The 278,286-nt window shown below is 41.0% G+C and overlaps 4 protein-coding genes and 1 long non-coding RNA gene across 17 annotated transcripts in view; 3 read left to right on the top strand and 2 right to left on the bottom strand.

Annotated features, from left to right (window-relative positions):
• Positions 1 to 520: 520 nt before the first annotated feature.
• On the bottom strand, positions 521 to 22,074 carry LOC139757382 (thyroid receptor-interacting protein 11-like). The gene is made up of 3 exons (XM_071677812.1): positions 21,812 to 22,074; positions 15,263 to 15,339; positions 521 to 2,711 (listed from the first exon to the last, which is right to left on the bottom strand). Exons 1-3 carry the CDS (start codon positions 21,915 to 21,917, stop codon positions 2,523 to 2,525), a joined length of 372 nt encoding a protein of 123 aa, XP_071533913.1. The 5' UTR covers positions 21,918 to 22,074; the 3' UTR covers positions 521 to 2,522.
• A 297-nt stretch (positions 22,075 to 22,371) lies between these two features.
• roh (reduction of Rh1) lies at positions 22,372 to 32,033 on the top strand. Of its 6 annotated transcripts, none has more exons than XM_071677787.1 (5): positions 22,372 to 22,420; positions 22,964 to 23,002; positions 24,522 to 24,558; positions 28,294 to 28,499; positions 31,874 to 32,033. In XM_071677787.1, the coding sequence occupies exons 1-5, from the start codon at positions 22,387 to 22,389 to the stop codon at positions 31,930 to 31,932; spliced, it is 375 nt and encodes a 124-aa protein (XP_071533888.1). In that variant the 5' UTR covers positions 22,372 to 22,386; the 3' UTR covers positions 31,933 to 32,033. The 6 variants fall into 6 exon arrangements, with proteins under 6 accessions (XP_071533888.1, XP_071533886.1, XP_071533892.1 ...); XM_071677791.1 differs by lacking the exon at positions 22,372 to 22,420 and adding an exon at positions 22,490 to 22,530; XM_071677788.1 differs by lacking the exon at positions 22,372 to 22,420 and adding an exon at positions 22,747 to 22,780.
• Positions 32,034 to 39,045: 7,012 nt separating this feature from the next.
• Positions 39,046 to 42,201, bottom strand: LOC139757376 (uncharacterized). Its single transcript, XR_011714606.1, has 2 exons — positions 41,965 to 42,201; positions 39,046 to 40,426 (listed from the first exon to the last, which is right to left on the bottom strand). It is a non-coding gene; the product is annotated as an uncharacterized lncRNA (long non-coding RNA).
• Positions 42,202 to 44,750: 2,549 nt separating this feature from the next.
• LOC139757374 (long-chain fatty acid transport protein 1-like) lies at positions 44,751 to 202,204 on the top strand. Its single transcript, XM_071677784.1, has 17 exons — positions 44,751 to 45,170; positions 57,225 to 57,424; positions 59,176 to 59,197; positions 59,600 to 59,698; positions 86,449 to 86,574; positions 105,687 to 105,798; positions 117,114 to 117,191; positions 124,021 to 124,168; positions 133,244 to 133,358; positions 133,919 to 134,005; positions 149,418 to 149,492; positions 158,160 to 158,277; positions 160,091 to 160,234; positions 180,736 to 180,873; positions 184,725 to 184,882; positions 191,154 to 191,307; positions 201,832 to 202,204. The coding sequence occupies exons 1-17, from the start codon at positions 45,015 to 45,017 to the stop codon at positions 201,987 to 201,989; spliced, it is 2,088 nt and encodes a 695-aa protein (XP_071533885.1). The 5' UTR covers positions 44,751 to 45,014; the 3' UTR covers positions 201,990 to 202,204.
• Positions 202,205 to 222,457: 20,253 nt separating this feature from the next.
• Fatp1 (Fatty acid transport protein 1) overlaps positions 222,458 to 278,286 on the top strand; it is a 186,391-nt gene continuing 130,562 nt past the window's right edge. For 3 of the 8 annotated variants that reach the window (XM_071677795.1, XM_071677794.1, XM_071677792.1), the window contains exons 1-5: positions 222,458 to 222,582; positions 242,190 to 242,401; positions 263,329 to 263,479; positions 270,674 to 270,799; positions 272,050 to 272,161. In XM_071677795.1, the coding sequence (XP_071533896.1) occupies positions 242,241 to 242,401; positions 263,329 to 263,479; positions 270,674 to 270,799; positions 272,050 to 272,161 (550 nt within the window). In that variant the 5' untranslated portion in view covers positions 222,458 to 222,582; positions 242,190 to 242,240. Of the gene's footprint in view, positions 222,583 to 242,189; positions 242,402 to 252,685; positions 252,896 to 254,863; positions 255,136 to 263,328; positions 263,480 to 270,673; positions 270,800 to 272,049; positions 272,162 to 278,286 lie in introns of those variants that run through there. The other 5 variants (XM_071677797.1, XM_071677796.1, XM_071677800.1 and 2 more) reach the window with 3 other exon arrangements.

The following is a 278,286-nucleotide window of genomic DNA, read 5'->3' as shown; positions in this document are numbered from 1 at the left end:
ATCCCCAACAGACTTCATACTTGCCCCTCTTTCCAAGACTCTTGCATTTACCTCCCTAACAACCCCATCCATAAACAAATTAAACAACCATGGAGACATCACACACCCCTGCCGCAAACCTACATTCACTGAGAACCAATCACTTTCCTCTCTTCCTACACGTACACATGCCTTACATCCTCGATAAAAACTTTTCACTGCTTCTAACAACTTGCCTCCCACACCATATATTCTTAATACCTTCCACAGAGCATCTCTATCAACTCTATCATATGCCTTCTCCAGATCCATAAATGCTACATACAAATCCATTTGCTTTTCTAAGTATTTCTCACATACATTCTTCAAAGCAAACACCTGATCCACACATCCTCTACCACTTCTGAAACCACACTGCTCTTCCCCAATCTGATGCTCTGTACATGCCTTCACCCTCTCAATCAATACCCTCCCATATAATTTACCAGGAATACTCAACAAACTTATACCTCTGTAATTTGAGCACTCACTCTTATCCCCTTTGCCTTTGTACAATGGCACTATGCACGCATTCCGCCAATCCTCAGGCACCTCACCATGAGTCATACATACATTAAATAACCTTACCAACCAGTCAACAATACAGTCACCCCCTTTTTTTATAAATTCCACTGCAATACCATCCAAACCTGCTGCCTTGCCGGCTTTCATCTTCCGCAAAGCTTTTACTACCTCTTCTCTGTTTACCAAATCATTTTCCCTAACCCTCTCACTTTGCACACCACCTCGACCAAAACACCCTATATCTGCCACTCTGTCATCAGACACATTCAACAAACCTTCAAAATACTCATTCCATCTCCTTCTCACATCACCACTACTTGTTATCACCTCCCCATTTACGCCCTTCACTGAAGTTCCCATTTGCTCCCTTGTCTTACGCACCCTATTTACCTCCTTCCAGAACATCTTTTTATTCTCCCTAAAATTTACTGATAGTCTCTCACCCCAACTCTCATTTGCCCTTTTTTTCACCTCTTGCACCTTTCTCTTGACCTCTTGTCTCTTTCTTTTATACTTCTCCCACTCAATTGCATTTTTTCCCTGCAAAAATCGTCCAAATGCCTCCCTCTTCTCTTTCACTAATACTCTTACTTCTTCATCCCACCACTCACTACCCTTTCTAAACAGCCCACCTCCCACTCTTCTCATGCCACAAGCATCTTTTGCGCAATCCATCACTGATTCCCTAAATACATCCCATTCCTCCCCCACTCCCCTTACTTCCATTGTTCTCACCTTTTTCCATTCTGTACACAGTCTCTCCTGATACTTCCTCACACAGGTCTCCTTCCCAAGCTCACTTACTCTCACCACCTTCTTCACCCCAACATTCACTCTTCTTTTCTGAAAACCCATACTAATCTTCACCTTAGCCTCCACAAGATAATGATCAGACATATATATATATATATATATATATATATATATATATTCGTACATCAGTCTCCCCTTCTTGTCCCCTTCACTTCTGACATACATCCTCCTTGTCAACCTCTCCTTACTCATCCTCCCCATATGTTTAAACAAATCCAGTGCAACCTCTTTAGCTCTCTCTGACATACGCTTCTTTTCATTACACTTGTCTCTTAATCTATCATCTTTCTATCAACCTTCTTTATATCACATACTGTACTGAAATATTTCATTTCCATACCATCCACCCTCTTTCGTACTTTGACATCTATGGCTGAACTGTATAACATAAGGAACTGTAAAAAGTATAGTTTTCACGAAACTGGCTGTATCAAAACAGGTTTTACTCTAGTGATAGTGTACTTAAATTTGAGCAAATACATGGCTCACATAAGTAGAGGTATCAGCCTCTGTGTTTCTGACTGTAAAATCACTATTGTAGCTAACAAGCATTGATCCTCTAAGCTCTGTCCTTTTTTAAACCTTCCAAATATGCCAGCACATTTGTATACGAGGTATGCATGTGTATAGTTCCTGTCATTAGAGAAAAGCAAAAACAGACTGTACATAAAATGCTGCTCAAAAGGCTGCATATACAAAAAGTGTAACAAATTAAAGATATATATAATACACCAGCTAGATATAGATGATATAATGTACGCGAGAAAGAGGAATCAAAAGTGAGTTGTGCCTTATAGGTTTTGAGTTCATACACACTTGAGAACCATATGTACTGTGGAGTGTACACATGACAAATTTTCACACATGGGTTGTATACTGGGTGAAGTGTTCATATGGCTTAGAGTTAATATGAGGGTCACATAGACGGTGATATGAACTCAAAGTAAGATTAAGACCAAAAAAAATTGTAATTGTATAAGACTGAAAATACACAAGGCTAAGTACAGTATCCATGACATGAATTGTTTTGAAGGTGGAGTTGTACATACAGTCAAATGTACATAAATGGGTGCTTCATAAAGCGGAGAGAACATCAAAATGAATGCAAACACAAAGACTAAACAAAATTCATGATGACTACATTACGTTAAATGTTCAAACAAGGCTTACATTCCAAACAAAATGTAACTGTGACACAATGAAGCATAGTAGGAAAGCTGTGGTAAATGAAGTGTCATACGTACCTCACGCTGGTGGAGCTGCTCACGGAGATGGTTGACTTGGTGCGCAGCGTGCAGATCAGCTGCATGAAGTCGCTCCTCAACCTCTGCCCGAGCCTGCTTACACTCCTCCAACTGATGAATCAAAATTATTCATTGGTTAGCATACACGATATCTGCTAGAAAAATTACCCCTCATACATACCATTTCCACAGTTAGCATCATATGAAGCAAAAGATAATGATGTGGTACAGTTTACTCATACATTCATGAATAATAAGAGTGTACAAGCATGAATGGAATATACAAATATATATTTTTTTTTTTCTTTGTCGCTGTCTCCCGCGTTTGCGAGGTAGCGCAAGGAAACAGACGAAAGAAATGGCCCAACCCACCCCCATACACATGCCCTGATTCAATCCACTGACAGCACGTCAACCCCGGTATACCACATCGCTCCAATTCACTCTATTCCTTGCCCTCCTTTCACCCTCCTGCATGTTCAGGCCCCGATCACACAAAATCTTTTTCACTCCATCTTTCCACCTCCAATTTGGTCTCCCTCTTCTCCTCGTTCCCTCCACCTCCGACACATATATCCTCTTGGTCAATCTTTCCTCACTCATTCTCTCCATGTGTCCAAACCACTTCAAAACACCCTCTTCTGCTCTCTCAACCACGCTCTTTTTATTTCCACACATCTCTCTTACCCTTACGTTACTCGATCAAACCACCTCACACCACACATTGTCCTCAAACATCTCATTTCCAGCACCTCCATCCTCCTGCGCACAACTCTATCCATAGCCCACGCCTCGCAACCATACAACATTGTTGGAACCACTATTCCTTCAAACATACCCATTTTTGCTTTCCGAGATAATGTTCTCGACTTCCACACATTCTTCAAGGCCCCCAGAATTTTCGCCCCCTCCCCCACCCTATGATCCACTTCCGCTTCCATGGTTCCATCCGCTGCCAGATCCACTCCCAGATATCTAAAACACCTCACTTCCTCCAGTTTTTTTCCATTCAAACTCATCTCCCAACCGACTTGACCCTCAACCCTACTGTACCTAATAACCTTGCTCTTATTCACATTTACTCTTAACTTTCTTCTTCCACACACTTTACCAAACTCAGTCACCAGCTTCTGCAGTTTCTCACATGAATCAGCCACCAGCGCTGTATCATCAGCGAACAACAACTGACTCACTTCCCAAGCTCTCTCATCCCCAACAGACTTCATACTTGCCCCTCTTTCCAAAACTCTTGCATTCACCTCCCTAACAACCCCATCCATAAACAAATTAAACAACCATGGAGACATCACACACCCCTGCCGCAAACCTACATTCACTGAGAACCAATCACTTTCCTCTCTTCCTACACATACACATGCCTTACATCCTCGATAAAAACTTTTCACTGCTTCTAACAACTTTCCTCCCACACCATATATTCTTAATACCTTCCACAGAGCATCTCTATCAACTCTATCATATGCCTTCTCCAGATCCATAAATGCTACATACAAATCCATTTGCTTTTCTAAGTATTTCTCACATACATTCTTCAAAGCAAACACCTGATCCACACATCCTCTACCACTTCTGAAACCACACTGCTCTTCCCCAATCTGATGCTCTGTACATGCCTTCACCCTCTCAATCAATACCCTCCCATGTATATATATTTTGCTTTGTCGCTGTCTTCCACGTTAGCAAGGTAGCGCAAGGAAACAGACTAAACAATGGCCCAACCCACCCACATACACAGGTATATACATACATGTCCACAAATGCACATATACATACCTATATATATACACATACAGACATATACATATATACACATGTATATAATTCATACTGTCTGCCCTTATTTATTCCCGTCGCCACCCCGTCACGCATGAAATAACAACCCCCTTCCCCCACATGTGCGCGAGGTAGCGCGAGGAAAAGACAATAAAGGACACATTTGTTCACACTCAGCCTCTAGCTGTCATGTATAATGCACTGAAACCACTGCTCCCTTTCCACATCCAGGCCCCACAAAACTTTCCATGGTTTACCCCAGATGCTTCACATGCCCTGGTTCAATCCATTGACAGCACGTCGACCCCGGTATACCACATCGTTCCAATTCACTCTATTCCTTGCGCGCATGTATAGGCACTGATCACTCAAAATCTTTTTCACCCCATCTTTCCACCTCCAATTTGGTCTCCAACTTCCCCTCGTTCCCTCCACCTCTGACACATATATCCCCTTGGTCAATTTTTCCTCACTCATTCTTTCCTTGTGACCAAACAATTTCAAAGAACCCTCTTCTGCTTTCTCAACCACCCTCTTTTTATCACCACACATCTCTCTTACCCTTTCATTACTTACTCGATCAAACCACCTCACACCACATATTGTCCTCAAACATCTTATTTCCAGTACATCTACCCTCCTCCGCACAACTCTATCTATAGCCCACGCCTCGCAACAATACATCATTGTTGGAACCACTATTCCTTCAAACATACCCATTTTTGCTTTCCAAGATAATGTTCTTGACTTCCACACATTCTTCAATGCTCCCAGAACTTTCCCCTTTCCCCAACCCTATGATTCACTTCCGCTTCCATGCTTCCATCCGCTGACAAATCCACTCCCAGATATCTAAAACACTTCACTTCCTCCAGTTTTTCTCCATTCAAACTTACCTCCCAACTGATTTGTCCCTCAACCTTACTGTACCTAAAAACCTTACTCTTATTCACACTCACTCTCAGCTTTCATCTTCACACACTTTACCAAACTCAGTCACCAGCTTCTGCAGTTTCTCACCTGAATCAGCCACCAATGCTGTATCATCAGCAAACAACAACTGACTCACTTCCCAAGCTCTCTCATCCACAACAGACTGCATACTCGCCCCTCTTTCCAAAACTTGCATTTACCTCCCTTACAACCCCATCCATAAACAAATTGAACAACTACGGAGACATCACACACCCCTGCCGCAAACCTACATTCACTGAGAACCAATCACTTTCCTCTCTTCCTACACGTACACATGCCTTACATCCTCGATAAAACTTTTCACTGCTTCCAACAACTTGCCTCCCACACCATATATTCTTAATACCTTCCACAGAGACATCAGTATCAACTCTATCTTATGCCTTCTCCAAATCCATAAATGCTACATACAAATCCATTTGCTTTTCTAAGTATTTCTCATACATTCTTCAAAGCAAACACCTGATCCACACATCCTCTATCACTTCTGAAACCACACTGCTCTTCCCCAATCTGATGCTCTGTACATGCCTTCACCCTCTCAATCAATAACCTCCCACATAATTTACCAGGAATACACAACAAACGTATACCTCTGTAATTTGAGAACTCACTTTTATCCCCTTTGCCTTTGTACAAAGGCACCATGCAAGCATTCTGCCAATCTTCAGGCACCTCTCCATGAATCATACATACATTAAGTAACCTTACCAACCAGTCAACAATACAGTCACCCCCTTTTATAATAAATTCCACTGTAATACCATCCAAACCTGCTGCCTTGCCGGCTTTCATCTTCCGCTAAGCTATTACTACCTCTTCTCTGTTTACCAAATCATTTTCCCCAACCCTCTCACTTTGTGCACCACCTTGACCAAAACACCCTATATCTGCCACTCTATAATCAAACACATTCAACAAACCTTCAAAATACTCGCTCCATCTACTTCTCACATCATCACTACTTGTTATCACCTCCCCATTAGCCCCCTTCACCGATGTTCCCATTTGTTCCCCTGTCTTATGCACTTTATTTACCTCCTTCCAAAACATCTTTATATTCCCCCTAAAATTTAATGATACTCTCTCACCCCAAATCTCATTTGCCCTCTTTTTCACCTCTTGCATCTTTCTCTTGACCTCCTGCCTCTTTCTTTTATACATCTCCCACTCATTTGCATTATTTCCCTGCAAAAATTGTCCAAATGCCTCTCTCTTCTCTTACACTAATAATCTTACTTATTCATCTCACCACTCACTACCCTTTCTAATCATCCCACCTCCCACGCTTCTCATGCCACAAGCATCTTATACGCAAGCCATCACTGCTTCCCTAAATACATTCCATTCTTCCCCCACTCCCCTTGCGTCCTTTGTTCTCACCTTTTTCCATTCTGTACTCAGTCTCTCCTGGTACTTCCTCACACAAGTCTCCTTCCCAAGTTCACTTAATTTCACCACTCTCTTCATCTCAACATTTTCTCTTCTTTTCTGAAAACCTCTACAAACCTTCACCTTCGCCTCCACAAGATAATGATCAGACAACCCTCCAGTTGCACCTCTCAGTACATTAACATCCAAAAGTCTCTCTTTCGCGCACCTATCAATTAACACTTAATCCAATACTGTTCTCTGGCCATCTTTCCTACTTACATACATATACTTATGTATATCTCTCTTTTTAAATCAGGTATTCTCAATCACCAGTCCTTTCTCTGCACATAAATCTACAAGCTCTTCATCATTTCCATTTACAACACTGAACACCCCATGTACACCAATTATTCCCTCAACTGCCACATTACTCACCTTTGCATTCAAATCACCCATCACTATAACCCGGTCTCGTGCATCAAAACTACTAACACACTCAGCTGCTCCAAAAACACTTGCCTCTCATGATCTTTCTTCTTATGCCCAGGTGCATATGCACCAATAATCACCTATCTCTCTCTTTAGTCGCCTTTATCTACATACATGTGTATGTGAGTGGGTTGGACCATTCCTTGTCTGTTTCCTTGCGATACCTCACTGACGCGGGAGACAACGATTAAGTATAATAGAATATCAATGAATATAATAAATAAGTTTATTGGATATAGCCAGCCATTTGGCTGAAAATATACAGTTGAAGCATTACAGAACAGGGAGGCCAAGATGGTTACTTGTTAACTAATCATACAAGCTTAGTGTGAGCTGGATATTTCCACACTTGGATAAGGTATAATCAGTTAGTCAGGGTGGCAGATATACAGGGATGTTTACAGTCACTGGTATAATTTATACATTATGAGCTTGACAGAACAATGAATAAAGAATATTATTATTATTATTATTATTATTTTACTTTGTCGCTGTCTCCCGCGTTAGCGAGGTAGCGCAAGGAAACAGACGAAAGAATGGCCCAACCCGCCCACATACACATGTATATACATACATGTCCACACACGCACAATATACATACCTATACATCTCAATGTATACATATATATACACACACAGACATATACATATATACACATGTACATAATTCATACTGTCTGCCTTTATTTGTTCCCATCGCCACCTCGCCACACATGGAATAACAACCCCCTACCCCCTCATGTGTGCGAGGTAGCGCTAGGAAAAACACCAAAGGCCCCATTCGTTCACACTCAGTCTCTAGCTGTCATGTAATAATGCACTGAAACCACAGCTCCCTTTCCACATCCAGGCCCCACACGCTTTGCATGGTTTACCCCAGACGCTTCACATGCTCTGGTTCAATGCATTGACAGCACATCGACCCCGGTATACCACATCGTTCCAATTCACTCTATTCCTTGCACGCCTTTCACCCTCCTGCATGTTCAGGCCCCGATCACTCAAAATCTTTTTCACTCCATCTTTCCACCTCCAATTTGGTCTCCCACTTCTCCTCGTTCCCTCCACCTCTGACACATATATCCTCTTGGTCAATCTTTCCTCACTCATTCTCTCCATGTGACCAAACCATTTCAAAACACCCTCTTCTGCTCTCTCAACCACACTCTTTTTATTTCCACACATCTCTCTCACCCTTACATTACTTACTCGATCAAACCACCTCACACCACATACTGTCCTCAAACATCTAATTTCCAGCACATCCACCCTCCTGCGCACAACTCTATCCATAGCCCACGCCTCGCAACCATACAACATTGTTGGAACCACTATTCCTTCAAACATACCCATTTTTGCTTTCCGAGATAATGTTCTCGACTTCCAAACATTCTTCAAGGCTCCCAGAATTTTCGCCCCCTCCCCCACCCTATGATTCACTTCCGCTTAGAGTAATACAGTAGCTGACATACCACATAACCTAACAGACAGAAAACTGAGCTGCTCATTAAATAGCTGTACACTCGTTCATGGATTGTTCATGAAGTTTACAGATGTCAGTATGAGATTGTTCACATATCTGGCACTAACTTTGTTTCCTTCCTCTGAACCTTCTCCATTAACTCTTTGAGCTTCTCTAGGTTTGGTAACCACACTTGAGAAACACAATCTGGCTTTGGCCTTATGTACATATGAAAACATGTCTAAATATCTCCTGATCCACAAACTTGAGTAGTTCTAAAGAAGGCAAACTATGAGTAATTTTACAGAAGAGAACATTATGAGTAATCCAACAGGAGTCACATAATGAATAATTCTAAAGACACATGAGGAATAATCATTTACAAGATATGAGTAACTATGGCATACTGTATCTATGGGAGGCCTGCAGTATCTCTATGGGGGCTCATAGTGAGAAACTCTATGGGAGGCCTGTGGTGAGAAACTTTGCACGGTGCCCACAGTGAGGAACTCTACATGAGTCCATGGTAACTCTATGTGAGGCCCATGGTAAGTAAATCTATGGAAGGCCTATGATGAGCAATTCTACAGAAGACCCATGATAAGTAACTCTTTGGGGAGCTAATGGTGAGTAACTCAAAGGGGATCCATTAATGGCAGGTAACTGAAGGAGGCCCATGGTCACTCAAAAGGAGGCCTAAGGTGAGTAACACCAAAGAAGATCAATGGTGAATAACTTTATGGGAGACCCAAGTTGAGTAACTACAGGATGCCCATGGTAAGTAAGAATGGGAGGCCCATGACAGGCATCTACATCAGCCCTCACAATAAGTAATTCTATGGAAGGCCTCCTATACTCTGTGGGATTCTCATGGTATGCAACTCAAAGGAAGGTCCATGGCGAGTATCTCTGTGGAAGACCAATGTCAAGAAACTCTACAGGATGTTCATGGAGAGGAACTCGTAGGAGGCCCACGATGGGTAACCATGGGAGAGATATACTGAATACGTCTACAGGAGGCCTATGATGATTAACTTGGGGAGGCCCAAGGTGAGTGACTCTGTGGGAAATCCATGATAAGTAACTACTGGAGGCTCACAGCGAGTCATTATGGATACCCACAGTAAGTACCTCTACAGGAGGCTTACAGTGAATAACTCGGCCAAAAGGCACAGGGTAAATAATTACAGAAGGTACTTGGTAAGTAACTGTATGGGAGGCCCATGGTGAGTAACTGTATGGGCAACATCTTCCAGGTTTGGTGAAGCAGGCAAGAAATGTTTGGCCAAGCATTTGTCAATGTTTACTGATGATATACCTCAGCCCAACCAGCCACCATATATGGCCTAGCTGCCACAATATTACCCTCCCATCCACCCCTACCACCTACCCTTCCATCACCACCAGCTTTCCCACCTACTCCCTGATCACCGCTACCGTCCCATCTACTCCCATACCACTACCTTCCTCCCATCTCTCCTCTATCAACCCCAACCTCCCATCTACTTCCCAATCACCCCATCTTCCCAATTACTTCCCTATCACCCTACCCTCCAACCAATTCCCTAATCACCTCCATCCTTCCATCTACTCCACACTCACCCCCACCCTCCCACACATTCTTTTACCACTAACACTTTCCCATTCATCCCCCCCTACCACCACCCTCCCCCAATCTCCCATCTTCACATAAAGTCGATCACTGGGGCTTTCAGTGTCATGTGTGAAGAGCAGGACAAACAGGTCCAAAATTATGGATGGTGGGTGTTCCCAGCCCTCATTTGGGTTGCCTTGTGAATATAACATTATTCATTAACCACCTGCATCCATGACACAGAATGTGTTAATTGTTCACGTTCATATCTGGCACATAAAATAATCCACATTTCAACCCAGACATGTGTCGGCTCACAGAAATGCAGATTACATATCTTACACGTTCAACTGATGTTCACAGTGGGAAATAGCCCAGCCTTCCATCCACTTCCTATCTGTACACTATCAACACAGTGCTTGGCATACAAACTACACCTGTCTGCTGAGGCATGGGCTAATCAGAGAATTAACCTTCTAATATTTGCCTAGAATGAAAAGGACAAAAGTCACCTTCACTGGCATTGAAAGCACAAGGCAAAACTAAAACTTATCAGACTAGGCAAAAAGGTACAAATGATGACAAAAAGTGGTTAGAAAGCTTTCACTCTTCTGCCAATACAAGGAGTCAGTACTTTCATCAAGCTGCCACATATGAATATGACCTTACAAACCGGAAGCGTCTGTTATATCATCTGGTCAGATATGAATGGTTTAGAAATGAGAAAAAATAAATGAACAGAATTTCTAAATAATTCATCAGCCATTGGTGAAAATGTTACTCACAAAATATTTGATCAAGGGCTTGAAGTGTTGGAATGATGAAAATAATCTTTAAACGCAAGGTTGTTTACAATATATGCAGAATCAATGAGCAAAGTTATTAGGTTCAGTAAGGTTGAGGGACAACTTGGCTGGAAGGTAAGTTTGAAGGGAGAAAAACTGGAGGAAGTGAAGTGTTCTAGATGTCTGGAAATGGATTTGGCAGCGGATGGAACCATGGAAGCAGAAGTGAGTCACAGGGTGGTGGAGGGGGCGAAGGTTCTGGGAGCACTGAAGAATGTGTGGAGAGAACATTATCTCGGAGAGTAAAAATAGGTATGTTTGAAGGAATAGTAGTTCCGACAAATGCTATATGGTTGGGAGCCATGGGCTATAGATATAGTTGTACAGATGAGGGTGGATGTGTTGGAAATGAAATGTTTGAGGATATGTGGTGTGAGGTGGTTTGATCGAGTACATAATAAAGGGGTGAGAGAGATGTGTGGAAAGAAAAAGTGTGCGGCTGAGAGAGCAGAAGAGGGTGTGTTGAAATGGTTTGGACATATAGAGAGAATGAGTGAGGAAAGATTGATAAAGAGGATATATGTGTCAGAGGTGGAGGGAACAAGATCTGGGAGACCAAATTGGAGGTGAAAGGATGGAGTGAAAAAGAATTTGAGCGATCGGGGCCTGAACATACGGGAGGGTAAGAGGTGTGCAAGGAATAGAGTGAATTGAAACGATGTGGTACACAGGGGTCGACGTGCTGTCAATGGTCAGAACCACAGTATGTGAAACGTCTGGTGTAAACCATAGAATGGTATGCGGGGCCTAAATGTGGACTGGGTGCTGTGGTTTCGGTGCATCACACATGACAGCTAAAGACTGAGTGTGAACAAATGTGGCCTTTTTTGTCTGTTTTCCTGGCACTACCTCGCTGAAGCAGGGGGTAGTGATGCTGTTTCCTGCGGGACAGGGTAGCGACAGGAATGGATGAAGCAAGTATGAATATGTACATGTGTATATATGTATATGTCTGTGTATATATATGTATATGTGTATATGTTGATATGTTTATGTCTGTGTATGTGTATGTATATGTGTATATGTTGTTATGTATATGTATGTATGTGTGTATGGGCATCTACGTATCTATATATGTGTGTATATGAATGGATGGACCATTCTTCGTCTCTTTTCTGGCACTACCTCACTGACACAGGAATCCGCAATCAAGTATAATAGAAATAAAAAAGAGGTGCTTGCATTCTGAGCACCCAGTGCACCTACAAATAGCACATGTACCCACATTTTCTTGCTTACAGGTGAGAATTCTGGTTTTCTCATTAGAAAGGTAAGAGCCAAGCATCATGAGGCACAGGTGGAAGAAATATGGTGGTCAGAATTGAAATTCCTAAAATGAAGCGGCAGCTAGGAAGATTAAAATGTGAACATCCTTCCCTCAAGATAGACTGACCACACTAAGGTGGACTGCTGGTGTAGGATGATTTCACACTAAGAGTATCATATGCTTGTACCCACAATTAACCTTTGTCATGCATTGCCTTTGAAAATATATGGACGGGGGGAGGGGGGGTAGACTTTTTTTTTTTTTTTTGCAGACACTGCAGTTATATCAAATCCAAGAATTTTATCACAGTATCTGGGAAGACAAGTAACCAGCAAAGGGAAAACCAGTTAAGATGTTACAGACAAGTGAATATATTATGCCAACAGCCCTCCACTTCTGACACACAAACTCTCTTTGTCAACCTCTCATCTATCCTTTCTATATTTGTAATCGATTTAAGCATATCCTCGACAGTTTTCTTAAGCATGCTCTTGTTATTACCACAACTCTCCACTATCCCATCATTCTATATTTTCCTTCATTCATCATCACAGAACTGAAATTTTTCCAGTCATTGAATTAACATTCTAAGAATATCCAAACAGTACATTCAAAAACCTATACATCACGTGCCTAAGAGTATCATATGCTTGTACCCACAATTAACCTTTGTCATGCATTGCCTTTGAAAATATATGGAAGGGGGGAGGGGGGGTAGACTTTTTTTTTTTTTGCAGACACTGCAGTTATATCAAATCCAAGAATTTTATCACAGTATCTGGGAAGACAAGTAACCAGCAAAGGGAAAACCAGTTAAGATGTTACAGACAAGTGAATATATTATGCCAACAGCCCTCCACTTCTGACACACAAACTCTCTTTGTCAACCTCTCATCTATCCTTTCTATATTTGTAATCGATTTAAGCATATCCTCGACAGTTTTCTTAAGCATGCTCTTGTTATTACCACAACTCCTCACTATCCCATCATTCTATATTTTCCTTCATTCATCATCACAGAACTGAAATTTTTCCAGTCATTGAATTAACATTCTAAGAATATCCAAACAGTACATTCAAAAACCTATACATCACGTGCCTCAAGACCCTATCCCTCCAAAAACAAAACTGTATATCCTATAAACAGATAAGATGCACAAGATGAAAAGAATCCAGGGTTACCTTAATACAGTCCTGTAAAAACAAGAAGGTTGAAAAAGCTCATCAACGTACACTATTGGTTTCAATACAGGAGAGAATATGCAAATGAAATCTTACAATAAAATATTCAAATTCTTCTAAGGTTTAAGTTTCAATACTCTAAATTTTGCAAAGTCTGGAAAAAACGTACAGTTCAATGTCAATAAAATGCACAATACCTGAGAGCGTCCACGTGGCTGAGGTGAAAATAAAGTAGGCAACACTGTAATGTGAAACTTGTGCACATTCCAATCCTTAATTTCCACAATAATACATCTATGATATAAGCACAGTACTTGCATGTCTAGCACACAATTTCTTCAAAACTATACAAGAAACTGATTATTTTTGTACTCATCCAAAAAGCAGCTAAATACAAATCATATAAAAGGAAGGTTACAATGTCTGAAGCAGTGTCACTTTTTCATTTTCTCAAATACTTCAAAATCCTATCATTACCATATTACTACAGGTTGAGTATCCTTTATCCGAAATGCCTAGGATCAGAAGTGTTTAGGATTTTGGAACATTGCATACTCATGAGATATGTGGAAAACAGGATGGCATGGAAACAAACAGGTTAGAGCTGAGACATACCTCAACGTTTCGACCGCTCAAACGTCTTCCTCGGGATACCAGCATTTGGCGGGACTGTGTTCCTGGCAAGCGATGGTCACTCAGTTGGACGCCTTGACGTGTAGCTCTCTGATTGGATCGCTTATCCTGCTGCCTCCATCTGTTCACAGTGATCTCCGCTGCCTGATGTTATCAACAGATGAACCCAGACCTTGTGTTAACATTGTTCTTCATCCCTTCCTCTAGGTAAGCTTTCACACTATCAATAAACAGATCCAGTCAGAAAGCGACACGCCAAGGTGTCCAACCGTGAGACGATCACTTCCTGGGAAATGTGGTCCTACCGAATGCTAGAATCAGTATCTCCTGAGGAAGACAGTTGAATGGTCGAAATGTTCGGCATGTCTTGGGTCTAACCCGTTTGTTTCCATACCATCTTATTTTCCATATCTGTCATGATGGATAATGGATAGAGATACCTTCGGGATGGGACCCAAGTCTAAACACAAAATCCATTTATGTTCCATACACAACTTATACACACAGCCTGATGATAATGTATATAATATTTTTAGTATTTTTACACATGAAATAATGTTTGTGTAACAATGAACCATCAGAAAGCTTGGGTGTCACATCAGTCGCCCATGTGGACAGTCTGTGGTTGTTTGGCATCACCTTCATCCCTGACTCTTTTGAATTTATATGCTATTGATAAGCAATCATTTTCTTACACTTATTCACACAATGCAGAGAATAAGCAAAAAACTGAGTAATGCACGGTCTGGCAGTGATGATGGTTTGTAACAAACTGGTGCCAACAAAGCGTCAGAGCCTAGCATGGGCAAGTGAGATAAGGTGTGGAATCGTCTACTTGTAATGTTATGTGGCCGCTCAAAAAAAAAAGATTTTGGATTATTTTGGATTGGGCATGCTCAACCTGTATGAAGTCTGGCATTTACTGTCAATCATACTACACCAACTATTACAATCATGATTTAACTTCATAAAATACAATTGGATGAATCCATGTGAGTACATAACCTTCTCAATGATCTATTTCATAAAAACTGTAAATAAACTTACCTCATGCTTGTGAAGCTGACACAAAGATTCCAACTCCTTGATGTGATCTCGAGGTACTAATACTTGTGTATCATTATCTGTAAACCATAATATCCATTGGTCCAAAGTTTTAAGAAAAGAACACTGACATTAACTGCAAGCTGATAAATAAAAAATCAAGTCTATAAAGGCAATGTAAAGCCTTCACCACTATCCTCCTTAGATCATATGTACTTTTGCTCTGTTTGTATCCATATGTCTTACGTTCTTTGAATCTTTCAAACTGACCCACATCTCCATTTTTTATGTATTAGGACCATCCTAGTTATTTCCAATTTCACTCAGACTCTGTTTTTCCTAGAAATGGTTCAGTAAATTCAGAATAATTCCTCTCTCTCTCTCTCTCTCTCTCTCTCTCTCTTCCATACTTAAACAATTCTGTGGAAATATTAAATCATTTCATCCACTGTCATACCTTGTAACTCACACGGTGGGGGAGGGGGTGAAGTTTCTGGAAGACATGAAGAATGTGTGGAAGGAAAGGTTATCTTGGAAAGCAAAAATGGGTATGTTTGAGGGAGTACTAGTTCCAACAGTGTTATATGATTGTGAGGCATGGGCTAATGTTTGAGGGAATACTAGTTCCAACAATGTTATATGGTTGCAAGGCATGGGCTACAGATAGGGTTGTACAAAGGAGGGTGGATGTGTTGGAAATGAAATGTTTGAGGACAATATGTGGTGTAAGGTGGTTTGATCAAATAAGTAATGAAAGGGTAAAAGAGATGTGTGGAAATAAAAAGAGTATGCTTGACAGAGCAGAAGAGGGTGTGTCGAAATGGTTTGGACATATGGAGAGAATGAGTGAGGAAGGATTGACAAAGTGGATATATGAGTCAAAGGTGGAGGGAACAAGGAAAAGCGGGAGACCAAACTGGAAGTGGAAGGATGAAGTGGAAGAGACTTTGAATGATTGGGACCTGAAAATAAAGGAGGGTGAGAGGCGAGCAAGGAATAGATTGAATAGGAACGATGTGGTAACCGTTATTGACATACTCTCAATGGACTGAATCAGGGCATGTGAAGCAGCTGGGGTAAACCATGAAAAGTTCTGTGGGGCCTGGATGTGGATAGGGAGCTGTGATTTCCATGCATGACACAGGACATCTAGAGACTGAGTGTGAACAATTGTGGCCTTTTTTGTCTGTTTTCCTGATGCTACCTCGCTAAAGCGGGGACTAGCGATGCTATTTCCTGTGTGATGGGGTTGACAGAAATGGATGAAAGCAAGCAAGTATGAATAGGCACATGTGTACATATGTATATGTCTGTGTATGTATATGTTGATATGTATATGTATGTATATGTGCGTGTATGGGCATTTCGGTATATATGTGTATATGAGTGGATGGGCCATTCTTCGTCTATTTCCTGGCGCTGCTTCACTGACGCGAGAAACAACGATTAATTGCAATAATAATAAAAAGTATAGATGTAAGAGAAGAATGCTGAATGAGGTGGGATGAAAGCAAGAAAATTAAACAAAAAAATAATGATATATCAAAAGTACCTCACAAAAGGTAATACTATTGTAATATCTCTAAGGAACTTTCGGTCAGACAGAATGAGAAGGATTCAGAAAACTTGTCTATCCACACATCGAACACCATGTATAATTCTGTGTGGTCAACATACCACAAGAAAAATATTGCACATTTGAAAATGTCGAATGTAGAGCCACAAAGCTTGTTGTCAGTCTAATGAACAAATGCTATGAGGAGACATTTATCATAAAGCTACTATCCCAGGAGGATATTACAGGGATTTAACACTTAAGAGTATAACTGGTGTACATAGGGTAATCAGTGTTGTGAATGGAAATGAAGCGCATGTGGATTTGTGAGCTGAAAAGACAGATGATTGGGAATACCTGATTTAAAAAGACAGATATACGTAAGTATATATACATATATATATATTCTATTCATCTATTTATTTTGCTTTCTTGCTGTCTCCCGCATTAGTGAGGTAGCGCAAGGAAACAGACGAAAGAATGTCCCAACCCACCCACATACACATGTATATACATACACGTCCACACACGCAAGTATACATACCTATACATCTCAATGTACACATATATATACAAACACAGACATATACATATATACACATGTACATAATTCATACTGTCTGCCTTTACTTATTCCCATCGCCACCCCGCCACACACAGAATAACAACCCCCTCCCCCCTCATGTGTGTGAGGTAGCACTAGGAAAAGGCAACAAAGGCCACATTCGTTCACAATCAGTCTCTAGCTGTCATGTAATAATGCACTGAAACCACAGCTCCCTTTCCACATCCAGGCCCCACAGAACTTTCCATGGTTTACCCCAGACAATTCAAATGCCCTGGTTCAATGCATTGACAGCACGTCGACCCCGGTATACCACATCGTTCCAATTCACTCTATTCCTTGCATGCCTTTCACCCCTCTGTATGTTCAGGCTCCGATCACTCAAAATCTTTTTCACTCCATCCTTCCACCTCCAATTTGGTCTCCCACTTCTCCTCGTTCCCTCCACCTCCGACACATATATCCTCTTGGTCAATCTTTCCTCACTCAATCTCTCCATGTGACCAAACCATTTCAAAACCCCCTCTTCTGCTCTCTCAACCACACTCTTTTTATTTCCACACATCTCTCTTACCCTTACGTTACTTACTCGATCAAACCACCTCACACCACATATTGTCCTCAAACATCTCATTTCCAGCACATCCACCATCCTCTGCACAATTCTAACCATAGCCCACGCCTCACAACCATACAACATTGTTGGAACCACTATTCCTTCAAACATACCCATTTTTGCTTTCCGGGATAATGTTCTCGACTTCCACACATTCTTCAACGCTCCCAGAATTTTTGCCCCCTCCCCACCCTATGGTTCACTTTCGCTTCCATGGTTCCATCCGCTGCCAGATCCACTCCCAGATATCTAAAACACTACTTCCTCTAGTTTTTCTCCATTCAAACTTACCTCCCAATTGACTTGACCCTCAACCCTACTGTACCTAATAACCTTGCTCTTATTCACATTTACTCTTAACTTTCTTCTTTCACACACTTTACCAAACTCAGTCACCAGCTTCTGCAGTTTCCCACATGAATCAGCCACCAGCGCTGTATCATCAGCGAACAACAACTGACTCACTTCCCAAGCTCTCTCATCCACAACAGACTGCATACTTGCCCCTCTTTCCAAAACTCTTGCATTCACCTCCCTAACAACTCCATCCATAAACAAATTAAACAACCATGGAGACATCACACACCCCTGCCACAAACCTACATTCACTGAGAACCAATCACTTTCCTCTCTTCCTACACGTACACATGCCTTACATCCTCGATAAAAACTTTTCACTGCTTCTAGCAACTTGCCTCCCACACCATAAATTCTTAATACCTTCCACAGAGCATCTCTATCAGCTCTATCATATGCCTTCTCCAGATCCATAAATGCTACATACAAATCTATTTGCTTTTCTAAGTATTTCTCACATACATTCTTCAAAGCAAACACCTGATCCACACATCCTCTACCACTTCTGAAACCACACTGCTCTTCCCCAGTCTGATGCTCTGTACATGCATCCACTCTCTCAATCAATACCCTCCCATATAATTTACCAGGAATACTCAACAAACTTATACCTCTGTAATTTGAACACTCACTCTTCTCCCCTTTGCCTTTGTACAATGGCACTATGCAAGCATTCCGCCAATCCTCAGGCACCTCACCATGAATCATACATACATTAAATAACCTTACCAACCAGTCAACAATACAGTCACCCCCTTTTTTAATAAATTCCACTGCAATACCATCCAAACCTGCTGCCTTGCCGGCTTTCATCTTCCGCAAAGCTTTTACTACCTCTTCTCTATTTACCAAATCATTTTCTCTAACCCTCTCACTTTGCACACCACCTCGACCAAAACACCCTATATCTGCCACTCTATCATCAAACACATTCAACAAACCTTCAAAATACTCACTCCATCTCCTTCTTACATCACCACTAGTTATCACCTCCCCATTAGCCCCCTTCACTGAAGTTCCCATTTGCTCCCTTGTCTTACGCATTTTATTTACCTCCTTCCAAAACATTTTTTTATTCTCCCTAAAATTTAATGATACTCTCTCACCCCAACTCTCATTTGCCCTCTTTTTCACCTCTTGCACCTTTCTCTTGACCTCCTGCCTCTTTCTTTTAAACATCTCCCACTCATTTGCATTTTTTCCCTGCAAAAATCGTTCAAATGCCTCTCTCTTCTCTTTCACTAATAATCTTACTTCTTCATCCCACCACTCACTACCCTTTCTAATCAACCCACCTCCCACGCTTCTCATGCTACAAGCATCTTTTGCACAAGCCATCACTGCTTCCCTAAATACATCCCATTCCTCCCCCACTCCCCTTACCTCCTTTGTTCTCACCTTTTTCCATTCTGTACTCAGTCTCTCCTGGTACTTCCTCACACAAGTCTCCTTCCTAAGCTCACTTACTCTCACCACTCTCTTTACCCCCCCCCCCCAAAAAAAAAATTATTTATTTTGTTTTGTCACTGTCTCCCGCGTTTGCGAGGTAGTGCAAGGAAACAGACGAAAGAAATGGCCCAACCCATCCCCATACACATGTATATACATACACGTCCACACGCAAATATACATACCTATACATCTCAATGTACACATATATATACACACACAGACATATACATATATACACATGTACATAATTCATACTGTTTGCCTTTATTTATACCCATTGCCACCTCGCCACACATGAAATAACATCCCCCTTCCCCCTCATGTGTGCGAGGTAGCGCTAGGAAAAGACAACAAAGGCCCCATTCGATCACACTCAGTCCCCAGCTGCCACGTAATAATGCCCAAAACCACAGCTCCCCCTCCACATCCAGGCCCCACAGAACTTTCCATGGTTTACCCCAGACGCTTCACATGCCCTGATTCAATCCATTGACAGCACATCGACCCCAGCATACCACATCGATCCAGTTCACTCTATTCCTTGCCCGCCTTTCACCCTCCTATATATATATATATATATATATATATATATATATATATATATATATATATATATACATATTATTATATGTGTTTGATGATAGAGTGGCAGATATAGGGTGTTTTGGTCAAGGTGGTGTGCAAAGTGAGAGGGTTAGGGAAAATGATTTGGTAATCAGAGAAGAGGTAGTAAAAGCTTTGCAGAAGATGAAAGCCAGCAAGGCAGCGGGTTTGGATGGTATTGCAGTGGAATTTATTATAAAAGGGGTTGACTGTATTGTTGACTGGTTGGTAAGGTTATTTAATGTACATATGATTCATGGTAAGGTGCCTGAGGATTGGTGGAATGCTTGCATAGTGCCATTGTACAAAGGCAAAGGTGATAAGAGTGAGTGCTTAAATTACAGAGGTATAAGTTTGTTGAGTATTCCTGGTAAATTATATGGGAGGGTATTGATTGAGAGGGTGAAGGCATGTACAGAGCATCAGATTGGGGAAGAGCAGTGTGGTTTCAGAAGTGGTAGATGATGTGTGAATCAGGTGTTTGCTTTGAAGAATGTATGAGAAATACTTAGAAAAGCAAATGGATTTGTATGTTGCATTTATGGATCTGGAGAAGGCATATGATAAGAGTTGACAGAGATGCTCTGTGGAAGGTATTAAGAATATATGGTGTGGGAGGCAAGTTGTTAGAAGCAGTGAAAAGTTTTTATCGAGGATGTAAGGCATGTGTACGTGTAGGAAGAGAGGAAAGTGATTGGTTCTCAGTGAATGTAGGTTTGTGGCAGGGGTGTGTGATGTCTCCATGGTTGTTTAATTTGTTTATGGATGGGGTTGTTGGGGAGGTGAATGCAAGAGTTTTGGAAAGAGGGGCAAGTATGCAGTCTGTTGTGGATGAGAGAGCATGGGAAGTGAGTCAGCTGTCAGTTGATAAACACTTACCAAACAAAAGTAAATATTAGGCTAGGGTTATACAAGCCCATTAAACCTTATATGTTCGTGTATTCATTCACACTGAAGGGAGTGAACTACAGTATTCCCAACAATCTAAATTAGCAATGGGAAAGAGTTCTCCAATGTCTCCACTAAAACTGTGTGAAATGAAAACTGATCTTTTCATTCAAGAGCATTAAAATTTGTATCTTAAATAGAAAACATTTTTCCTACGAGAAAAGTCGATAAATTCAGATGTACAGAATTAAGAGGAAACAAATCTCGGCAAAATACCGTTTGATCTTCTGGTACCTGCAGGTTGCTACATACCAACTGCCATAAACAATATCCAAGGCACCTTCCATCACAATATATTTTCAAAACAGTATACTGTTAGTGCAAATAAATTGAGAAGTATGTTAATGTTAATTTCGATGTTTCCCTTTGCTCGAATATTTCTCTGGCTCCTATCAAGCCACTATTTCATGCCATTTAATGATCAAAGATCTTTACCCACTACCACACCCTACCTACCTTCACCATCGTCCAGGCCTTCAGACAGAACTTGGCGAGTGAGATTAGACAGCTGGCCTTTCAAGCTGCCTAAGCTGTCGTTCAAGTTTACTCCCAGCCAAGACATCCTCTTTCAACATATAAATTATTTTCTCATGGAAAGGCTACATGGTAAGAACCATATTTTAAAGCATTAGACTTTTTTTTTTACACAGATAATGAAATACACAACACTCTCTGCCAACTAAGCAATGTTTTGATGTCACTCAACTCTAGGTATAGGTCTTTCCTGTACAATTTACTTTGAAAAGTACTCCAGTTTAAGATCCTTGAATTCAAATAAATTTTCATCTTAGAATTATTGCATCTTTCTATAAAAATAAAATAATAAAAGCTCATTCATTACTAATTTTGAGATCAACTTAAAAAGATGTATAGGGTTTACTACTGACTGATGTACAATAATATGATGAACAAGATTTATATCGCCGTGTATAACTACAATTGACAAGATTCTACACAATTTTTTCTTAGTTCTTTAGAACATTAGAACATTAAGTTGCTTGTTCAATGTTTGTTTTTGAAGTATAGGTAGTATGTCGACGGATGGATATAATATCCAATTTAATGGTGAATGTTACTGTACAGAAATTTCCAATTAAGAGCATCGTGCAAAGAAACTGTGATAGCAATCAAAGATTCAAGGCATACAGTGATCATATTACATTATACTATGGAAGGTAATTGCCATAGAATAAGAGAGGTGGGATTACTTCATTTTACATGGACCTTTGGTGTGGGAGCTTTACATTCCTGAGGCTTCACTAATGAGCCTCATATGTTTTTTATAATACAGAGCCTTGGATTTTCTATTGATTAAATTGACTCATCTCCTCGCTTGTTTCACATGTTCACATTTTTTTTTGCTGTGGAAATGTTTCTTCGCATCTTGGAAACATCCGTTGTGTCCCATGGTGTTTCGAAGAAGTGGTATGTTAAGAAAATTTTGTACAAGAAAGTAGGTTAGAGGGAGTTCGTTTTGTTCTCATGCATTGAGAACAACATTTTAAAAGGGATAATGATATATTTCAACGATATGTGGTCTAAAGTACAGCACTAATTTACAATTATATGAAAGCCAAGTTTTGATCTTTTCTGAATGTTGCCATCTAGCGGCTGTTTGGAGGAACCATCGATCGGCGAGCCGGAGAGGTAAGATGGCTTAGGTTTCTGATATATCATATTGTTATTTAGTACCCTGTTAAGATCAAGTAGCGATATGCATTATTCATTATTTCATAATTGTTATAGCTTAGTTATAGTTTACAGTGTATTAGAAGTTTGTTAGTTACGTATATTGTAGGTAGGTCATCAACTGACTCCATATTAGCTGCCTGGTACAGGCACCATTTTAAAATGAGATTTTCCTGAGACTGATTGTCCAGGTGTTGAGTAATTTCTCAACGTGAAATAGGATGCGCTTGATCTACTTGTGCATTAAAACCAGGAGTCTGGAAGATTTTTGAATTAAGTAAATAGTAACTTTCCAGTTTTGAGTTAAATATTTTTGCACCTTAGAATGTGAATTTTGGTGTAATTCAATTGGCAATCTCTTAAAAGAAAGGTACAAGTTGATTTCGCTTAGAGAAGTATTTTTTTTTTGCTTGATCATTTTTGTTAATGGTTTGGATGTTACATAAGAGGTTACTTCAAGATATTACTCTCGGTAATTTACCAGTTTATCTGCATCGCTGTTAACCAGTAATTTTAGTGATTTTGTGATATAAAACTAGTATAATGTTTAGAAAATACGATAAAAATAGTAAAGCATTATTTGGAGCATTTTGTTGAACGTTAATGAATAAAGCATTAGAATTTTAGGATCAAGATCAATGATAGTTTCAGTTATTAGGGAGGATTCGTTTCCATTCAGTAGTTTGTGTAGCAGGTTGAATTTCATCGGCACTTACCATGAGTGTTTCTCCAAGGACAAAAAAGATTTATATCGACCCTGAGTTTCTAGGTTAAAGGACATTGTCACTCTTGCAGTGAATGGGTCTCTTTGTGATGGCTACCTAAGCCTGAAAACTCTAGGTAAGTTGTGAACAAACATCTTCCAGCTTCATGTGTTTCGTGGTGGATGAAGAAATTGAAGCCTCGTGGGTACACTTTATTTTGGGAGTACAGTAGTGTTTTAACAAACATTGGAATTGCTTTCTCAGATACACTTAAAGCTCTGCATACTGCAGGGAAATTGATTTTCATCCTTTGGAACCTGTATTTATTGTTATGTCTTTTCAGAAACCTTGAGTACAGTGTGATTACATACACGAAATCTGAACCTACATTTTTCAGTATTTGCATATGGAAAGATGTAAATTGTCTGCATCTGTTAATGTTTAGCAACTCAGACTTTCCTTTTACAATTGATTGACAGTCAGCATTCTTGCTTCTTTATGCAAAATTCCATTAGTTAATGATATGATATGGAACCCATGACAGAGTCTGTAATATCTTTTGATAGCAAATTATTCTAAGGTAGGATGGATAGCTTTGAGGAGTTTCGTTAAATGTACTATTATTTTTATAAATTCACTTATTTATATTTACATTTCGGCAGCATATGACATCAATAAAAGTCCATTTATACATAATTGGGAATCATATATAATGTAATTGTAACCACAATTAGATGAAATGAAATATGATTACTTGCATACTTTCATGCTAGCAAGGAGTATGTCTGACAACAAAGGTCAACCCAACAGGTGGGATAAGTGCAGTTTTGTACCTTGATTCCATCCAGTACTATGCACCAAAGATTGCACTCTTTTGTCAACACGGAGGATGTATGGTGAAGAAAAGTGTGTCTATAGTTGACTGACTGACATATATACCTCACCTACTTAGTCTTCCACCTTCAAAAACAATGTGCAATGTGAACAATCTCTGTCTACCTGGCAACGACAAACACTCAACACCAGCACTAAGAAAGAACAATCATTCCAATTAAATTCCATCACATCATATATATATATATATATTATATATATTATTTTATTATACTTTGTCGCTGTCTCCCGTGTTTGCGAGGTAGCGCAAGGAAACAGACGAAAGAAATGGCCTAACCCCCCCCCCCCCCCCCCCATACACATGTATATACATACGTCCACATACGCAAATATACATACCTACACAGCTTTCCATGGTTTACCCCAGACGCTTCACATGCCTTGATTCAATCCACTGACAGCACGTCAACCCCGGTATACCACATCGCTCCAATTCACTCTATTCCTTGCCCTCCTTTCACCCTCCTGCATGTTCAGGCCCCGATCACAAAATCTTTTTCACTCCATCTCTCCACCTCCAATTTGGTCTCCCTCTTCTCCTCGTTCCCTCCACCTCCGACACATATATCCTCTTGGTCAATCTTTCCTCACTCATTCTCTCCATGTGCCCAAACCACTTCAAAACACCCTCTTCTGCTCTCTCAACCACGCTCTTTTTATTTCCACACATCTCTCTTACCCTTACGTTACTCACTCAATCAAACCACCTCACACCACACATTGTCCTCAAACATCTCATTTCCAGCACATCCATCCTCCTGCGCACAACTCTATCCATAGCCCACGCCTCGCAACCATACAACATTGTTGGAACCACTATTCCTTCAAACATACCCATTTTTGCTTTCCGAGATAATGTTCTCGACTTCCACACATTCTTCAAGGCCCCCAGAATTTTCGCCCCCTCCCCCACCCTATGATCCACTTCCGCTTCCATGGTTCCATCCGCTGCCAGATCCACTCCCAGATATCTAAAACACTTCACTTCCTCCAGTTTTTCTCCATTCAAACTCACCTCCCAATTGACTTGACCCTCAACCCTACTGTACCTAATAACCTTGGTCTTATTCACATTTACTCTTAACTTTCTTCTTCCACACACTTTACCAAACTCAGTCACCAGCTTCTGCAGTTTCTCACATGAATCAGCCACCAGCGCTGTATCATCAGCGAACAACAACTGACTCACTTCCCAAGCTCTCTCATCCCCAACTGACTTCATACTTGCCCCTCTTTCCAAAACTCTTGCATTTACCTCCCTAACAACCCCATCCATAAACAAATTAAACAACCATGGAGACATCACACACCCCTGCCGCAAACCTACATTCACTGAGAACCAATCACTTTCCTCTCTTCCTACACGTACACATGCCTTACATCCTTACATATATATATATATATATATATATATATATATATATATATATATATATATATATATATATATATTTTTTTTTTTTTTTTTTTTTTATACTTTGGCGCTGTCTGCCGCATTTGCGAGGTAGCGCAAGGAAACAGACGAAAGAAATGGCCCAACCCCCGCCCCATACACATGTATATACACACGTCCACACACGCAAATATACATACCTACACAGCTTTCCATGGTTTACCCCAGACGCTTCACATGCCCTGCTTCAATCCACTGACAGCACGTCAACCCCGGTATACCACATCGCTCCAATTCACTCTATTCCTTGCCCTCCTTATAACCCTCCTGCATGTTCAGGCCCCGATCACACAAAATCTTTTTCACTCCATCTTTCCACCTCCAATTTGGTCTCCCACTTCTCCTCGTTCCCTCCACCTCCGACACATATATCCTCTTGGTCAATCTTTCCTCACTCATCCTCTCCATGTGCCCAAACCACTTCAAAACACCCTCTTCTGCTCATTCAACCACGCTCTTTTTATTTCCACACATCTCTCTTACCCTTACGTTACTCACTCGATCAAACCACCTCACACCACACATTGTCCTCAAACATCTCATTTCCAGCACATCCATCCTCCTGCGCACAAATCTATCCATAGCCCACGCCTCGCAACCATACAACATTGTTGGAACCACTTTTCCTTCAAACATACCCATTTTTGCTTTCCGAGATAATGTTCTCGACTTCCACACATTCTTCAAGGCTCCCAGGATTTTTGCCCCCTCCCCCACCCTATGATCCACTTCCGCTTCCATGGTTCCATCCGCTGCCAGATCCACTCCCAGATATCTAAAACACTTCACTTCCTCCAGTTTTTCTCCATTCAAACTCACCTCCCAATTGACTTGACCCTCAACCCTACTGTACCTAATAACCTTGCTCTTATTCACATTTACTCTTAACTTTCTTCTTCCACACACTTTTCCAAACTCAGTCACCAGCTTCTGCAGTTTCTCACATGAATCAGCCACCAGCGCTGTATCATCAGCGAACAACAACTGACTCACTTCCCAAGCTCTCTCATCCCCAACAGACTTCATACTTGCCCCTCTTTCCAAAACTCTTGCATTTACCTCCCTAACAACCCCATCCATAAACAAATTAAACAACCATGGAGACATCACACACCCCTGCCGCAAACCTACATTCACTGAGAACCAATCACTTTCCTCTCTTCCTACACGTACACATGCCTTACATCCTCGATAAAAACTTTTCACTGCTTCTAACAACTTTCCTCCCACACCATATATTCTTAATATATGGTAAACCACCCAAAAATGCTAAAATGTTTAACTTGAAGATAAAAAGGTATAAAATTCAAACTAGAAACCACAGAATTTTATAGATTTAGGGATGAAGAAACCAAATTTTTAGAAAACAAAGAATGTTGTAAGTCCATTCAGAATACTTATTCCTTGACTTTAGGATCAGTACACCTATGTAAGATTCATTATAGTTCAAGATATGAGTTCCTTCCACTGCTCAGAAGCCTTGGGGAGAGTGGAATTGCAACCACTAATAAAAAGATTGCTACAAAAGTTGATTCCTTGCAACCACTTATAAAAAGATTGCTACAAAAGTTCATTCCTTAAAAATCCTGAGTTTGAGGCATAGTGCATCATATATGTGATCTTTTTAAGGCAACACATACTTGCCAAGTGGTAGAAAAGAATAAAACCATTTTTGATGCAACCATGTTTTCTCATTGGTGAGTCTTTAGCCCTTTGATGTAACTTTGGAAATGCTGTGTGCAATATTTCAGGTTACAATGTAGAAATTATAAATGGTGGTAAAGAATAAGTTATGAGTTGGAAGCATGGTACAACTCGTAGGTCACTTTATGAATGTACACTGTCAGATCTTTTGTAATTTTTTTACTCAAAGTTATGGATGATTGCTGTTATTGCTTTGTGTTATTAAAACTTTTTCCTACTTGATCGCCTGGAACAGATGAAGAAAGTCCACATTCACTCATGTTCATTCTGTAGGTTTCATGGGTAATGCACCAAAATCACAGCATGCACTGAGACCATAGTTAAAGATAGATAGATTTAAGAAATGTACCCTCTTGTCTTTTGTTATGATTTTTTGCACCCTCCTTTTTATTTGATTTTTATATACGGCCTGGTCTGGATGAGGATGTCATTACTAAGGATTAAGAAAGATAACACAAAATTGAATTGTCTATTGACACTTAATGTAATTTCAGTGCTTCATCCAACCCATTTGAGAATCTAGTGAATCGGCTGAAACCAGACAAGATGAGTGGGAGAACTATGAAGTTTCCTTACACCTTTTCTTCCAAGGTTGCTTTATTTCCATACAATTACTACTTTAAGAATGTGTGGTTTGTCAGATATTACATTGTTGGTGCTACACTCTGTATCCCTGTATTCACCTGGATTCAGAAACAAGGTAAGAAAGAAAAATAATTCTGTTCCTTCTTTTTAGAGTCTTGTGTCTTTTCCCATGTATAGCATGCTTATACATGTCTAGATGTTTCAGTGTGTTCATGTAGGGTTTACTGGATGGATAAATGGCTACTTCTGTGACTGCATGTTTGTTGCAGAAGGTTATGTGGGGGGGTCGATGTGCTGTCAGTGGACTGAATCAGGGCATGAGAAATGTCTGGGGTAACCTGTGGAAAGGTCTGTGGCCACGGCTTGCCTTCATCCATTCCTGGCGGTACCCTGCCTCACAGGAAAAAACAACACTACCCCCTACTTCAGCAAGGTAGCCCCAGGAAAACAGACAAAAAAAAGGCCACATTCGTTTACACTCAGCTGTAGCTGTCATGTGTAATTCAGTGAAACCACAGCTCCCTATCCACATCCAGGTCCCACAGACCTTTCCATGGTGTACCCCAGACATTCAGTCCATTGATAGCACGTTGACCCCGGTATACCACATTGTTCCAGTTCACTATTGCTTGCACACCTGTCACTCCTGCATGTTCAGGCCCCAATCGCTCAAAATCTTTTTCACTCCATTCTTTCACCTGCAATGTGGTCTCCCACTTCTTGTTCCCTCCACTTCTGACACACATGTCCTCTTCATTAATTTTTCCTCACTCATTCTCTCCATATGTCCAGACCAGTTCAACACACTCACTCCTGCTCTCTCAACCACACTTTTTATTTCCACACATCTCTCTCACACTTTCATCACTTATTCGATCAAACCACCTCACCACATATTGTCCTCAAACATTTCATTTCCGACACATCCACCCTCCTCTGTACAACCCTATTTATAGCCCATGTCTTGCAATCATATAATATTGTTAGAACTACTATTCCTTCAAACATACCAATTATTGCTCTTCAAGATTATGTTCTATTCTTCCACACACTCTTCATCACTCCCAGAATCTTCACCCCCTCCCCCACCCTGTGACTCACTTCCACTTCATGGTTCCATTCACTGCTAAGTCCTCTCCCAGGTATCTAAAACACTTCTTCCTCAAATTTTTCTCCGTTTAAATTTACATCCCAATTTACTTCTTCAACCCAACTGAAGCTAATAACCTTGTTCTTATTCACATTTACTCTCAACTTTCTCCTTTCACACACTTTTCCAGACTCATTCATCAACCCCTGCAGTTTCTCACCTGAATCAGCCACTGGAGCTGTATCATCGGCAAACAACAGCTGACTCACTTCCCAGGCCCTCTCATCCACAACAGACTGCATACTCGCCCCCTCTCCAAAACTCTTGCATTTACCTCCCTAACCACCCCATCCATAAACAAATTAAACAACCAAGGGGACATCACACACCCTTGCCACAGACAAACATTCACTGGGAACCAATCACTTTCCTTTTTTCCTATGCGTACACGTGCCTTACATCCTTGATAAAAACTTTTCACTGCTTCTAGCAGCTTACCTCCCACACCATATACTCTTAAGACCTTCCACAAATCATCTTTATCAACCCTATCATATGCTTTCTCCAGATCCATAAATGCTACATACTAATCCATCTATTATTCCAAGTGTTTCCCTCACACATTCTTCAAAGCAAACACCTAATCCACACATCCTCTACCACTTCTGAAACCACACTGCTCCTTCCCAATCTGGTACTCTGTACATGCCTTCACCCTTTCAATCAGTACCCTCCCATAAAATTTCCCAGGAATACTTAACAAACTTATGTCTCTGTAGTTTCAAAACTCACCTTTATCCCCTTTGCCTTTATAATGGCACTATGCATACATTCCGCCAATCGTCAGGCTTTTAACCATGATCCACACATACATTGGATATCTTTACCAACCAGTCAACAACACAGTTACCCCCTTTCTTAATAAATTTAACTGGAATACCATCCAAACCCACTGCCTCGCCAGATTTCATCTGCAAAGCTTTCACTACCTCTTCTCTCTTAACCAAGCCATTCTCCCTGACCTCTCACTTCGCACACCACTGCGACCAAAGCACCCTACATCTGCCATTCTGTCATCAAACACATTCAACGAACCTTCAAAATACTCACTCCACCTCCTCACTTCATTACTTGTTATTCCTTGCCCCCTTCACCGGTGTTTCCAATTTTTCTGTTCTTACACACGTTATTTACCTTCTTCCAAAACATCTTTTTATTCTCCCAAAAGTTTGATGATACTCTCTTACCCCAGCTCTCATTTGCCCTCTTTTTCAACCCTTGCACCTTCCTTTTGACCTGCTGCTTTCTTATATACACCTTCAGGTCATTTGCACTCCTTTGTATCATCCAAGCCTCTCTTTTGTCATTCATTAACAACTTTACTTTTTCATCCCACCACTCACTACCCTTTCTAATCTGCCCACCAACTACCTTTCTCATGCCTTCATTGAAGATATGTCTCAAACAAAACTTAAGATTACATTGTTGCACTACTGGCAATTGTGATTTAGCAGCCTTCTGTTGTCTACAGAGCATGGGCAAGCATTTAAAAATGACATGTATGTCATCTAATGTCTGTCAGACAATTCAAGTCACAACTTAACCTGCAGCTTAATCCTGGTTATAACTTGAAATATCCAAATCAGGTATTCATCAAGTTCTTTACAGTTATTTCCCAGCTTAATGCATTGGATAAAACCCATAACTAATTTGGCCTATGCCCAAGTTATGCTGCTTGTAAAGAAGTTTAACCTAGAAGTTAACTTGCTTCACAGTTTAAAGAAAATTCCACTTTTGGCTACGGAACTTTATATAGGTGCTTCCCAGCTTCTAGCAGATTGAAGGAATAAAACCCATAACTAATTTTGATTTTACATAATTTTCTGCTCCTTGTCAAAAGTTTTAACTGGGCTCATAATTAAAGATTTTACCATTGGCTGTAGAACTTGATGCAGATGTTTTTGATATTTTATAAATAATATTTCTACCCATTCTTATTTCATCCCAGTTAGTTTATATTTGTTCATTCTTACTTCATTCATGGTGACTTCTCCTTTGAAGTTAATAAAGTTCTATAGAACATCCTTCCAGGGTATGAGTAAGGGTAATTCATATAATTTGTAAGCTATAGTGTCACCATAATTCTGTTGGCAAAGTATTTTTTACATTTAGTCATCTTGGTGGATTTTCTGCCATTGATGTTAAATTCAGTGTCTTCATGACAAAACTTTTAAAGTAAGTATTTTTGAAACATTGCATTGAAAGTTTTTTATCAGTTTTGTTTATTAGTGTCAAAAGCTAATATTATTATTTCAAAATATATTTGCATTAACATAGTTATGAACTATAGGCACATTATGTTGTATTTAATGATTTTGGATTCTCTTTTTCTTTCCTAGCTTGCTCTCCTGCTAATGTAGCAGCATTTGAGGCCAAAAAAGCAGCAGAAGGTCACTAGAGTATGCATTTGCTATCTCATCGATAAAGTTTCCTGATTTACACTGCTTTTGTTGGTGGATTTTATTGTATAAAATGTATGGATAATAAATTGTAGAATTCTGAGTTAGTATTATTGACCCTATTTAGTAATAACCTTTTCCAGAAGGCTACATAAATAGGTTCTTGCTCCTTTCTAGCTTCAAAACTGAAGAAGATATAGGTACACAATGAAAGAAAGATCTCCCATGATAGTCCCACCTCAATACACAACAGCACTAGACCCCTCACACCCCCAACCCTCGAGTAAAAATATAAAGCTTACCCCAGCCTCACTCTTCAATAACCTCTACTCACAGATACCCAGATACTCCTACCCCTAACAACTATGACATTGACATACACCTATGGGAAACCAAACTCCCCAGATATACACAGGTCATGCTTTCCTGCTTACACTCGGTACAGGTAACTAGGAAACTACACACATAGACATCTATCAGGAAATAAACTGCAGAAACTGTGCATGATAAGGACCTGTAAGTCAACACCTTCCCTAACCTGTTGCCAGAGTCCCACCTTAGGAAAATAGTAAAGGTAAATTGTCTGCTAACAAACGGTACAATTGCATTCAAATTCATGGATAAAGAAATTTTAGCAAGCAGTTCACATATAAACAAAGCAAAAAGAATATGCTTTTCAAGTCTGATTATCACACCTAAAGAAGCACATGATTATCACACCTAAAGCACAGGAAATTCATAGAAAAAATCATTAGATCTCTAACCTGTTGATGCTCATGCCAGAATGTCTTATAGCTAACAGATTTGTGGATGAATCAGTGTATGAATGCTAAATTCAACAGTTCTGTAACAGGATGTAATGGCTGTATAGTTCAGGAGAGGTAAAATGGCAGATACTGTATAAACAACATGCATATATAGGTTAGCTAACTTGAGGAAGATAAAACTAAAACATTTTTATTATTTATTTATTATACTTTGTCGCTGTCTCCCGCATTTACGAGGTAGCACAAGGAAACAGACGAAAGAATGGCCCAACCCACACACATGTATATACATACACATCCACACACACACATATACATACCTATACATTTCAATGTATACATATATATACATACACAGACATATACATATATACACATGTACAAAATTCATACTTGCTGCCTTTATTCATTCCCATCGCCATCCCGCCACGCATGAAATGACAACCCCCTCCTCCCGCATGCGGGCGAGGTTGCGAAAGGAAAAGACAACAAAGGCCACATTCGTTCACACTCAGTCTCTAGCTGTCAGGTATAATGCACTGAAACCATAGCTCCCTTTCCATATCCAGGCCCTACAAAACTTTCCATGGTTTACCCCAGACAATTCACATGCCCTGGCTCAATCCATTGACAGCACATAGACCCCGGTATACCACATCGTTCCAATTCACTCTATTCCTTGCATGCCTTTCACCCTCCTGCATGTTCAGGGCCTGTTTGCTCAAAATCTTTTTCACTCCATCCTTCCACCTCCAGTTTGGTCTCCCACTTTTCCTTGTTCCCTCCACCTCTGACACATGTATCCTCTTTGTAAATCTTTCCTCACTCATTCTCTGTATGCGACCAAACCATTTCAAAACACCCTCTTCTGCTCTCTCAACCACACTTTTTATTACCACACATCTCTCTTATCCTTTCATTACTTACTCGATCAAACCATTTCACACCACATGTTGTCTTCAAACATCTCATTTCCAACACATCCACTCTCCTCCGCACAACTCTATCTACAGCCCATGCCTCGCAACCATATAACATTGTTGGAACCACTATTTCATCAAACGTACCCATTTTTGCTTTCCAGATAATGTTCTCACCTTCCACACATTTTTCAACACTCCCAGAACTTTAGCCCTCTCCCCCACCCTGTGACTCTTTTCCGCTTCCATGGTTCCATCCACTCCCAGATATTTAAAAAATGCAGATTAAATTGGGAAGCAGGAAGCATTTATAAAGGTTTAGTCAAAAATGAAACCAGCTTGGTCATAACAAGCATCTAGAACTTAACATACCAAAGAAAATATACCAGCCTAATGGCTTGAGAAGTGAATACCCTCTGTTGCACTCCTCACCTCCTTGAGAGTCAAAAACCACATCTATTCCATTTGGACAATCTGCAAGTCAGAGGCTCAAAGTTAAGGCAAAAATCTAAAAGATCTAAAGCAAAGTTTACTAAGCATCATTTTGATATGGTAAGGATTAGAATAAGAACAAGGATAATACTGAGTGAAACTTGAATATTGGAGAGACCAGAACATTTAGCCCAATGGCCATTCAGCACTGGCTGCGACAAGTAGTTGACTACCATTCTCTCAAATATGGTCTAGGGCATTCAAAAGTCCTGGGCACTGTAAACAGTGGTGTAGCGAGCCAAGAAGTAATTACTAGCATCGTAGACAATGTTTCCCATGTATTTTTTCAATTCGGATTCTCTTCAACCATCAAAATGTCACTTTTGTACTACCCAGGCAGCAAGAAAAAATTTTAGATTTATATATTTTTATTATACTTTGTCGCTGTCTCCCGCATTACCGAGGTAGCGTGAGGAAACAGATGAAAGAATAGCCCAACCCACCCACATACACATCCACACATGCACATATACATATCTATACATCTCAACGTATACATATACACACACATATATACACATGTACATAATTCATACTGTCTGCCCTTATCCATTCCCGCCACACATGAAATAACAACCCCCCTCCCCCCACATGTGTGCGAGGTAGCGCTAGGAAAAGCCAACAAAGGCCACATTCGTTCACACAGTCTCTAGCTGTCGTGTATAATGCACCGAAACCACAGCTCCCTTTCCACATCCAGGCCCCACACAACTTTACATGGTTTATCCCAGACGCTTCACATGCCCTGGTTCGATCCATAGACAGCACGTCGACCCCGGTAAACCACATTATTCCAATTCACTCTATTCCTTGCATGCCTTTCACCTTCCTGTATGTCCAGGCCCCGCTCACTCAAAATCTTTTTCACTCCATCTTTCCACCTCCAATTTGGTCTCCCACTTCTCGTTCCCTCCACTTCTGACACATATTTCCTCTTGGTCAATCTTTCCTCACTCATTCTCTCCATGGGACCAAACCAATTCACAACACCCTCTTCTGCTCTCTCAACCACATTCTTTTTATTGCCACACATCTCCCTTACCCTTTCATTACTTGATCAAACCACCTCAAACCACATATTTTCCTCAAACATCTCATTTCTAGCACATCCACCCTCCTCCGCACAACTCTATCTATAGCTCACGCCTTGCAACCATATATCATTGTTGGAACCACTATTCCTTCAAACATACCCATTTTTGTTTTCCAAGATTACGTTCTTGACTTCCACACATTCTTCAACACTCCGAGGCTTTTGCCCCCTCCCCCACCCTATTATTCACTTCCGCTTCCATGGTTCCATCTGCTGCCAAATCCACTCCCAGTTATCTAAAACACTTCACTTCCTCCAGTTTTTCTCCATTCAAACTTACCTCCTGATTGACTTGTCCCTCAACCCTACTGTACCTAATAACCTTGCTCTTATTCACATTTACTCTCAGCTTTCTTCTTTCACCCGAATTAGCCACCGGCGCTGTATCATCAGCGAACAACACTGACTCGCTTCCCAAGCTCTCTCATCAACAACAGACTGCATACTTGCCCCTCTTTTCAAAACTGTTGCATTCACCTCCCTAATAACCCCATCTATAAACAAATTAAACAACCGTGGAAATATCACGCACCCCTGCCACAAACCAACATTTACTGAGAACCAATCACTTTCCTCTCTTCCTACACTTACACATGCCTTACATCCTTACACCTGACCCACACATCCTCTACCACTTCTGAAACCACACTGCTTTTCCCCAATCTAATGCTCTGTACATGCCTTCACCCTCTCAATCAATACCCTCCCATATAATTTACCAGGAATACTCAACAGACTTATACCTCTGTAATCTGAGCACTCACTCTTATCCCCTTTGCCTTTGTACAATGGCACTATGCACGCATTCCACCAATCCTCAGGCACCTCACCATGAATCATACATACATTAAATAACCTTACCAACTAGTCAACAATACAGTCATTATTAATACCTTTATATATATATGGCCAGAGAGCGTTATTGGATTACGTGTTAATTGACATGCGCGCGAAAGAGAGACTTTTGGATGTTAATGTGCTGAGAGGTGCAACTGGAGGGATGTCTGATCATTATCTTGTGGAGGCTAAGGTGAAGATTTGTATGGGTTTTCAGAAAAGAAGAGTGAATGTTGGGGTGAAGAGGGTGGTGAGAGTAAGTGAGCTTGGGAAGGAGACTTGTGTGAGGAAGTACCAGGAGAGACTGAGTACAGAATGGAAAAAGGTGAGAACAATGGAAGTAAGGGGAGTGGGGGAGGAATGGGATGTATTTAGGGAATCAGTGATGGATTGTGCAAAAGATGCTTGTGGCATGAGAAGAGTGGGAGGTGGGTTGATTAGAAAGGGTAGTGAGTGGTGGGATGAAGAAGTAAGAGTATTAGTGAAAGAGAAGAGAGAGGCATTTGGACGATTTTTGCAGGGAAAAAATGAAATTGAGAGGGAGACGTATAAAAGAGAGACAGGAGGTCAAGAGAAAGGTGCAAGAGGTGAAAAAAAGGGTAAATGAGAGTTGGGGTGAGAGAGTATCATTAAATTTTAGGGAGAATAAAAAGATGTTCTGGAAGGAGGTAAATAAAGTGCGTAAGACAAGGGAGCAAATGGGAACTTCAGTGAAGGGCACAAATGGGGAGGTGATAACAAGTAGTGGTGATGTGAGAAGGAGATGGAGTGAGTATTTTGAAGGTTTGTTGAATGTGTTTGATGATAGAGTGGCAGATATAGGGTGTTTTGGTCGAGGTGGTGTGCAAAGTGCGAGGGTTAGGGAAAATGAGTTGGTAAACAGAGAAGAGGTAGTAAAAGCTTTGCGGAAGATGAAAGCCGGCAAGGCAGCAGGTTTGGATGGTATTGCAGTGGAATTTATTAAAAAAGGGGGTGACTGTATTGTTGACTGGTTGGTAAGGTTATTTAATGTATGTATGACTCAAGGTGAGGTGCCTGAGGATTGGCGGAATGCGTGCATAGTGCCATTGTACAAAGGCAAAGGGGATAAGAGTGAGTGCTCAAATTACAGAGGTATAAGTTTGTTGAGTATTCCTGGCAAATTATATGGGAGGGTATTGATTGAGAGGGTGAAGGCATGTACAGAGCATCAGATTGGGGAAGAGCAGTGTGGTTTCAGAAGTGGTAGAGGATGTGTGGATCAGGTGTTTGCTTTGAAGAATATATGTGAGAAATACTTAGAAAAGCAAATGGATTTGTATGTAGCATTTATGGATCTGGAGAAGGCATATGATAGAGTTGATAGAGATGCTCTGTGGAAGGTATTAAGAATATATGGTGTGGGAGGCAAGTTGTTAGAAGCAGTGAAAAGTTTTTATCAAGGATGTAAGGCAAGTGTACGTGTAGGAAGAGAGGAAAGTGATTGGTTCTCAGTGAATGTAGGTTTGCGGCAGGGGTGTGTGATGTCTCCATGGTTGTTTAATTTCTTTATGGATGGGGTTGTTAGGGAGGTGAATGCAAGGGTTTTGGAAAGAGGGGCAAGTATGAAGTCTGTTGGGGATGAGAGAGCTTGGGAAGTGAGTCAGTTGTTGTTCGCTGATGATACAGCGCTGGTGGCTGATTCATGTGAGAAACTGCAGAAGCTGGTGACTGAGTTTGGTAAAGTGTGTGAAAGAAGAAAGTTAAGAGTAAATGTGAATAAGAGCAAGGTTATTAGGTACAGTAGGGTTGAGGGTCAAGTCAATTGGGAGGTGAGTTTGAATGGAGAAAAACTGGAGGAAGTAAAGTGTTTTAGATATCTGGGAGTGGATCTGGCAGCGGATGGAACCATGGAAGCGGAAGTGGATCATAGGGTGGGGGAGGGGGCAAAAATTCTGGGAGCCTTGAAGAATGTGTGGAAGTCGAGAACGTTATCTCGGAAAGCAAAAATGGGTATGTTTGAAGGAATAGTGTTCCAACAATGTTGTATGGTTGCGAGGCATGGACTATGGATAGAGTTGTGCGCAGGAGGATGGATGTGCTGGAAATGAGATGTTTGAGGACAATGTGTGGTGTGAGGTGGTTTGATCGAGTAAGTAACGTAAGGGTAAGAGAGATGTGTGGAAATAAAAAGAGCGTGGTTGAGAGAGCGGAAGAGGGTGTTTTGAAATGGTTTGGTCACATGGAGAGAATGAGTGAGGAAAGATTGACCAAGAGGATATATGTGTCGGAGGTGGAGGGAACGAGGAGAAGAGGGAGACCAAATTGGAGGTGGAAAGATGGAGTGAAAAAGATTTTGTGTGATCGGGGCCTGAACATCCAGGAGGGTGAAAGGAGGGTAAAGAATAGAGTGAATTGGAGCGATGTGGTATACCGGGGTTGACGTGCTGTGAGTGGATTGAATCAAGGCATGTGTATGGGGGTGGGTTGGGCCATTTCTTTCGTCTGTTTCCTTGCGCTACCTCGCAAACGCGGGAGACAGCGACAAAGTATAATAAAAAAAAAAAATAATATATATATATATATATATATATATATATATATATATATATATATATATATATATATATATATATATATATATATATTATCCCTGGGGATAGGGGATTAAGAATACTTCCCACGTATTCCCTGCGTGTCGTAGAAGGCGACTAAAAGGGGAGGGAGCGGGGGGCTGGAAATCCTCCCCTCTCGTTTTTTTTTTTTTTTTTTTTTTTTTCCCAAAAGAAGGAACAGAGAATTGGGCCAGGTGAGGGTATTCCCTCAAAGGCCCAGTCCTCTGTTCTTAACGCTACCTCGCTAATGCAGGAAATGGCGAATAGTTTGAAAGAAAAAATATATATATATAAAAACTATAAAGGTAATACAAAAAATAATTTTTTAAGATTTACTTAAAGTATCCACAGTTGTGGCACACTAAATAACTAGCCACATTAAATGGGTCAAGTTAGCCCTTTAAGGCTCAAGGGTAAAAAAAATCTCTCCCACAAATAATAATCTTTAAAATTGTAGATCAAAGTCATTTAAACCTGCGCACAGTTGATAATCAAAACCTCTCACCTCAAAATCAATTTTTCTTTCAACACGTTTGACACACATGAAAACTATTTTTACCCGACAGAATTACACGACATGAAAGTAGTTTGCTGTATAATGGACAAGACATTGAGCTACTGCTGTCGTACTTTTTGTTTTAATATATAACCCTTTGTCCCCTTTTATGGGGATCCTGCAACTTCAAGGCTGCTTTACAGTCAACAGCAGGGAAATGATATACTCCTCAGGATGAGAAGTTCCTCAATGAGAATGTACTCCTTTTTGAACACTGACTATGACACACCCTTAGAGAAGAATTCTGAGTTTTCACTTGTGGTGTCACTCTGTGCAGGTGGAGTCTGGCAACAGAACTGAAGGAATGATTATCATTTTGATTTTATTCTGCTATAAGCAATGTAATCATACATACAGTTACCAGAAACTGTATCAGGAACAGTTATATAGAAAAGGAAGATAAAGAAGATTTCTGCCTTCCAAATTTGATGAGTAATTACAATCTAATGATTTGTAGGTGACTGTGATGCATGATATATTTTCCAGACATGTCATTAGATTGCAAGTTTCATCTATGGAATGATACAAGCTAGGAATTCAAAACATTGCCACTAAAATGCCAATCCACTAGAACATTGCTGCTGTCACAGCAGATCAGAGTACTGGCATGTCACTGCCTAAGAGTTAAGATATAATTACTTGGGTGACACTGGGCTACTGAACTGAATAAGCATGTGTCCTCAAGAAATTCACAGTAATAAGCCTTCTTTGAAAAAAAAAATCATACTAGTAATCCCCGGCATAAAATGTACCTTTTTAAATTTATTCTACCAATAGAATATTATTTTGACATGCAGGAAATCATTGCATCCATAGTAGTTTGCTGCACTCTGCAGTTTCATTTCTTTAGCAAAGCTCTGGATGTGGCAATATACTAATAAAAGCTATAAGCATCCTAACTGCAGTTAACTTTATGTTTCTTTTGATGTTACACAATCCAACAGCAGAACAGTTCTTTTGACATTACACAATCCAAATGGAACATAAGCTTGCTTTTTCTTTTTAATTCAAGCATCATCATCTCTGAGCCTATTCACAGACAGTATTACAATAATCTATCATAAGCATCTCAACTTACTTCCTGACTTCTGTTTGGATATCACTCAACTTACTTCCTGACTTCTGTTTGGATATCACTTCCATGGTCTAAGAGATGAGTGACTGATGCTTTCATTTCTTCATGTTTGCATTTTGAAGCAATACCCACCACGGTAACTCCACCTATGTTTTGAAGAAGGGCACACACGGCCTGGTCCTGTTAGTAATGGAATTATGATAAGGTTTTTCACAGTATGATGACAGAGAATTAGCTTCAGAAAATATCTAAATCATGACAGGAGAAAATAATCATATATTTCTCAATTACTGACAAAAGACACGAGCAGATGAGCCTTTAATGCACTGCAATTACATAACTATGTGCAAAGTATAACTTGCAGTCTAATCAATGGGTACTTTAGATCAACTGCCACTGACAGGGCATTCCAATACTTTGTAGGACAACTATGGAAAGATTTTTCATACTCATATTAGTCCGGGTGACTGTGGTCATTGACAGTCAGAAAGATCAGCTTAAGGACCAATAGGCACATATATGTAAATTCATTAGAAATACATAGGTTTGAAAATGAGTGGTCAATCGATGTCACATTAAAGGCTATTTTAAGCTCATGATTGTGAACAAAATGGTATACTTTCATAACTAAACATGTTAGGGACAATACAGTAAAAACCCAAGTCTCTTTACGATGACCATATAAATGATAGGATTTACTCAAAACATTTAGGAAAACTTAAAGAGATAACTAACTGCCAGTAGATGAGATCGCTGTGCACCTAATTTAGAACAAAAAGAAAAATTAGCAACTTGACAAACTGGTATTTTGAAATTATTATTACAATAATGCCTCATTTTTTGGGTGACAATTTTTTTATATACTTTCAAGGCACTGTATAAATTCCTATATAATGAGTAAAAATCCTGATGGATACTCACTTTCACTGAGCAAAACACTAACCATTTCATGTATTAAAAGACACATGATATTCACTACCACATCAGTAACAACCACACAAAAGTAACACAAACTAAATTCCCTCAGGATACTACCTGTCACCAGATTTGGATGAGAGTCCCTCAACAAACAAATCATTTGCTCCACCTTAAACTATGCCTCACCTTCATGGTCTTCTATCTTTTATTTATTTTTGTATTTAAAATAACTCCAGAGCCAATTTCTATGGAGGAGCCGCTGTGTTTCCAGGACCTTTTTGAAGGCTCCTGTGGCAGGAGAATAGTGAAGAAAAACTACCGGTTGGCAAGTATTTGGGGAATAAGATATTTTTGTAAGCTGTTCATGTCCTACATAAAGCCAAAATTTGTTTTATGGCCCAGAAGTTTGGTTACCACACCAAGGAAGCACAGAGATTTAAGTTACAGTACAGAAAGTTTAGGTAAAGTCAGAAAATGTGGCACAGAATTAAAAGAGCTGAACTAAAGGCTGAAGTTTGCCCACGTTAGAAGAAAGGATAGAGTGACATGATATTATCCTTCCAGTTTCAAGAATAGATATTACAGTGAAAAGTTCTTCGAGATGTAGAGATGGAACAAGTAAAGGATATTATTTGTATGAAAGTGGTGGATTAGTGAAGTAAGATGACATGGTAAACGCATACAACATAATGAAAAAGTTTGATGACGAGGGAATGATGATGAGATGAAGCTCTACGAGTGTAAAACTCCCTCACCGTATAGGACAAACAAGTAATTACAAAAACTAAGAGGTAACACACCAACAGTGACATTTCAACAGCATATGCTGTTGTCTCTGCCGCTTACGGCGCTTATCAGGTAAGTGGTCTAACCATTGCTCTTCCGTCACAAGTTATTTATTTCTCTTTGGTTGTCAAGACCTTTATCACTCATTTTTTGGTTGTTTTATTCTTTAATGACATCCTTTCATTTTATAATATTCATTTTCAAATTCTGATTTATCAGTATCGGTACTTCAAGAAAAGATTACTTGAACATAGGGAAATGTCGCTAAGATACGGTTATTTTGTTGATTTTTTCCAGTGTTGTCAGACATGGAGAATTTCTTATAGATTTGGAGAATTATTGGTATTGTTGGGGAATTCTGGTCCGATTTTGAGGAATTTTTACTGAGAAATAGATTTTCCTTCAGAATTTTGGGGTATTTTCATTGTGAACAAATATTTTTTGTTACGTAATATTTCTTTAAAAAAAAAACTTGTGTAGCTGTATGTTGTATTTCGTATCTTGTGTATTGTGCCTTCCACATTCAAGGGCTACTGATGAGAGAATCTTTGCAGTAAACAATATGAAAACAAAAAAAATTAGTAAACGTTAGTTGGATTACAGCATACTCAGCGTTACTTGAAAGAGGATTCTTATTACAATTTCCCAGATGACGCCACCCTTATTAGACATGAGATCAGGAATACATGACAAACTGTGATTCAGACTGATAAGTTTACAAAAGAAAGTAGCTACTGTTTACTGGTATGTCCTTGTAAAATTTTAGAATTAACTGATGTGTTGAATGATGGTGTGTACTTAGTTGTAAACAGGACAGAGTAGAATGTCCTTCACTGATGAATTTGAAATATATAGGATTATGATTGTATGTTATAGGAAAGCGATGAAATAAGTAGTACAATGAAAAGTTTTTTAGTTGTCAGCAAGGCGCTACGATTTTCTTGACAAGATTATTTTGTTTATTTCTTAAAGCATTAAGATCCTATGTATTAAACAAAAGAAAACTCGTATGATATTTTGCTCTTTCATTCCAGTCCCCGTAACCCCCCCCCCCCCCAAAAAAAAGAATGCTGTGTGGAAATTGATCAGTGTGAGTTGATGCTCACAACTGAAACAAAAATAATACGTTACGCTTACAATATTATGAACAGCGTGATGACTGAGGACTTTATATAATAGTACTGTAGCTTGCAATATACACTTTCTCATTTCCCCTAACATATTCAATACAGAAAGTTAATTACAGCTAGAAATCGCAACATAAAGATATTAATTACAATTGGAAGTAAAAATAATGGGGAAATTTTTGTTTAGGGAAATTTGCACCTCAGATCTTGGGAAATTTGAACCCAAGCATCTGGCAACTCTGATTTCGTTCTTTTGTCAAACTCTTAGGTGAGTTGTAATTAGTCAAGGTTGATTGTTATCGGACGCAGTTGTGGTCAGTCTTATCTTTTTGATATCAGCCGGCTTATATACAAGGTAATTTTATGTAAGTTTCATGGGAATAATTATTGCTTGTTGACAATTTACTTAAAAAAAACGGAGACAGTCCAAGCCTAACTCTTGTCGGACTGTACTGTTACATTATAACGGTTGGTTATGGACGGTGGCCACTTGGAAGAACAAAATTCACGTAACAGAACATGCTCAGAAGTATGCTATAGTGTGATGCATTGTATGGTCATCGTAATTGCTCTTTAGGATCAAAAGTAAAACCAACTCAAGACCATTCCAAGAACTAGCGAAGATTAGTCAGTTAATGGTATAATGCTAGAAATTTAAGATTTAATGGAATAGTGTGGAGAACTGTTTGAACACTATTTAACCATACGTGCAATAGTAAAGCAGACCTTTAAAGTAATCTGACAAAAGTGGAGAGGTCTTTCAAGTCCTGGGGATGTTTTGGGGTTAAAACTTCTGTCACAGAGTTTTAAAAATATTTGAGAAAATTGTACTTATGAAGAGACAAATATTGTGGTGCAAGGAAAGTTAAAAGTTACCAGATGTTCTGTAAAAAGTGAGTAGTGAGTGCGATGACGTTGTTCTTCCATAAACTGAAGTGATAGTAGGACACACCTTGCTTTATCAGTTTGACAATGAAATAAAGAAATACTCAAAACTAACCTCTGGTATGCACTAATGACGGAAAATGAAATTGAAATTGTTTATAAATTATTTCACAGTTGAAGAAATTAACACTTGCTACGTTTCAGTTGAGAGGAATTAGTGGGAAGGAGTTTTAACGGTACATACATTACCATATTAACAACACAGAAACCAGAAAGGAGAGGATATGTGAAAGGAATTATAAATTTACTTGGAAAATATCACAGATTTACTTGAAAAATGTCACTTGATAGACAGGTATACTGCTTTTCAGATAATTTATAACACCCAGTGCGGGAAGAACAAGATATTAATGTGGACATAGTGCCTCTGACTGTGAGCAAATTATATGAATCAGAAGAGTTGAGAGCAATGTATGGGAGGAGGATTGATAGTTAACCAAAATGAAAGACATTATTTTATGTACATTGTGATGGGTCCTCTTATCAAGTGGCAGGATAGGATGTGGGATCCATATAAGACAGTATTCAGATGAGGGTTCTGTGGACACCAAAATTGTATTTACTCTGAGCAACTCTATATCATCAACTCAGGCTGAATTATATGCAGTTTAACAGGATGGAGAATGTTGTCAAGCTTTGGATTCATTGTACAGATGGAGCCCATTTTTTAAAACATCACTTGTATCTATAGAAAGTTAGTACATGAAATAAGAAAACAAAACAGTAATGTTCAATTTTTATGGGTTACACCACATGTGGGTATTGCTCTGAATAAAATGGTAGACATGGAAGCCAAAAGAGCCACTGACAAGAATTGAGGTAGATATTACAGGTATTCAAACATTAAAACAAGTAAGGAACACAATAAGGAAAAAACAACTGATAGGGGATGAGTTAAGAAGAAACAAAATATATGAGAAGAGTGGAACATTGAAACATTATGTACATATTTTTAAGAACACAAATTCAATAAATGGGAAAGATGGGTGTTTATGAGGTTAAGATTAGGTTATGAATATTACTGGAAAATTGGAGTGGTGAGAAGTGAGCACGATGAAGAAAGTAGAGTATGTAGAAAATCTAGATCCCAGAGCTTGCTTCATTCTGTACTGGAATGTTGGTTATTAAAGGAAAATAGAAATGTACAGGTTGGTAATCTTAGTAATCAGATTGAATGAATGTACAACAATAGGGAAATATTGAGGGGAATGTACAACAATGGGGAAATATTGAAGGGAATGTACAACAATGGGGAAATAGATGAAATATCAAAAGAAAAGGTACTGTGCTCATAGAATTTAACTGTATTTTGTAGAATTATGTTAACTGTAGGAGGAACACTCTTGAACTTGGGTGGTGGTGATTTATGTCACCATGGCCCTCTGAGATATTGTATTTCTTTCCTAACTAAATAAATGTATATCAGAAAAAAAGATGCATTATTGAAGATAGCAAAATTACTTTGGTGGGACAGTTATATGTGGTCCCCTGTGGAAACAACAGGGCAACTTGAATATTTTATGTCTTTGAATGAATTGAAACACCTACAGAACCTTTTGTTTACTTTTTCTGGCTGTCACCTATCTTCATCTGAGAGGGTTGAATTGGTTGAGATAGATGCATGCACATTGGGTTACTGCTAAATGTAAAACCCTGTCATTAAGTATTGCTAATACCAGTGTAAACAAACCCAGCATACTAACACTTCAGCTGCTACCAACAACTCATCCTCTGATACTTACCTTTGTTTTAGTAGAAAAACAAAATTTGAGGAAGGGGACAAACTGTTAAGAGAGGAAGTGTCTCTTCTATACATGAAAGACTAGCTTTGTATCACTGTTAGCTTTGAAGATAGACTGATTGTGTTTTGCAATGCTTGTGTGCTATTTAGAGAATGCAATTATAATAGCAGAACATGCTTTATATCTTTTTATTTTATTGTACTACATTAGATCATTCTTTGCTGTCAAGTTAACATATATCTGTAAAATAGATACTACATACAGTAGTCAAAATGATACCAGTACTAGAATTGTACCAAAACTGTATTAATTTTATTCAGGAAATCTTATGGCAGCTCACCGTGTCATCTTTATTTTGACATATGGCACCATGTTGGTGATGCTGTCCATGTTGCTTTCCATTATAACATAGGACCTTAAAAGTATGCCAAATTATGAAAAATTGGGAATGTTTATGCTGTTAAATATAAGGTATGTGAAGATGTATACATTGGCCTGATATGTAAAACAGAAACTGAGAGATGCTATTGGCACAGTCATTATGTATGCAGAGGTGACCACAGTAATGCTAATGCTAAACAAGGGTGAGATGATCGACCTCTTGACCTTAACAACCCAGTCATATTGTATCTCTCAATGGATTATGCTACCTATAATGTCTTTGAATCTCTTAATTGCTGATATTAATGCCTTCATCCATTCCTGCTGCCACCCCGCCACACATGAAGGCACGTAATGGCATGTACAGAGCATCAGATTGGGAAGGAGCAGTGTGGTTTCAGAAGTGGTAGAGGATGTGTGGATCAGGTGTTTGCTTTGAAGAATGTATGTGAGGAATACTTAGAAAAACAGATGGATTTGTATGTGGCATTTATAGATCTGGAGAAGGCATATGAAAGAGTTGATAGAGATGCTTTGTGGAAGGTATTAAGAGTATATGATGTGGGAGGTAAGCTCCTAGAAGCAGTGAAAAGCTTTTATCTAGGATGTAAGGCATGTGTATGAGTATGAAGAGAGGAAAGTGATTGGTTCCCAGTGATTGTTGGTTTGTGGCAGGGGTGTGTGATGTCTCCATTGTTGTTTAATTTGTTTATGGATTGGATTGTTAGGGAGGAGAATGCAAGAGTTTTGGAGAGAGGGGCAAGTATGCAGTCTGTTGTGGATGAGAGGGCTTAGGAAGTGAGTCAGTTGTTGTTCGCTGATGATGCAAGGCTGGTGGCTGATTCGGGTGAGAAACTGCAGAAGTTGGTGACTGAGTTTGGTAAAGTGTGTGTGTGAAAGAAGAAAGCTGAGGGTAACTGTAAAGAACAAGGTTATTAGGTTCAGTAGGGTTGAGGGATAAGTCAATTGGGAGGTAAGTGTGAATGGAGAATAACTGGAGGGAGTGAAGTGTTTTACATATCTGGAAGTGGATTTGGCAGCGGATGGAACCATGTAAGCGGAAGTGAGTCACAGGGTTGGGGGAGGGTGGCTAAGGTTCTGGGAGCATTGAAGAATGAATGGAAGGCAAGAACATTATCTCAGAGAGCAGAAAAGGGTATGCTTGAAGGAATAGTGGTTCCAACAATGTTATATGGTTGCAAGGCATGGGGTATAGATAGGGTTGTGCGGAAGAGGGTGGATGTATTGGAAATGAGATGTTTAAGGACAATATGTGGTGTGAGTGGGAGACAGCGACAAAGTATAATAGTTAGTTTGATAGAGTAAGTAATGAAAGGGTAAGAGAGATGTGTGGTAATTAAAAGAGTGTGGTTGAGATAGCAGAAGAGGGTGTATTGAAATGGTTTGGTCACATGGAAAGAATGAGTGAGGAAAGATTGACATAGAGGATATATGTCAGAGGTGGAGGGAACAAGGATAAGTGGGAGACCAAATTGGAGGTAGAAGGATGAAGTGAAAAAGATTTTGAGCAATCAATGCCTGAACATACATGAAGGTGAAATGTGTGCAAGGAATAGAGTGAATTGGAATGATGTGGTATACTGGGGTCAATGGATTGTCAATGGATTGAACCAGGGCATGTGAAGTGTCTGAGGTAAACCATGGAAAGTTTTGTGGGGCCTGGAAGTGGAAAGGGAGCTGTGGTTTCGGTGCATTACACATGATTGTGTGAACGAATGTGGCCTTTGTTGTCTCTTTCTAGCGCTACCTAGCGCGCATGCCGGGGTGGGGTAGTGCCATGTGTGGTGGGGTGGTGACGGGAATGGATGAAGGCAGCATGTATGGATATGTACGTGTGTATATATGTATATGTATGTGAATAAATGCAGACAGTATGAATTATGGACATTTGCAGATATGTATATTCTTGTGTGGGTATATATATATGTATATGTTGAGATGTATAGGTATGTATATTTGCATGTGTGGACGTGTATGTATATACATGTGTATGTGGGTGGGTTGGGCCATTCTTTCGTCTGTATCCTTGTGCTACCTCGCTAACGCGGGAGACAGCGACAAAGTACAATAAAAATATATATCTTTCTTTCATCCTATTCGCCATTTCCCACGTTAGCGAGGTAGCGTTAAGAACAGAGGACTGGGCCTATGAGAGAATATCTTCATCTGGCCCCCATCTCTGTTCCTTCTTTTGGAAAATAAATATAAAAAAAAAAACGAGAGGGGAGGATTTCCAGCCCCCCACTCCCACCCATTTTAGTCGCCTTCTACAACACGCAGGGAATATGTGGGAAGTATTCTTTCTCCCCTATCCCCAGGGATAGAATTCTATATATATATATATATATATATATATATATATATATATATATATATATATATATATTTTTATTTTTATTTGTATTTTTTTTTTTTTTTTTTTGTCGCTGTCTCCCGCGTTTGCGAGGTAGCGCAAGGAAACAGACGAAAGAAATGGCCCAACCCACCCCCATACACATGTATATACATACGTCCACACACGCAAATATACATACCTACACAGCTTTCTATGGTTTACCCCAGACGCCTCACATGCCTTGATTCAATCCACTGACAGCACGTCAACCCCGGTATACCACATAGCTCCAATTCACTCTATTCCTTGCCCTCCTTTCACCCTCCTGCATGTTCAGGCCCCGATCACACAAAATCTTTTTCACTCCATCTTTCCACCTCCAATTTGGTCTCCCTCTTCTCCTCGTTCCCTCCACCTCCGACACATATATTCTCTTGGTCAATCTTTCCTCACTCATTCTCTCCATGTGCCCGAACCATTTCAAAACACCCTCTTCTGCTCTCTCAACCACGCTCTTTTTATTTCCACACATCTCTCTTACCCTTACGTTACTTACTCGATCAAACCACCTCACACCACATATTGTCCTCAAACATCTCATTTCCAGCACATCCATCCTCCTGCGCACAACTCTATCCATAGCCCACGTCTCGCAACCATACAACATTGTTGGAACCACTATTCCTTCAAACATACCCATTTTTGCTTTTCGAGATAATTTTCTCGACTTCCACACATTCTTCAAGGCTCCCAGAATTTTCGCCCCCTCCCCCACCCTATGATCCACTTCCGCTTCCATGGTTCCATCCGCTGCCAGATCCACTCCCAGATATCTAAAACACTTCACTTCCTCCAGTTTTTCTCCATTCAAACTCACCTCCCAATTGACTTGACCCTCAACCCTACTGTACCTAATAACCTTGCTCTTATTCACATTTACTCTTAACTTTCTTCTTTCACACACTTTACCAAACTCAGTCACCAGCTTCTGCAGTTTCTCACATGAATCAGCCACCAGCGCTGTATCATCAGCGAACAACAACTGACTCACTTCCCAAGCTATATATATATATATATATATATTTATTTATTTATTTTGCTTTGTCGCTGTCTCCCGCGTTTGCGCGAGGTAGCGCAAGGAAACAGACAAAAGAAATGGCCCAATCCACCCCCATACACAATGTATATACATACACGTCCACACACGCAAATATACATACCTATACATCTCAGTGTACACATATATACACACACACAGACACACACATATATACCCATGCACACAGTTCACACTGCCTTTATTCATTCCCATCGCCACCTCGCCACACATGGAATTCCATCCCCCTCCCCCCTCATGTGTGCGAGGTAGCACTAGGAAAAGACAACAAAGGCCTCATTCGTTCACACTTAGTCTCTAGCTATCATGCAATAATGCCCGAAACCACAGCTCCCTTTCCACATCCAGGCCCCACACAACTTTCCATGGTTTACCCCAGACGCTTCACATGCCCTGATTCAATCCACTGACAGCACGTCAACCCCGGTATACCACATCGAACCAATTCACTCTATTCCTTGCCCTCCTTTCACCCTCCTGCATGTTCAGGCCCCGATCACACAAAATCTTTTTCATTCCATCTTTCCACCTCCAATTTGGTCTCCCTCTTCTCCTCGTTCCCTCCACCTCCGACACATATATCCTCTTGGTCAATCTTTCCTCACTCATTCTCTCCATGTGCCCAAACCATTTCAAAACACCCTCTTCTGCTCTCTCAACCACGCTCTTTTTATTTCCACACATCTCTCTTACCCTTACATTACTTACTCGATCAAACCACCTCACACCACACATTGTCCTCAAACATCTCATTTCCAGCACATCCACCCTCCTGCGCACAACTCTATCCATAGCCCACGCCTCGCAACCATACAACATTGTTGGAACCACTATTCCTTCAAACATACCCATTTTTGCTTTCCGAGATAATGTTCTCGACTTCCACACATTCTTCAAGGCTCCCAGGATTTTCGCCCCCTCCCCCACCCTATGATTCACTTCCGCTTCCATGGTTCCGTCCGCTGCCAGATCCACTCCCAGGTATCTAAAACACTTTACTTCCTCCAGTTTTTCTCCATTCAAATTGTATATGTGTATATATATATATATATATTTTTTTTTTTTTTTTTTTGCTTTGTCGCTGTCTCCCGCGTTTGCGAGGTAGCGCAAGGAAACAGACGAAAGAAATGGCCCAACCCACCCCCATACACATGTATATACATACGTCCACACACGCAAATATACATACCTACACAGCTTTCCATGGTTTTCCCCAGACGCTTCACATGCCCTGATGCAATCCACTGACAGCACGTCAACCCCGGTATACCACATCGCTCCAATTCACTCTATTCCTTGCCCTCCTTTCACCCTCCTGCATGTTCAGGCCCCGATCACACAAAATCTTTTTCACTCCATCTTTCCACCTCCAATTTGGTCTCCCTCTTCTCCTCGTTCCCTCCACCTCCGACACATATATCCTCTTGGTCAATCTTTCCTCACTCATTCTCTCCATGTGCCCAAACCATTTCAAAACACCCTCTTCTGCTCTCTCAACCATGCTCTTTTTATTTCCACACATCTCTCTTACCCTTACGTTACTTACTCGATCAAACCACCTCACACCACACATTGTCCTCAAACATCTCATTTCCATCACATCCATCCTCCTGCGCACCACTCTATCCATAGCCCACGCCTCGCAACCATACAACATTGTTGGAACCACTATTCCTTCAAACATACCCATTTTTGCTTTCCGAGATAATGTTCTCGACTTCCACACATTCTTCAAGGCTCCCAGAATTTTCGACCCCTCCCCCATCCTATGATCCACTTCCACTTCCATGGTTCCATCCGCTGCCAGATCCACTCCCAGATATCTAAAACACTTTACTTCCTCCAGTTTTTCTCCATTCAAACTCATCTCCCAATTGACTTGACCCTCAACCCTACTGTACCTAATAACCTTGCTCTTATTCACATTTACTCTTAACTTTCTTCTTTCACACACTACCAAACTCAGTCACCAGCTTCTGCAGTTTCTTACATGAATCAGCCACCAGCGCTGTATCATCAGCGAACAACAACTGACTCACTTCCCAAGCTCTCTCATCCCCAACAGACTTCATACTTGCCCCTCTTTCCAAAACTCTTGCATTCACCTCCCTAACAACCTCATCCATAAACAAATTAAACAACCATGGAGACATCACACACCCCTGCCGCAAACCTACATTCACTGAGAACCAATCACTTTCCTCTCTTCCTACACGTACACATGCCTTACATCCTCGATAAAAACTTTTCACTGCTTCTAACAACTTGCCTCCCACACCATATATTCTTAATACCTTCCACAGAGCATCTCTATCAACTCTATCATATGCCTTCTCCAGATCCATAAATGCTACATACAAATCCATTTGCTTTTCTAAGTATATATATGTATATATATATATATATATATATATATATATATATATATATATATATATATATGTATATATATATATATATATATATATATATATTTTTTCTTTTTCTTATACTAATCACCATTTCCCGCATTAGCGAGGTAGCGTTAAGAACAGAGGATGAGGACTGGGCCTTTGAGGGAAATCCTCCCCTCTCGTTTTTTTTTAATTTTCCAAAAGAAGGAACAGAGAAGGGGGCCAGGTGAGGGTATTCCCTCAAGGGCCCAGTCCTCTGTTCTTAACGCTACCTCGCTAATGCGGGAAATGGCGAATAGTTTGAAAGAAAAGAAAAATATATATATATATATATATATATATATATATATATATATATATATATATATATATATATATATATATATATATATATATATATTCCCTGGGGATAGGGGAGAAAGAATACTTCCCACGTATTCCCTGCGTGTCGTAGAAGGCGACTAAAAGGGGAGGGAGCGGGGGGCTGGAAATCCTCCCCTCTCGTTTTTTTTTAATTTTCCAAAAGAAGGAACAGAGAATTGGGCCAGGTGAGGGTATTCCCTCAAAGGCCCAGTCCTCTGTTCTTAACGCTACCTCGCTAATGCGGGAAATGGCGAATAGTTTGAAAGAAAGAAAGAAAAAATATATATATATATATATATATATATATATATATATATATTGTGAATAAATTGTACATTTCCTTTACCATAGCCAGAGGTTGAACCATTATGTGACGTTCATTTTTTCATTCATTTCAAGCTAAAAGTTTGTTTTCTATATTGTTTCTTACATTTTTCATATGTATATATATGTATGTGTGTGTGTGTGCGTGTGTGTGTGTGTGTGTGTGTGTGTATATATATGTATATTATCCCTGGGGATAGGGGTGAAAGAATACTTCCCACGTATTCCTCGCGTGTCGTAGAAAGCGACTAGAGGGGACGGGAGCGGGGGGCCGGAAATCCTCCCCTCCTTGTATTAACTTTCTAAAATGGGAAACAGAAGAAGGAGTCACGCGGGGAGTGCTCATCCTCCTCGAAGGCTCAGAGTGGGGTGCCTAAATGTGTGTGGATGTAACCAAGATGTGAAAAAAGGAGAGATAGGTAGTATGTTTGAGGAAAGGAACCTGGATGTTTTGGCTCTGAGTGAAACGAAGCTCAAGGGTAAAGGGGAAGAGTGGTTTGGAAATGTCTGGGGAGTGAAGTCAGGGGTTAGTGAGAGGACAAGAGCAAGGGAAGGAGTAGCAATACTCCTGAAACAGGAGTTGTGGGAGTATGTGATAGAATGTAAGAAAGTAAATTCTCGATTAATATGGGTAAAATTGAAAGTTGATGGAGAGAGGTGGGTGATTATTGGTGCATATGCACCTGGGCATGAGAAGAAAGATCATGAGAGGCAAGTGTTTTGGGAGCAGCTAAATGAGTGTGTTAGCGGTTTTGATGCACGAGACCGGGTTATAGTGATGGGTGATTTGAATGCAAAGGTGAGTAATGTGGCAGTTGAGGGAATAATTGGTATGCATGGGGTGTTCAGTGTTGTAAATGGAAATGGTGAAGAGCTTGTAGATTTATGTGCTGAAAAAGGACTGATGATTGGGAATACCTGGTTTAAAAAGCGAGATATACATAAGTATACTTATGTAAGTAGGAGAGATGGCCAGAGAGCGTTATTGGATTACGTGTTAATTGACAGGCGTGCGAAAGAGAGACTTTTGGATGTCAATGTGCTGAGAGGTGCAACTGGAGGGATGTCTGATCATTATCTTGTGGAGGCTAAGGTGAAGATTAGTATGGGTTTTCAGAAAAGAAGAGTGAATGTTGGGGTGAAGAAGGTGGTGAGAGTAAGTGAGCTTGGGAAGGAGACCTGTGTGAAGAAGTATCAGGAGAGACTGTGTACAGAATGGAAAAAGGTGAGAACAATGGAAGTAAGGGGAGTGGGGGAGGAATGGGATGTATTTAGGGAATCAGTGATGGATTGCGCAAAAGATGCTTGTGGCATGAGAAGAGTGGGAGGTGGGCTGTTTAGAAAGGGTAGTGAGTGGTGGGATGAAGAAGTAAGAGTATTAGTGAAAGAGAAGAGAGAGGCATTTGGACGATTTTTGCAGGGAAAAAATGCAATTGAGTGGGAGAAGTATAAAAGAAAGAGACAGGAGGTCAAGAGAAAGGTGCAAGAGGTGAAAAAAAGGGCAAATGAGAGTTGGGGTGAGAGACTATCAGTAAATTTTAGGGAGAATAAAAAGATGTTCTGGAAGGAGGTAAATAGGGTGCGTAAGACAAGGGAGCAAATGGGAACTTCAGTGAAGGGCGTAAATGGGGAGGTGATAACAAGTAGTGGTGATGTGAGAAGATGGAATGAGTATTTTGAGGGTTTGTTGAATGTGTCTGATGACAGAGTGGCAGATATAGGGTGTTTTGGTCGAGGTGGTGTGCAAAGTGAGAGGGTTAGGGAAAATGATTTGGTAAACAGAGAAGAGGTAGTAAAAGCTTTGCGGAAGATGAAAGCCGGCAAGGCAGCAGGTTTGGATGGTATTGCAGTGGAATTTTTTAAAAAAGGGGGTGACTGTATTGTTGACTGGTTGGTAAGGTTATTTAATGTATGTATGACTCATGGCGAGGTGCCTGAGGATTGGCGGAATGCGTGCATAGTGCCATTGTACAAAGGCAAAGGGGATAAGAGTGAGTGCTCAAATTACAGAGGTATAAGTTTGTTGAGTATTCCTGGTAAATTATATGGGAGGGTATTGATTGAGAGGGTGAAGGCATGTACAGAGCATCAGATTGGGGAAGAGCAGTGTGGTTTCAGAAGTGGTAGAGGATGTGTGGATCAGGTGTTTGCTTTGAAGAATGTATGTGAGAAATACTTAGAAAAGCAAATGGATTTGTATGTAGCATTTATGGATCTGGAGAAGGCATATGATAGAGTTGATAGAGATGCTCTGTGGAAGGTATTAAGAATATATGGTGTGGGAGGCAAGTTGTTAGAAGTAGTGAAAAGTTTTTATCGAGGATGTAAGGCATGTGTACGTGTAGGAAGAGAGGAAAGTGATTGGTTCTCAGTGAATGTAGGTTTGCGGCAGGGGTGTGTGATGTCTCCATGGTTGTTTAATTTGTTTATGGATGGGGTTGTTAGGGAGGTAAATGCAAGAGTCTTGGAAAGAGGGGCAAGTATGAAGTCTGTTGGGGATGAGAGAGCTTGGGAAGTGAGTCAGTTGTTGTTCGCTGATGATACAGCGCTGGTGGCTGATTCATGTGAGAAACTGCAGAAGCTGGTGACGGAGTTTGGTAAAGTGTGTGGAAGAAGAAAGTTAAGAGTAAATGTGAATAAGAGCAAGGTTATTAGGTACAGTAGGGTTGAGGGTCAAGTCAATTGGGAGGTGAGTTTGAATGGAGAAAAACTGGAGGAAGTGAAGTGTTTTAGATATCTGGGAGTGGATCTGTCAGCGGATGGAACCATGGAAGCGGAAGTGGATCATAGGGTGGGGGAGGGGGCGAAAATTTTGGGAGCCTTGAAAAATGTGTGGAAGTCGAGAACATTATCCCGGAAAGCAAAAATGGGTATGTTTGAAGGAATAGTAGTTCCAACAATGTTGTATGGTTGCGAGGCGTGGGCTATGGATAGAGTTGTGTGCAGGAGGATGGATGTGCTGGAAATGAGATGTTTGAGGACAATGTGTGGTGTGAGGTGGTTTGATCGAGTAAGTAACGTAAGGGTAAGAGAGATGTGTGGAAATAAAAAGAGCGTGGTTGAGAGAGCAGAAGAGGGTGTTTTGAAATGGTTTGGGCACATGGAGAGAATGAGTGAGGAAAGATTGACCAAGAGGATATATGTGTCGGAGGTGGAGGGAACGAGGAGAAGAGGGAGACCAAATTGGAGGTGGAAAGATGGAGTGAAAAGGATTTTGTGTGATCGGGGCCTGAACATGCAGGAGGGTGAAAGGAGGGCAAGGAATAGAGTGAATTGGAGCGATGTGGTATACAGGGGTTGACGTGCTGTCAGTGGATTGAATCAAGGCATGTGAAGCGTCTGGGGTAAACCATGGAAAGCTGTGTAGGTATGTATATTTGCGTGTGTGGACGTGTGTATGTACATGTGTATGATAAGATTTGTAAAATGATAAGTTTATGAACGCTCGTTGTATGTTTTGGACAATCACATGTTTACCAAATGGCGTCTTAGCTTCGTCTCTTCGATGTATATCAACTGACTATTATATTCCTCTCTTGTGTCTCCCCTGATGATGTGATTATTACACGAAAGTGCACTTGGGAACTTTTCGTGTTTCATTTTCCCCGTGGACTCATAGGAATACATATACATATATATAAGGGTCAGCTCATATTCACCAAACTGAAAAGTTTATATTGGTGTTTGCTAGCATTCAAGGAACAGAGTGATGTAAGGTTCACTGTAGTATGGAGTTTGCCTACCTTGGCTTGATTTGAAATTTAAGCTGGCTCATACCTTGAAGGACATCACTTCTTTGACCAATGAAATTGATATAGATGTTCTTGATATTTTCCAAACAGCATCTCCACCCTCTTTTATTTCTGTTTCAATAAGTGAACTGTTATGCAGGCAATATAAGTTTTCCATGAAATACTCTTCCTGTTTGTTTAAATTTAATAGGGTAAAGAACCTAATATTGTGAACTAATGGGAGTCTTATGTATGCTGTTTAGCATATAGCATGTTCACTGACATAAATGAAGAATCTTTTGAACTTTTTAACATAAACATGTTCATTGATTTAAAGAAAATGAATCTACAAGCTAAGTGTTTGGAAGATGATTTACCATTAGGTAATTTGTTAATCATTGATGATTTAAGGAAAATTTAAGATTTATTATTTATATCATGGATCTTGAAATGATTTAAGCTTTTGGATTAGATCCTCAAAGGAGCTTCACATAGTATTTGTTGTCATTTTCCTTTTATTGTCTTGTTTGAATAATGATCTCTAGGTTTTAATCTCCAAAGGTGAATTATAGGGAAATTATGTGGAGAAGCTTTTACTTGTTGTTGTGCTATTGGCATGATTTTCCAAATGAATGTATTTAGAATGTTGATATTCAGATATTAGTGTTGAGAGGGAAATTTTCCTGTCTCATAAAGGAGTTGTCCTTGCTAGTGCACTTCCTCATGGGCTGGAGCCCCATTTTCTTTTCTTCTTTTTCTTTTTAATCCTAACAGTTTATTTGTTTTACCATTTAGGATATGTGGAGAACTGCAGCTGTTTTGGGGCTGATCAGTGCCCTTTGGGCAGCTGGGAAGCAAGGGCTGACCCTAGGGGGTTTCTTACTGCCTGAGCTTAGTTGTCTTCATTTAGCATCTTTGGCTCTGGGCATCTACATAGCAACTGGTGGCTGCTATACCCTTTGGCTTGCCTACATGACCTTGCCAAGGGACATCATGTGAGTTTTATGTCTTATATTTTTATCTTCAAGTATGCAGTCTGTTGTGGATGAGAGAGCTTAGGAAGTGAGTCAGTTGTTGTTCGCTGATGATACAGTGCTGGTGGCTGATTTGTATGAGAAACTGCAGAAGCTGGTGACTGAGTTTGGTAAAGTGTGTGGAAGAAGAAAGCTGAGAGTAAATGTGAATAAGAGCAAGGTTATTAGGTACAGTAGGGTTGAGGGACAAGTCAATTGGGAGGTAAGTTTGAATGGAGAAAAACTGGAGGAAGTGAAGTGTTTTAGATATGTGGGAGTGGATTTGGCAGTGGATAGAACCATGGAAGCGGAAGTGAGTCATAGGGTGGGGAAGGGGCGAAAGTTGTAGGAGCATTGAAGAATGTGTGGAAGTCGAGAACATTATCTCGGAAAGCAAAAATGGGTATGTTTGAAGGAATAGTGGTTCCAACAATGTTATATGGTTGCGAGGCATGGGCTATAGATAGAGTTGTGTGGAGGAGGGTGGATGTGCTGGAAATGAGGTGTTTGAGGACAGTATGTGGTGTGAAGTGGTTTGATCGAGTAAGTAATAGGGTAAGAGAGATGTGTGGTTATAAAAAGAGTGTGATTGAGAGAGCAGAAGAGGGTGTTTTGAAATGGTTTGGTCACATGGAGAGAATGAGTGAGGAAAGATTGACCAAGAGGATGTATATGTCAGAGGTGGAGGGAACAAGGAGAAGTGGGAGACCAAATTGGAGGTGGAAAGATGGAGTGAAAAAGATTTTGAGTGATCGGGGCCTGAACATGCAGGAGGGTGAAAGGCGTGCAAGGAATAGAGTGAATTAGAATGATGTGGTATACCAGGGTTGACATGCTGTCAGTGGGTTGAACCAGGGCATGTGAAGCGTCTGGGAGTAACCATGGAAAGCTGTGTAGGTATGTATATTTGCGTGTGTGGACGTGTGTATGTACATGTGTATGATAAGATTTGTAAAATGATAAGTTTATGAACGCTCGTTGTATGTTTTGGACAATCACATGTTTACCAAATGGCGTCTTAGCTTCGTCTCTTCGATGTATATCAACTGACTATTATATTCCTCTCTTGTGTCTCCCCTGATGATGTGATTATTACACGAAAGTGCACTTGGGAACTTTTCGTGTTTCATTTTCCCCGTGGACTCATAGGAATACATATACATATATATAAGGGTCAGCTCATATTCACCAAACTGAAAAGTTTATATTGGTGTTTGCTAGCATTCAAGGAACAGAGTGATGTAAGGTTCACTGTAGTATGGAGTTTGCCTACCTTGGCTTGATTTGAAATTTAAGCTGGCTCATACCTTGAAGGACATCACTTCTTTGACCAATGAAATTGATATAGATGTTCTTGATATTTTCCAAACAGCATCTCCACCCTCTTTTATTTCTGTTTCAATAAGTGAACTGTTATGCAGGCAATATAAGTTTTCCATGAAATACTCTTCCTGTTTGTTTAAATTTAATAGGGTAAAGAACCTAATATTGTGAACTAATGGGAGTCTTATGTATGCTGTTTAGCATATAGCATGTTCACTGACATAAATGAAGAATCTTTTGAACTTTTTAACATAAACATGTTCATTGATTTAAAGAAAATGAATCTACAAGCTAAGTGTTTGGAAGATGATTTACCATTAGGTAATTTGTTAATCATTGATGATTTAAGGAAAATTTAAGATTTATTATTTATATCATGGATCTTGAAATGATTTAAGCTTTTGGATTAGATCCTCAAAGGAGCTTCACATAGTATTTGTTGTCATTTTCCTTTTATTGTCTTGTTTGAATAATGATCTCTAGGTTTTAATCTCCAAAGGTGAATTATAGGGAAATTATGTGGAGAAGCTTTTACTTGTTGTTGTGCTATTGGCATGATTTTCCAAATGAATGTATTTAGAATGTTGATATTCAGATATTAGTGTTGAGAGGGAAATTTTCCTGTCTCATAAAGGAGTTGTCCTTGCTAGTGCACTTCCTCATGGGCTGGAGCCCCATTTTCTTTTCTTCTTTTTCTTTTTAATCCTAACAGTTTATTTGTTTTACCATTTAGGATATGTGGAGAACTGCAGCTGTTTTGGGGCTGATCAGTGCCCTTTGGGCAGCTGGGAAGCAAGGGCTGACCCTAGGGGGTTTCTTACTGCCTGAGCTTAGTTGTCTTCATTTAGCATCTTTGGCTCTGGGCATCTACATAGCAACTGGTGGCTGCTATACCCTTTGGCTTGCCTACATGACCTTGCCAAGGGACATCATGTGAGTTTTATGTCTTATATTTTTATCTTCAAGTATGCAGTCTGTTGTGGATGAGAGAGCTTAGGAAGTGAGTCAGTTGTTGTTCGCTGATGATACAGTGCTGGTGGCTGATTTGTATGAGAAACTGCAGAAGCTGGTGACTGAGTTTGGTAAAGTGTGTGGAAGAAGAAAGCTGAGAGTAAATGTGAATAAGAGCAAGGTTATTAGGTACAGTAGGGTTGAGGGACAAGTCAATTGGGAGGTAAGTTTGAATGGAGAAAAACTGGAGGAAGTGAAGTGTTTTAGATATGTGGGAGTGGATTTGGCAGTGGATAGAACCATGGAAGCGGAAGTGAGTCATAGGGTGGGGAAGGGGCGAAAGTTGTAGGAGCATTGAAGAATGTGTGGAAGTCGAGAACATTATCTCGGAAAGCAAAAATGGGTATGTTTGAAGGAATAGTGGTTCCAACAATGTTATATGGTTGCGAGGCATGGGCTATAGATAGAGTTGTGTGGAGGAGGGTGGATGTGCTGGAAATGAGGTGTTTGAGGACAGTATGTGGTGTGAAGTGGTTTGATCGAGTAAGTAATAGGGTAAGAGAGATGTGTGGTTATAAAAAGAGTGTGATTGAGAGAGCAGAAGAGGGTGTTTTGAAATGGTTTGGTCACATGGAGAGAATGAGTGAGGAAAGATTGACCAAGAGGATGTATATGTCAGAGGTGGAGGGAACAAGGAGAAGTGGGAGACCAAATTGGAGGTGGAAAGATGGAGTGAAAAAGATTTTGAGTGATCGGGGCCTGAACATGCAGGAGGGTGAAAGGCGTGCAAGGAATAGAGTGAATTAGAATGATGTGGTATACCAGGGTTGACATGCTGTCAGTGGGTTGAACCAGGGCATGTGAAGCGTCTGGAGTAGACCATGGAAAGTTTTGTGGGGCCTGGACGTGGAAAGGGAGCTGTGGTTTTGGTGCATTATTACATGACAGCTAGAGACTGAGTGTGAACGAATGTGGCCTTTGTTGTCTTTTCCTGATGCTACCTCGCACACATGAGTGGGGGAGGGGGTTTTTATTTCGTGTGGTGGTTTGGCGATGGGAATGAATAAAGGCAGACTATGAATTATGTACATGTGTATATATGTATATGTCTGTGTGTGTATGTATATGTATATGTTGAGATGTATAGGTATGTATATTTGCGTGTGTGGATGTGTATGTATACACATGTGTATGTGGGTGGGTTGGGCCATTTTCTCATCTGTTTCCTTGCGCTACCTTGCTAATGTGGGAGACAGCGACAAAGCAAAATAGAAAAAAATATATATATGTTTTTATCTTTCTATTTTCTTTAATGTCCAGTGAGCATTGTTGATTATATAGATTTTGAGATGAAGTGGAGTAGAACAACCTTTGAATGTGATTTTTGTCATGTGAAAGTGTTTGATGATTATCTTTCATGATGTTGAACTGACCTCTTAAGCATGATTTGCAGGTATAAGATTGTGAGTTCTTTGTTCAATTTCATGTCTATTTTTGTGTTATTGTTATGATTGGAGAACTTCTCACATATCATGTGGATAAGTGTTGTATTTTGAATTTGTTTTTGAGAGTATGAACCATGCAGTAATATCATTGTTCTGTAAAATGTGTACACTACCTGTGTCTGTATACATATTGCCATTGTTTATATTATATATATTATATGTATATTTTTTATTCTATTTTCTCATTTTTTATTATACTTAGTCGCTATCTCCTGCGTTAGCAAGGTAGGGCAAGGAATCAGACAAAAGAATGGCCTAACCAACCCTACACATGCACATACATAAATGCCCACACATGCACATATACATACCTATACATTTCAACATATACATACATATACATACACAGACATATACGTATATACATTTGTACATACTCATACTTGCTTCCTTTATCCATTCCCGTCGCCACCCTGCCACACATGGAACAGCACCCCCTCCCCCCTCGTGCACATGAAGTAGCGATGGGAAAAGACAACAAAGGCCACATTTGCTCACACTCAGTCTCTAGCTGTCATGTGTAATGCACCGAAACCACAGCTCCCTTTTCACATCCAGGCCCCACGAAACTTTCCATGGTTAACCCCAGAAGCTTCTCATGCCTTGGTTCAATCCATTGGCAGCACATCAACCTCGGTATACCACACTGTTCCAATTCACTGTATTCCTTGCATGCCTTTCACCCTCCTGTATGTTCAAGCCCCAATTGCTCAAAATCTTTTTCACAATATCCTTCCACCTCTAATTTGGTCTCCCACATCTCCTCATTCCCTTCACCTCTGACACATATATCCTCTTGGTTGATCTTTCCTCACTTATTCTCTCCATGTGAGCAAACCATTTCAATACACCCTTTTCTGCTCTCTCAACTGCACTCTTTATTACCACACATCTTTCTTACCCTTTCTTTACTTACTCGATAAAACCACCTCACACAACATATTGTCCTCAAACATCTCATTTCCATCACATCCACCCTTCACCGTACAACCTTATCCATAGCCCATGCCTCGAAACCATATAACATTGTTAGAACCACTATTCCTTCAAACATACCCTTTTTTGCTCTGAGATAACGTTCTTGCCTTCCACACATTATTCAACGCTCCCAGAACCTTCACCCACCTCCCCCACCCTGTGACTCACTTCCGCTTCCATGGCTCCATCCGCTGCTAAGTCCACTCCCAGATATCTAAAGCACTTCATTTCCTCCAGTTTTTCTCCATTCAAACTTACCTCTATTAACTTGTCCCTCAACCCTACTGAACCTAATAACCTTGATCTTATTCACATTTACTCTCAGCTTTTTTCTTTCACACACTTTACCAAACTTAATGTCCCTTAACCCTACTGAACCTAATAACCTTGCTTTTATTCACATTTACTCTCAGCTTTTTTCTTTCACACACTTTACCAAACTCAGTCACCAGCTTCTGCAGTTTCTCACCTGAATCAGCCACCAGCTCTGTATCATCATCTAACAACAACTGACTCACTTCCCAAGCCGTCTCATCCACAACAGACTGCATACTTGCCCCTCTCTCCAAAACTCTAGCATTCACCTCCCTAACAACCTCATCCATAAATAAACAACCATGGAGACATCACGCACCCCTGCTGCAACCCAACATTCACTGGGAACCAATCACTTTCCTCTCTTCCTACTTGTACACATGCCTTACACCCTTGACAAAAACTTTTCACTGCTTCTAGCAACGTACCTCCCACACCATATACTCTTAATACCTTCCACAAAGTATCTCTTATCAACTCTATGATATGCTTTCTCCAGATCCGTGAATGCTACATACAAATCCATGTTTTTCTAAGTAATTCTCGAATACATTTTTCAAAGCAAACACCTGATCCACACTTTCTACCACTTCTGAAACCACACTGCTCTTCTCCAATCTGATGCTCTGTACATTCCTTCGCCCTGTCAGTCAATACCAACCCATATAATTTTCCAGGAATGCTCAACAAACTTATACCTCAGTTATTTGAACACTCACCTTTATCCCCTTTGCCTTTGTACAATGGCACTATGCATGCATTCTGTCAATCCTCAGGCATTTAACCATGAGCCATACATACACTGAATATCCTTACCAACCAATCAACAATACAGTCACTCCCTTTTTTAATAAACTCCACTGCAATACCATCCAAACCCACCACTTTGCCGACTTTCATCTTCTACAAAGCTTTCACCTCCTCTTCTCTGTTTACCAAATCATTCTCCCTAACCCTCTCACTTCACACATCACCTTGACCAAAACACCCAAAATCTGCCACTCTATCATCACACACATTAAACAGACCTTCAAAATACTCCATCTCCTTCTCACATCACCACTACTTGTTATTACCTCCCCATTATCCACCTTCACCGATGTTCCCATTTGCTCTCTTGTCTTAGGCACTTTATTTACCTCCTTCCAAAACATCTTTTTATTTTCCCTAAAATCTAATGATACTTTCTCACCCCAACTCTCACTTGCCCTCTTTTTCACTTCTTGCACCTTCCTCTTGACCTCCTGCCTCTTCCTTTTCTACATTTCCCAGTCATTTGCACTATTTCCTTGCAAAAATCGTCCAAATGCCTCTCTCTCCTCTATCACTAATAATCTTACTTCATCATCCCACCACTCACTACCCATTCTAATCTGTCCACCTCCCACGCTTCTCATGCCACAAGCATCTTTTGCGCAAGCCATCACTGCTTCCTTAAATACATCCCATTCCTCCCCTACGCCCCTTACGTCCTTTGCTCTTACCTTTTTCCATTCTGCACTCAGTCTCTTCTGGTACTTCCTCACACAAGTCTCCTTCCCAAGCTCACTTACTTTCACCATTCTCTTCACTCCAACATTCTCTTTTCTTTTCTGAAAACCTCTACCAATCTTCACCTTCGCCTCCACAAGATAATGATCAGACATGCCTCCAGTTGCACCTTTCAGCACATTAACATCCAAAAGTCTCTCTTTCAAGTGCCTATCAATTAACACATAATCCAATAACGCTCTTTGGCCATCTCTCCTACTTACATACATATACTTATGTATATCTCTTTTTTAAATGAGGTATCCCCAATCACCAGTTCTTTTTCAGAACACAAATCTACAAGCTCTTCACCATTTCCATTTACAACAGTGAACACCCAATGTACACCAATTATTCCCTCAACTGCCACATTGCTCACCTTTGCATTCAAATCACCCATCACTATAACCCGGTCTCGTGCATCAAAACTACTTACGCACTCACTCAGCTGCTCCCAAAACACTTGCCTCTCATGATCTTTCTTCTCATGCCCAGGTGCATATGCACCAATAATCACCCATCTCTCTCCATCCACTTTCAGTTTTACCCATATCAATCTAGAGTTTACTTTCTTACACTCAATCACATACTCCCACCACTCCTGTTTCGGGAGTAGTGCTACTCCTTCCCTTGCTCTTGTCCTCTCACTAACCCCTGACTTTACTTCGCCTTTACCCTTGAGCTTCGTTTCACTCAGAGCCAAAACATCCAGGTTCCTTTCCTCAAACATACTACCTATCTCTCCTTTTTTCTCATCTTGGTTACATCCACACACATTTAGACACCCCAGTCTGAAGCTTCGAGGAGGATGAGCACTCCCCACGTGACTCCTTCTTCTGTTTCCCCTTTTAGAAAGTTAAAATACAGTTAGATTATAGTCACCTTCTATGACATGTGAGGAATGCGTGGGAAGTATTCTTTCTCCCCCTATCCCCAGGGATATTATTATTATTATTATTATAATTATTATTACTGCATGGGTGAGTAAAAAAAGATGGGAAGAGGATATTATTGTATTATACACTAACTAATAGGCATGTGAAAGAGACTCTTGGCTGTGAATGTGTTGAGAGAGGCAGCTGGTGGGATATCTTATGATAACCTGCTGGAGGCAAGGATGAAGATTTGTAGAAGTTTTTGGAAAACAGAAAATGTTATTACTGAGAACAGGGTGGTGAAAGTAAATGAGTTGGGAAAAAGAAAAATGTATCAATAAATAACAGGAGAGATTAGGTGTTGAATGACAAAAGTTAAGAATGAAAGAAGCAAGGGGTGTGGATGACAAATGGGAGATGTGTAGGACTGCAGTGCTGCATGTGCAAGAGAAGTGGGTGGCATGTGGAAGGTATTTGTCTGGAGAAGTTATGGGTTTAAGAGAATTGAGTTACAGTGAGAGGCTGAGAGCTACAAAGCTGTCCACTATGAAGGTGAAGAGGATGAGGGGAGAAATCTGATTAAATCTTTTAAGATCTGAATCAGCTGGGATGATACTGACAGTGAATAGTCCTTTAAGAAATGGAGCGCCAGAGGAACCAGAGACCTGGCAAAAATCTGGGCAAAAAGCCACATAGAAAGGTGGCAACACTGTCTGCTTTTATTTGTAAGGTTGCTTGTGGATTTTACAAGGCTATATCTTTTACGTCTCATACTGTAAGTGTAAAAATATTTTTCCTACAACTAGAAAAAAAAATCATAAATGTCTGTAAAGGAAACTTTCAAAGACCATCATGGGTGAAAGAAAGGAAGTGAGCAGAAAAGAGAGTTGAATTTAATTTGGGTTCTGCAGGTGTCTGTAAACCTGGCTTTTAGAGGTAAAAAGGTTGTACAAAGAAGGAAGGACAAAAGGAGGAAGAGAATTCCATGGCTTAGCTTTTCAAGAAAAGGAGGTATCATAATGGTCAATTCTTGAGTTGTTGGTCTCCACACAGAAACTGTGGAAAGCAGCAGTCAGCCATACAGCTTGTGTCCAAACCCTGGCGGCAGGGACAGCTTCAGAGAGCTTATGGAAACTGACCAAAATAAAACATCAAGAAAAGAGAAAGGGTGGCAGCAGTGTTGCAGTGTTTAGAAAGGGATGTTTGAAAAGAGGTGATGCAAGGAGAATCAATGAGAAGGAAGACTTTTGATTTCACTCTAGTTAATACAGAGGTGGAAGAAGAACCTCTGTGTGAGTAGAAATCCATTCAAAAGTGTATAAAACCCTGTAGGTATGAAAAAGTGTCTTACAAGAAAAATTATCATGGCACCTGTACATTGCCCCACAGCTGAGATAATGATAATATGGGGTTTCCAGGATAGAGAGGAGGATATGGTTATGCCCATCATGTCTATACAATTACATAGTTGAATGGTGGTAATTTGAGAGTAAAGTGATGGAATGAATGACTGTTAGGTAGAGATATAGGAAGAAATTGCATTTTAGCACTATTAAACTTGAGTAGGTTACTACTTCCCCATTCTGAGATGCTGCACATTCAAATTGAGAGAGAATACATGTTCAGTATGAGAATAGAATGAGTTTTAGGTGTTGAAAGAGAGTAAAATGAAATATATGAAGTGTAATCATTAGCATAAGAAGGAATTGGGTTCGAAGTAGGAGAGAAAAGATCATTAATTAAGAAAAGGAAGATAGTAGGTGATGTAACAGAGCTCGTAAGACCACTACTGTTTGTAGGATAGGAGGGAAAAGTTTCTCCATTGATGAGTACTGCAATGGAATAGCAAGAGAAGAAACAAATGTGTAGGGGAACAAAGAGAGACAGAGAAACCAAAGGAAGTGAGTTTAGAAAGCAAAAACTCTGCCATAGTCTGTCAAATGATCTTGAGATGTTGAGAGCTATGATAAACATTTTACCAAAATACCCGAGGTTGGTCACATAGGATAGAAGATCACCTGTAGACCTATCACTTTGCAATCTGTATTGGGGATTCAGAAGAAGGGAATGGGATTCTAAATGTTTCAGAAAGTTAGAGTTAAGGAGTTTCAAATACCTTAGAGGTAGCAGAAGTGAGAGCAAGGGGGCAATAGTTAGAGTGGATAGAATGGTGTCCTGTCTTGGGGATGTACTGTAGCAAGGGAGGCTCATAAGAATAAGGAAAGTCTGAGTTTTAGGCAAAAGTGATATAGGTGAGCAAGGATTGGAACGAGCTTAGCAGCACACTCTTTTAGGACTTGAGGTATGCCACTAGGCCATGCACCTTACCATCCTGGAGCTGGTATAGTGTTTAGAACACCCTGCATGAGGAAAATATAGGAGATGGAATAGGTTCAGTGAGAGGAGGTGGAGAAGGAATTGTTAGTTATAGACTATTCCTGTAGGAAGAGAGCAAGAAGAGTTTAACTATAGAAGTTATTGGAGGTGTTTTTGATTAAAGAAGCCTAGTCAGAAATAGTCACATCAGCACGCTTTCCTTTTATGAAGATATGCTTAATACTACATAGGACTATTTTGTAATGATTCCAAAAAGAAATGGGTTTCAGGGGAAAGGAGGAGTTCCATGTCTTGGTATGTTCAATTCCTGATGCATCATGTATCAGAGCAAGAGTGATCATACCATAACTGAGAGGAGAAAGAGTTCATAAAAGAAGGGATGTGTGATTTCTCCCTAGCTAAGATAACCTTTGTAATGCATTCAGCACATGACAAAGCATTCTGGCGATCAAAGCAGTACCCATCCCAGGGAAAGTCAGTAAAGAAGCTGTGCAGGGATGCCCGCTGAGATCTCCCTAAGTGCCAAAGTTGGCATTTTGAGGGGTAGACATTCTTAATGAGAAGTGATAGAAATTAGATTGTGGTTGGAAGATCAAAGGAGCAGAAATTTTAGAACTGTTGTGAGAGTTTTCAGAAGCAGAAGTAAGAAGAAATTGTATTGGAAGAGTGGCTCTCATGTCTGGAAACTTGTGGTGGATGTTTGATAATCTGTTCCATATCAATAAGGAGGGAAAAATAAAAAGTCTTGGCTCCATTGCAATCATCCAATCCTTGTGATGTACATTGAAATTCCCTGCATAGAGAATTGTAGTACATGGATAGGAAGGTAGCTGTGTTTTTTAGCAGGAAGTCAACTAGTTGAATAATTGTACAAAGATTAAGGAAATGGGGAATGGGAATTTTTGAAACAACAACAAAGTATTCTCTTTCATTAATCGTAAAAGTAGCATTTTCCTTGCCTACAGCCTCCATTAATTCTTTTATCTGTATATCTTTCATCACTGCCCTTTCTTTTATTGTTGGAATATGGCCTGTATCCAGTACAAAAGTCATCTATGTACATTTATGTATGACCCACTTCACTTATTCCTGTAGCTTTAGACCAGTCCACTAACAGTTAGTACTTGTCCCTGTCTCTTATTCTTCATGTAAACTGCAATTTCGTCTTCCTATGTTGATCTTGAATACTCTGCACCTTACTAAACCTCCCATCATTCCCTCCTCATATTTTCCTGATCATTTTCTTTTGAAAAGAATATTTGGTATTTTCTTTATCTTTTCATGGTATATTTCTAAGTCCAAGTGTTTCATTTATGTACCCATATCTCTGTTCCTCAGCATAAGTCAGTACCTTTTGTATATCTTCCTCAGCCCCAGAATGATATCCCTCTCTTTGTTCTGTGTTGCCTTCAACATTCTCTGATCTTTGTGTTAAGGGCAATGCTGTTGATTTATCTCTTTCAAAGACTCTTTTGCCTCTTCTCTTTGCACATCACTAGCAGAAAATGTGCCCTACTTGATTAGTTTTCTTTTGTCATTTCTTGAGCCAGTTTTTATTTATGATAATCATATTCTCTCATTGCATTCTTCATTTACCTGATTTTTTTCACCCATATGTTTTAACTTTTGACTCTGCTCATGTTGTTTTATGATGATACAGGTTGAGCATCCCTAATCCAAAAATCCGAAATCCGAACACTTTTTTGAGCAGCGACATGATGTTACGATTGGAAAATTCCACACCTGACCTCACTTGCCCATGCTGGGCTTTTACGCTCTGTTGGCACCGGTTTGTTACAAACCATTGTCTCTGCCAGACCTTTGTGTATTACTTATTGTGTTTTTGCTTATTATCTGCTCTGTGAGAGTAAGTGTAAGAAAATGATTGCTTATCAGTAGCATATAAATTCAGAGTCAGGAGTGAAGGTGATGCCAAATAACCACAGATTGTCCACATGGGCGACTGATGATGTGACACCTTGGCTCTCTGATGGTTCATTGTTACACAAACTTTGTTTCATGCACAAAATTATTAAAGACATTGTATACATCACCATCAGGCTGTTTATAAATTGTATATGAAACATAAATGAATTTTGTGTTTAGACATGGGTCCCATCCCTAAGATATTGCATTATCTATTATCCAACATATCAGATGTGGAAAATAGGACGATATGTAAACAAATAGGTTAGAACTGAAACATACCTCTATGTTTTGTCTGTTCAACAGTCTTCCTCAGGAGATACGGATTCCAGCATTTGGCATGACTGTGTTTCCCAGCATGTGTTGGTCACCTGGTCAGACTCCTTGGCATGTCACTTTGTGATTGGATTGCTTGTCCTGCTGCCTCCTCCTGTTCATGGTGATCTCCGCTGCCTGATTTGACCAACAGATGAACCCAGACTATGTGTTAACGTTCTTAATCCTTTCCTCTAGGTAAGCTCTTATGCTATCACTAAACAGTTGACGCCAAGGCAACTACAGGCAAGTGACAAACCGTTTAGTGATAGTGTGAGAGCTTACATAGAGGAAGGGATTAAGAACAATGCTAACACAAGATCTTGGTTCATCTGCTGGTCATGTCAGGCAGTGGAGATTGCTGTGAATGGGTAGAAGCAGCAGGGCAAGTGATCCAATCAGAGGGCAACACGCCAAGGCATCTAATCAGGTGGCCATCACTTGTTGGGGAACATAGTCCCGCCGAATGCTGGAATCAGTATCTCTTGAGGAAGATGGTTGAACGGTTGAAACGTTGTGGTATGTCTCGGCTCTAACCTGTTTCTTTCCATACTATCCTCTTTTCAACATAAATTATTATGTATATGCAAACATTCCAAAATCCGAAATACTTTTGGTCCTAGGTATTTCGTATGAGGGATGCTCAACCTGTACTCTACTAGGTTCGATATCTTCTTGACCCTTTAGGATTCATCCATTTTGTCCTTCACTTTTCCTCTGCATTATCCCTTCTGTTGTAATACCCTCAAAATCCCATTCATTGAATCCAGTTTTTCCTCTTCTGTTGACAGTTTTATGTTGAAAGTCATTTTTCCCTGCCTTGCTCAATTTCTGCTTAGGCCGTAAAGTCATAAAACCCTTTGGTTTAAGGTGCATCATGAAAAAGATTAGCAATATCGCACATATCTTCATTCTTTGAGATACTTTTAGTCAGGCTCCTGCACTGTAAATACAGCACAATATGCTATATGAATGAATTATGATATTTTAGTGGTTAGGCCTGTGTTGTTTACAGCAAACCTAGTTACTTATTAGCAACAAAAATATTTTTTTATCATTATTATTATTTTTATTATTATTATATTTATTTATTTATTATACTTTGTCGCTGTCTCCCGCGTTTGCGAGGTAGCGCAAGGAAACAGACGAAAGAAATGGCCCAACCCACACCCATACACATGTATATACATACGTCCACACACGCAAATATACATACCTACACAGCTTTCCATGGTTTACCCCAGACGCTTCACATGCCTTGATTCAATCCACTGACAGCACGTCAACCCCGGTATACCACATCGCTCCAATTCACTCTATTCCTTGCCCTCCTTTCACCCTCCTGCATGTTCAGGCCCCGATCACACAAAATCTTTTTCACTCCATCTTTCCACCTCCAATTTGGTCTCCCTCTTCTCCTCGTTCCCTCCACCTCCGACACATATATCCTCTTGGTCAATCTTTCCTCACTCATTCTCTCCATGTGCCCAAACCATTTCAAAACACCCTCTTCTGCTCTCTCAACCACGCTCTTTTTATTTCCACACATCTCTCTTACCCTTACGTTACATACTCGATCAAACCACCTCACACCACACATTGTCCTCAAACATCTCATTTCCTGCACATCCATCCTCCTGCGCACAACTCTATCCATAGCCCACGCCTCGCAACCATACAACATTGTTGGAACCACTATTCCTTCAAACATACCCATTTTTGCTTTCCGAGATAATGTTCTCGACTTCCACACATTCTTCAAGGCTCCCAGAATTTTCGCCCCCTCCCCCACCCTATGATCCACTTCCGCTTCCATGGTTCCATCCGCTGCCAGATCCACTCCCAGATATCTAAAACACTTCACTTCCTCCAGTTTTTCTCCATTCAAACTCACCTCCCAATTGACTTGACCCTCAACCCTACTGTACCTAATAACCTTGCTCTTATTCACATTTACTCTTAACTTTCTTCTTCCACACACTTTACCAAACTCAGTCACCAGCTTCTGCAGTTTCTCACATGAATCAGCCACCAGCGCTGTATCATCAGCGAACAACAACTGACTCACTTCCCAAGCTCTCTCATCCACAACAGACTTCATACTTGCCCCTCTTTCCAAAACTCTTGCATTTACCTCCTTAACAACCCGATCCATAAACAAATTAAACAACCATGGAGACATCACACACCCCTGCCGCAAACCTACATTCACTGAGAACCAATCACTTTCCTCTCTTCCTACACGTACACATGCCTTACATCCTCGATAAAAACTTTTCACTGCTTTTAACAACTTGCCTCCCACACCATATATTCTTAATACCTTCCACAGAGCATCTCTATCAACTCTATCATATGCCTTCTCCAGATCCATAAATGCTACATACAAATCCATTTGCTTTTCTAAGTATTTCTCACATACATTCTTCAAAGCAAACACTTGATCCACACATCCTCTACCACTTCTGAAACCACACTGCTCTTCCCCAATCTGATGCTCTGTACATGCCTTCACCCTCTCAATCAATACCCTCCCATATAATTTACCAGGAATACTCAACAAACTTATACCTCTGTAATTTGAGCACTCACTCTTATCCCCTTTGCCTTTGTACAATGGCACTATACACGCATTCCGCCAATCCTCAGGCACCTCACCATGAGTTATACATACATTAAATAACCTTACCAACCAGTCAACAATACAGTCACCCCCTTTTTTAATAAATTCCACTGCAATACCATTATTATTATTATTATTATGGTGTGGGAGGCAAGTTGTTAGAAGCAGTGAAAAGTTTTTATCGAGGATGTAAGGCATGTGTACGTGTAGGAAGAGAGGAAAGTGATTGGTTCTCAGTGAATGTAGGTTTGAGGCAGGGGTGTGTGATGTCTCCATGGTTGTTTAATTTGTTTATGGATGGGGTTGTTAGGGAGGTGAATGCAAGAGTTTTGGAAAGAGGGGCAAGTATGAAGTCTGTTGGGGATGAGAGAGCTTGGGAAGTGAGTCAGTTGTTGTTCGCTGATGATACAGCACTGGTGGCTGATTCATGTGAGAAACTGCAGAAGCTGGTGACTGAGTTTGGTAAAGTGTGTGAAAGAAGAAAGTTAAGAGTAAATGTGAATAAGATCAAGGTAATTAGGTACAGTAGGGTTGAGGGTCAAGTCAATTGGGAGGTAAGTTTGAATGGAGAAAAACTGGAGGAAGTAAAGTGTTTTAGATATCTGGGAGTGGATCTGGCAGCGGATGGAACCATGGAAGCGGAAGTGGATCATAGGGTGGGGGAGGGGGCGAAAATCCTGGGAGCCTTGAAGAATGTGTGGAAGTCGAGAACATTATCTCGGAAAGCGAAAATGGGTATGTTTGAAGGAATAGTGGTTCCAACAATGTTGTATGGTTGCAAGGCGTGGGCTATGGATAGAGTTGTGCGCAGGAGGATGGATGTGCTGGAAATGAGATGTTTGAGGACAATGTGTGGTGTGAGGTGGTTTGATCGAGTAAGTAACGTAAGGGTAAGAGAGATGTGTGGAAATAAAAAGAGCGTGGTTGAGAGAGCAGAAGAGGGTGTTTTGAAATGGTTTGGGCACATGGAGAGAATGAGTGAGGAAAGATTGACCAAGAGGATATATGTGTCGGAGGTGGAGGGAACGAGGAGAAGTGGGAGACCAAATTGGAGGTGGAAAGATGGAGTGAAAAAGATTTTGTGTGATCGGGGCCTGAACATGCAGGAGGGTGAAAGGAGGGCAAGGAATAGAGTGAATTGGATTGATGTGGTATATTTTCTATGGAAAATGGAAATGTATAATTTATTTACACAAACGTCAATAGTAGTTATCATCAATTTAACCACTGTATCAATAAGCTTCAATGTCTAAGCTACATTTTTTACAATTTCACTATTTTCTTGTCAAAGCACCATGTATGAAAACTATCACTCCAGTAACACAACTATAAACATTTACTTCCCCTTTAAAAATTATTATTATTATTATTATTATTATTATTATTATTATTATTATGATTATACTTAGTCGCTGTCTCCCACGTTAGTGAGTTAGCGCAGGGAAACAGACAAAAGAATGGCCCAACCCACCCACATGCACATGCATATACATAGGTGCCCACACATACACATGTACATGCCTTTACCCTCTCAATCAGTGTCCTCCCATATAATTTCCCAGGAATACTCATCAAACTTATGCCTCGATAGTTTGAACACTCACCTTTATCCCCTTTGTCTTTGTACAGTGGCACTATACATGCATTTCACCAGTCTTCAGGCACTTCTTCATGATCCATGCATACACTGAATATTCTTACCAACCAATCAACAACACAGTCACCCTGTTTCTTCATAAATTCCACTGCAATATCATCCAAACACACAGCCTTGCCAGATTTCATCTTCCACAAGGTTTTCACCACCTCTTCTCTGTTTACCAAACCATTCTCCCTGACCCTTGCACTTTGCACACCACCCTGACCAAAACACCCTATATCTGCCACCCTATCATCAAACACATTCAACAAACCTTCAAAATACTCGCTCCATCTTCTCACTTCATCACTACTTGTTATTACCTCCCCATTTGCTCCCTTCACCGATGTTCTCATTTGTTCTATTGTCTTATGCACATTATTTACCTCCTTCCAAAAATCTTTTTATTTATTCATTTATTTGTATTTATTATACTTAGTTGCTATCTCCTGTGATAGCGAGGTAATGCAAGGTAACAGATGAAAGAATGGCCCAACCCACCCATATGCACATGTATGTACATAAACTCCCACACATGCACATATGCATACTTATACATTCCAGCGTATACATAGATATACATATATAGACATAACACATTCATACTTGCTGCCTTCATCCATTCCCGCGGCCACCCCACCATGCATTGAATGGCACCCCCACACGTGCATGAGGTAGCGCTAGGAAAAGACAACATAGGCCACATTCGTTCACACTCAGTCTCTAGCTGTCATGTGTAATGCACCAAAACTACAGCTCCCTTTCCACATCCAGGCTCCACAAAACTTTCCATGGTTTACCCCAGAGGCTTCACATGCCCTAATTCAATCCATTGACAGCATGTCGAACCCAGTATACCACATCATTCCAATTCACTCTATTCCTTGCATGCCATTCACTCTCTTGTATGTTCAGGCCCAGATCACTTAAAATCTTTTTCATGCCATCCTTCCACCCCCAATTTGGTCTCTCACTTCTCATTCCCTCCACCTCTGACACATATATGTTCTTTGTCAATCTTTCCTCACTCATTCTCTCCATGTGACCAAACCATTTCAATACACCCACTTCTGCTCTCTCAACCACATTGTTTTAATTACTACTTATCTTTCTTACCCTTTCATTACTTAATCAAACCACCTCACACCTCATATTGTCCTGAAACATTTCATTTTAAACACATCCACCCTCCTCCGCACAACCCTATCTATAGCCCATGACTCTCAACCATATAACATTGTTGGAACCACTATTCCTTCAAGCATACCCATTTTTGCTCTCCGAGATAACATTCTCACGTTACACACATTTTTCAATGCTCCCAGAACCTTTGCCCCCTCCCTCACTGTGTGACTCACTTCCGCTTCCATGGTTCCATCTGCTGCCGAATCCACTCCCAGATATCTAAAACACTTCACTTCCTACCGATTTTCTCCATTCAAATTAACCTCCCAATTAACTTGTACCTCAACCCTACTGAACCTAATAACCTTGCTCTTTTTCACATTTACTCTCAGCTTTCTTCTTTCACACACTGTACCAAACTCAGTCACCAGCTTCTGCAGTTTCTTGCCTGAATCAGCCACCAGCACTCTATCATCAGTGAACAACAACTGACTCACTTCCCAAGGCCTATTATCAATAACAGATTGCATACTTGCACACTTTTAGTCTCCCTAAAATTTAATGATACTTTCTCACCCTAACTCTCATTTGCCCTCTTTTTCACCTCTTGCACCTTTCTCTTGACCTCCTGCCACTTTCTTTTATACATCTCTCAGTCATTTGCACTACTTCCCGGCAAAAATTGTCCAAATGCCTCTCTCTTCTATTTCACAAACAAACTTACTTCTTCATCCCACCACTCCCACTCACTACCCTTTCTAATCTGCCCACCTCCCATACACTCACATATGCATACATATACATATCAGCATATACACATACTCATACACATACATGCCAGCATTACATATACTCATACATATACAGACATATAGACACATGAAAATATTCGTACTTGCTTGCCTTTATCCATTCCCGGCACCTCCATGTCCCACAGGAAACAGCATCGCTACCTCTCGCTTCAGCGAGGTAGTGCTAGAAAAAGACAAAAAAAGCCACATTCGTTCACAACTTTCTGTCATGTGTAATGCACTGGAACCACAGCTCCCTATCCAAATCCAGGCCCCATGGACCTTTCCATGGTTTACCCTGGTTCAGTCCATTAACAGCACGCCAACGATGGTATACCATATTGTTCAAATTCACTCTATTCCTTGCATACCTCTCACTCTCCTGTATGTTCAGGCCCCAGTCGCTCAAAATTTTTTTCACTCCATCCTTCCACCTCCAATTTTGTCTCCAGCTTCTCCTTCCCCCCACCTCTGACACATATATCCTTTTTGTCAACCTTTCCTCACTCATTCTCTCCATATATCCAAACCATTTCAACACACCCTCTTTTGCTCTCTCAACCACAATATGCATGAATGATCTAGAACTTGGTTTCATATATAAGATCTCAAAGTTTGCTGATGATACTGAATTAGGAGGTAGAGCTGTAAGCAGGCAGGACTGCAAAATGATTCAAAGAGAACATATTAGCAAAGTGGTCAAACAGATGGCAAATGAAGTTTAATGTAGACAAGTGTAAAGGTATGATCTTTGTAGACAATATACATTACAGCTACAAACTATCTGGAAACTCTCTGACCAAAGTAAATGAAGAAAACGACCTTGGAGTTGTCATTAGCAACAATTTGAAATACCCTGAAGAGTGTCAAGCAGCAAGTAAAAAAGGTAACCAAATGTTAGCTTTCATTGCCAGGAACATAGATTATAGGATTATAGGACACTAGAAACAGTTCTCACACTTTATAATTCTCTAGTAAGACCACACCTTGAATATGCAGTCCACTTTTGGTCCCCAAACTATAAAAAAGGCAAGAAAAAATTAGAGCAAGTACAAAGATGCGTGATAAAATTGATCTCATCCTTTTTAAATCTGGCATACAAAGAGAGGTCTAAAATGAATGGATCTCATCTCCCTTAAAAAACGTAGACTTTGTGATGACTTAATTTAAGTGTTCAAAATTAAGAACTAGTTCAATAAAGTACACCACGAGCATCTTTTCAAAATGCAAGAAAATATGGTTACTAGGACAAATGGAATAAAACTCAAACCTAAAAGATGTAGTATGGATGTGGGAAAAAGCTTCTATTCTTATAGGTGTGTTGAGCACTGGAATAAGTTACCATCAGACTTCCAAAGTCGTTTAGACAAATATTTTATAAACTCATGTATACTTTGAGAAAAATGCCAGAAATAAATGTATGAATGACTGTGTTAATGTGGACACTAGAAGGTTAATGTGCAGCATCAGGGAGTCGATGATAGTTTAAAGAAGTACTGAGCGGAATTAAAGTTTTCTTGTCAAGTTAATTTTTATTTTTTTTTCATATAAGCTCACATAAACCACACTTTTTTTTATTACCACACATCTCTTACCCTTTCATTACTACTGGATCAAACCTGATACCACATATTGTCCTCAAACATTTCATTTCCAACTCATCCACCCTCCTCCATAAAACTCTTATCTATACCCCATCCCTTGCAGCCATATAATATTGTTGGAACTACTGTTCCTTTAAGCATACCCATTTTTGCTCACCGAGATAACGTTCTCTCTTTCCACACATTCTTCATCGCTACAAGAACCTTTGCCCCCTCCCCCACCCTGTGACTTACTTTCGCTTTCATAGATTCGCTATTAAGTCCACTTCCAGATATCTAAAGCACTTCACTTCCTCCAATTTTTCTCCATTCAAACTTACATTCCAACTAACTTGTCCCTCAACCGTGCTGAACCTAATAACCTTGCTCTTATTCACATTTACTCTCAACTATATCATTTCACACACTTTTCCAAACTTAGTCTCCAACCTCTGCAGTTTCTCACTTGAATCATCCACCAGTGCTCTATCATCGACGAACAACAACTGCCTCACTTCGCAGGTCCTCTCATCCCCAACAGACTGCATACACCAACAGACTTCAAACACCCCAACCGCATGCTGACCTTCATTGGGAACCAGTCACTCTTTTCTTTACCTATTTGTACACATGCCTTACAACCAAGAAACTTTTCCCTGCGCCTAGCAGCTTACTACCCACACGATATACTCTTAAGACCTTAAACAAAGCATGTCTATCAACCCTCTCATATGCCTTCTCCAGACCCATAAATGCTACATAAAATCCATGTGTTATTCTAAGTATTTCTCACACACATTCTTCAAAGCAAACACTGGATCCACACATCCTCTACCACTTCTGAAACCACACTCCTCCTCCCCAATCTGATGCTCTGTCCATGCTTTTACCCTTTCATTTAGTACCCTCCCATACAATTTTCCAGGAATACTCAACAAACTTATGCCTCTATAGTATGAACACTCACCTTTTCCCCTTGCCTTTGAACAGTGGCACTATACGTGCATTCTGCCAGTACTCAGGCAATTCACTACGATCCATACATACATTGAATATTCATACCAACCAGTCAACAACAGTCACCCCCTTTCTTAATAAATTCAACTGCAGTACCATCTGAACTCACTGCATTGCCAGATTTCATCTTCTGCAAAGCTTTCAATACCTTTTCTCTCTTACCCAAACCACTCTCCCTGACCCTTTCACTTTGTGCACCACCCCTACCAAAACACCCTACATCTGCCACTCTATCATCAGACACATTCAACAAACCTTCAAAATACTCAGTCCATCTCCTCACTTCATCACCACTTGTTATCACCTCCCCCCTTGCTCCCTTCACCGATGTTCCCATATGTTGTCTTGTCTTACATGTTATTTTCCTCCTTCCAAAACATCTTATTATTCTCCCTAAAATTTAATGATACTTTCTCACCCCAACTCTTGTTTGCCCTCTTTTTCGACCTTTTGACCTCCTGCCACTTTCTTTTATACATTTCCTAATGATTTGCATATGTTCCTTCTAAGTATCATCCAAATGCCTCTCTTTTCTCTTTCACTAATAACTTTACTTCATCCCACCACTCACTACCCTTTTTAATCTGCCCACCTCCCATCTTTCTCATGCCACATGCATCTTTTGCACATGCCATCACTGCTTCCCTAAATACATCCCATTCCTCACCCACTCCCCTCACATCATCTGCTCTTGCCTTTTGCCATTCTACTCTCAAAATCTCCTGGTAGTACCTCACACAAGTCTCCTTTCCAAGCTCACTTACTTTTACCACTCTCTTCTCCCCAACATTCTCCTTTTTTGAAAACCTCTGCAAATCCTCATCTTAGCCTTCACAAGATAGTGATCAGACACCCCACCAGCTGCCCCTTTCAGCACATTAACATCCAGAAGTCCCTCTTTTACACCCTATCAATTAACACATTATCTAATAATGCCCTTTGACCATCTCTCACATTTTTTTTTTTGCTGCTGTCTCCCGCGTTTGCGAGGTAGCGCAAGGAAACAGACGAAAGAAATGGCCCAACCCACCCCCATACACATGTATATACATACACGTCCACACACGCAAATATACATACCTACACAGCTTTCCATGGTTTACCGCAGACGCTTCACATGCCTTGATTCAATCCACCGACAACACATCAACCCCGGTATACCACATCGATCCAATTCACTCTATTCCTTGCCCTCCTTTCACCCTCCTGCATGTTCAGGCCCCGATCACACAAAATCTTTTTCACTCCATCTTTCCACCTCCAATTTGGTCTCCCACTTCTCCTCGTTCCCTCCACCTCCGACACATATATCCTTTTGGTCAATCTTTCCTCACTCATTCTCTCCATGTGCCCAAACCATTTCAAAACACCCTCTTCTGCTCTCTCAACCACGCTCTTTTTATTTCCACGCATCTCTCTTACCCTTACGTTACTTACTCGATCAAACCACCTCACACCACACATTGTCCTCAAACATCTCATTTCCAGCACATCCACCCTCCTGCGCACAACTCTATCCATAGCCCACGCCTCGCAACCATACAAAATTGTTGGAACCACTATTCCTTCAAACATACCCATTTTTGCTTTCCGAGATAATGTTCTTGACTTCCACACATTCTTCAAGGCTCCCAGGATTTTCGCCCCCTCCCCCACCCTATGATCCACTTCCGCTTCCATGGTTCCATCCGCTGCCAGATCCACTCCCAGATATCTAAAACACTTTACTTCCTCCAGTTTTTCTCCATTCAAACTTACCTCCCAGTTGACTTGACCCTCAACCCTACTGTACCTAATAACCTTGCTCTTATTCACATTTACTCTTAACTTTCTTCTTTCACACACTTTACCAAACTAAGTCACCAGCTTCTGCAGTTTCTCACATGAATCAGCCACCAGCGCTGTATCATCAGCGAACAACAACTGACTCACTTCCCAAGCTCTCTCATCCCCAACAGACTTCATACTTGCCCCTCTTTCCAAAACTCTTGCATTCACCTCCCTAACAACCCCATCCATAAACAAATTAAACAACCATGGAGACATCACACACCCCTGCCGCAAAGCTACATTCACTGAGAACCAATCACTTTCCTCTCTTCCTGCACGTACACATGCCTTACATCCTCGATAAGAACTTTTCACTGCTTTTAACAACTTGCCTCCCACACCATATATTCTTAATACCTACCACAGAGCATCTCTATCAACTCTATCATATGCCTTCTCCAGATCCATAAATGCTACATACAAATCCATTTGCTTTTCTAAGTATTTCTCACATACATTCTTCAAAGCAAACACCTGATCCACACATCCTCTACCACTTCTGAAACCACACTGCTCTTCCCCAATCTGATGCTCTGTACATGCCTTCACCCTCTCAATCAATACCCTCCCATATAATTTCCCAGGAATACTCAACAAACTTATACCTCTGTAATTTGAGCACTCACTCTTATCCCCTTTGCCTTTGTACAATGGCACTATGCACGCATTCCGCCAATCCTCAGGCACCTCACCATGAGTCATACATAACATTAAATAACCTTACCAACCAGTCAACAATACAGTCACCCCCTTTTTTGATAAATTCCACTGCAATACCATCCAAACCTGCTGCCTTGCCGGCTTTCATCTTCCGCAAAGCTTTTACTCACATATACCTATGTGTATCTCTCTTTTTAAAGCAGGTATTCCCAATCACCAGTCTTTTTTTCAGTACTGAAATCAACTAGCTCTTCACCATTTCCATTCACAACACTGAATACCCCTTGTACACCAATTATACCCTCAGCTGCCACATTACTAACCTTCGCATTTAAATCACCCATCACTAATACCGAGTCTCGTGCACCAAAGCTGCTGACACACTGGCTAAGCTGCTCCCAGAACACTTGCCTCATGATCTTTCTTCTCATGACCAGGTGCATAAGCACCAATAATCACCCATCTGTCTCCATCCACTTTCAGTTTTACCCACATCAAAATTTTAAACATATTTGCCATTTCCAGCATTAGCAAGGTAGCATCAAGAACAGATTAGTCAGTTTTAGAGGGAAAGTTTGGTGATGTGGAAGGAGAGATACGGGAGAGAGCAGTACAGGGTAGAAGTGTCATTGAATCCCTTGATAGAATAATGAAGGGAAGAGGTGTAAGTATGGAAGGGAAGAGAGGATTAAGCTTAGGACAGCACCATCCTCCCAACCCTGACCTATGCATGCAAAATATGGACATGAATGAGTCATGGAGGTCAAGAATCCAGGCTGTGAAAATGAGTTACTTAAGAGAACTAGATGGAATAAAGAAAGAAATGAAGGGGTGTTATGATGTGGTATGGCAGGGAACGCAAAAGGAATGAATTGTGGAGTGGTAGAGTGGGTGAAACTTAATACTATGGGGTGGTTCAGGCATGTGGAAAGAATGCAAGACTGGGAGTTTAAAAGGAGAGTGTATGATAGTACAGTTAAAGGGGCTGGTGTGAAAGGAAAATCACCTGTTACTTAAGGAAATACAAGTGGAAGAATACCTGAGGGAGAGAAATGGTAGGTAGTAGTTGTTAGGCAGCCAAGGACTAGGGAGGTACATTGCCAGTACTACCCGCTTAGGAATCAGGAGGGTTAGTGACAGCTTTGTAGTGAACCAGCACTTCAGTGGTCATCAAGTTGTCCTCCTCTGATCCAGGTAGCTGTCTTTTCTCTCTGTCTTACCCACATGTGGACTAATGGTATTCTGTCTGTGAACATACAATCACTCCATGTCACACATAGCACTTGACAACACTCAACTCACACAGCTCATTCTTTGTGACTGTAGATTTTCCAGTGATGAGTGCTGTTGTCTAGCCCAGTCTTTTGGCAAAATGGTAGGAGCAATAGACAGAATTAGTAGGTATGAGCATTAGGTAGAAGTAGTTGGTATGAACATTAGGCAGGAGCATCAGGTAGAAGTAGTCAGTAGGAACATTAGGTAGGAGCCTCTGCAAATATTGCACTAGACTTACTCTGCCAGTGGCCTGTTAAGGGAGAGGCTTTAAAGGCTAAGAAGTGGCACTGGAGTTCACTAGTGATGAAGACTCGGTTGCTCTGGCCACCCCCTTGAGGGAGTTCCAAAATGTAACAGGTGTCAGAGATATAGATAGGTATAGATATAGATATAGAAATAGTGGAGGAATACTTGGAATATTTTATGTGAGGGTGGCGTGTATGGGCAGGGATAAATGGGGACTCTTTTGCCATGGCCACCCCATTAATGGGAGTTCCCGATAGGAACTGGCATCAGAGATATAGATAGATAGATGGTCATGGAACAATAAGCAGTATATTGGGATCTTCCCCATAAGGCCTGATAAAGAAAGATAGGAAAATATCAAAGACCTAGGTGTCATTGGGATTGAGAGATCTTGATTCAGGGAACTCAATGATAAAATAGTTCTGTACATTAGTACTTTACTTTTCAGTCAAAGAATGATTGGTATGATAATGAGAACTTTCTGACTAAGAGACAGAAAACCAGTGATAAAAATGTTTAATGTCTCCATAGAAGCAAAACTGAAAATTGCTCTTTTGTCATCAAACAAAAATTTTAGTAGCACTGTGCACATAGAATCAGTGGCATGAAACAAATAGACTGTCATGAGAGGTTAAAAGAATTTGAGCTGAATAGTTTAGAAGGAAGGAGAAAGAAATGCATGATCTTATGACTGGAAATAGAAAGCATAGACGGTAAATGTTTTAAATCTAGAAGCATCTCAGCAAAGAAGATAGAGAATTATCAAGGTCTAGAACAGTCCCTGAGAACATATCAAAGAGATATCAAACAAAAATGTACAAATGCACTGTTAAAAAGTCAGACAGCACCAGGAGGAATATGAAACAAACGTGGAATAACTACTGAAACATGGAGCGAAAACTAGATTCACAGTTGAGGTCAATTCCTGATGAACTTCCAAATTGGTCAGTGTATTAAATGCATGGTGATGCAGGGAAACTGTGATTCCATGAGCAGCAGGGAAACTGTGATTCCATGAGCAAGATGTGGTAAGAGCTATAAACTAGCCCAACCATTGTGGTAAAATTTCTTTTTAGGTATTTGAAGATAACATGAGTGAGTAATACGATAGGAGCAAAAGGAGACTTAAGAAAGATTGCCAAAAAGACCTGGATTTAGTCTATAGATGGGCAGAGGAGAGTCTGTTTGAATTTCTTTGAGAGAAATTTGAACAGATTTGTCATTAAATTGGTTAACAGTACATTGACATCTTCCTGCAAAGGCCCTACAGGGAACCAAATAGAGCATGAAGAGAATGTCAAAGACCTTGGAGTTAGTATGAATGAGAAAGCAGAATTCAAGAAGCACATCAGTGAGATAGATCTCTGAAGCCAGAACATGAGAGATCTCTGAAGCCAAAAAATGGGAGGCATAATGATGAGAACTTTCACAACAAGGGATAGAAAAGTAATGATGATAATGTTTGAGAAGCAAGGTTGATTATTGCTGCTTTGTATGGTCACCATTCAAACAAATGTAAATAAACCAGCTAGAGGTAATTAGAAAAACACTTTACAAGGAAAATTGTTGGTTTGGAACATGTGAACTATCATGAGAGTTTGAAAGAAATCAAACTTGACAGCCTAAGAAGAGAAAGATACATGATGATACATACATGGCAGCAAGTGGAAGGCATAAAGAATAATGTTTTAAAGGTAAAAGCATTTCAGCACGGAAGGTATGGAATTACCAAGCCTAACACCTTGGAAAATATAGAGAAATTTTTAGCAAATGTATGCAAGTGTCAGCAAAAAGAGTTAGAAAGATTAGTTAATGCATTACCAAGAGAAATAAGAAACATAGATAGGGTAACTGCAGACATATTTAAAAGAAAACAGGATCTATGATCAAACAGGATCTATGATCGAGGTCAATTGCTGATGAACCTCAGATTGACAGTTATGCAAGATGCCTGGCAATGGAATGACAGTGTATGATTCAACAAGCAAGACATGCACTCATTCCTATTCAACAACACTTGACCCCCTTCCCACTCAAGTCACTCTATAACTAACCACCTCCCAAGTAGAAATAGAATACTTACCCCTGCCTCACACCTCGGTAATCTCTATCTCCCTCCACCCTAAGAAATAGAACACAGGCAGAACATACTCGCTGAACTAACCTGACAAGAACTAAACAACTGACCTCCCAACTCCAGCTCAACAGACATATATCCATCAGAAACCACACATCCCAGAAAAAAGATGAGTCACATTCTCCAGCTTATGCTTTGGACATCACCCATTGCTACAATGCTACAAACACTATTTCAACATATCCCAAGTTCCTTCATGCCCTCGATGCAATAGCTCGCACTTCTTGCACATAGATGCACACACAGCATTGCAAAGCTTTATAACCTGTGGTCCTGACTGTTGGACGTGGCCAGCTTCCAGAGTGCTGCAGGAGCCTGATAAGGATAGAAGGGACTCCTAGGGCAAGACTTACAGTGCTGCTGTGTGTTAACCTTATCATTTTAGGAGATATTCTCCTGATTTCCATTCCTGTTGTACCATCAGACAATCTTACTTTTATCATCATCTTCAGACACTTAATCTCTTCATCTCACGTGCTTTGACTTTAGCAATCAGAATTCTCCAATACATCTCTATTTTAGTTTATTTTCTTGTCCTTACTTCTGTTGTACTTTTATTCTCCTTCCAGAGTAGCTTATTATTCTAATTAGATTCTCAATAATTTTTCACATGAAATTATTATCTGATTTCCATGTAATGATATACCATCCTTTTTAACTCTCTTCGGAGCTCTTTATTCTTAATTTTGCCCACAATTCATTGATATTTTCTGGCAGGTTCAGGTTTCCTCCCAGACACTCATTTTTTTCTTCACCAACTTTCATAGATTTTTACTGTATCATGCTGTGCTTCTCTTTCTACAATCTGTAAATGCTGTACCATATGCATTACTGGCAGCCTCCAATAATGCAATCTTCCCCCACATCACCTTAGCTTCATCCATTACTATTTAATTCAGTTTAAAGTCATAGGTGAATATGATTTATGTATCCTTTTTTGTCATTAACTTTGTGCTCACCTACTTTACTTTCCTGATCCCCCTTCTGTAGTACTCCTGCAGCTCTTAGGAAATGTGCCATAATCATTCGATGGGGCCATGGGCCAATAGCTGTGGTAATGTTGGGCATAACTGACTGGGGTGAATGCATGACAATTTAGGAGTAAGTGTTCATTCCCTTTGGTACTGAAGTTGCATTTTAGGCATGAGGAGGTCTTGTGATAAATTGAATTTGTGTTTGCAATGCTAGAGAGATGATTGGTGTCCAGAATGTAGACAAGAAAGTGTAGCTTGTGCATGCCCGGAAAATGGTGTCAAATCCTTGTATGGTTCGTGGAGTAGAGTTTAAAATTAGGTGAAGGGTGGCTCTTTAGTGACTGTTTGTTGAGGGAGGGTGGATCTGTGAGTATGGTTGTTGAAGTGAGCAGCAGGGTTAAGCTTTTTATCTCTACTTGTTGGTTTGTTATGGATTGGTTTGGATGGAAGAAGTGAGTGCTGAGCATATCAAAGTAAGATTGTTTATTCATTTCCTTTGTTCACCTTTGTAAGATTGTTTATTCATTTCCTTTGTTCACCCTTTTGTATGATTGAGGTATCGCGAGGAACAGATGAAGGTTAAGCCTTCTTTGCTCGGATCCATTCTTTAGCTGTCATGTGTAATACACCAGACCACATACCCCTGTCCACAACCTAGCCCCACAGACCTTTCCATAGTTTTTTCCATAGTTTCACTGGGCTGCCTCAAATGTCCTGGTTCAGTCCATTTGCAGCATGTTGTCCCCCATGTACCACATGTTAATCAATTCTAAAATTATAGATTAATTCATTGTAGTATGTATGGTTGTCTTCATTTGTATATATTTCACTTTCTTGCATTCTTCATCAGTGCTCTGAAATTCATATATCCTACTGTCATTTTCTAGCTGTGTGTGTGTCTGTTATCATATTCTTTTATAACATTTCCTTTTCCTGTTAGGAAGGAGAAACTCATTTTCCATATTCTACTTGATGTATCTGTTGATGATAAGGATTTATTTAATGAATTTGAAGAGGTTTCACCTGTTTAATTTTTGGCCTGCATTTTCAGATTGATGAATACAGCAACCGTGTAGGCAACTTTATGGTAGAGCAAGGCTACAAACATGGGGACACTGTGGCATTATTTATGCAGAACCGACCAGAGTATGTTTGCACCTGGCTTGGTTGTGCTAAGGTAAGTAAATTCTTTAATTATATGGACACCTGTTTCCTATTGCTGTTGGACACCTCACTTGTACTTTACTTGCCCATCACACTTATATAAGACTTTCAACACCCCAAACTCCAGACTGCAACACCAACACAGTTGAAACACCACCACACTAAGCAGTAAAAGTATGGGAAAGTAATTACTTACTTCAAAAAAGAAGAAACACGAGAAAGAGATTATTAAAGTATGGGAAAGTAATTACTTACTTCAAAAAAGAAGAAACATGAGAAACAGATTATTGAACATAACACATCCATTTACCTTAATCCTATTTTTTTTTTTTTTTTTTTTTTTTTTTTCGCTGTCTCCCGCGTTTGCGAGGTAGCGCAAGGAAACAGATGAAAGAAATGGCCCAACCCACCCCCATACACATGTATATACATACGTCCACACACGCAAATATACATACCTACACAGCTTTCCATGGTTTACTCCAGACGCTTCACATGCCCTGATTCAATCCACTGACAGCACGTCAACCCCGGTATACCACATCGATCCAATTCACTCTATTCCTTACTCTCCTTTCACCCTCCTGCATGTTCAGGCCCTGATCACACAAAATCTTTTTCACTCCATCTTTCCACCTCCAATTTGGTCTCCCACTTCTCGTTCCCTCCACCTCCGACACATATATCCTCTTGGCCAGTCTTTCCTCACTCATTCTCTCCATGTGCCCAAACCATTTCAAAACACCCTCTTCTGCTCTCTCAACCACGCTCTTTTTATTTCCACACATCTCTCTTACCCTAACATTACTTACTCGATCAAACCACCTCACACCACACATTGTCCTCAAACATCTCATTTCCAGCACATCCACCCTCCTGCGCACAACTCTATCCATAGCCCACGCCTCGCAACCATACAACATTGTTGGAACCACTATTCCTTCAAACATACCCATTTTTGCTTTCCGAGATAATGTTCTCGACTTCCACACACTCTTCAAGGCTCCCAGGATTTTCGCCCACTCCCCCATCCTATGATTCACTTCCGCTTCCATGGTTCCATCTGCTGCCAGATCCACTCCCAGATATCTAAAACACTTTACTTCCTCCAGTTTTTCTCCATTCAAACTTACCTCCCAATTGACTTGACCCTCAACCCTACTGTACCTAATAACCTTGCTCTTATTCACATTTACTCTTAACTTTCTTCTTTCACAACTTTACCAAACTCAGTCACCAGCTTCTGCAGTTTCTCACATGAATCAGCCACTAGCGCTGTATCATATATATATTTTATTTTATTTTTTTTTATGCTTTGTCGCTGTCTCCCGCGTTTGCGAGGTAGCGCAAGGAAACAGACGAAAGAAATGGCCCAACCCACCCCCATACACATGTATATACATACGTCCACACACGCAAATATACATACCTACACAGCTTTCCATGGTTTACCCCAGACGCTTCACATGCCCTGATTCAATCCACTGACAGCACGTCAACCCCGGTATACCACATCGCTCCAATTCACTCTATTCCTTGCCCTCCTTTCACCCTCCTGCATGCTCAGGCCCCGATCACACAAAATCTTTTTCACTCCATCTTTCCACCTCCAATTTGGTCTCCCTCTTCTCCTCGTTCCCTCCACCTCCGACACATATATTCTCTTGGTCAATCTTTCCTCACTCATTCTCTCCATGTGCCCGAACCATTTCAAAACACCCTCTTCTGCTCTCTCAACCACGCTCTTTTTATTTCCACACATCTCTCTTACCCTTATGTTACTTACTCGATCAAACCACCTCACACCACACATTGTCCTCAAACATCTCATTTCCAGCACATCCATCCTCCTGCGCACAACTCTATCCATAGCCCACGCCTCGCAACCATACAACATTGTTGGAACCACTATTCCTTCAAACATACTCATTTTTGCTTTCCGAGATAATGTTCTCGACTTCCACACATTCTTCAAGGCTCCCAGGATTTTCGCCCCCTCCCCCACCCTATGATCCACTTCCGCTTCCATGGTTCCATCCGCTGCCAGATCCACTCCCAGATATCTAAAACACTTCACTTCCTCCAGTTTTTCTCCATTCAAACTCACCTCCCAATTGACTTGACCCTCAACCCTACTGTACCTAATAACCTTGGTCTTATTCACATTTACTCTTAACTTTCTTCTTTCACACCCTTTACCAAACTCAGTCACCAGCTTCTGCAGTTTCTCACATGAATCAGCCACCAGCGCTGTATCATCAGCGAACAACAACTGACTCACTTCCCAAGCTCTCTCATCCCCAACAGACTTCATACTTGCCCCTCTTTCCAAAACTCTTGCATTTACCTCCCTAACAACCCCATCCATAAACAAATTAAACAACCATGGAGACATCACCCACCCCTGCCGCAAACCTACATTCACTGAGAACCAATCACTTTCCTCTCTTCCTACACGTACACATGCCTTACATCCTCGATAAAAACTTTTCACTGCTTCTAACAACTTGCCTCCCACACCATATATTCTTAATACCTTCCACAGAGCATCTCTATCAACTCTATCATATGCCTTCTCCAGATCCATAAATGCTACATACAAATCCACTTGCTTTTCTAAGTATTTCTCACATACATTCTTCAAAGCAAACACCTGATCCACACATCCTCTACCACTTCTGATACCACACTGCTCTTCCCCAATCTGATGCTCTGTACATGCCTTCACCCTCTCAATCAATATCCTCCCATATAATTTACCAGGAATACTCAACAAACTTATACCTCTGTAATGTGAGCACTCACTCTTATCCCCTTTGCCTTTGTACAATGGCACTATGCACGCATTCCGCCAATCCTCAGGCACCTCACCATGAGTCATACATACATTAAATAACCTTACCAACCAGTCAACAATACAGTCACCCCCTTTTTTAATAAATTCCACTGCAATACCATCCAAACCTGCTGCCTTGCTGGCTTTCATCTTCCGCAAAGCTTTTACTACCTCTTCTCTGTTTACCAAATCATTTTCCCTAACCCTCTCACTTTGCACACCACCTCGACCAAAACACCTTATATCTGCCACTCTATCATCAAACACATTCAACAAACCTTCAAAATACTCACTCCATCTCCTTCTCACATCACCACTACTTGTTATCACCTCCCCATTTGCGCCCTTCACTGAAGTTCCCATTTGCTCCCTTGTCTTACGCACTTTATTTACCTCCTTCCAGAACATCTTTTTTTTTTTTTTTTTTTTTTTTTTTTTATACTTTGTCGCTGTCTCCCGCGTCTGCGAGGTAGCGCAAGGAAACAGACGAAAGAAATGGCCCAACCCCCCCCCCCCATACACATGTACATACACATGTCCACACACGTGTATACATACCTACACAGCTTTCCATGGTCCACCCCAGACGCCTCACATGCCTTGATTCACTCCACTGACAGCACGTCAACCCCTGTATACCACATCGCTCCAATTCACTCTATTCCTTGCCCTCCTTACACCCTCCTGCATCTTCAGGCCCCGATCACACAAAATCTTTTTCACTCCATCTTTCCACCTCCAATTTGGTCTCCCTCTTCTCCTCGTTCCCTCCACCTCCGACACATATATCCTCTTGGTCAATCTTTCCTCACTCATTCTCTCCATGTGCCCAAACCATTTCAAAACACCCTCTTCTGCTCTCTCAACCACGCTCTTTTTATTTCCACACATCTCTCTTACCCTTACGTTACTTACTCGATCAAACCACCTCACACCACACATTGTCCTCAAACATCTCATTTCCAGCACATCCATCCTCCTGCGCACAACTCTATCCATAGCCCACGCCTCGCAACCATACAACATTGTTGGAACCACTATTCCTTCAAACATACCCATTTTTGCTTTCCGAGATAATGTTCTCGACTTCCACACATTTTTCAAGGCTCCCAAAATTTTCGCCCCCTCCCCCACCCTATGATCCACTTCCGCTTCCATGGTTCCATCCGCTGACAGATCCACTCCCAGATATCTAAAACACTTCACTTCCTCCAGTTTTTCTCCATTCAAACTTACCTCCCAATTGACTTGACCCTCAACCCTACTGTACCTAATAACCTTGCTCTTATTCACATTTACTCTTAACTTTCTTCTTCCACACACTTTACCAAACTCAGTCACCAGCTTCTGCAGTTTCTCACATGAATCAGCCACCAGCGCTGTATCATCAGCGAACAACAACTGACTCACTTCCCAGGCTCTCTCATCCCCAACAGACTTCATACTTGCCCCTCTTTCCAGGACTCTTGCATTTACCTCCCTAACAACCCCATCCATAAACAAATTAAACAACCATGGAGACATCACACACCCCTGCCGCAAACCTACATTCACTGAGAACCAATCACTTTCCTCTCTTCCTACACGTACACATGCCTTACATCCTCGATAAAAACTTTTCACTGCTTCTAACAACTTGCCTCCCACACCATATATTCTTAATACCTTCCACAGAGCATCTCTATCAACTTTATCATATGCCTTCTCCAGATCCATAAATGCTACATACAAATCCATTTGCTTTTCTAAGTATTTCTCACATACATTCTTCAAAGCAAACACCTGATCCACACATCTTTTTATTCTCCCTAAAATTTAATGATACTCTCTCACCCCAACTCTCATTTGCCCTTTTTTTCACCTCTTGCACCTTTCTCTTGACCTCCTGTCTCTTTCTTTTATACATTTTATATATTTTTTTTATTATATTTATTTATTTTGCTTTGTCGCTGTCTCCCGCGTTTGCGAGGTAGCGCAAGGAAACAGACGAAAGAAATGGCCCAACCCACCCCCATACACAATGTATATACATACACGTCCACACACGCAAATATACATACCTATACATCTCAATGTACACATATATATACACACACAGACACATACATATATACCCATGCACGCAGTTCACACTGTCTGCCTTTATTCATTCCCATCGCCACCTCGTCACACGTGGAGTACCATCCCCCTCCCCCCTCATGTGTGCGAGGTAGTGCTAGGAAAAGACAACAACGGCCCCATTCGGTCACACTCAGTCTCTAGCTGTCATGCAATAATGCCCGAAACCACAGCTCCCTTTCCACATCCAGGCCCCACACAACTTTCCATGGTTTACCCCAGACGCTTCACATGCCGTGATTCAATCCACTGACAGCGTGTCAACCCCGGTATACCACATCGATCCAATTCACTCTATTCCTTGCACGCCTTTCACCCTCCTGCATGTTCAAGCCCCGATCACTCAAAATCGTTTTCACTCCATCTTTCCACCTCCAATTTGGTCTCCCACTTCTCCTCGTTCCCTCCACCTCCGACACATATATCCTCTTGGTCAATCTTTCCCCACTCATTCTCTCCATGTTGTTGTTCGCTGATGATACAGCGCTGGTGGCTGATTCATGTGAGAAACTGCAGAAGCTGGTGACTGAGTTTGGTAAAGTGTGTGGAAGAAGAAAGTTAAGAGTAAATGTGAATAAGAGCAAGGTTATTAGGTACAGTAGGGTTGAGGGTCAAGTCAATTGGGAGGTGAGTTTGAATGGAGAAAAACTGGAGGAAGTGAAGTGTTTTAGATATCTGGGAGTGGATCTGGCAGCGGATGGAACCGTGGAAGCGGAAGTGGATTATAGGGTGGGGGAGGGGGCGAAAATTCTGGGGGCCTTGAAGAATGTGTGGAAGTTGAGAACATTATCTCGGAAAGCAAAAATGGGTATGTTTGAAGGAATAGTGGTTCCAACAATGTTGTATGGTTGCGAGGCGTGGGCTATGGATAGAGTTGTGCGCAGGAGGATGGATGTGCTGGAAATGAGATGTTTGAGGACAATGTGTGGTGTGAGGTGGTTTGATCGAGTGAGTAACGTAAGGGTAAGAGATGTGTGGAAATAAAAAGAGCATGGTTGAGAGAGCAGAAGAGGGTGTTTTGAAGTGGTTTGGGCACATGGAGAGAATGAGTGAGGAAAGATTGACCAAGAGGATATATGTGTCGGAGGTGGAGGGAACGAGGAGAAGAGGGAGACCAAATTGGAGGTGGAAAGATGGAGTGAAAAAGATTTTGTGATTTTTTTTTTTTTTTATACTTTGTCGCTGTCTCCCGCATTTGCGAGGTAGCGCAAGGAAACAGACGAAAGAACTGGCCCAACCCACCCCCATACACATGTATATACATACGTCCACACACGCAAATATACATACCTACACAGCTTTCCATGGTTTACCCCAGACACTTCACATGCCCTGATTCAATCCACTGACAGCACGTCAACCCCGGTATACCACATCGCTCCAATTCACTCTATTCCTTGCCCTCCTTTCACCATCCTGCATGTTCAGGCCCCGATCACACAAAATCTTTTTCACTCCATCTTTCCACCTCCAATTTGGTCTCCCTCTTCTCCTTGCTCCCTCCACCTCCGACACATATATCCTCTTGGTCAATCTTTCCTCACTCATCCTCTCCATGTGCCCAAACCACTTCAAAACACCCTCTTCTGCTCTCTCAACCACGCTCTTTTTATTTCCACACATCTCTTACCCTTACGTTACTCACTCGATCAAACCACCTCACACCACACATTGTCCTCAAACATCTCATTTCCAGCACATCCAACCTCCTGCGCACAACTCTATCCATAGCCCACGCCTCGCAACCATACAACATTGTTGGAACCACTATTCCTTCAAACATACCCATTTTTGCTTTCCTAGATAATGTTCTCGACTTCCACACATTCTTCAAGGCCCCCAGAATTTTCGCCCCCTCCCCCACCCTATGATCCACTTCCGCTTCCATGGTTCCATCCGCTGCCAGATCCACTCCCAGATATCTAAAACACTTCACTTCCTCCAGTTTTTCTCCATTCAAACTCACCTCCCAATTGACTTGACCCTCAACCCTACTGTACCTAATAATATATATATATATATATATATATATATATATATATATATATTTTTTTTTTTTTTTTCCAAAAGAAGGAACAGAGAAGAGGGCCAGGTGAGGATATTCCCTCAAAGGCCCAGTCCTCTGTTCTTAACGGTACCTCGCTATCGCGGGAAATGGCGAATAGTATGAAAAAAAAAAATATATATATATATATATATATATATATATATATATATATATATATATATATATATATATAATATATATATATTTTCTAAGTATTTCTCACATACATTCTTCAAAGCAAACACCTGATCCACACATCCTCTACCACTTCTGAGACCACACTGCTCTTCCCCAATCTGATGCTCTGTACATGCCTTCACCCTCTCAATCAATACCCTCCCATATAATTTACCAGGAATACTCAACAAACTTATACCTCTGTAATTTGAGCACTCACTCTTATCCCCTTTGCCTTTGTACAATGGCACTATGCACGCATTCCGCCAATCCTCAGGCACCTCACCATGAGTTATACATACATTAAATAACCTTACCAACCAGTCAATAATACAGTCACCCCCTTTTATAATAAATTCCAGTGCAATACCATCCAAACCTGCTGCCTTGCCGGCTTTCATCTTCCGCAAAGCTTTTACTACCTCTTCTCTGTTTACCAGATCATTTTCCCTAACCCTCTCACTTTGCACACCACCTCGACCAAAACACCCTATATCTGCCACTCTATCGTCAAACACATTCAACAAACCTTCAAAATACTCACTCCATCTCTTTCTCACATCACCACTACTTGTTATCACCTCCCCATTTGCGCCCTTCACTAAAGTTCCCATTTGCTCCCTTGTCTTATGCACTTTATTTACCTCCTTCCAAAACGTCTTTTTATTCTCCCTAAAATTTAATGATACTCTCTCACCCCAACTCTCATTTGCCCTCTTTTTCACCTCTTGCACCTTTCTCTTGACCTCCTGTCTCTCTTTTATACATCTCCCACTCATTTGCATTTTTTCCCTGCAAAAATCGTCCAAATGCCTCTCTCTTCTCTTTCACAAATAATCTTACTTCTTCATCCCACCACTCACAAAGGCAAAGGGGATAAGAGTGAGTGCTCAAATTACAGAGGTATAAGTTTGTTGAGTATTCCTGGTAAATTATATGGTAGGGTATTGATTGAGAGGGTGAAGGCATGTACAGAGCATCAGATTGGGGAAGAGCAGTGTGGTTTCAGAAGTGGTAGAGGATGTGTGGATTAGGTGTTTGCTTTGAAGAATGTATGTGAGAAATACTTAGAAAGGCAAATGGATTTGTATGTAGCATTTATGGATCTGGAGAAGGCATACGATAGAGTTGATAGAGATGCTCTGTGGAAGGTATTAAGAATATATGGTGTGGGAGGCAAGTTGTTAGAAGCAGTGAAAAGTTTTTATTGAGGATGTAAGGCATGTGTACGTGTAGGAAGAGAGGAAAGTGATTGGTTCTCAGTGAATGTAGGTTTGTGGCAGGGGTGTGTGATGTCTCCATGGTTGTTTAATTTGTTTATGGATGGGGTTGTTAGGGAGGTGAATGCAAGAGTTTTGGAAAGAGGGGCAAGTATGAAGTCTGTTGTGGATGAGAGAGCTTGGGAAGTGAGTCAGTTGTTGTTCGCTGATGATACAGCGCTGGTGGCTGATTCATGTGAGAAACTGCAGAAGCTGGTGACTGAGTTTGGAAAAGTGTGTGAAAGAAGAAAGTTAAGAGTAAATGTGAATAAGAGCAAGGTTATTAGGTACAGTAGGGTTGAGGGTCAAGTCAATTGGGAGATAAGTTTGAATGGAGAAAAACTGGAGGAAGTAAAGTGTTTTAGATATCTGGGAGTGGATCTGGCAGCGAATGGAACCATGGAAGCGGAAGTGGATCATAGGGTGGGGGAGGGGGCGAAAATCCTGGGAGCCTTGAAGAATGTGTGGAAGTCGAGAACATTATCTCGGAAAGCAAAAATGGGTATGTTTGAAGGAATAGTGGTTCCAACAATGTTGTATGGTTGCGAGGCGTGGGCTATGGATAGAGTTGTGCGCAGGAGGGTGGATGTGCTGGAAATGAGATGTTTGAGGACAATGTGTGGTGTGAGGTGGTTTGATCGAGTAAGTAACGTAAGGGTAAGAGAGATGTGTGGAAATAAAAAGAGCGTGGTTGAGAGAGCAGAAGAGGGTGTTTTGAAATGGTTTGGGCACATGGAGAGAATGAGTGAGGAAAGATTGACCAAGAGGATATATGTGTCGGAGGTGGAGGGAACGAGGAGAAGTGGGAGACCAAATTGGAGGTGGAAAGATGGAGTGAAAACGATTTTGTGTGATCGGGGCCTGAACATGCAGGAGGGTGAAAGGAGGGCAAGGAATAGAGTGAATTGGATCGATGTGGTATACTGGGGTTGACGTGCTGTCAGTGGATTGAATCAGGGCATGTGAAGCATCTGGGGTAAACCATGGAAAGCTGTGTAGTATGTATATTTGCGTGTGTGGACGTGTATGTATATACATGTGTATGGAGGTGGGTTGGGCCATTTCTTTCGTCTGTTCCTTGCGCTACCTCGCAAATGCGGGAGACAGCGACAAAAAAAAAAATATTTTATTATTTATTATTTTATTTTGCTTTGTCGCTGTCTCCCACGTTAGCGAGGTAGCGCAAGGAAACAGACGAAAGAATGGCCCAACCCGCCCACATACATATGTATATACATACACATCCACACACGCAAATATACATAACTATACATCTCAATGTACACATATATATACACACACAGACATATACATATATACACATGTACATAATTCATACTGTCTGCCTTTATTTGTTCCTATCGCCACCTCGCCACACATGGAATAACATCCCCCTCCCCCCTCATGTGTGTGAGGTAGCGCTAGGAAAAGACACCAAAGACCCCATTCGTTCACACTCACTCTCTAGCTGTCATGTAATAATGCACCGAAACCAGAGCTTTAACCAGGTTTTAACTTTCTAAAATGGGAAACAGAAGAAGAAGTCACGCGGGGAGTGCTCATCCTCTTCGAAGGCTCAGATTGGGGTGTCTAAATGTGTGTGGATGTAACCAAGATGTGAAAATGGGAGAGATAGGTAGTATGTTTGAGGAAAGGAACCTGGATGTTTTGGCTCTGAGTGAAACGAAGCTCAAGGGTAAAGGGGAAGAGTGGTTTGGGAATGTCTTGGGAGTAAAGTCAGGGGTTAGTGAGAGGACAAGAGCAAGGGAAGGAGTAGCACTACTCCTGAAACAGGAGTGGTGGGAGTATGTGATAGAATGTAAGAAAGTAAATTCTAGATTAATATGGGTAAAACTGAAAGTGATGGAGAGAGATGGGTGATTATTGGTGCATATGCACTTGGGCATGAGAAGAAAGATCATGAGAGGGAAGTGTTTTGGGAGCAGCTGAATGAGTGTGTTAGTGGTTTTGATGCACAAGACCGGGTTATAGTGATGGGTGATTTGAATGCAAAGGTGAGTAATGTGGCAGTTGAGGGAATAATTGGTATACATGGGATGTTCAGTGTTGTAAATAGAAATGGTGAAGAGCTTGTAGATTTATGTGCTGAAAAAGGACTGGTGATTGGGAATACCTGGTTTAAAAAGCGAGATATACATAAATATACGTATGTAAGTAGGAGAGATGGCCAGAGAGCATTATTGGATTACGTGTTAATTGACATGCGCGCGAGAGAGACTTTTGGATGTTAATGTGCTGAGAGGTGCAACTGGAGGGATGTCTGATCATTATCTTGTGGAGGTGAAGGTGAAGATTTGTATGGGTTTTCAGAAAAGAAGAGAGAATGTTGGGGTGAAGAGGGTGGTGAGAGTAAGTGAGCTTGGGAAGGAGACTTGGGTGAGGAAGTATCAGGATAGACTGAGTACAGAATGGAAAAAGGTGAGAACAAAGGAGGTAAGGGGAGTGGGGGAGGAGGAATGGGATGTATTTAGGGGAGCAGTGATGGCTTGCGCAAAAGATGCTTGTGGCATGAGAAGTGTGGGAGGTGGGTTGATTAGAAAGGGTAGTGAGTGGTGGGATGAAGAAGTAAGATTATTAGTGAAAGAGAAGAGAGAGGCATTTGGACGATTTTTGCAGTGAAAAAATGCAAATGAGTGGGAGATGTATAAAAGAAAGAGGCAGGAGGTCAAGAGAAAGGTGCAAGAGGTGAAGAAGAGGGCAAATGAGAGTTAGGGTGAGAGAGTATCATTAAATTTTAGGGAGAATAAAAAGATGTTTTGGAAGGAGGTAAATAAAGTGCGTAAGACAAGGGAGCAAATGGGAACTTCAGTGAAGGGGGCTAATGGGGAGGTGATAACAAGTAGTGGTGATGTGAGAAGGAGATGAAGTGAGTATTTTGAAGGTTTGTTGAATGTGTTTGATGATAGAGTGGCAGATATAGGGTGTTTTGGTCGAGGTGGTGTGCAAGGTGAGAGGGTTAGGGAAAATGATTTGGTAAACAAAGAAGAGGTAGTAAAAGCTTTGCGGAAGATGAAAGCCGGCAAGGCAGTAGGTTTGGATGGTATTGCAGTGGAATTTATTAAAAAAGGGGGTGACTGTATTGTTGAATGGTTGGTAAGGTTATTTAATGTATGTATGATTCATGGTGAGGTGCCTGAGGATTGGCGGAATGCTTGCATAGTGCCATTGTACAAAGGCAAAGGGGATAAGAGTGAGTGCTCAAATTACAGAGGTATAAGTTTGTTGAGTATTCCTGGTAAATTATATGGTAGGGTATTGATTGAGAGGGTGAAGGCATGTACAGAGCATCAGATTGGGGAAGAGCAGTGTGGTTTCAGAAGTGGTAGAGGATGTGTGGATCAGGTGTTTGCTTTGAAGAATGTATGTGAGAAATACTTAGAAAGGCAAATGGATTTGTATGTAGCATTTATGGATCTGGAGAAGGCATACGATAGAGTTGATAGAGATGCTCTGTGGAAGGTACTAAGAATATATGGTGTGGGAGGCAAGTTGTTAGAAGCAGTGAAAAGTTTTTATCGAGGATGTAAGGCATGTGTACGTGTAGGAAGAGAGGAAAGTGATTGGTTCTCAGTGAATGTAGGTTTGTGGCAGGGGTGTGTGATGTCTCCATGGTTGTTTAATTTGTTTATGGATGGGGTTGTTAGGGAGGTGAATGCAAGAGTTTTGGAAAGAGGGGCAAGTATGAAGTCTGTTGTGGATGAGAGAGCTTGGGAAGTGAGTCAGTTGTTGTTCGCTGATGATACAGCGCTGGTGGCTGATTCATGTGAGAAACTGCAGAAGCTGGTGACTGAGTTTGGAAAAGTGTGTGAAAGAAGAAAGTTAAGAGTAAATGTGAATAAGAGCAAGGTTATTAGGTACAGTAGGGTTGAGGGTCAAGTCAATTGGGAGATAAGTTTGAATGGAGAAAAACTGGAGGAAGTAAAGTGTTTTAGATATCTGGAGTGGATCTGGCAGCGATGGAACCATGGAAGCGGAAGTGGATCATAGGGTGGGGGAGGGGGGCGAAAATCCTGGGAGCCTTGAAGAATGTGTGGAAGTCGAGAACATTATCTCGGAAAGCAAAAATGGGTATGTTTGAAGGAATAGTGGTTCCAACAATGTTGTATGGTTGCGAGGCGTGGGCTATGGATAGAGTTGTGCGCAGGAGGGTGGATGTGCTGGAAATGAGATGTTTGAGGACAATGTGTGGTGTGAGGTGGTTTGATCGAGTAAGTAACGTAAGGGTAAGAGAGATGTGTGGAAATAAAAAGAGCGTGGTTGAGAGAGCAGAAGAGGGTGTTTTGAAATGGTTTGGGCACATGGAGAGAATGAGTGAGGAAAGATTGACCAAGAGGATATATGTGTCGGAGGTGGAGGGAACGAGGAGAAGTGGGAGACCAAATTGGAGGTGGAAAGATGAGTGAAAACGATTTTGTGTGATCGGGGCCTGAACATGCAGGAGGGTGAAAGGAGGGCAAGGAATAGAGTGAATTGGATCGATGTGGTATACTGGGGTTGACGTGCTGTCAGTGGATTGAATCAGGGCATGTGAAGCATCTGGGGTAAACCATGGAAAGCTGTGTAGTATGTATATTTGCGTGTGTGGACGTGTATGTATATACATGTGTATGGGGGTGGGTTGGGCCATTTCTTTCGTCTGTTCCTTGCGCTACCTCGCAAATGCGGGAGACAGCGACAAAAAAAAAAATATTTTATTATTTATTATTTTATTTTGCTTTGTCGCTGTCTCCCACGTTAGCGAGGTAGCGCAAGGAAACAGACGAAAGAATGGCCCAACCCGCCCACATACATATGTATATACATACACATCCACACACACAAATATACATAACTATACATCTCAATGTACACATATATATACACACACAGACATATACATATATACACATGTACATAATTCATACTGTCTGCCTTTATTTGTTCCTATCGCCACCTCGCCACACATGGAATAACATCCCCCTCCCCCCTCATGTGTGTGAGGTAGCGCTAGGAAAAGACACCAAAGACCCCATTCGTTCACACTCACTCTCTAGCTGTCATGTAATAATGCACCGAAACCAGAGCTTTAACCAGGTTTTAACTTTCTAAAATGGGAAACAGAAGAAGAAGTCACGCGGGGAGTGCTCATCCTCTTCGAAGGCTCAGATTGGGGTGTCTAAATGTGTGTGGATGTAACCAAGATGTGAAAATGGGAGAGATAGGTAGTATGTTTGAGGAAAGGAACCTGGATGTTTTGGCTCTGAGTGAAACGAAGCTCAAGGGTAAAGGGGAAGAGTGGTTTGGGAATGTCTTGGGAGTAAAGTCAGGGGTTAGTGAGAGGACAAGAGCAAGGGAAGGAGTAGCACTACTCCTGAAACAGGAGTGGTGGGAGTATGTGATAGAATGTAAGAAAGTAAATTCTAGATTAATATGGGTAAAACTGAAAGTGATGGAGAGAGATGGGTGATTATTGGTGCATATGCACTTGGGCATGAGAAGAAAGATCATGAGAGGGAAGTGTTTTGGGAGCAGCTGAATGAGTGTGTTAGTGGTTTTGATGCACAAGACCGGGTTATAGTGATGGGTGATTTGAATGCAAAGGTGAGTAATGTGGCAGTTGAGGGAATAATTGGTATACATGGGATGTTCAGTGTTGTAAATAGAAATGGTGAAGAGCTTGTAGATTTATGTGCTGAAAAAGGACTGGTGATTGGGAATACCTGGTTTAAAAAGCGAGATATACATAAATATACGTATGTAAGTAGGAGAGATGGCCAGAGAGCATTATTGGATTACGTGTTAATTGACATGCGCGCGAGAGAGACTTTTGGATGTTAATGTGCTGAGAGGTGCAACTGGAGGGATGTCTGATCATTATCTTGTGGAGGTGAAGGTGAAGATTTGTATGGGTTTTCAGAAAAGAAGAGAGAATGTTGGGGTGAAGAGGGTGGTGAGAGTAAGTGAGCTTGGGAAGGAGACTTGGGTGAGGAAGTATCAGGATAGACTGAGTACAGAATGGAAAAAGGTGAGAACAAAGGAGGTAAGGGGAGTGGGGGAGGAGGAATGGGATGTATTTAGGGGAGCAGTGATGGCTTGCGCAAAAGATGCTTGTGGCATGAGAAGTGTGGGAGGTGGGTTGATTAGAAAGGGTAGTGAGTGGTGGGATGAAGAAGTAAGATTATTAGTGAAAGAGAAGAGAGAGGCATTTGGACGATTTTTGCAGTGAAAAAATGCAAATGAGTGGGAGATGTATAAAAGAAAGAGGCAGGAGGTCAAGAGAAAGGTGCAAGAGGTGAAGAAGAGGGCAAATGAGAGTTAGGGTGAGAGAGTATCATTAAATTTTAGGGAGAATAAAAAGATGTTTTGGAAGGAGGTAAATAAAGTGCGTAAGACAAGGGAGCAAATGGGAACTTCAGTGAAGGGGGCTAATGGGGAGGTGATAACAAGTAGTGGTGATGTGAGAAGGAGATGAAGTGAGTATTTTGAAGGTTTGTTGAATGTGTTTGATGATAGAGTGGCAGATATAGGGTGTTTTGGTCGAGGTGGTGTGCAAGGTGAGAGGGTTAGGGAAAATGATTTGGTAAACAAAGAAGAGGTAGTAAAAGCTTTGCGGAAGATGAAAGCCGGCAAGGCAGTAGGTTTGGATGGTATTGCAGTGGAATTTATTAAAAAAGGGGGTGACTGTATTGTTGAATGGTTGGTAAGGTTATTTAATGTATGTATGATTCATGGTGAGGTGCCTGAGGATTGGCGGAATGCTTGCATAGTGCCATTGTACAAAGGCAAAGGGGATAAGAGTGAGTACTCAAATTACAGAGGTATAAGTTTGTTGAGTATTCCTGGTAAATTATATGGGAGGGTATTGATTGAGAGGGTGAGGGCATGTACAGAGCATCAGATTGGGGAAGAGCAGTGTGGTTTCAGAAGTGGTAGAGGATGTGTGGATCAGGTGTTTGCTTTGAAGAATGTATGTGAGAAATACTTAGAAAACCAAATGGATTTGTATGTAGCATTTATGGATCTGGAGAAGGCATATGATAGAGTTGATAGAGATGTTCTGTGGAAGGTACTAAAAATATATGGTGTGGGAGGCAAGTTGTTAGAAGCAGTGAAAAGTTTTTATCGAAGATGTAAGGCATGTGTATGTGTAGGAAGAGAGGAAAGTGATTGGTTCTCAGTGAATGTAGGTTTGCGGCAGGGATGTGTGATGTCTCCATGGTTGTTTAATTTGTTTATGGATGGGATTGTAAGGATGGTGAATGCAAGAGTTTTGGAAAGAGGGACAAGTATGCAGTCTGTTGGGGATGAGAGAGCTTGGGAAGTGAGTCAGTTGTTGTTCGCTGATGATACAGCGCTGGTGGCTGATTCATGTGAGAAACTGAAGAAGCTGGTGACTGAGGTTGGTAAAGTGTGTGAAAGAAGAAAGTTAAGAGTAAATGTGAATAAGAGCAAGGTTATTAGGTACAGTAGGGTTGAGGGTCAAGTCAATTGGGAGGTAAGTTTGACTGGAGAAAAACTGGAGGAAGTAAAGTGTTTTATATATATGGAAGTGGATCTGGCAGCGGATGGAACCATGGAAGCGGAAGTGAATCATAGGGTGTGGGGGGGGGGGCGAAAATCCTGGAAGCCTTGAAGAGTGTTTGGAAGTCGAGAACATTATCTCGGAAAGCAAAAATGGGTATGTTTGAAGGAATAGTGGTTCCAACAATGTTGTATGGTTGCGAGGCGTGGGCTATGGATAGAGTTGTGTGCAGGAGGGTGGATGTGCTAGAAGTGAGATGTTTGAGGACAATGTGTGGTGTGAGGTGGTTTGATCGAGTAAGTAATGTAAGGGTAAGAGAGATGTGTGGAAATAAAAAGAGCATGGTTGAGAGAGCAGAAGAGGGTGTTTGGAAATGGTTTGGGCATATGGAGAGAATGAGTGAGGAAAGATTGACCAAGAGAATGTATGTGTCGGAGGTGGAGGGAACGAGGAGAAGTGGGAGACCAAATTGGAGGTGGAAAGATGAAGTGAAAAAGATTTTGAGTGATTGGGGCCTGAACATGCAGGAGGGTGAAAGGCGGGCAAGGAATAGAGTGAATTGGATCGATGTGGTATACTGGGGTCAACGTGCTGTCTATGGATTGAATCAGGGCATGTGAAGCGTCTGGGGTAAACCATGGAAAGTTGTGTGGGACCTGGATGTGGAAAGTGAGCTGTGGTTTCGGGCATTATTGCATGACAGCTAGAGACTGAGTGTGAACGAATGGGACCTTTGTTGTCTTTTCCTAGCGCTACCTCACACACATGAGGGGGGAGGGGGATGTTATTCCATGTGTGGCGATGGGAATACATAAAGGCAGACAGTATGAATTATGTCCATGTGTATATATGTATATGTCTGTGTGTGTATATATATGTGTACATTGAGATGTATAGGTATGTATATTTGCGTTTGTGAACGTGTATGTATGTACATGTGTATGTGGGTGGGTTGGGCCATTTCTTTTGTCTGTTTCCTTGCGCTACCTCGCAAACGCGGGAGACAGCGACAAAGCAAATGAAAATATAAATATGTTTAGCATAGAATGCCTCAACAGGGACCTATCCATTTATGGACATTTCATGTATATAAGTTTTAGAATAATGCACTGTTTTAGTTTACCTGGGTTTAATTTTGGAATAGTACAGTCATCACTGGGCTGGTAGTGCCATGGTGTAGCATTACCAGCACCATACGAGAAGTATACTCTCACTGTATTAGACAAAGATTATCCAAACACAAAACATAGTTCAAAGGTAGCCAGAAATGCCTTGGCTAACTTCAGATGTTGTAAAGAAATCCACCATGAGAAGACAGTGAAGGCTAAAGAGACAGTGCTAGATTTCTTTTTGAGGGAAAGGACTCCATGAGAAGACAGTGAAGTCTAAAGAGACATTGCTAGATTTCTTTTTGAAGGGAAAGGACTCTAAAGGAGGACCAACCATCAGCATCTAATGACATCACTGCCACTCTCTGTATCTGTGTCATCTGACCCAGATGGCCCCCTTCCCCAGTGACTCTGCTCACCCCCATTCCCACAATAAGCACTAGCAGGCAATTCAGGAAGAGCAGTAAAAGTAAGGGTTGGCATTAAGTTTGTTATTTTCTATTTTTATTGATAGAATTTATTGTACAGTGTGTATATTATAGTACTTTATATATCCTGGTATGTGTATACTGTAGTTTTTCACTAGTATTATATTTGGTAATGTCTGGTTACTTATCTCTGTCCTCACATACGCCATTTTACGTATTCTTCCACAATATCTCTTTCCCCCTATATTCTTCCATTTGTATTTTCCCATGTTACAGGTGGTCTTCTTGTCACACCAACCCATGTAATTTCACTATCATACAATCTCCTTTAAACTCCCAGCCTTAGATCCTTTCCACAAGTCCAAACCATCTCAAACCCATTCTATCACTCCACAGTTCATTCCCTGCCGTACCACATCTCTCATACACCCCTTCATTTCTTTCACCATTCTATCTAGTCATACCACATGCTCCTCTCAAGTAGCTCATTTTAACAGCCTGAATCCTTGATCTCTGTGACTCATTTCATGTCCATGTTTCAGCTGCATAGCTCAGGGTTGGGAGGACAATGCTGTCCCTTAATCCTCTCTTCACTTCCCTAGTTATACCTCGTTGTTCTGTTAAGGGATTCAGTGACTTTTCTACCCATTACTGTTTTCTTCCTAATCTCTCCTTCCATATCACTAAACATACCCAAGACAGCTCCTGAATACCTAAGTTCTTTCACCTTTTCTAATCTTTCTCCCCTCATATCCTAAGCACGGTTTAGTGTGCAGTTTCGATTAGGTAGTAATTGGAAGGCAGCCAACGACTAGGTAAGTATATTACCAGTACCTGCCTGGGTATCAGGAGGGTTAGTGATGGCTGCATAGTGAGCCTGCACTTAATGATTATCAAGTTGCACGACTCTGACCCATTTTCTATCATTTCTGTGTACGTCACCCACATATGGACTGCTAACGTCCTGTTCTCAGTTATACAATAACACATGACAGCTTTTAACTCACACAGCTCATGCTTTTAAATGTAGATTTTCCTGTGGTGAGCACTATTTGCTAGCCTTGCCTTTTGGCAAAATGTCAAGAGCAATAGCTAGAAGTAGTAGATAGGAACATTTAGGCTGGAGCATCAGGTAAAAGCATTTTATAGAAGCAGTAGGTAGGAATATTAGGTAGAAGCATCAGGTAGACGGAGTCAGTAGGAACATGAGGTAGGAGCCTCTGCAAACACTGTGCTAGAGTTGATCTTTGCCAGTGGCCTGTTACGGGTGAGGCACTGAAAGCTGATAAGTGGCACTGGGGTTCATTAGTTATGGAGACTATTGCCGTGGTCACCCCATTGAGGGAGTTCCAGGTGGGAACAGGCATCAGAGATATAGATAGATAGTCTGATTCATAACAAAACCCTTTAATCTCCTTTAGTTGTGTTATTTGATTTACACATTTTTGATGTCTGTGACCATTTTCAAGAATGTAACTATGGCATAGATACTCTTGTCAAAAGGCTTGCAGATTAATTCTGATATACTTCCTTTTATATATATATATATATATATATATATATATATATATATATATATATATATATATATATATATATATATTGCATTGAGACTACTTTCTTTTCTAGGTTGGTGTTGTTCCAGCTCTGATTAACTTCAACCTCCGCCAAGGTCCGTTAATTCACACAATTCAGGTGGCAAGTTCAAAGGCCATTATTTGTGGCGAGGAATTACAGGAAGGTAATATCTGTCTATCAACATCTCTGACAACTGTTCCCTCCTGGAACTTCCATCAAAGGGGTGGCCACAGCAAAAGAGCCCCCAGTTATCCCTGTCCTTACGTCCCTCCCTGACTTACACCAATCCATGTGCTCTCTCTCTCTCTCTCTCTCTCTCTCTCTCTCTCTCTCTCTCTCTCTCTCTCTCTCCTCCAGTAATCTTCCTCTCCATTTCCCCATCTCACAGCAGGCTTCCTCTCACACCAGACCCTTTAATTGTGCTATCATAAACTTTCCTTGTGAATTCCCTGTTTTGCATTATTTCTTCATACCCAAACCATCTTAAGGTATTACGTTTCACCCTGTCTGCCAATCTGCAATTGATTTCCTTTGCATTTCCTGCCACATCAAATCTCTCATACACCCCATCATTAATTTCTTCATTTCATCTAGTCATACCACATGTTCCTCCCAGATGATTTTTTGCCACAGCTTAAATTCTAGACTTCTGTGACACATTCCCTGTCCATGTTTTGGCTGTATAAGTTAGGTTTAGGAGGACTATGCTTTCCCCTAATCCTTTTTTCACTTCCATACTTACAGTTCTACCTTTTATTATTTTGTTAAGGACCACAGTGACTTCTCTTCCGTGTACTGCTCTCTCCCTTATCTCTCCTTCTTTATCGCCAAACTTACCCTTCAGGAAAGAAAAGAAGCTCATGCAATGGTATATACATACATGTATAAGGTTAATGAGATGGCCTTGATTAGGGCCTCATTTGCCTTTGCCCTCTCAGCTAACTTCAAAAGATTATTATTATTATTATTATTATTATTTTGCTTTGTCGCTGTCTCCCGTGTTAGTGAGGTAGCGCAAGGAAGCAGATGAAAGAATGGCCCAACCCACCCACATACACATGTATATACATACATGTCCACACACGCAAATATACATACCTATACATCTCAATGTACACATATATATGCACACACAGACATACACATATATACACATGTACATAATTCATACTGTCTGCCTTTATTTATTCCCATCGCCACCCCGCCACACATGGAATAACAACCCCATCCCCCCTCATGTGTGCGAGGTAGCGCTAGGAAAAGACAACAAAGGCCCCATTCGTTCACACTTAGTCTCTAGCTGTCATGTAATAATGCTCCGAAACCACAGCTCCCTTTCCACATCCAGGCCCCACAGAACTATCCATGGTTTACCCCAGACGCTTCACGTGCCCTGGTTCAATCCATTGACAGCACATCGACCCCGGTATACCACATCGTTCCAATTCACTCTATTCCTTGCACGCCTTTCACCCTCCTGCATGTTCAGGCCCCGATCACTCAAAATCTTTTTCACTCCATCTTTCCACCTGCAATTTGGTCTCCCACTTCTCCTCGTTCCCTCCACCTCTGACACATATATCCTCTTGGTCAATCTTTCCTCACTCATTCTCTCCATGTGACCAAACCATTTCAAAACCCCCTCTTCTGCTCTCCCAACCACACTTTTTATTTCCACACATCTCTCTTACCCTTACATTACTTACTCGATCAAACCACCTCACACCACATATTGTCCTCAAACATCTCATTTCCAGCTCGTCCACCCTCCTGCGCACAACTCTATTCATAGCCCACGCCTCGCAACCATACAACATTGTTGGAACCACTATTCCTTCAAACATACCCATTTTTGCTTTCTGAGATAATATTCTCGACTTCCAAACATTCTTCAAGGCTCCCAGAATTTTCGCCCCCTCCCCCACCCTATGATTTACTTCCGCTTCCATGGTTCCATCCACTGCCAGATCCACTCCTAGATATCTAAAGCACTTTACTTCCTCCGGTATTTCTCCATTCAAACTTACTTCCCAATTGACTTGACCCTCAACCCTACTGTACCTAATAACCTTGCTCTTATTCACATTTACTCTTAACTTTCTTCTTTCACACACTTTACCAAACTCAGTCACCAGCTTCTGCAGTTTCTCGCATGAATCAGCCACCAGCGCTGTATCATCAGCGAACAACAACTGACTCACTTCCCAAGCTCTCTCATCCACAACAGACTGCATACTTGCCCCTCTTTCCAAAACTCTTGCATTCACCTCCCTAACAACCCCATCCATAAACAAATTAAACAACCATGGAGACATCACACACCCCTGCCGCAAACCTACATTCACTGAGAACCAGTCACTTTCCTCTCTTCCTACACGTACACATGCCTTACATCCTCGATAAAAACTTTTCACTGCTTCTAACAACTTGCCTCCCACACCATATATTCTTAATACCTTCCACAGAGCATCTCTATCAACTCTATCATATGCCTTCTCCAGATCCATAAATGCTACATACAAATCCATTTGCTTTTCTAAGTATTTCTCACATACATTCTTCAAAGCAAACACCTGATCCACACATCCTCTACCACTTCTGAAACCACACTGCTCTTCCCCAATCTGATGCTCTGTACATGCTTTCACCCTCTCAATCAATACCCTTCCATATAATTTACCAGGTATACTCAACAAACTTATACCTCTGTAATTTGAGTACTCACTCTTATCCCCTTTGCCTTTGTACAATGGCACTATGCAAGCATTCCGCCAATCCTCAGGCACCTCACCATGAATCATACATACATTAAATAACCTTACCAACTGGTCAACAATACAGTCACCCCCTTTTTTAATAAATTACACTGCAATACCATCCAAACCTGCTGCCTTGCTGGCAGATATGTAGTGAAATATTTTTTTTCTTTTTTTTTTTGCTTTGTCGCTGTCTCCCGCGTTTGTGAGATAGCGCAAGGAAACAGACGAAAGAAATGGCCCAACCCACCCCCATACACATGTATATACATACGTCCACACACACAAATATACATACCTACACAGCTTTCCATGGTTTACCCCAGACGCTTCACATGCCTTGATTCAATCCACTGACAGCACGTCAACCCCGGTATACCACATCGCTCCAATTCACTCTATTCCTTGCCCTCCTTTCACCCTCCTGCATGTTCAGGCCCCGATCACACAAAATCTTTTTCACTCCATCTTTCCACCTCCAACTTGGTCTCCCTCTTCTCCTCGTTCCCTCCACATCCGACACATATATCCTCTTGGTCAATCTTTCCTCACTCATTCTCTCCATGTGCCCAAACCATTTCAAAACACCCTCTTCTGCTCTCTCAACCACGCTCTTTTTATTTCCACACATCTCTCTTACCCTTACGTTACTTACTCGATCAAACCACCTCACACCACACATTGTCCTCAAACATCTCATTTCCAGCACATCCATCCTCCAGCGCACAACTCTATCCATAGTCCACGCCTCGCAACCATACAACATTGTTGGAACCACTATTCCTTCAAACATACCCATTTTTGCTTTCCGAGATAATGTTCTCGACTTCCACACATTCTTCAAGGCTCCCAGAATTTTCGCCCCCTCCCCCACCCTATGATCCACTTCCGCTTCCATGGTTCCATCCGCTGCCGGATCCACTCCCAGATATCTAAAACACTTCACTTCCTCCAGTTTTTCTCCATTCAAACTCACCTCCCAATTGACTTAACCCTCAACCCTACTGTACCTAATAACCTTGCTCTTATTCACATTTACTCTTAACTTTCTTCTTTCACACACTTTACCAAACTCAGTCACCAGCTTCTGCAGTTTCTCACATGAATCAGCCACCAGCGCTGTATCATCAGCGAACAACAACTGACTCACTTCCCAAGCTCTCTCATCCCCAACAGACTTCATACTTGCCCCTCTTTCCAAAACTCTTGCATTCACCTCCCTAACAACCCCATCCATAAACAAATTAAACAACCATGGAGACATCACACACCCCTGCCGCAAACCTACATTCACTGAGAACCAGTCACTTTCCTCTCTTCCTACACGTACACATGCCTTACATCCTCGATAAAAACTTTTCACTGCTTCTAACAACTTGCCTCCCACACCATATATTCTTAATACCTTCCACAGAGCATCTCTATCAACTCTATCATATGCCTTCTCCAGATCCATAAATGCTACATACAAATCCATTTGCTTTTCTAAGTATTTCTCACATACATTCTTCAAAGCAAACACCTGATCCACACATCCTCTACCACTTCTGAAACCACACTGCTCTTCCCCAATCTGATGCTCTGTACATGCCTTCACCCTCTCAATCAATACCCTCCCATATAATTTACCAGGAATACTCAACAAACTTATACCTCTGTAATTTGAGCACTCACTCTTATCCCCTTTGCCTTTGTACAATAGCACTATGCACGCATTCCGCCAATCCTCAGGCACCTCACCATGAGTCATACATACATTAAATAACCTTACCAACCAGTCAACAATACAGTCACCCCCTTTTTTAATAAATTCCACTGCAATACCATCCAAACCCGCTGCCTTACCGGCTTTCATCTTCCGCAAAGCTTTTACTACCTCTTCTCTGTTTACCAAATCATTTTCCCTAACCCTCTCACTTTGCACACCACCTCGACCAAAACACCCTATATCTGCCACTCTATCATCAAACGCATTCAACAAACCTTCAAAATACTCACTCCATCTCCTTCTCACATCACCACTACTTGTTATCACCTCCCCATTTGCGCCCTTCACTGAAGTTCCCATTTGCTCCCTTGTCTTACGCACTTTATTTACCTCCTTCCAGAACATCTTTTTATTCTCCCTAAAATTTAATGATACTCTCTTACCCCAACTCTCATTTGCCCTTTTTTTCACCTCTTGCACCTTTCTCTTGACCTCCTGTCTCTTTCTTTTATACGTTTCCCACTCAATTGCATTTTTTCCCTGCAAAAATCGTCCAAATGCCTCTCTCTTCTCTTTCACTAATACTCTTACTTCTTCATCCCACCACTCACTACCCTTTCTAATCAACCCACCTCCCACTCTTCTCATGCCACAAGCATCTTTGGCGCAATCCATCACTGATTCCCTAAATACATCCCATTCCTCCCCCACTCCCCTTACTTCCATTGTTCTCACCTTTTTCCATTCTGTACTCAGTCTCTCCTGGTACTTCCTCACACAAGTCTCCTTCCCAAGCTCACTTACTCTCACCACCCTCTTCACCCCAACATTCACTCTTCTTTTCTGAAAACCCATACAAATCTTCACCTTAGCCTCCACAAGATAATGATCAGACATCCCTCCAGTTGCACCTCTCAGCACATTAACATCCAAAAGTCTCTATTTCGCGCGCCTGTCAATTAACACGTAATCCAATAACGCTCTCTGGCCATCTCTCCTACTTACATAAGTATATATTATTTTTTTTATTATACTTTGTTGCTGTCTTCCGCGTTTGCGAGGTAGCGCAAGGAAACAGACGAAAGAAATGGCCCAACACCCCCCATACACATGTATATACATACGTCCACACACGCAAATATACATACCTACACAGCTTTCCATGGTTTACCCCAGACGCTTCACATGCCTTGATTCAATCCACTGACAGCACGTCAACCCCGGTATACCACATCGCTCCAAATCACTCTATTCCTTGCCCTCCTTTCACCCTCCTGCATGTTCAGGCCCCGATCACACAAAATCTTTTTCACTCCATCTTTCCACCTCCAATTTGGTCTCCCTCTTCTCCTCGTTCCCTCCACCTCCGACACATATATCCTCTTGGTCAATCTTTCCTCACTCATTCTCTCCATGTGCCCAAACCACTTCAAAACACCCTCTTCTGCTCTCTCAACCACGCTCTTTTTATTTCCACACATCTCTCTTACCCTTACGTTACTCACTCGATCAAACCACCTCACACCACACATTGTCCTCAAACATCTCATTTCCAGCACATCCATCCTCCTGCGCACAACTCTATCCATAGCCCACGCCTCGCAACCATACAACATTGTTGGAACCACTATTCCTTCAAACATACCCATTTTTGCTTTCCGAGATAATGTTCTCGATTTCCACACATTCTTCAAGGCCCCCAGAATTTTCGCCCCCTCCCCCACCCTATGATCCACTTCTGCTTCCGTGGTTCCATCCGCTGCCAGATCCACTCCCAGATATCTAAAACACTTCACTTCCTCCAGTTTTTCTCCATTCAAACTCACCTCCCAATTGACTTGACCCTCAACCCTACTGTACCTAATAACCTTGCTCTTATTCACATTTACTCTTAACTTTCTTCTTCCACACACTTTACCGAACTCAGTCACCAGCTTCTGCAGTTTCTCACATGAATCAGCCACCAGTGCTGTATCATCAGCGAACAGCAACTGACTCACTTCCCAAGCTCTCTCATCCCCAACAGACTTCATACTTGCCCCTCTTTCCAAAACTCTTGCATTTACCTCCCTAACAACCCCATCCATAAACAAATTAAACAACCATGGAGACATCACACACCCCTGCCGCAAACCTACATTCACTGAGAACCAATCACTTTCCTCTCTTCCTTACACGTACACATGCCTTACATCCTCGATAAAAACTTTTCACTGCTTCTAACAACTTTCCTCCCACACCATATATTCTTAATACCTTCCACAGAGCATCTCTATCAACTCTATCATATGCCTTCTCCAGATCCATAAATGCTACATACATAAGTATATGTATGTATATCTCGCTTTTTAAACCAGGTATTCCCAATCATCAGTCCTTTTTCAGCACATAAATCTACAAGCTCTTCACCATTTCCATTTACAACACTGAACACCCCATGTATACCAATTATTCCCTCAACTGCCACATTACTCACCTTTGCATTCAAATCGCCCATCACTATAACCCGGTCTCGTGCATCAAAACCACTAACACACTCATTCAGCTGCTCCCAAAACACTTGCCTCTCATGATCTTTCTTCTCATGCCCAGGTGCATATGCACCGATAATCACCCATCTCTCTCCATCAACTTTCAGTTTTACCCATATTAATCGAGAATTTACTTTCTTACATTCTATCACATACTCCCACAACTCCTGTTTCAGGAGTACTGCTACTCCTTCCCTTGCTCTTGTCCTCTCACTAACCCCTGACTTTACTCCCAAGACATTCCCAAAGCACTCTTCCCCTTTACCCTTGAGCTTCGTTTCACTCAGAGCCAAAACATCCAGGTTCCTTTCCTCAAACATACTACCTATCTCTCCCTTTTTCAGATCTTGGTTACATCCACACACATTTAGGCACCCCAATCTGAGCCTTCGAGGAGGATGAGCACTCCCCGCATGACTCCTTCTTCTGTTTCCCATTTTAGAAAGTAAAAAAAAAAAAAGAAAAAAAAAATAGAAGGAGGGGAGGATTTCTGGCCCCCTGCTCCCGTCCCCTCTAGTCGCATTCTACGACACGCGAGGAATGCTTGGGAAGTATTCTTTCACCCCTATCCCCAGGGATAATATACATATATATATACACATACACACACATACACACACACACGCACATATACACACACACACACATACATATATATACATATGAAAAATGTAAGAAACAATTAAAACTGAAACTTCTAGCTTGAAATGAAATGAAAAAATGAATGTCACATAATGGTTCAACCTCTGGCTATGGAAAAAGGAAATGTTCAATTTATTTACACAAACGTCAATAGTAGTTCTCATCAATTTAACCACTGTATCAATAAGCTTCAATGTCTAAGCTACATTTTTTCCAATTTCACTATTTTCTTGTCAAAGCACCATGTATGAAAACTATCACTCCAGTAACACAACTATAAACATTTACTTCCCCTTTAAAAGAAGTTCTGGGGAAGTCTGTCTCGATACACTGCGGGACACTCTACCACCTGGCGAGGTTTGTGTTGCAATGGTTCTTGATTCACAAACGTAGTAGCATCACTGGTGGGCCAAGGTAGTTCCGTTGGCGGAGAGGAGCTCATGAAACATGTTAAGCATGTTAAGGAATTTTTCATGCTTCAAATGTTTTACTTGAAATGTATAGTTCTGTTTTTTCAGGTCTTTGAAATGAGCTTAATTTGTTACATTAGATGAAACTTGTTATTACCTGTTCGTACTGTATGGACCTCATATTTTGACCATTTCCAACAAACCTGCATTTTCTTGAATTTCTTTACTCAGTCTATATAAACAATTCTTCTGTCTATCCATCTATATCTCAGATGCCCGTTCTCTTTGGGAACTCCCTCAAGGGGGATGGCCTCGGCAAAAGAGTCTCCATAACTGTTGAACTCCATTCTTCTCATTTTATTCCATCCATTCACCTCTGTTACTATAAAAGTCTTTTTTTTACATCTTTTATAACAAGTTTCTTGTTTCAGTTCATGTTATGTGCTCTGGTTGATCTGCCCCTACATGTCTTAGAGAACTGTTCTCTGTCCATATCATAACTGTTTTAAAAACTCTTAAGTTAATGATCAAGTCACCCATCATCTTTCTCGCTTCCAAGGTGGGCAAGTTTAAGGCCTCAAATTCTGTTACTTTCTTTGTTGCTCTCCTCTAGACCTTCTTCATTAACTCTGTGCTTCTTTAGGTGAGGTGACTGACCTTGAGAAGCATATTCTAGAAATCTAGAATATGCCTTATGTGTGATGTGAACAACTTGCTGAATATTTTCATATCCATAAACTTGAATGCAGTTCTTATATTTGTTAGTAGACAGTTGGTCTCCTTAATGTTTCTCCTAAGATGAGATTCTGGTGATAAGGATGATCTCAACTCCTGAGTCCTTTTTACATATATGCCTTCTTTACTGTGATGCATCCTTATTATTTTACATTTACTTGGGTTGAACTTCATGTCATGTATTGGACCACTTTAGAATTAGTCAAAGTTCCTTGTAAAGTGATGCAATCTTCCATGATTTTCACTTCCTTAATAATCTTTGCATCATTTGCAAACATATTCAAGTAAGAGTCCAGACCTTCTGACAAGCCAATTACACTGAATAGAAGGGGTAGTGTTCCTGAATAGAAGCTTGCACTATTCTGTTGGTAATCTTAACCCACTTTGACAATTTTTCTTTGACATGCATCCATTGATCCCTTCCACTAAGTTGATATTCTGTCCACATAAGGAATGTCCCCATTATTCCTCCAGGATGATTCAGCTTCTTAATCAGCCTCCCATGTACAGTATCAATGGATCAGAAAGTCCAAATACAATCAGTCCACCCAGCCTTCCCTTTTGTCTAAGATAGCTCACTCTCTTGTAGAAATCTAAGAGGTTCATTACACATGACCTTTCTGCTAAAACTGTGCTGAATCTCACTTAGGTAATTTTTTCTCGGTAAAAAGTTATTCAAATGCTGTCTAATTGTGTTTTCCTGAACTTGATAGACCACCCTTGTCATTGAGATGGGTCCATAGTTCAGTGTCTCTTTCTTGTCTTTTTTTTTAATAGGTATGATTGTTGCCCTTTTTCCACTCTTATTAGCACTAATCCTCTCTCCATTGACGTCTTGATATATGCACACATCTTCAGCACATATGGTGAAACTTCTTCATGACCATGAGTTTTTATGGGTCAAAACCTTTTAAAATTTGTGTTAATGTCTTTTTTAGATTTTTTCTCCTCATTCTTTTGTAATTGTCCATTGTTTCCCATGTTAGTGAGGAAGGCCAGAAACAAACATTCATTTACTCGCTGTCATGTGTCGCACCAAAACCACAGCCCACCATCCACAGCCAAGCCTCACAGACCTTTTCATGGTTTTCCTTGGCTGCTTCACATGTTTTGGTTCAGTCCATAGACAGCATGTTGCCCCTTGTATACCAAATTGTTCCATTTCACTCTATCCCATACATACCTCCCACCATCCTAGATGTTTAGGTCCTGGTTACTCATAATCTTAGTAACTCCATCTGTCTACCTCTAATTTTGTCTCCCCCATCTACTTGTCCCCCTCTACTTATGACCTATATCCTCACTGTCAACCTCTCTTCGCTGATTCTTTCCATATGCCCAAACCATTCAGCATGGCCTCTTCAACTCTCTCAACCACATTTCATATCACTACACCTCTCTTTTCCCCTTTTATTATTTAATCAAACCACCTAAAATCACATTTTGTTCTCAAACATTTCATTTCCAACTCATCTACCTCTGAACATCCTTATCTATAATCCATGCTTTGCATCCCTACAGCATCGCTGGAACTACTATTTCCTCATACATATCCATTTTCACCCTTCCAAATACCAACCTCTCTTTCCACACATTCATCAGTGTTCCCAGAACATTTGCCTCCTCACCCACCTTATGAGACACTGTTGATTCCGTGGTTCCATTAGTTGAGGTGTCCACTCCTTGTTTCAAACACTCATACTCAGTCACCAACTTCTGCAGTTTCTCACTTAAATCTGCCATCAATGTGGTCATCAGGAAACAACTGACTCACTTCCCAGGCCCGCTTACCCTCTATAAACTGCATACTTGCCCAATCCCCAAGACCCTTGCATTTACCTCCCTCACCACCCCATGCATAAACAAACTAAACATCCATTAGGTCATCACACACCTCTGCAAACCAACCTCCACCAGAAACCACACATTCTCCTCTCTTCCCACTCCCACTTATTCCATGCTTGCTTGATAAAAATTTGTCACTGTTTTCACTAACTTTCCTCCCAAGCCATATATTTGTAAGACCTTCCACAAGGAATCTCTGTATCACCCCTATCGCACACTATCTCCAGATACATAATTGCCACAAACAAATACTTCTTTTTTTCAAAGTATTTCCAATTTTTCAAAGTATTTCCCAGACACATTCTTTAAAGCACACACCTTATCCATGTGTCCTCTGCCACTTTTGTCTGTTTTAGATATTTCAGTGCACATATTAAAAGACAGGTTTTTCACTTCCTCCAAAATTGATAAATACTTTCCCTTGCCTCTTCTTTTTCCCTTTCATAATCCTCTCTGTATTTTGATTAAGGCCTGGGCTTGATGTGGACTTTAGTCTTTGATTGGAGCCTTAACAAACTAAAAAAAAAGGGCCTTGTAAAACCTCCTTTCCATTCCATCCTAATAATGTTGGGGCTATACAGGTGAATGAAATTTGATGGCACCTTGCTTATTGTTGCCTGATGTGTAGCCATAGACCTTCAGATTCTGGTTAGTGTTTAGTCATAAGAAAGTTTTAGATTCTGTTTTTCTTTGCATTAGATAAGAGCCTAATTAGGTGAATGAATAAATACTAGATTTCTCTTGGGGCAAGTTATGTAGGATTACTAAAGGGAAAAGTCATTATTGTGTAAGGTAAGAATGTTTATCAAGAAAAATGTAATAGTACATATTATTCCATTTAACCCTTACAGCTGTTGATGAAGTTAAGGAGGAGTTAGACTTACCAGTTTATGTGTCTGGATGTGGCAGTGTGATGCCCATGTTGAAGGGTAAGTTGCTGAAATCCAAAGTTGTCTGATCATATTATTACAAGATTCATAGGAATTATGTTTATTTCTTGTTTGTATGGCTGTTATATTTCTTTGTTCATCATTTATATTTGCACCTTTCAGAATGATGGGTTACTTCTGATGTATACCTATAATCATAAGATCAATTCTCCTAGTGCATACACCAGAATTTATGTATTGAAGGAGTGTGAGTTGAGAAGAGGATGAATTGGTCCAGGTGAAGGTGGGTCGACAGCAGGGGTGTGTGATGTCACTATGGTTGTTTAATCTGTGTTTGGATGGGGTGGCAAAGGTGAATTACTTTTTGTATGTATTTGTAATTTCTTATTTGCATAGTAGGGGAGGGAGTTCAACACTTGTGGGGCTCCATCTCTTGAACATTGTCTTTTGTCATACAGTCTCTTAAATTGATATGTGCTGTCTTCATTAACCATGTTCTATCATTATCTTCCATTCATCCACCACATGAATAATGTAAAAGTACTTCTTTACATCCTTATAAATGAGTTTCTTACTTCATTTCTTGTCCACCAGTTGCCTGTCCCTACATCTCTCAAAGAACTGTTTGCTTTCCACAATTTTGATCTCTTGTAACAACTTAGATTTTGTGATAAGGTCACCATTCAGTCTTCTCTCTTCCAAGATGGGTAAATTTAAAGCCTTCAGACACTCCTAGTAATTTGGCTTTCTTGATTGTTGTACCTTCTTACCTTCTTTGTTGCCCTACTCTGGACCTTTCCTGTGAGGTGTATGTGTTTCTTTAGGTGCATTGACTAAACCTGGAAAGCATATTCTAGTTTTGGCCTTATGTAGGATGGGAATAGCCTGCTAAATATTTCTTTATCAATATACTTGAAAGCTATTCTGATATTTGCCAGCAGACAGTTTGTTTCCCAAACTGTTCTAATATGGGACTCAGGGGACAGGTTAGGTACGATGATGACTCCCAAGTCCTTACACACAGCATCCTGACACTTATTTCTTGCTAATAATCATTTTGAGGACATCTTTAATTGCTTCTCCTGCAGTAAAGTGTCTAATGCTTTATGGTAGGCCAGATACAGTCATTCCACCCAGCCAGGACGGAGCTTACTCTTCTTTATTTTTTTTTTTTTTTATTTTTTTATTTTTTTTTTGCCGCTGTCTCCCGCGTTAGCGAGGTAGCGCAAGGAAACAGACGAAAGAATGGCCCAACCCGCCCACATACACATGTATATACATACATGTCCACACACGCACAATATACATACCTATACATCTCAATGTACACATATATATACACACACAGACATATACATATATACACATGTACATAATTCATACTGTCTGCCTCTATTTGTTCCCATCGCCACCTCGCCACACATGGAATAAGAACCCCCTCCCCTTCATGTGTGCGAGGTAGCGCTAGGAAAAACACCAAAGGCCCCATTCGTTCACACTTAGTCTCTAGCTGTCATGTAATAATGCACCGAAACCACAGCTCCCTTTCCACATCCAGGCCCCACACACTTTGCATGGTTTACCCCAGACGCTTCACATGCCCTGGTTCGATCCATTGATAGCACGTCGACCCCAGTATACCACATCGTTCCAATTCACTCTATTCCTTGCATGCCTTTCACCCTCCTGCATGTTCAGGCCCCGATCACTCAAAATCTTTTTCACTCCATCTTTCCACCTGCAATTTGGTCTCCCACTTCTCCTCGTTCCCTCCACCTCTGACACATATATCCTCTTGGTCAATCTTTCCCCACTCATTCTCTCCATGTGACCAAACCATTTCAAAACACTCTCTTCTGCTCTCTCAACCATACTCTTTTTATTTCCACACATCTCTCTCATCCTTACATTACTTACTCGATCAAACCACCTCACACCACATATTGTCCTCAAACATCTCATTTCCAGCACATCCACCCTCCCGCGCACAACTCTATCCATAGCCCAATCATTTCCAAAAGCTTCCTATCCATAGCTTACTCTTCTGTAGAACTTTAAGAGGTTTGTTACATATGACCTTTCCCTAAAATTGTGATGTCTCACACCTAGGAAAGTTCTCTTCCATAAGAGAGCCATCTCTTTACATTCCAATAATCCTTTACTTAAACCTTACACACCATACTTTTCAGTGAAAATGGTCTGTAATTCAATGCCTGTTCCCCATCTTTCTTATATATAGGTGCAATGTTGGCCCCTTTTCCATTTCCTTGGACTTTGCCTCTCCAGTGACATCTTGAACACACATCTTTTACACATGGTGAAATTTCATCAGGATCATGAGCCTTGTGTGGGTCAGATCCTTCTAGAATTCTCATGATATCTCTACTAGATATCTCAATAATTTCCAAAAGCTTCCTAATACCGTCTCACTGGTATTACTGTCTTCCATTGTGAAAATTCTTCTGAACATACTGTTCAGTTCCTCTTGAATCCTTACATCATCCTGTACAGTTTTTCCATCTGAATCCCTTAGTTTGATAAACTTGAATGTAAGTGTGTTGGAGAAAGGAGCAGGTATGCAGTCTGCTGGGGATGGGGTTGCCTGTGAGGTGAGTCAGTTGTTAGCTGATATTAAGGTGCTGGTGACAGATATGAGTGAGAAACTGAAGAAACTGATATGAGTTTGGGAGTGTGTGTGAAAGGGGAGAGTTGATTGTAAATGTTAATAAAAGTAAGTTTATTAAGTGAGGAGTGAAAGAGAGAGGTGTGAATGTTTTAGATACTTGTTTGTGGATATGGGAGCATATGGAATCATGGGAGCTGAAGTGAGGCATAGGATAGGTGAGGGGCAAAATTCTTAGATGCATTAAGAAATGTTAGAATGAAAGATCACTGTCTTCAAAGGTAGAGATGGATGTGTTTGATGGTGAAGTAGTCTTGTCAGTGCTATATGGATATAAAGGATAGGGTGAATATGTTGAAAATGAAAAGTGTAAGGACTAACTGTGGTGTAAGAAGGGTTGATCTAATAAGAAATGATAGACAAAGAGAGATGTGTTATAGTAATAAGAGTATATATGAGAGAACTGAGAGGATGTGCTGAAATTTGTTTATGTATAATTACCCCAGAACCAATTTCTATGAAATGTCTTGGTCTTAAGTAGGCTCTTTCTAAAGGCTCCTGCAGCCCTGTAGGTCATTTAAAAGTGAGGCAGGGATAAGCTTTTTATTTCTACCTAGGGACTGGTGGTTGTTTTATGAAGGGATGTAGATAAAAATGGTTTAATGCTGTTGAAAAGAGCAGTGCTGAGCATGTTGATTTCGTATGTGGGTGTATGTGTAGAGTGTGCAGGGCAGTTGAGTTAAGGGTGCTCATTTTCTTGTTTATGTTCATTGCATTTTGGACATGAAGGGTCTTGGGATATGATGAAATGATGTTTGTAGTGAGGGTTGATGTTCAGAGCACAGACAGGAGAGTGTGACTCATGTTTGTCTGGGGAGTGTGGTTTTTCATGGATATATGTCTGGTGTGTTGGTGCTTAAACTGAGTTGGATTTTCGGTTGTTTAGTGCTTGTTGGTTGTTTCAGTATGAGTGTGTTTTGTCACTTATATTTGTTTGGGTTGGGAGAATATGTGAGTGGAGATTACTGAAGTGTGAAGGTATGTCATGGGAGTAAAGTCAGAGGTTGGTGAGAGGATAAGAGCTAATGAAGGAGTAGTAGTACTCTTGGAGCAGGAGTTGTCGGAGTGTGTGATAGTGTAAAAAAGTAATTTCTAGGTTGATGTGGGTAAAACTGAAAGTGGATGGCAAGAGATGGGTGATTATTGGTGCTTATGCACCTACCATGAGAAGAAAGATCATAAGTGGCAAGTGTTTTAGGAGCAGTTGAGTGAGTGTTTCAGGAGTTTTGGTGCATGAGACCAGGTATTAGTGATAGGTGATTTAAATGTTAAGGTAAGAAATGAGGCAGTTGAGGGTGTGATTGGTGCTCATTTGGTATCCAGTGGTATGTATGGAAATGGTGAAGAGCTTGTGGAGTTGTGCTGAAAAATAACTGATGATTGGGAATACCTAGTTTACAAAGAGAGATCTACACAAGTATACATATATGAGTTGGAGAGATGGCCATTGGGCATTATTAGATTATGTATTAATTGACAGGTGTGTAAAAAAGAGACTTTTGGATGTAAATGTGCTTACAGGGGTAGCTAGTGGGATGGCTGATCACTATCTTGTGGAGGTGAGGGTGAAGGTCTGTTGAGGTTTTCAAAAAAGAGGAGAGAATGTCAGGAGAAGAGGTGGTTAGATTGAGTGAGCTTGGAAAGGAAATTTGTGTGAAGAAATACCAGGAGAGATTAAATGTAGAATGGCAGAAGATGAGAGCAAATAAAGTGAAGGGAAAAGGTGAGGAATGGGATGTATTTAGGGCAGTGATGGCTTGTGCAAGAGATGCATGTGGCATGTGAGGGGTGGAAGGTATGTAGATTAAAAAGGGTAGTGAATGGTGGAATGAAGAAGTACAGTTGCTCTTGAAAGAGAAAAGAGGTGTTTGGGTGGTATTTTCAAGGAAGGAGTGCAAATGATTGGGAGACATATAAGAGAAAGCAGCAGGAGGTCAAGAGGAAGGTGCAAGGGTTAAAAAAAGAGGGCAAATGAGAGTTGGGGTGAGAGAGTATCATTAAACTTGAGGTAGAATAAAAAGATGTTTTGTAAGGAGGAAGATAATGTGTGAAAGACAAGAGAACAAATGGGGACATCAGTGAAGGGAGCAAAAGGGGAAGTGATAACAGGTAGTGATGGAGTTAGTATTCTGAAGGAGTGTGTGAAAGACAAGAGAACAAATGGGGACATCAGTGAAGGGAGCAAAAGGGGAAGTGATAACAGGTAGTGATGGAGTTAGTATTCTGAAGGAGTGTTGAATGTTTGATGATAAAGTAGCAGATGTAGGATGCTTAGGTCAGGGTGGTATGCAAAGTGAGAGAGTCAAGGCGAGTGGTTTAGTGGAAAGAGGAGAGATGGTGAAAGCCTTGCAGAAGATGGAATCAGACAAGGCAGAGGGATTGGATGGTATTGCAGTTGAATTTTTTAAGAAGGGGGTAAATGTGTTGTTGATTGGTTGGTAAGGATAATCACTCTATGGATCATGGTGAAATGCTTGAGGATTGGAGAAATGCATACATACTGCCATTGTACAAAGGCAAAGGGAGTAAAGGTGAGTGTTGAAACTAAAGAGGCATAGATTTGTTGAGTATGCCTGGAAAATTATATTTTTTTTTTTTTTTTATTATACTTTGTCGCTGTCTCCCGCGTTTGCGAGGTAGCGCAAGGAAACAGACGAAAGAAATGGCCCCCCCCATACACATGCATATACATACGTCCACACACGCAAATATACATACCTACACAGCTTTCCATGGTAAATTATATGGGAGGGTATTGATTAAGATTGTGAAGGCATGCACAGAGCATCAGACTGGGGAGGAGCAGTGTGGTTTCAGATGTGGTAGAGGATGTTTGGATCAGTTGTTTGCTTTGAAGAATGTGTGTGAGAAATACTTAGAAAAACAGATGGATTTGAGTGTAGTAAGGAAAACAGATGGATTTGTGTAGTAACATTTATGAATCTGGAGAAGGCATATGATAGGGTTGATGGAGATGCTTGTGGAAGGTTGTAAGAATTTATGGTGTGGAAGGTAAAGCTGCTAGAAGCAGTGAAAAGTTTTTATCAAGGGTGAAAGGCTTGTGTACAAGTAAGAAGAGAGGAGAGTGATTGGTTCCCAGTAAAGGTTGGTCTGCTGCAAGGGTGTTGCTTAATTTGTTTATGGATAGGCTGGCGAGAGAGGCGAATGCAAGCGTTTTGGAGAGGAGCAAGTATTGTTGGGATGAGAGGGCCTGGGAAGTGAGTCAGTTGTTTTTCATCAATGATTCAACACTGGCAGCTGATTAAAGTGAGAAACTGCAGAAGTTGGTCTCTGAGTTTGGAAGTGTATGAAAGAAAAAAGTTGAGAGTAGGCTCAGCAGAGTTGAGGGACAATTTATTAGGAAAGTAGGTTTGAATGGAGAAAAATTGGGTGAAGTGTTTTAGATATCTGGATGGAAATTATTTGGCTCTCATAGGATTTGTTTCACAGCACAGGAATCATCTTGATGGTTTGCTTGTATAGTCTGTCCATTTGGTCTTTTTTCAAATCAGGTGACTTAAGATGAGTTTGCACCAGTGACTTGTAAAGTGAGAGTAAAATTTCCTGAGACTGAAATTTGATATTGAGGTTCAACATGGTATGGTTGTGTGGATGCAAGTGTCAAGGCAGATGGTCCTAGTGTGCTAAAGAATACTCCCAAGGTAATGATTATGCTGTACCTATCATCCCAGTGGCATGCTTTCATGGGTCAGTGAATGAACTCACTTTCAAAAGAAATGTAACTTTTGGAGTAGGTATAACTCTATCCCTCTGGGATGATGTCCCATGAGTATTTTTCCAGGTTTGAGTTTCTTGACCACCCTTTCCTACTATTTTGAAGAATCTTTCTGTTAACAGAAAGTGTCCATGATTGGGATGATGTCTGGGTACCAAGAATTATGAGCCAGGTCAGGGGATAATGACATCATCACCAAGTGGATGTTGTTGGTTGGTCGGGGGGCAGACCTGGGCTGAGGTGAAGCTGTCACTGCTGAGTAGGTTCTTGAGCAGGGGAAGAGAAACATTTATTTCACAAGAAATGTTGAGAGTTAAGTGATTCCTAGAACCTATAGATATGTCTGTCATGGGTCACAGACAGTGCTACAAAGAGAAATGTTCATAATTCTCACATTATGAAACTGAAATGTTGAATTACTTTAACCCTCAAAACTCTGTCAATCTCAGGAGCCAAGAACTTGGATCATCTCCTTAGTTCTTCAAATCCAACACCGCCACCTCAGATAGACTCAATATCTACTAAGGATCGTCTGATATATATCTATACCTCTGGCACCACTGGTCTACCAAAGGCTGCTGTTATTAAACATGCCAGGTCAGTGGTTATATGAAAATAATACCTTCAGTATATCTTACACCAAAGTTTATATGAAATAAATGCTGCTTGAACCTCTTTAATCTGGCAGCCTCAGGACCTGGCCATTGCCAGAAAACAGAATTTGACCCCTAAGGGAAACCCCTATGTAAACATATTCCCAACCCTTAGTCTTGCCAGCTCCACATACATATTTCTGTGTTATCAAAGGTAGAACAAAGCTTGAAATAGGAGATAATACAACCATTATTGTTACATCACTTTACATCAGAAGTATTCCCAGATGTAGACTCCTCAATATCTTGTTTTTTTGTGGCATATGATGCCAGTACAGGGCAGATTTGTTAGCATTATACACTTGTTCTGGGGCTAAGTTTTCCACTGCCACTAATTGTGCAAATTCATCTGCAAACTTTGCTGCAGCTGACGACTAATTAATGTAACAAATGACCATAAGTTGGTAGTTGGCTCTGCCCAACTCGTTACTGTTCATTTCATTTATTTATTTTGCTTTGTCGCTGTCTCCCGCGTAAACTCATTACTATGTTCGTTTTATTGTTATCATTAAGGCAGTCAGCCTGCACGGCTTCTGTCCCAGCCAGGCTGTTGGCTTGTACACTCTCTTGTCTTGTACATATTGCTGTTGGTTGTGTAGTAGAGAATTGGAGTTTTTGTCACTTTTCTCTGTACACACTATATGCTGAAATTCCATGTCTCCACTTAAACTGATTTAACCATCCTTGCGAATATTCACAGTCATAGTCTAGCTTTAGTTCTTTATGAAAACTTAAGCCTGCCCTATAAGAATCTCTCCAGAAATGTTTACACCTTCACTATGTCAGAGCTTAAACCACTTAACAAGTGCACTGTCTAATTCTGTACTCCTGGCATCTTTCAAAGTTTTCTGAAACTTTAAACTTTTCTGGCTTTCATTTTCAGCAAAAACTGAACATAAGAAATTAACAGGACTGATAATTAGCTTTGCTGCAGTGTAAACAGATTTTGGCACCTTAGCACTGCTAACAGTGCTGTCCTGGTGGAGGTTCACAAAGTAATGGCAGCAGATTCAAAACATGTTGGACCACAGAGTGCTGGATTAGAGTGGTTCAACCTGTACCTTTATTATGTCTTACACCAAAGTTTATATTGTCTACTGTTTAAAGAATTAACATTGTGATTACCTGTTTGGTTAATTAGGGAAGATAGGTTTACACTCATGGAACCCTATATCTTGTACTTTTCTTTCCATCAAAAAGATATATAGATATTTATAAACTGCTGGGATTCACATTCTCCTTGTTAGACTGTGTGTAATAACCTAGCTCTTGAACATTCTCATCTGTCATGAAGTTTGATTTATGCTGACAGTGTATTTGTTAACCATGTCTTCGTTCATTTTATTCTAGTTTCTGCTTTGTATAGGATATGTGCTGTTTGTTGAATATCATTTTCTCATCATTCTTAGTAGATTTTGTAATGTTTGACAGTAGACAGTACACTTCCCTAACTACTCTCATAATGTGGAGGTGTAGCGACAGGTTAGGGATGGTGTTGACTCCCAAGTCTTTGTTGCACACAGTATCCTAAAGCTTATTTTCTGCTAGATAATAATCATATTGAGTTCTTCTTTCACTCTGTCCTGTCCTCGTTACTGCGTATGCTCAAGTTGAATTTTGTCAGCCATGTATTGGGCAAACTTTTAAGTCTGTTTAAGTTACCATGTAAGTTGGTGCAATCCTCCATGCTTTTCTTTTCCCTCATAACCTTTGCATTATCTGCAAACATATTCAGGTAGGAGTCCATACTTGCGAGAAGTCATTCACATAGATCTAGAAGAGTAATGGTCCCAGAACAGAACCTTTTGGCACTGCTGGTCATCTTGGCTTATTTCAAGAAGGCTCCTCTTATGTCCTTTAGAAAAGTTTCCCCGTATTCCTACCTGTTGATCTAGCCTCCCATGCAATACTGTCAAATGCTTTCCAGCAGTCCCGATACAAACAGCCCACCCAGCCTTCCTAAAACTATGCTGTCTTTCACTAAGATGATTTCTCCTTTGTTGGAAGTCATCCCTTTGCTTTCTGATTATCTTCTCAAGAACTCATAGGCCACACTTGTCAGTGATACTGGTCTGTAGATAGTGCTTTTTTTCTGGTCTCCAGTCTTGTAGATTAGTATGATATTTCTCCTTTTCCATTCCTTTGGCACTTTGTGCTTCTCCAGTGGCATTTTGAACAGTATTTAAAAAGATTTATGTGTTTCTCCAGTGGAATTTTGAACAGTATTTAAAAAGGTATATGTGGAAAATTTGTACAAATCTTCAACCTATAGGGTGAAATTTTATTAGGATCATGATAGTTGTAAGAGTCAAGACTTTTTATGTAATTAATATGCTTTGTAGATACAGGTACACCTCTGATTTTCTGGCACTCTTGGTTCCAAAGCCTTGCCAAATTAACCATTTTACCAGACCAACCATGGTCACATAATGATAATTCATCAACACACCTCTAACCCACAAATTATACATCTTCCATGTGTTAAAAGTATACCATCGACTGCTAGAAATTTAAGTTAAACAAATATTATATGTGAATTGGATAAATGAATTAAGTACATTATACACCTGCTCAGGACTGATGTGCTCGTCAGCTACAAGTTTCGCAAATTCATCCACAAACTCAGCAGCTCCTTCGTGGTTTGCAGACAGCTTTTCTCCACACACTTTATTCATGGAAATTCCATGACGCTTCTTGAATGTTTGAGTCCATCCTTTACTATAGTCACGCTTATGTTGTCATTTATGTTCTCTATGGGACAACTTAGCCTGGTCCATTATCACGCTACCTGACAAGTCCACTCCATCACTCCGACGCTGTTGAAACCATTCCATCATCACTCGATTGTGCTCAGTACTCTTACCATTTTTCATAGTTTTCCTAATCATCATTTGCTTCTTTGGAATCGCTCTCTGCATAGAATTTCAATATTTTCTCCCATTGCTTCTTTATATCATAAACAATTGATGAACCAATACTGTCGATGTCACACAACATGCGCACCGAAACACCATGGTCCATTTTTCAACAGTTCTACTTTATCTTGGATTGATATGGACTGTTGTTTATGTTTGACACCACGACTGACACTCTCATATGTCTTAGAAGCCATAGCTAGGGTTAGATTTAAGCAAAATAAGCTAAGAATGTCACAGAATTGTGGTATCACCACCAACAAGTGCAATGTAAAGAATGTGAATAAGCGTGCCCTACACAATAAACTAGTCTGGTTTCCGCTGTGATTTCAAGTTCCCTCATGTAATTTTTTTTTTTTTTTTTTACTTTGTCGCTGTCTCCCGCGTTTGCGAGGTAGCGCAAGGAAACAGACGAAAGAAATGGCCCAACCAACCCCCATACACATGCCTTGATTCAATCCACTGACAGCACGTCAACCCCGGTATACCACATCGCTCCAATTCACTCTATTCTTTGCCCTCCTTTCACCCTCCTGCATGTTCAGGCCCCAATCACACAAAATCTTTTTCACTCCATGTAATTTTGTCTGGACTAAAGAAGGTGCCAAACCATCAGTTGCCGGAAAATCGATGGTGTACCTGTATGTCAATGTTTTCTAAAACCTCATCTCAATTCCAACTCATTGGTTTTGGGACTATTGTATGTTCCACCTAGAAAACCCTTCTGAAAATGTTATTGAGTTAATCGCATATCCATCTATTTCAATTTTTAAAAGAGGAAACATGAGAAGGAGCCAGACAGGGAGTACTTATCGCTCGGCTCAGACTGGGTTGTCTGAATGTTTGTGGATGTTGCCAAGTTGTGAAGAGAGGAGAGATAGGTATTATGTTTGAGGAAAGAAACCTGGATGTTATGCCTTTGAGTGAAACAAAGCTGATGGGTAAAGAGTAAGAATGGTTTGGCGTTGCTGTAGGAGTAAAGTCAGGTGTTGGTGAGAGGACAAGCTAAGGAAGGAGTAGCACTACTCCTGAAATGGTGGTTCTGGGAATGTGTGATAGAATGCAAGTGAATTCTAGATTGATGAGGATAAAACTGATAGTGGATGGGGAGAGATGGGTGATTATTGGTGCTTATGCACCTGGCCATGAGAAGAAAGATTATTAGAGGCATGTGTTCTGGCAGCAGCTAAGTGAGTGTGTATGCAGTTTTGATGTATGAGACATGGTATTAGTGTTGGATGATTTAAATGCATACGTAAGTAATGTCCTAGTTGAGGGTTGGGTTGAGGGTATGATAAGAGTGCATGGTGTATTCAGTGTTATGTATGGAGATGATGAAGAGCTTGTGGAGTTGTGTGTTGAAAAAAGACTTGTGATTGGGAATACCTAGTTTAAAAAGAGGGATATATGCAAGTATACATTTGGTCAGTTGGCATTACTGGATTACATATTAACTGATAGGTGTGTAAAAGAGAGACTTTTGGATGTAAATATGGTGAGAGGGGCAGCAGGTGGATGTCTGGTCACTGTCTTGTGGAGGTGAGGGTGAAGATTTGTAGTGGTTTTTGAAAAAGTGGAAACAATGTCAGGGAAAAGAGAGTGGCAAGAGTGAGTGAGCTTGGAAAGGAGACTTTGTGTGAAGAAATACCAGGTAGGTTGATTGTAGAATGGCAAAAGGTAAGAGTAAGTGAAATAAGAGTGGGTGGCATCTAGGAAAGCAGTGATGGCATGTGCAAGTGATGCATGTGGCATGTGAAAGTTGGGAGGTCGAGAGATTAGAAAGGGTTGTGAGTAGTAGTAGTAGAATGAAGAAGTGAAATTGCTTGTGAAAGAGAGAATAAAAAATGGAGGTGTTTGGGTGTTACTTACATGGAAGGGGTGCAAGTGATAGGGAGATGTATAAGAGAAAGCAGTAGGAGGTCAAGAGGAAGGTGCAGGGGCTGAAAAAGAGGGCAGATGAGTGTTGGGGTGAGAGAGTATCATTAACCTTCAGGGAAAATAAAAAGATGTCAAAGGAGGTAAAGAATATGAGAAAGAATAGAGAACAAATGGGAACAGTGGCGAATGGGGCAAAAGGGGAAGCGATAACAGATTGTGATGAAATGAGGAGGATATGGACTGAGTATTTTGAAGGAGGGTTTCCAGTCCCCCTTTAGTCACCTTGTACAACACAGGGAATATATTTTATTTTTTTTATTATACTTTGTCTCCCGCGTTTGCGAGGTAGCGCAAGGAATCAGACATGTATACACATGTATATACATACGTCCACACACGCAAATATACATACCTACACAGCTTTCCATGGTTTACCCCAGACGCTTCACATGCCTTGATTCAATCCACTGACAGCACGTCAACCCCAGTATAACACATCGCTCCAATTCACTCTATTCCTTGCCCTCCTTTCACCCTCCTGCATGTTCAGGCCCTGATCACACAAAATCTTTTTCACTCCATCTTTCCACCTCCAATTTGGTCTCCCTCTTCTCCTCGTTCCCTCCACCTCCGACACATATATCCTCTTGGTCAATCTCTCCTCACTCATTCTCTCCATGTGCCCAAACCACTTCAAAACACCCTCTTCTGCTCTCTCAACCACGCTCTTTTTATTTCCACACATCTCTCTTACCCTTACGTTACTCACTCGATCAAACCACCTCACACCACACATTGTCCTCAAACATCTCATTTCCAGCACATCCATCCTCCTGCGCACAACTCTATCCATAGCCCACGCCTCGCAACCATACAACATTGTTGGAACCACTATTCCTTCAAACATACCCATTTTTGCTTTCCGAGATAATGTTCTCGACTTCCACACATTCTTCAAGGCCCCCAGAATTTTCGCCCCCTCCCCCACCCTATGATCCACTTCCGCTTCCATGGTTCCATCTGCTGCCAGATCCACTCCCAGATATCTAAAACACTTCACTTCCTCCAGTTTTTCTCCATTCAAACTCACCTCCCAATTGACTTGACCCTCAACCCTACTGTACCTAATAACCTTGCTCTTATTCACATTTACTCTTAACTTTCTTCTTCCACACACTTTACCAAACTCAGTCACCAGCTTCTGCAGTTTCTCACATGAATCAGCCACCAGCGCTGTATCATCAGCGAACAACAACTGACTCACTTCCCAAGGTCTCTCATCCCCAACAGACTTCATACTTGCCCCTCTTTCCAAAACTCTTGCATTTACTTCCCTAACAACCCCATCCATAAACAAATTAAACAACCATGGAGACATCACACACCCCTGCCGCAAACCTACATTCACTGAGAACCAATCACTTTCCTCTCTTCCTACACGTACACATGCCTTACATCCTCGATAAAAACTTTTCACTGCTTCTAACAACTTGCCTCCCACACCATATATTCTTAATACCTTCCACAGAGCATCTCTATCAACTCTATCATATGCCTTCTCCAGATCCATAAATGCTACATACAAATCCAGGGAATATAGATGTAGAATTCTTTCTCCCTTACTTCATATAGGTATGTCAAAAGAAGAGTATGTAGCGTTTGGTAGGCAGCCAGTGACCAAGGAGGTATATTACCAGTACTACCTGCCTGGGTATTGGGAGGGCTAGTGATGGCTGCATAGTAAGCCAGCACTTTAGTGGTTTTCAAGTTGCACTTTGTCCCAGATAGCACTCCTTTCATTCTGCCTCACCCACACATGAACTATTGGTGTTCTGTCCACAGACATACAATCTCTCCCTGTAACAAATTATGCATGGCAGCACCTAACTCACACAACTCATTCTTCTTAGCTCTAGATTTTCCTGCAGTGGGTACTTGTGATTGCTTGCCCTACCTTTTAGCAAAATGGTAGGAGCAATAGATAGTAGTAGGTAGGAATGTTAGATAGGGGCTTTAGGTAGAAACATTTGGTAAAAGTATGAGGTAGGAACATTAGGTGGGAGCATTAGGGAGAAGTAGTTAGGTTGTAACATCAGGCAGGAATATTAGGTAGACACATTAGGTAGAAGTAGTTGGTAGGAACATTAAGTAAGAGCCTCTGAAAACACTTCGCTTGAGTTTCCCTCTCTCAGTGGTTTCTTAAGGGTGAGGCACTAGAGGCTATGAAGTAGCACTGGAGTTCAGCAGTTATGGAGACTTTTGCTATAATCATCCCCTTGAGGGAGTTCCCAAAAGGAATGGGCATCAGAGATATGGATAGACACATATCTTTACATCGTCCTCTACAATTCTTCCCAGTGTATCCCTTAGCCTGATCAGGTGCTCTGTAACTGATTCCTGTTGAATTCATGAAAATGTTTTTTGGTTTTCTCTTGCCATATCCACAGTATTCTTTTCAAAGTTTCTTAGTTCCTCCTTCCTTATCCTGATATACTCATTCCTTGCCGTCATGTACCTTATAAGTGCAGGCGGGCTGTAGTGCTGTTGCCACAATCACCACTTCCCATGTCAGTGCTCCATTGCTTTTTGACATCTTTTATTAAACCAGCCTTAGCTCTTTCTTACCATGCCCTCTGTATGTAAGGTTAAGGGTACCCTTTTTTCATGCCTTTATTGTAAACTTCCTGAAATCTTTTGCCACAAAGCCCTGGTTCCTGCTTACTTAACTCCATTTCACAGTCTCTATTACCATTGAACTTGTTGAGGTTTGTGTTGTTTGCATGATTATATTTTCTCTTTCTTTGTCTCATTTCTGCTCTTTTTATGGACTCATTTGCTACATAGTCAAGCTTGAGCATTATATTTGTACTTTTTCCAGTTGGTGTAATATATATGAGATTTTCATTATTCATGTTAGTATGTATGAAGAAGAGATCTAACAGTGATAATGTGTCAGTCCCTCTCTATATACACTCAGGAAACCAGTCTGCATGACTACTTACCACCATGAAAATCCAGTGGCAATCCCCCATTATCTGTACTTTACCATCTCTGAGAAGTGAGTGTTTTGTTCTTCATGTACCATCCTGATTGTATCTTCATGCCATCATTGTATATTTTTTTCTGAATTTTTGCAATTCCTTGGAGGATTATGTAATTTCAACACAACTATGTTGGTTTATAGAATGCCAGAGAGAAGACCTCATACATAACAGTAACCCCTTTACTCAAAGAGTATCAATTAGTCTAGAAAGTCTTTCAGTCCTTTCTTGAAAAATCTGATATCTCAGACATGACTGAAGTATATGTTTAGAGTTCTTCTCTAGCCTTTTCATAATGGGAATAAAGCTAGAAATATTACTGAGTATCCTTCAAGCACCCCTGTCAGTAGGTTTAGGTATTTATCTGACAGGTCCTGTTTGGGATGAACTTATCTAATCTTTCCAAAGTTCACTCTTCTAGTTTTTTGGTAGTTTAGCTCCTTGTCTTTTGAAAACTATTTCTTATAGCCCTCTAGGTGGAGACTTAGTGGATTACATGCTCTATTTACTGACATAAATCTTTCCTTTGATGGCAATCTCCTCTTGGTTATGAAAGTATGAAACTTATGAATATTCATGTTGTCATCCACTCTGGGAGCTTTCATCAAGATGGCATTATGCCAGATGCTCACTTAGATCTCTTAGAGACCTTATGGACTTCTCCAGAGATTATTAACTAGACTATTTACATTAAAACTCCTTCCACCAACAAACATTTCCATGTGGATTAACCTCGTCATTTTTTGACCTAACTTAGGCTTTATCCTAGAGACTTTTGAAACTTTTCAGACAGTACCATATTTTAGACATTGTGGATTTACCTTGAGTGGCTCTGGGGGTTCTCCTTTTAGGAAAGACAGATTCTAGTGTGCCACTAAATCATTACTGAAGGTATTTATTTTTGCTTTTGGGTTTAGTCTTTTCATTTGAAAGATTTTCTTGAAACCCTCTTTCTTTGAGTGGATGCTCTTTCTTGCTCATGGGACAAACTGCAGAAGACAGAAATATAGGTTTTTAAAATTAGAATAACTCCTCAAAGCAGTTTCACAGAAATTTTATATGTTATATTCATTCCCAGTTCATTAGGATGGATCAGTTACATATGACTTCTGTCACATCATTCATACATGAATTAGACCAAATCTATATGTGCAGTGTAATTAAATGATGTACAATTTTTTGCAGGTATATGTTCTTCTGTACTGGCGTTCACTATATGGCTGGATTACAAGATGATGAAGTTATTTACAACCCACTCCCTCTTTATCATTCTGCAGGTGGTATGGTTGGCATGGGCCAGGTTAGTAGAGCAAATGTGATAGAGTTTGTTCTTTCACCTTGTTTACTCATGTTCACATTTTTAACGTATTTAGGGGTCTTTCTCATAGTTTCAAAAGTGATATATTTGCCATTACTTTGAGTTTTAGGAGTGTTCTCATGATAAAGTAAAACCCTGGGCTGTTATGGTTGTTTTACACATGATGGTGTAATGAAGAAGGCCATTGGATGACCTGTGAGGATGTTTAAGAACAGAGGACTGAGCCTAAGAGGGAAAACCCTCACTGGGCCCCCTTCTCAGTTCCTTCCTTTGGAAAAGTGAAAAACTGGAGTGGAGGATTTCCAGCCCCCTGCTCCCTCCCCTTTTTGTCGCCTTTTACGACATGCGGGAACACGTGGGATATAATGGAAAATATGAATGATTATAAAGAGACTTTACTAGAATGAGAAGACAACATGCATTCTAACTGAAGGGCTTAGGGAGGATTCTTCATGAACCATGCTGCTTTATATGAAGGGAGCACTATAGATATTCTAGCCACATACTTAAAAGATGATTGAACTTCTCTTCTATTCATGCAGGTTTTGCTGTTCAACAACACTGCAGTGATTCGTCGCAAGTTCTCTGCATCTCAGTATTGGGTGGAAGCCAAAAAATATGGTTGCACTGTAAGTAGTCAAGCTATATACATTTTTTTTTTTTTTTTTTTTTTTTTTACTTTGTCGCTGTCTCCCGCGTTTGCGAGGTAGCGCAAGGAAACAGACGAAAGAAATGGCCCAACCCCCCCCATACACATGTATATACATATGTCCACACACGCAAATATACATACCTACACAGCTTTCCATGGTTTACCCCAGACGCTTCACATGCCCTGATTCAATCCACTGACAGCACGTCAACCCCAGTATAACACATCGCTCCAATTCACTCTATTCCTTGCCCTCCTTTCACCCTCCTGCATGTTCAGGCCCTGATCACACAAAATCTTTTTCACTCCATCTTTCCACCTCCAATTTGGTCTCCCTCTTCTCCTCGTTCCCTCCACCTCCGACACATATATCCTCTTGGTCAATCTCTCCTCACTCATTCTCTCCATGTGCCCAAACCACTTCAAAACACCCTCTTCTGCTCTCTCAACCACGCTCTTTTTATTTCCACACATCTCTCTTACCCTTACGTTACTCACTCGATCAAACCACCTCACACCACACATTGTCCTCAAACATCTCATTTCCAGCACATCCATCCTCCTGCGCACAACTCTATCCATAGCCCACGCCTCGCAACCATACAACATTGTTGGAACCACTATTCCTTCAAACATACCCATTTTTGCTTTCCGAGATAATGTTCTCGACTTCCACACATTCTTCAAGGCCCCCAGAATTTTCGCCCCTCCCCCACCCTATGATCCACTTCCGCTTCCATGGTTCCATCTGCTGCCAGATCCACTCCCAGATATCTAAAACACTTCACTTCCTCCAGTTTTTCTCCATTCAAACTCACCTCCCAATTGACTTGACCCTCAACCCTACTGTACCTAATAACCTTGCTCTTATTCACATTTACTCTTAACTTTCTTCTTCCACACACTTTACCAAACTCAGTCACCAGCTTCTGCAGTTTCTCACATGAATCAGCCACCAGCGCTGTATCATCAGCGAACAACAACTGACTCACTTCCCAAGGTCTCTCATCCCCAACAGACTTCATACTTGCCCCTCTTTCCAAAACTCTTGCATTTACTTCCCTAACAACCCCATCCATAAACAAATTAAACAACCATGGAGACATCACACACCCCTGCCGCAAACCTACATTCACTGAGAACCAATCACTTTCCTCTCTTCCTACACGTACACATGCCTTACATCCTCGATAAAAACTTTTCACTGCTTCTAACAACTTGCCTCCCACACCATATATTCTTAATACCTTCCACAGAGCATCTCTATCAACTCTATCATATGCCTTCTCCAGATCCATAAATGCTACATACAAATCCAGGGAATATAGATGTAGAATTCTTTCTCCCTTACTTCATATAGGTATGTCAAAAGAAGAGTATGTAGCGTTTGGTAGGCAGCCAGTGACCAAGGAGGTATATTACCAGTACTACCTGCCTGGGTATTGGGAGGGCTAGTGATGGCTGCATAGTAAGCCAGCACTTTAGTGGTTTTCAAGTTGCACTTTGTCCCAGATAGCACTCCTTTCATTCTGCCTCACCCACACATGAACTATTGGTGTTCTGTCCACAGACATACAATCTCTCCCTGTAACAAATTATGCATGGCAGCACCTAACTCACACAACTCATTCTTCTTAGCTCTAGATTTTCCTGCAGTGGGTACTTGTGATTGCTTGCCCTACCTTTTAGCAAAATGGTAGGAGCAATAGATAGTAGTAGGTAGGAATGTTAGATAGGGGCTTTAGGTAGAAACATTTGGTAAAAGTATGAGGTAGGAACATTAGGTGGGAGCATTAGGGAGAAGTAGTTAGGTTGTAACATCAGGCAGGAATATTAGGTAGACACATTAGGTAGAAGTAGTTGGTAGGAACATTAAGTAAGAGCCTCTGAAAACACTTCGCTTGAGTTTCCCTCTCTCAGTGGTTTCTTAAGGGTGAGGCACTAGAGGCTATGAAGTAGCACTGGAGTTCAGCAGTTATGGAGACTTTTGCTATAATCATCCCCTTGAGGGAGTTCCCAAAAGGAATGGGCATCAGAGATATGGATAGACACATATCTTTACATCGTCCTCTACAATTCTTCCCAGTGTATCCCTTAGCCTGATCAGGTGCTCTGTAACTGATTCCTGTTGAATTCATGAAAATGTTTTTTGGTTTTCTCTTGCCATATCCACAGTATTCTTTTCAAAGTTTCTTAGTTCCTCCTTCCTTATCCTGATATACTCATTCCTTGCCGTCATGTACCTTATAAGTGCAGGCGGGCTGTAGTGCTGTTGCCACAATCACCACTTCCCATGTCAGTGCTCCATTGCTTTTTGACATCTTTTATTAAACCAGCCTTAACTCTTTCTTACCATGCCCTCTGTATGTAAGGTTAAGGGTACCCTTTTTTCATGCCTTTATTGTAAACTTCCTGAAATCTTTTGCCACAAAGCCCTGGTTCCTGCTTACTTAACTCCATTTCACAGTCTCTATTACCATTGAACTTGTTGAGGTTTGTGTTGTTTGCATGATTATATTTTCTCTTTCTTTGTCTCATTTCTGCTCTTTTTATGGACTCATTTGCTACATAGTCAAGCTTGAGCATTATATTTGTACTTTTTCCAGTTGGTGTAATATATATGAGATTTTCATTATTCATGTTAGTATGTATGAAGAAGAGATCTAACAGTGATAATGTGTCAGTCCCTCTCTATATACACTCAGGAAACCAGTCTGCATGACTACTTACCACCATGAAAATCCAGTGGCAATCCCCCATTATCTGTACTTTACCATCTCTGAGAAGTGAGTGTTTTGTTCTTCATGTACCATCCTGATTGTATCTTCATGCCATCATTGTATATTTTTTTCTGAATTTTTGCAATTCCTTGGAGGATTATGTAATTTCAACACAACTATGTTGGTTTATAGAATGCCAGAGAGAAGACCTCATACATAACAGTAACCCCTTTACTCAAAGAGTATCAATTAGTCTAGAAAGTCTTTCAGTCCTTTCTTGAAAAATCTGATATCTCAGACATGACTGAAGTATATGTTTAGAGTTCTTCTCTAGCCTTTTCATAATGGGAATAAAGCTAGAAATATTACTGAGTATCCTTCAAGCACCCCTGTCAGTAGGTTTAGGTATTTATCTGACAGGTCCTGTTTGGGATGAACTTATCTAATCTTTCCAAAGTTCACTCTTCTAGTTTTTTGGTAGTTTAGCTCCTTGTCTTTTGAAAACTATTTCTTATAGCCCTCTAGGTGGAGACTTAGTGGATTACATGCTCTATTTACTGACATAAATCTTTCCTTTGATGGCAATCTCCTCTTGGTTATGAAAGTATGAAACTTATGAATATTCATGTTGTCATCCACTCTGGAGCTTTCATCAAGATGGCATTATGCCAGATGCTCACTTAGATCTCTTAGAGACCTTATGGACTTCTCCAGAGATTATTAACTAGACTATTTACATTAAAACTCCTTCCACCAACAAACATTTCCATGTGGATTAACCTCGTCATTTTTTGACCTAACTTAGGCTTTATCCTAGAGACTTTTGAAACTTTTCAGACAGTACCATATTTTAGACATTGTGGATTTACCTTGAGTGGCTCTGGGGGTTCTCCTTTTAGGAAAGACAGATTCTAGTGTGCCACTAAATCATTACTGAAGGTATTTATTTTTGCTTTGGGTTTAGTCTTTTCATTTGAAAGATTTTCTTGAAACCCTCTTTCTTTGAGTGGATGCTCTTTCTTGCTCATGGGACAAACTGCAGAAGACAGAAATATAGGTTTTTAAAATTAGAATAACTCCTCAAAGCAGTTTCACAGAAATTTTATATGTTATATTCATTCCCAGTTCATTAGGATGGATCAGTTACATATGACTTCTGTCACATCATTCATACATGAATTAGACCAAATCTATATGTGCAGTGTAATTAAATGATGTACAATTTTTTGCAGGTATATGTTCTTCTGTACTGGCGTTCACTATATGGCTGGATTACAAGATGATGAAGTTATTTACAACCCACTCCCTCTTTATCATTCTGCAGGTGGTATGGTTGGCATGGGCCAGGTTAGTAGAGCAAATGTGATAGAGTTTGTTCTTTCACCTTGTTTACTCATGTTCACATTTTTAACGTATTTAGGGGTCTTTCTCATAGTTTCAAAAGTGATATATTTGCCATTACTTTGAGTTTTAGGAGTGTTCTCATGATAAAGTAAAACCCTGGGCTGTTATGGTTGTTTTACACATGATGGTGTAATGAAGAAGGCCATTGGATGACCTGTGAGGATGTTTAAGAACAGAGGACTGAGCCTAAGAGGGAAAACCCTCACTGGGCCCCCTTCTCAGTTCCTTCCTTTGGAAAAGTGAAAAACTGGAGTGGAGGATTTCCAGCCCCCTGCTCCCTCCCCTTTTTGTCGCCTTTTACGACATGCGGGAACACGTGGGATATAATGGAAAATATGAATGATTATAAAGAGACTTTACTAGAATGAGAAGACAACATGCATTCTAACTGAAGGGCTTAGGGAGGATTCTTCATGAACCATGCTGCTTTATATGAAGGGAGCACTATAGATATTCTAGCCACATACTTAAAAGATGATTGAACTTCTCTTCTATTCATGCAGGTTTTGCTGTTCAACAACACTGCAGTGATTCGTCGCAAGTTCTCTGCATCTCAGTATTGGGTGGAAGCCAAAAAATATGGTTGCACTGTAAGTAGTCAAGCTATATACATTTTTTTTTTTTTTTTTTTTTTTTACTTTGTCGCTGTCTCCCGCGTTTGCGAGGTAGCGCAAGGAAACAGACGAAAGAAATGGCCCAACCCCCCCCATACACATGTATATACATATGTCCACACACGCAAATATACATACCTACACAGCTTTCCATGGTTTACCCCAGACGCTTCACATGCCCTGATTCAATCCACTGACAGCATATATACATATTCAGTTAAATATTAAGAAGATATTGCTGTTAAATCATCTACCCCAATAAGGGTCAACAGTATGTACATATTTAGCTAATAGTTTTATAAAAGGGAAGCACCATTATTTCATGTTGTTATGAAAAGCATTTGTTTGGAGGTTTTTATAGATTCCAAGCCAAATATGTACTCTACATTTGATGTCCAGAGGATTATCAGTGCAATATTATTTGTTAAAGGTAACAGTTTTATCATAAAAGAAAATGACTCAAGATAATCTGTAGCAAGGTAAGAAAAAAGTGAGTGGTGGGATGAAGAAGTAAGATTGTTAGTGAAAGAGAAGAGAGGCATTTGGACAATTTTTGTAGGGAAGTAGTTCGAATGATTGGGAAATGTATGAAAGAAAGAGGCAGGAGGTCAAGAGAAAGGTGCAAGAGGTGAGAAAGAGGGCAAATGAGAGTTGGGGTGAGAAAGTATCATTAGATTTTAGGGAGAATGAAAACATGTTTTGGAAGGAGGTAAATATCGTGCGTAAGACAAGAAAACAAATGGGAACATCGGTGAAGGGGGCTAATGGGGAGGTAATATCGAGTAGTGGTGAACTGAGAAGGAGTGAAGTAAGTATTTTGAAGGTTTATGGAATGTGTATGATGATATAGTGGCAGATGTAGGGTGTTTTGGTCAAGGTGGTGTGCGAAGTGAGAGGGTCAGGGAGAATGATTTGGTAAACAGAGAAGAGGTAGTGAAAGCTTTGCAGAAGATGAAAGCCGGCAAGGGGGCTGGTTTGGATGGTATTGCAGTGGAATTTATTACAAAAGTGGGTGACTGTGCTGTTGACTGGTTGGTAAGGATATTCAATGTATGTATGGTTCATGGTGAAGTGCCTGAGGATTGGTGAAATTCATGCATAGTGCCATTGTACAAAGGCAAAGGGGATTAAGGTGAGTGGTCAAATTACAGAGGTACTAGTTTGTTGAATATCCTTGGGAAATTTCATGGGAGGGTAATGATTGAGAGGGGAGAGGCATGTACAGAGCATCAGTTTGGGGAAGAGCAGTGTGGTTTCAGAAGTGGTAGAGGATGTGTGGAGGGTAATGATTGAGAGGGGAGAGGCATGTACAAAGCATCAGTTTGGGGAAGAGCAGTGTGGTTTCAGAAGTGGTAGAGGATGTGTGGATCAAGTGTTTCCTTTGAAAAATGTATGTGAGAAATACTTAGAACAACAGGTGGATTTGTATGTAGCATTTATGGATCTGGAGAAGGCATGTGATAAGAATTGATAAAGATGCTCTGTGGAAGATATATGGTGTGGGAGGTAAGTTGCTAGAAGCAGTGAGAAGTTTTTATCAAGGATGTAAGGCATGTGCACGAGTATGAAGAGAGGAAAGTGATTGGTTCCCAGTGAATGTAGGTTTGCGGCAGGGGTGCATGATTTCTCCATGGTTGTTTAATTTGTTTATGGATGGGGCTGTTAGGGAGGTGAATGCAAGTTTTGGAGAGAGGGGCAAGTATGCAATCTATTGTGGATGAGATGGCTCAGGAAGTGAGTCAGTTGTTCGCTGATGATGCAGTGCTGGTAGCTTATTCGGGTGAGAAATAGCTGAAGCTGGTGACTGAGTTTGGTAAAGTGTGTGAAAGAAGAAAGCTGAGAGTAAATGTGAATAAGAGCAAGGTTATTATGTTCAGTAGGGTTGAGGGACAAGTTAATTGAGAGATAAGTTTGAAGGAGAAAAACTGGAGGAAGTGAAATGTTTTAGATATCTGGGAGTGGATTTAGCAGTGGATGGAACCATGGAAATGGAAGTGAGTCACAGGGTGGGGAGAGGGTGAAGGTTCTGGGAGCGTTGAAGAATGTGTGGAAGGCAAGAATGTTATCTCGGAGAGCAAACATGGGTATGTTTGAAGGAATAGTGGTTCCAAAATTGTTGTTTGGTTGTGTTGCATGGGCTATAGATAGGTTTGTGCGAAGGAGGGTGGATGTGTTGGAAATTAAATGTTTGAGGACAGTATGTGGTGTGAGGTGGTTTGATTGAGTAGGTAATAAAAGGTAGGAAAGGTGTGTCGTAATAAAAAGAGTTTGGTTGAGAGAGGAGGATGTATTGAAATGGTTTGGTCACATGGAGAGAATGAGTGAGGAAGGATTGACAAAGAGGATATATGCGTCAGAGGTGGAGGGAACGAGAAGTGGGAGACCAAATTGGAGTTGGAAGGATGGAGCGAAAAAGATTTTGAGCAAACAGGGCTTGAACATAGAGGAGGGTGAAAGGCGTGCAAGGAATATAGTGAATTGGAATGATGTGGTATACTGGAGTGGACATGCTCTCAGTGGATTGAACCAGGGCATGTGAAGTATCTGGGTAAACCATGGAAAGTCTTGTGGGGCCTGGATGTAAAAAGGGCCCTGTGATTTCATTGCATTACACATGACATCTAGAGACTGGGTGTGAATGAATGTGGCCTTTGTTGTCTTTTCCTAGCGCTACCTTGCGCGCTTGTGCTGGGGGAAGGGTGTGCCATTTCATGTGTGGTGGGATGGTGGTGGGAATGGAAGAAGGCAGCAAGTATGAATATGAACGTGTATATGTCTGTGTATGTATACATTGAAATGTATTGGTATGTATATGTGCATGTGTGGGGGTTTATGTTTATGCATGTGTATGTGGGTGGGTTGGGCCATTCTTTCATCTGTTTCCTTGCACTACCTTGCTGACACTGGAGACAGCAACTAAGTATAATAAATATAGAAAATGAAGTATTTATTTCCATGAAATTACCCTTAAGGTGGTTGGCTGAGGTTTTGCCTGTACCTAATTAGATGCAGTTATAAAGACCTGATACTATTCTGACATGTGGAGTATTTTACCAAAATAAATTGTGATCAGTGAAAGAATGTACAAATATTCCTACCTGAAAATCCAGCTTCTTTACCAGCCTTCTATATGACACGGAGTCAAATACCTGCTCATCTCTGTGGTGTAAAATGAAGCTCTTTCTGACATAGATGTCCAGAGTATATGTTACTAATGACTTTTTTTCTTTTGAGTCCATGTTGCATCTCACTTTGGGAGTTTATTCTCTTGAATGGACCATCCATGTGACTGTTTTCCCCCTTCACTGTACAGACCATACTTGTCACAGATACTTATCCATACTTCACTGTAATATCCCAGGTTTCTTTCTTAGAAGTAAGCACATTTGTTCTTTTCCAGTTCGTGGTGCTATACCCTTTTCCAGTGACTTTTCTTAACAGCTCTATCAGCTTGTTATATGTTTTTGCATGTTCCTTGAGTACATATGGAGATATTTCATCAGGGACACATGCCAAATATGGATTTAAAGTCTTCAGTAGCCTACTTTTATATTTTCGAGCATTATCAGTGCATTCCAAGTCCTCTTCCCCTACTAGTCTTCTAGTATTGGGGTTATAGTATCCTCTTCTGTGAATGAAGTTTAAAACCAGTCGTTCATTTCCTCACATATAGTCTCATATTTCTCAATAGACTTTGCCTCTGAATCAGCTGGATTAGGGAGAATAAAAAGATGTTTTGGAGGGAGGTAAATAAAGTGCATAAGACAAGGGAGCAATTGGGAACATCAGTGAAGGGGGCTAATGGGGAGGTGATAACAAGTCGTGGTGATGTGAGAAGATGGAGTGAGTATTTTGAAGGTTTGTTGAATGTGTTTGATGATAGAGTGGCAGATATAGGTTGTTTTGGTCGAGGTTGTGTGCAAAGTGAGAGGGTTAGGGAGAATGATTTGGTAAACAGAGATGAGGTAGTAAAAGCTTTGCGGAAGATGAAAGCTGGCAAGGCAGCAGGTTTGAATGGTATTGCAGTGGAATTTATTAAAAAGGGGGTGACTGTAATGTTGACTGGTTGTTAAGGTTATTTAATGTATGTATGACTCATGGTGAGGTGCCTGAGGGTTGGCGGAATGCTTGCTTAGTGCCATTTTACAAAGGCAAAGGGGATAAAAGTGAGTGCTCAAATTACAGAGGTATAAGTTTGTTGAGTATTTCTGGTAAATTTTATGGAAGGGTATTGATTGAGAGGGTGAAGGCATGTACAGAGCATCAGATTGGGGAAGAGCAGTGTGGTTTCAGAAGTGGTAGAGGATGTGTGGATCAGGTGTTTGCTTTGAAGAATGTATGTGAGAAATACTTAGAAAAGCAAATGGATTTGTATGTAGCATTTATGGATCTGGAGAAGGCATATGATAGAGTTGATAGAGATGCTCTGTGGAAGATATTAAGAATTATGGTGTGGGGAGGCAAGTTGTTAGAAGCAGTGAAAAGTTTTTATTGAGGATGTAAGGCATGTGTGCGAGTAGGAAGAGAGGAAAGTGATTGGTTCTCAGTGAATGTTGGTTTGCGGCAGGGGTGCGTGATGTCTCCATGGTTGTTTAATTTGTTTATGGATGGGGTTGTTAGGGAGGTGAATGCAAGAGTTCTGGAAAAAGGGGCAAGTATGCAGTCTGTTGTGGATGAGAGAGCTTGGGAAGTGAGTCAGTTATTGTTCGCTGATGATACAGCGCTGGTGGCTGATTCGTGTGAGAAACTGCAAAAGCTGATGACTGAGTTTGGTAAAGTGTGTGAAAGAAGAAAGTTAAGAGTAAGTGTGAATAAGAGCAAGGTTATTAGGTACAGTAGGGTTGAGGGACAAGTCAATTGGGAGGTAAGTTTGAATGGAGAAAAACTGGAGGAAGTGAAGTGTTTTAGATATCTGGGAGTGGATTTGGCAGCAGATGGAACCATGGAGGCGGAAGTGAATCATAGGGTGGGGGAGGAGGTGAAAGTTCTGGGAGCGTTGAAGAATGTGTGGAAGTCGAGAATGTTATCTTGGAAAGCAAAAATGGGTATGTTTGAAGGAACAGAGTTGTATGGAGGAGGGTGGATGTGCTGAAAATGAGATGTTTGAGGACAATATGTGATGTGAGGTGGTTTGATCAAGTAAGTAATGAAAGGATAAGAGAGATGTGTGATAATGAAAAGAGTGTGGTTGAGAGAGCAGAAGAGGGTGATTTGAAATGGTTTGGTCACATGGAGAGAATGAGTGAGGAAAGATTGACAAAGAGGATATATGTGTCAGAGTTGGAGGGAACAAGGAGATGTGGGAGACCAAATTGGAGGTGAAAGGATGGAGTGAAAAAGATTTTGAGTGATCGGGGCCTGAACATGCAGGAGGGTGAAAGGCGTGCAAGGAATAGAGTGAATTGGAACGACGTGGTATACCGGGGTCAACGTGCTGTCGGTGGATTGAACCAGGGCATGTGAAGCGTCTGGGGTAAACCATGGAAAGTTTTGTGGGGTCTGGATGTGGAAAGGGAGCTGTGGTTTCAGTGCATTATACATGACAGCTAGAGACTTGAGTGTGAACGAATGTGGCTTTTGTTGTCTTTTCCTAGCACTACCTCGTGCACATGCAGGGGGAGGGGGGGTTGTCATTTCATGTGTGGCGGGGTGGCAACGGGAATGAATAAGGGCAGACAGTATGAATTATGTACATGTATATGTCTGGGTGTGTATATATATGTATAAGTCGAGATGTATAAGTATGTCCAATCATATTGTCCAATCACATGTTTACCAAATGGCGTTCTAGCTTCGTCTCTTCGATGTATATCAACTGACTGTTATATTCCTCTCTTGTGTCTCCCCTGATGATGTGATTATTACACGAAAGTGCACTTGGGAACTTTTCGTGTTTCATTTTCCCTGTGGACTCGTAGGAATACACAGACATATAGATATATACGCATGTACATATTCATACATGCTGCCTTCATCCATTCCTGCTGCTACCCCACCACACATGAAATGGCACCCCCCTCCCCCCGCATGCACAGGAGGTAGTGCTAGGAAAAGACAACAAAGGCCACATTCATTCACATTTAGTCTCTAGCTGTCATGTGTAATGCACCGAAACCACAGCTCCCTTTCCACATCCAGGCCCCACAAAACTTTCCATTGTTTACCCCAGATGCTTCACATGCCCTGGTTCAATCCATTCATAGCACGTCAACCCCAGTATACCACATCATTCCAGTTCACTCTCTTCCTTGCACGTCTTTCACCCTCCTGTATGTTCAGGCTCCGATCGCTCAGTCTTTTTCACTCCATCCTTCCACCTATAATTTGGTCTCCCTTTTCTCCTCATTCCCTTCATCTCTAACACATAAATCCTCTTTGTTAATCTTTCCTCCCTCATTCTCTCCTTGTGACCAAATCATTTCAATACACCCTCCTCTGCTCTCTCAACCACACTCTTTATTACCAAACATCTCTCTTACCCTTTCATTACTTACTCGATCAAACCACCTCACTCCACATATTGTCCTCAAACATCTCATTTCCAACATATCCACCCACCTCTGCACAACCCTTGCCGTGCAGCCATATCACATTGTTGAAACCACTATTCCTTCAAACATACCCATTTTTGCTCACCGAGATAATGTTCTCGCCTTCCACACATTCTTTGACACTCCCAGAACTTTTGCCCTTCCCCGACCCTGTGACTCACTTCCGCTTCCATGGTTCCATCTGCTGCTAAATCCACTCTCAGATACCTAAAACACTTCACTTCCTCCAGTTTTTCTCCATTCAAACATACCTCTCAATTAACTTGTTCCTCAACCCTACTGAACCTAATAATCTTGCTCTTATTCACACTTACTCTTAACTTTCTTCTTTCACACACTTTACCAAACTCAGTCATCAGCTTTTGCAGTTTTTAACCCAAATCAGCCACCAGCGCTGTATCATCAGCGAACAACAACTGACTCACTTCCCAAGCACTCTCATCCACAACAGACCGCATACTTGCCCCTCTCTCCAAAACTCTTGCATTCACCTCCCTAACAACCCCATCCATAAACAAATTAAACAGCCATGGAGATATCATGCACCCCTGCCACAAACTGACATACACTAGGAACCAATCACTTTTCTCTCTTCCTACCCTTACACATACCTTACATCCTTGATAAAAACTTTTCACTGTTTCTAGCAACTTACCTCCCACACCATATACTCTCAATACCTTCCACAGAGCATATCTATCAACTCTTATCATATGCCTTCAGATCCATAAATGCTATGTACAAATCTATCTATTTTCTAAGTATTTCTCATACTATCATCAAAGCAAATACCTGATCCACACATCCTCTACCACTTCTGCTCTTCCCCAGTCTGATGGTCTGTACATTATTATTAGTTTTAGTCTTTGCATCATGTACTCTTGAATCTCAGATCATCTGTGAATTACTAAAAATCCATTATTGTTATTATTATACTTAATTGCTGTTTCCCACATAAGCGAGGTAGCACCAGGAAACAGATGAGGAATGGTCCACCCACTCATATATACACACACATATATATTTTTTTTTTCATACTATTCGCCATTTCCCGTGTTAGCGAGGAAGCGTTAAGAACAGAGGACTGGGCCTTTGAGGTAATATCCTCATCTGGCCCCCTTCTCTGTTCGTTCTTTGGGAAAAAAAAAACAAAAAAACAAGAGGGGAGGATTTCCAGCCCCCCGCTCCCTTCCCTTTTAGTCGCCTTCTACGACACGCTGGGAATACATGGGAAGTATTCTTTCTCCCCTATCCCCAGGGATAACACACATATATATATCTACATAAATGCCCATATACATACATATACATATGAACATATACATACTTATACATACACAAACATATACATGTATACACATGTATTTATTCATACTTGCTTGCCTTCATTCATTCCTGTCGCTACCCCACCACACAGGAAATAGCATTGCTACCCCTCTCTTCAGTGAGGTAGCACCGGGAAAACAGAAAAAAAGAGGCCACATTTCTTCACACTCAGTCTCTAGCTGTCATGTGTAATGCGCCAAAACCACAGCTCCTTGTCCACATCCAGGCCCCACAGACCTTTCCATGGTTTACCCCAGACTCCTCACATGCCCTGGTTCAGTCCATTGACAGCACATCAACCCTGGTATACCACATTGTTCCAATTCACTGTATTCCTTGCATGCCTCTCAACCTCCTGTATGTTCAGGCCCTGATCGCTCAAAATCTTCTTCACTCCATCCTTCCACCTCCAATTTGGTCGTCTGCTTCTCCTTGTTCCCTTCACCTCTAACATATGTGTCTTTTTTGTGAGTCTTTCCTCACTCATTCTCTCCATATGTCCTGTCCAGACCATTTCAACACACCCTCTTCTGCTCTCTCAACCACACTTTTTATTTCCACACACCTTTCTTACCCTCTCATCACTTACATGATCAAACAACCTCACACCACATATTGTCCTCAGACGTTTCATTTCCTTCACATCCACCCTCCTCTGTATAACCCTATCTATAGCCCATGCTTTGAAACCATATTACTATGTTAGAACTAATATTCCTTCAACATACCTATTTTTGCTCTCCGAGATAATGTTCTCTCCTTCCACACATCTTCGTGGCTCCCGGAACCTTCGCCTCTTCCCCCATCCTGTGACTCACTTCCGCTTCCATGGTTCCATCTGTTGCTAAGTCCACTCCCAGATATCTAAGACACTTCACTTCCTCCAATATTTCTTCATTCAAATTTACATCCCAATTTACTTGTCCCCAACCCTATTGAACCTAATAGCCTTGCACCTTGCTCTTATTCACATTTACTTTCAACTCTTGCCTTTCACTTACTTTTCCAAATTCAGTCACCAGCCTCTGCAATTTCTCACCTGAATCAGCCACTAGAGCTGTATCATTGGCGAACAATAACTGACTCACTCCCCAATCCCTCTTATCCACAACAGACTGCATAGTCGCCCCTCTCTCCAAAACTCTTGCATTTACCTTCCAAACCACCCATCCTTAGACAAACTGAACAACTGTGGGGACATCACAAACCCATGCTGCAAACTGGCATTCACTGGGAACCAATCACTCTCCTCTCGTCCCTTTCGTACACATGCCTTACATCCTTGGTAAAAACATTTAACTAGCAACTTACCTCTCACACCATATACTCTTAAAACCTTCCACAAAGCATCTCTATCAACCCTATCATATGCCTTCTCCAGATCCACAAATGCTACATACAAATCCATCTCTTTATCCAAATAATTCTCACATACATTCTTTAAAGCAAACACCTAATCCTCGCATCCTCTACCACTTCGGAAACCGCAATCTCTCACCCCAACTCTCATTTGCCCTCTTTTTCACCTCTTGCATCTTTCTGTTAACCTCCTGCAACTTTCTTTTATACACCTCCCAGTTATTTGCACCACTTCCCTGCAAGTATTGTCCAAATGCCTCTCTTTTCTCTTTCACCAACAATCTTACTTTATCCCACCACTCTACCCTTTCTCATCTCCCCACCTCCCACCTTTCTCATGCCTCATGCATCTTTTGCACAAGCCATCACTGCTTGCCTAAATACATCCCATTCCTCTCCCTTTCCCTTCACATCATTGACCTTTTGCCATTCCACACTCAATTTCTCTTGGTACTTCCTCACACAAGTCTCCTGTCTAAGCTCGCTTACTCACACCACTCATCTCTCCTCTACATTCTCTCTTCTTTTCTGGAAACCTAAACAAATTTTCACCTTTGCCTCCACAAGATAATGATCAGATATCCCTCCAGCTGCCCCTCTCAGCACATTAACATCCAAAAGTCCCTCTTTTACATGCCTGTCAATTAACACATAATCCAATAATTCCCTTTGACCATCTCTCCCACTTACATATGTAAACTTGTGTATATCTCTCTTTTAAACCAGGTATTTCCAGTCACCAGTCCTTTTTCAGTAAACAAATCCACAAGCTCTTCATTTCTTTTTACAGCACTGAACACTCCTTGTACACCAATTATACCCTTAACTGCCACATTAATCACCTTCACATTTAAATCACCCATTACTACAACCCAATCTCTTACATCAAAGCTGCTAACACTCACTCAGCTGCTCCCAAAACACTTGCCTCTTATAATCTTTCTTCTCATGACCAGGTGCATATGCACCAATAATCGCCCATCTCTCTCCATCCACTTTCAGTTTTACCCAAATCATTCCAGAACTTACTTTATTACACTCTATCACATACTCCCACAACTCCTGTTTCAGTAGTAGTACCACTTCTTCCTTATCTCTTGTCTTCTTATCAACCCCAGACCTTACTCCCAAGATTTTCCCAAACCACTCTTCCCCTTTACCCTTGAGCTTTATTTCACCCAGAGCCAAAACACCCAGGTTTCTTTCCTCAAACATACTACCTATCTCTCCTTTCTTCTCATCTTGGTTACATCCACACACATTCAGACACCCCAGTCTGAGCCCTCAAGGAGGATAAGCACTCCCCACTTGACTCCTTCTTCTGTCTCTCTGTTTAGAAATTTGAATGCAATTCTTGTAAATATATTCTGTTTTTCTCCTTGATATCTATTAATGGAAGTCATGTTCCATTACAGGTTGGCCAATATGTGGGAGAGATATGCCGCTACCTCCTCAACACAACAGAAAAACCTGAGGACACACAGCATAAGGTACACTTTCTTCTTTTTCCTAATGTTAATTGATTTTTATCTTTAACCCATAATCAGTAGCAATTGTCTAAAATGCACGCCCATTGTAAGAAAGTGAAACTCTTTTTTCATACAGGATATCTTTATGTCACATGTTACTGAAGAAAACACTCCAAAAAAAGAGGTTACATTTCTTTATCAGTGCAGCAGGGTGCTAAGTTGATGTGGGAGGGCTCAGGTTGGTGGTACAGATGCTCCTAATTAATATAAGTACACCATAACTACTTTGTTTATATCCATGCTTAGTTTTACATGTGCCATTCTTTTTTTTCTTTTTTTTTTTTTTTTCCGCTGTCTCCCGCGTTTGCGAGGTAGCGCAAGGAAACAGACGAAAGAAATGGCCCAACCCACCCCCATACACATGTATATACATACGTCCACACACGCAAATATACATACCTACACAGCTTTCCATGGTTTACCCCAGACGCTTCACACGCCTTGATTCAATCCACTGACAGCACGTCAACCCCAGTATACCACATCGCTCCAATTCACCCTATTCTTTGCCCTCCTTTCACCCTCCTGCATGTTCAGGCCCCGATCACACAAAATCTTTTTCACTCCATCTCTCCACCTCCAATTTGGTCTCCCTCTTCTCCTCGTTCCCTCCACCTCCGATACACATATCCTCTTGGTCAATCTTTCCTCACTCATTCTCTTCATGTGCCCAAACCATTTCAAAACACCCTCTTCTGCTCTCTCAACCACGCTCTTTTTATTTCCACACATCTCTCTTACCCTTACGTTACTTACTCGATCAAACCACCTCACACCACACATTGTCCTCAAACATCTCATTTCCAGCACATCCATCCTCCTGCGCACAACTCTATCCATAGCCCACGCCTCGCAACCATACAACATTGTTGGAACCACTATTCCTTCAAACATACCCATTTTTGCTTTCCGAGATAATGTTCTCGACTTCCACACATTCTTCAAGGCTCCCAGGATTTTCGCCCCCTCCCCCACCCTATGATCCACTTCCGCTTCCATGGTTCCATCCGCTGCCAGATCCACTCCCAGATATCTAAAACACTTCACTTCCTCCAGTTTTTCTCCATTCAAACTCACCTCCCAATTGACTTGACCCTCAACCCTACTGTACCTAATAACCTTGCTCTTATTCACATTTACTCTTAACTTTCTTCTTTCACACACTTTACCAAACTCTTATCGTATATATTTTTACATGTCTTGTCACAATTATGTGTATCATGTACTTATTCAGATATCACTTACACACATAGCATTATTTACATGAATAGATGGATGAAATATCTTATTTTCTTGAAAAATGAATACACTACAAAATTTATATAAAATTAACTAGGATTGTTGGTGTGTAGTAAGTAGTAGCTGGTAGGCAGCCACCAACCAGGGAGGAATATTACCAGTGCTCCCCGCCTGGATATTGTCAGGGTCAGCGACAGCTGCAGAGTAAGCCAGCACTTCATTGGTTGTCAAATTGCACTTCTTTGACCCAGTTAGCTGTCATTTCCTTCTGCCTCACTCACACATGAACTACTGGCACACTGTCCACAAACATACAATCGCTCCTTGTCACATATAACGTGGCACCACTTAACTCGCATGCCTCATTTTTCATAACTTCTAGGTTTTACAGTGGTGAGTGCTGTGCACTAACCCTGCCTATTGGCAAATGGTACGGGCAGTAGGTATTAGTTGTAGGTAGGAACATTAGACAGGAAGATAAAAGCAATAGGATGGGAACATTAGCTGGGAGCATTAGGTAGACACATTAGGTAACAGTAGTTGGTGGGAACATTAGATAGAAGCCTCTGAAAACATTGCACCAGAGTTGCCCTCAGATAGTGGCCTGTTCAAGTTGAGGCACTAATGGCTACGAAGCAGCACTGGAGTTCACTAGTTAAGGAAACTTTTGCCATTGCCACCTCCTTGAGGGAGTTCCTGAAGGGAAAGGGCATCAGAGACACAGATAGATGAATAGATAGATAGTTGGAATATGTCTGGGCTCCTGCTAGGATGATGCAGTTACACTCTCTTTGACAATATGTTACTATAATGCAAGGTGGTATAATTGGTATACATGGGGTGTTCAGTGTTGTAAATGGAAATGGTGAAGAGCTTGTAGATTTATGTGCTGAAAAAGGACTGATGATTGGGAATACCTGGTTTAAAAAGCGAGATATACATAAGTATACTTATGTAAGTAGGAGAGATGGCCAGAGAGCGTTATTGGATTATGTGTTAATTGACAGGCGTGCGAAAGAGAGACTTTTGGATGTAAATGTGCTGAGAGGTGCAACTGGAGGGATGTCTGATCATTATCTTGTGGAGGCTAAGGTGAAGATTTGTATGGGTTTTCAGAAAAGAAGAGTGAATGTTAGGGTGAAGAGGGTGGTGAGGGTAAGTGAGCTTGGGAAGGAGACCTGTGTGAGGAAGTACCAGGAGAGACTGAGTAGAGAATGGAAAAAGGTGAGAACAATGGAAGTAAGGGGAGTGGGGGAGGAATGGGATGTATTTAGGGAATCAGTGATGGATTGCGCAAAAGATGCTTGTGGCATGAGAAGAGTGGGAGGTGGGTTGATTAGAAAGGGTAGTGAGTGGTGGGATGAAGAAGTAAGAGTATTAGTGAAAGAGAAGAGAGAGGCATTTGGACGATTTTTGCAGGGAAAAAATGCAATTGAGTGGGAGATGTATAAAAGAAAGAGACAGGAGGTCAAGAGAAAGGTGCAAGAGGTGAAAAAAAGGGCAAATGAGAGTTGGGGTGAGAGAGTATCATTAAATTTTAGGGAGAATAAAAAGATGTTCTGGAAGGAGGTAAATAAAGTGCGTAAGACAAGGGAGCAAATGGGAACTTCAGTGAAGGGCGCAAATGGGGAGGTGATAACAAGTAGTGGTGATGTGAGAAGGAGATGGAGTGAGTATTTTGAAGGTTTGTTGAATGTGTTTGATGATAGAGTGGCAGATATAGGGTGTTTTGGTCGAGGTGGTGTGCAAAGTGAGAGGGTTAGGGAAAATGATTTGGTAAACAGAGAAGAGGTAGTGAAAGCTTTGCGGAAGATGAAAGCCAGCAAGGCAGCAGGTTTGGATGGTATTGCAGTGGAATTTATTAAAAAAGGGGGTGACTGTATTGTTGATTGGTTGGTAAGGTTATTTAATGTATGTATGACTCATGGTGAGGTGCCTGAGGATTGGCGGAATGCTTGCATAGTGCCATTGTACAAAGGCAAAGGGGATAAGAGTGAGTGCTCAAATCACAGAGGTATAAGTTTGTTGAGTATTCCTGGTAAATTATATGGGAGGGTATTGATTGAGAGGGTGAAGGCATGTACAGAGCATCAGACTGGGGAAGAGCAGTGTGGTTTCAGAAGTGGTAGAGGATGTGTGGATCAGGTGTTTGCTTTGAAGAATGTATGTGAGAAATACTTAGAAAAGCAAATGGATTTGTATGTAGCATTTATGGATCTGGAGAAGGCATATGATAGAGTTGATAGAGATGCTCTGTGGAAGGTATTAAGAATATATGGTGTGGGAGGCAAGTTGTTAGAAGCAGTGAAAAGTTTTTATCGAGGATGTAAGGCATGTGTACGTGTAGGAAGAGAGGAAAGTGATTGGTTCTCAGTGAATGTGGGTTTGCGGCAGGGGTGTGTGATGTCTCCATGGTTGTTTAATTTGTTTATGGATGGGGTTGTTAGGGAGGTAAATGCAAGAGTTTTGGAAAGAGGGGCAAGTATGAAGTCTGTTGGGGATGAGAGAGCTTGGGAAGTGAGTCAGTTGTTGTTCGCTGATGATACAGCGCTGGTGGCTGATTCATGTGAGAAACTGCAGAAGCTGGTGACTGAGTTTGGTAAAGTGTGTGGAAGAAGAAAGTTAAGAGTAAATGTGAATAAGAGCAAGGTTATTAGGTACAGTAGGGTTGAGGGTTAAGTCAATTGGGAGGTGAGTTTGAATGGAGAAAAACTGGAGGAAGTGAAGTGTTTTAGATATCTGGGAGTGGATCTGGCAGCGGATGGAACCATGGAAGCGGAAGTGGATCATAGGGTGGGGGAGGGGGCGAAAATTCTGGGGGCCTTGTAGAATGTGTGGAAGTCGAGAATATTATCTCGGAAAGCAAAAATGGGTATGTTTGAAGGAATAGTGGTTCCAACAATGTTGTATGGTCGCGAGGCGTGGGCTATGGATAGAGTTGTGCGCAGGAGGATGGATGTGCTGGAAATGAGATGTTTGAGGACAATGTGTGGTGTGAGGTGGTTTGATCGAGTGAGTAACGTAAGGGTAAGAGAGATGTGTGGAAATAAAAAGAGCGTGGTTGAGAGAGCAGAAGAGGGTGTTTTGAAGTGGTTTGGGCACGTGGAGAGAATGAGTGAGGAAAGATTGACCAAGAGGATATATGTGTCGGAGGTGGAGGGAACGAGGAGAAGAGGGAGACCAAATTGGAGGTGGAAAGATGGAGTGAAAAAGATTTTGTGTGATCGGGGCCTGAACATGCAGGAGGGTGAAAGGAGGGCAAGGAATAGAGTGAATTGGAGCGATGTGGTATACCGGGGTTGACGTGCTGTCAGTGGATTGAATCAAGGCATGTGAAGCGTCTGGGGTAAACCATGGAAAGCTGTGTAGGTATGTATATTTGCGTGTGTGGATGTATGTATATACATGTGTATGGGGGGGGTTGGGCCATTTCTTTCGTCTGTTTCCTTGCGCTACCTCGCAAACGCGGGAGACAGCGACAAAGTATAATAATAATAATAAAATGCAAGGCGGCAGGTTTGGATGGTATTGCATTGGAATTTACACAAAAAAAGGGGGTGACTTGTGTTGTTGATTGGTTGGTAAGGATATTCAGTGTATGGATGGATCATGGTGAAGTGCCTGAGGATTGGCAGAATGCATACATAGTGCCATTGTACAAAGGCAGAGGGGATAAAGGTGAGTGTCAAGTCACAGAGGCATAAGTTTGTTGAGTATTCTAGGGAAATTATATGGGAGGGAATTGATTGAGAGGGTAAAGGCATGTACAGAGCATCAGATTGGGGAAGAGCAGTGTGGCTTCAGAAGTGGTAGAGGATGTGTGGATCAGTTGTTTGCTTTGAAGAATGTATGTGAGAAATACTTAGATAAACAGATGGATTTGTATGTAGCATTTATGGACTTGGAGAAGGCATGTTATAGGGTTAATAGAAATGCTTTGTGGAAGGTTTTAAGAGTATATGGTTTGGGACGTAAGTTGCTAGAAGCAGTGAAAAGTTTTTACCAAGAATGTAAGGAATGTGTACGAGTAGGAAGAGAGGAAAGTGATTGGTTCCCAGTGAATGTCAGTTTGCGGCAGGGGTGTGTGATGTCTCCATGGTTGTTTAATTTGTTTATGGGTGGGTTTGTTTGGGAGGTGAATGCAAGAGTTTTGGAGAGAGGGGCAAGTATGCAGTCTGTTGTGGATGAGAGGGCTTGGGAAGTGTCAGTTGTTGTTTGCTGATGATACAGTGCTGGTGGCTGATTCAGATGAGAAACTGCAGAAGTTGGTGACTGAGTTTAGTAAAGTGTATGAAAGAAGAAAGTTGAGAGTAAATGTGAATAAGAACAAGGTTATTAGGTTCAGTAGGGTTGAGGGACGCATTAATTGGGAGGTAAGTTTGAATGGAGAAAAAATGGAGGAAGTGAAATGTTTTAGATATCTGGGAGTGGACTTAGCAGTGGATGGAACCATGGAAGCTGAAGTGAGTCACAGGGTAGGGGAGGTGGCGAAGGTTCTAGGAGTGTTGAAGTGTGGAAAGTGAGGACGTTATCTCGGAGACCAAAAATGGATATGTTTGAAGAAATAGTGGTTCTAACAATGTTATATGGTTGTGAGGCATGGGCTAAAGCCCTATCTAAAGATAGGGTTGTGCGGAGGAGGTTGGATGTGTTGGAAATGAAATGTTTGCGGACAATATATGGTGTGAGGTGGTTTGATCGAGTAAGTAATGAAAGAGTAAGAAAGATGTGTAGTAATAAAAAGAGTGTGGCTGAGAGAGCAGAAGAGGGTGTGTTGAAATGGTTTGGACACATGGAAAGAATGAGTGAGGAAAGATTGACAAAGTGATATATGTGTCAGAGGTTGAGGGAAGAAGGAGAAGCGGGATTGACAAAGTGGATATATATGTGTCAGAGGTTGAGGGAAGAAGGAGAAGTGGGAGACCAAATTGGAGGTGGAAGGATGGAGTGAAAAAGATTTTGAGTGATCGGGGCCTGAGCATACAGGAGGGTGAAAGGCATGCAAGGAACAGCGTGAATTGGAACGATTTGGTATACTGGGGTCAACGTGCTGTCATTAGATTGACCCAAGGCATGTGAAGCATCAAGGGTAAACCATTTAAAGGTCTGTGGGGGCCTGAATGTGGAAAGGGGGCTGTGGTTTTGGTGCATCACACATGACAGCTAGAGACTGAGTGTTAACAAATGTGGCCCTTTTTTTTCTTTTTTTGTTCCTGGTGCTATCTCACCTTGGGGGGTGGTGTTGCTATTTCATGTGTGGTGGCAACAAGAATGGATGAAGGCAGCAAGTATGAATTTTTTTTTTTTTTTTTTCATACTATTCGCCATTTCCCGCGATAGCGAGGTAGCGTTAAGAACAGAGGACTGGGCCTTTGAGGGAATATCCTCACCTGGCCCCCTTCTCTGTTCCTTCTTTTGGAAAATTAAAAAAAAACGAGAGGGGAGGATTTCCAGCCCCCCGCTCCCTTCCCTTTTAGTCGCCTTCTACGACACGCAGGGAATACGTGGGAAGTATTCTTTCTCCCCTATCCCCAGGGATAAAGTATGAATATATACATGTGTATATATGTATATGTCTGTGTATGTATATGTATGTATATGTTGAAATGTATGTGCGTGTGTGTGTGGATATTTACGTATATACATGTGTATGTGGATGGGTTGGGCCATTCCTTGTCTGTTTCCTTGCGCTACCTCGCTAGCGCAGCAGATGGCGATCAAGTATTATGAATGAATATAAATGATAATACATGATATTATTTCCAATTGAATTGTTAGGTTGCTAGTGACATGTGAAGACCAAAAATGGAATAATTCATTAAATGGAAATTGAAACATCATATATGAAGTGGAAAGAGAAACATAAGCAGAAAAAGTTAAAACATCATTTGATGTTTGCTGCTGTTTTGTGTAAAATATCAGTTGATGCCAACCACTGTATAAGGTTAAAGGATTGTGTTTATTGCAAAATGTGCTATGGATATTTAGTCTTTACAATCCTGTATTTGTATTTTTTAATGTATCATCATTAACCCCATTCCTAATTTTCCTAAAGTGGATCTGGAACATACAGCCCTTGAAGTCAGCCATATGTATTTTCAACTTATATTCAGTATGTTAAAGTGAAACATGGAATTCCACATGTACGTACATAAGTGATCTTTGATATTTCACTTTACATGCTTAAGTTTATTCAGATGAGACCAGTTTCTCAGCTCACACAACCTCCTTACACTAAATGGATGCCGTGCATTCAATCCCAGTCTGAAATTACCTTGTCAGTAATCAGTCTTTTTTTTATGGTTGTCTGGAACCTTCTTATATACTATATCTTCTTGACCTACCTATTATTGATATTTTATACATGCTTATACAGTCTTGAGACATTCATTCTTGCACCTTTCTCATGATTTCTTTTACACACATTTCCTTCTCACATCTTCATTCTTTATTTTGCCTGTCTTCTTAATTCCAAGTATGTTCTGTAAGTTAGCCACTTCTCTAATTTGTACCTGTTTATGACCTCTTTAAACTTGAATTTCACTTCTTTATCAGAGTTCAAACAAATCTCCATCATACAAGCATCTTACCTCTTCTGAAATTAAGTTAATTCATTCTCCAGAATTTCAGTGCACTCCTCCTTCATGTATGGTTCGAAATGTGTGGAAATGAAGGTCACTAGCTAGAAGGATGAAGATAAGCATGTTTGAAGGTGTAGTAGTCCCGATGGTGTTTAATGGATGCAAGGTGTGGACTGCAAATGACAATGCATGGAGGAGGGTAAATGTGTTAGATGTGAAATGTTTGCATACAGTATATGGTGTGAGGAGGGTTGATCAAGTAAGATATGAATTAATAGGAGAGAGATTGTAATAATATTATGATTGAGAGCTCTAAAGAGGGTTTGCTGAAGTGGTTTGGACATGTGGAGAGAATGAGCGAGGAGAGGATGGAGTGAAAGAGGAGTTTATAAGGCATACATGGGATAGATTGAATTGGAGCTGTGTGGTACGCAGAGAGCTGTCAGTGCTGTCAGTGGACTGAACCAGGACTCGTGAAGTAGGCAGGAGAACCACAAAAAAGTTTTTCACACCTATTTATGTATGGAGGGCTGTGGTTTCGGTGCATTATGCATGGCAGTTAGAGATGGATGCGAGTGAATGAGGCCATTTTTTTGTCTGCTCTTGGCATTATCTCACTAACATTGATTAACCGCATACAAGTATTAAAAAAATTCATAGTGTAAAATCCTAAAAGCAACCATAAAACCTCAATAACTTAATCAAAATCTTGCAGTGAGGTACTCAGAATGGGGAGGGTGCCCAAGAGAGCACTGATTGTTTATGTGGAGAGTGCTATATCACCTTAATCAGTTTCTTAATTCTTCAGGTGAGGTTGATGTTTGGTAACGGCGTGAGACCTCAGATCTGGCAACAGTTTACATCCCGTTTCAGCATACCTTGTATTGCTGAATTCTATGGAGCTACAGAGGGAATTGCAAATATTAGTAAGTATCTATTTGTAAGGCAGCTATGTCAAACTGTTATTGAAGGCATTTATGTGAAATTCCCAGTGTATCTATATCTGGTAAGCCATTTCCTGACATACCAAATTTCTCATACCTCCCTTTATTACTTTCATCATTCTATCTGGTCATAACACATGCTCCCGTCAAATAAATCATTTGCACAGGCAGGATTCTTGAACTCTGTAACTCATCCCCTGACCATGTTTTGGCTGCATAGTTCAGGTTGGGAGGACTATGTTGTATCTTTATTCTTTCTGCACTTCCATACTTATACCTCTACTCATCATTATTCTGTTAAGGGACCCAAATGACTCTTCTACCTTATACTGCTCTCTCCCATGTCTCTCCTTCCATATTATCACTCACCCAAGATAGCTCCGAAATACTAGAATTCAGAACAAATTCCAGTCTGTCTCCCTCATATCTATTACACTGTTTAGTTCACTTTCTTCCTACACTCTGTAGGGCTTTGTGAAATGTCTGCTTTCACTCTGTTCACCTATCTATCTATATCTCTGATGCCTGTTGCAATTGGGACTTCAAAGGGGTACTTCTTAGCCTTTAATGCCTCACCCTTAACAGGCCTCTGGCATAGGGTAAGTTTAGTGCATTGTTTGCACAGGCTCCTACCTAATGTTCCTAATGACAGCTTCTATATAATGCATCTACCTATTACTACTGCCTAATGCTCCTGCCTAAATGTTCATATCTACTGCCTCTATTTACTGCTCCTACCATTTTGCCAAAAGGCAGGGCTAGACACAGTGCTCACCACAGGAAAATCTAGAGTTACGGAGAATGGGCTGCATGAGTTAAATGTTGTCAAGTGTTACATATGAAAAGGAGAGATTGTATGTTTGTGGACAGAATGCCAGTAGTCCACATGTTTGTGAGGCAGAAGAAAAAGACAGCTACCTGTGTCAGAAGAGTGCAACTTGACAACCACTAAAGTGCTGGCTCTCTAAGCAGATGTCATTAACCCTCCTGATACCCAGATGGGTAGTACTCACTGGTCGTTGGCTGCCAACCAACTACTACTTATTGCTAGGCTGCCTACCAACTACTACCTACTACCTTCAAACGCAATAACTTTTACTCACATATACCTTTAATCACCTGTGCTTACACACATCATAAAACACACTTACAACCTTCTAAAACTCTTCACTCTTTGCAAATAACACTGTATCATTGACAAATAGGCTTATCAATAACAACCATACCTCCACCATGCTCTGTCTCTACATCCCCTTTTCCCTTCGTTTTGCTTTCATCTCTCTCATCACTCAGTTCTTATATATGTTAAAAAGCCACTGTGAATCACACCACCCTACCTCACACCCACATGTACACCAAAACTTTTGCTCATTTCTTTTCACCTACTCATTTCCCCTTTTTTGAAAGCCTCTACAAATCTTCACCCTCTTCTCCACCAGGTAATGATCAGACATCCTACTAGCTGCTCTTCTTAGCACATTCACATCCAAGAGTCTTACTTTTGGATGCCTATCAGTTTAAGGAAAGATATGCATTTCAAAGACCTTTGTGGTAAGAGATGAGATGGACTTTATGGCCATTGTTTTTAAAGTACCAGTTAAGTGAATTAAGAACTCTCACCAGTTATGATCAAAGCTAAATTTTTACAGGCTGTCTTGCATTTCCAGAAAGAGCCATTATCATGTAAGTGGGATGATGTGCTTTTTAAAGTATTCTGCCTCACCATCAGCTGTATATATGTACCATTGAATTATTGCCATCAAAACATATGGCTTAAATTTTTATGTCTTTGCAGTAAACTATGAAGGGAAACCAGGTGCTTGCGGTTTTGTGTCCATGTTGTTCCGAAATGTTTTACCAGTCTACTTGATTAAGATTGATGAGGAAACTGGTGAACCCCTCAGAGACAAGAATGGACTCTGCATTTTATGCAAACCCGGTAAGTTTGTCCCTAATTACATGATATCCTTTATCCTTTATTTAATTGCTAGTAGCATGTTTTTTGAAAGTATTGCTTTTACAAATGCTCCCTGACCAATGGTCTATGTTATTATGACCATCCGTGCATATGACCGGGAAAAAATATAGATTAGATTTTTTTCTTTTTTCATTTATTTTTATTATACTTAACCACCGTCTCCTGCGTTAGCGAAGTAGCACAAGGAAACAGATGAGGAATGGCCCAACCCATCCACATACACATGTATGTACTTAAATGCCTACACATGCACATATACATATTTATGTACCTTTCAATGTATTGGAGGTGGAAGGATGGAGTGAAAAAGATTTTGAGCAATTGGGGCTGAACATACAGGAGGGTATACCGGTGTAGACTTGCTGTCAATGGATTGAACCAGGGCATGTGAGGCGTCTGGGGTAAACCGTGGAAAGTTTTGTGGGGCCTGGATGTGGAAAGGGAGCTGTGGTTTCGGTGCATTACACATGACAGCAAGAGACTGAATGTGAACGAATGTGGCCTTTGCTGTCTTTTCTTAGCGCTACCTCGTGTGTGCGCATGGGGGGAGGGTGGTGCCATTTCATGTATGGCGGTTTGGCGGCACGAATGGATGAAGGCAGCAAGCATGAATATGTACATCTGTATAAGTCTGTGTATGTATATGTAAGTATACTTTGAAATGTATAGGAATGTATATGTGCGTGTGTGGATGCTTATGTATATACATTTGTATGTTGGTGGGTTGGGCCATTCTTCCATCTGTTTTATTTGCGCTACCTCGCTAACGCAGGAGACAGCGACTAAATATGATAATATTCAATGTACACGTACATATACACACACAGACATGCACATACATACACATGTACATAACCATACTTGCTGCCTTCATCCATTCCTATCGCCACCCTGCCACATGTGAAATAGCATCCCCCCTCCAGCGAACAGATTAAAAAATACATGTATATTTATTTATTTTGCTTTGTCGCTGTCACCCGCGTTTGCGAGGTAGCGCAAGGAAACAGACGAAAGAAATGGCCCAACCCACCCCCATACACATGTATATACATACACGTCCACACACGCAAATATACATACCTATACATCTCAGTGTACACATATATATACACACACAGACACATACATATATACCCATGCACACAATTCACACTGTCTGCCTTTATTCATTCCCATCGCCACCTCGCCACACATGGAATACCATCCCCCTCCCCCCCTCATGTGTGTGAGGTAGCGCTAGGAAAAGACACTGAGTTCACACTCAGTCTCTAGGTGTCTTGCAGTAATGCCCAAAACCACAGCTCCCTTTCCACATCCAGGCCCCACACAACTTTCCATGGTTTACCCCAGACGCTTCACATGCCCTGATTCAATACACTGACAGCACGTCGGCCCCGGTATACCACATCGATCCAATTCACTCTATTCCTTGCCCGCCTTTCACTCTCCTGCATGTTCAGGCCCCGATCACTCAAAACCTTTTTCACTCCATCTTTCCACCTCCAATTTGGTCTCCCACTTCTCGTTCCCTCCACCTCCGACACATATATCCTCTTGGTCAGTCTTTCCTCACTCATTCTCTCCATGTGCCCAAACCATTTTAAAACACCCTCTTCTGCTCTCTCAACCATGCTCTTTTTATTTCCACACATCTCTCTTACCCTTACATTACTTACTCGATCAAACCACCTCACACCACACATTGTCCTCAAACATCTCATTTCCAGCACATCCACCCTCCTCCGCACAACTCTATCCATAGCCCACGCCTCGCAACCATACAACATTGTTGGAACCACTATTCCTTCAAACATAGCCATTTTTGCTTTCCGAGATAATGTTCTCGACTTCCACACATTCTTCAAGACTCCCAGGATTTTCACCCCCTCCCCCACCCTATGATTCACTTCCGCTTCCATGCTTCCATCCGCTGCCAGATCCACTCCCAGATATCTAAAACACTTCACTTCCTCTAGTTTTTCTCCATTCAATCTTACCTCCCAATTGACTTGTCCCTCAACCCTACTGTACCTAATAACCTTGCTCTTATTCACATTTACTCTCAACTTTCTTCTTTCACACACTTTACCAAACGCAGTCATCAGCTTCTGCAGTTTCTCACATGAATCAGTCACCAGCGCTGTATCATCAGCAAACAACAACTGACTCACTTCCCAAGCTCTCTCATCCACAACAGACTGCATACTTGCCCCTCTTTCCAAAACTCTTGCATTCACTTCCCTAACAACCCCATCCATAAACAAATTAAACAACCATGGAGACATCACACACCCCTGCCGCAAACCTACATTCACTGAGAACCAATCACTTTCCTCTCTTCCTACACGTACACATGCCTTACATCCTCGATAAAAACTTTTCACTGCTTCTAACAACTTGCCTCCCACACCATATATTCTTAATACCTTCCATAGAGCATCTCTATCAACTCTATCATATGCCTTCTCCAGATCCATAAATGCTACATACAAATCCATTTGCTTTTCTAAGTATTTCTCACATACATTCTTCAAAGCAAACACCTGATCCACACATCCTCTACCACTTCTGAAACCACACTGCTCTTCCCCAATCTGATGCTCTGTACACGTAAATATAAAAATTACGCTTGGTTGTACCTCTGCCAGTGCTAACGGCTGCATGCATATGATAGTGAATGCCAGATGATCCCTGCATTGTGTACATCACTGCATCTCTCTCAGTTCTCGCTGTCAGTTACCATTCAGTAAGTGTGTGTTATTCTAGTGAATCTAAAAAAGAATTGCACTGGATTAAACCATTTTTTTTTGTCAAAACCCAAAGAAGATGACAAGCATGAGAAAGAACCCATCATATGTTGATAGATCTGGCAAGAGATAGAAGAAGGTGCTTGATTTGAAATTGAAAATGAAGGTAATCACCCAATATGAAGGAAGAAAAAAGTTAATGTGATTGCATATGATCTACAGTTGTCCCATTCAATTGTCTCCACAGTTTTAAAGGCCAAAGGAAAAATACATGAAGCAGTGAAAGGTTCAGCAGTATGAAATTTAAGATAATAACAAATCAACGACAAGAAAAAGGCCCCTCCACAAAATGGAAAAGTTGATGCTGTGGATGGAAGATCAAATTCAAAATCATGTACCACTAAGCTTACTAACAATTCAGGCAAGGGCTAGAAGTCTTTTTGAGACTTTGAAGGAGTGAGCAGGAAAGGACTAAATCGAGAACTACACAGTAAGTCATGGTTGGTTCAATAGATTTGAAAGAAGATGTGGCTCGCACAATGTTCGAGTCACAAGGGAAGCAGCAAGTGATGACAAAGGAGCAGTGGAAAAGTTCAATGAAAGAATGGATAAATCAATTCATGAATTAAAGAATATTAAATAAAAGTTAAAAAGACTATACATTATCATATTATAAAGCTAGTTAATAAAAAAGAAGATAATCATGATAGAAATTGAGTATGGTAAAAGAATACTGTAAAGGTATACGAATTTTACATGCCATGTTGACATATGTCTGGCTTATTTCCATTTCTAGATATGACCAGTCGGTCAGAAGGGAACTCGGATTTATGTCAAGGAGTATCTGTATTTGAATTGTTTCAAGGTAAATGATTTAGACAAACTGAAGTGACAAACTTTGTAGGAATACAGCTTCCTAAGGACCCCACTGTTCTTGAAGGTCCTCAACTAATTTCTTGTCTCATGGGTAGCGTATTAGTAACCCAAATTAAACTACCCATCTTCAGCATAGTTATATTTTCCATATACTAGTGGCAAGATGTCACACACCATGATCACATCTTTTACAGCCAAGCCATCTTGGTTTTCCATTGCTTTTTCATATTTGCCCAAATTATCACAAAAAAATTGGATCTTGTCTATGATTCATGTTGATACACAAATAATGTGACTGACTGGAAGATAGCCTAAGACAGCCTGGCATATATGGGAACACTGAAAGCAGTACATGAAATTATAATATGCTCAAAAAAGGCTACATGAAAGGAATGGATGGGATTGTAGTTTCACAACAAATGGACTAACAATGTTGTCGACTGGCTTGTCAGGCAGTTCAGTTGAGATGTGTTTAAGGATTGACAAAATGCAGGTATAGTGCCTTTGCATAATGGAAAGGGGAACAGAAATAAATGCTTGAATCTTGGAATTCTAAGTTTGTTAAGTATACTTGGTAAGGTGTATGGATGAGTGATTATTTAGAGGATAGTAACTTGCCCAATACATCTTACTAGAAAACAGTAGTATGGCTTCATGAGAAGCAAAGGATGTATGGACCAGCTGTTTGCTTTGAAGGATTTTGGAAAGCAGTAAAACAAGCGTTGAATGTACATGATAACAAAAGTAGGGTCATGAGGTGCTGCTTGGGAATGACAGTGATTTGAGTTAAAATGTGGAGTAGGAGGACCTGGAGGAAGAGGAGTGCTTAGTGAACAAGGCATTGGATGGAAATATGGGACTAAAGTGAGTCATAAGATGGGATAGGGAGCTGAGGTTGTGAGTTCATTTAGGTTTGTGTAAGGAGAATTCTTTAACTGTTTGAGCAAAAATGGGTGTATGTAAAGGTATAGGAGTTCCAACAGTGTTGTATGGATGTAAGTCTTAGGCCTGGAATGCACAAGGGGAAGAGGGTATTAGATGTGTTGGAAATGAAATGCCAAAGGGTAGTAAGTGGAGTGAGGTGGATTGAATTGTACCTACCTTGAAGAACCTTCTTTTCTTTCTTTCATACTTGATTGTGGTTTACTGCATTAGTAAGGTAGTGCTAGGAGCATTCATTCTTTAGCTGTCATATGTAATGCCAAAACCACAGCTCTTTATCCACAACTAGGCCCCACACGTCTTTCCATGGTTTACCCAGGATGCTTCATATGCCCTGGTTCAGTTCATTGACATCATTCCAGTTCACTCTATCCCATGTATGCCTTTCACCCTCTTGAATGTTCAGACCCTGATTGATCAAATTTTTTTTCACTCCATCATTCCATCTCCAATTTGGTCTCCCCGTTCTCATTCTTTCTCCACTTATGACACATTTATCCTCTTTGTCAATCCTTCCTCACTTATTCTCTCCATACGGCCAAACCATATCAGCACGTCCTCCTATCTTTCAACCACACTTCTTTTATTACCACAAATATCCCTTACCCTTTTATGACTTACTCGATCAAACCACCTCATGCTGTGTATTGTCCTCAGACATTTCCAACTCACCCATCCTCCTCTGCACAGTCTTATCTACAGCCTATACCTCACACCCATATGATTGTGGTGAGACTACTATTCCTTCAAACATACCTATTTTTGCCCTACCAAATAATGATCTCTCATTCCACACATTCCTCGGTGATCCCGGAACTCTCATCCCCTCTCCCACCCTGTGATTCACTTCTGCTTCTATGGTTCCATTTGCTGCCATGTGCACTCCCAGGTATCTAAAATACTTCACTTCCTCCAATTTTAGCATGACAGCAGGGCTAACAGGTAACACTAACCACTTGATTTGTATGATGAATAATGCCAAATCTCTCAACTGCCTCAGATTTTATCACCTCATCTTGTTTGCTTAATGCAGTTTCCTCCAACAGCTACTCCTCTGGCATAGTTGATACTTCAGTGTTCAGCAGCCTGTATTATCATCATCTATGATATTATTTTGCTTGTTCCTGTAGCCACTCCATAGATGTTTCTTAGTTAGTACAGCAGGTATTACATAAAATAATCCATCCAGCTTACTAACCTTACAATCATATCCCTGGGGATAGCGGAGAAGAATACTTCCCATGCATTCCTCAAGTGTCGTAGAAAGCGACTACAGGGGATGGGAGCAGGGAGCTAGAAACCATCCCCTCCTTTTATTTTAACTTTCTAAAAGGGGAAACAGAAGAAGGAGTCACACAGGGAGTGCTCATCCTCCTCAAAGGCTCAGATTAGGGTGTCTAAATGTGCGTGCATATAACCAACATGAGAAAAAAGGAGAGAGAGGTAGTATGTTTGAGGAAAGGAACCTGGATGTTTTGGCTCTGAGTGAAAGGAAGCTCAAGGGTATAGGGGAAGAGTTGTTTGGGAATGTTTTGGGAGTAAAGTCAGGGGTTGGTGAAAGGACAAGAGCAAGGGAAGGAGTAGCACTACTCCTGAAGCAGGAGTGGTGGGAGTATGTGATAGAGTGTAAGAAAGTAAACTCTAGATTGATATGGGTAAAATTGAAAGTGGTTGGAGAGAGATGGGTGATTATTGGTGCCTTTGCACCTGGGCATAAGAAAGATCATGAAAGGCAAGTGTTTTGGGAGCAGCTGAGTGAGTGTGTTAGTAGTTTTGATGCACAAGACCAGGTTATAGTGATGAGTGATTTGAATGCAAAGGTGAGTAATGTGGCAGTTGAGAGAATAATTGGTGTACATGGGGTGTTCAGTGTTTTAAATGGATATGGTAAAGAGCCTATAGATTTATGTGCCGAAAAAGGACTGGTGATTGGGAATACCTGGTTTGAAAAGAGAGATATACATAAGTATACATATGTAAGGGGGCGAGATGGCCAGAGAGTTTTATTGGATTACTTGTTAATTGATAGGCGTGTGAAAGAGAAACTTTTGGATGTTAATGTGCTGAGAGGTGCAACTGGAGGGATGTCTGATCATTACCTTGTGGAGGCGAAGGTGAAGATTTGTAGAGGTTTTCAGAAAAGAAGAGAGAATATTGGGGTGAAGAGTGTGTTGAGAGTAAGTGAGCTTGGGAAGGAGACTTGTGTGAGGAAGTACCAGGAGAGAGTGAGTACAGAATGGAAAAAGGTGAGAACAAAGGAGGTAAGGGGAGTGGGGGAGGAATGGGATGTATTTAGGGAATCAGTGATGGCTTGTGCAAAAGATGCTTGTGGCATGAGAAGCGTGGGAGGTGGGCCGATTAGAAAGGGTAGTGAGTGGTAGGATGAAGAAGTAAGATTATTAGTGAAAGAGAAGAGAGAGGCCTTTGGGTGAATTTTGCAGGGAAATAGTGCAAATGACTGGGAGATGTATGAAAGAAAGAAGCAGGAGGTCAAGAGAAAGGTGCAAGAGGTGAAAAAGAGGGCAAATGAGAGTTGGGATGAGAGAGTATCATTAAATTTTAGGGAGAATAAAAAGATGTTTTGGAAGGAGGTAAAAAAATAAAGTGCATAAGACAAGAGAACAAATGGGAACATCGGTGAAGGGGCAAATGGGGAGGTAATAACAAGTAGTGGTGATGTGAGAAGATGGGGTGAGTATTTTGAAGGTTTGTTGAATGTGTTTGATGATAGAGTGGCAGATATAGGGTGTTTTGGTCGAGGTGGTGTGCAAAGTGAGAGGGTTAGGGAGAATGATTTGGTAAACAGAGAAGAGGTAGTAAAAGCTTAGTGGAAGATGAAAGCCGGCAAGACAGCAGATTTGGATGGTATTGCAGTGGAAAATTATTAAAAAAAGGGGTGAATGTGTTGTTGATTGGTTGGTATGGATATTTAATGTATGTATGACTCATGGTGAGGTGCCTGAGGATTGGCAGAATGCATGCATAGTGCCATTGTACAAAGGCAAAGGGGATAAAGGTGAGTGCTCAAATTATAGAGGTATAACTTTGTTGAGTATTCCTGGGAAATTATATGGGAGGGTATTGATTGAGAGGGTGAAGGCATGTACAGAGCATCAGATTGGGGAAGAGCTGTGTGGTTTCAGAAGTGGTAGAGGATGTGTGGATCAGGTGTTTGCTTTGAAAAATGTATGTGAGAAATATTTAGAAAAACAGATGGATTTGTATGTAGCATTTATGGATCTGGGGAAGGCATATGATAGAGTTGATAGAGATGCTTTTTGGAAGGTATTAAGAATATATGGTGTGGAAGATAAGTTGCTGGAAGCAGTGAAAAGTTTTTACCAAGGATGTAAGGCATGTGTACAAGTAGGAAGAGAGGAAAGCGATTGGTTTCCAGTGAATGTTGGTTTGTGGCAGGGGTGTGTGATGTTTCCATGGTTGTTTAATTTGTTTATGCATGGGGTGGTTGGGGAGGTGACTGCAAGTGTTTTAGAGAGAGGGGCAAGTATGCAGTCTGTTGTGGATGAGAAGGCTTGGAAAGTGAGTCAGTTGTTGTTCGCTGATGATACAGTGCTGATGGCTGATTCGGGTAAGAAACTGCAGAAGCTGGTGACTGAGTTTGGTAAAGTGTGTGAAAGAAGAAAGCTGAGAGTAAATGTGAATAAGAGCAAGGTAACTAGGTTCAGTAGGGTTGAGGGACAAGTTAATTGAGAGGTAAGTTTGAATGGAGAAAAACTGGAGGAAGTGAAGTGTTTTAGATATCTGGGAGTGGATTTAGCAGTGGATGGAACCATGGAATGGAAGTGAATCACAGGGTTGGGGAGGGGGCGAAGGTTCTGGGAACGTTGAAGAATATGTGGAAGGCGAGAATGTTATCTTGGAAAGCAAAAATGGGCATGTTTCATGTGTGGTGTGGTAGCAGTGGGAATGGATGAAGGCAGCAAGTATGAATATGTACATGTGTATATATGTATATGTCTGTGTATGTATAGGTATGTATCCATTGAAATGTAAAGGTATGTAGGTGTGCATTTGTAGGCATTTATGTATATACATGTGTGTGTGGGTGGGATGGGCCATTGGGGAAGCGGGGTGCTGTTTCATGTGTGGTGTGGTGGCAATGGGAATGGATGAAGGCAGCAAGTGTGAATATATACATGTGTATATATGTATATGTCTGTGTATGTTTAGGTATGTATTGGTTGAAATGTATAGGTATGTAGATGTGCATATGTAGGCATTTATGTATATACGTGTGTGTGGATGGTTTGGGCCATTTTTTCATCTGTTTCCTTGTGCTACCTTGCTAATGTGGGAGACAGCGACTAAGTATTATGAAAAACATACATATACATACAGAGACATACACATATATACACAAGTATATATTCACATTTGCTGCCTTCATCCATTCCTGTCACCACCCTGCCACACATGAAATAGCATCCCCCCCAGCAAAGTGTGGTAGGAAAAGCAAAAAAAGGCCATGTTCGTTCACACTGTCTCTAGCTGTCATGTGTAATGCACCGAAACCTCAGCTCCCTTTCCACATCCGGGCCCCATGTATTTATTACACTTGATCGCTGATTTCCACATTAGTGAGGTAGCACCAGGAAACAGATGAAGAACAGCCCATACACACAGTACCATATACACATATACCTTGCTATCCCCCACTTCAGCAAGGTAGCACAAGGAAAACAGACAAAAAAAAGAGGCCACATTCGTTCAAACTCAGTCTGTAGCTGTCATGCGTAATGCACCAAAACCATATATAATGCTTGTTTCTCCTTCCTTTTGAGTTATATAGCTATCTTTAAGGACAAACCCTTTTTTGGCTACTTCTCTTTTTTCTTTTACCAAGTGAGAGATTTTTTTTTTTTTTTTTTTTTTTTTTGCCGCTGTCTCCCGCGTTTGTGAGGTAGCGCAAGGAAACAGACGAAAGAAATGGCCCAACCCACCCCCATACACATGTATATACATACATCCACACACGCAAATATACATACCTACACAGCTTTCCGTGGTTTACCCCAGATGCTTCACATGCCCTGATTCAATCCACTGACAGCACGTCAACCCCGGTATACCACATTGATCCAATTCACTCTATTCCTTGCCCTCCTTTCACCCTCCTGCATGTTCAGGCCCCAATCACACAAAATCTTTTTCACTCCATCTTTCCACCTCCAATTTGGTCTCCCACTTCTCCTCGTTCCCTCCACCTCCGACACATATATCCTCTTGATCAATCTTTCCTCACTCATTCTCTCCATGTGCCCAAACCATTTCAAAACACCCTCTTCTGCTCTCTCAACCACGCTCTTTTTATTTCCACACATCTCTCTTACCCTTACGTTACTTACTCGATCAAACCACCTCACACCACACATTGTCCTCAAACATCTCATTTCCAGCACATCCATCCTCCTGCGCACAACTCTATCCATAGCCCACGCCTCGCAACCATACAACATTGTTGGAACCACTATTCCTTCAAACATTTAAGTGAAATGGAACGATGTGGTATACTGGGGTCGACATGCTGTCATTGGATTGTACCAGGGCATGTGAAGCATCTGGGGTAAATCATGGAAAGTTCTGTGGGACTTGGATTTGGAAAGGGAGCTGTGGTTTCGGTGCATCACACATGACAGCTAGAGACTGAGTGTGAACAAATGTGGACTTTTTTGTCTTTTCCTGGTGCTACCCCGCTGTAGGGGGGGGGGTTGTTATTTCATGGGTGGCAGAGTGGCGACAGGAATGGATGAAGGCAGCAAGTATGAATATGTACATGTGTATGTATGTGCATGTATATGTATGTATATGTTGAAATGTATATGTATGTATATGTGCGTGTATGGGTGTTTATGTACATACATGTGTGTGTGGGTGGGTCGGGCCATTCCTTGTCTGTTTCCTTGCACTACCTTGCTGATGCAGGAAACAGCGATTAAGGATCATAATTTTTTTTTTTTTTATTATACTTTGTCGCTGTCTCCCGCGTTTGCGAGGTAGCGCAAGGAAACAGACGAAAGAAATGGCCCAACCCCCCCATACACATGTATATACATACGTCCACACACGCAAATATACATACCTACACAGCTTTCCATGCCTTGATTCAATCCACTGACAGCACGTCAACCCCGGTATACCACATCGCTCCAATTCACTCTATTCCTTGCCCTCCTCTCACCCTCCTGCATGTTCAGGCCCCGATCACACAAAATCTTTTTCACTCCATCTTTCCACCTCCAATTTGGTCTCCCTCTTCTCCTTGTTCCCTCCACCTCCGACACATATATCGTCTTGGTCAATCTTTCCTCACTCATCCTCTCCATGTGCCCAAACCACTTCAAAACACCCTCTTCTGCTCTCTCAACCACGCTCTTTTTATTTCCACACATCTCTCTTACCCTTACGTTACTCACTCGATCAAACCACCTCACACCACACATTGTCCTCAAACATCTCATTTCCAGCACATCCATCCTCCTGCGCACAACTCTATCCATAGCCCACGCCTCACAACCATACAACATTGTTGGAACCACTATTCCTTCAAACATACCCATTTTTGCTTTCCGAGATAATGTTCTCGACTTCCACACATTCTTCAAGGCCCCCAGAATTTTCGCCTCCTCCCCCACCCTATGATCCACTTCCGCTTCCATGGTTCCATCCGCTGCCAGATCCACTCCCAGATATCTAAAACACTTCACTTCCTCCAGTTTTTCTCCATTCAAACTCACCTCCCAATTGACTTGACCCTCAACCCTACTGTACCTAATAACCTTGCTCTTATTCACATTTACTCTTAACTTTCTTCTTCCACACACTTTACCAAACTCAGTCACCAGCTTCTGCAGTTTCTCACATGAATCAGCCACCAGCGCTGTATCATCAGCGAACAACAACTGACTCACTTCCCAAGCTCTCCCATCCCCAACAGACTTCATACTTGCCCCTCTTTCCAAAACTCTTGCATTTATCTCCCTAACAACCCCATCCATAAACAAATTAAACAACCATGGAGACATCACACACCCCTGCCGCAAACCTACATTCACTGAGAACCAATCACTTTCCTCTCTTCCTACACGTACACATGCCTTACATCCTCGATAAAAACTTTTCACTGCTTCCAACAACTTTCCTCCCACACCATATATTCTTAATACCTTCCACAGAGCATCTCTATCAACTCTATCATATGCCTTCTCCAGATCCATAAATGCTACATACAAATCCATTTGCTTTTCTAAGTATTTCTCACATACATTCTTCAAAGCAAACACCTGATCCACACATCCTCTACCACTTCTGAAACCACACTGCTCTTCCCCAATCTGATGCTCTGTACATGCCTTCACCCTCTCAATCAATACCCTCCCATATAATTTACCAGGAATACTCAACAAACTTATACCTCTGTAATTTGAGCACTCACTCTTATCCCCTTTGCCTTTGTACAATGGCACTATGCACGCATTCCGCCAATCCTCAGGCACCTCACCATGAGTCATACATACATTAAATAACCTTACCAACCAGTCAACAATACAGTCACCCCCTTTTTTAATAAATTCCACTGCAATACCATCCAAACCTGCTGCCTTGCCGGCTTTCATCTTCCGCAAAGCTTTCACTACCTCTTCTATGTTTACCAAATCATTTTCCCTAACCCTCTCACTTCGCACACCACCTCGACCAAAACACCCTATATCTGCCACTCTATCATCAAACACATTCAACAAACCTTCAAAATACTCACTCCATCTCCTTCTCACATCACCACTACTTGTTATCACCTCCCCATTTGCGCCCTTCACTGAAGTTCCCATTTGCTCCCTTGTCTTATGCACTTTATTTACCTCCTTCCAAAACATCTTTTTATTCTCCCTAAAATTTAATGATACTCTCTCACCCCAACTCTCATTTGCCCTTTTTTTTCACCTCTTGCACCTTTCTCTTGACCTCCTGTCTCTTTCTATTATACATCTCCCACTCAATTGCATTTTTTCCCTGCAAAAATCGTCCAAATGCCTCTCTCTTCTCCTTCACTAATACTCTTACTTCTTCATCCCACCACTCACTACCCTTTCTAATCAACCCACCTCCCACTCTTCTCATGCCACAAGCATCTTTTGCGCAATCCATCACTGATTCCCTAAATACATCCCATTCCTCCCCCACTCCCCTTACTTCCATTGTTCTCACCTTTTTCCATTCTGTACTCAGTCTCTCCTGGTACTTCCTCACACAGGTCTCCTTCTCAAGCTCACTTACTCTCACCACCCTCTTCACCCCAACATTCACTCTTCTTTTCTGAAAACCCATACAAATCTTCACCTTAGCCTCCACAAGATAATGATCAGACATCCCTCCAGTTGCACCTCTCAGCACATTAACATCCAAAAGTCTCTTTCGCACGCCTGTCAATTAACACGTAATCCAATAACGCTCTCTGGCCATCTCTCCTACTTACATAAGTATACTTATGTATATCTCGCTTTTTAAACCAGGTATTCCCAATCATCAGTCCTTTTTCAGCACATAAATTTATTAAAAAAGGAGGTGACTGAATTGTTGACTGGTTGGTAAGGTTATTTAATGTATGTATGACTCATGGTGAGGTGCCTGAGGATTGGCGGAATGCGTGCATAGTGCCATTGTACAAAGGCAAAGGGGATAAGAGTGAGTGCTCAAATTACAGAGGTATAAGTTTGTTGAGTATTCCTGGTAAATTATATGGGAGGGTATTAATTGAGAGGGTGAAGGCATGTACAGAGCATCAGATTGGGGAAGAGCAGTGTGGTTTCAGAAGTGGTAGAGGATGTGTGGATCAGGTGTTTGCTTTGAAGAATGTATGTGAGAAATACTTAGAAAAGCAAATGGATTTGTATGTAGCATTTATGGATCTGGAGAAGGCATATGATAGAGTTGATAGAGATGCTCTGTGGAAGGTATTAAGAATATATGGTGTGGGAGGAAAGTTGTTAGAAGCAGTGAAAAGTTTTTATCGAGGATGTAAGGCATGTGTACGTGTAGGAAGAGAGGAAAGTGATTGGTTCTCAGTGAATGTAGGTTTGCGGCAGGGGTGTGTGATGTCTCCATGGTTGTTTAATTTGTTTATGGATGGGGTTGTTAGGGAGGTAAATGCAAGAGTTTTGGAAAGAGGGGCAAGTATGAAGTCTGTTGGGGATGAGAGAGCTTGGGAAGTGAGTCAGTTGTTGTTCGCTGATGATACAGCACTGGTGGCTGATTCATGTGAGAAACTGCAGAAGCTGGTGACTGAGTTTGGTAAAGTGTGTGGAAGAAGAAAGTTAAGAGTAAATGTGAATAAGAGCAAGGTTATTAGGTACAGTAGGGTTGAGGGTCAAGTCAATTGGGAGGTGAGTTTGAATGGGGAAAAACTGGAGGAAGTGAAGTGTTTTAGATATCTGGGAGTGGATCTGGCAGCGGATGGAACCATGGAAGCGGAAGAGGATCATAGGGTGGGGGAGGGGGCAAAAATTCTGGGGGCCTTGAAGAATGTGTGAAAGTCGAGAACATTATCTCGGAAAGCAAAAATGGGTATGTTTGAAGGAATAGTGGTTCCAACAATGTTGTATGGTTGCGAGGCGTGGGCTATGGATAGAGTTGTGCGCAGGAGGATGGATGTGCTGGAAATGAGATGTTTGAGGACAATGTGTGGTGTGAGGTGGTTTGATTGAGTGAGTAACGTAAGGGTAAGAGAGATGTGTGGAAATAAAAAGAGCGTGGTTGAGAGAGCAGGAGAGGGTGTTTTGAAGTGGTTTGGGCACATGGAGAGAATGAGTGAGGAAAGATTGACCAAGAGGATATATGTGTCGGAGGTGGAGGGAACGAGGAGAAGAGGGAGACCAAATTGGAGGTGGAAAGATGGAGTGAAAAAGATTTTGTGTGATCGGGGCCTGAACATGCAGGAGGGTGAAAGGAGGGCAAGGAATAGAGTGAATTGGAGGGATGTGGTATACCGGGGTTGACGTGCTGTCAGTGGATTGAATCAAGGCATGTGAAGCGTCTGGGGTAAACCAAAACCATATATAATGCTTGTTTCTCCTTCCTTTTGAGTTATATAGCTATCTTTAAGGACAAACCCTTTTTTGGCTACTTCTCTTTTTTCTTTTACCAAGTGAGAGATTTTTTTTTTTTTTTTTTTTTTTTTTGCCGCTGTCTCCCGCGTTTGTGAGGTAGCGCAAGGAAACAGACGAAAGAAATGGCCCAACCCACCCCCATACACATGTATATACATACATCCACACACGCAAATATACATACCTACACAGCTTTCCGTGGTTTACCCCAGATGCTTCACATGCCCTGATTCAATCCACTGACAGCACGTCAACCCCGGTATACCACATTGATCCAATTCACTCTATTCCTTGCCCTCCTTTCACCCTCCTGCATGTTCAGGCCCCAATCACACAAAATCTTTTTCACTCCATCTTTCCACCTCCAATTTGGTCTCCCACTTCTCCTCGTTCCCTCCACCTCCGACACATATATCCTCTTGATCAATCTTTCCTCACTCATTCTCTCCATGTGCCCAAACCATTTCAAAACACCCTCTTCTGCTCTCTCAACCACGCTCTTTTTATTTCCACACATCTCTCTTACCCTTACGTTACTTACTCGATCAAACCACCTCACACCACACATTGTCCTCAAACATCTCATTTCCAGCACATCCATCCTCCTGCGCACAACTCTATCCATAGCCCACGCCTCGCAACCATACAACATTGTTGGAACCACTATTCCTTCAAACATTTAAGTGAAATGGAACGATGTGGTATACTGGGGTCGACATGCTGTCATTGGATTGTACCAGGGCATGTGAAGCATCTGGGGTAAATCATGGAAAGTTCTGTGGGACTTGGATTTGGAAAGGGAGCTGTGGTTTCGGTGCATCACACATGACAGCTAGAGACTGAGTGTGAACAAATGTGGACTTTTTTGTCTTTTCCTGGTGCTACCCCGCTGTAGGGGGGGGGGTTGTTATTTCATGGGTGGCAGAGTGGCGACAGGAATGGATGAAGGCAGCAAGTATGAATATGTACATGTGTATGTATGTGCATGTATATGTATGTATATGTTGAAATGTATATGTATGTATATGTGCGTGTATGGGTGTTTATGTACATACATGTGTGTGTGGGTGGGTCGGGCCATTCCTTGTCTGTTTCCTTGCACTACCTTGCTGATGCAGGAAACAGCGATTAAGGATCATAATTTTTTTTTTTTTTTATTATACTTTGTCGCTGTCTCCCGCGTTTGCGAGGTAGCGCAAGGAAACAGACGAAAGAAATGGCCCAACCCCCCCCATACACATGTATATACATACGTCCACACACGCAAATATACATACCTACACAGCTTTCCATGCCTTGATTCAATCCACTGACAGCACGTCAACCCCGGTATACCACATCGCTCCAATTCACTCTATTCCTTGCCCTCCTCTCACCCTCCTGCATGTTCAGGCCCCGATCACACAAAATCTTTTTCACTCCATCTTTCCACCTCCAATTTGGTCTCCCTCTTCTCCTTGTTCCCTCCACCTCCGACACATATATCGTCTTGGTCAATCTTTCCTCACTCATCCTCTCCATGTGCCCAAACCACTTCAAAACACCCTCTTCTGCTCTCTCAACCACGCTCTTTTTATTTCCACACATCTCTCTTACCCTTACGTTACTCACTCGATCAAACCACCTCACACCACACATTGTCCTCAAACATCTCATTTCCAGCACATCCATCCTCCTGCGCACAACTCTATCCATAGCCCACGCCTCACAACCATACAACATTGTTGGAACCACTATTCCTTCAAACATACCCATTTTTGCTTTCCGAGATAATGTTCTCGACTTCCACACATTCTTCAAGGCCCCCAGAATTTTCGCCTCCTCCCCCACCCTATGATCCACTTCCGCTTCCATGGTTCCATCCGCTGCCAGATCCACTCCCAGATATCTAAAACACTTCACTTCCTCCAGTTTTTCTCCATTCAAACTCACCTCCCAATTGACTTGACCCTCAACCCTACTGTACCTAATAACCTTGCTCTTATTCACATTTACTCTTAACTTTCTTCTTCCACACACTTTACCAAACTCAGTCACCAGCTTCTGCAGTTTCTCACATGAATCAGCCACCAGCGCTGTATCATCAGCGAACAACAACTGACTCACTTCCCAAGCTCTCCCATCCCCAACAGACTTCATACTTGCCCCTCTTTCCAAAACTCTTGCATTTATCTCCCTAACAACCCCATCCATAAACAAATTAAACAACCATGGAGACATCACACACCCCTGCCGCAAACCTACATTCACTGAGAACCAATCACTTTCCTCTCTTCCTACACGTACACATGCCTTACATCCTCGATAAAAACTTTTCACTGCTTCCAACAACTTTCCTCCCACACCATATATTCTTAATACCTTCCACAGAGCATCTCTATCAACTCTATCATATGCCTTCTCCAGATCCATAAATGCTACATACAAATCCATTTGCTTTTCTAAGTATTTCTCACATACATTCTTCAAAGCAAACACCTGATCCACACATCCTCTACCACTTCTGAAACCACACTGCTCTTCCCCAATCTGATGCTCTGTACATGCCTTCACCCTCTCAATCAATACCCTCCCATATAATTTACCAGGAATACTCAACAAACTTATACCTCTGTAATTTGAGCACTCACTCTTATCCCCTTTGCCTTTGTACAATGGCACTATGCACGCATTCCGCCAATCCTCAGGCACCTCACCATGAGTCATACATACATTAAATAACCTTACCAACCAGTCAACAATACAGTCACCCCCTTTTTTAATAAATTCCACTGCAATACCATCCAAACCTGCTGCCTTGCCGGCTTTCATCTTCCGCAAAGCTTTCACTACCTCTTCTATGTTTACCAAATCATTTTCCCTAACCCTCTCACTTCGCACACCACCTCGACCAAAACACCCTATATCTGCCACTCTATCATCAAACACATTCAACAAACCTTCAAAATACTCACTCCATCTCCTTCTCACATCACCACTACTTGTTATCACCTCCCCATTTGCGCCCTTCACTGAAGTTCCCATTTGCTCCCTTGTCTTATGCACTTTATTTACCTCCTTCCAAAACATCTTTTTATTCTCCCTAAAATTTAATGATACTCTCTCACCCCAACTCTCATTTGCCCTTTTTTTTCACCTCTTGCACCTTTCTCTTGACCTCCTGTCTCTTTCTATTATACATCTCCCACTCAATTGCATTTTTTCCCTGCAAAAATCGTCCAAATGCCTCTCTCTTCTCCTTCACTAATACTCTTACTTCTTCATCCCACCACTCACTACCCTTTCTAATCAACCCACCTCCCACTCTTCTCATGCCACAAGCATCTTTTGCGCAATCCATCACTGATTCCCTAAATACATCCCATTCCTCCCCCACTCCCCTTACTTCCATTGTTCTCACCTTTTTCCATTCTGTACTCAGTCTCTCCTGGTACTTCCTCACACAGGTCTCCTTCTCAAGCTCACTTACTCTCACCACCCTCTTCACCCCAACATTCACTCTTCTTTTCTGAAAACCCATACAAATCTTCACCTTAGCCTCCACAAGATAATGATCAGACATCCCTCCAGTTGCACCTCTCAGCACATTAACATCCAAAAGTCTCTTTCGCACGCCTGTCAATTAACACGTAATCCAATAACGCTCTCTGGCCATCTCTCCTACTTACATAAGTATACTTATGTATATCTCGCTTTTTAAACCAGGTATTCCCAATCATCAGTCCTTTTTCAGCACATAAATTTATTAAAAAAGGAGGTGACTGAATTGTTGACTGGTTGGTAAGGTTATTTAATGTATGTATGACTCATGGTGAGGTGCCTGAGGATTGGCGGAATGCGTGCATAGTGCCATTGTACAAAGGCAAAGGGGATAAGAGTGAGTGCTCAAATTACAGAGGTATAAGTTTGTTGAGTATTCCTGGTAAATTATATGGGAGGGTATTAATTGAGAGGGTGAAGGCATGTACAGAGCATCAGATTGGGGAAGAGCAGTGTGGTTTCAGAAGTGGTAGAGGATGTGTGGATCAGGTGTTTGCTTTGAAGAATGTATGTGAGAAATACTTAGAAAAGCAAATGGATTTGTATGTAGCATTTATGGATCTGGAGAAGGCATATGATAGAGTTGATAGAGATGCTCTGTGGAAGGTATTAAGAATATATGGTGTGGGAGGAAAGTTGTTAGAAGCAGTGAAAAGTTTTTATCGAGGATGTAAGGCATGTGTACGTGTAGGAAGAGAGGAAAGTGATTGGTTCTCAGTGAATGTAGGTTTGCGGCAGGGGTGTGTGATGTCTCCATGGTTGTTTAATTTGTTTATGGATGGGGTTGTTAGGGAGGTAAATGCAAGAGTTTTGGAAAGAGGGGCAAGTATGAAGTCTGTTGGGGATGAGAGAGCTTGGGAAGTGAGTCAGTTGTTGTTCGCTGATGATACAGCACTGGTGGCTGATTCATGTGAGAAACTGCAGAAGCTGGTGACTGAGTTTGGTAAAGTGTGTGGAAGAAGAAAGTTAAGAGTAAATGTGAATAAGAGCAAGGTTATTAGGTACAGTAGGGTTGAGGGTCAAGTCAATTGGGAGGTGAGTTTGAATGGGGAAAAACTGGAGGAAGTGAAGTGTTTTAGATATCTGGGAGTGGATCTGGCAGCGGATGGAACCATGGAAGCGGAAGAGGATCATAGGGTGGGGGAGGGGGCAAAAATTCTGGGGGCCTTGAAGAATGTGTGAAAGTCGAGAACATTATCTCGGAAAGCAAAAATGGGTATGTTTGAAGGAATAGTGGTTCCAACAATGTTGTATGGTTGCGAGGCGTGGGCTATGGATAGAGTTGTGCGCAGGAGGATGGATGTGCTGGAAATGAGATGTTTGAGGACAATGTGTGGTGTGAGGTGGTTTGATTGAGTGAGTAACGTAAGGGTAAGAGAGATGTGTGGAAATAAAAAGAGCGTGGTTGAGAGAGCAGGAGAGGGTGTTTTGAAGTGGTTTGGGCACATGGAGAGAATGAGTGAGGAAAGATTGACCAAGAGGATATATGTGTCGGAGGTGGAGGGAACGAGGAGAAGAGGGAGACCAAATTGGAGGTGGAAAGATGGAGTGAAAAAGATTTTGTGTGATCGGGGCCTGAACATGCAGGAGGGTGAAAGGAGGGCAAGGAATAGAGTGAATTGGAGGGATGTGGTATACCGGGGTTGACGTGCTGTCAGTGGATTGAATCAAGGCATGTGAAGCGTCTGGGGTAAACCATGGAAAGCTGTGTAGGTATGTATATTTGCGTGTGTGGACGTATGTATATACATGTGTATGGGGGGGGTTGGGCCATTTCTTTCGTCTGTTTCCTTGCGCTACCTCGCAAACGTGGGAGACAGCGACAAAGTATAATAAAAAATAAAAAAAATAAATCTACAAGCTCTTCACCATTTCCATTTACAACACTGAACACCCCATGTATACCAATTATTCCCTCAACTGCCACATTACTCACCTTTGCATTCAAATCACCCATCACTATAACCCGGTCTCGTGCATCAAAACCACTAACACACTCATTCAGCTGCTCCCAAAACACTGCCTCTCTTGATCTTTCTTCTCATGCCCAGGTGCTTATGCACCAATAATCACCCACCTCTCTCCATCAACTTTCAGTTTTACTCATATTAATCGAGAATCATAAATAAAATAAAATAAAAATGTAGTGTTGTAAGCCTTTCATTTTTGGCTTCCACAAGAAACGGTGGTATGCTGAAGCTTTGCTCTTAATGAAACCATTTGTGTGTTCTTGCAGGAGAACAAGGGGAGTTTGTAGGTCTGATAGTAAGAAACGACCCAGTTCGAGATTTCCATGGTTATGCTGACAAGAAAGCTACTCAGAAGAAAATTGTTCAAGATGTATTAAAGAAAGGAGATTTAGCTTTCAAATCTGGTAAGTGTAGTGACTTAAGAAGTGGTTACAGCATTACTTTTTTCATAACCCAGAACATTTTTATGGCATTGATGGATCCTTACATTCTTAGCTAGCTATTTGAGGTAAGTTCATCTTGAATGTAGAATTTGAAGTAATATTGTCTTTCTTTTGGAGAATTTTTAAGTAGTTAATAATATTGTAGAAAAGGAAAGAAATGCAAGCAAAATAGGATAAAACTTTAGAATATTTTACACGCTGATAAAAAGTTTAAGAGGTTTTAAAAACCTCAAAGGTTCAGTCCTCTGTTCGTAACGTGGGAAATGGCGAGTTTGTGTGAACAAAACCTTAAACATGATAGTTGATAATTATAGGATTAGGTCTAAGATATCTCACATATTGCAGAAAGACAAGCAAGTTGCCAGTTGTTGACGAAGGTATTAAACAAATTAGAAGTACTGAGAGGGACATCACAATACAAAGAAGTCCTCCTAAAGAACAGAAAAGGTAGATGTATGGATGTATTGGAGAGTGAAATTAGGAAGAATGGAGATGAAACTGCATGTTATTAGAACTGGAGAGTGCATGAATACAAAAGAAAGTTTTTTCATACCTTAAAGCTGGACAGAGAAGAGAATAAAGTAATTGTCGGGATCAGTGGAGTAAATCTTCTTAGGCTAGTTTGCATGCTGTATAATATGATATATGTAGATGAAGAACAAGGTTAATATAGTAAGGAAAGGGGTTTGTAGATCAGAGTTTTGTACATAGACAGGTATTGGAGAAAGTTCCAGAGAAAAACAAATTTTCTGCGGTATTTATAGATATTAAAAAGGTTCTGAGAGTAATGAAGAATGTGTGGAAAGAGAGAACATTATCTCGGAGAGCAGAAATGGGTATGTTTGAAGGAATAGTAGTTCCATCAATATTATATGGTTGCAAGGGTTGTACGGAGGAGGGTGGATGTGTTGGAGGTGAAATGTTTGAGGACATTATATGGTGTCTGGTGGTTTGATCAAGTAAGTAATGAAAGGGTAAGAGAGATGTGTGGTAACAAAAAGAGTGTGGTTGAGAGAGCAGAAGAGGGTGTGTTGAATTGTATTGGATACATGGAGAGAATGAATGAGGAAAGATTGACAAAGAGGATATATGTGTCAGAGGTAGAGGGAACAAGCGGGAGACTAAATTGGAGGTGGAAGGATGGAGTGAAAAAGATTTTGAGTGATCGGGGACTGAACATGCAGGAAGGTGAGAGGCATGCAAGGAATAGAGTGAATTGGAATGACGTGTTATACCGGAGTCGACGTACTGTCAATGGACTGAACCAGGGCATATGAAACATCTGGGGTAAACCATGGAAAGGTCTATGGGGCCTGGATGTGAATAGGGATCTGTGGTTTCAATGCATTACACATGACAGCTAGAGACTAAGTGTGAACAAATGTGGCTTTTTTTTTGTCTGTTTTCTTGGTGCTACCTCACTGAAGCAGGGGGGTATCGATGCTGTTTCCTGTGGGGTGGGGTGGTGCTGTGAATGGATTGAAAGCAAGCAAGTATGAATATGTATTTACGTGTCTAAGTTGCTAGAAGCATTGAAAAGGTTTTTCCAAGGATGTAAAGCTTGTGTACAAGTAGGGAGAGAGGAGAGTGACTGCTTCCCAGTGAATGTCGGTCTGTGACAGGGGTGTGTGATGTCCCCATGGTTGTTCAGTTTGTTTATGGATGGGGTGATTAGGGAAATAAATGCAAGAATTTTGAAGAGAGGGGCAAGCATGCAGTCTGTTGTGGATGAGAGGCTTTGGGAAGTGAGTCAGTAGTTTGTTCGCCAGTGATACAGCTCTAGTGGCTGATTCGTGTGAGAAACTGCAGAGACTGGTGATTGAGTTTGGAAAAGTGTATGAAAGTTGAGAGCAAATGTGAATAAGAGCAAGGTTGATAGGTTCAATAGGGTTGAGGGACGAGTTAATTGATTTATAAGTTTGAATGAAGAAAAATTGGAGGAAGTGAAATGTTTTACTTATTGGGAAGTGGACTTAGCAGTGAATGGAACCATGGAAGCGGAAGTGAGTCACAGGGTGGAGGAGGGGGCGAAGGTTCTGGGAGCGTTGAAGAATGTGTGGAAGGATAAAATGTTATCTAGGAGAGCAAAAATGTGTATGTTTGAAGGAATAGTAGTTCCAACAATATTATATGGTTGCGAGGCATGGGATATAGATGGGGTTGTACGGAGGAGGGTGGATGTGTTGGAAATTAAATGTTTGAGGATAACGTGGTGTGAGGTGGTTTGATCGAGTAAGTAATGAAAGGGTAAGAGAGATTTGTGGAAATGATAAGAGTATGGCTAAGAGAGCAGGAGAGGATGTATTGAAATGGTTTGACCATATGGAGAGAATGAGTGAGGAAAGATTGACAAAGAGGATATATGTGTCAGAGGTGGAGGGAACAAGAAGCGCGAGACCAAGAATTGGAGATGGAAGGATGAAGTGAAAAGATTTTCAGTGATCAGGGCCTGAACATACAGGAGGGTGAGAGGCGTGCAAGGAATGGTGTGAATTGGAACGATGTGGTATACCGGGGTCGATGTGCTGTCAGTGGACTGAACCAGGGCATGCGAAGTGTCGGGGGTAAACCATGGAAAGGTCTGTAGGGCCTGGATGTGGATAGGGGGCTGTAGTTTCAGTGCATTACACATAACAGCTAGTGTGAACAAATGTGGCCTTCTTTTGTCTTTTCCTGGCACTACCTCACTGGGGGGGGATGCTTTTTCATGTGTGACGGGAATGGATGGGGGCAGCAAGTATGAATGTGTACATGTGTATACATGTACATGTCTCTGTATGTATATGAATGTATATGCATTTATATGTGCATGTATGGGTGTTTATGTGTATATATGTGCATGTGGGTGGTTGGGCCATTTCTTCGTCTATTTCCTTGTGGTACCTTGCTGACGTGGGAAACAGTAATTAAGTATGATAATGAAAAACAATAATGTGTTGATGGGTTGCTCTTAATCTGTTTCCTGGTGCTATCTTGCTGACATGGGAAACGGCAGTCAAGTAGGATAAGTAGATAAATATAAAAAGGGAATAGATATCCCAAGATAAGAGAGAAAAAAATACTTCCCATGTATTTCCTTTGTGTCATAGAAAGCAACTGAGAGGGGAAGGATTGGTGTTGGAAACCCTTCCCTTCTTGTGTTTCATAATTTTCTAAAAGTTGAAAGAGAAGGAGCTAAGTAAAGAAAGCTCATCTTCTTTTAAAGCTCTGGCTTGTAAATGAGTGTGAATGTAACCAAGATGAGGAGAAGGGAGAAATACATAGTATGTTTGAGAAAGGTTTGTATGGTAATAATAACTGCTGCAGTGCAGAAGAATTGTTTGCTGGAATGTGCTTTTAATTGATTTACAGTTTTCTCAGCCATACATTAGCCAGGAATCCTGCCTCATGAAAGTGGGACTCCTTGTTTTGTTGAAGGTATACTCAGTGACTTACGTATTGGTGGTGGAGATAGCATGTCTGAAGAATAGGCAACCTTTTTCTCTGTTGTATCATTCTTTCAGTTTTTGAAAATTCTTTTCCTCCCACCTGTCCCGCCATTCATCTTTCCCTTGATGAGACAGCTTTTGACTGAAATAATGCTGGGTGACAGTTTTGCCTGACAAGCTACCTATGTACAAATGTAATGAGACTGACAACACAGGTTATTCAGTCTTCTCATGTTTTTATTTTTTGTTTATGATTGTTGAGAAAGTATGTATAGTGTACTTCAAGGCATATGTTTAGTGAAAATAAATGGTCACTTCATAAACAGATCTCCTATATCTCTTCTTTTCATTTGCTACTTACTCAAGTGAATACCTTCATTGCAGGTGACATTCTTATCATGGATGAATTAGGCTACTTGTACTTTAAAGACCGTACAGGTGATACTTTCCGATGGCGTGGGGAGAATATTTCTTCAACAGAAGTTGAGGGACTTGTTTCCAAGCTTGCTGGGCATAAGGATGCTGTTGTGTATGGAGTAAAGGTAATTCATAACTTTTTACTAGTTAAACTGTAAGTAATGTAAAGTGGTTTGTTTTTGTTATCCTCCCTATTAGTGTCCACCGAGAGTGAACTGTATCCTTGACCTCGGTTTAACCATTAATCCATCTATCTTTCATTTTGTAAGCATCTGCAGCATGAAAGTGGCAGTCAGCTTCTCCTTTATATAACAGAAGCATGATGCATTGTCAGATCTTCCCCCTCCATATATAGATCCTTGAAAGAATAAAGATATTTACTTACTTCCCACCCCAGAAGCCCATTATATTTTTATGGAACTCCCACAACACTCAGGAAGATGGTCACATCCACTGGGCAGGACCATAGTTCATAAAGTGTAATGATGTGTGTATGTCTATGTGGGATGATTATAGGGCAGTTGAGCAATAAGATATATGATATTTGATTATATGTGCTTGGCACCAAATAGAGGGCCAAAAGCTATAATGATCTTAGAGCAGAGAACCTTGCATATAGGAAGAAACAGACTGATCATATTGACAACATATGGAAAGTCAACAAAAAGACACTGAAGCTTGCTAAGAAGTAGGAGAAAGTTTTCAGGATTACACCAAGGTAGATACAAAACTTATCTAAGTTTAGCACTGGTACCCTCAAGCTAGAACTTAAAACTGGCTCAAATAAGTACCATATCAATCTAAGATTGCTAACTACAGTTGCTTGGTAGAGAGCAATGGTATTGACCATCAAGCAAGATATATGGTGAGCACTGTGCCTCAATCCTGCCTAAGGCAAATTTTCTTCATAAGGATTTCTATATGGTGTTTACGATTCTAGAGAAAGCATGTGATATGGTTCTTAGAGATGCTCATTGGTAGTTCTTATATATACATGTTGTGGGGGGGAAATTTGCTCGAGGCAGTGTTTTTTGTTGAGAGTAAGACGTGGGTGGGAAGAGAAGAGGATGATTGGTTCCAGGTGAAGGTAGGTCTGTGGCAGGTGTATATGATGTCACAGTGGTTGTTTAATAACAGTAACTGGCTGCTTAGTAACCCCAAACTCTCAATATGTTCATAATGAAATAAAGATCTTCCCAGTACAGTCCCACTTCAACGTACCTGGTGCTCAATTCTGTGTAACATTACTAGACCCCTCCCTCTTAAACCACCCTATAACTAACTACCAACGCCCTAGTAGAAATTAAAAGCATACCCCTGCTTCACACTTCAGTAACTTCTACTCACAGATTCCCAACTCCAAAGAAAGATAACATTTTTAAACCATCTGCAGTAAGTCATCACTGAAATAATTCAACAAGCGCTAAACAACTGACCTTCCAAGTCAGTCTTAAACTCCAACCTACTAGATATACTCCCATGAGAAGCAACACTCTCCTGCTTAGCTCTGTACATCACCTATCACTACAACACTACAAATGCCATTTCAACATATCCCATGACCTTTCATGCCTTTGTTGCAAGTACCATAATTAATGAAGGTGCATAGAACCTATTACTCAGTTGCCTTGCATTCTTTGCCAGTTAAATATCTTTTGAAAGGGGATGTTGATTGGTTTTTTGCATTTTCATTATATGTATGATCATGATGAGGTACCTGAGGACTGGCAGGATGCATGTATATTGCCATTGCTTAAAGGCAAGGGGGACAAAAGTAAGTGTTCACACTACAGAGGTATTAGTTTGTCGAATGCACTTAGCGAGTTGTTTGGGAGAGTGGTGATTGAGAGGGTTGGGGCATGTACAAAGTATCAGATTGGAGAGGAACAGTATGATTCAGAACTAGTAGAGGATATGCAGATAAGGTGTATACTTTAAAGAATGTGTGAGAAATGATAAAGAAACTGAAAGATTTGTTCGTGGCAGTTATAGATATTAAGAAAGTATATGGTAGGATGGATAGAGATGCTCTGTGGAAAGTGTTACTGACATATGATGTGACAAGAAAGCTTATAGTACTTTGATCAGTGAGAAGTTTTACCAAGAGTGTAAGGTGTGTGTGTGTTTTTACAGAGGAGGGTGAGTAATTCCAGGTTTAGGTGGGTTTTTGGCATATTTTACTTTGTTGTGTAACACTCTCACATTTTTAGTTAAAGTTACTGAGCGTACTCTCTCATGGTAGTTATTGTTCTCTCCAAGTTTCATATGAGCTACTTTCTTAGACAAAGGGCACCTTTTTATTTCACCATTCCTGCACCATGGCTTTGTCTTAGACCATCTAGTATGTTTTGGCACATATGTTCCCTCTCCTTTTTGAAGGTTTTACTGAAGCTTTTCCAAGCTGCATTCTTCTTGTTTACATTGACCACCCAGGTCCAGGTTTGCCTCTCAAGAGCAGTGCGATCATTAAACTTTGCTAGTTTAAAATCTTGTTTACCAATATGACATGCGGTGTTGATAAGAGAGAATGTTTAAGAGATGGGGCCCCACAGTGTAAAACTACTCCTCTGTCCAGTGCAAATAGGTAATTACGAATAGGTCATTGTAACGAAATGGCATAGCAGCAATGAGGTAAGACCTGGAGTGAAGGGATGGGGGCAGTCACTGTCTTTCCATTTACCTTATGTCTGTATTGGTTGACTGACCAAAGTTTTTTATTTGAGCTAAATAGGTTGTATATGGAGTCCTAAGGATGAATTAAGAAGATAATCACCATGGATGTTATAATCCAGACAAGGTTCAGAGCAGTTATTGTAAATATATGTGCAACTCATTTTTTGCCCTAGTTTAGTTAGAAGTCTCTTTCATTAATGCTGATTTTCCTCCTCTTTGGCCCATTTATCAAAGATCTTTGTATTTTAACTTTCTAAAAGAGGAAACAGAAGAAGGAGTCACGCGGAGAGTGCTCATCCTCCTCGAACGCTCAGATTAGGGTGTCTAAATGTGTGTGGATGTAACCAAGATGAGACAAAAGGAGAGATAGGTAGTATGTTTGAGGAAAGGAACCTGGATATTTTGGCTCTCAGTGAAATGAAGCTCAAGGGTAAAGGGGAAGAGTGGTTTGGGAATGTCTTGGGAGTAAAGTCGGGTTAGTGAGAACACAAGAGCAAGGGAAGGGGTAGCACTACTCCTGAAACAGGAGTGGTGGGAGTATGTGATAGTGTAAGAAAGTAAACTCTAGATCGATATGGGTAAAACTGAAAGTTGATGGAGAGAGATGGGTGATTATTGGTGCATATGCACCTGGGCATGAGAAGAAAGATCATGAGAGGCAAGTGTTTTGGGAGCAGCTGAGTGAGTGTGTTAGTAGTTTTGATGCACGAGACCGGGTTATAGTGATGGGTGATTTGAATGCAAAGGTGAGTAATGTGGCAGTTGAGGGAATAGTTGGTGTACATGGGGTGTTCAGTGTTGTAAATGGATATGGTGAAGAGCTTGTAGATTTATGTGCTGAAAAAGGACTGGTGATTAGGAATACCTGGTTTGAAAAGAGAGATATACATAAGTATACATATGTAAGTAGGAGATATGGCCAGAGAGCGTTATTGGACTACATGTTAATTGATAGGCGCACGAAAGAGAGACTTTTGGATGTTAATGTGCTGAGAGGTGCAACTGGAGGGATGTCTGATCATTATCTTGTGGAGGCGAAGGTGAAGATTTGTAGAGGTTTTCAGAAAAGAAGAGAGAATGTTGGGGTGAAAAGAGTGGTGAGAGTAAGTAAGCTTGGGAAGGAGACTTGTGTGAGAAAGTACCAGGAGAGAGTGAGTACAGAATGGAAAAAGGTGAGAACAAAGGACGTAAGGGGAGTGGAGGAGGAATGGGATGTATTTAGGGAATCAGTGATGGCTTGCGCAAAAGATGCTTGTGGCATGAGAAGTGTGGGGGTGGGCAGATTAGAAAGGGTAGTGAGTGGTGGGATGAAGAAGTAAGATTATTAGTGAAAGAGAAGAGAGAGGCATTTGGACAATTTTTGCAGGGAAATAATGCAAATGAGTGGGAGATGTATAAAAGAAAGAGGCAGGAGGTCAAGAGAAAGGTGCAAGAGGTGAAAAAGAGGACAAATGAGAGTTGGGGTGAGAGAGTATCATAAATTTTAGGGAGAATAAAAAGATGTTTTGGAAAGTGGTAAATAAAGTGCGTAAGACAAGGGAACAAATGGGAACATTGGTGAAGAGGGCTAATTGGGAGGTGATAACAAGTAGTGGTGATGTGAGAAGGAGATGGAGTGAGTATTTTGAAGGTTTGTTGAATGTGTTTGATGATAGAGTAGCAGATATAGGGTGTTTTGGTCGAGGTGGTGTGCAAAGTGAGAGGGTTAGGGAGGATGATTTGGTAAACAGAGAAGAGGTAGTAAAAGCTTTGTGGAAGATGAAAGCAGGCAAGGCAGCGGGTTTGGATGGTATTGCAGTGGAATTTATTAAAAAAGGGGGTGACTGTATTGTTTACTGGTTGGTAAGGTTATTTAATGTATGTATGACTCATGGTGAGGTGCCTGAGGATTGGTGGAATGCTTGCATAGTGCCATTGTACAAAAGCAAAGGGGATAAAAGTGAGTGCTCAAATTACAGAGGTATAAGTTTGTTAAGTATTCTTGGGAAATTATGTGGGAGTGTATTGATTGAGAGGGTGAAGGCATGTACAGAGCATCAGATTGGGGAAGAGCAGTGTGGTTTCAGAAGTGGTAGAGGATGTGTGGATCAGGTGTTTGCTTTGAGGAATGTATGTGAGGAATACTTAGAAAAGCAAATGGATTTGTATGTAGCATTTATGGATCTGGAGAAGGCATATGATAAGAGTTGATAGAGATGCTCTGTGGAAGGTATTAAGAATATATGGTGTGGGAGGCAAGTTGTTAGAAGCAGTGAAAAGTTTTTATCGAGGATGTAAGGCATGTGTACGTGTAGGAAGAGAGGAAAGTGATTGGTTCTCAGTGAATGTAGGTTTGCGGCAGGGGTGTGTGATGTCTCCATGGTTGTTTAATTTGTTTATGGATGGAGTTGTTAGGTAGGTGAATGCAAGAGTTTTGGAAAGAGGGGCAAGTATGCAGTCTGTTGTGGATGAGAGAGCTTGTGAAGTGAGTCAATTGTTGTTTGCTGATGATACAGCACTGGTGACTGATTCATGTGAGAAACTGCAGAAGCTGGTGACTGAGTTTGGTAAAGTGTGTGAAAGAAGAAAGCTGAGAGTAAATGTGAATAAGAGCAAGGTTATTAGGTACAGTAGGGTTGAGGGTCAAGTCAGTTGGGAGGTAAGTTTGAATGGAGAAAAACTGGAGGAAGTGAAGTGTTTTAGATATCTGGGAGTGGATTTGGCAGCGGATGGAACCATGGAAGCGTAAGTGAATCATAGGGTGGGGGAGGGGGCGAAAGTTCTGGGAACGTTGAAGAATGTATGGAAGTCAAGAACATTATCTCAGAAAGCAAAAATGGGTATGTTTGAAGGAATAGTGGTTCCAACAATGTTGTATGGTTGCGAGGCATGGGATATGGATAGAGTTCTGCAGAGGAGGGTGGATGTGCTGGAAATGAGATGTTTGAGGACAATATGTGGTGTGAGGTGGTTTGATCGAGTAATAATAGGATAAGAGAGATGTGTGGTAATAAAAAGAGTGCGGTTAAGAGAGCAGAAGAGGGTATTTTGAAATGGTTTGGTCACATGGAGAGAAAGAGTGAGGAAAAGATTGACCAAGAGGATATATGGGTCAGAGGTGGAGGGAACAAGAAGTGGGAGACCAAATTGGAGGTGGAAAAATGCGAGTGAAAAAGATTTTGAGTGATCGGAGCTTGAACATGCAAGAGGGTGAAAGGTGTGCAAGGAATAGAGTGAATTGGAACGATGTGGTATACTGGGGTCAATGTGCTGTCAATGGATTGAACCAGGGCATGTGAAGCATCTGGGGTAAACCATGGAAGTTCTGTTGGGCCTGGATGTGTAAAGGGAGCTGAGGTTTCAGTGCATTATTACATGAGAGCCAGAAACTGAGTGTGAACGAGTGTGGCCTTTGTTGTCTTTTCCTAGTGCTACCTCGTGCACATGAGGGGGAGGGGGTTGTTATCTCATGTGTGGCAGGGTGGCGATGGGAATGAATAAAGGCAGACAGTATGAATTATGTACATGTGTATATATATATATGTCTGGGTGTGTATCTATATGTATACGTTGAGATGTATAGTTATGTATATTTGCGTGTGTGGACGTGTATGTATATATACATGTGTATGTGGGTGGGTTGGGCCATTCTATCGTGTTTCCTTGCGCTACCTCACCAATGCGGGAGACAGCGACAAAGCAAAATAAAAGATATAATACTGAAATCTGTGAGTCTTTGTTCAGGTACCGGGTGTTGAGGGTCGGGCAGGAATGGCAGCTATTGTTGATCAAAAGGGTGAACTCATCATGAAAGAATTTGCAGAGGGTTTGAAGAGGTCACTGCCATCCTATGCTTGTCCACTTTTTCTCAGAATTCTCAAGGAAATTGATGTTACTGGTAAGTTTGTGCCTGATGAAAGGTACTGTTGATGATCTTTGTTTTTGTCATTTTATTTATCATTAAAATTTAAGAGTAAATTTAGATGAATGTGATTAGATATTCAGAGAAACCTCATTACTGTTTTTGTCATTTTATTTATCATTAAAGTTTAAGAGTAAATTTAGATGAATGTGATTAGATATCCAGAGAAACCTCTTTACATTGGACATTCATATTATTATTTTTTTATTTTTTATTTATTTTGCTTTGTCGCTGTCTCCCGCTTTAGCGAGGTAGCGCAAGGAAACAGACAAAAGAATGGCCCAACCCACCCACATACACATGTATATACGTACACGTCCACACACGCAAATATACATACCTATACACCTCAACGTATACATATATATATACACACAGAGACATATACCTATATACACATGTACATAATTCATACTGTCTGCCTTTATTCATTCCCAGCGCCACCTTGCCACACATGAAATAACAACCCCCTCCCCCCTCATGTATGCGAGGTAGCGCTAGGAAAAGACAACAAAGGCCCCATTAGTTCACACTGTCTCTAGCTGTCATGTAATAATGCACCGAAACCACAGCTCCCTTGCCACATCCAGGCCCCACACAACTTTCCATGGTTTACCCCAGACGCTTCACATGCCCTGGTTCAATCCATTGACAACACGTCGACCCTGGTATACCACATCGTTCCAATTCACTCTATTCCTTGCACGCCTTTCACCCTCCTGCATGTTCAGGCCCCGATCACTCAAAATCGTTTTCACTCCATCTTTCCACCTCCAATTTGGTCTCCCACTTCTCCTCGTTCCCTCCACCTCTGACACATATATCCTCTTTGTCAATCTTTCCTCACTCATTCTCTCCATGTGACCAAACTATTTCAAAACACCCTCTTCTGCTCTCTCAATCACACTCTTTTCATTACCACACATCTCTCTTACTCTATTATTACTTACTCGATCAAACCACCTCACACCACATATTGTCCTCAAACATCTCATTTCCAGCTTATCCACCCTCCTGCACACAACTCTATCCATAGCCCACGCCTCGCAACCATACAACATTGTTGGAACCACTATTCCTTCAAACATATCCATTTTTGCTTTCCGAGATAATGTTCTCGACTTCCACACATTTTTCTAGGCTCCTAGAATTTTCGCCCCTCCCCCCACCCTATGATTCACTTCTGCTTCCATGGTTCCATCCGCTGCCAAATCCACTCCCAGATATCTAAAACACTTCATTTCCTCTAGTTTTTCTCCATTCAAACTTACCTCCCAATTGACTTGACCCTCAACCCTACTGTACCTAATAACCTTGCTCTTATTCACATTTACTCTCAACTTTCTTCTTTCACACACTTTACCAAATGCAGTCATCAGCATCTGCAGTTTCTCACATGAATCAGTCACCAGCGCTGTATCATCAGCAAACAACAACTGACTCACTTCCCAAGCTCTCTCATCCACAACAGACTACATACTTGCCCCTCTTTCCAAAACTCTTGCATTCACTTCCCTAACAACCCCATCCATAAACAAATTAAACAACCATGGAGACATCACACACCCCTGCCACAAACCTACATTCACTGAGAACCAGTCACTTTCCCCTCTTCCTACACGTACACATGCCTTACATCCTTGATAAAAACTTTTCACTGCTTCTAACAACTTGCCTCCCACACCATATATTCTTAATAACTTCCACAGAGCATCTCTATCAACTCTCTCATATGCCTTCTCCAGATCCATAAATGCTACATACAAATCCATTTGCTTTTCTAAGTATTTCTCACATACATTCCTCAAAGCAAACACCTGTTCCACACATCTTCTACCACTTCTGAAACCACACTGCTCTTCCCCAATCTGATGCTCTGTACATGCCTTCACCCTCTCAATCAATACCCTCCCATATAATTTCCCAGGAATACGTAACAAACTTATACCTCTGTAATTTGAGCACTCACCTTTGTCCCCTTTGCCTTTGTACAGTGGCACTATGCAAGCATTCCGCCAATCCTCAGGCACCTCACCATGAATCATACATACATTAAATAACCTTACCAACCAGTCAACAACATAGTCACCCCCTTTTTTTTATAAATTCCACTGCAATACCATCCAAACCCGCTGCCTTGCCTGCTTTCATCTTCTGCAAAGCTTTTACTACCTCTTCTCTGTTTACCAAATCATTCTCCCTAACCCTATCACTTTGCACACCACCTCGACCAAAACACCCTATACCTGCCACTCTATCATCAAACACATACAACAAAACTTCAAAATACTCACCACCTCCTTCTCACATCACCACTACTTGTTATCACCTCCCCATTAGCCCCCTTCACTGAAGTTCCCATTTGTTCCCTTGTCTTACGCACTTTATTTACCTCTTCCAAAACATCTTTTTATTCTCCCTAAAATTTAATGGTACTCTCACCCCAACTCTCATTTGCCCTCTTTTTCACCTCTTGCACCTTTCTCTTGACCTCCTGCCCCTTTCTTTTATACATCTCCCACTCATTTGCATTATTTCCCTGCAAAAATTGTCCAAATGCCTCTCTCTTCTCTTTCACTAATAATCTTACTTCTTCATCCCACCACTCACTACCCTTTCTAATCTACCCACCTCCCATGCTTCTCATGCCACAAGCATCTTTTGCACAAGCCATCACTGCTTCCCTAAATGCATCCCATTCCTCCCCCACTCCCCTTACCTCCTTTGTTCTCACCTTTTTCCATTCTGTACTCAGTCTCTCCTGGTACTTCCTCACACAAGTCTCCTTCCGAAGAGCACTTACTCTCACCACTTTCTTCACCCCAACATTCTCTCTTCTTTTCTGAAAATCTCTGCAAATCTTCACCTTCGCCTCCACAAGATAATGATCAGACATCCCTCCACTTGCACCTCTCAGCACATTAACATCCAAAAGTCTCTCTTTTGCGCACCTATCAATTAAAACGTAATCCAATAACGCTCTCTGGCCATCTCTCCTACTTACATACGTATACTTATGTATATCTCTTTTTTTAAACCAGGTATTCCCAATCCCCAGTCCTTTTTCAGCACATAAATCTACAAGCTCTTCACCATTTCCATTTACAACACTGAACACTCCATGTATACCAATTATTCCCTCAACTGCCACATCACTCACCTTTGCATATAAATCACCCATCACCATAACCCGGTCTTGTGCATCAAAACCACTAACACACTCATTCAGCTGCTCCGAAAACACTTGCCTCTCATGATCTTTCTTCTCATACCCAGGTGCATATGCACCACTAATCACCCATCTCTCTCCATCCACTTTCAGTTTTACCCATATCAATCTAGAGTTTACTTTCTTACACTCTATCACATACTCCCACCACTCCTGCTTCAGGAGTAGTGCTACTCCTTCCCTTGCTCTTGTCCTCTCACTAACCCCTGACTTTACTCCCAAGACATTCCCAAACCACTCTTCCCCTTTACCGTTGAGCTTCGTTTCACTCAGAGCCAAAACATCTAGGTTCCTTTCCTCAGACATACTACCTATCTCTCCTTTTTTCTCATCTTGGTTACATCCACAGACATTTAGACACCCTAATCTGAGCCTTCGAGGAGGATGAGCACTCCCCACGTGACTCCTTCTTCTGTTTCCCCTTTTAGAAAGTTAAAATACAAGGAGGGGAGGGTTTCTAGCCCCCTGCTCCCATCCCCTCTAGTCGCCTTCTACGACACGAGAGGAATGCTTGGGAAATATTCTTTCTCCCCTATCCCCAGGGGTATGTATATTTGCGTGTGTGGACGTATGTATATACATGTGTATGGGGGGGGTTGGGCCATTTCTTTCATCTGTTTCCTTGCGCTACCTCGCAAACGCGGGAGACAGCGACAAAGTATAATAAAAAAATATAATAATAATTATTATTATTATTATACTTTGTCGCTGTATCCCAGGTCAGCGAGGTATCATAAGGAAACAGATGAAAGAATGGCCCAACCCACCCACATACACATGTATATACATACACGTCCACACATGCACATATACATACCTATACATCTCAATGTATACATATATATACACACACAGACATATACATATGTACACATGTACATAATTCATACTGCCTGCCCTTATTCATTCCCATTGCCACCCCGCCACACATGAAATAACAACCCCCTCCCCCCGCATGTGCGCGAGGTAGCGCTAGGAAAAGACAACAAAGGCCACATTTGTTCACACTCAGTCTCTAGCTGTCATGTATAATACACCGAAACCACAGCTCCCTTTCCACATCCAGGCCCAACAGAACTTTCCATGGTTTACCCCAGACGCTTCACATGCCCTGGTTCAATCCATTGACAGCACATCGACCCCAGTATACCACATCGTTCCAGTTCACTCTATTCCTTGCACGCCTTTCACCCTCCTGCATGTTCAGGCCCCAATCACTCAAAATCTTTTTTCACTCCATCTTTCCACCTCCAGTTTGGTATTCCACTTCTCCTCATTCCCTCCACCTCTGACGCATATATCCTCTTTGTCAATCTTTCCTCACTCATTCTCTCCATGTGACCAAACCATTTCAAAACACCCTCTTCTGCTCTCTCAACCACACCCTTTTTATTACCACACATCTCTCTTACCTTTTCATTACTTACTTGATCAAACCACCTCACGCCACATATTGTCCTCAAACATCTCATTTCCAGCACATCCACCCTCCTCTGCACAACTCTATCTATAGCCCACGCCTCGCAACCATATATCATTGTTGGAACCACTGTTCCTTCAAACACCCATTTTTGCTTTCCAAGATAACATTCTCAACTTCCACACATTCTTCAACGCTCTCAGAACTTTTGCCCCCTCCCCCACCCTATGATTCACTTCCGCTTCCATGGTTCCATCCGCTGCCAAATCCACTCCCAGATATCTAAAACACTTCACTTCCTCCAGTTTTTCTCCATTCAAACTTACCTCCCAATTGTCTTGTCCCTCAACTCTACTGTACCTAACCTAACCTAACCTTGCTCTTATTCACATTTACTCTCAGCTTTCTTCTTTCACACACTTTACCATACTCAGTCACCAGCTTCTGCAATTTCTCACCCAAATCAACCTTCAGCACTGTATCATTAGCGAACAACAACTGACTCCCTTCCCAAGCTCTGTCATCCACAACAGACTGCATACTTGCCCCACTTTCCAAAACTCTTGCATTCACCTCCCTAACAACTGGATATTCATAAATCTTAATATCTCAGGATGCCCTTACAATGTAGTAGCCTGCCAGCTGTAATATATCAGGATGCCCATACAATGTAGTAGCCTGCCAGTTGTAAACAAATGTGTATTTACAAATTAAAATTCAAACTCTTGTAATCACAAATACCATTCTGAAATTACACATTAGAAATACTTAGTGATTTCCATTCCCTGGTGTCAAAATATATGTGTTTGCAGAGGCTCCTAGTTCCACCTAATGTTTCTACCAACTATGCCTGGTGTTTCTACATACTACTTCTACCTAATGTTTCTACCTTTGTAAATATCTGACTTCTGTCTTATCTTGATCATCTTTTGCCATTCATCCACCTAAAAGTATATCTTCACACCTTTTTTCATTAAGTTTCTTGCTAAAATTCATGTTATGTCCAATAGGTGCTGTATTTCCTACATGCATCTATATCTCTAACTCCTGTTCCAATTGAAACTCCTTCATGGGGATGCCTTTAGCAATAGTCTCCATAACTAGTAAACTGCACTGCATTGCTGCTTCTTAGCCTTTATTGCCTGACCCTTAATAGGCCACTGACAGAGGGCAGTTCTAGCTCAGTGTTTGCAGAGGCTCCTACCTAATGTTCCAACTGACTACTTCTATCTAATGCTCCTACCTACTACTTTTACCTAATACTCCTGCCTAAATGTTCCTACCTTCTATTTTGCCAAAAGGCTGGACTAGCCCATTGTGCTCACCACAGGAAAATCTGGAGTTATGAGAAATGAGCAGTGTGGGTTACATGTTGTCAAGTGTTGCACAGGATATGGAGAGATTGTATGTTTGTGGACAGAATGCCAATAGTCCAAGTGTCAGTGAAGCAGAAAGAAAAGACATCTACCTGGGTCAGAGAAGTGCATCTTGATAACCACTGAAGTGATGGCTCACTAGGAATCTGTCACTAACACTCCTGATACCCCGGCGGGTAGTACTGGTAATGTACCTTCCTGGTTATTGGCTGCTTACCAGGTACTAACTACCTCATACATATCTCAAAGACCTGTTATTTATCTCTGTCATCAATTTGTTTTAAAATCTTAATGGATGTCATCAGATCACCCCTTTTTCTATACTGTTCCAAGGTGGGTAAATAGAGCACCTTTAGACTGTCCCTGTAACTTGGGTTTCTTGATTCTGGTGCCATATTTTTTTGCCCTTTCCTGGACCTTTTCTGTTTGTTCTATGTGCTTCTTTAGGTTTGATGACCATATCTGATAAGTATACTTTAGGTTTGGCCCTATGTAGGATGTGAACAACTTATTCTCTTAATATAGTACTCAGGCATCAAGGTAAGGGATATTGTCAACTCCCAAGTGCTTCACACACACAGAGAATCTTTCTTTTTTTCTTTTGTACTTGTTCACTATTTCCTGCATTAGTGAGGTAGGTTCACATCCATTCTTTAGTTCTCACATGTAATACACTGAAACTACAGCCTCCTATCCACAACCAGGCCCCACAGACCTTTGTTACTACCTGTTTATAATTACCTATTTGTACTGTACAGGGAGGGAGCTTTACACTTGTAGGGCCCCATTTCTTAAACATTCTCTAGTGTCATACAATCTCTTCTATGTATGTAGTTTGTGCCTCAGCCATATCCTCAGTCATTGTATTCCATCCATTAATCAGTCTTATACTTGAAAAGCACTTCTTTACATCTTTAACAAGTTTCTTGCTAAATTTCATGTGATGTACTTCGATTACTCTCTTCTTATCTCTCCCAGAAGAGCTGTTCACTGTCTGCATCATCGATCTGTTTTTGTTAATGTGAATGTGATCAGGTCATTCCTTACTCATGTCTCTTCCAAGGTGGGCAACTTTAAAGCCTTCAGCCTTACCCCATAACTTGTCTTAATTCTGATACCCTCTTTGTTGGCCTCCTCTGGACCCTCACTATTACATTTTTGTGATGCTGTAGGTGTGGGGATCAAACTTGAGAAGCATAATCTAATTTTGGCCCTATGTAAGATATAAACAGCTTGCTAGATATTTCTTCATCCATATACTTTGAAAGCTTTTCTAAAATTCCCCGGTAGATAGTTGTAAATTATTCATTTGTACAATACAGGGAGGGAGTTTTATGCTCATGGGGCCCCTTCTCTTAAACATTCTCAACTATCAAACTTTTTAAAGTTATGTGTTGTCTGCATTAACCATTCCCCAGTAATTTTTTTTCCATTTCACAACTCTTGTAGTATAAAACTACTTCTTTACACCTTTTTCAACATGTTTCTTACTTAATTTCATGTTATTTCTTCTGGTTGCTCCATCCTTACATCTCTTGTATAACTGTCCTCTGCCTACATTTGTCTCTCTGAAAACAAAAAGGTTGTAATCAGGTTTCCTCTCACCCTTCTCTTTTGCAATGTAGACAGATTTATATAAACCCTCTAGTTTTTCTTTGTCACTTATTTCTCTTAATTCTGGTACCATCTTTGTTGCCATATTCTGAACCTTCTTTATTAGCTCTTATGTGATTTTTTTCTATATGATAACCAAATGTTAGAAGTGTATTCTAGTTTTGGCCTTATTTAGGATATGAAGAGCTTGCTAAGTAGTTCTTTTCCATATTTTTTGGAACACAGTTTGAAATTATCAATTTGTAATTACCCATTCATACTTTACGGGGAGACAGTCTTACACTTATGGGGACCCATCTCAAAAATATTCTCTGCTTTCATACAACTTCTTAAATTTATGTACGCTGTCATCGTTAACCATGTCCATAGTCATGTTGTTCCTTTCATCCTCCACTCTTATACTGTAAAAGTACTTGTTAATATATATTTTATACATTTCTTGCTCAAGTTCATGTTAAGTCCTCTTGATGCTCTGTCATTACATCTCTCAAAGAACTATTCACTGTCCACATCATCAATGTGTGTGTGTTTCAGCCTGACTCAAACACCCTATTGTCGATGTTGCCATAGTATCAGTCTAATAATTACACAACAATTAATCTGTGTATAGGTATCCACAGAAATAATGATTCTGAGGGGCAACGCTTAAGACATGGATTATTTAATATCATTTGTTTAGAAATCATGCATAATAGCAAAAGCTCAGCAGGAAGTAGACAATGAAATCACAAATCCTATTAGCTCATAGTGGTGTGATGTCTTTACTAGTCGAGACAAACAAAAATGTAATCTGAGCACTAGTAAGTAGCTCCATACTGCAATCGTAAGTGAGGTGAAGAATTTAAGTTTTGATGTCAGTTAAATTCAATATGGCATTCTGTATATTTTGACATCGAACTTTTTTTTTTTTTTTTTATACTTTGTCGCTGTCTCCCGCGTTTGCGAGGTAGCGCAAGGAAACAGACGAAAGAAATGGCCCAACCCCCCCCATACACATGTACATACACACGTCCACACACACAAATATACATACCTACACAGCTTTCCATGGTTTACCCCGGACGCTTCACATGCCTTGATTCAATCCACTGACAGCACGTCAACCCCTGTATACCACATCGCTCCAATTCACTCTATTCCTTGCCCTCCTTTCACCCTCCTGCATGTTCAGGCCCCGATCACACAAAATCTTTTTCACTCCATCTTTCCACCTCCAATTTGGTCTCCCTCTTCTCCTCGTTCCCTCCACCTCCGACACATATATCCTCTTGGTCAATCTTTCCTCACTCATTCTCTCCATGTGCCCAAACCATTTCAAAACACCCTCTTCTGCTCTCTCAACCACGCTCTTTTTATTTCCACACATCTCTCTTACCCTTACGTTACTTACTCGATCAAACCACCTCACACCACACATTGTCCTCAAACATCTCATTTCCAGCACATCCATCCTCCTGCGCACAACTCTATCCATAGCCCACGCCTCGCAACCATACAACATTGTTGGAACTACTATTCCTTCAAACATACCCATTTTTGCTTTCCGGGATAATGTTCTCGACTTCCACACATTTTTCAAGGCTCCCAAAATTTTCGCCCCCTCCCCCACCCTATGATCCACTTCCGCTTCCATGGTTCCATCCGCTGACAGATCCACTCCCAGATATCTAAAACACTTCACTTCCTCCAGTTTTTCACCATTCAAACTCACCTCCCAATTGACTTGACCCTCAACCCTACTGTACCTAATAACCTTGCTCTTATTCACATTTACTCTTAACTTTCTTCTTCCACACACTTTACCAAACTCCGTCACCAGCTTCTGCAGTTTCTCACATGAATCCGCCACCAGCGCTGTATCATCAGCGAACAACAACTGACTCACTTCCCAAGCTCTCTCATCCCCAACAGACTTCATACTTGCCCCTCTTTCCAAGACTCTTGCATTTACCTCCCTAACAACCCCATCCATAAACAAATTAAACAACCATGGAGACATCACACACCCCTGCCGCAAACCTACATTCACTGAGAACCAATCACTTTCCTCTCTTCCTACACGTACACATGCCTTACATCCTCGATAAAAACTTTTCACTGCTTCTAACAACTTGCCTCTCACACCATATATTCTTAATACCTTCCACAGAGCATCTCTATCAACTCTATCATATGCCTTCTCCAGATCCGTAAATGCTACATACAAATCCATTTGCTTTTCTAAGTATTTCTCACATACATTCTTCAAATTTTTGTTCAAATTAGCCAAAAATCAAATTAACTGGAGCCTAATTGTTAATAGTTCACTCCTTTAGATACCTAGACAGCAGCTAGCTGTTACTTTAGATTTTGATCTTTACCTTTTAAAGTGCAAAAACTTTTTGAGGCTGGGAAAGGACCAGAAGAGAAAACGTGAATTGGGAGAAAGAAACTGGAATGTGGGTAACACATATATCACTGTATCTTTGTTGAATGTGTATTTAAGTGGCAGATTTAAAAGTAAACAAATGTGGTAAACAAACCTTGTGATTTATAACACAAATTTAAACACAAAAGGATGGTTTTATTTTAACAGCAATATAATGAGGATTTTTTTGTATTGCAATCATTGTGTGTGGAGCTTCTGGCATTCTTGAGGCATACTGTTATGAATGTTGAACATTGCATATTGGATGGATGTAAATGTTTTTCATTATAGAAATAAGATTATCAGTATTTCTGAGATGGTAAGAAAAAACTTGTCCAGTAAATTAAAAGTTTTAGTCACATGTGCTACTTAGATTGGAACTGTATTGATATGCCTAATGTAAGTCAGAATGTTTTGTGTAAATATTACAGGTATTTTTATATTTCCCACTTAGGTACTTTTAAACTTAAGAAAACAGTTCTCCAGAAGGAAGGATTTAACCCAAGTACCATTAAAGGAAAACTTTATTACTTTGATGGAAAGTGTGGGGAATATGTAGACCTTACTCCAGAGCTGTACAACAAGATTGCCTCTGAACAAGCTGGATTATAAAAGTGGACTAAGATGAACATGTTGATTTTAAGAATTTAAAAGGGTTTGACACTTTGATCACTGTTTATGTATATGTTTTTACTTTTCTGTCAAAAGATCAGGTTTTACAATTGTATAACATTTGACATTGAATTATTTGTTTGATGTAAATATTGATGTTGAAGATGATATATTCTCTGGTGTTTTTGATGTTTAAATATATTTTATGGCTAAAATTTCAATTTTGATTTTATCCCTGGGGATAGGGGAGAGAGAATACTTCCCACGTATTCCCCACGTGTCGTAAAAGGCGACTAAAGGGGATGGGAGCGGGGGGCTGGAAACCCTCCCCTCCTTGTATCTTAACTTTCTAAAAGGGGAAACAGAAGAAGGAGTCACGTGGGGAGTGCTCATCCTCCTCAAAGGCTCAGATTAGGGTGTCTAAATGTGTGTGGATGTAACCAAGATGAGAAAAAAGGAGAGATAGGTAGTATGTCGGAGGAAAGGAACCTGGATATTTTGGCTCTGAGTGAAACAAAGCTCAAGGGTAAAGGGGAAGAGTGGTTTGGGAATGTCTTGGGAGTAAAGTCAGGGGTTAGTGAGAGGACAAGAGCAAGGGAAGGAGTAGCACTACTCCTGAAACAGGAGTGGTGGGAGTATGTGATAGAGTGTAAGTAAACTCTAGATTGATATGGGTAAAACTAAAAGTGGATGGAGAGAGATGGGTTATTATTGGTGCATATGCACCTGGGCATGAGAAGATCATGAGAGGCAAGTGTTTTGGGAGCAGATGAGTGAGTGTATTAATAGATTTGATGCACAAGACCGGGTTATAGTGATGGGTGATTTGAATGCAAAGGTGAGTAATGTGGCAGTTGAGGGAATAATTGGTGTACATGGGGTGTTCAGTGTTGTAAATGGTAATGGTGAAGAGCTTGTAGATTTATGTGCTGAAAAGGACTGGTGATTGGGAATACCTGGTTTAAAAAGTGAGATATATATTTAAGTAGGAGAGATGGCCAGAGAGCGTTATTGGATTACGTGTTAATTGATAGGCGTGCGAAAGAGACTCTTTTGGATGTAAATGTGCTAAGAGGTGCAACTGGAGGGATGTCTGATCATTATCTTGTGGAGGCGAAGGTGAAGATTTGTAGAAAAGAAGAGAGAATGTTGGGGTGAAAAGAGTGGTGAGAGTAAGTGAGCTTGGGAAGGAGACTTGTGTGAGGAAGTACCAGGAGAGACTGAGTACAGAATGGAAAAAGGTGAAAACAAAGGAGGTAAGGGGAGTGGGGGAGGAATGGGATGTATTTAGGGAAGCAGTGATGGCTTGCGCAAAAGATGCTAGTGGCATGAGAAGTGTGGGAGGTGGGCAGATTAGAAAGGGTAGTGAGTGGTGGGATGAAGAAGTAAGATTATTAGTGAAAGAGAAGAGAGAGGCATTTGGACGATTTTTGCTGGGAAATAATGCAAAAGACTGGGAGATGTATAAAAGAAAGAGGCAGGAGGTCAAGAGAAAGGTGCAAGAGGTGAAAAAGAGGGCAAATGAAAGTTGGGGTGGGAGAGTATCATTAAATTTTAGGGAGAATAAAAAGATGTTTTGGAAGAGGTAAATAAAGTGCGTAAAACAAGGGAACAAATGGGAACTTCAGGGAAGGGAGCTGATGGGGAGGTGATAACAAGTAGTGGTGACGTGAGAAGGAGATGGAGTGAGTATTTTGAAGGTTTGTTGAATATGTTTGATGATAGAGTGGCAGATATAGGGTGTTTTCGTTGAGGTGGTGTGCAAAGTGAGAGGGTTAGGGAGAATGATTTGATAAACAGAGAAGAGGTAGTAAAAGCTTTGTGGAAGATGAAAGCCGGCAAGGCGGCGGGTTTGGATGGTATTGTAGTGGAATTTACTAAAAAGGGTGACTGCATAGTTGACTGGTTGGTAAGGTTATTTAATGTATGTATGACTCATGGTGAGGTGCCTGAGGATTGGCGGAATGCGTGCATAGTGCCATTGTACAAAGGCAAAGGGGATAAGAGTGAGTGCTCAAATTACAGAGGTATAAGTTTGTTGAGTATTCCTGGTAAATTATATGGGAGGGTATTGATTGAGAGGGTGAAGGCATGTACAGAGCATCAGATTGGGGAAGAGCAGTGCGGTTTCAGAAGTGGTAGAGGATGTGTGGATCAGGTGTTTGCTTTGAAGAATGTATGTGAGAAATACTTAGAAAAGCAAATGGATTTGTATGTAGTATTTATGGATCTGGAGAAGGCATATGATAGAGTTGATAGAGATGCTCTGTGGAAGGTATTAAGAATATATGGTGTGGGAGGCAAGTTGTTAGAAGCAGTGAAAAGTTTTTATCGAGGATGTAAGGCATGTGTACGTGTAGGAAGAGAGGAAAGTGATTGGTTCTCAGTGAATGTAGGTTTGCGGCAGGGGTGTGTGATGTCTCCATGGTTGTTTAATTTGTTTATGGATGGGGTTGTTAGGGAGGTAAATGCAAGAGTCCTGGAAAGAGGGGCAAGTATGAAGTCTGTTGGGGATGAGAGAGCTTGGGAAGTGAGTCAGTTGTTGTTCGCTGATGATACAGCGCTGGTGGCTGATTCATGTGAGAAACTGCAGAAGCTGGTGACTGAGTTTGGTAAAGTGTGTGGAAGAAGAAAGTTAAGAGTAAATGTGAATAAGAGCAAGGTTATTAGGTACAGTAGGGTTGAGGGTCAAGTCAATTGGGAGGTGAGTTTGAAGGGAGAAAAACTGGAGGAAGTGAAGTGTTTTAGATATCTGGGAGTGGATCTGTCAGCGGATGGAACCATGGAAACGGAAGTGGATCATAGGGTGGGGGAGGGGGCGAAAATTTTGGGAGCCTTGAAAAATGTGTGGAAGTTGAGAACATTATCTCGGAAAGCAAAAATGGGTATGTTTGAAGGAATAGTGGTTCCAACAATGTTGTATGGTTGCGAGGCGTGGGCTATGGATAGAGTTGTGCGCAGGAGGATGGATGTGCTGGAAATGAGATGTTTGAGGACAATGTGTGGTGTGAGGTGGTTTGATCGAGTAAGTAACGTAAGGGTAAGAGAGATGTGTGGAAATAAAAAGAGCGTGGTTGAGAGAGCAGAAGAGGGTGTTTTGAAATGGTTTGGGCACATGGAGAGAATGAGTGAGGAAAGATTGACCAAGAGGATATATGTGTCGGAGGTGGAGGGAACGAGGAGAAGAGGGAGACCAAATTGGAGGTGGAAAGATGGAGTGAAAAAGATTTTGTGTGATCGGGGCCTGAACATGAAGGAGGGTGAAAGGAGGGCAAGGAATAGAGTGAATTGGAGCGATGTGGTATATAGGGGTTGACGTGCTGTCAGTGGATTGAATCAAGGCATGTGAAGCGTCTGGGGTAAAACATGGAAAGCTGTGTAGGTATGTATATTTGCGTGTGTGGACGTGTGTATGTACATGTGTATGGGGGGGGGGGGGTTGGGCCATTTCTTTCGTCTGTTTCCTTGCGCTACCTCGCAAACGCGGGAGACAGCGACAAAGTATAAAAAAAAAAAAAAAAAAAAAAAATGACTCATGGTGAGGTGCCTGAGGATTGGCAGAATGCTTGCATAGTGGCATTGTACAAAGGCAAAGGGGATAAAAGTGAGTGCTCAAATTACAGAGGTATAAGTTTGTTGAGTATTCCTGGTAAATTATATGGGAGGGTATTGTCTGAGAGGGTGAAAGCATGTACAAAGCATCAGATTGGGGAAGAGCAGTGGGGTTTCAGAAGTGGTAGAGGATGTGTGGATCAGGTGTTTGCTTTGAAGAATGTATGTGAGAAATACTTAGAAAAGCAAATGGATTTATATGTAGCATTTATGGATCTGGAGAAGGTATATGATAGAGTTGATAGAGATGCTCTGTGGAAAGTATTAAGAATATATGGTGTGGGAGGCAAGTTGTTAGAAGTATGTGTACGTGTAGGAAGAGAGGAAAGTGATTGGTTTTCGGTGAATGTAGGTTTGCAGCAGGGGTGTGTGATGTCTCCATGATTGTTTAATTTGTTTATGGATGGGGTTGTTAGGGAGGTGAATGCAAGAGTTTTGGAAAGAGGGGCAAGTATGCAGTCTGTTGTGGATGAGAGAGCTTGGGAAGTGAGTCAGTTGTTGTTCGCTGATGATACAGCGCTGTTGTTTGATTTGTGTGAGAAACTGCAGAAGCTGATGACTGAGTTTGGTAAAGTGTGTGAAAGAAGAAAGCTGAGAGTAAATGTGAATAAGAGCAAGGTTATTAGGTACAGTAGGGTTGAGGGACAAGTCAATTGGGAGGTAAGTTTGAATGGAGAAAAACTGGAGGAAGTAAAGTGTTTTAGATATTTGGGAGTGGATATGGCAGCGGATGGAACCATGGAAGCGGATGTGAATCATAGGGTGGGGGAGGGGGGGCGAAAGTTCTGGGAGTCTTGAAGAATGTGTGGAAGTCGAGAACATTATCTCGGAAAGCAAAAATGGGTATGTTTGAAGGAATAGTGGTTCCAACAATGTTATATGGTTGCGAGGCGTGGGCTATAGATAGAGTTGTGCAGAGGAGGGTGGATGTGCTGGAAATGAGATGTTTGAGGACAATATGTGGTTGAGGTGGTTTGATCGAGTAAGTAATAATAATAGGGTAAGAGAGATGTGTGGTAATAAAAAGAGTGTGGTTGAGAGAGCAGAAGAGGGTGTTTTGAAATGGTTTGGTCACATGGAGAGAATGAGTGAGGAAAGATTGACCAAGAGTATATATGTGTCAGAGGTGGAGGGAACGAGGAGAAGTGGGAGACCAAATTGGAGGTGGAAAGATGGAGTGAAAGTGAAAATGATTTTGAGTGATTGGGGCCTGAACATGCAGGAGGGTGAAAGGATTGCAAGGAATAGAGTGAACTGGAACGATGTGGTATACTGGGGTCGACGTGCTGTCAATGGATTGAACCAGGGCATGTGAAGTGTCTGGGGTAAACCATGGAAAGTTCTGTGGGGCCTGGATGTGGAAAGGGAGCTGTGGTTTCGGTGCATTATTACATGACAGCTAGAGACTGAGTGTGAAAGAATGTGGCCTTTGCTGTCTTTTCCTAGCGCTACCTCGCACACATGAAGGGGAGGGGGTTGTTATTTCATGGGTGGCGATGGGAATGAATAAAGGCAGACAGTATGAATTATGTACATGTGTATATATGTATATGTCTGTGTGTGCATATATATGTATACATTGAGATGTATAGGTATGTATATTTGCATGTGTGGACGTGTATGTATATACATGTGTATGTGGGTGGGTTGGGACATTCTTTCGTCTGTTTCCTTGCGCTACCTCGCTAACGCAGGAGACAGTGACAAAGCACAATAAATATAAATGAAATTTAAAAAGTGAAAATGAGATATTTTCCTTATATATCCTTTTATATATGTTGAAAATAGGTTTGGTAATGACGACTCAAAACACTGAAAATAGGAATCAAATTCTTATCCACTAGAAATGTGCATGTTTTATAATGTTATTGTAAATATATTAAATACTTAAAAAGAAAGAGAAAAGATTCTTATCTTGTACACGTAATACTATCTGTTTCATACGACCACTGGGAGTGATGAGGAATGTGTGAAAAGAGAGAAAGTTATCTCAGAGAGCAAAAATGGGTATGGTTGAAGGAATGGTAGTTCCAACAATATTATATGGTTGCAAGGCATGGGCTGTAGATAGGGTTGTACAGAGGAGGAAGGATATGTTGGAAATGAAATGTTTGAGGACAGTATGTGGTTTGATCCAGTAAGTAATGAAAGGTTAAATAGATGTGTGGAAAAAAAAGTGTGATTGAAAGAGCAGACAAGGGTGTATTGTAAAGGTTTGGATATATGGAAAGAATGAGTAAGGAAAGGTTGATAAAGAAGATATATGTGCCAGAGGTGAAGGGAACAAGGAGAAGCAGACCAAATTGGAGGTGGAAGGATGGAGTGAAAAAGATTTAGAGTGATCAGGGCCTAAACATACAGGAGGGTGAGAGGTGAGCAAGGAATAGAGTGAATTGGAAAGATGTGGTATACTGGGGTCGATGTGCTGTCAATGGACTGAACCAGGGCATGTGAAGCTTCTAGGGTAAACCGTGGAGAGGTCTGTGGGGCCTGGATGTGAAAAGGGAGCTGTGGTTTTCAGTGCATTATACTTGACAGCTAGAGACTGAGTGTGAATGAATGTGGCCTTTTTTTTCTGTTTCCCTGATGCTACCTCACTGAAGCAGGGGGTTGCAATACTGTTTCCTATGGGGTGGGTTCGCACTAAGAATGGATGAAGACAAGCAAGTACGAATATGTACGTGTATATGTCTGTGTATGTGTACGTATATATGTATATATTGATATGTATATGTGCGTGTATGGGTGTTTATGTATACATATGTGTATGAGTAGATGAGTCGTTCTTCGTCTGCTTCCTGGTGCTACCTCACAGACGTGGGAAACAGTGTTTATGTATAAGAGGTAGTGAAAGCTTTGTGGAAGATGAAAGCTGGCAAGGCTTTGGATGGTATTGCAGTGGAATTTATTAAAAAAGGGGGTGACTATGTTGTTGACTGGTTGGTAAGGATATTCAGTATATGTATGGTTCATGGTGAAGTGCCTGAGGATTGGCGGAATTCATGCATAGTGCCATTGTACAAAGGCAAAGGGGATAAAGGTGAGTATTCAAATTACAGAGGTATAAGTTTGTTGAGTATTCCTGGGAAATTATATGGGAGGGTATTGATTGAGAGGGTAAAGGCATGTACAGAACATCAGACTGGGGAAGAGCAGTGCTGTTTCAGAAGTGGTAGAGGATGTGTGAATCGTGTTTGCTTTGAAGAATGTGTGTGAGAAATACTTAGAAAAACAGATGGATTTGTATGTAGCTTTTATGGATCTGGAGCAGGCATATGACAGAGATGCTCTGTGGAAGGTATTAAGAGTATATGGTGTGGGAGGTAAGTTGCTAGAAGGGAAGTCAGTTATTGTTCGCTGACGATACAGCGCTGGTGGCTCATTCGGGTGAGAAACTGCAGAAGCTGGTGACTGAGTTTGGTAAAATGTTTGAAAGAAGAAAGCTGAGAGTAAATGCGAATAAGAGCAAGGTTATTAGCTTCAGTAGGGTTGAGGGACAAGTCAATTGGGAGGTTAGTTTGATGGGAGAAAAACTGGAGGAAGTGAAATGTTTTAGATATCTGGGAGTGGATTTAGCAGTGGCTGGAATCATGGAAGCGGAAGTGTCACAGGATGGGGGAGGGGGTGAAGGTTTTCGGAACGTTGAAGAATGTTTGGAAGGCATGCACATTATCTCGGAGAGCAAGAATGGATATGTTTGAAGGAATAGTGGTTCTAACAATGTTATATGGTCGCGAGGCATGGGCTATAGATAGGGTTGTGCAGAGGAGAGTGGATGTGTTGGAAATGTTTGAGGACAATAGGTGGTGTGAGGTGGTTTGATCGAGAAGTAATGAAAGGGTAAGGGAGATGTGTGGTAATAAAAAGAGTGTGGTTGAGAGAGCAGAAGAGGGTGTGTTGAAATGGTTTGGTCACATGGAGAGAATGAGTGAGGAAAGATTGACAAAGAGGATATATATATATCAGAGGAAGAAGTAACAAGGAGAAGCACGAAACCAAATTGGAGGTGGAAGGATGGAGTGAAAAAGATTTTGAGCGATCGGGGCCTGAACATACAAGAGAGTGAAAGGCACACAAGGAATAGAGTGGACTGGAACGATGTGGTATACTGGGGTTGATGTGCTCTCTATGGATTGAGCCAGGGCATGTGAAGTGTTTAGGGTAAACCATGGAAAGTTTTGTGGGGCCTGGATGTGGAAAGGGAGCTGTGGTTTTGGTGCATTACACATGACAGCTAGAGACTGAGTGCAAACGAATGTGGCCTTTTTTGTCTTTTCCTAGCGCTACCTCACGTGTGTGTGTGTGCTATTTCATGTGTGGTGGGGTGGCGACGGGAATGGATGGAGGTAGGAAGTATGAATATGTACATGTGTATATATGTGTATGTTTGAGTATGTATATGTATGTATACATTGAAATGTATAGGTATGTGTATGTGGGGTATACAGTTTCCTGTGATGTGTCATTACTATAAAAAAGGATAAATGTGCTAACCCAATCACATTTTTCAAATTTTTTAGATATATATTTGGTTAGTCATCTGTAAGTCACATAGAAAAAGGTTACCTTATATAGTGAAGCTAAGGTACTGAAGAAGCATTGGTGCTAGCAAGTCTTATGGGTAACATGATAGTAATTCTCAGGTCCCTGGAAGTGAAGAACTGTAGCATACAGAACATACTTTCATTATTGCAGACTGCTTATATGTTTATATTAAAACATAAGTACCAGGGTTGACATCCTATTAATGGACTGAACCAGGACATGTGAAACACCTGGGGTAAAAACCATGGAAAGGTCTGTGGGGCCTGAATGCAGCGAGGGAGGTGTGGTTTTGGTGCATTACACATGACAGCCAGAGACAGTGTGAATGAATGTGGCCTTTTTTGTCTGTTTTCGTAGAGCTACCTCGCTGATGCAGGGGGTGGCAATGCTGTTTCCTGTTGGGCGAGAGGGTTCTGGGAATGGATGAAGGCAAGCATGAATATGTACATGTGTACATATGTATGTATATGTGTATATGATGAACCAGGGCATATGAAGCATCTGGGGTAAACATTGGAAAGTTTTGTGGGGCCTGGATGTGGAAAGGGAGCTGTGGTTTCGGTGCATTACACATGACAACTAGAGATTGAGTGTGAACGAATGTGGCCTTGTATTTTCCTAGCGCTACCTCGGGCACATGTGGGGGAGGGGGGTATCATTTCATGTGTGGTGGGGTGGCGGCGGGAATGGATGAAGGCAGTATGTATGAATATGTGCATTGTATACATGCATGTGTCTGTGTATGTATATGTATGTATACACTGAAATGTACATGTATATGCATGTGTGGGCTTTTATGTATATACATGTGTACGTGGGTGGGTTGAGCCTTTCTTTCGTCTGTTTCCTTGCGCTACCTCGTTAACGCGGGAGTCAGTGATAAAGTATAATAAGGCAATAAATAAATGTGTATATGTTGATATATATATGTACATGTATGGGCATGCATATATATATATATATATATATATATATATATATATATATATATATATATATATTTTTTTTTTTTTTGCCTTCTCGCTGTCTCCCGCGTTTGTGAGGTAGCGCAAGGAAACAGACGAAAGAAATGGCCCAACCCACCCCTATACACATGTATATACATACGTCCACACACGCATATACATACCTACACAGCTTTCCATGGTTTACCCCAGACGCTTCACATGCCCTGATTCAATCCACTGACAGCACGTCAACCCCGGTATACCACATCGCCCCAATTCACTCTATTCCTTGCCCTCCTTTCACCCTCCTGCATGTTCAGGCCCCGATCACACAAAATCTTTTTCACTCCATCTTTCCACCTCCAATTTGGTCTCCCTCTTCTCCTCGTTCCCTCCACCTCCGACACATATATCCTCTTGGTCAATCTTTCCTCACTCATTCTCTCCATGTGCCCAAACCATTTCAAAACACCCTCTTCTGCTCTCTCAACCACACTCTTTTTATTTCCACACATCTCTCTTACCCTTACGTTACTTACTCGATCAAACCACCTCACACCACACATTGTCCTCAAACATCTCATTTCCAGCACATCCATCCTCCTGCGCACCACTCTATCCATAGCCCACGCCTCGCAACTATACAACATTGTTGGAACCACTATTCCTTCAAACATACCCATTTTTGCTTTCCGAGATAATGTTCTCGACTTCCACACATTCTTCAAGGCTCCCAGAATTTTCGCCCCCTCCCCCATCCTATGATCCACTTCTACTTCCATGGTTCCATCCACTGCCAGATCCACTTCCAGATATCTAAAACACTTTACTTCCTCCAGTTTTTCTCCATTCAAACTCACCTCCCAATTGACTTGACCCTCAGCCCTACTGTACCTAATATATATATATATATATATATATATGTGTGTATATGAGTGGATAGGTCTTTCTTCATCTGTTTCCTAGTACTACCTCGCTGATTTGGGAAGCAGCAGTTTAGTATAATAAAGTATAAATGAAATACATATCCTGATAAATTTTTTTTAAAGAGTTGCAGGGTACAAATTGTTCTTACATCACTTTTTTTTTCAGAAATTGCTCATTACAACTGTATCAGTGAAAGAAAAGGTAATGGAGCCAGTTAGTGTTTGCATTATTTCAAATGATGTAGTGGTTAGCATTACTGAGAGTCACATGGGCTAAGGAAAGAATCTTGGATAAGGTAGTCAGTTCACACCAAGCCTAGCTTTGCAATTCTCCCATGGAGCTGGTTGATAAATGGGTACCTGATGTAGGATTAAGGACATATACTCATATAAACAGAAAGTCAGAATCTGAGAAGGCCATGATTGGGGCATACAGTTGCCTGTTCTATGTCATCACTATAAAAAAGGATAATTATGCCTACCAGATCACATCCTTTGCCAGCAGGATGGGTTGCTATCTTTGGGCACAGACTTTATCTCTTCATTTTTAATATGCCACTTAATCCTGTTTTAAATTAAAGTAGAAACTCTCGTCCCCAGATTTTCATTAGACAACACACTACATGCTTTTTGCTCAGTTTATGAGCTCATCTTAAAAAGATGAAAAAAAGAAAGAGAAAGGGCCACTAAGAACAAATCTCCCCCTTTCAAAGGGGAAGGAGAATGGCAAAGTTATTCGCCCCATTTGGCACCCCTGCAAAGACTTATTATAGGAATTTATTTTATTGATACAGGGTATCAAAGTTAGGTGCGACTAACAGGACCTTGAAATGCATGAGATTGCAATGATATTTTAAGAAGAGACTTAGAACCAATGGAAAAGAATTTGAAAAAGTGTTTTTCTTAATGTAAATAAAAAGAATATAGAATACCCAAAATACACTTCCAAGAAACAAGAATAAAGAACAATTTGTCCATTAACTAACAAAAATAGCACTTTAGTGACAATTAAAAATGTTTTCCCTTCTAAAAAAGTATTTCAGTTATACCACAAGTACAAAATGTATTTCTAGTAACTGAAATTTGAAAATCTGAAGTATAGAAAATTGAATATCATGATTCATGTAAATGTTTGGAGAAATTAAGTTAAATGCAAGTCTGATCCCAGATATCTCTCCCAGAAAACTGAGAGATAAGCTGAAAAACAGCATTCCTGATCAAAAATATTCAACAAATTACTTCAAGAAGGAAAAGTGCCAGAAAGACTGAAAGCTTGTTAATGTACCAGCAGTTTTCAGATAAGGAAGTAGAACATGCACTTCAAACTAGTCCTGTCAGCCTCATTTCAGACCTAGGGAAACTGATGGAAACAAAATTATTAAAATTCTAGGCGACACTTGTAACCAATTACCAAATTCGAGTTTTGAAATGATAGTGCTTAATGAACCTGACAGAATTTTATAGTCATCTGTATAATTATTGGTACTCCAAAACACCCTCCAATGCTATAATATGAGACTTTTTGAAGGCTTTTGGTAAAGTTTCACATTAAATATTGCTAAAAAATGCTCAAGGTATAAGAAAATTGAATCAGGGCAGGGGTAGCTGATTGGCCTACAAACAAGAAACAATGCATGGTATTAACTGGGAAAGCATCTGACTGGCTTCCTGTGACAATCATGTTACCAAATGGCCAAGTTATAGGGCCCATACTTTTCATCATCTGTATCATCATAATGGAGACAAGACTTGTTTACAGAGTATCAAAATTTGCATATCTCTCTATCCATCCATCAATATATGTGACACCTGTTCCCAAATGGAACTCCCTCTAGTAGGTGGCCACAGCAATAGTCTCCATACCTAATAAACTGCCACTTCTCAGCCTGTAGTGCCTTACCATTAACAGGCAACTGGCATAGGGCAACTTTAGCACAGTTTGCAGACACTCCTACCTAATGATCCTACTGACTACTTCTATCTAGTACTCCTGCCTAATGTTACTGCCGACTACTACTACGTATGTTTCTACCTAATGCTCCTACCCAAATGTTCCTACCTACTATCTATTAATCCTACCATTTTGTCAAAGGCAAGGCTACCGCACAGTGCTCACCACACGAAAATTTAAAGTTATGAAAGATTAGTTGTATTGTATTATGTATGATGAGGAGAGATTGTATGTTTGTAGACAGAATACCAGTAATTCATGTGTGGGAGAGGTAGAAAGAATAGATAGTTACCTGGGTTAGAGTGCAACTTGACAAACAGTGAGGCATTGGCTTGTTACGCACCCATCACTAACTATCCCAATATTCATGTGATTAGTTCTGGTAATATACCTCCCTGGTCATTGGTTACCTACCAACTACTACCTTTGTAAGATTTGCCTATAACACAAAAGTAGGAAATATGGTGCCAACAAAGGAATACTACTTAAAGATTCAAAGTTAGACAAACTGATGCAGTGGTCAGAGAGATTGCAAATAAACAACAGTTTTGATGAATGCGAAAAAAAATTGTCGTAATGTAGAAGGGAAAAAGAAGAAAGAGAAGTCTGAATTATAAATGGAAGAGTGGAGTGACAAGAAAAAATGATTAGGGCTTGAGTATGCAAGGGTGTGAGAGGTATGCCTGGAACAGAGTGAGTTGGAATGATATATAATGGTGTACAAAGCATCTCTATCTACCCTATCATATGCCTTCTCCAGATCCAAAAAAGCTACATACAAATCCATCTGTTTTTCTGAGTATTTCTCACATACATTCTTCATGGCAAACACCTGATCCACACAACCTCTACCACTTCTAAAACCACACTGCTCTTCCCCAATCTGATTCTCTGTACATGCCTTTACCTTCTCAATCAGTACTCTCCCATATAATTTTCCCATGAATACTCTATAATTTGAACACTCACCTTTCTCCCCTTTGCCTTTGTACAATGACACTAAGCATGCATTCCACCAATCCTCAGGCACTTCACATGTTTCATAGATACAATGAATATCTTTTCCAACCAATCAACTGCACAATCACCCCCTTATTTGATAAATTCCACTGCAATACCATCCTAACCCGCCGCCTTGTCGGCTTCCATCTTCCGCAAAGCTTTCACTACCTCCTCTCTGTTCACCAAACCGTTCTCTCACCTAACCCTCTCACTTCACACACCACCCCGACCAAAACACCCTATATCTGCCAATCTATCATCAAACACATTCAACAAACCTTCAAAATATTCACTCCATCTCCTCACTTCATCACTAACTGTTATTACCTCCCCATTTACCCCCTTCACCGATGTTCCCATTTGTTCTCTTGTCTTACGCACTTTATTTATCTCCTTCCAAACCATCTTTTTACTCTCCCTAAAATTTAATGATACTCGAGATCTCACTCCAACTCTCATTTGCCCTCATTTTCACCTCTTGCACCTTTCTCTTGACTTCCTGCCTCTTTCTTTTATACATCTCCCAGTCATTTGCACTACTTCCCTGCAAAAATCATCCAAATGCCTCTCTCTCCTCTTTCACTAACAATCTTACTTCTTCATTCCACCACTCACTACCCACCTCCCACCTTTCTCATGCCACATGCATCTTTTGCGCAAGCCATCACTGCTTCCCTAAGTACATCCCACTCCTCCCTCACGTAATTTGCTCTCACGTTTTGCCGTTCTGCACTCAGTCTCTCTTGGTACTTCCTCACACAAGTCTCCTTTCCAAGCTCACTTGCTCTCACCACTCTCTTCTCCCCAACATTCTCACTTCTTTTCTGAAAACCTCTACAAATCTTCACCTTTGCCGTCACAAGATAGTGATCAGACATCCCCTCAGCTGCCCCTTTCAGCACACTGATATCTAAAAGTCTCTCTTTTACACGCCTATCAATTAACACGTAATCCAATAATGTCCTCTGGCCATCTCTCCTACTCACATACATATACCTATGTATATTTCTTTATTGACGTTTGTGTGAATAAATTGTACATTTCCTTTTCCATAGCCAGAGGTTGAACCATTATGTGACATTCATTTTTTTTCATTCATTTCAAGCTAAAAGTTTGTTTTCTAAATTGTTTCTTACATTTTTCATATGTATATATATGTATGTGTGTGTGTGTGTGTGTATGTGCATATGTGTGTGTGTCTGTGTGTGTGTATATGTATATATATATGTATATTATCCCTGGGGATAGGGGTGAAACAATACTTCCCACGTATTCCTCGCGTGTCGTAGAAAGCGACTAGAGGGGACGGGAGCGGGGGGCCGGAAATCCTCCCCTCCTTGTATTAACTTTCTAAAATGGGAAACAGAAGAAGGAGTCACGCGGGGAGTGATCATCCTCCTCGAAGGCTCAGAGTGGGGTGCCTAAATGTGTGTGGATGTAACCAAGATGTGAAAAAAGGAGAGATAGGTAGTATGTTTGAGGAAAGGAACCTGGATGTTTTGGCTCTGAGTGAAACGAAGCTCAAGGGTAAAGGGGAAGAGTGGTTTGGAAATGTCTGGGGAGTGAAGTCAGGGGTTAGTGAGAGGACAAGAGCAAGGGAAGGAGTAGCAATACTCCTGAAACAGGAGTTGTGGGAGTATGTGATAGAATGTAAGAAAGTAAATTCTCGATTAATATGGGTAAAATTGAAAGTTGATGGAGAGAGGTGGGTGATTATTGGTGCATATGCACCTGGGCATGAGAAGAAAGATCATGAGAGGCAAGTGTTTTGGGAGCAGCTAAATGAGTGTGTTAGCGGTTTTGATGCACGAGACCGGGTTATAGTGATGGGTGATTTGAATGCAAAGGTGAGTAATGTGGCAGTTGAGGGAATAATTGGTATGCATGGGGTGTTCAGTGTTGTAAATGGAAATGGTGAAGAGCTTGTAGATTTATGTGCTGAAAAAGGACTGATGATTGGGAATACCTGGTTTAAAAAGCGAGATATACATAAGTATACTTATGTAAGTAGGAGAGATGGCCAGAGAGCGTTATTGGATTACGTGTTAATTGACAGGCGTGCGAAAGAGAGACTTTTGGATGTTAATGTGCTGAGAGGTGCAACTGGAGGGATGTCTGATCATTATCTTGTGGAGGCTAAGGTGAAGATTAGTATGGGTTTTCAGAAAAGAGGAGTGAATGTTGGGGTGAAGAAGGTGGTGAGAGTAAGTGAGCTTGGGAAGGAGACCTGTGTGGGGAAGTACCAGGAGAGACTGTGTACAGAATGGAAAAAGGTGAGAACAATGGAAGTAAGGGGAGTGGGGGAGGAATGGGATGTATTTAGGGAATCAGTGATGGATTGCGCAAAAGATGCTTGTGGCATGAGAAGAGTGGGAGGTGGGTTGTTTAGAAAGGGTAGTGAGTGGTGGGATGAAGAAGTAAGAGTATTAGTGAAAGAGAAGAGAGAGGCATTTGGACGATGTTTGCAGGGAAAAAATGCAATTGAGTGGGAGAAGTATAAAAGAAAGAGACAGGAGGTCAAGAGAAAGGTGCAAGAGGTGAAAAAAAGGGCAAATGAGAGTTGGGGTGAGAGACTATCAGTAAATTTTAGGGAGAATAAAAAGATGTTCTGGAAGGAGGTAAATAGGGTGCGTAAGACAAGGGAGCAAATGGGAACTTCAGTGAAGGGCGTAAATGGGGAGGTGAAAACAAGTAGCGGTGATGTGAGAAGGAGATGGAATGAGTATTTTGAAGGTTTGTTGAATGTGTCTGATGACAGAGTGGCAGATATAGGGTGTTTTGGTCGAGGTGGTGTGCAAAGTGAGAGGGTTAGGGAAAATGATTTGGTAAACAGAGAAGAGGTAGTAAAAGCTTTGCGGAAGATGAAAGCCGGCAAGGCAGCAGGTTTGGATGGTATTGCATTGGAATTTATTAAGAAAGGGGGTGACTGTATTGTTGACTGGTTGGTAAGGTTATTTAATGTATGTATGACTCATGGTGAGGTGCCTGAGGATTGGCGGAATGCGTGCATAGTGCCATTGTACAAAGGCAAAGGGGATAAGAGTGAGTGCTCAAATTACAGAGGTATAAGTTTGTTGAGTATTCCTGGTAAATTATATGGGAGGGTATTGATTGAGAGGGTGAAGGCATGTACAGAGCATCAGATTGGGGAAGAGCAGTGTGGTTTCAGAAGTGGTAGAGGATGTGTGGATCAGGTGTTTGCTTTGAAGAATGTATGTGAGAAATACTTAGAAAAGCAAATGGATTTGTATGTAGCATTTATGGATCTGGAGAAGGCATATGATAGAGTTGATAGAGATGCTTTGTGGAAGGTATTAAGAATATATGGTGTGGGAGGCAAGTTGTTAGAAGCAGTGAAAAGTTTTTATCGAGGATGTAAGGCATGTGTACGTGTAGGAAGAGAGGAAAGTGATTGGTTCTCAGTGAATGTAGGTTTGCGGCAGGGGTGTGTGATGTCTCCATGGTTGTTTAATTTGTTTATGGATGGGGTTGTAAGGGAGGTAAATGCAAGAGTCCTGGAAAGAGGGGCAAGTATGAAGTCTGTTGGGGATGAGAGAGCTTGGGAAGTGAGTCAGTTGTTGTTCGCTGATGATACAGCGCTGGTGGCTGATTCATGTGAGAAACTGCAGAAGCTGGTGACTGAGTTTGGTAAAGTGTGTGGAAGAAGAAAGTTGAGAGTAAATGTGAATAAGAGCAAGGTTATTAGGTACAGTAGGGGTGAGGGTCAAGTCAATTGGGAGGTGAGTTTGAATGGAGAAAAACTGGAGGAAGTGAAGTGTTTTAGATATCTGGGAGTGGATCTGTCAGCGGATGGAACCATGGAAGCGGAAGTGGATCATAGGGTGGGGGAGGGGGCGAAAATTTTGGGAGCCTTGAAAAATGTGTGGAAGTCGAGAACATTATCTCGGAAAGCAAAAATGGGTATGTTTGAGGGAATAGTGGTTCCAACAATGTTGTATGGTTGCGAGGCGTGGGCTATGGATAGAGATGTGCGCAGGAGGATGGATGTGCTGGAAATGAGATGTTTGAGGACAATGTGTGGTGTGAGGTGGTTTGATCGAGTAAGTAACGTAAGGGTAAGAGAGATGTGTGGAAATAAAAAGAGCGTGGTTGAGAGAGCAGAAGAGGGTGTTTTGAAATGGTTTGGGCACATGGAGAGAATGAGTGAGGAGAGATTGACCAAGAGGATATATGTGTCGGAGGTGGAGGGAACGAGGAGAAGAGGGAGACCAAATTGGAGGTGGAAAGATGGAGTGAAAAAGATTTTGTGTGATCGGGGCCTGAACATGCAGGAGGGTGAAAGGAGGGCAAGAAATAGAGTGAATTGGTGTCATGTGGTATACAGGGGTTGACGTGCTGTCAGTGGATTGAAGCAAGGCATGTGAAGCGTCTGGGGTAAACCATGGAAAGCTGTGTAGGTATGTATATTTGCGTGTGTGGACGTGTGTATGTACATGTGTATGGGGGGGGGTTGGGCCATTTCTTTCGTCTGTTTCCTTGCGCTACCTCGCAAACGCGGGAGACAGCGACAAAGTATAAAAAAAAAAAAAAAAAAAAAAAAAAAAATTCTTTTTAAGCCAGGTATTCCCAATCACCAGTCCTTTTTCAGCACACAAGTCCACAAGCTCTTCACCATTTCCATTTACAAAACTGAACACCCCATGTACACCAATTATACCCTCAACTGCCACATTACTCACCTATGCATTCAAATCACCCATAATTATAACCCGGTCTCATGCATCAAAGCTGCTAACACACTCACTCAGCTGCTCCCAAAACACTTGCCTCTCATGATCTTTCTTTTTGTTACCAGGTGCATAGGCACCAATAATCACCCATCTCTCTCCATCCACTTTTAGTTTTACCCTTATCATTCTAGAGTTTACTTTCTTACACTCTATCACATATTTCCATGACTCCTGCTTCAGGAAGAATGCTACTCCTTCCTATGCTTTTTTCCTCTCACTAACCCCTGACTTTACTTCCAGGACAATTTTTTAATGGATGGGGTTGTTAGGGAGGTGAATGCAAGAGTTTTGGAGAGAGGGGCAAGTATGCAGTCTGTTCTGGATGAGGGGGCTTGGGAAGTGAGTCAATTGTTGTTCGCTGATGATACAGCGCTGGTGGCTGATCCGGGTTAGAAACTGCAGAAGTTGGTGACTGAGTTTGGTAAAGTGTGTGAAAGAAGAAAGTTGAGAGTAAATGTGAATAAGAGCAAGGTTATGAGGTTAAGTAGGGTTGAGGAAAAAGTTAGTTGGGAGGTAAGTATGGATGGAGAAAAACTGGAGGAAGTGAAGTGTTTTAGATATCTGGGAGCGGATGGAACCATGGAAGCGGAAGTAAGTCACAGGGTGGGGGAGGGAGTGAAGGTTCTGGAAGCGTTGAAGAATGTGTGGAAGGTGAGAACATTATCTTAGAGAGCAAAAATGGGTATGCTTGAAGGAATAGTGATTCCAACGTTATATGGTTGCGAGGCATGGGCTCTAGATAGGGTTGTTCGGAGGAAGGTGGATGTGTTGGAAATGAAATGTTTGAGGACAATATGTGGTGTGAGGTGGTTTGATCGAGTAAGTAAGGAAAGAGTGAGAAAGATGTGTGGTTGAGAGAGCAAGACGAGGGTTTGTTGAAATGGTTTGGACACATGGAGAGAATGAGTGAGGAAAGATTGGGAAAGAGAATTTATGTGTCAGAGGTGGAGGGAAGAAGGAGAAGCGGAAGACCAAACTGGAGGTGAAAGGATGAAGTGAAAAGATTTTGAGCGATCGGGCCTGAATATAGAGGGTGAAAGGCGTTCAAGGAATAAATTGGAACGATGTTGTATACCGGGGTCAATGTGCTGTCAATAGATTGAACCAGGGCATGTGAAGTATCTGGGGTAAGCCATGGAAAGGTCTGTGGGGTCTGGATGTAGAAAGGGAGCTGTAAAGTCGGTACGTTACACATGAAAGCTAGAGACTGAGTGTGAACGAATGTGGCCTTTTTTGCCTGTTCTTGGCGCTGCCACGCTGGGGGGAGAGGGATGCATTTAGCGGGGTGGCGACGAGAATAGATGAAGGCAGCAAATGTGGATATGTACATGTGTGTATAGGTATATATCTGTGTATGTATATGTATATATACATTGAAATGTATATGTGCGTCTGTGGGCGTTTATGTATACACGTGTATGTGGGTTGGTTGGGCCATTCCTGTTTGTTTCCTTGCACTACCTTGCTAACCGGGAGATGGCGGTTAAGTATAATAAAATAATAAAGCAATGTGGTGTATAGTGGTGGTAATGGATTGAACCAGGGTTATGGAGAGGGTTATATGGCTTCGGTGCACCGTACATGACAGTAATCAAGTAGATATAAATGAAGAAGGGCATTGTTCCTGGAGATATGTCGCTTACATGGGAAAAGACATTCATTATGAAAAAACTATCAACATCCGACTCTTAGAATTCTTTTAGGATTGGTTTTATCCATTTAATTTTGTGGAAGAATAATAAACTTGGATAAATGGAAGGGTCTCTTATTCCCTGAAGACTACTCCATAAGTTAAAATACTTAAAATACCAGAGGACCTAGAAGTCAACTTGGTTCCGCTCGGGAATGAAAGTACGCATGCCACCGCCCATGAAATTAACACTGGTTCTGCGGTTCTGCCCGCTTTAGCGTGCCACCACCTGGGAGCCAGTTTACCTTATGCAGGTCGTAACTCTTCAACCGTTTGCCGTATCACACCGGGTATTTTTCAAACATTACTTGTACCCTTAAGAGACGCATGGATAGGTCCCTTTGCAAAGCTCGCGTTAAGCCTCCTCTGCCCCACTAAAGTCGTACCAAGGTACATAAGTTATTGTACGTTATAGGAACGGTGAGAACGTGGCATGACCCTTAAACCACTTCATACAAGTTGAATTTCAAACATAAAAATCCTTAAAAAAAAAAAGATAACATTTGATGGGAGAGATAAGATTCTGGGAATAGTCGCCGGTTAGCTTCCACAGATGTTAGAAAGGGACGTAATATCCTTATGATATGCACATTAGATTTAAGAAGCATATATCATTTGATGAGGTGTTTCCTGACATCAGCACATTTTATGTAGAGGAGGAGTGTCGAAAAGAACCAGGAATCTGTTTTGATAATATCGAGATTTGATAATTTTGCAACAGCTACATGGCCAAACGGAATTTTGGTATGCATTTTAAATCTATATATATTTCGATGTACGTGTTTTTGAGAATAGACTGATCAACTTAGGCTGTTGTCAGATGACTGCTTTTCCTCAAGGATTTTCAATCACTTTTGATTATCAGTTAAGATAAAAAGAATGGAAATATTTTGGTAAAGAAGAGATCCTATCAGTGAGACCAACTTGTAAGTGTACGGAATACAGTAAACAAATAAGCTTTTTACTGATCTTAGGGTATTGAGTATCACATTGAAAGGTCATGTTATTGTATTGCTCTATGTGAACTTCACAATAAGAGATATTCTAATGTAGAAAGCGGAAGATGCCTTCACTCATATCGTGTATTGACTCAAGTCACGACTAACGCCTTTGCTACTGCTACCGCTTGGGTTCGCACTATACTCAGTCAGTCGATGGTAGTGGAAGAGGTAAGACACGTTAACATGTTCTCCAAGACTTTAATTGAACTCCTGACTTAGATAATATTTTTAGATCTTCGACATTATTTCAACTGCAGCTTATGTTAATGATGTGTAGTGCTGTGTGAATGTTTTTTTAAGCTTTGATATCCATGGATATTAACTTGACGCTCTAATTTATAAATGGTACAAGCGTTATTATTAGTGTGACTCGATTGATTTACATTTTCATAGCTTGCAGATATTGTAGCTTCACATTGTTGGAGAACTGATCTCGTTATATCTTAATTCAACCATGTTTATGTCATACCTCTTATTTTAAAGGCTTGCCCAAACTTCCACACCTTAGCGAGTGGCCAATACCCACACACCGTAGTGAAGAACCTAGCAATGCCTTTTTTTCGGGTAAAATTCTGGTTTCGCGCTCAATCGCTATAAGCTGTAGATTCTTAGTGATTTTATTCTGCAGAGCACGATTTGGTTCGTTATATCGACGTATTTGATAAGGATATCATACTTAGAATCGTGTATGTCAAGGAAAACGTGTTAAAGTAGCTAAAACAAAAAACCCCATCAAACCTCTTCTAACTCACACAGTAATACAAATGTATAGAAGAAATATGCCATTTGAATGGTCTGCTACTGGGGTTCACATGACCACTTGGTTTACTGTCAGTTTGTTGTCTTTTGTTAGTATTTGTCTGATTCTTATTCATGGGTGTGACAGGTATACTTAAAATATTGAAAATTAGGATAATCTGAGCTGTGGGAGATTGGGTAAGGTTTTCAGTTTTTGCACATTTGTATTACAAATGTATTACTTGTCTCCTAATTGACTCCAGATTTATCAAATGTACATTATTATTGTTATATGTAATATCATTTAGTAAGATATAATGTTCCAAATCATTCACTAAAGCTGACAATGATGTGGTTAAACTTGATTTATACCAAAATTATGATAATATTGCAGGCATTGATGTTGAACATCATATAGCGTTGAATGCTAACAGTTAAAAGTGATAGTAATGTGGGTTACAGATATTGATAAATGTTAAGTTAATTTAAAACTAGGTAATACACGTGAAAAATCAACAAAATTAGTGAAAACCACACCTAATCTCCACAGCAATCAAAATTTGATGTTCACTATTTTTGTTGAAATATATCAGTCACACCCATGGGTGAACCTTGAACAAATGTTGCTTAATGTCACCACAGAGGTGACAGACTGAGTAGCCATTTGATCCACAGAAACAAAGTAATTTATTATTTCTGCTCTACATATTAGCATCTAGGTGGGGTATCCATAGGTTCTGTTGATTTGTTTACAAGTGTTTTCCTGATTTTTATTTAAAGTCACCCATAGTTTCCATTCTTAGGAGTTGACATTGTCCCTAACCTGTCACCAAAGCCCTGCCATACACTCCGTTTAGTACCACACATCTCTGTTACCCTTTTAATATTTACTCGATGAAACCACCTCACACCACATATTGTCATCAAACATCTCATTTCCAACACATCCACCCTCCTCTGAACAGCCCTCTCTATAGCCCACATCTCACAACCATATAACATTGTTGGAACCACTATTCCTTCAAACATACCCATTTTTGCTTTCCGAGATAATGTTTTCACCTTTCACACATTCTTCAATGCTCCCAGAACCTTCACCTCCTCCCCCATCCTGTGACTTACTTCCGCTTCCATGGTTCCATCCGCTGCCAATCCACTCCCAGATATCTTAAACACTTCACTTCCTCCAGTTTTTCTCGATTCAAACTTGCCTCCCAGTTGACTTGTCCCTCGACCCTACTGAACCTAATAACCTTGCTCTTATTCCCATTTACTCTCAGCTTTCTTATTTCACACACTTTACCAAACTCAGTCACCAGCTTCTGCAGTTTCTCTCATGAATCAGCCACCAGCGCTGTATCATCAGCGAACAACAACTGACTCACTTCCCAAGCCCTCTTATCTACAACAGACTGCATACTTGCCCCTCTCTCCAAAACTCTTGCATTCACCTCCCTAACAACCCCATCCATAAACAAATTAAACAGCCATGGAGACATCACACACCCTTGCCGCAAACCAACATTCACTGGGAACCAATTCCTTTCCTCGCTACCTACTCGTACACATGCCTTACATCCTCAATGAAAGTTTCACTGCTTCTAGCAACTTGCCTCCCACACCATATACTCTTATTACCTTCCACAAAGCATTTCTACCAGCTCTATCATATGCCTTCTCCAGAACCATAAATGCTACATACAAATGTATTTGTTTTTCTAAGTACTTCTCATACATTCTTCAAAGCAAACACCTGATCCACACATCCTCTACCCCTTCTGAAACCACACTGCTCTTCCCTAATCTGATGCTCTGTACATGCCTTCACCCTCTCAATCAATACCCTCCTGTATAATTTCCCAGGAATACTCACCAAACTTATACCTTTGTAATTTGAACACTCGCCTTGATCCCATTTGCCTTTGTACAATGGCGCTATGCATGCATTCTGCCAATCCTCAGGCGCTTCACCATGAGCCATACAAAAATTGAATATCCTCACCAACCAGTCAACAACACAGTCACCCCCTTTTTGATAAATTCCACTGCAGTACCATCCAAACCTGCCACCTTGCTGGCTTTCATCTTCTGCAAAGCTTTCACTTCCTCTTCTCTGTTTACCAAATCATTCTCCATGACCCTCTCACTTTGCATGCCACCTCGAACAAAACACCCTATATCTGCCACTCTATCATCTAACACATTCAACAAGTCTTCATCTCCTCTCATCACCACTACTTGTTATTACCTCCCCAGTAGCCCCCATCACCGAAGTTCCCATTTGTTCTCTTGTCTTATGCACTTTATTTACCTGCTTTCGAAACATCGTTTTATTCTCCCTAAAATTTAATGATATATCTTTTCTTTCATACTGTTCGCCATTTCCCGCATTAGCGAGGTAGCATTAAGAAAAGAGGACTGGTCCTTTGAGGGAATATCCTCACCTGGCCCCCTTCTCTGTTCCTTCTTTTGGAAAATTTAAAAAAAAAATGAGAGGGGAGGATTTCCAGCCCCCTGCTCCCTTCCCTTTTAGTCGCCTTCTACAACACGCAGGGAATTCGTGGGAAGTATTCTTTCTCCCCTATCCCCAGGGATAATGATATATATATGATAATGATATATAATAAGGTACAAAGGCAAAGGGGATAAGAGTGAGTGCTCAAATTACAGAGGTATAAGTTTGTTGAGTATTCCTGGTAAATTATATGGGAGGGTATTGATTGAGGGGGTGAAGGCATGTACAGAGCATCAGATTGGGGAAGAGCAGTGTGGTTTCAGAAGTGGTAGAGGATGTGTGGATCAGGTGTTTGCTTTGAAGAATGTATGTGAGAAATACTTAGAAAAGCAAATGGATTTGTATGTAGCATTTATGGATCTGGAGAAGGCATATGATAGAGTTGATAGAGATGCTCTGTGTAAGGTATTAAGAATATATGGTGTGGGAGGCAAGTTGTTAGAAGCAGTGAAAAGTTTTTATCGAGGATGTAAGGCATGTGTACGTGTAGGAAGAGAGGAAAGTGATTAGTTCTCAGTGAATGTAGGTTTGCGGCAGGGGTGTGTGATGTCTCCATGGTTGTTTAATTTGTTTATGGATGGGGTTGTTAGGGAGGTGAATGCAAGAGTTTTGGAAAGAGGGGCAAGTATGAAGTCTGTTGGGGATGAGAGAGCTTGGGAAGTGAGTCAGTTGTTGTTCGCTGATGATACAGCGCTGGTGGCTGATTCATGTGAGAAACTGCAGAAGTTGGTGACTGAGTTTGGTAAAGTGTGTGAAAGAAGAAAGTTAAGAGTAAATGTGAATAAGAGCAAGGTTATTAGGTACAGAAGGGTTGAGGGTCAAGTCAATTGGGAGGTAAGTTTGAATGGAGAAAAACTGGAGGAAGTAAAGTGTTTTAGATATCTGGGAGTGGATCTGGCAGCGGATGAAACCACGGAAGCGGAAGTGGATCATAGGGTGGGGGAGGGGGCGAAAATTCTGGGGGCCTTGAAGAATGTGTGGAAGTCGAGAACATTATCTCGGAAAGCAAAAATGGGTATGTTTGAAGGAATAGTGGTTCCAACAATGTTGTATGGTTGTGAGGCGTGGGCTATGGATAGAGTTGTGCGCAGGAGGATGGATGTGCTGGAAATGAGATGTTTGAGGACAATGTGTGGTGTGAGGTGGTTTGATCGAGTAAGTAACGTAAGGGTAAGAGAGATGTGTGGAAATAAAAAGATCGTGGTTGAGAGAGCAGAAGAGGGTGTTTTGAAATGGTTTGGGCACATGAGAGAATGAGTGAGGAAAGATTGACCAAGAGGATATATGTGTCAGAGGTGGAGGGAACGAGGAGAAGTGGGAGACCATATTGGAGGTGGAAAGATGGAGTGAAAAAGATTTTGTGTGATCAGGGCCTGAACATGCAGGAGGGTGAATGGAGGGCAAGGAATAGAGTGAATTGGATCGATGTGGTATACCGGGGTTAACGTGCTGTCAGTGGATTGAATCAGGGCATGTGAAGCGTCTGGGGTAAACCATGGGAAGCTGTGTAGGTATGTATATTTGCGTGTTGGACGTATGTATATACATGTGTATGGGGGTGGGTTGGGCCATTTCTTTCATCTGTTTCCTTGCGCTACCTCGCAAATGCGGGAGACAGCGACAAAGCAAAAAAAAAATATATATATATATATATATATATATATATATATATATATATATATATATATATATATATATTTCATACCCACTGCGTTAAGAACAGAGGACTGAGCCCGAGAGGTAGTGCTAGGAACTGATGAAGATAGGCAGCATTCACTCACATCCATTCCCTAGCTGTCATATGTAATGCACAGAAACTACAGCTCTCTAAAAAGAGCCATGCCCCATAGACCTTTCCATGGCTTACCCTGAACACTTCATATGTCCTGTTTCAGTCCATTGACACCATGTCAACCCCTGTACACCACATCATTCCAGTTTACTCTATCCCGTGCATGCGTTTCACCGTCCCGCATATTTAGGCCCCAGTTGCTCAAAATCTCTTTCATTCCACCCTTTCCTCTCCAGTTTGGTCTCTCCCTTCTTGTTGTCCATGTTCCCAAACATCCTATATCTTCCACTCTATCAACAAATGCATTCATAATACATTCAAAGTACTCGCTCCATCTCCTCTTAACTTCATCACTTTACCTTTACATCACTTTACCTTTTGACTCCTTCACCAATGTTCCCATTGTTTTTTTGCTTTTTGCAAATTCTTTACCTCTTTCCAAAACATCTTACTCTCCATAAAGTTTATTGATACTCACCCAAAGTGTCATTTGCCCTCTTTTTCAACCCTTGCACCTTCCTCTTGACCTCTTGTTACTTTCCTTTACACTTCACTGTAAGTAAAGTCCAAATGCTCCTCTTTTCTCTTAGCAATTTTACTTCATCCCATCAGTCACTGCCCTTTCTAACCTGCTCACCTTTCGCATGCCACATTCATGTCTTACACATGCCATCACTGCTTCCCTAAGTACTTCCCATTCCTCACTCGCTCCCCTTGCCTCATTTACTTTCACCTTTTGCAATTCTACACTCAGTTTCTCCTGGTATTTCCTTATGCAAAGTCTCCTTTCCAAGCTCTCTTACTCTTGCCACTCTCTTCTCCCAACAATATTTCCTCTTTTTCAGAAACCCACAAATCTTCACCCTCGCCACCACAAGATAGTGAACAGATATCCCACCAGCTGCCCTTCTCAGCATATTTACACCCCAAAGTCTCTCTTTTACATACTTATCAATTAATATGTTATCTAATAATGCCTGTTGACTATCTCTCCTCCTCACATATGTATACTTATGTATATCCCTCTTTTTAAACCAGGTATTCCCAGTCACCAGTTTTTCCAGCATACAACTCTGCAAGCTCTTCACCATTTCCATTAATATCACTGAATACCCTATGTCCCCTATTGTACCTCAATCTGCTAAATTACTTACCTTCACATTTAAATCACCCATTACCAATACCCAGTCTCATACATCAAAACTGCTGACACTCAATCAGCTGCTCCCAAAACCTTGCCTCATATCATCTTTCTTTCCATGGCCAAGTGCATAAGCACCATAATCACCCATCTCTCACCATACACTTTCAGTTTTATCTTCATGAATATAGAATTTACTTCATACACTCTATCACACACTCGCGCAACTCCTGCTTCAGGAGTTGTGCTACTTCTTCCTTCGGTCTTTCCCTCTCACTAACCCCTGACTTTACTTCAAAGACAGTTTCAAACCACTCTTCTGCTTTACCCTTCAGCTTTTTTTTTTTCACTAAGAGCCAGAACATCTAGGTTTCTTTTTTCAAACACTAGTTATCTCTCCATTCTTCTCATCTTTGTTACATCCACACTCATTCAGACACCTCAGTCTGAGCCTTTGAGGTGGATGAGCACTCCCTGCCTGGCTTCTTGTTTCCTCTTTTAGAAATTGAAATACAAGAAGGGGAGGGTTTCCAGTGCCTCGCTCCAGCTCCCTTTAGTTGCCTTCTTTGACACACAGAGAATAGAGAGGTATTTATTTACTATTCATTTATATACTTGATCACTGTCTCCTGCATCAGCAAGGTAGCACCAGGGAACAGATGAAGAAAGACACATCCACTCATGTATTCTTATTGTTTATGTTATACTTTGTCGCTGTCTCCCGCGTTAGCGAGGTAGTGCAAGGAAACAGACGAAAGAATGGCCCAGCCCACCCACATACACATGTATTTACATGCATGTCCAGACACGCACATATACATACCTATACATCTCAACTTATACATATATATACACCTGTACATAATTCATACTGTCTGCCCTTATTCATTCCCGTCGCCACCCCGCCACACATGAAATGACGACCCCCTCCCCCCGCATGTGCGTGAGGTAGCGCTAGGAAAAGACAACAAAGGCCACATTCGTTCACACTCAGTCTCTAGCTGTCATGTACACACATATATATATATGTGCACATATATATCCCTGGCGATAGGGGAGAAAGAATACTTCCCACGCATTCCTCATGTGTCGTAGAAGGCGACTAAAGGGGACGGGAGCGGGGGGCCAAAAACCCTGCCCTCCTTGTATTTTAACTTTCTAAAAGGGGAAACAGAAGAAGGAGTCACGCGAGGAGTGCTCATCCTCCTCGAAGGCTCAGATTGGGGTGTCTAAATGTGTGTGGATGTAACCAAGATGAGAAAAAAGGAGAGATAGGTAGTATGTTTGAGGAAAGGAACCTGGATGTTTTGGCTCTGAGTGAAACAAAGCTCAAGGGTAAAGGGGAAGAGTGGTTTGGGAATGTCTTGGGAGTAAAGTCAGGAGTTAGTGAGAGGACAAGAGCAAGGGAAGGAGTAGCACTACTCCTGAAGCAGGAGTTGTGGGAGTATGTGATAGAGTGTAAGAAAGTGAATTCTAGATTGATATGGGTAAAACTGAAAGTTGATGGAGAGAGATGGGTGATTATTGGTGCATATGCACCTGGGCATGAGAAGAAAGATCATGAGAGGCAAGTGTTTTGGGAGCAGCTGAATGAGTGTGTTAGTGGTTTTGATGCACAAGACCGGGTTATAGTGATGGGTGATTTGAATGCAAAGGTGAGTAATGCGGCAGTTGAGGGAATAATTGGTATACATGGAGTGTTCAGTGTTGTAAATGGAAATGGTGAAGAGCTTGTAGATTTATGTGCTGAAAAAGGACTGGTGATTGGGAATACCTGGTTTAAAAAGCGAGATATACATAAGTATACGTATGTAAGTAGGAGAGATGGCCAGAGAGCATTATTGGATTACGTGTTAATTGATAGGTGTGTGAAAGAGAGACTTTTGGATGTTAATGTGCTGAGAGGTGCAACTGGAGGGATGTCTGATCATTGTCTTGTGGAGGCGAAGGTGAAGATTTGTGGGGGTTTTCAGAAAAGAAGAGAGAATGTTGGGGTGAAGAGAGTGGTGAGAGTAAGTGAGCTTGGGAAGGAGACTTGTGTGAGGAAGTACCAGGAGAGACTGAGTACAGAATGGAAAAAGGTGAGAACAAAGGAGGTAAGGGGAATGGGGGAGGAATGGGATTTATTTAGGGAAGCAGTGATGGCTTGCGCAAAAGATGCTTGTGGCATGAGAAACGTGGAAAGTGGGTTGATTAGAAAAGGTAGTGAGTGGTGGGATGAAGAAGTAAGATTATTAGTGAAAGAGAAGAGAGAGGCATTTGGATGATTTTTGCAGGGAAAAAATGCAAATGAGTGGGAGAGGTATAAAAGAAAGAGGCAGGAGGTCAAGAGAAAGGTGCAAGAGGTGAAAAAGAGGGCAAATGAGAGTTGGGGTGAGAGAGTATCATTAAATTTCAGGGAGAATAAAAAGATGTTTTGGAAGGAGGTAAATAAAGTGCGTAAGACAAGGGAGCAAATGGGAACTTTAGTGAAGGGGGCTAATGGGGAGGTGATAACAAGTAGTGGTGATGTGAGAAGGAGATGGAGTGAGTATTTTGAAGGTTTGTTGAATGTGTTTGATGATAGATTGGCAGATATAGGGTGTTTTGGTTGAGGTGGTGTGCAAAGTGAGAGGGTTAGGGAAAATGATTTGGTAAATAGAGAAGAGGTAGTAAAAGCTTTACGGAAGATGAAAGCCGGCAAGGCAGCAGGTTTGGATGGTATTGCAGTGGAATTTATTAAAAAAGGGGGTGACTCTATTGTTGACTGGTTGGTAAGGTTATTTAATGTATGTATGACTCATGGTGAGGTGCCTGAGGATTGGCGGAATGCTTGCATAGTGCCATTGTACAAAGGCAAAGGGGATAAGAGTGAGTGCTCAAATTACAGAGGTATAAGTTTGTTAAGTATTCCTGGTAAATTATATGGGAGGGTATTGATTGAGAGGGTAAAGGCATGTACAGAGCATCAGATTGGGGAAGAGCAGAGTGGTTTCAGAAGTGGTAGAAGATGTGTGGATCAGGTGTTTGCTTTGAAGAATGTATGTGAGAAATACTTAGAAAAACAAATGGATTTGTATGTGGCATTTATGGGTTGAGGGTCAAGTCAGTTGGGAGGTAAGTTTAAATGGAGAAAAACTGGAGGAAGTAAAGTGTTTTAGATATCTGGGAGTGGATCTGGCAGCGGATGGAACCATGGAAGCGGAAGTAGATCATAGGGTGGGGGAGGGGGCGAAAATCCTGGGAGCCTTGAAGAATGTGTGGAAGTCGAGAACATCATCTTGGAAAGCAAAAATGGGTATGTTTGAAGGAATAGTGGTTCCAACAATGTTGTATGGTTGCGAGGCGTGGGCTATGGATAGAGTTGTGCGCAGGAGGATGGATGTGCTGGAAATGAGATGTTTGAGGACAATGTGTGGTGTGAGGTGGTTTGATCGAGTAAGTAACGTAAGGGTAAGAGAGATGTGTGGAAATAAAAAGAGCGTGGTTGAGAGAGCAGAAGAGGGTGTTTTGAAATGGTTTGGGCACATGGAGAGAATGAGTGAGGAAAGATTGACCAAGAGGATATATGTGTCGGAGGTGGAGGGAACGAGGAGAAGTGGGAGACCAAATTGGAGGTGGAAAGATGGAGTGAAAAAGATTTTGTGTGATCATGGCCTGAACATGCAGGAGAGTGAAAGGAGGGCAAGGAATAGAGTGAATTGGATCGATGTGGTATACCGGGGTTGACGTGCTGTCAGTGGATTGAATCAGGGCATGTGAAGCGTCTGGGGTAAACCATGGAAAGATGTGTAGGTATGTATATTTGCGTGTGTGGATGTATGTATATACATGTGTATGGGGGTGGGTTGGGCCATTTTTTTCGTCTGTTTCCTTGCGCTACCTCGCAAACGCGGGAGACAGCGACAAAGCAAAAAAAAAAAAAAATTATGGATCTGGAGAAGGCATATGATAGCGTTGATAGAGATGCTCTGTGCAAGGTACTAAGAATATATGGTGTGGGAGGCAAGTTGTTAGAAGCAGTGAAAAGTTTTTATCGAGGATGTAAGGCATGTGTACGTGTGGGAAGAGAGGAAAGTGACTGGTTCTCAGTGAATGTAGGTTTGCGGCAGGGGTGTGTGATGTCTCCGTGGTTGTTTAATTTGTTTATGGATGGGGTTGTTAGGGAGGTGAATGCAAGGGTTTTGGAAAGAGGGGTGAGTATGCAGTCTGTTGTGGATGAGAGAGCTTGGGAAGTGAGTCAGTTGTTGTTCGCTGATGATACAGCGCTGGTGGCTGATTCATGTGAGAAACTGCAGAAGCTGGTGACTGAGTTTGGTAAAGTGTGTGAAAGAAGAAAGTTAAGAGTAAATGTGAATAAGAGCAAGGTTATTAGGTACAGTTGGGTTGAGGGTCAAGTCAGTTGGGAGGTAAGTTTGAATGGAGAAAAACTGGAGGAAGTAAAGTGTTTTAGATATCTGGGAGTGGATCTGGCAGCAGATGGAACCATGGAAGCGGAAGTGAATCATAGGGTGGGGAAGGGGGCGAAAATTCTGGGAGGCTTGGAGAATGTTTGGAAGTCGGGAACATTATCTCGGAAAGCAAAAATGGGTATGTTTGAAGGAATAGTGGTTCCAACAATGTTGTATGGTTGCGAGGTGTGGGCTATGGATAGAGTTGTGCGCAGAAGGGTGGATGTGCTGGAAATGAGATGTTTGAGGACAATATGTGGTGTGAGGTGGTTTGATCGCGTAAGTAATGTAAGGGTAAGAGAGATGTGTGGAAATAAAAAAGAGTGTGGTTGAGAGAGCAGAAGAGGGTGTTTTGAAATGGTTTGGCCACATGGAGTGAATGAGTGAGGAAAGATTGACCAAGAGGATATATGTGTCAGAGGTGGAGGGAACGAGGAGAAGTGGGAGACCAAATTGGAGGTGGAAAGATGGAGTGAAAAAGATTTTGAGTGATCGGGGCCTGAACATGCAGGAGGGTGAACGGCGTGCAAGGAATAGAGTGAATTGGAACGATGTGGTATACCGGGGTCGACGTGCTGTCAATGGATTGAACCAGGGCATGTGAAGCGTCTAGGGTAAACCATGGAAAGTTGTGTGGGGCCTGGATGTGGAAAGGGAGCTGTGGTTTCGGTGCATTATTACATGACAGCTAGAGACTGAGTGTGAATGAATGGGGCCTTTGGTGTCTTTTCCTAGCGCTACCTCGCACACATGAGGGGGGAGGGGGTTGTTATTCCATGTGTGGCGAGCTGGCGATGGGAACAAATAAAGGCAGACAGTATGAATTATGTACATGTGTATATATGTATATGTCTGTGTGTGTATATTGAGATGTATAGGTATGTATATTTGCGTGTGTGGACGTGTATGTATATACATGTGTATGTGGGTGGGTTGGGCCATTCTTTCGTCTGTTTCCTTGTGCTACCTCGCTAACGCGGGAGACAGCGACAAAGCAAAATAAAATAATAAATAAATAACATACTGGAGGGATGTCTGATCATTATCTTGTGGAGGCTAAGGTGAAGATTTGTATGGGTTTTCAGAAAAGAAGAGTGAATGTTGGGGTGAAGAGGGTGGTGAGAGTAAGTGAGCTTGAGAAGGAGACCTGTGTGAGGAAGTACCAGGAGAGACTGAGTACAGAATGGAAAAAGGTGAGAACAATGGAAGCAAGGGGAGTGGGGGAGGAATGGTATGTATTTAGGGAATCAGTGATGGATTGCGCAAAAGATGCTTGTGGCATGAGAAGAGTGGGAGGTGGGTTGATTAGAAAGGGTAGTGAGTGGTGGGATGAAGAAGTAAGAGTATTAGTGAAAGAGAAGAGAGAGGCATTTGGACGATTTTTGCAGGGAAAAAATGCAATTGAGTGGGAGATGTATAAAAGAAAGAGACAGGTCAAGAGAAATGTGCAAGAGGTGAAAAAAAGGGCAAATGAGAGTTGGGGTGAGAGAGTATCATTAAATTTTAGGGAGAATAAAAAGATGTTCTGGAAGGAGGTAAATAAAGTGCGTAAGACAAGGGAGCAAATGGGAACTTCAGTGAAGGGCGCAAATGGGGAGGTGATAACAAGTAGTGGTGATGTGAGAGGGAGATGGAGTGAGTATTTTGAAGGTTTGTTGAATGTGTTTGATGATAGAGTGGCAGATATAGGGTGTTTTGGTCGAGGTGGTGTGCAAAGTGAGAGGGTTAGGGAAAATGATTTGGTAAACAGAGAAGAGGTAGTGAAAGCTTTGCGGAAGATGAAAGCCGGCAAGGCAGCAGGTTTGGATGGTATTGCAGTGGAATTTATTAAAAAAGGGGGTGACTGTATTGTTGACTGGTTGGTAAGGTTATTTAATGTATGTATGACTCATGGTGAGGTGCCTGAGGATTGGCGGAATGCGTGCATAGTGCCATTGTACAAAGGCAAAGGGGATAAGAGTGAGTGCTCAAATTACAGAGGTATAAGTTTGTTGAGTATTCCTGGTAAATTATATGGGAGGGTATTGATTGAGAGGGTGAGGGCATGTACAGAGCATCAGATTGGGGAAGAGCAGTGTGGTTTCAGAAGTGGTAGAGGATGTGTGGATCAGGTGTTTGCTTTGAAGAATGTATGTGAGAAATACTTAGAAAAGCAAATGGATTTGTATGTAGCATTTATGGATCTGGAGAAGGCATATGATAGAGTTGATAGAGATGCTCTGTGGAAGGTATTAATAATATATGGTGTGGGAGGAAAGTTGTTAGAAGCAGTGAAATGTTTTTATCGAGGATGTAAGGCATGTGTACGTGTAGGAAGAGAGGAAAGTGATTGGTTCTCAGTGAATGTAGGTTTGCGGCAGGGGTGTGTGATGTCTCCATGGTTGTTTAATTTGTTTATGGATGGGGTTGTTAGGGAGGTAAATGCAAGAGTTTTGGAAAGAGGGGCAAGTATGAAGTCTGTTGGGGATGAGAGAGCTTGGGAAGTGAGTCAGTTGTTGTTCGCTGATGATACAGCGCTGGTGGCTGATTCATGTGAGAAACTGCAGAAGCTGGTGACTGAGTTTGGTAAAGTGTGTGGAAGAAGAAAGTTAAGAGTAAATGTGAATAAGAGCAAGGTTATTAGGTACAGTAGGGTTGAGGGTCAAGTCAATTGGGAGGTGAGTTTGAATGGAGAAAAACTGGAGGAAGTGAAGTGTTTTAGATATCTGGGAGTGGATCTGTCAGCGGATGGAACCATGGAAGCGGAAGTGGATCATAGGGTGGGGGAGGGGGCGAAAATTCTGGGGGCCTTGAAGAATGTGTGGAAGTCGAGAACATTATCTCAGAAAGCAAAAATGGGTGTGTTTGAAGGAATAGTGGTTCCAACAATGTTGTATGGTTGTGAGGCGTGGGCTATGGATAGAGTTGTGCGCAGGAGGATGGATGTGCTGGAAATGAGATGTTTGAGGACAATGTGTGGTGTGAGGTGGTTTGATCGAGTGAGTAACGTAAGGGTAAGAGAGATGTGTGGAAATAAAAAGAGCGTGGTTGAGAGAGCAGAAGAGGGTGTTTTGAAGTGGTTTGGGCACATGGAGAGAATGAGTGAGGAAAGATTGACCAAGAGGATATATGTGTCGGAGGTGGAGGGAACGAGGAGAAGAGGGAGACCAAATTGGAGGTGGAAAGATGGAGTGAAAAAGATTTTGTGTGATCGGGGCCTGAACATGCAGGAGAGTGAGAGGAGGGCAAGGAATAGAGTGAATTGGAGCGATGTGGTATACCCGGGTTGACGTGTTGTCAGTGGATTGAATCAAGGCATGTGAAGCGTCTGGGGTAAACCATGGAAAGCTGTGTAGGTATGTATATTTGCGTGTGTGGACGTATGTATATACATGTGTATGGGGGGGGTGGGCCATTTCTTTCGTCTGTTTCCTTGCGCTACCTCGCAAACGCGGGAGACAGCGACAAAGTATAATAAAAAAATAAAATAAACACGTGTACATATACATATATACATACATATATAAACACACACATACATATATAGACATGTACATATTCATATTCACTTGCCTTCATCCATTTCCAGTGCCACTCCATGTCAGCATGGCAGCACCAGGAAACTGACAAAAAATGGCTACATCTGCTCACACTGTCTCTGTCTGTCATGTGTAATGCACCAAGACCACAGCTCCCTATCCATATCCATGGTTCACCCCAGACATGACAGCTAGAGAGTGAGTGTGAGCAGATGTGGCCTTTTTTCGTCCGTTTCTTGGTGCTACCATGCTGATGTAGGGTGTTATATTTAATTGTTTAAGAGAACATAAATGTTTAAACTACAGAGATATATTGTTGTCAAGTGTAAGTGGTAAGTTTTATGGGAGAATAATGATTGAGAGGGTGAGATGAAAGCATGTATAGAGCATCAGATTAGGGAGGAACAGTTTGGTTTCAGATGTGTGGATCAGGTGTTTGCTTTAAAGAATGTGTGTGATAAATACTTAGAGAACCATGGATTTATATGTTGCATTCATGGATCTGGAGAAAGCCTATTATAGGATTCATAGAGATGCCTTGTGGAAGGTCTTAATGTTATGGTATGGGAGGCAAGTTTGAAAAAAGAAAGAAAAGAATGTATATACATCAAACAATGAAGCAAAAATCCTCTCAATACAGTCTTACCTCAGTATGCTTGGCACCCATTTCTTTACAACAGCCCTAGACCTCTTCCCAACCACCCTATAATTAGTCCCCCCTCCTCCTCCTCCTCCTCCTCTATGTCTTATGACCAAGCAAGACACTCTCAGGAAGAAAAGAACCATGGTGTATGTGGTCTGTGTATCTGTGTAACTCATTTGCACTCTTTCAACTTTAAGCTCTGGTTTGAAATGTACTGAAAATGGAGTATGCTCTTCTCAGTCAAGCTTTACAGATTACTCCATGGTTTCTCATTAGTGTTTATTACTCCCTGATTTAGTCCACTGAGAGTACATTTCATTCTAGCCAGTGCATGCCTCTTGGTCCCCAGAAAGTTCAGGTTCTGATACCTGGAAACCGTCTTCACCCCATCCTATCATCTTGATCATTTCCTTGCCTTTGCACCCTTTACGTCCGGCAAATTGATTCACTTAATCTGTCATTTTTCAGTCATCCGTCACTATGCCTGAACCATTTCATCACAGGCATACTCTAAGACTGATCATGTTTACTACCATACCTCTCTTTGACATGGTCATTCTGTAGACAGTCATCCCATATCATATTACATATCATCCTCATCATCTTTGCCCTAAGGATGCTGGTCTCCCCTTCCATCCAGAACCTTGACCCCCACCCTGTTACTCACTCCATCCCCCATAGATAATCTGCTAGCATGTCCACTACCAGGTACAGTACCTAAAGTGTTCCACTTCCTCAGGGTCCACCACATTTAAACAAACTCAGACCATCATCTCTTACCCCTGCAGTACCTTCATACCTTACTTTTGTTCTCACTTATTCTCAGCTCTTTTCTTTCAAACAGACTCTGACACCACCCTCTGGAGTTTTTGTCTGAAATGTGCTGGCAAACCTGTGTCACCTTCATACAGTAGTTAATTCACGTTCTGTTAACCCCATGTCCCAGTGCACCATAGACATGCCCATCACTTCAGTACCTTCACATTTATCTCAATCTCCACCCAATACATGAAGAAAACTCTGAAATCTGCGCCAAATCTGAGTCATCTTCAAACAGTAGTTGATACACCTTCCGTATACCCCATATCCCCAGCCATCTACAGAAATGCCCCTCACACCAGTACCCTCTTATTTACCTCTCTTTCCACCATGTACATGAAGAGATTAAACTTCCATGGCGACATTACACGTCTTTGTAAACTCACCTTCCCCAGAAAGGTTCATCCTACTTACAAAGTTGAAAAGTGTATATAGATGTAAAAGATGGGATGATTTTTTATTTTGTACTGAAAATAATTGCTACAGTTATGAGATTAATTGAACTCCAGAACTGTGACAGTTTTTTGACATTTGGTATTTTTCATGATAATACTGTCGGGTATCCATTTTTCTTTTATGATGCAGTGCTCTATACAGTCTTAAAACATGTACTTTACAAATACAAACCTGCAGAGTATACATTTCACTCAGTACATCAGATAGTGAATGAAGAGGCACTTAGCTTGAAGGAGCTGTGTCCTCAAGGTAATCAAGACCATATTGATAAGGTTGAGAGTTTTATTTATTTTCTCTGTCAAATGATGTATTGTGATGGGTATGTCAAATGATAGTTACACATGTGTTATGTTGTGGCATGTATGATGTTCACTGTCTGGCTTATTAAGTTGAGGATATTGAATGCTGATGACTGTATTGTTTGTTACAAGCATTCACAATGCATGATGCTCACTGTTTTTGGTCTATCTTGTTGGAATTAGCTATTAGACACCATATACTTTTTGTTGTGGGTATAATGTGTGATGTAGAGTACAGGATAAAATGGCCACAGTGTAGTACCTTTGTACTGGTACAGTGTTTAGTTCTTGTGTTTTTATGTGAAAGGCTTCATTCAGAATTTTTAATAAACTTATCTGAATTGGAGATTTTAACACTGATATGGGAGTGAGGAGAATCCCTTTCCAGTAGTTCCCTCATGGACTCTACCTGAACCTGCTTGATATTTCTCTGATACAATTAATTGAGGAACCTCCTCAGTTGAGTTCAAGCTGCAGTTGAAGATCTTGTCTAAGATGCCATGGTTGAAGGAAATTTTGAGGTAACTTTCAGTACTGTGAGTCATGAAGCAATAGGAGATTTTAATGCAAATTTAACCCTCAATTAACAGTTGATGATTGCTCTGGCAGGACTCTCAGGAATGACTGAAATTTTTTCTGTTTTAATGATTTATAGGGAATATCAAGAAAAGTTAAAGAAAGGGGAAAATGATTTATAGGGAATATAGGAGAAAGAATACTTCCCACGTGTTCCCTGCGTGTCGTAGAAGGCGACTAAAAGGGGAGGGAGCGGGGGGCTGGAAATCCTCCCCTCTCTTTTTTTTTTTTTTTTTAATTTTCCAAAAGAAGGAACAGAGAAGGGGGCCAGGTGAGGATATTCCCTCAAAGGCCCAGTCCTCTGTTCTTAACGCTACCTCACTAACGCGGGAAATGGCGAATAGTTTGAAAGAAAAAAAAGATCAAGAAAAGTTTAAGAAAGGAGAAGATTAGATAAAATAACCATTATTTTTTGTTGTATAGACATTTACATATGGTGTATAATGATCTCTCAGATGATGGTATTTTGACATCTTGAAAAATTATAGAAATAGTTTAATAGTTTACTGGGAAGTATCAAGAAGTCAAAATAAAGGAAAAATCTGGTAAATAACCCTTCAGACATTTAGATTTGGCATGCCATGCATGCTTGGCTTATTATATTTGTCCATCTTTGTTCCTTATCTACCATCACCGCTGGATTATTCAAACAAGCCATTCTGTTCCCATGCCCTTTATATGGGTAACTGACTCTTGGAGATTATTTCCTGATGTTAATTGTAGTTGCTAGTCATATAAGGGGTCTCTTTATATAGATGGATTTTTGGTATGTGGACAAAAATGCAGAACCCTTGCTAATCACTAGCAACTGTCAAAATACACACCCTGCAGTAATTTTCATTAAAGAGTAATGATTGCTTTGCTCTTAACACAATAAGCAAGGTTGACAACATCAATGAAAAGGATGTGGATTTATCCCTGGAAAAGTTCAGTAAGACATTGAGAGTAGTTGAGGGAACATGTGTGCCAGTACACTGATGATGGTCATTTTTCAGAGCTTAGCCAAATTTGGGAACCAGTTAGATGAAGAACTGCTTTTTGTCAAGGAAAATATAATGCTCAAGAAGCTGAAAGAGAACAGTAATCACTAGCATGATAGAGGATGTCGCTTAAATGTGCAAATAAAAACTAAAGCATTGTCAAAATATACATCACTGTTGAAGTATATATTACTAAAGACTGAAAAGAAACCCAGAAGACTTTTTGTAAGTATGTAAGAAGCAAGTCATTAATAATGGAAAACAGTGACTAAGTTCAAGACCAAGAAACCATGGCAAGTATCTTAGCCAGTTGATTTGTCGCAGTTTCAGAGTGCACTATTCAACAGTGATGGGGTAATAAAAAGTTGACAGAGGTATTTTGCTGCTTGTGGAAGCTCATCTTAATCTTGTGCTGAATTACTTTGTAGAAGTTAAAGATAGGCTTTACAAGAAAATAATAGGATTTTGTTTTTGGACACCCAGCATACACATCAGAATTAGACAAAAGACTTTCATCATAGAGCAGAAACATGTAATGGACATGATTTTATCACTGTGGGTGTGGGAGGCAAGTTTCTAGAAGCAGTGATGTAAGGCATGTGTATGAGTAGGAAGAGAGGAGAGTGATTGGTTCCCAGTGAAGGTTTGGTTTGCGGCAGGGGTGTGTGATGTCCCTATGGCTGTTTAATTTGTATATGGATGGGATGGTTAGCGAGGTAAATGCAAGAGTTTTGGAGACAGGGGCGAGTATGCAGTCTGTTCTGGATGAGAGGGCTTAGGAAGTGAGTCAGTTGTTTTTCGCTGATGATACAGCTCTATTGACTGATCAAGTGAGAAACTGCAGAAGTTGGTAACTGAGTTTGGAAAAGCATTTGAAAGGAGAAAGTTGAGAATTAATGTGAATAATAGCAAGATGTTTCAGAGGTGGGGGAACAAGAAGAAGCACAAGACCAAATTGGAGGTGGAAGGATGGAGTGAAAAAGATTTTGAGTGATTGGGGCCGGAACATACAGCAGAGTGAGAGGCATGCAAAGAATAGAGTGAATTGGAACGATGTGTTGTATTGGGGTCAATGGGCTGCCAGTGGACTGAACCAGGGCATGTGAAGTGTCTGGGGTGGACCATGGAAAGGTCTGTGGGGCCTGGATGTGGATAGGGAGCTGTGGTTTCATTGCATTACACATGACAGCTAGAGACTGAGTGTGAATGAATACGGCCTTTTTGTCTGTTGTCCTGGCGCTACCTTGCTGAAGCAGGGGGGTAGCGATGCTGTTTCCTGTGGAGCAGGGTAGCACCAGGAATGCATGAAAATATGAATATGTACATGTGTGTGTATGTTTACATCAGTGTATGTATATGTATGTATACATTGATATGTATATGTATGTATATGTGCGTGTGTAAGCATTTATGTATGTATATTTGTATATGAGTGGTTGGGCCATTCTTCATCTGTTTCCTGGCACTACCTTCTGATGCGGGAGATGGTGAACATGTATAGTAATAATATGATATAAGGTATAGATATAGATATATTCAAGGACAGAAACAGTGGGTGAAAGGCATGCATTTTATTGATGAATTGGACCACGATATACAGGGTTGACATGCTGTTAGTGGACTAAACCAAGGGATGTGAAACATCCAGGTTAAACCATGGGAAGGTCTGGACCTGGCTGTGGGTAGGGAATGATGATTTTGGTGCATTACAAATGACAGCTAGAGAATGGCTGTGAGCAGATGCAGCCTTCCTTCATCTATTCTTGATGCTACCTTGCCAATGCAGTAAACCGCAGTCAAGTATGAAAGAAAAGAAAAATTGTTTAATACTGATGAATTATTCTGAGGATATTGTATCTTCCCTGCAGACTGTGTGAAGCTGGTCACAAGTTGCTGCTGAGTTGGCAAGTTTGTGCATCATGTGGCCATCAGCTGTAGCTGTAGGTGTGGCCAGTGCCCTTTGGTATACCACACAGCTCGACACTTACATGATAGGGTCTTTCACATTTGCTCTTTATATTGGTCTTGGGGGCTCCACGACCCTCTGGCAGATACAGAAAACATTTCCTAGGGACTGCAGGTGAGTACAGTTGAGTGTATTATGAATGTAAATTCATTGTACTTGCATAAGAAGTTAACCTTGGTTCCTTTTAGTTTTTGGTATAATTTTTCATGAGTTTAAGTGAGAATTACTTCAGTTCATACTTGTTATAGTTTCACAGTAGATGTTCTGGAGCATGTTGGATGGGGATCAAGTTGAATTGAATATATACATTCTATCTGTCTATATCTCTGACCCTTTTGCCTCTGGTAACTCCCATCAACGGATTGGCCTAGCAAAAGTCTCTTTTCTTATCCCTGTCCTTATATGCCTCCCTTGCATACATCATTTCTCATGTTATTCCAACATTTCTCTCCTTTTAGTACTCTCCCACTCTATTCCCCATGTCACAGGTGGCCTTCCTCACATCAACCCCTTTAATTGTGCTGTCATACACTCTTCCTTTAAACTCTCCATGTTGCATTCTTTCCACAAGCCTAAACCACCTCAAAGTATTATGTTTCACCCACTCTTTTACAACACAATTCATTCCCTTTGCATTCCCTCATACCACATCTCTCATACACTCCCTCATGTCTTGCTTTATTACATCTAGTCATACCACATGCTCATTGAATGTACATTATACTTATATAATCATTTAAGTAAAATAAGCATAACATTTAATGTATCTGATAATCCAAATTGATTTTGTACTTCTTTTGCTCAAATGAATGTGTTTCCCTAATTTTCTGTGAGTTTGCCATGAACAGGTTCACAAATTAATAGAATTTATATCTGTAAACTCAATGTATAAAAGGTATGGCGTACACTCAAAGAGGTGAGCTCGAATATTATGTTCACTACTTGTTTCATATTGAGTGTATGACATTGAATCCTAAGAAGTGCAGCAAACTTCCCTCTAGTATGCATGTAGTACTTACTGTATAAGGTCATTCTGCCATATAGTGAATTGTGTGCAATGCTTACAGAATTTAAAGCCTTTTTAGTCAGTCATGCTCACTCCCAGTTAATATTACATAGTGAGTGAGGAAATGATTGGTGGAAAAAAGTTTTAGAATGTTAGCTGTGTGGGTGGAAGATCAGAAAAGTTGGTATGGTAAGCTTTAACAAATGATGCCATAGTTTAGTAAGTATATATTTGAAATCCCACAACTAAAATAATTGTTACAAAAATTTTTAAAGTGATCCAGGACATATGAAAACTAGTATCAGAAATGTGAATAATGGGTTGAGGGACAAGTCAGTTGGGAGGTAAGTTTGAATGGAGAAAAACTGGAGGAGGTGAAGTGTTTTAGATATCTAGGAGTGGATTTGGCAGTGGATGGAACCATGGAAGCGGAAGTGAGTCAGAGGGTGAGGGAAGGGGCAAAGGTTCTGGGAGCGTTGAAGAATGTGTGGAAGGCAAGAACATTATCTTGGAAAGCAAAAATGGGTATGTTTGAAGGAATAGTGGTTCCAACAATGTAATATGGTTGCGAGGTGTGGGCTATAGATTGGGCTCTCCGGAGGAGGGTGGATGTGTTGGAAATGAGATGTCTGAGGACAATATGTGGCGTGAGGTGGTTTGATCGAGTAAGTAATGAAAGGGTAAGAGAGATGTGTGGTAATAAAAAGAGTGTGGTTGAGAGCAGAAGAGGGTGTATTGAAATGGTTTGGTCACATGGAGAGAATGAGTGAGGAAAGATTGACAAAGAGGATATATGTGTCAGAGGTGGAGGAATGAGAAGTGGGAGACCAAATTGGAGGTGGAAAGATGGAGTGAAAAAGATTTTGAGTGATCAGGGCCTGAACATGCAGGAGGGTGAATGGCATTCAAGGAATAGAGTGAATTGGAACGATGTGGTATACTGGGGTTGACGTGCTGTCAGTGGATTGAACCAGGGCATGTGATGCATCTGGGGTAAACCATGGAAAGTTCTGTGGGGCTTGGATGTGGAAAGGGAGCTGTGGTTTCAGTGCATTATACATGACAGCTAGAGACTGAGTGTGAACGAATGTGGCCTTTGTTGTCTTTTCCTCGCGCTACCTCGGGCACATTCGGGGGGAGGGGTTGTTATTTCATTTGTGGTGGGGTGGCGATGGGAATGAATAAGGGCAGACAGTATGAAGTATGTACAGGTGTATATATGGATATATCTGTGTACGTATATATATGTATATGTTGAGATGTATAGACATGTATATGTGCGTGTGTATATGAAAGTGTATGTATATACATGTGTATGTGGGTGGGTTGGGCCATTCTTTCGTCTGTTTCCTTGTGTTACCTCACTAACGCAGGAGACAGCAACAAAGTATAATAAATAATTAAAGATAATGAAAATGATAAAAAAAATATATATATTATTTTTATTCATTATTTATTTTGCTTTGTCACTGTCTCTTGCGTTAGCGAGGTAGCGCAAGGAAACAGATGAAAGAATGGCCCAACCCACCCACATACACATATATATGCATACACGTCCACACACACAAATATACATACCTATAAATCTCAATGTATACATATATATACACACACAGACACATACATATATACACATTTACATAATTCATACTGTCTGCCTTTATTAATTCCCATCGCCACCTCGCCACACATGGAATAACAACCCCCTCCCCCCTCGTGTGTGAGGTAGCGCTACGGAAGATAACAAAGGCCACATTCGTTCACACTCAGTCTCTAGCTGTCATGTAATAATGCACCAAAACCACAGCTCCCTTTCCACATCCAGGCCCCACAGAACTTTCCATGGTTTACCCCAGACGCTTCACATGACCTGGTTCAATCCATTAATAGCACATTGACCCCAGTATACCACATCGTTCCAATTCACTCTATTCCTTGCATGCCGTTCACCCTCCTGCATGTTCAGGCCCCGGTCACTCAAAATCTTTTTCACTCCATCTTTCCACCTCCAATTTGGTTTCCCACTTCTCCTCGTTCCCTCCACCTCTGACACATATATCCTCTTTGTCAATCTTTCCTCACTCATTCTCTCCATGTGACCAAACCATTTCAAAACACCCTCTTCTGCTCTCTCAACCACACTCTTTTTGTTACTACACATCTCTCTTACCCTACTTACTCGATCAAACCACCTCACACCACATATTGTCCTCAAACTTCTCATTTCCAGCACATCCACCCTCCTCCGCACAACTCTATCCATAGCCCACGCCTCGCAACTATACAACATTGTTGGAACCACTATTCCCTCAAACATACATATTTTTGCTTTATGAGATAATGTTCTCGATTTCCACATATTCTTCAAGGCTTCCAGAATTTTCACCCCCTCCCCCACCCTATGATTCACTTCCGCTTCCATGGTTCCATCCACTGCCAAATCCACTCCCAAATATCTAAAACACTTCACTTCCTCCCGTTTTTCTCCATTCAATCTTACCTCCCAATTGACTTGTCCCTCAACACTACTGTACCTAATAACCTTGCTCTTATTCACATTTACTCTTAACTTTCTTTTTTCACACACTTTACCATACTCAGTCACCAGCTTCTGCAGTTTCTCACATAAATCAGCCACCAGTGCTGTATCATCAGCGAACAACAACTGACTCACTTCCCAAGCTCTCTCATCCACAACAGACTGCATACTTGCTCCTCTTTCCAAAACTCTTGCATTCTCCTCCCTAACAACCCCATCAATAAACAAATTAAACAACCATGGAGACGTCACACACCCCTGCCACAAACCTACATTTACTGAGAACCAATCACTTTCGTCTCTTCCTACATGTACACATGCCTTACATCCTCAATAAAAACTTTTCACTGCTTCTAACAACTTGCCTCCCACACCATATATTCTTAATACCTTCCACAGAGCATCTCTATCAGCTCTATCATATGCCTTCTCCAGATCCATAAATGCTACATATAAATCCATTTGCTTTTCTAAGTATTCCTCACATACATTCCTTAAAGCAGACACCTGATCCACACATCCCTGGGGATAGGGAAGAAAGAATACTTTCCACGCATTCCTCACGTGTTGTAAAAGGTGACTAAAGGGGACGGGAGCGGGGGGCTGGAAACCTTCCCCTCCTTGTATTTTAATTTTCTAAAAGGGGAAACAGAAGGAGTCACACAGGGAGTGCTCATCCTCCTCAAAGGCTCAGATTTGGGTGTCTAAATGTCTGTGGATGTAACCAAGATGAGAAAAAAGGAGAGATAGGTAGTATGTTTGAGGAAAGGAACCTGGATGTTTTGGCTCTGAGTGAAACAAAGCTCAAGGGTAAAGGGGAAGAGTGGTTTGGGAATGTCTTGGGAGTAAAGTCAGGGGTTAGTGAGAGGACAAGAGCAAGGGAAGGAGTAGCACTACTCCTGAAACAGGAGTGTTGGGAGTATGTGATAGAGTGTAAGAAAGTAAACTTTAGATTGATATGGGTAAAACTGAAAGTGGATGGAGAGAGATGGGTGAGTATTGGTGCATATGCACCTGGGCATGAGAAGAAAGATCATGAGAGGCAAGTGTTTTGGGAGCAGCTGAGTGAGTGTGTTAGTAGTTTTGATGCAAGAGACCAGGTTATAGTGATGGGTGATTTGAATGCAAAGGTGAGTAATGCGGCAGTTGAGGGAATAATTGGTGTACTTGGGGTGTTCAGTGTTGTAAATGGAAATGGTGAGAAGCTTGTAGATTTATGTGCTGAAAAAGGACTGGTGATTGGGAATACCTGGTTTAAAAAGAGAGATATACATAAGTATACATATGTAAGTAGGAGAGATGGCCAGAGAACGTTATTGGATTACGTGTTAATTGATAGGTGTGTGAAAGAGAGACTTCTGGATGTTAATGTGCTGAGAGGTGCAACTGGAGGGATGTCTGATCATTATCTTGTGGAGGCGAAGGTGAAGATTTGTAGAGGTTTTCAGAAAAGAAGAGAGAATGTTGGGGTAAAAAGAGTGGTGAGAGTAAGTGAGCTTGGGAAGGAGACTTGTGTGAGAAAGTACCAGGAGAGACTGAGTGTAGAATAGAAAAAGGTGAGAACAAAGGAGGTAAGGGGAGTGGTGGAGGAATGGGATGTATTTAGGGAAGCAGTGATGGCTTGTGCAAAAGATGCTTGTGGCAGGTTAGATGGGGAGGTAGGCGGATTAGAAAGGGTAGTGAGTGGTGGGACGAAGAAGTAAGGTTATTAGTGAAAGAGAAGAGAGAGGCATTTGGGCGATTTTTGCAGGGAAATAATGCAAATGATTGGGAGATGTATAAAAGAAAGAGGCAGGAGGTCAAGGGAAAGGTACAAGAGGTGAAAAAGAGGGCAAATGAGAGTTGGGGTGAGAGAGTATCATTAAATTTTGGGGAGAGTAAAAAGATGTTTTGGAAGGAGGTAAATAAAGTGCGTAAGACAAGGGAACAAATGGGAACTTCAGTGAAGGGGGCTAATGGGGAGATGATAACAAGTAGTGGTGATGTGAGAAGGAGATGGAGTGAGTATTTTAAAGGTTTGTTGAATGTGTTTGATGATAGAGCGGCAGATATAGGGTGTTTTGGTCGAGGTGGTGTGCAAAGTGAGAGGGTTAGAGAGAATGATTTGGTAAACAGAGAAGAGGTAGTAAAAGCTTTGCGGAAGATGAAAGCCAGCAAGGCAGCGGGTTTGAATGGTATTGCAGTGGAATTGATTAAAAAAGGGGGTGACTATTATTGACTGGTTGGTAAGGTTATTTAATGTATGTATGACTCATGGTGAGGTGCCTGCAGATTGGCGGAATGCTTGCATAGTGCCATTGTACAAAGGCAAAGGGGATAAGAGTGAGTGCTCAAATTACAGAGGTATAAGTTTGTTGAGTATTCCTGGTAAATTATATGGGAGGGTATTGATTGAGAGGGTGAAGGCATGTACAGAGCATCAGATTGGGGAAGAGCAGTGTGGTTTCAGAAGTGGTAGAGGATGTGTGGATCAGGTGTTTGCTTTGAAGAATGTATGTGAGAAATACTTAGAAAAGCAAATGGATTTGTATGTAGCATTTATGGATCTGGAGAAGGCATATGATAGAGTTGATAGAGATGCTCTGTGGAAGGTATTAAGAATATATGGTGTGGGAGGCAAGTTGTTAGAAGCAGTGAAAAGTTTTTATCGAGGATGTAAGGCATGTGTTTGTGTAGGAAGAGAGGAAAGTGATTGGTTCTCAGTGAATGTAGGTTTGCGGCAGGGGTGTTTGATGTCACCATGGTTGTTTAATTTGTTTATTGACGGGGTTGTTAGGGAGGTGAATGCAAGAGTTTTGGGAAGAGGGGCAAGTATGCAGTCTGTTGTGGATGAGAGAGCTTGGGAAGTGAGTCAGTTGTTGTTCGCTGATGATTCAGCGCTGGTGGCTGATTCATGTGAGAAACTGCAGAAGCTGGTCACTGAGTTTATAAAGTGAAAAAGATTTTGTGTGATCGGGATCTGAACATGTAGGAGGGTGAAAGGAGGGCAAGGAATAGAGTGAATTGGATCGATGTGGTATACCGGGGTTGACGTGCTGTCAGTGGATTAAATCAGGGCATGTGAAGCGTCTGGGGTAAACCATGGAAAGCTGTGTGGTAGGTATGTATATTTGCGTGTGTGGACGTATGTATATACATGTGTATGAGGGTGGGTTGGGCCATTTCTTTCGTCTGTTTCCTTGCGCTACCTCGCAAACGCGGGAGACAGCGACAAAGCAAAAAAAATATATATATATATATATATATATATATATATATATATATATATATATATATATATATATATATATTTTTTTTTTTTTTTTTTTTTTTTTTTTTCATACTATTCGCTATTTCCCGCGATAGCGAGGTAGCGTTAAGAACAGAGGACTGGGCCTTTGAGGGAATATCCTCACCTGGACCTCTTCTCTGTTACTTCTTTTGGAAAATTAAAAAAAAAAAAAAAAAAAAAAAACGAGAGGGGAGGATTTCCAGCCCCCGCTCCCTTCCCTTTTAGTCGCCTTCTACGACACGCAGGGAATACGTGGGAAGTATTCTTTCTCCCCTATCCCCAGGGAATAAAGGGGAGGTCCGGAGCTGAGCGGTCCGGTACCAGATCATGTCCAGTATATATATATATATATATATATATATATATATATATATATATATATATATATATATATATATATATATATATTCGACCATACACTCACATATACATACGCATACACAGACATATACCTATATACACATGTACATATTCATACTTGCTTGCCTTCATTCATTCCTAGCCATTCCTAGCGCTCCCTCGCCCCACAGGAAACAGCATCGCTACCCCCTACTTCAGCAAGGTAGCGCCAGGAAAACGGACAAAAAAGACCACATTCGTTCGCACTCAGTCTCTTGCTTTCGTGTGTAATGCACCGAAACCACAGCTCCGTGTCCAGATCCAGGCCCCGCATTCCTTTCCATGATTCGCCCCTAACGTTTCATATGCCCTGGTTCATTCCATTCACAGTTATATATCCTAGCTTGAGCCAGGTACCCATTTCATCGACCAACCCCTAGGGTTAGATGAACAGCTGGGTTTCCTGAGGACGGACTGCTGTAACCAGGATTCGAACCTATGCTCTCGATCATGGGTGGCCCGTGAATAAGTCACGGTTAGGAACTGCCTTGGAGTGGGGGGAAAGATTTCGACCTCCATGTTCCCTGCGTGTCAGAAAAGTAAAAGGGGCGGGGGTGCAAGTGGTAAATTGGAGCTGAGCAGTTGATGTTGCTATATGATGCACAGAAATGATTATATAGTATGAGTTGTGGGTGAAGGAAACAGATTGACTGAGGACATGGTTAATGCGGACAGCAAACATAAAGTCAAGAGGTTTTAGGATTGTAAGTGTTCGAGATGGAACTCCACGAGAGTAAAGCTCCCTCCCCAATAGAGTACAAAAAGGTTATTCTATGATTACGTAATTATACAACTCGTCCCAGATACAATTCCAGTTTGAATTATTGTGTTTTGAAATTGAAAGGAGGGAAACGTGATTCATAGAGATATGGAGAAATAGCGTTTTAGCACTGTTAATGCTTCGATCCTAGATACAGCAGCGGTCTGAATTTAGAGGAACTATGATCATTACGAGACTTGTTGCAACGCACATATAGTAATCACAGGCATATCATAATTGCCAGGCTTTCCTAAGGGGGTGGTCGTAATTGTAGAAAGGCAGACTTTTTTTTTGTACACGGAACTAGTTACGTTAGAAGCAGGTGCGTCGAAAGTCAGCATGAGTCCAGAGGAACATATCGTCCTGCTTGAAAAGGGTACGAAGGCAAGGCTCGCTCTCAGGGACCCTGCTTTTCTCCTAAGATTTATGAAAAGATTCTAATTAAAAAGAAACGGATTGGAGAAAATCCTGTTCTAATTTTAGGAAGATAGAAGCAAAGCCAAGTTTTAAGGGAAATATTTTATATAGAAAAAATTAGAAGCAAAATCTAAGTAAAAAAAATAGAAGCAAAGCCTAATTTTGTAACGAAAAAGATAAAAGCAGAGGCTAGTAATTATTAAGGAATATAGAAATCTCGTAAAAGAAAAACAAGCAGAGGCTAATAATTACTAAGGAATGTAGGACTCTTGGTTTACTTGCGGATGAGGAAATAGTAATCTTTGTGCAAAAAAGAAATATGAATAAGAGGGCTTTTTTTTGGGGGGGGGGGGGGGGTCCTTTAACCGACACAGGTAAGAGGAATTCCTGGCCGGTCCCTCCGTTTCCTGTGTGATACGCTGAGTGGGTGAGTGATGAGAACACTTCCTTGTCATCGACTTCATTATTTATTACGAATAGCTATTTTTACGAATGTCGAAGACGCCATTGCATGGATATTAGATTTTGTATGTCTAATCGTATTGTAAATGATGATTACGTATGGCAAAACTTCCTTTGGGGCTTTACCGGAACCCACAATGTTGCTTATTTGATAAGATTTACGTATAAAGTATTTGTGAAAGTTGTACATCAATGTCTGTAGTGTTATTTATGGTAGCAAGGAATTTATTCGTATTCGTTAGCTAATATCCGCCCATAGCGGAAGACAGGTAATCAAGTGGTTTTGGAATTTTTGAAGGCTATGGAGGTGGAGGATATCAGATATGAATGTAGGTAAGTAGTTGTATGTGTCTGGGTGCGATATAATGGGAGATACCTGCCGGTTAAAAACATTCCGGTTTGATCATTTGGTATTCCTAGGCAGACTTTCACTTCAGAAGGGAACCCACAACGTACGACACTTTTTCCATGTCAACCATAATGTGTTAGTAAAGCAGTAGTTACCTTGACATCATAAAAGATTTCGATTTTTAATGTTTTCCTAATTATGTTATTCTTGTAGAAATCTGGAGCTTTGCTTAGAGGCTTAACTCTTCATGGTATATTCTAAGATGTCAGAGAGAAAGTTGCAGACCTTGCTGTGCCGCAGATGCGTCTGCTTGTGTCGAAGGGAACAAGGACGTGTTATTTGGTGTGAAGAAACGTGAAGTAACTGAAATTGTGGATATTTAGCACACGTGATAATTTAATGCGCCTGCTTTAATCTGATATATATATATATATATATATATATATATATATATATATATATATATATATATATATTGATGATATTTGAAATAATTATCATTTGTTAAATTATTGAATGTGATTATGCATGTATGCTCAGTGTGGAAAATTAGAAAAGTAAACTATTGTTCGGGATAAGTATGTGTAGGTTAATGAGAGTACGGCAGTTGGAGGACGGGTGTTGATGTATTCAGAAAAGTCGCTGTATGACATGAAATCAGTTAGGATTTTTTACGGATTTTGGGAATTCTTGATGTTCAATGAATTAAGAGGGAGCATTTTACTTTTTCATGCCAACATAGTTAAGTTGGTCGTTGATGGCTCTGAAGGTTAGGAAAAAAGTTGGGTTGTTTAATTATGGTAGAAGTAGGCAAAATAATTTAAAAGCAACGTATGAATACTTCAGAATTTGCCAGCGGATCAAGATTTTTATAAATTCTGATTGTTATGGTCGAAATCCATCGACAGTGTTAATGTCCGGCTGTCGTGCTCCACCTGAATATTCGTATTTGAATAATACATTTTTATCCACTATTTGAACGTTCTGTTACGATCATTGAACTCAGATATAGAACGCTAAAAAATATTGCGGATATATGACTATAATGAAGACGGAAAGGGTAGATGGTAAAGTTATTACAGGTGTTTATATTTTGTGGTCCATGAACGTTTTCTTGGTGATCAATGAAAAATCCAAAGCAAATTCTAATAAACATTTAATAGTTTAATTCTTACGTTAAGAGTATTTCTTTTACCTTTACTAGTATTTGCTCGATTGTATGCCAGAACCTAAAACAGCAAGAAATGTCAGCGTTACAAATCTGTGTTCGAAATAAGTTTGTCATGTAGAATCATGGTGTATCAGCAGCAGTACCTAATGTATGAAACAACGTCTTCCTTTCACTAAACGAAGGACGGTACAAAGACCAGGAGTACTACCATAAGTGGTCCACATGTAAGAAAAGGTAAATAACCTCTGGGTTAGAGTATAGAATACGTGGTGTAGCGTGATTTGGAGCATTTTATATAGTTATAGGTAAAAGGTAATAGATTGATATGGGAAAATATAGGATTAACAAAAGTAGAGTAAACACTGGTCAGAATTTAACAGAACCTTACGAAAATACAACCTCCTTAGCTGCCAATATTTGTTTTAATTTTGATTATTTTGGAAAAACACAAATCATATGGTTGCCATTTCTCAGCAACGAATGTACAGGAAAATAATGTTAACTAGCTTACAGATTTCAACCAACTGCATAAAAGTGAGTCTTTAGTAGGTGTTAGGGGAAGTTTGTTGAGGGTTTTCGTAGGTTCCATTCATTTCTAGAAGTGTTTCACTAACTAAATTTTCCCTGATCTTCACAGCCCTCTTTATGTGTGACTTTAGGATAACTAATGATTACTGTCATGGTCACTGCCCTTAATTTATTCTCCACAATCAATCATGCACTCCTTAAAAAATTCTATTACATCTCCGTAAGTAAGGATGTGGCATTGTAGTACGTAAACGTATGCTCAGGGAAAGGTGTTGATTGTTGTAACTGATAAAACGTTTTGGTCACAGAGTTAGGTGTCATACCAAAATATTTTATGTCTGTAATGTTGACAACTGATTGGTAGAATTAAACTTGTTTTTTGTAAGGAAAAGGTCTCCAAGGCAGATTGATGAAATGTCGTAGCGTACTTAAAGGATTGAACAACATCGAAATTGAAAATTACGTTATTGCCAGCACTACCAGCGAAAGGAAATTGACTATAACTAGAGGTCACTGAGTCAAGCTGGATTGTACAGAAGGTTTCTTTGTCAACAACATTATTGTTGAATAAAATAATATCCCAGAACATATTTTTCTGAGCAACACTTAATATCTTCAAAATAGGTCTGATCATTATTTGTCACTCCGTTTTTGAATGATTCAGTCAGTCATCATAATGTAGTGGTATATTATGCTACCTTCTCAAGCAACTTGAGTTGCCTGCTTTAAGGGAGCAAGAAAGAATTATTGTATTCTTTTATATCAGGAATAATATGCTATCTCGAGGGACTGGAGCTCAAGCATATTCTTATGACTGTCTTTATAACAAAAATGAAGGGATGCATGGCACTTATTGGAATGCGTTACATATGCTCATTCTACCTTATTGCTGTCCTCTAGAAATTTCCTTTAGCTATATTAATTCTGCGTGGTATTTTTTCTACCTGTATTTCTGTTCAGCATGTTGCTAGAGGAAGTGGAGGATGGGAGAGCCTTTACATTACTATTCTTTTCTATTGCTTTTTACTTTTAAGACCAAAGCACCTTGCATGGACCTTAGGTCTGTATGGTCAGTCAATTTGTGTAACACAATGTAACCCATAGAAACTCCTTACTGTCACACCTCTCTCTTACCATATAATTTCTTATTTAATCAGCCCTCCTCACACCATTTATTGTTCTCAGACATTCAGACGTTTCACTTCCAACATATTCACCTTATCCTTTACATTTTTATTTAAGGTCCACACTTTGCATTCATATATCCCTGGTGATACTACTGACCCATCAAATATTCCCATCATTGCCCCTGAGGACTGTAACATCTCTTTCCACATATTTATCAAAATGCACAAGATTTGTTCACCTCTCTTTCCATACATTTCTCAAAGTGCACCTATTTGAGCTTTCATAGTTCTGTTCACTGCTATATCCACTCCCAGGTATTGATAAATGTGTACCTTTTTTGTTGAGTGGCTTCCAGGTTTAATATTAAACATTTTTTTATACCCTTGATTTGTTGCCTTGTATAGATTACCACATCTTTCTCTTCATTTTAGGCTACATAGTTTTAGTTTTTTCAGTTTTTCATGATAGTTCATCCCTTCAAGTTTACTCATGAAGTGCTTCTGAATTCTCTCTAATTTATTTATTCCTTTTTCTTTTCGTTGGTAGTTGTACAGCACAAAAGAATTCAGTCGTGAGAGAGAGAACTTTTTCAGTACATTTTTGTTATTCATGTGTGCATATTCAGTACAGTTTGAACTGATATTCCCAGTGATTTTGCTCAAAAACTTGGAAAGATTATAAACTGTCATGATGCATAACCAGATAATCCATGGTGAACAGTCTGCCGATGATAATTTGGATTACAGTACTTCATCTCCCAATTGGCAGTTTTCTAGGATGTGGATGGTCCGCTTCGGTACACTTCCTCGAGACTTAAGGTTGGTGGAGTATTGCAACTTCGATGTATTATTTATCATTACTGTACTGATAAAAGGAATACTCTTTACTGGAATGTACATTTGTACTAAGCTGTTGTGTAGTGTTTACTGCTATAGAATATTCCATGAGAATGAAGAGTTGGCTTTTACAGATTTTGAGTGTTCCCATGGAATACTGAAAGAACTTGTAAAAAAAGTGTGTAGCGAGATATGTTTATTGCTACCAGTTGACAAGTTTTCTTAGAAATGATAAAATTCTCTTCTGCTTGATTAGTTTAGTTATAATGATCAAGTCCCTACAGTGCTCCAGTTTTACTTTTTCCATACAGTCACATGATAGTCTGCCATTTGCATTTTATGGAGAGATTTTTTTTTAGTGCATCCATGTTAATATTTTGGTGATTTAATCAGCCAGGGATGGATAATCTAGACAAGAGGTGAGTGTCTGTTGGGTGGCTGTGGGGACAATAGAAATCCCAAGAAGCAATTTATCATATATGATCACAGATGGAAATACTAGCCTGTGTTAACTGTCTGTGATTGTGTTTAAATGAAAAAAATGTGCCCAATTTGAGGGGTAGATATATTATGTGATGAGTTGAATTCTGATTTGGATGAAGATATGTTTCTTGAATTGGCCTGTTTGAATTTAAGAAGGTTGAAGTGGAGTCCATGGAGAATGGGGGTACAACAATGATACTTTCTGGATGTGGACATTCTGAATTTGTGACTCTCCACACTGCAAATAGTTTGAAGACCTGCCAGTGTCCAGGTAATAGGAGATAGGTAAAAAGATAAGGTGCTAATCTGGATGTGTTACTACTGTGAAGGCTGTGTCAAGAAAAGGCCGATTGGTTGATCTTCTGAAGCAGGCTTCAGATTGGCCAGTGGCGCCCTCATAGGCCCTTCCAGCATCTTCATCCTAGTTCTTCAGTTTCGTGTATAGATCCTTTTTTTTATATAGCTATTTGACTTGTGTTTTTGCTATGCTAAAACCATCCAGGAGAATAGTATGATAATCCAGGTGTTAAATAATGCGGATTATATGAGTCAGGTGTATAATAAGTGTCAGAGTACCCTCACCTTTCATACTGTCTCACATATTTCAACCATGCCTTCGCATGTTAAAATGAGGTACTCTGGAAAAATTTGGCCACCCCTGTAGAGCAAAAATTAGAAATTGTAAACAATTGTTTATCAGAGTTGTGTGAAAGACATTCTCAGCCAATATGATAATGGCTGGTTAGATATGTAGCTATCTTTGAGTACTTCTAAGTTTTTGCCTGAGGCTTATTTCGCAAAGTACTGTAAACCTTGACACTTTGAAAATGTTTTATTAACTGGCTTTGAGAGTAGTGTAGTCACCATTTCATTTACGTTAATCTGGACACTGTTAGCATTTTTTTATTCTATCTGAAATTATTCCCTTTTTTTGTGAAAGATGGATCTTGCATAAAGATTTATTATATTTTTGGTAATTATAGACAAGCACACAAAAGATGTTTATTTATTTATGTTATTTGTTGATAATTACCCCTGGATCTCCTTTAGAAAGAATCAGGGTGTTACCCAAAATCTCTTTCCAAAGGCTCCTGGAGTTCAAGGCTGCTCTACATTCAGTGGTAGGGAAATTGGGCCTCCCGTAGAGTAAGAAGTGTTTGGATGTGACTCTACTCTTGATAATATAGCCTGTCGAATGGTAACTTTTCACTTGTGATGTAACCCCAAGGAAGCAGTGTCTGGTAACTCTATTATAGAAGGTATAGGTACTTGTATGTCATTTGATGTATTAAGAAATCTTTAGAACATAACAACCATACAGTGTAATGTATTTGGAAAACTCCAGAACACAGTAACAACTCATACAGTACTTCTATAAGCAATTAGACATATACCCAGAATAGTTTCTAATATAAGCACATGCAGTCATCATCATTCCTTATTTCTCCCATGACCTTGGTTTTTGGACATCCGTGATGCTTTCATGGGTACATCTTTGGTCAGTCCTGCATGAGTTCAAATCCGAGCTGCAGCAGTCAGTTTGATGTCCACCCAGCCATTCATCCTCCCATAGGGGCTTATCAATAAATTGGGCACCTGGCTTAGGCTAGGGTATGTTCACTTGTGTAGCCACATCTCCAGAACTTTTTCTACTCTCGAACAACTTTTTAAACTTGTATTTGTTTTGTTTATTCATTACCCACCAGCACCAACATGACATTGGCTAAATATGTCCCAAAGGCCACCATATGTAAAATAAGAATGTAAGAGAAGAAATTAGAAATTAGAATGGGCTCTGCTGGTGTTTACATGAGAAAGACATAATCAGGAGGCCTAAATGACCCATGATGGGGTTGTCCGGTTAAAAAAAAGGAAGCAGTTTTTATAAGTTGTCAGTGACTCCCTGCTGCTGCACATTAACCTTCTACTGTCTCTGTTACTACAGTTGTTTATGCAGTTTATATCTGGCAATTTTCTCATAGTATACCTGAATTTATAAAATATTTTTCTAAATGACCGACCGTGATATATTCCGGTGCTTAACACACCTATAGGAAAAGAAGCTTTTTCCCATGTCTGCACTACATCTTTTAGCTTCGAGTATTATTCCATTTGTCATGGTAACCATATTTTCTTGTATTTGGAAAAGATGTTTTTAAGTTACATTATCAAACTTGTTAAGACTTTTGAACACTTTGATTAAATCACTGTTAAGTCTACATTTTTTCAGTGAGAAGAAACTCACTTGTTTCAGCCTCTCTTAGTATGCCAGATTTCAAAGGGATGGGATCAATTTTTGTGTACGTCTTTGTACTTGTTCTAATTTTTCCTCGTCTTTTTTATAGTTGGGGCAAATACTGCACTGCATATTCAAGGTGTGGTCTTACTAGAGTATAAAGTGAGAATTGTTTCTTTTTTTATTTATTTTGCTTTGTCGCTGTCTCCTGCGTTAGTGAGGTAGCGCAAGGAAACAGACGAAAGAATGGCCCAACCCACCCACATACCCATGTATGGAAAGGAACACAATTTTGCACGTGATCAAGATATTCCTATGATTCCTAACATTTGGTTGACTTTTTAACTTGCTGCTTGACACTGTTACTGTGCTTCAGATTGTTGCTAATGACAACTCCAAGGCCCTTTTCTTCATATACTTTAGCTAGAGAGTTTCCATAAAGTATGTAGTCATAACGTATATTCTTGTCTCCAAAGTGCATAACTTTACACTTGTCTACTACATTAAACTTCATTTGCCATCTGTCTGACCACTCTGCTAGTAAGATAAGATCTCTTTCTTTGAATCATTTCACAGTCTTGCCAGTTTACAACTTTACCTCCTACTTTAGTATCATCAGCAAATTTGAAGATCTTAGATATGAGACCGAGTGCTAGGGAATTAATGTTTATTCTGAAAAGAATTAGGCCTAGGACCGACCCCTGTGGCATGCTATTCGTTATGTCTAGCCAATCTGAGGCTTTGCCATTAATACTAAATGCTTCTTTCTTTCACTGAGCCAGGCTCTGATCCATGTACAGAGTTCTTCACCGACGTCATCGAATAGAAATGTCCCTAACACCACCTTAGGTAAAAGAAAAAAGTAAGGGCAGAAATTAGAAATTAGAATGGGATCTGCTGGTATTTGTAGACCTGCTTCTTAAAGGAAGAAAATTTATTTGAAGAGGGAAAGATAAAAGAATAAGATAAATTCAGAGCTTCTCTGTTTAAGAGAAAAAAGGCATAAGAAATAAGAGATAGTGAGTGGAAAGAGGTGTAGGAGAAAATGAAAAATAGACAAGTACAATGAAGTGTATTTTTAAATTGTAGTTATATTAATATGTTTTCATTTTCATAATTACATTAAAACCAGCCAAGATATACCAAGCAAAGCAGGAGGGCTTAAGAAATACACATCTTTTCCTGTCATTTAATTTGCATTTTGTACTTAGGTTATTTTTTTCTTTCTTTTTTATACTGTTTCCTGCAACAGTGAGGTAGCGCCAGGAAACAGACAAAGAAAGACCCATCCCCTCACACACACACACACATATATACATAAAAGCCCGTACAAGTACGTTCCTATTTGTACTCTTTGTTTTGTCCCATTATTGACTTCCTTCCAAAACATCTTATCCTCTCTAAAGTTTACTGATACTTGCTCACCCCAGCTTTCATTTACCCTCATTTTCAATCCCTGCACCTTCCTCTTGACCTTCTGCCACTTTCTAAATTGTTTGATGTATTAAAAAATTGTGGTTTTCGTGCATTACACATGAGAGCTAGAGACTGAGTGTGAATGAATGTGGCCTTTTTGTCTGTATCCCTGGCGCTACCTCGCTGAAGCAGGGGATAGCGAAGCTGTTCTCCTGTGGGGCAGGGTAGTGGCAGGAATGGATGAAGGCAAGCAAATATGAATATGTACATGTGTTTGTATAGATGCCTGCTTATGTGTATGTATATGTTGATATGTATGTGCTAATGTGGGCATTTATATTATAGTTGTATATGAGTGGATGGGCCATTCTTCATCTGTTAACTGGCACTACCTTGCTGATGTGGGAATCACCGGTTATGTGTGATGATAATAATAATAAAAGAATACCTGAATAACCTGATATTGTGTTATCCAAAATGGCTGATTCCCACAACAAAAGTTTTACTGTAGTAGGTAAGACCATTAGACAGGAGCATTAGGTTGAAGAAGTGTGTTGGAATGTTAGGCAAGAGCATTAGGTAGACACATTTGGTTGAAGTAGTCAGTAAGAAGGTTAGGTAAGAGCCTTTGGAAACACTGCGCTAGATTTACCCTTTGCCAGTGGCTTGTTGAGGATGAGCCATTAAAGGCTTAGAAGCAGTATTGTAGTTCACCAGTATGGAGACTCTTTTGCCTTGGCCATCCCCAGGAGGGAGTTCCCAAAGAGAATGGACATGAGAGATATAGGCAGATAGATAGATGATTTTTAATTATCTCTATACAGTGTGCTTGAATATGTACTTTATTACATTTAGGAGATTTTGATCAATCTTTTTTAGGCGCCAGACTTGATGGTACCAGCAGATTTATGGAAAGACAATGAATGGTTGAAGTGAATAAGCAATTCTACTTTATGCTAGTAAGCATCCTTGATGACTCATCATCAGGTTCTTCATTACACTGAAGACCTTCAGTGTGTATGCATTGCTTTGTTGCTCACAAAATCATGCGGAACTATTGACAATATATTCGGACTTTTACAAGTTGCAAAAACTTATCCACATATTCTTTGAAGGATCACTTTGCCATTCCAATAATGCAGTAGATTTTGTTGGAACTGGTTTGTGTTATATTGGTTACATCATTACATCATTTAGAATGTATTTTCAGAAAATATATTGTCTCCACTGAACATCTTTTTCAGCCTCACCCATCCACACATGGACTACTACCATTCTGTCAAGGAACATCTATTTCTCCTTGTCATACATAATACTTTACAACACTTAACGGGAGTGGGGGAGAAAAGGGATGTATTTAGGGAAGCATTAATGGCTTGCGCAAAAGATGCTTGTGGCATAAGAAGCGTGGGAGGTGGGCAGATTAGAAAGGGTAGTGAGTGGTGGGATGAAGAAGTAAGATTATTAGTGAAGGAGAAGAGAGAGGCATTTGGACGATTTTTGCCGGGAAATAATGCAAATGAGTGGGAGATGTATAAAAGAAAGAGGCAGGAGGTCAAGAGAAAGGTGCAGTTGGTGAAAAAGAGGGCAAATGAGAGTTGGGGTGAGAGAGTATCATGAAATTTTAGGGAGACTATAAAGATGTTTTGGAAGGAGGTAAATAAAGTGCGTAAGACAAGGGAACAAATGGGAACATCAGTGAAGGGGTCTAATGGGGAGGTGATAAGAAGTAGTGGTGATGTGAGAAGGAGATGGAGTGAGTATTTTGAAGGTTTGTTGAATGTGTTTATGATAGAGTGGCAGATATAGGGTGTTTTGGTGGAGGTGGTGTGCAAAGTGAGAAGGTTAGGGAGAATGATTTGGTAAACAGAGAAGAGGTAGTAAAAGCTTTGCAGAATATGAAAGCCAGCAAGGCAGCGGGTTTGGATGGTATTGCAGTGGAATTTATTAAAAAGGGGTGACTGTATTGTTGACTGGTTGGTAAGGTTATTTAATGTATGTACGACTCATGGTGAGGTGCCTGAGGATTGGTGGAATGCTTGCATAGTGCCATTGTACAAAGGCAAAGGGGATAAGAGTGAGTGCTCAAATTACAGAGGTATAAGTTTGTTGAGTATTCGTGGTAAATTATATGGGAGGGTATTGATTGAGAGGGTGAAGGCATGTACAGAGCATCAGATTGGGGAAGAGCAGTGTGGTTTCAGAAGTGGTAGAGGATGTGTGGATCAGGTGTTTGCTTTGAAGAATGTATGTGAGAAATACTTAGAAAAGCAAATGAATTTGTATGTAGCATTTATGGATCTGGAGAAGGCATATGATAGAGTTGATAGAGATGCTCTGTGGAAGATATTAATAGTATATGGTGTGGGAGGCAAATTGTTAGAAGCAGTGAAAAGTTTTTATCGAGGATGTAAGGCATGTGTATGTGTAGGAAGAGAGGAAAGTGATTGGTTCTCAGTGAATGTAGGTTTGCGGCAGGGGTGTGTGATGTCTTTATGGTTATTTAGTTTGTTTATGGAGGTGAATGCAAGAGTTTTGGAAAGAGGGGCAAGTATGCAGTCTGTTGTGGATGAGAGAGCTTGGGAAGTTGAGTCAGTTGTTGTTTGCTGATGATACAGCGCTGGTGGCTGATTCATGTGAGAAACTGCAGAAGCTGATGACTGAGTTTGGTAAAGTGTGTGTAAGAAGAAAGCTGAGAGTAAATGTGAATGAGAGCAAGGTTATTAGGTACAGTAGGGTTGAGGGACAAGTCATTTGGGAGGTAAGTTTGAATGGAGAAAAACTGGAGGAAGTGAAGTGTTTTAGATATCTGGGAGTGGATTTGACAGCGGATGGAATCATGGAAGTGGAAGTGAATCATAGGGTGGGGGAGAGGGCGAAAGTTCTGGGAGCGTTGAAAAATGTGTGGAAGTTGAGAACATTATCTCGGAAAGCAAAAATGGGTATGTTTGAAGGAATAGTGGTTCCAACAGTGTTATATGGTTGCGAGGGGTGGGCTATGGATGAGTTGTGCGCAGGAGGGTGGATGTGCTGGAAATGAGATGTTTGAGGACAATATGTGGTGTGAGGTGGTTTGATCGAGTAAGTAATGAAAGAGTAAGAGAGATTTGTGGTAATAAAAAGAGTGTGGTTGAGAGAGCAGAAGAGGGTGTTTTGAAATGGTTTGGTCACATGGAGAGAATGAGTGAGGAGAGATTGACCAAGAGGATATATGTGTTTCAGAGGTGGAGGGAACAAGGAGAAGTGGGAGACCAAATTGGAAGTGTAAAGATGGAGTGAAAAAGATTTTTGAGTGATCAGGGCCTGAACATGCAGGAGGGTGAAAGGCGAGCAAGGAATAGAGTGAATTGGAACGATGTGGTATACCGGGGTCGACATGCTGTCAATGGATTGAACCAGGGCATGTGAAGCGTCTGGGGTAAACCATGGAAAGTTGTGTGGGGCCTGGATGTGGAAAGGGAGCTGTGGTTTCGGTGCATTATTACATGACAGCTAGAGACTGAGTGTGAATGAATGTGGCCTCTGTTGTCTTTTCCTAGCGCTACCTTGTGCACTTGAGGGGGAAGAGGGTTGTTATTTCATGTGTGGTGGGGTGGTGATGGGAATGAATAAAGGCAGACAGTATGAACTGTGTACATTTGTATATATATATACGTCTTTGTGTGTATATATTTGTATATGTTGAGATGTATAGGTATGTATATGTGCGTGTGTGGACGTGTATGTATGTATATACATGTGTATGTGGGTGGGTTTGGCCCTTCTTTTGTCTGTTTCCTTTACCTTCCTCGCTAGTGCGGGAGACAGCCACAAAGCCAAATGAAAATAAATATAGATAAATAAAAAAGAACTAGAAAGTCATCTTTTATATTTAGATGTATGGTTATTTAACTTAAATCTCTTCTTCCAATATCATTTTGATTTCAGCATGAACATATATATAGTCTGATTATCATTTGTGTAATACTCCCTTCAGATTGCTATTTTCTGTAGACTTAAATCGTGAAGGAAGAGTTCTGTACTTCATTTCTTTCCCACAGGGCTTTGTTTCGCTATCTTAAGGTTCTGTGGAAAATTCACCATGCCCAGAGAAATAACCTGTCTGTACCAAAACTCTTTCAAGAAGTTGCACAAAAGAATAGGGATAAGATTGCATTTTATTTTGAAGATCAGGCATGGACCTTCCATCAGGTGAGACTAGACACTTTTTTCTCTCCAAGTTTGGTTTGTCATGCAGTTTTGAGAAAGTCTTAAAGATCCCCATGAGTTAGAAACCTCTTTCCCCTTGCATGCTTATGAGATAAATGCTTCTCGCCCATTGCTAACCACCTGTTCAGTAGTTATATCTTATAACTCTGTCCAGGTATGCCCTTCTGCCAGTCAGTAACTTGATGATAATGATTATGATGTTATTGGCTTGTTGAAACATTGTTCATTCTGCCTGTACAGTACAAACATCTTCCTTTTTGCTTGGCTTCTTCCATCTTGCTGTGGATAAGCATCCTTCTTTGATTTGCTTAGTGTAGTTTATACATATATAGTTAATTTTCTTTTACTGTAGCCACAACACATATATCCTCTTTGTTAATCTTTCTTCAATCATTCTCTCCATATGTCCAAACCATTTCAACACACCCTCCTCTGCTGTCTCAACCATACTCTTTTTATTTCCACACATCTCTCTTACCCTTACATTACTTACTCGATCAAACCACCTCACACCACATATTGTCCTCAAACATTTAATTTACAACACATCCACCCTCCTCTGTACAACCCAATCTATAGTCCATGCCTCGCAACCATATGACATTGTTGGAATTACTATTCCTTCAAACCTACCCTTTTTTGCTCTCTGAGATGACGTTCTCTCCTTCCACACATTCTTTGACACTCCCAGAACCTTCACCTCCTTCCCCACCCTGTGAATATATGGCGGAGAAGCGCCAAGAATGAATGAAGGCAAGCATGAATATATAGATGTTTATGTATGTATATGTCTGTGTATGTGTAGATGTTGATATGTATATGTGCGTGTATGGGTGTTTGTGTATATATGCATGTGTTAGGCCGTTTTTTTGTCTGTTTCCTGGTATTACCTCTCTGACAGGAAATGGTGATCAAGTATAATATTGAATGTATTCATTTTACCAATGCCTGAATGAATATACATGATCAGTTATGATTAATTATAGATGTGTATGGGATATAAGATGGGCACCTTTTACCATAAAAAAGTGGAAATATCTTTTGACCTTCAAAGCACAGACAGAGTATATCTTTTTCAAAGACAAAGAGATGGAACACCACATAAAGAAATACCACGGCACCTAAAGTTACCATGAAAGATTAGAATTGCTGAAGCTGTACGGTTTAGAACATCAGAGACAGAGGTATAAGACAGCCTATGCCAGGCAACAAATGGATGGAATAAAAAACAATGTTTTAATCCTGAAAGGTAAAAGGCATGCAAGGAATAGAGTGCATTGGAATGATGTATACCAGGATTGATGTACTGTCAGTGGATTGAACCAGGGCATGTGAAGCATCTGGGGTAAACCCTGGAAAGTTTTGTGGGGCCTGGATGTGGAAATGGAGCTGTGGTTTCTGTGCATTACACATGACAGCTAGAGACTGAGTGTGAACGAATGTGGCCTTTTTTGTCTTTTCCAAGTGCGTGCGCACAGGGTAGGGATGCTATTTCATGTGTGGCGGGGTGGCGACGGGAATGGATGAAGGCAGCAAGTATGAATATGTACATGTGTATATATGTATATGTTTGTGTATGTATATGTATGTATACGTATGTGTATGTATGTATATGTATGTATAGGGAGAATAAAAAGATGTTCTGGAAGGAGGTAAATAAAGTGCGTAAGACAAGGGAGCAAATGGGAACTTCAGTGAAGGGCGCTTATGGGGAGGTGATAACAAGTAGTGGTGATGTGAGAAGGAGATGGAGTGAGTATTTTGAAGGTTTGTTGAATGTGTTTGATGATAGAGTGGCAGATATAGGGTGTTTTGGTCGAGGTGGTGTGCAAAGTGAGAGGGTTAGGGAAAATTATTTGGTAAACAGAGAAGAGGTAGTAAAAGCTTTGCGGAAGATGAAAGCCGGCAAGGCAGCAGGTTTGGATGGTATTGCAGTGGAATTTATTAAAAAAGGGGGTGACTGTATTGTTGACTGGTTGGTAAGGTTATTTAATGTATGTATGACTCATGGTGAGGTGCCTGAGGATTGGTGGAATGTGTGCATAGTGCCATTGTACAAAGGCAAAGGGGATAAGAGTGAGTGCTCAAATTACAGAGGTATAAGTTTGTTGAGTATTCCTGGTAAATTATATGGGAGGGTATTGATTGAGAGGGTGAAGGCATGTACAGAGCATCAGATTGGGAAAGAGCAGTGTGGTTTCAGAAGTGGTAGAGGATATGTGGATCAGGTGTTTGCTTTGAAGAATTTTTTTTTTTTTTATACTTTGTCGCTGTCTCCCGCAGTTGCGAGGTAGCGCAAGGAAACAGACGAAAGAAATGGCCCAACCCCCCCCCCCATACACATGTATATACATACGTCCACACACGCAAATATACATACCTACACAGCTTTCCATGGTTTACCCCAGACGCTTCACATGCCTTGATTCAATCCACTGACAGCACGTCAACCCCGGTATACCACATCGATCCAATTCACTCTATTCCTTGCCCTCCTTTCACCCTCCTGCATGTTCAGGCCCCGATCACACAAAATCTTTTTCACTCCATCTTTCCACCTCCAATTTGGTCTCCCTCTTCTCCTCGTTCCCTCCACCTCCGACACATATATCCTCTTGGTCAATCTTTCCTCACTCATTCTCTCCATGTGCCCAAACCACTTCAAAACACCCTCTTCTGCTCTCTCAACCACGCTCTTTTTATTTCCACACATCTCTCTTACCCTTACGTTACTCACTCGATCAAACCACCTCACACCACACATTGTCCTCAAACATCTCATTTCCAGCACATCCATCCTCCTGCGCACAACTCTATCCATAGCCCACGCCTCGCAACCATACAACATTGTTGGAACCACTATTCCTTCAAACATACCCATTTTTGCTTTCAGAGATAATGTTCTCAACTTCCACACATTCTTCAAGGCTCCCAGGATTTTCGCCCCCTCCCCCACCCTATGATCCACTTCCGCTTCCATGGTTCCATCCGCTGCCAGATCCACTCCCAGATATCTAAAACACTTCACTTCCTCCAGTTTTTCTCCATTCAAACTCACCTCCCAATTGACTTGACCCTCAACCCTACTGTACCTAATAACCTTGCTCTTATTCACATTTACTCTTAACTTTCTTCTTCCACACACTTTACCAAACTGTCACCAGCTTCTGCAGTTTCTCACATGAATCAGCCACCAGCGCTGTATCATCAGCGAACAACAACTGACTCACTTCCCAAGCTCTCTCATCCCCAACAGACTTCATACTTGCCCCTCTTTCCAAAACTCTTGCATTTACCTCCCTAACAACCCCATCCATAAACAAATTAAACAACCATGGAGACATCACACACCCCTGCCGCAAACCTACATTCACTGAGAACCAGTCACTTTCCTCTCTTCCTACACGTACACATGCCTTACATCCTCGATAAAAACTTTTCACTGCTTCTAACAACTTTCCTCCCACACCATATATTCTTAATGCCTTCCACAGAGCATCTCTATCAACTCTATCATATGCCTTCTCCAGATCCATAAATGCTACATACAAATCCATTTGCTTTTCTAAGTATTTCTCACATACATTCTTCAAAGCAAACACCTGATCCACACATCCTCTACCACTTCTGAAACCACACTGCTCTTCCCCAATCTGATGCTCTGTACATGCCTTCACCCTCTCAATCAATACCCTCCCATATAATTTACCAGGAATACTCAACAAACTTATACCTCTGTAATTTGAGCACTCACTCTTATCCCCTTTGCCTTTGTACAATGGCACTATGCACGCATTCCACCAATCCTCAGGCACCTCACCATGAGTCATACATACATTAAATAACCTTACCAACCAGTCAACAATACAGTCACCCCCTTTTTTAATAAATTCCACTGCAATACCATCCAAACCTGCTGCCTTGCCGGCTTTCATCTTCCGCAAAGCTTTCACTACCTCTTCTCTGTTTAACAAATCATTTTCCCTAACCCTCTCACTTTGCACACCACCTCGACCAAAACACCCTATATCTGCCACTCTATCATCAAACACATTCAACAAACCTTCAAAATACTCACTCCATCTCCTTCTCACATCACCACTACTTGTTATCACCTCCCCATTTGCGCCCTTCACTGAAGTTCCCATCTGCTCCCTTGTCTTACGCACTTTATTTACCTCCTTCCAGAACATCTTTTTATTCTCCCTAAAATTTAATGATACTCTCATGGGGCTTTGAAGAATGTATGTGAGAAATACTTAGAAAAGCAAATGGATTTGTATGTAGCATTTATGGATCTGGAGAAGGCATATGATAGAGTTGATAGAGATGCTCTGTGGAAGGTATTAAGAATATATGGTGTGGGATGCAAGTTGTTAGAAGCAGTGAAAAGTTTTTATTGAGGATGTAAGGCATGTGTACGTGTAGGAAGAGAGGAAAGTGATTGGTTCTCAGTGAATGTAGGTTTGCGGCAGGGGTGTGTGATGTCTCCATGGTTGTTTAATTTGTTTATGGATGGGGTTGTTAGGGAGGTGAATGCAAGAGTTTTGGAAAGAGGGGCAAGTATGCAGTCTGTTGTGGATGAGAGAGCTTGGGAAGTGAGTCAGTTGTTGTTCGCTGATGATACAGCGCTGGTGGCTGATTCATGTGAGAAACTGCAGAAGCTGGTGACTGAGTTTGGTAAAGTGTGTGAAAGAAGAAAGTTAAGAGTAAATGTGAATAAGAGCAAGGTTATTAGGTACAGTAGGGTTGAGGGTCAAGTCAATTGGGAGGTAAGTTTGAATGGAGAATAACTGGAGGAAGTAAAGTGTTTTAGATATCTGGGAGTGGATCTGGCAGCGGATGGAACCATGAAAGCGGAAGTGGATCATAGGGTGGGGGAGGGGGCGAAAATCCTGGGAGCCTTGAAGAATGTGTGGAAGTTGAGAACATTATCTCTGAAAGCAAAAATGGGTATGTTTGAAGGAATAGTGGTTCCAACAATGTTGTATGGTTGCGAGGCGTGGGCTATGGATAGAGTTGTGCGCAGGAGGGTGGATGTGCTGGAAATGAGATGTTTGAGGACAATGTGTGGTGTGAGGTGGTTTGATCGAGTAAGTAATGTAAGGGTAAGAGAGATGTGTGGAAATAAAAAGAGCGTGGTTGAGAGAGCAGAAGAGGGTGTTTTGAAATGGTTTGGGCACATGGAGAGAATGAGTGAGGAAAGATTGACCAAGAGGATATATGTTTCGGAGGTGGAGGGAACGAGGAGAAGTGGGAGACCAAATTGGAGGTGGAAAGATGGAGTGAAAAAGATTTTGTGTGATCGGGGCCTGAACATGCAGGAGGTTGAAAGGAGGGCAAGGAATAGAGTGAATTGGATCGATGTGGTATACCGGGGTTGACGTGCTGTCAGTGGATTGAATCAGGGCATGTGAAGCGTCTGGGGTAAACCATGGAAAGCTGTGTAGGTATGTATATTTGCGTGTGTGGACGTGTATGTATATACATGTGTATGGGGGTGGGTTGGGCCATTTCTTTCGTCTGTTTCCTTGCGCTACCTCGCAAACGCGGGAGACAGCGACAAAAAAAAAAAACGAAATGTATAGGGATGTATATGTGCATGTATGGGCATTTATGTATATACATGTGTATGTTGGTGGGTTAGGCCATTCTTTCATCTGTTTCTTTGCACTACCACACTAACGCTGGAGATGGCGATTAAGTATAATAAATATGAATGAAATAATTAATCCTGAAAGAAACCCAGCAAGGAAGATACAGGATAATTTTCAAAATTAATTCCAGGAAACATACCAAATGGATTTCAGACTGATACAGGATTGCCTGGTGAGAAAGTTAGAGTTATTATTTAAGATGAGTGTGGCCTTTCGTTGTCTGTTCCTGGTTCCTGGAGAACTAAGAAATATACATGAAGTGACCACAGAAACATTCAGAAGATTAGAGTCATGATGGAAAACAGTACTGGATGAACCTATAATAGATAACTATGCCAGAGGAATAGCTGCTGAAAAAAATGGCATAATACAAGCAAAATAAGTGGTGTGAAAAAGTTAGGGGGTCAAGAGAAGTGGTGTTATTCAATACACAGTTCAAGTAGTAAGCTACACAAACTAGCTCTGCTTCTTTCTTTCACACTTATCCAGTGTTTCCAGCGTAAACGTGGTAGCACCAAGAACAGGTGAAGAAAAGACACATGTGCTCACATCCATTCTCTAGCTGTCATGTGCAGTGCAGCGAAACCATGGCCCGAAATCCACGACCAGTCACTACAGACCTTTCCATGGTTCTCCCCAGCCACTTCATATGCCATGGTTCAGTCCATTGAGAGCATGTCTTTCCCTGTATACCACAATGTTCCATTTCTCTCTATCCCTTGCATGCTTTTCATCCTCGTTCATGCTCATGCCCTTGTCATTCAAAATCTAGAACACTCCCTTTTTCCTTGTCCCCTACCATTCTGACATGTACATCTTTATCAACCTCTCTTCACTCATTCTTTCTGTATGTCTAAACCATTTCAGCTCCTTGTCTTCACCTCCTATAACCACACTCATATCATACCTCTCTCTTACCCTTTTATTAGGTTTTTTTAGGTTCTAATCATGGACAAAAGTCCACATCAAAACTGGACCTTAATAGCAATATCTAGTACTTCTTGATATCCTTTTTGACAAGACTTTTACCCAGGTTTTAGTTATCGCCTATGATTATGCTGGTAATGCATCTCTTCAAGAATTATCCCCGCCATTATTATCCAGCTGATATAGAAACTTGAAGGTGGCTATCCCCCCTTCTTCTTTCTCTCTTGTGGAACTTGGTTTACATTTGGTATCATTTAGGTAAGTACAAATGTGTTGTTAAGGCAGTAAGTCAGAAACCTGAGTATGTGGAGAATTTTAGATGGCATTTATTGTAAATTTTGTACTTGAACAAGGATACAGAGTGCTGGTGTCTTTAAGTCACTAAGTTGGCACTTGAAAGAGTATTAGACTTGGAACTCATTTTTTGTCAACCTAATATCATGAAATTGCAGCTTTTTGTAAAATTATTTCCCAAAGTAGTCCTTGAAAAGTATTTAGTCATTTATGATAAATTATAATGGCAAGGAATTTATATTTAGATTACCCAGTTTTTCAGAGTTTCCTTAACATTATTTGTAATAAATTTTTTCAGGTGGATGAATTGAGTAACAGAGTAGGTAACTATTTTTCTGAAAAGGGCTTGAAGCATGGAGATGCAGTTGCGCTCTTCATGGAGAACTGTGTTGAATATGTGTGCATCTGGCTAGGTCTGACAAAGGTATAGTAATCTTGTTTGTTTTCATTGTATGTATCTTTTTCTTTTTTGTAGGGGAAGAGAAGGTTTAATTAATTAAAGTTTGGTCACCTAGCATAAAGAGGCACAAAATGCTAATTGAGTTCCAGAGGAGGCTAACATAGATATTTTCTGTCTATCTGTATCTCTAATGCCAGCTCCCTTTGAGAACTCCCTTCAGGAGGTGGCGGCGGCAAAAGTCTTTATAAATGGTGAACTCCATTGCCATTTCTTAGCTTCTTAGCAGGCCACTGATAGAGGGCAACTCTAGCACAGTGTTCCCAGAGACTGCTACCAAATGTTCTTACTGACTACCACTACCTAATGTTTCAACCTATCCCTTCTACCTAATGCTCCTACCTACTACTTCTACCTAATGCTCCTGTCTAATGTTCTTACCTACTACCTTTATGTATTACTACTACCATTTTGCTAAAAGACTGGGCTAGCGCATTGCATTTACCTCTGGAAAATGTAGTTACAAAGAATTATGTGTGCAAGTTTGTGTTGTGTTATGTATAACAAGAAGATATTGTATGTTTGTGGACAGAATGCCAGCTGTACACTTGTGGGTGGGGCCCAAAAAAAAGACAGCTACCTGGGTCATAGGAGTACAAATTGACAACCACAGAAATGCTGTATCACTACACAGCTATTTCTAACCCTCCTGATACCCAGGTGGATCATATTGGTAATATTCCTCTCTGGTTGGAGGCTGCCTACCAACCACAACCTGCCAGGCAACAAAGATGGGACCATAATTAAGAGAGCTAATCTGCAGGAAAAGGTAAAAGGCTTTAAATTTGCCCACCTTGGAGGAGAGAAGAGTGAGGAGTAACCTGATCACAATCTTTTGAGTTTTTAAAACAGGCTGGTGTGGACAGTGAGCAGTTCTTTGAGTGAAGTAGGGATAGAGTAACAGGAACATAACATGAAGTTCAGCAGGAAACTTGTTAAAAAAGACATAAAGAAGTGCTTTTTTGGCATAAGATTGGTGGATGAATGGAGTAGAATGACTGATGACATGGTGATTGCAGACACCATAGATAAACTTAAGAAGTTGAATGACAGTAGAAAATGTTCTATAGATAGGGCCTCATGAGTGTAAAACTTTCCCTCACCCCCATACAGTACTAACAGGTAATTACACATACTTGTTTTTTTATGCATCAGTGTCTCGCACAAGTTTCTTTTTAATTACCTTCCGATGTATCCTCTTTTTTTTCCCCTCATAGATTGGAGCTGTGCCAGCACTGATCAATTACAATTTACGGTTTGATTCACTGAGACACTGCATCAAAGTGGCATATTGTAAAGCAGTAATTTGTGGAGCAGAACTTCAGGAAGGTAAGTTATATGATTTTATTTTTCATACATGTTCACCATTTCCTGCCATACTGAGGTAGTGCCAGAAACTGATGAAGATATGGCCTTATTTGCTCACATCCACTCTCTTGCTGTCATGCACAGTGCATAGAAACCAGAGGCCCCTATCCACAGTCAGGCCCCACAGACGTTAAAGTGGTTTCCCCCAACTGCTTCATATTCTCTGGTTAAGCCTATTGACTAGAAATTTTCCCCTGTAAATTACATCACTCCAGTTCAGGCTATCCCTTACATATCTCATACCCTCCTACATAATATGGCCCTGAGCCTTCAAAGCATGTTTCAATCCATCCTTCCACCTCCTCCTTGGTTCCCCCCCTTTCTCTTGTTTTTGTTACTGTTGATGTATGTATACATATGCATGCACAGACATTCACATATATATATACATGTACATATTCGTACTTGCATTTCTTCTTCCATTCCTGCAGCCTCCCTGCCCCACAGGAGACAGCATTGTCATCCCCTGCATCAGCGAAGTAGCACGAGGAAAACAAACAAAAAAAAGGCCACATTCGTTCACACTCAGTCTCTAGTTGTCATGTGTGATGCACCAAAACCACAACTCCCTATCCACATTCAGGCCCCCACAGACCTTTCCATGGTTTACCTCAAAAGTTTCATAAACCCTGGTTCAGTCCATTGACAGCATGTCAACCCTAGTATACCACATCTTTCCAATTCACTCTATTTCTTGCACACCTCTCACCCTCATGCATGTTCAGGCCCCAAACACTCAAAATCTTTTTCACTCTGTCCTTCCACCTTCAATTTGGTCTGCAGCCCCACCTCTGACACATATATCCTCTTTGTCAAACTTGCTCGCTCATTCTCTTCATATGTCCAAACCATTTCAACACACCCTCTTCTCTCTCAAACACACTCTTTTTTTATTACCACACATTTCTCTTACCCTTTCATTTCTTACTTAAACAAACCACCTTACACCACATATTGTCCTCAAACATTTTATTTCCAACACATCCACCCTCCTCCGTACAACCCTGTCTATAGCCCATTCCTCACAACCATGTAATGTCATTGGAACTACTATTCCTTCAAACATACCCAGTTTTGCTCTCCGAGATAATGTTCTCTCTTTCCACACATTCTTCATTGCTCCCAGAGCTTTGCCCCCTCCTCCACCCTATGACTCGCTTCCACTTCCATGGTTCCATCCGCAGCACATTCCAATCCCAGATATTTAATATGCTTTACTTCCTCCAATTTTTCTCCTAACTCACTTCCCAACTAATTTGTTCCTCAACCCCACTGAACCCTATAACCTTGCTCTTATTCACATTTGCTCTCAACTTTCTTCTTTCACACACTTTTCCAAACTCTGTCACCAACTTCTGTAGTTTGTCATTTGAATCAGCCACCAGTGCTGTATCATTGGCAAACAACTGACTCTTTTGCCTGGCCCTTTTATCCCTAACAGACTGCATACTTGCCCCTCTCTCCAAAACTATTGCATTTACCTTCCTAATTACCCCATCTATAAACAAATTAAACAGCCACAGGGACATAACATAGCCCTCATGCAGACTGACGTTCACTGGAAACCAATCACTTTCCTCCCTTCCTACTTTTACACATGCCTTACATCCTTAATAAAAACATTTCACTGATTCTATCAGCCTACTTCCCACACTGTGTCCTCATAAATCCTTCCACAAAGCATAATTATCAACCCTATCATATGCCTTCTCCAAATCCATAAATGCCACATATAAATCCACATGTTTTTCTAAGTATTTCTCTCACATTCTTCAAAGCAAACACCTGATCCACACATCCTCTACCACTTCTGAGACCCACTGCTCCTTCATAATCTGATGCTCTGTACATATCTTCACCCTCTCAATCATTATCCTCCCATACAAGTTCCTAGGAACCCTCAACAAACTTATACCTCTGTAGTTTGAAGACTCACCTTTATCCCTTTTGCCTTTGTACATTGACACTGTGCATGCATTCTGCCAATCCTCAGGCACTTTACCATGATCCATATATGCACTGAATATCCTTACTAACCAGTCGACAACACTGTCACCCACTTTCTTAGTAAGTTCAACTGCAATACCATCCAAACCTGCTGCCTTGGAGGATTTCATCTTCCTCAAGGCTTTCACTACCTCTTCTCTCTTAACCAAACCATTCTTCCTAACCCCTCTCACTTCGCACACTACCCTGATGAAAACACCCTACATCTGCCACTGTCTCATCAAACACATTCAACACACCTTCAAAATACTCTCTCCATCTCTTTTTTTACTTCATCACTACCTGTTCTCACTTCCCCCCTTGCCCCCTTCACTGATGTTTCCATTTGTTCTCTTGTCTTACACACTTTATTTACCTCCTTCCAAAACATCTTTGTATTCTCCCTAAAGTTTAATGATACTCTCTCATCCCAACTCTCATTTGCCCTCTTTTTCAACCCTCGCACCTTCCTCTTGACTTCCTGCTGTTTTTTTTTTTCTTTTTTTTTTATCTTCCAGTGCCTGAGGATTGGCGGAATGCGTGCATAATGCCATTGTACAAAGGCAAAGGGGATAAGAATGAGTGCTCAAATTACAGAGGTATAAGTTTGTTGAGTATTCCTGGGAAATTATATGGGAGGGTATTGATTGAGAGGGTGATGTATGTACAGAGCATCAGATTGGGGAAGAGCAGTGTGGTTTCAGAAGTGGTAGAGGATGTGTGGATCAGGTGTTTGCTTTGAAGAATGTATGTGAGAAATACTTCGAAAAACAAATGGATTTGTATGTAGCATTTATGGATCTGGAGAAGGCATATGATAGAGTTGATAGAGATGCTCTGTGGAAGGTACTAAGAATATATGGTGTGGGAGGCAAGTTGTTAGAAGCAGTGAAAAGTTTTTATCGAGGATGTAAGGCATGTGTACGTGTAGGAAGAGAGGAAAGTGATTGGTTCTCAGTGAATGTAGGTTTGCGGTAGGGGTGTGTGATGTCTCCATGGTTGTTTAATTTGTTTATGGATGGGGTTGTTAGGGAGGTGAATGCAAGAGTTTTGGAAAGAGGGGCAAGTATACAGTCTGTTGTGGATGAGAGAGCTTGGGAAGTGAGTCAGTTGTTGTTCGCTGATGATACAGCGCTGGTGGCTGATTCATGTGAGAAACTGCAGAAGCTGGTGACTGAGTTTGGTAAAGTGTGTGAAAGAAGAAAGTTAAGAGTAAATGTGAATAAGAGCAAGGTTATTAGGTACAGTAGGGTTGAGGGTCAAGTAATTTGGGAGGTAAGTTTGAATGGAGAAAAACTGGAGGAAGTAAAGTGTTTTAGATATCTGGGAGTGGATCTGGCTGCAGATGGAACCATGGAAGCGGAAGTGAATCATAGGGTGGGGAAGGGGGCGAAAATCCTTGGAGCCTTGAAGAATGTGTGGAAGTCGAGAACATTATCTCGGAAAGCAAAAATGGGTATGTTTGAAGGAATAGTGGTTCCAACAATGTTGTATGGTTGCGAGGCATGGGCTATGGATAGAGTTGTGTGCAGGAGGGTGGATGTGCTGGAAATGAGATGTTTGAGGACAATATGTGGTGTGAGGTGGTTTGATCGAGTAAGTAATGTAAGGGTAAGAAAGATGTGTGGAAATAAAAAGAGCGTGGTTGAGAGAAGAAGAGGGTGTTTTGAAATGGTTTGGGCACATGGAGAGAATGAGTGAGGAAAGATTGACAAAGAGGATATATGTGTCGGAGGTGGAGGGAACGAGAAGTGGGAGACCAAATTGGAGGTGGAAAGATGGAGTGAAAAAGATTTTGAGTGATCAGGGCCTGAACATGCAGGAAGGTGAAAGACGGGCAAGGAATAGAGTGAATTGGATCGATGTGGGATACCGGGGCCAACGTGCTGTCAATGGATTGAATCAGGGCATGTGAAGCGTCTGGGGTAACCATGGAAAGTTGTGTGGGGCCTGGATTTGGAAAAGGAGCTGTGGTTTCGGGCGTTATTGCATGACAGCTAGAGACTGAGTGTGAACGAATGTGGCCTCTGTTGTCTTTTCCTAGCGCTACCACGCATACATGTGGGGGGAGGGGGATGTTATTCCACGTGTGGCGAGGTGAGGATGGGAATGAATAAAGGTAGACAGTGTGAATTGTGTGCATGGGTATATATGTATATGTCTGTGTGTGTATATATATGTGTACATTGAGATGTATGGGTATGTATATTTGCGTGTGCGGACACGTATGTATATACATGTGTATGGGGGTGGGTTGGGCCATTTCTTTCGTCTGTTTCCTTGCGCTACCTTGCAAACGCGGGAGACAGCGACAAAGCAAAATAGAATAAATAAATAAATCTCCCAGTCATTTGCACTCCTTCCTTGTAAGTATCATCCAAGCACCTCTCTTTTCTCTTTCACCTACAACTTTACTTTTTCATTCACCACTCAGAACCCTTTCTAATCTGCCCACCTCCCACCTTTCTCATCCACATTCATCTTTTGCACATGCCATCACTGCTACCCTAAATACATCCCATAACTTTCCTCTCACATCATTTGCTCTCACCTTTTGCCATTCCACACTCAGTCTCTCCTGGTACTTCCTCACTCAAGTCTCCTTTCCAAGCTCAGTCACCCTTACCACTTTCTTCTCCCCAACATTTTGTCTTCTTTTTTGAAAACCTCTACAAATCTTCACCTTCGCCTCCACTAGATAGTGATCAGACATCCCACCAGCTGCCCTTCTCAGCTCATTAGCATCCAAAAGTCTGTCTTTTACACACTTATAAATTAACATGTTATCTAATGATGCCCTTTGACCATGTCTCCTACTCACATACATTATTTTTTTTTTTATTATACTTTGTCGCTGTCTCCCGCGTTTGCGAGGTAGCGCAAGGAAACAGACGAAAGAAATGGCTCAACCCCCCCCCATACACATGTATATACATACGTCCACACACGCAAATATACATACCTACACAGCTTTCCATGGTTTACCCCAGACGCTTCACATGCCTTGATTCAATCCACTGACAGCACGTCAACCCCGGTATACCACATCGCTCCAATTCACTCTATTCCTTGCCCTCCTTTCACCCTCCTGCATGTTCAGGCCCCGATCACACAAAATCTTTTTCACTCCATCTTTCCACCTCCAATTTGGTCTCCCTCTTCTCCTCGTTCCCTCCACCTCCGACACATATATCCTCTTGGTCAATCTTTCCTCACTCATTCTCTCCATGTGCCCAAACCACTTCAAAACACCCTCTTCTGCTTTCTCAACCACACTCTTTTTATTTCCACACATCTCTCTTACCCTTACGTTACTCACTCGATCAAACCACCTCACACCACACATTGTCCTCAAACATCTCATTTCCAGCACATCCATCCTCCTGCGCACAACTCTATCCATAGCCCACGCCTCGCAACCATACAACATTGTTGGAACCACTATTCCTTCAAACTTACCCATTTTTGCTTTCCGAGATAATGTTCTCGACTTCCACACATTCTTCAAGGCCCCCAGAATTTTCGCCCCCTCCCCCACCCTATGATCCACTTCCGCTTCCATGGTTCCATCCGCTGCCAGATCCACTCCCAGATATCTAAAACACTTCACTTCCTCCAGTTTTTCTCCATTCAAACTCACCTCCCAATTTACTTGACCCTCAACCCTACTGTACCTAATAACCTTGCTCTTATTCACATTTACTCTTAACTTTCTTCTTTCACACACTTTATCAAACTCAGTCACCAGCTTCTGCAGTTTCTCACATGAATCAGCCACCAGCGCTGTATCATCAGCGAACAACAACTGACTCACTTCCCAAGCTCTCTCATCCCCAACAGACTTCATACTTGCCCCTCTTTCCAAAACTCTTGCATTTACCTCCCTAACAACCCCATCCATAAACAAATTAAACAACCATGGAGACATCACACACCCCTGCCGCAAACCTACATTCACTGAGAACCAATCACTTTCCTCTCTTCCTACACGTACACATGCCTTACATCCTCGATAAAAACTTTTCACTGCTTCTAACAACTTTCCTCCCACACCATATATTCTTAATGCCTTCCACAGAGCATCTCTATCAACTCTATCA

Source organism: Panulirus ornatus, chromosome 26, assembly GCF_036320965.1.
Source record: "Panulirus ornatus isolate Po-2019 chromosome 26, ASM3632096v1, whole genome shotgun sequence".
NCBI lineage: Eukaryota > Metazoa > Arthropoda > Malacostraca > Decapoda > Palinuridae > Panulirus > Panulirus ornatus.
The sequence above is the reverse complement of the archived record's forward strand: the minus strand, read 5'-3'. Positions and strand labels throughout refer to the sequence as shown.

Excerpts from the sequence above, each read along its gene's own strand:
- LOC139757374 (XM_071677784.1), top strand. The coding sequence starts at position 45,015 with ATGAGGTTAAGATTAGGTTATGAATATTACTGGAAAATTGGAGTGGTG. Across the intron at positions 117,192-124,020 it reads TGTGATGCCCATGTTGAAGG|GAGCCAAGAACTTGGATCAT; the intron begins GTAAGTTGCTGA and ends TGTCAATCTCAG. Across the intron at positions 160,235-180,735 it reads CTGCATTTTATGCAAACCCG|GAGAACAAGGGGAGTTTGTA; the intron begins GTAAGTTTGTCC and ends GTGTTCTTGCAG.
- roh (XM_071677785.1), top strand. The coding sequence starts at position 22,397 with ATGGATATAATATCCAATTTAATGGTGAATGTTACTGTACAGAAATTT. Across the intron at positions 22,531-22,963 it reads ATTACATTATACTATGGAAG|CGGCTGTTTGGAGGAACCAT; the intron begins GTAATTGCCATA and ends GTTGCCATCTAG. Across the intron at positions 28,500-31,873 it reads CACCTGGATTCAGAAACAAG|CTTGCTCTCCTGCTAATGTA; the intron begins GTAAGAAAGAAA and ends TTTCTTTCCTAG.
- LOC139757382 (XM_071677812.1), bottom strand. The coding sequence starts at position 21,917 with ATGTCTTGGCTGGGAGTAAACTTGAACGACAGCTTAGGCAGCTTGAAA. Across the intron at positions 15,340-21,811 it reads AGGCCTGGACGATGGTGAAG|ATAATGATACACAAGTATTA; the intron begins GTAGGTAGGGTG and ends TATGGTTTACAG. Across the intron at positions 2,712-15,262 it reads GTCAGCTTCACAAGCATGAG|TTGGAGGAGTGTAAGCAGGC; the intron begins GTAAGTTTATTT and ends TTGATTCATCAG.